General features: G+C 51.6%; 2 protein-coding genes and 1 long non-coding RNA gene across 10 annotated transcripts; 1 reads left to right on the forward strand and 2 right to left on the reverse strand.

Moving 5' to 3' along the window:
• The first annotated feature begins 19,979 nt into the window (after positions 1-19,979).
• CARMIL2 (capping protein regulator and myosin 1 linker 2) lies at positions 19,980-153,067 on the forward strand. 4 transcript variants are annotated; one of them, XM_050922322.1, is made up of 40 exons: positions 20,123-20,219; positions 27,228-27,319; positions 27,638-27,688; positions 32,021-32,080; positions 34,715-34,836; positions 39,418-39,515; positions 40,477-40,547; positions 42,949-43,022; positions 50,140-50,215; positions 51,155-51,243; positions 53,696-53,790; positions 54,897-54,983; positions 57,583-57,692; positions 58,603-58,680; positions 60,573-60,649; positions 62,635-62,739; positions 63,710-63,779; positions 64,982-65,063; positions 68,069-68,165; positions 69,367-69,424; positions 71,633-71,805; positions 77,463-77,531; positions 80,609-80,702; positions 80,794-80,889; positions 81,791-81,919; positions 87,879-87,992; positions 91,168-91,343; positions 102,845-102,932; positions 103,843-103,974; positions 105,152-105,218; positions 116,200-116,468; positions 122,952-123,055; positions 127,273-127,678; positions 129,133-129,252; positions 137,051-137,087; positions 139,825-139,896; positions 140,987-141,295; positions 143,838-143,945; positions 150,408-150,524; positions 151,147-153,067. In XM_050922322.1, the coding sequence occupies exons 1-40, from the start codon at positions 20,180-20,182 to the stop codon at positions 151,299-151,301; spliced, it is 4,467 nt and encodes a 1,488-aa protein (XP_050778279.1). In that variant the 5' UTR covers positions 20,123-20,179; the 3' UTR covers positions 151,302-153,067. The 4 variants fall into 4 exon arrangements, with proteins under 4 accessions (XP_050778281.1, XP_050778279.1, XP_050778277.1 ...); XM_050922324.1 differs by lacking the exon at positions 20,123-20,219 and adding an exon at positions 19,980-20,057 and having other exon boundaries at positions 150,408-151,231; XM_050922320.1 differs by having other exon boundaries at positions 150,408-151,231.
• On the reverse strand, positions 148,379-149,351 carry LOC127034064 (uncharacterized). The gene is made up of 2 exons (XR_007769284.1): positions 149,005-149,351; positions 148,379-148,739 (listed from the first exon to the last, which is right to left on the reverse strand). It is a non-coding gene; the product is annotated as an uncharacterized LOC127034064 (long non-coding RNA).
• A 21-nt stretch (positions 153,068-153,088) lies between the features above and the next one.
• Positions 153,089-195,323, reverse strand: ACD (ACD shelterin complex subunit and telomerase recruitment factor). Of its 5 annotated transcripts, none has more exons than XM_050922398.1 (16): positions 195,067-195,323; positions 194,680-194,754; positions 192,848-192,943; positions 189,238-189,367; positions 172,608-172,723; positions 170,456-170,546; positions 167,041-167,120; positions 164,008-164,052; positions 162,478-162,512; positions 161,054-161,214; positions 160,532-160,619; positions 159,868-159,945; positions 158,331-158,426; positions 156,404-157,275; positions 154,996-155,072; positions 153,089-154,065 (listed from the first exon to the last, which is right to left on the reverse strand). In XM_050922398.1, exons 1-16 carry the CDS (start codon positions 195,135-195,137, stop codon positions 154,005-154,007), a joined length of 2,172 nt encoding a protein of 723 aa, XP_050778355.1. In that variant the 5' UTR covers positions 195,138-195,323; the 3' UTR covers positions 153,089-154,004. The 5 variants fall into 5 exon arrangements, with proteins under 5 accessions (XP_050778355.1, XP_050778354.1, XP_050778356.1 ...); XM_050922397.1 differs by having other exon boundaries at positions 154,996-155,075; positions 195,067-195,322; XM_050922399.1 differs by lacking the exon at positions 194,680-194,754 and having other exon boundaries at positions 154,996-155,075; positions 195,067-195,321.
• Positions 195,324-252,215: the final 56,892 nt, after the last annotated feature.

The raw sequence follows: 252,215 nt of genomic DNA on the forward strand, positions 1-252,215 counted from the left end.
GCTGTAGACTTGCCTACAGCTGAAATGCCTGTCCAGTACAAAGGCTGGTCAGGAATGTGGACTTTTGCAGTCTATGACAATTATCCTATCCCCATGCTACTGGGGGAAGACTTGGCCAACCAGGTGAGGCGGGCCAAGAGAGTGGGAATGGTTACACGTAGCCAAACCAGGCAAGCTTCCAGACCCATTCCTGTTCCTGAACCGTCCACAGACGCCCCGTCTGTGTTACCAGAGACCCAGACAGAGGTAGTGGACCTGGATTCCATGCCAACCACTGAAACAGCCACAGCACCTCCAGTCCCAGGCCCGGAACTGGAACAGCAACCAGCACCAGCAAGTGCAACCCCATCTTCAAACTCAACGCCAGAGGGCGCCAGCGAGCCAGAACTGGCAGAAGCAAAAGACAGCCATACCCAAAAGGCTCAGCCAGAGCCTGAAGTAACCTCAGGTGCACCAGCGGAGAGCGGTTCACCAGCAACGGAAACAACCCCATCACCTACATCGCTTCCAGAGGGACCAAGCCCAAGTCCACAGTCTGAGGAAGAACTGGTGACCCCAGCCTCAAGGGAAAAGTTCCAGACTGAGCAGGAAGCAGATGACAGCCTTCAGAAAGCGTGGGCGGCGGCATGGAGCACCCCACCGCCTCTCAGCTCTTCTAATCGATCCCGGTTTGTTATAGACCAAGGACTTTTATACAAGGAAATTCTTTCTGGTGGACACCGGGAAGAATGGCAGCCGCAAAAACAGTTGGTGGTTCCAACTAAGTACCGGGGGAAGCTCTTAAGCTTAGCCCATGATCATCCCAGTGGCCATGCTGGGGTGAACAGAACCAAGGACCGGTTGGGGAAGTCCTTCCACTGGGAGGGGATGGGCAAGGACGTTGCCAAGTATGTCCGGTCTTGTGAGGTATGCCAAAGAGTGGGAAAGCCTCAAGACCAGGTCAAGGCCCCTCTCCAGCCACTCCCCATAATTGAGGTCCCATTTCAGCGCGTAGCTGTGGATATTCTGGGCCCTTTCCCAAAAAAGACGCCCAGAGGAAAGCAGTACGTACTGACTTTAGTGGACTTTGCTACCCGATGGCCGGAAGCAGTAGCTCTAGGCAACACCAGGGCTAACACTGTGTGCCTGGCCCTAACAGACATCTTTGCCAGGGTAGGTTGGCCCTCCGACATCCTTACAGATTCAGGGTCTAATTTCCTGGCAGGGACCATGGAAAAACTGTGGGAAACTCATGGGGTAAATCACTTGGTTGCCACCCCGTACCACCATCAAACCAATGGCCTGGTGGAAAGGTTCAATGGAACTTTGGGGGCCATGATACGAAAATTCATCAACGAATTCTCCAATAATTGGGACCTAGTGTTGCAGCAGTTGCTGTTTGCCTACAGGGCTGTACCACATCCCAGTTTAGGGTTTTCACCATTTGAACTTGTGTATGGTCACGAGGTTAAGGGGCCATTACAGTTGGTGAAGCAGCAATGGGAGGGGTTTACACCTTCTCCAGGAACTAACATTCTGGACTTTGTAAGCAACCTACAAAGCACCCTCCGACACTCTTTAGCCCTTGCTAGAGAAAATCTAAAGGATGCTCAGGAAGAGCAAAAGGCCTGGTATGACAGACATGCCAGAGAACGTTCCTTCAAGGTAGGAGACCAGGTTATGGTCTTGAAGGCGCAACAGGCCCATAAGATGGAAACATCATGGGAAGGGCCATTCACGGTCCAAGAGCGCCTGGGAGCTGTAAACTACCTCATAGCATTTCCCAATTCCTCACTAAAGCCTAAAGTGTACCATGTTAATTCTCTCAAGCCTTTCTATTCCAGAGACTTACAGGTTTGTCAGTTTACAGTCCAGGGAGATGATGCTGAGTGGCCTGACGGTGTCTACTACGACGGGAAAAAAGACGGTGGCGTGAAAAAGGTAAACCTCTCAACCACCCTGGAACGTCTGCAGCGGCAACAAATCAAGGAGCTGTGCACTAGCTTCGCCCCATTGTTCTCAGCCACCCCAGGACGGACTGAACGGGCATACCACTCCATTGATACAGGTAATGCTCACCCAATCAGAACCCCACCCTACCGAGTGTCTCCTCATGCCCAAGCTGCTATAGAACGGGAAATCCAGAACATGCTACAGATGGGTATAATCCGCTCATCTACCAGTGCATGGGCATCTCCAGTGGTTCTGGTACCCAAACCAGATGGGAAAATACGCTTTTGCGTGGACTACCATAAGCTAAATGCGGTAACTCGTCCGGACAACTATCCAATGCCACGCACCGATGAGCTATTGAAGAAGTTGGGACGTGCCCAGTTCATCTCTACAATAAACTTAACCAAGGGGTACTGGCAAGTACCGCTAGATGAACCTGCCAAGGAGAGGTCAGCATTCGTCACCCATGCGGGGGTGTATAAATTCAATGTCCTTCCTTTCGGCCTTCGAAATGCACCCGCCACCTTCCAGAGGCTGGTAGATGGTCTACTAGCTGGACTGGAAGAATTTGCAGTTGCCTACCTCAATAATGTGGCCATTTTTTCAGACTCCTGGCCCGAACACCTACTACACCTGAAAAAGGTCTTTAAGCGCATCAGGCAGGCAGGACTAACTGTTAAGGCCAAAAAGTGTCAAATAGGCCAAAACAAAGTAACTTATCTGGGGCACCAGGTGGGTCGAGGAACCATAAACCCCCTACAGGCCAAGGTGGATGCTATCCAAAAGTGGCCTGTCCCACGGTCCAAGAAGCAGGTCCAATCCTTCTTAGGCTTGGCCGGATACTACAGGCGATTTGTACCACACTACAGCCAAATCGCTGCCTCACTGACCAACCTAACCAAAAAGACCCAGCCAAATGCAGTTAAGTGGACTGATGAGTGTCAAAAGGCCTTTACCCAGCTTAAGGCAATGCTCATGTCTGACCCTGTGCTCAGGGCCCCGGACTTTGACAAGCCATTCCTAGTAACCACAAATGCATCTGAGCGTGGTATAGAAGCAGTGCTCATGCAGAAAGCAACAAATCACAACTTCCATCCTGTCGTGTTTCTCAGCAAAAAAACTGTCTAAGAGGAAAAGTCACTGGTCAGTCAGTAAAAAAAAATGCTATGCCATTGTGTACGCCCTGAAAAAGCTACGCCCATATGTTTAAAAACGGCGGTTCCAACTACAAACTGACCATGCTGCACTAAAGTGGCTTCATACTGCCAAAAAAAACAACAAAAAACTTCTTCGTTGAAGTTTAGCTCTCCAAAATTTTAATTTTAAAATTCAACACATCACAGGAGCTTGTAATAAAGTTGCTAATGCACTCTCCCGTAAAAGTTTCCCAAAATTCAGTAGTTAAAAAGTGTTCTTAAAATGTAGAAGTCTGTTAGTTATATACTTAGTGGTATATGTAAAGGTGCATGTGTTGTATTAATCTGTTTATTTTCAAGTTCTAGAAAAAAATCGCCGCCAGTGAGCTTCCCCACTGTCTGCAATTTGGGGGGCGTGTCATAAACAGATAGCTAAGGGTTAATGTCTCTTTCACCTGAAGCACCTGACCAGAGGACCAATCAGGAAACCGGATTTTTTCAACTCTGGGTGGAGGGAAGTTTGTGTCTGAGTCTTTGTTTTCTGCCTGCCTGCTTTCTCTGAGCTTTGGAGAAGTAGTTCTACTTTCTAATCTTCTGTTTCTAAGTGTAAGGACAAAGAGATCAGATAGTAAGTTATATGGTTTCTTTTCTTTGGTATTTGCATGAATATAAGTGCTGGAGTGCTTTGATTTGTATTCTTTTTAAATAAGGCTGTTTATTCAATATTCTTTTAAGCAATTGACCCTGTATTGTGTCATCTTAATACAGAGAGACCATTTGTATGTATTTTTCTTTCTTTTTATATAAAGCTTTCTTTTAAGACCTGTTGGAGTTTTTCTTTACTTCAGGGAAATTGAGTCTATACTCACCAGGGAATTGGTGGGAGGAAGAAATCGGGGAGATCTGTGTGTTGGATTTGCTAGCCTGATTTTGCATTCCCTCTGGGGGAATAGGAAAGTACTTTTTGTTTCCAGGATTGGGAACAGAGAGGGGGAGTCACTCTGTGTAGTTTCACAGAGCTTGTGTCTGTGTATCTCTCCAGGAGCACCTGGAGGGGGGAAGGGAAAAAGGATTATTTCCCTTTGTTGTGAGACTCAAGGGATTTGGGTCTTGGGGTCCCAGGGAAGGTTTTTCAGGGGGACCAAAGTGCCCCAAAACACTCTAATTTTTTGGGTGGTGGCAGCAGGTACCAGGTCCAAGCTGGTAACTAAGCTTGGAGGTTTTCATGCTAACCCCCATATTTTGGACGCTAAGGTCCAAATCTGGGACTAAGGTTATGATAACACCCGACACCACTTGTAGTCCCGGTGCCGTTTTCCTCATCGGTACTGGTCGCACTCACCGCACCGGTCGGTATCCCATTCGCCGACCTGCTATCGGCACCGTTCCGACTCCCGGCACCGCGACAGGTACCTTGACTCCTGTAGCCTCTCCCCGAGCCTCGAGATCTCGGTCGACCTCCCGGCACCATTCTGGTTGCAGGTCTGGATCTCGTTCCAGGTACCGGTACGCCTCCCGGTGCCGGTCCCCGGTGCCGAGTTGGGCAAGGTCAACCTGAGGTGGAGGAGGTCCCAGAGGTAGAGGACCCGGTATGGGGCCCTCTAAGGGGTACGACTACTCGTCTGTCCGCTCTCCTCTCTGCTCACTTGTCTTTCAGTCTGTTAAGGAGAGGTATTGGTATGGCCAGCGGGCGCCAGCCCTGAAACCGAAGGAGGCTTGGCGAATGAACCTGCTGGGCCGCCAGGTGTACCCTGCAGAGGCCCTGCAGCTCTGAGTAGCAAAGCAACAAGCCTTGCTTGGCTGCTATAATTATAGCACCTGGGTGAAGGTAGTTTAGTTTATGGAGTTTCTCCCTCAAAACTCCCGCCAAGAGTTCGCTGCCGTCTTGGAGGACGGGGGAAAAAGGTACCCAGAGCGTCCCTCCAGGCCTCGTTGGATGCAGCAGACTCAGCAGCCAGGACTCTGGCCTTTGGTGTCGCCATGAGGTGCATCTCATGGCTTCAGGTTTCAAACCTCTGGCCGGAGCTGCAGTATGCCATTCAGGGTTTACCCTTTGTTGGTAAAGGCCTCTTCGCGGCAAAGACAGCCCCAGGCTGCGAAGCCTGATGGACAATAGGGTCCTAATGCGCTCTCTCAGCATGCATATGCCAGCGACCAAATGCAGGCCTTTCTGTCCCCAGCCGCCATATTCTGTGCCTAGGCAAAGACAGGACTTTGGCAAACGGCGAGGCCAAGGTGGTCGCAGACGAACGTCAGGACCCCTAAAGAGCCAAGGTCAAGGTCCCTTGCAATTACCACTGGGACCAAAGACGAACCTTCCAAGGTGCGCCTGAGGGCGGTGTACCAGTCACAGGCCGGGATCCCAATCCCGCTTTCTGCTGGCGTGGCCCCAGTTAATTTCAGATCGCTGGGTCCTGCGCACGGTGGAGCATAGGTACCACCTCTAATTTGTTCCAGCCCTGTCCCCCTTCAGGGACCCCTCTCACAAGCAATTCCTCGTACAAGAGGTGCAGACGCCGACTGACGAAAGGGGCAAGGGGGTTTACTCCCGTTATGCCCTAGTCCCCCACTCGAACGGAGGTCTCAGACCTTCCTAGTCCTGCACGGACTCAACCAGTTTAGAATAAGGTTGAAGTTCCGCATGGTATCCCTGGGAACCATTATTCCATCCTTGCCTCCTGGGGGCTACTATGCCGCCCTCGATACGAAGGACGTGTACTTTCGCAACACCATCTTCCCTCCGCACAGGAGATACCTCCGCTTTCTAGCCAACCATCAGTACTTCTGGCTTACGGCCATAGTCGCCGCCTACCTTCGCTGATGTCGGATATGCGTTTTTCCGTATCTGGACGATTCGCTTATCCGAGGAGACTCCGAGACACAAACTACTCAGCACGTGGGCATCGTCACGGTCTTATTCACAGGTCTAGGCCTGATTACTATAGAGCAATCCACTCTGGTTCCCACGCTGAGGTTGGACTTCCTAGGGGCTATCCTGGTCTCCTACCTAGCCGGAGCCTGCTTATCACAACTGCGGTTTTAGGCGTTGGCAACAATCATCCGCGGTCTGCAGGCTTTCCCAACGACCTCGGCTCGTACTTGTCTCAGTCTCCTGGGTCCATGGCTGCCCGCAAGTTTGTAACCAAACACGCCAAGCTCCGCCTCCGTCCTCTCCAAGTCCGGCTCACCTCGGCGTACCACCCGGACAGGGAGCCAATGGTCATGGTAGTCACCGTTCCCTCAAGCACCTTAGGCTCCCTAGAGTGGTGGCTAACTCCCTTCCTGGTGTGGGCAGGGATGCGGTTCCATCCGCCCCAGCCCTCACTGCCTCTGACGACGGACGCGTCATCTCTCTGCTCGAGTGCTCATGGTCACCTCAGAGCTTAAGGCCTTTGGTCTTCTCGGGAGCTGGCATTCCACATCAATGCCCCAAAAATGAGAGTAGTCCGCCTGGCGTGCCAGGGATTCCAGTGGCAGCTGCGAGGCAGTGGTATCTCGGTGTTTACAGCCAACACAACGGCCATGTGCTTCATAAATAACCAGGGAGGGACATGGTCCTCCCCTCCCCTTTTTTGTTAGGAGACCATCCATTTCCGGGACTTTTGCATGGCCCACTTGATGGAGCTGGTGACGTCCTTTCTCCCAGGCGTTCGGAACGTCTTGGCGCTTTGACTCAGCAGGTCTTTCCTGTCTTACGAGTGATCACTCTGCCCCATGTGAGGCGTTCTGCTTTCCAGAAGTGGAGATGTTTCCTCACATAAACCTGTTCGCTCACCGCGAGAGCAGAAAATGCCAGATGTTCTGCTCCTTCCAAGGTCTCTCCTCGGGATCGGTCTTGGACGCATTCCTGATGCCGTGGAAAGGCCAGCTCCTTTATGCCTTCCCACTGTTCCCACTGATTCATTAGGTCCTGCTCAAACTCCGCAGGGGCAGAGCGCGCATCATCATGATCACTCCAGAGTGGTCCAGGCAGCACTGATATACCACGTTGCTCGGCCTGTCAATAACCAACCCAATTACCCTGCCACCCCACCCAGACCTCATCACTCAGGGCAACGACAAGCTTCGTCACCCGGACCTGCAGCCTCTTCGCCTCACGGTGTGGCCGCTGTGTAACTGAGCCGGGGTGACAGGAAGCCTTCCACCTGATCAACGTACCGGGCCGAGTGGAAGTGTTTCTTCTACAGCTGCAATACGCTCGATCTTGCTCCTACTGAGGTCTCGATCCCCTCTATTTGGCCTGCCTCTGGCCTTCAGCGGCAGGACCTGGTGGTATCATCGCTGAGGGTACACTCGGCAGCTGTCTCTACCTTCCAGCCAGGCTAAGGTGGACGTTCCGTGTTCTCACACTCTATGGGTTCGAGGTCCCTCAAGGCCTTGGAGCGCTTGCACCCTCGGGTGCGCCGCCCAGCCCCAACCTGGGACCTCAACCTAGTTTTAACTAGACTTATGTCTCCCCCATTTGAGCCGTTCGCGACCGGCCCTCTGCTATACCTGTCTTGGACGACAACTTTCCTCGTAGCTGTTACATCGGCCAGTCGGGTCTCTGAGCTCAGACCTCTTATGGTGGTTCCGCCGTACACTAGGTTTCACAAAGACAAGGTGCAGTTATGACCGCACCCGGCTTTCCTCCCTAAGGTGGTTTCAGCCTTTCATGTTACCCACAGCTCAACGCAATGGGCGCAACCATTGCACTCCCTGGACATCTGTGGAGTGCTCGTATTTATATTGCGCTGACAGAACCATTTTGTAAGGTGCCCCAGCTCTGTCACGGTAGCAGACCATAGGGAGGGCTTGCTTGTTTTCCTCTCAGAGGATCTCATCTTGGGTGATGGCGTACATCCGCACTTGTTATGATTTGGCTCATATTTCCCCAAGCCACATCACTGTGCATTCTACCAGGGCTCAGGCTTTATCTGCCGCCTTGCTGGCTCGTGTTCCTACCCACGAGATCTGTCGCGCAGCTCCATTGGTCCTTGGTCCATACCTTTGCTTCGCAGTATGCCCTGGTTCAACAGTCAAGAGATGCTGTAGCCTCTGGCTCAGCAGTTTTCATTCTGCCAAATTTCACTCCGAACCCACCGCCTACGTAAGGCTTGGGATTCACCTAACTGGAATGGATATGAGCAATCACTCGAAGAAGAAAAGACGGTTACTCACCTTTGTAACTGTTGTTCTTCGAGATGTGTTGCTCATATCCATTCCACACCCGCCCTCCTTCCCCACTGTCGGAGTAGCCGGCAAGAAGGAACTGAGGAGCGGGTGGGCCGGCAGGGGTATATATCGAGCACCATGACGGCGCCACTCTAGGGGGCGACCTGCCGGCCCACTGAGTTGCTAGGGTAAAAGTTTTCCGACGAATGTGCACGCGCGGCGCACACACCTAACTGGAATGGATATGAGCAACACATCTCGAAGAACAACAGTTACAAAGGTGAGTAACCGTCTTTTCTTATTTACAATGTCACCTGAAAGTGAGAACAGGCATTGCAGGATATTAATGTGCCAGGTGTGCTAAAGATTCATATGCCCCTTCGTGCTTCGGCCACCATGTCAGAGGACATGTTTCCATGCTGATGATGCTCATTAAAAAAAAAGTTAATTCACTTGTGACTGAACTCCTTTGGGGACAATTGTATGTCTCCTATTCTGTTTTACCCACATTCTGCCACATATTTCAAGTTATTGCAGTCTCAGATGATGACCCAGCATATGTTCGTTTTAAGAACACTTTCACAGCAGATTTGACAGAATGTAAAGAAGGTACCAAGGTGAGATTTCTAAAAATAGCTACAGCAGTCAACCTAAGGTTTAAGAATCTGAAGTGCCTTTCAAAATCTGAGCAGGACGAGGTGTGGAGCATGCTTTCCAAAGTCTTGAAGAGCAATACTCCGATGTGAAACTATAGAACCCGAACCACCAAAAAAGAAAATCAACCTTCTGCTGGTGGCATCTGACTCAGATGGTGAAAATGAACATGCGTTGGACCGCACCGCTTTGGATCATTATTGAACAGAACCCATCATCAGCATGGACGCATGTCCTCTGGAATGGTGGTTGAAGCATGAAGGGACATATGAATCCTTAGCACATCTGGCACATAAATATCTTGCGATGCCGGCTACAACAGTGCCAAGCGAATACCCATTCTCACTTTCAGGTGACATTGTAAACAAGACGTGGGCAGCATTATCTCCTGCAAATTATAACCAAACTTGTTTGTCTGAGCCATTGGCTGAAGTAGGACTGAGTGGCCGGGTAGATTCTAAAGTTTTACATTGTTTTATTTTTGAATGCAGTTATTTTTTGTACATAATTCTACATTTGTAAGTTCAACTTTCATTATACAGAGATTGCACCACAGTACTTGTATGAGGTGAACTGAAAAATACTATTTCTTTGTTTTTTACAGTGCAAATATTTGTAATAAAAAATTAATATAAAGTGAGCACCGTCCACTTTGTTGTGTTGCAATTGAAATCAATCTATTTGAAAATGTAGAAGACAAAAAATATTTAAATAAACAGGGGAGGGATAGCTCTGTGGTTTGAGCATTGGCCTGCTAAACCCAGGGTTGTGAGTTCAATCCTTGCGAGGGCTATGGGGGAATCTGGGGCAAAATTAGTGCTTGGTTCTGCTAGTGAAGGCAAGGGGCTGAACTCAATGACCTTCCAGTTCTAGGAGACAGGTATAGCTCCAGGTATCTTATTATTATTGTTTAATCTCACAGTTAATCACAATTCATGTTTTTATTCACTTGACAGCCCTAATTAGTAGCTTTTTTGCATAGTCTACATCAGTTTTTCTGTCTAGTTTTCTTGCACCTGGTTATAACATTTTTTATTTAAAAACAACTTGACCTACTTTTGGTGGTTAATTCCCAAGCAGGCAAAAAGTCACAAGCCCACTTGTCACAACAGGACCTACATGGGCAAGAGCTTCTGACAGCAGAGGGCTCTTTACTTCAGCAGAACGAGGCATATCAAGATCCAATGGCTGGAAGTGGAGCTGAGCAAAATTTGGAATTTTTGTCTTGTGGGAAATTCCAATAGTTTCCAACAGTTGTTTGTCCCAAATCAGGAGGAAAAGTTGAAATATCAGGCATTCTCCCCCCCCCCCCCCACCGCAAACAAAACCCCAAAACAAATAAAAAAAACCCCAACCCAACAACAAAAACAAATGAAATAGTCTGGAAAAAATCAGTTTGGAAATGTTTAATTTTGACATTCCCAAGATCAAAATGTTTCACTTCAGCACATTGAACTACCCGCTGCTCCAGTCAGTCAGACAATAACCTGTACTTCCCTAAGGGGCACTTTGCCTTATGGGAGTTGTTGTCTGGAGAGGGAGCCAAACTACATCTCCCATGATGTGCCCACAGGTGATGCACCATTCAACTTGGTGAGAGAGCAGCCGCATTGCTTCATGGGAGATGTAGTCCTCTGGGGAGCTCAGCCCATAAGAAGACCGGGGTCCTGAACTACAACTCCTATGAGGCGGTGTGCCACAATAGGGAACTACAGTTTAACAATTGAACTGACCTGAAGTAAAATGTTCATCTTGATTTTTCCTGATGGAAAATGGAATTTTGTTGTCAAAATCTTAATTTTCTCACAGAAAAAATTGGTTTTGCAGAAACTGCATTTTCCATTGGCGAATAATTTCTGTGAAAAATCCCCAACCAGCTCTGTGCTTATGTTGGCAACTGGACAGATTCAGGCTAGAAATAAGGAGCCTGTTGGTAACAATTAAGGTAATTAACCATTGAGACAACACCCAGGGACGTGATGGATTGTCTGTTGCTTGCAGCTCTAAACCCAGGCAGGTGCCCTTGTCTAAAGGATCTGTCCTAGCTCAGCCAGAAGCAATGAGCTTGGGGCAGAAAGCCCTGGGGCAGGGTCTCTGGCCTGTGTGAGGTAGAAGCTCAGAATACTTCCATCAGGCTTTAAAAATCACTGGCTCTTGCTGAGGGTCTCATCCTGCCACTGAGCACTGGGGCCTCTGGGTGCCTTGCACCCTGTAAACAGCGGCGTAGGAAGCCCAGCTGGAGTCTCCAGCCTTGTGCCCTTTCCACAAGACGCTCTGCTTGGGCTGGCGTCTGGGGGTTTGTTTGTATTAATGCTGGGTCTGTTTGCTAAGCTTGGTTTGCTCCAGCGGTTTGTCTGGCTAGTTTCTTGGGTAGAAGTGGGATCGGTGAGGGAAACAAATTCCAGAGCCCAGGGCTCCCCACTGCAAAGACAGCGCCAGCCTGGCTGTTCCTCCGAGGACTGGCGCTGCAGGGCCCAGCTCATAGACTCATAGACTCTAGGACTAGAAGGGACCTCGAGAGGTCATCGAGTCCAGTCCCCTGCCCTCACGGCAGGACCAAATACTGTCTAGACCATCCCTGATAGACATTTATCTAACCTACTCTTAAATATCTCCAGAGATGGAGATTCCACAACTTCCCTAGGCAATCTATTCCAGTGTTTAACTACCCTGACAGTTAGGAACTTTTTCCTAATGTCCAACCTAAATCTCCCTTGCTGCAGTTTAAGCCCATTGCTTCTTGTTCTATCATTGGAGGCTAAGGTGAACAAGTTTTCTCCCTCCTCCTGATGACACCCTTTTAGATACCTGAAAACTGCTATCATGTCCCCTCTCAGTCTTCTCTTTTCCAAACTAAACAAACCCAATTCCTTCAGCCTTCCTTCATAGGTCATGTTCTCAAGACCTTTAATCATTCTTGTTGCTCTTCTCTGGACCCTCTCCAATTTCTCCACATCTTTCTTGAAATGCGGTGCCCAGAACTGGACACAATACTCCAGTTGAGGCCTAACCAGCGCAGAGTAAAGCGGAAGAATGACTTCTCGTGTCTTGTTTACAACACACCTGTTAATGCATCCCAGAATCACGTTTGCTTTTTTTGCAACAGTATCACACTGTTGACTCATATTAAGCTTGTGGTCCACTATGACCCCTAGATCTCTTTCTGCCATACTCCTTCCTAGACAGTCTCCTCCCATTCTGTATGTGTGAAACTGATTGTTCCTTCCTAAGTGGAGCACTTTGCATTTATCTTTATTGAACTTCATCCTGTTTACCTCAGACCATTTCTCCAACTTGTCCAGATCATTTTGAATTTTGACCCTGTCCTCCAAAGCAGTTGCAATCCCTCCCAGTTTGGTATCATCTGCAAACTTAATAAGCGTACTTTCTATGCCAACATCTAAATCGTTGAAGAAGATATTGAACAGAACCGGTCCCAAAACAGAACCCTGCGGAACCCCACTTGTTATACCTTTCCAGCAGGATTGGGAGCCATTAACAACTACTCTCTGAGTACGGTTATCCAGCCAGTTATGCACCCACCTTATAGTAGCCCCATCTAAATTGTACTTTCCTAGCTTATCTATAAGAATATCATGCGAGACTGTATCAAATGCCTTACTGAAGTCTAGATATATCACATCCACCGCTTCTCCCTTATCCACAAGGCTCGTTATCCTATCAAAGAATGTTATCAGATTAGTTTGACATGATTTGTTCTTTACAAATCCATGCTGGCTATTCCCTATCACCTTACCACCTTCCAAGTGTTTGCAGATGATTTCTTTGATTACCTGCTCCATTATCTTCCCTGGCACAGAAGTTAAACTAACTGGTCTGTAGTTTCCTGGGTTGTTTTTATTTCCCTTTTTATAGATGGGCACTATATTTGCCCCCTTCCAGTCTTCTGGAATCTCCCCCGTCTCCCATGATTTCCCAAAGATAATAGCTAGAGGCTCAGATACCTCTTCTATTAACTCCTTCAGTATTCTAGGATGCATTTCATCAGGCCCTGGTGACTTGCAGGCATCTAACTTTTCTAAGTGATTTTTTACTTGCTCTTTGCTTATTTTCTCTTCTAAATCTACCCTCTTCCCGTAAGCATTCACTATACTAGACATTCCTTCAGACTTCTCAGTGAAGACCGAAACAAAGAAGTCATTAAGCATCTCTGCCATTTCCAAGTCTCCCGTTACTGTTACCCCCTCCTCATTGAGCAGTGGGCCTACCCTGTCCTTAGTCTTCCTCTTGCTTCGAATGTATTGATAAAAAGTCTTCTTGTTTCCCTTTATTCCCATAGCTAGTTTGAGTTCATTTTGTGCCTTTGCTTTTCTAATCTTGCCTCTGCATTCCTGTGTTATTTGCCTATATTCATCCTTCGTGATCTGCCCTAGTTTCCATTTTTTATATGACGCCTTTTTATTTTGTAGGTCACGCAAGATCTCAAGGGTAAGCCAAGGTGGTCTTTTGCCACATTTTCTATCTTTCCTAACCATTGGAATAACTTGCTTTTGGGCCCTTAATAGCGTCCCTTTGAAAAACTGCCAACTTTCCTCAGTTGTTTTTCCCCTCAGTCTTAATTCCCATGGGACCTTGCCTATCAGCTCTCTGAGCTTACCAAAATCCGCCTTCCTGAAATCCATTGTCTCTATTCTGCTGTACTCCCTTCTACCCTTACTTAGAATTGCAAATTCTATGATTTCATGATCACTTTCACCCAAGCTTCCTTCTACTTTCAAATTCTCAACAAGTTCCTCCCTATTTGTTAAAATCAAGTCTAGAACAGCTTCCCCCTAGTAGCTTTTTCAACTTTCTGAAATAAAAAGTTGTCTGCGATGCAGTCCAGGAACTTATTGGATAGTCTGTGCCCCGCGGTGTTATTGTCCCAACATATATCTGGATAGTTGAAGTCCCCCATCACCACCAAATCTTGGGCTTTGGATGATTTTGTTAGTTGTTTGAAAAAAGCCTCATCCACCTCTTCCGCCTGATTAGGTGGCCTGTAGTAGACTCCCAGCACGACATCACCTGTGTTTTTTACCCCTTTTAGCCTAACCCAGAGACTCTCCACCCTTCCGTCTCCTATGTCCATCTCCACCTCAGTCCAAGTGTGTACATTTTTAATATATAAGGCAACACCTCCTCCCTTTTTCCCCTGTCTATCCTTCCTGAGCAAACTATACCCATCCACACCAACATTCCAGTCGTGTGTATTATCCCACCAAGTTTCAGTAATGCCAATAATGTCATAGTTGTATTTGTTTATTAGCACTTCCAGTTCTTCCTGCTTATTACCCATACTTCTTGCATTTGTATAAAGGCATCTAAGATACTGGTTTGATTTTGCCTCCCAGCTTTGCCCTGACCCTCCTTCCTCTCTGCCATTATAGCCCGTGCTCCCTCCTGCTTCCAACCCATCTCCCAGGTCTTGTTCCCCACTTTCCTGTGGGCTTTGCTCACCTGTCCCCGTCGAACCTAGTTTAAAGCCCTCCTTACCAGGTTAGCCAGTCTGTGCGCGAATAAGGCCTTTCCTCTCTTCGAAAGGTGAACGCCATCTGTTCCTAGCAGTCCTTCCTCAAGTAGCATCCCGTGGTCGAGGAAGCCAAAGCCCTCCTGGCGACACCATCTTCGCAGCCAGGCATTCACCTCCACAATGCATCTGTCTCTGCCCGGACCCCTACCTTCAACAGGAAGAATCGAAGAGAATACCACCTGCGCTCCAAACTCCTTAACCCGTACTCCCAGAGCCCTGTAGTCACTCTTGATCTGCTCAGCATCACACCTCGCAGTATCATTTGTGCCCACATGGATGAGTAGCATGGGATAGTAGTCAGAAGGCCGGATAATCCTCGACAAAGCCTCTGTAACGTCTCGGATACGGGCCCCTGGCAGGCAGCATACCTTCCAGGATGAACGGTCAGGGCGACAGATGGGTGTCTCCGTCCCCCTCAGCAGAGAGTCTCCAACCACCACTACCCTACGTTTCTTATCAGTGGTGGCAGCAGACCTCCCAGCCTTAGGGGTACGAGGCTTCACCCCCTTAACTGTTGGGGGTGATTTCTTCTCTCCTGTATCTTTTACCACAACAGGAGGGTTCGCAGCAGTGGTGGAGCACTGCCCGCTGCTAGAAGTAACCAGCTGGCTGTGTCCACCCTGAGCCTCCTCCTCCACTGGTGTGTCAGGTACACCCTGAGGCATCTCCTCTTCCACTGCAGTGTCAGTAGTCCCGTCAACTGGGACAGCACCATCAGCTGTCTCCACATGGATACTGTCCAGGAATTGCTCATGGACATAGATGTTCCTCAGCCAGGCCACCTCCTCCTGTAGCTCTCCCACCTGCTGCCTGAGAGATTCCACCAGTAGGCACCTTTCACATTGGATGCCACCCCCAGCCTGGATATCAGTAAGTGGAAATTGCAAATTACAGTCTTTGCAAGCCCACACCAGAATCTGGGTAAAAGCATCCATGCTTTGGTGCTCTGTCTGGCTACAGGCGCAGGTGGAGGTGGAGGAGACAGAAGCAGTGCTGGCACAGGTGTTACGGGTCCTCCTCACCATTTTAAGCCTCCCTCTGTCAAAGTCTCAAATTCCTGTCTACAGCTCTCTGTCCGCTCCTCTTTGCTGTGAACAGAAAGGTTTTCGATGTGGCTCAGGTCATGGGTTCAAGGGACCAATGGGTCACAGATGAGACCGACAAGGGACCCCCCCTCCCTTCCGAACTCCCTTGCAAAACTCCCTGTTAGCAGCTCCTGGTCGCTAAGCTCCCTGGTCGCTTGTGCGCAGCTTTATAAAGCCCTGGCCTGAGTGAATGCCCCGCCCACTGGTTAAGGCTCAGCCAATTACCAGAGGCTTCTAGCTGAGCGGAGCTGCCGTGGTGGCACGTGGGCAGAGGTAGCTAGGCTCCAAAACACCCAGGGCTTTGCACATTGAAGGCACCAGCATTGCCTGCAGAAGCAGCTAGGACATGTCTGCGTTTGCCCTTGTAATAACCTACCCACTGCCAGCCAGCAGGCAGGGCGGCAGGTTCGCAGCAGTGTGCCAGGGCTGGAGCCTGCTGCAGTGGCCAGTCTGGATGTCACAGAGGGCTGGTTCCCTAGGGCAGGGTCTGGTGCCAAGCATGCAGGCCCTAGTCATCTTACCCCGGAGGTGGCCCAAGGGTTGTGGGTAACCAACACGCCTCCTCCTGCTTGGTAAAGGCGGCTGGCTGAGATCAGGGTTAAGATGTGCCCACCCCTTCCTGCCATGAGGGTCAGCAGAGAGGGTTTGCCATCCCACAGGGTGTCACCTGGCCTCTGGCCCGCAGAGAGGACAGGAAAGCTGCTGCAGCCATAGGCTTGGTGCCAGCTCCAGGGGAGCCTGGGGCTCTTCAAGCAGCAAGGGACGAGGACACAGGGCAGGGGAGGGAGCTGTGGAGCTGGTGTGCGGGGCCTTCAGGGTGGGAGGAGCTGCATGCTCAGCTCCTTGGGCAGGGGCTGGTATACCCCCCCAGGGAGGGGATTAACGATGCCCCAGAGGCTGTGTGGGGAGGTGCCCAGGTGGCCTCCCCCAGGGGCTGTGCAGGGCCTTTGCAGCAGTGGGACATGGGCAGAGATGCCCTTGGGGTGGGAGCAGAGGGCTCAAGGTCTGTTCCTGGCCCATTGGGATTGGGATTGCTGGGTACTGCTGGCCGTAGGGGTTGGGTGCCAGGCTGAGCTGGCCCTCGGGGATATGGCCTGGCTCCGTTTGAGGCTTCAGTACTGTCTGTGGAATCTCAGCTTGCATTTAACAGAGCAATTCCTCTCCCTGGCGGGTGTGAACCCCCCGCTCCGCTTGGCTGAGCCTGCAGATGGGGCCCTGCGGGGGAGACTGGTCCTGAGAGCTGGAGAGCCTGGGGCTGAGTCAGTCTGGGGCTGCAGGAGCCATCTGAGAGCGGAAGGCGGCTGCAGTGCAGAGGGCGAGTCAGGCGCGTGAGGTGACAAGCCTGCCAGGGGAAGCTGGAGGAAGAGCCAGGGAGTGTGGCCGCTCGGAGCAGGGAGAGCTCCAGCCCCTGACTGCAAGACCAGAGGGGAAGTGAGAGGCTGGGTGGGCAGAGCGGAGCAGCCCTGGCTGGGTGTGGGGGAGGAGATTCCCCCATGGCCCCAAGGAAAGGGGTGCACAAGCCCCTCACAGGGGTTATAGAGCCCAGCAGGGGGGTGGCAGGCTGAGAGGGCGGGAGAATTTGGTTTGTGTGAGGGACATTTGAGGACTTTTAGTTGGGACAGTGGTGGCCCGGAAGGGGTGGACGTAAGAGGTCCATCTGGCCGAGTGGTTGCTTGTAATGGCAGGAGGCAGGGGCTGGGCAGCCCTGGGTCTTTCCCGGTTTGTCTGATGTTTCTATAGCTCATGCTGCAGGGCTCCAGCGTCGGGAAGGGGTTTTCCACCCCCCACCCTCAGTGTCTCCTCCTGAAGCAGCAGGTCTGGCCAGGGCTGGGGCTGGGCCACTGGGCAGGGGCGGCGGGGCTCTGGGGTGGCACCTGGAGCTCTCCCCCTCGGGGGTTGGCTGGCTGGTTCCTGCTCACAGGGTCAGGGCTCACTGTGGGGCCGGTGGAATTTCCCCCAGGTCAGGTTGGCAGGACGTGGGGGTTTGTCGCCTGGCTCGGCAGCGGGGTGGGGGTCACTTGACAGGATTATCGGGGTGTAGCTCTCGTGTTGTTTTCCGGGCACTGGTGAGCCTCACTCCCCATTCTCTGCCTGGCACAGGGCCGTCCTCTCCTGAGGGCTGTAACGCTTGGTCTCAGTCCGGTTGTTGGGGTTAGTGTGCGGGTGCCTGGGCCTGTGCTACACAGGCGGTCAGGCAGGATGCTCTGGCTCCCTTCTGGCCTTGAACTCCATGACCAGAGTACCAGAGTGATCGTCGGGGTGGGCACTAGAGAAGTGAGAGCCACTATGCCATCCCTGGCCACAAGGGGGCGCCTCACAGTGAATATACTCGTTTACAGGGAGAACTGCACCAGTCAGCCGGATGGGAACGTTAACTCTGAAACCTAACAATGCCCCTTTCACTGCTGATCAGGCACATAGCAATGTCCAGCTAATCTGGGATTGTGGGCACGGCTTCTGGTGGGGGTGGGGTTTGTGTGGAGCTCCTCCCCATTCTGACCCATGCTAGGTTGTTGGCATTACCCAATTTCAGAAACACATTCAAATCCCTTCTAAGAAGGTTCCAGCTCACCATCCCTGCCTTGGCCCTAGCCCCAGTTTTCACAGCAAAGCTGTTGCACTGAGATGAGTCTCAGAATGTGCCCTGGGGATGGCAAGGCTGGGGCCCAGCTGGACCCCTGCTGCAGTGGGCTCCATGCCTTGGGACCTGCTGTTGAGGAAATCCTGCTGCTGCTCCCACTTGCTATCCTGGGTGTGCAGACAGTGCAGCTGAGCCACAAGGCTCTTGGAAGGAGGGGCAGCAGACACAACCCCTGCCCATGCAAAGGGGCTGCACACCCTGCACGTTGCTGCAGCTGAGCCTCGCCCTGGAGGGGCTCATGAGACAGAGCGTGTCCTTCACTGGCCCTGGCCCAGCTGGGGAGGGTTGTGCTTGGCTGATCAGCTACCAGCTGTGGTTTGAGTCTCCGGAGGCAGCAGCCCCTGTGGGGAGATGACTTCCTGCAAAGGTGTATCTGCTGCTTTCACATGTGAAAAGGGTGAGAAAAGGCCACCTTGCCTCACAGCCTCACCAGCCCTCTGGGGAAGACCCTGACGCTGCAACCTGACACGGATGACCCTTCTCCAGCTGGTCTCGTGCTCAGAGTGCTGAGTGGCCAAAATCCTGCTTCCCTTCTCCTTTCGACATGGCTCAGAAGATTCCTGCCACTTGCTCAGGTGAGATTGTGACCCGTGGAGGGCAGTGAACAATTCCAGACCCTGTCCATCTCTTCGCCTCCCACATCTGTGTGTCCAGTGAGGCACCCATCCTTGTGTTAGTGACACGGACGTGCACCCTGAACGCCAGCACCCCCCCACTTCCCAGCTGGTTGCTGCTCCGCTGGCTCGGTACTGGCAGCCCTTCACTTGGGCTGAGGTTTGCAAAATTTGGCCAGTGACTCTGGGTGTTGCGTTCACACGCCTGATGTGGCCCGATGGTCAGCGGAGCATTAATGGCACCTGCAGCAGTTGAAATCAATAGGGGTTGTGGGAGCTCAGCATGCCTGGGGGGTGGGCCCAAAGCCTCTCCGATTGGGTGCCCCAAAACCCAAGGCCTTCTTTGAAACAGCCAGCCTTGGCTTTCTCCTAGTGCAAAGCTGAGGGGTGAGTGAGCAACTGAGCCTGCCCATGCTTCCCAGGCCTCCAGCAGGGTGGGCGAAGGCAAAATAGCCACCGTCCCCCTCTCGTTCTTGTGCTGCCCCACTCATGGACTGGCAGGAATCCACCAGTAACCAGCTGAGGGGCTGGAGAGAGAGGTGCATGGAGGAGCGGGAAGCAGATAGCAGCGTGCACCCTAGGGGAAGAGGCTTGACGCTGGGCTTGTGATGAACAGATGCTGCTCCCCGGTTTGGGAAAGACTGTCCCAGCTGCCCTGGGAGATGCAGGTGCCCTTGCAGGCTGAGCTGAGGGCAAGTCAAGGGGGAGCTGCTTTTTGTATCCTGAGGTGTGAGCAGCAAACCAGGAGTTCAGGAAATCCCCTCCCCACCCCACCCCACCCCGCTGGAGATCTCAGCCTGGGCTGTGGGGAGGGGGCTCAACAGGGGCTCAGCCTGCGCCTCACTTGATATCTGGAAAAAACTCTGCTCAAAAAGCCCCACGGGGTGGAATAGCAGGGGGCTGTGGGTGGGGCTGGAGGGTCACTGACAGAGCTGTGTGTGTGTGGGGAGCCTGGAGCGGAATAGCAGGGGGCCTGCGGAGCACGGGCAGAGCTGTGTGTGTGACGTGGAGCTCAGGGCTCAGACAGCAAGGTGAAGGGGGAAGGAGAAATAACTGTTTCTGCACTTCATTGAGCTCCTCTTCCCTGCCAAGCCAGAGCAGTTTGTGGGCTGCTGTCCCCTGGTGTTTGTCTCCTGGGCAGGGCACTGTTGTTTAGGTGAACGCCTGTCGCCATCTCTGGGCCTGCGTGGGCTGCTAGCTTGGTCGGTTTCATTTTGCTCCACTTGCTCTCTGGCTGAATCTCGGCTGAGGGGCAGGAAGAGGCAGCTTGAGGGAGGAGGGGGTGCAAAGCAGCTGCACTACCGGTTGGTAAGTAACCTCATCGCTTCCTCTGAGCAGGGCCAGTTTCGTTCTGACTGCAGGCTGGGCTGAAAGATGCTGCTCTGGTAGCCCGTGCTGCTACCTTGGCCAGTGTCCCAGGAGCCCCAGAGATGGCTTTTTCCCCGAGAGGGATCCCATGCCACCTGCAAGGTAAGCAGCATCCTTTTCAGAGCTTGCCAGAGCCACTGAGGCCATATCGAAGGTGGTGAGGCCTGGCTTGCTCCCTGCGCTCTCTCTGCATACTTTGTCACCGGGGCCAACTGCACAGGATGGGAGCTGAGCCTTTGTTTCTTCATTTCTCCAGATGTTGTAGAGGGGAGAGCAAGGGGCTGGATTCTCTCCTGGTTCTGATGCTGACGTACTGAGTGAGCTTGGGAAAGTAGCTAGGATCAAAATGTCCATTCATGTAGGGTGCCCAGCTTGGGGCATGCTCTTCAGAGGAGCTGACATGATTTACGGGTGCTCAGCCCATCTGCAAACTGGGCTCTGAGCACCGGCAGCGTCCTCGCAAGCCACCCACAAAGTGGCTGCATTGGAAAACTTGACCTTACTGGTATTTGGCTGAGAGTGTGAGGGTCTTTGTCTGTAATGCCGTAACTTTTGAACACCTCATCTGATCCAGGCCAAAGTTTCAAGGAATCGTCTCGGCACCTGTGGGCAGACCCTGACTGGTCCTCACCAATATCAGAAGAATGGAAGGGGAAAATTGGGCATCCCAGGGTGGCTGGCCCCTTTAAATGAGTGAGGTCCTGTGCCATGCAGCTGCTCCCAGTTTGGCCGGCTGAGGGAACGGGGCAGCTGTGAAGGATCAGGGAAGATTGCAGAGAGAGGTGGTCCCTGGCGGAAGCTGTAGGAGGTTCGGTGGGAAGGGAGGAAAATCAGCAAGAGGAGTTTGCCAGCTGACCGTCCCAAGCTGGAAAGCCAGGGCTGAAGGCCAAGGAGCAGCAAAGGGAGCTGCCTGGGAGGGCTGGAGAGGGCAGAGAGCCAGAGGAACAGTGTCAGAGATGAGGCTTATGGACTGGGGGGTGAGGAGTGCCCCCCCAGTGGGAACAGGGAACTGTTCACAAGGGGGCACATGGAGCCCCTGGCATCTGCGTAGCAAACCCCACTGCTGCTGCCTCCGGGATAATTGGGTGCAGATCAAAGAGCTAGTTGATGGCAGCCATTAGCACCTTCCTGGTAAGTTACAGATTCCCAGATCCTGGTCACCTTAAGAAGACTGACACCCTAATCTCCCTGGCAGACAGAAAAGAATTAGGAACGGTGAGGAGGATGGGGAAGGGTGACAGAACCCTGAGCTGTGGGGGAGGGGGATTGGGGAGATGTGCAGAGCCCTTTGTATGCAGGGGGGACAATGAGAGACAGGCCCTGGGGGACACAGCCCCTGGCATGGGGGAAAGGTGGAATGGGGACACACCCAGCCCCTGGCAGGAGGGCTCTGTGCAGTGTGCTCGGATAACAGAAGCTACAAAGCAGCCCCCTCCCCCATCCCCCTGGGGTTTTGGAGTTGCACAGACAAAGGCCGCCGTCGCAGACATTCATGCCACTGTGATAGCCAGAAGAGCCATAGCTTAGTCCAGCAGAGACATGTTCTCCCCCAGAAGCAAGGAGCCTGAACTCCACATCCCCCACAGCCACCAAGCCACGTCCCTAAAACGGGCAAGCCAGCCAGACCAGAACAAAACACTTTGTGAACAGAGCCAGGTCTGATGTCTGCTCCTGCCACTGGAGGAGCTGGCTGGGTAACCCACAAGGCAGGGGTGCAATGGGTCCCCCTCTGGGCCGGATCCATGGAGGATGTGTCTGGCCAGCCCCCAGGTGGGGAGCCTGGCTCTGTATCTCAGCCCGTGGATGCTGGTGGAGGCTCCTGGTTCAATCTCTGGTGTTGGCCAAGATGGCGGCTGTCACAGCTGCAGCCCTTCCAAGGTTTTCTGGCGAAGAGAAATCACCCAGGATGAAATCCCTCTCCACTGTCCCATGTGACAGGCCTTGATGAGCTACATTGCCTTCTGGTGGGAGCAGGAGAAGAAGACTGCACACTGTTAGGCCGAACCCTTCCCAGGTGTCGGGAATACTGTCATCCATGTGAGAAGAGCCCAACATCTTTCCTGTGGTGGGAAGAACATCTCAATGGCCCAACACTGTGGCATTTAACTTCAGAAAGGGGGACGATGCAAAAATGAAGGGGTTAGTTAAACAGAAATTACAAGGTACAGTGACTAGAGTGAAATTCCTGCAAGCTGCCTGGACACTTTTCAAAAACACCGTAATAGAGGCCCAACTTAAATATATACCCCCAATTAAATAAAAAAAAACACAGTAGAAGAACTAAAAAAGAGCCACCGTGGCTTAACAACCATGTAAAAGAAGCAGTAGGAGATAAAAAGGCATCTTTTAAAAAGTGGAAGTCAGATCCTAGTGAGATAAATAGAAAGGAACATAAACACTGCCAAATTAAGTGTAAAAATGTAATAAGAAAAGCCAAAGAGGAGTTTGAAGAACGGCTAGCCAAAAACTCCAAAGGTAATAACAAAATGTTTTTTTTAAGTACGTCAGAAGCAGGAAGCCTGCTAAACAACCAGTGGGGCCCCTGGATGATCGAGATGCAAAAGGAGCACTTAAAGATGATAAAGTCATTGCGGAGAAACTAAATGAATTCTTAGCTTCAGTCTTCACGGCTGAGGATGTTAGGGAGATTCCCAAACCTGAGCCGTCCTTTGTAATTGACAAATCTGAGGAACTGTAACAGATTGAAGTATCACTAGAGGAGGTTTTGGAATTAATTGATAAATTTAACAGTAACAAGTCACCGGGACCAGATGGCATTCACTCAAGAGTTCTGAAAGAACTCAAATGTGAAATTGCGGAACTATTAACTAGGATTTGTAACCTGTCCTTTTAAATCAGCTTCTGTACCCAATGACTGGAAGGTAGCTAATGTATGCCAATATTTAAAAAGGGCTCTAGAGGTGATCCCAGCAATTACAGACTGGTAAGTCTAACGTCAGAACCGGGAAAATTAGTTCAAATAATCATAAAGAATAAAATTGTCAGACACATAGAAAAACATAAACTGTTGAGCAACAGTGAACATGGTTTCTGTAAAGGGAAATCGTGTCTTACTAATCTATTAGAGTTCTTTGAAGGGGTCAACAAACATGTGGACAAGGGGGATCCAGTGGATATAGTATACTTAGATTTCCAGAAAGCCTTTGACAAGGTCCCTCACCAAAGGCTCTTACGTAAATTAAGCTGTCATGGGATAAAAGGGAAGGTCCTTTCATGGATTGAGAACTGGTTAAAAGACAGGGAACAAAGGGTAGGAATTAATGGTAAATTCTCAGACTGGAAAGGAGTAACTGTCACAGAGTCCCCAGGCAACGCTCTGGAACTGCTTCCAACAAAGCCAGACAGGACTTTGGGGAGCCTCCTCTCCCTTGGAGCGGACTGTCTTCAGGGCAAGAAGCTCACACGTCTTCACCTCCTGGGTCTCTCCTTGGAACATTCAGCATCCTCTGCCCCTCCGTGCGCTTCCTACAGTGAGTCCACCCAGGCAGGGTCCTGGGGAAGCCAGAAGGTCCTGCATGCACCCCCACTTCGCAGTCAGACATGATTCTCAGCCAGCCAGAAAAACAGAGATTTATTAGGTGACAGGAACACGGTCTAAAACAGAGCTTGTAGATACAGAGAATGGGACCTCTCAGCCGGGACCATTCTGGGGCCCAGAAAGGCAGACAACCCCATCTGCCCTCGCTTCCCATCCCCAGCCAGCTCCCAACTGAAACCCCCTCCAGCCCCTCCTTTCTGGCCTTTGTCTCTTCCCAGGGCCAGGAGGTCACCTGACCTCTTTGTTCTCCATCACCTTTAGCATCCCCTTGCAGTGGGGAAGGGTCTGGGCCCTGAATTGCCACAGAGACAGAGTGTTGGCCAGAAACTGAGGCCCCTACACAGTATTCAGAGGAAACATTAAGAACAGTCCCACTTCGTCACAGTAACTAGTAGTGTTCCCCAAGGGTCAGCCCTAGGGCCAGTCCTATTCAATTTATTCATAAATGATCTGGAGAAAGGGGTAAACAGTGAGGTGGCAAAGTTTACAGATGGTACTAAACTGCTCAAGATAGTTAGACAGCACTTTAAAAAGATCTCACAAAACTAAGTGATTAGGCAACCAAATGGCAAATGAAATTTAATGTGGATAAATGTAAAGTAATGCACACTGGAAAAAATAATCCCAACTCTACATACAATATGAGGAGGGCTTATTTAGCTACAACTAATCAGGAAAGAGATCTTGGAGTCATCGTGGATAGTTCTCTGAAGATGTCCACGCAGTGTGCAGAGGCGGTCAAAAAAGCAAACAGGATGTTAGGAATCATTAAAAAGGGGATAGAGAATAAGACAGAGAATATCTTATTGCCCTGATATAAATCCATGGTATGCCCACATCTCGAATACTGTGTACAGATGTGGTCTCCTCATCTCAAAAAAGATATACTGGCACTAGAAAAGGTTCAGAGAAGGGCAACTAAAATGATTAGGGGGTTGGAGAGGGTCCCATGTGAGGAAAGATTAAAGAGGCTAGGACTCTTCAGCTTGGAAAAGAGGAGACTAAGGAGGGATATGACAGAGGTATATAAAATCATGAGTGATGTGGAGAAAGTGGATAAGGAAAAGTGATTTACTTATTCCCATAATACAAGAACTAGGGGTCACCAAATGAAATTAATGGGCAGCAGGTTTAAAACAAATACAAGGAAGTTCTTCTTCACACAGCGCACAGTCAACCTGTGGAACTCCTTGCCTGAGGAGGTGGTGAAGGCTGGACTATAACAGTGTTTAAAAGAAAACTGGATAAATTCATGGAGGTTAAGTCCATAAATGGCTATTAGCCAGGATGGGTAAGGAATGGTGTCCCTAGCCTGTGTTTGTCAGCGGATGGAGATGGATGGCAGGAGAGAGATCACTTGATCATTGCCTGTTAGGTTCACTCCCTCTGGGGCACCTGGCATTGGCCACTGTTGGAGAACAGGATACTGGGCTGGATGGAGCTTTGGTCTGGCCCAGTATGGCTGTTCTTATGTTCTTAACTGTCAGGTTTGACTGTTGACAGTTAAATTACAGACCTATAAACCAGCTACATAGTGTAACTCTGGCCTTTCAACCAGTTGTCTTATTTGTGGTGTGTGACAGTGTGAGTAGCTTCAGGCTGAGTCACCAGTCTGTGCATAGAATATCAGGGTTGGAAGAGACCTCAGGAGGTATCTAGTCCAACCCCCTGCTCAAAGCAGGACCAATCCCCAGACAGATTTTTACCCCTGTTCCCAAAACGACCCCCTCAAGGATTGAATTTACAACCCCGGGTTTTGTAGGACCATGCTCAAACCACTGAGCTATCCCTCTCACTTTGCAAGCATCCCTCTATGGACCAGTCCAGGACTGGATGATCAAACAGTTAGCAAGATGATTCAGCTCCTCAGCTGAGGACAGGCAAGAGAGAGCAGGGAAGGCCGGAAGGAGGGTCCAGAGAAGCCCAGGGTCTCAGAGAGGTGAGATCTCTTCTCCCTGGACCCCCATGTGTTTGGGGAGAAGCTAATTCAGACACTGGTAATAGCAGGGTCACGGTGATCAATCGAGCTTCATGTGAGTGCAGCTAATTGGTTCAGGAAGATGTGTCTATGCAAAAACATTTTCTGTTTCTGATGTAAGCCGAGGTCTGACCAGACAGACAGCTCAAAACTCTGCACCTCCAACCTCTCTTCGGGTAGATGTAGTGACCTCCCTTTGGGATTGTCTCAGCACCCGAATTTGCCAAAGCATCTTGTCCGCGATCTTTGTGTATCTGGATAGAATGGACGTAATTGTTGAGGATTTGGCAATTTGGGGCAAAAATGGTCAGGCAACACAATGAGAGACTGTGTAGTGATCTGCAGTGACAAAGAAAAGGACTTTACACTGGACGGGAGCAAACTCCAGGTTGGTCTGAGCAAGATACCTTACAAAGGACATATAGGGGTGAAGGAGTTCGACTGGACACAAGCAAGGTGGAGGCAATTTCACAAATAGCCCCCAGACAAGGAGGCCTTAACGACCCCAGGAGAGTCTGGGGTCCTCAGGCAACATAGCTAAGCAAATTCATCCCTGCAGTGTTATAGTGACACTATGCTTGAGCACTAGCCAAAATGGCACTAGGGTGATCAGCAAGGGAAAAGCTTTTGGGAGTGAAAGAAAAATCCTCACAGAGGCACATTTGTGGCAACAGTCTGAGTTTAGGAGTAAGCTTGAGGGGCTATCTACCCAGGGCATTAGCTCCTGGCAATCAGGGAGTGACTACAGTGCACCAGCTTGCTGGGCAGTAACAGCCTGTGTGGACACTGTTACAATGCACTAACCGTTCTGTAGTGCATGTGGACAAACAGCAATGTCCATGTAGGATGTTACTTGATGACAAGCTATTGCTCTGTAGATCTTCACCAGGGCTTGCCATACGCTAATGTCCTGTGTAGACAAGTCCTGAGATCTCCACGTTTGACAATAAGAAGTGGGCGTGTGATCAGAAATCCTTGAGGGTCAGTGCTGGAAGGCTATTAATAGATGTCCAGGAAGAGGCAGAATGATCCTCTCGTGGGTCAGACCATCTCCCCAGACTCTATCCTGGACATCTCCACTGGTGTGTCATTAGCAGGCTGCACACATTTGTGGTGGTTATTTTTGGCTTTGGAGGGTAAGATGTAACCATAATCACACTGCTATCAATGGATACCAGCCGCTGCCATGTGACAAGTGGATTAATGTATTTCCAAGCCATGTGACTGGCAACAGAACATGAAGAAAGGGTTGAGATTGATACAGTGGTTTAGGGGATTGAGATCCATTAAAATCAGCATGTCTAAATCCCCTAGACTGCTTTGAAAATCCCATCCCAGTCTCTCTTACCAGCACCCCCAGGTGTTATCCTCCTGTAGTGGGGCATGGGGAATTCAGCTACTAGCAAGACTTTGCTGAGAATGAAAAGCAGGGGTTAGCTAGTGCTGGCTGCAATGTGGATGGCATCTCACAGGGTGCTTTGGGGAGACCCCAATTTCTTTCACATGGGCTACTGACAGGGTGATCAGCCTCCCCATCTCTGCCAGCTTGTTTGATTGGGTGTTGTCTTTTCAGACAGCATCACCGCCTTGCTGGGGTCAAAGGAAATCATCCTGGTGAAGCCTATCCAGCTGCAGGTCAAATCCAAGTATGAAGATGACATCTTGGTATGTTCTGGTAACTCAGGAATTTCATCCCATTGTTCTGAGTCTAAGCCTAGAATTCCCAGGCTTGGGTCACTGAAATGTGCTGGACCTGCAGATGGGTGGCAGCTCTGCAGGTTAATTACATGCCCACAGATTTGTTCTGATGTCATGAACCACTCGTAAATTTTACCCTCTAAGGTAAAAATGTCCAAGCAGGGAGTTAGAATGGAAACACTTATGCGCCCTGAACTCCTGCTCCAGTGTTAGTACGGTCTATAAATGCACAGCACTTACCCTCTCGTTAATCACAGCAGTGACTCTGATTTCCCTCCTGTGCAGGTTTTAACCCCCTGGAGGGCATATGTGCTGCAGGTGATGCTCCCGGTCAGGGTAAGTGCTTTCTCCGTGCGGGACTCTTTGGGGGCTGACGTGAGCTGCACTTTTCCCAGGGGCATTAAGCTTTTCATGTGCCTGGCATATGACCTTTAAAAGCAAAATAGATGGAAGGAGATCTCTAGTGTGGGGGAGGATGGGGCCATGGGGGAGGGGGGAAGACAGGTAACCTCTTCCAAAGCTGACCAGGTACTGATTTTCCAAGCTACAGCCCAGCCAGCATTCAACCCCACAGGCAGAGTGTGGTGAGAAGGCACCTGGAACATGCAGTCAGTGCCTAGTCCAAACTCCCTCCCCCCGGGCGTAGCTTTGTAAGGACTAACACGACATGAGCCTTGATCTAAGCTGAGCTGTTCCTAGCATTTCCCTGCAGAACCCTTTCTGCCTCTGCCTCAGGGCCCTCTGCTGCGTCACTCACCCCTCCCAGTGCCCGTCTGACTGTAACGGACAGGCTGGCCACCTGGAGCCCGAAGTGCCCACTCTGGTGCGTTAGCAGGGCTCTTGCCACTGGTGCTGGGGGTGGGTGGCAGGGTCAGAAGCACAGGAGATATATTAAGCAAACTTGCTGTAGCTTAACTTGCTGTTTCCTGTCCCCACCCACTCCCCTTTCTGTGTTGTCCACTTGCCCTCTGGGCCTTCGGCACGATGCCGGCTTTCGTTGCCCTTTGGACTCTCCTCTTCGCTCCTTTCCCCTCTGGCGTTTTCTCTCCTCCATCGCAGGCTCTTCCCTGGCCCTTGTTGCCCTCTGCTCAGTGTGGTGCACATCCCTTCTCTGGGCTGAGCAGAGTCCAAGGCCAGAAGGGACCACTGTGATCACCTGCTCTGACCTGCTGCCCACAATAATCCCCAGAGCAGAGCTTTCAGAGAAACATCCCATCTTGGCCCACCATGGCCCTTAAAGAGTTGTTGCCATGGTTAATTACCCTTCTCGTTATGAATTTACACCTTCCTTCCAGTCTGAATTTGTCTGGCTCCCATCCAGTGGCTCCTATTAGACCTGTCTCTGCTAGACTGAAAAGCCTCTTATCAAATATTTGTTCCCCATGTAGATACTGTGATCGAGTCATCCCTGAACCTTCTCCTGGGTGAGCTAAACAGGGTTATGTCGCCTGTGATGGCAGGGCGCTGGACGCCGTAGCCCAGGAGGCCTTTACCATCCTGTGGATGTATGATCCCTAGGGGGTAGTTCCTGGTTCCTATCCCAGCTAGTGAGTGCTCTTATTTAGCTCCTGTCCATGCTGTCAGCCTTGGGTTCCAATCCTGGGATGCTCCGCCTCGGCCTCGTTCCTCATTGCTCTGTCTCCTTGTGGCTAGAGTGCCAGGGCCTCTCACCCTCTAGCCGTGGATGAGAGCGAACGGGTCCCAATGTGAATGTGCACTAGCAGCCCCTTTGCAGAGTCTCAGCAATGTGGGGCTGGAAGCAACCTCGAGAGGTCACCTGTGCTGAGCCAGGGCCAAGCAAACCTATACAGCCCTGACAGGGGTTTGTCCAGCCTGTTCTTAACCCATCTAGTGACGGAGATTCCACAACCTTCCTTGGAAGCCTGTTCCCCAGCTAAACTACCCTTAGACGGGCACAGTTTTTCCTAATATCTGAGCTGCATCTCCCTGGCTGCAGATTAAGCCCATTACTGCATCTTGTCCTGCTGTCAGTGGCCACAGAGAACAGTTGATCACCAGGCTCTTTATAACACCCCTGAACATATCTGAAGACTGTTCTCAGGTCCAGGACCGACGCTAGGGGTTTTAGCGCCCTAGGCGCATGGCAATTTCACCGCCCCGCGCCCTGGTCCCGCAGCTCCAGTGGAGCTGCCACAGTGGTGCCTGTGGGAGGTCCACTGGAGCCGTGGGAGCAGCCGAGCATCTGCAGGCACCACTGCGGCAGCTCCACCGGAGCCGCCTGCCGCCCCCTCTGGCAAAATGCCGCCCACCAATAATCCTGGCGCCCTAGGCGATTGCCTAGGCACCTAAATGGAAGCGCCGGCCCTGCTCAGGTCCCCGGGCCTCAGCTGTCTCTTCCCCAAACTAAACATGCCCTGTTTTTTAACTTTTCCTCACAGGTCAGGTTTTCTATTTTTTTTTTTTTTTGTCTTTTTTGTTGCTCTCTTCTGGACTCTCCAATTTGTCCACATGGTTGCTAAGGTGCGGTGCCCAGATCTGGACATAGGACTTCAGCTGGGCCTTACCAGCACTGAGTAGAGCAGGACAGTTGCCGCCCCTGTCTCATACAACACTGTTGTGAATACACCCCAGAATGGTATCTGCCTCTTTCGCAGCTGCATCGCACTGCTGGCTCATATTCCATTTGTGAGCCACTACAACCCCCAGACCCTTCCGCAGTCCGGCCACCCAGCCAGTTCTCCCCAGTTTGTAGCTGTGCGTTTGATTTGCCCTTGTCTGTCTTGCATTTCATCTTATTGATTTCAGACCAATTCTCCAACTTGTGAAGGTCATTCTGAATTCGAATCCTGTCCTCCAGAGTGCGAGTGACCCCTCTCAGCCTGGTGTCATCTGCCCATGTTCAAAGCTTATTCTCCACTCTGCTAGCCAAGTCAGTGATGAAAATACTGACTAGTCCAGACCCCAGCCCAGCCCCATGAGACCCCACTAGAGACGTGATGAGTGGTCATGGCAAGCTGGTAGCAAGAGTTCTTGTGTCAAAGGGCTTTGGCCTAGGCCTGTTGAAGTCACTGGGAGCTTCGCACAAGCCCGTTGCCTGTGTAGCCAGGCAGGCTTCTCATAAAGGCCCCCAAGGGCTGAGCCTTGCCCAGGAGGACAGGTGACATCGCTGGTCTTGCAATGCATTGTGGGCTGGAAAAATGTCACCCTCATTGCTCAGCTGGGCCAACCCCCCCTCAGGCCTGCTCCTGGCCCCCTTGGGAACACCCTTCATCCCTTGCCCCTTCCCAGAACCAGCATCCCCATGCCAGCTTCCCCCTTGTCCCTCCCATAAACTACAGTCCCTTGCCAACCCCAGTGTTTTGAGCAGAGCTGACGGCTCCAGGACTTGCATGGCATTCCTGATCTCTTCTGCATCAGCAGGAAGAGCAGGAGTCCTGAGGGCAAGTTCCCAGTAGGAAAGTTCAAGGATTTAGACCCCGGCTCGCCCGTTCAGCCGCACTAGCCCAGTGAAAGCCCCATTGCGCCCCCAGCATCCTTCCAGCAGGGGAAGCTGCTCTAGGCCTCGCATGGAGATGGGAGCTCCGGGAGACGGTCACTCTCCTTGCCAGCCTGAAAAATGCTAACAGTCGGGCAGGGAGCACCTCTGCAAAGTTAGCTGTCTGTCAAGCGAAACAGACAAAGGAGGAAGTGCCTGTGGAGCTGCAGCTGGGTATAAACAAGGGGGCCCTGGCCAGGTGCTGCATTTGTGAGCACTCAGGGTAAACTCATATATGCAAACACAACCCCCATGTCCACATGGATGGGAGCTGGGCCAGGTGCCTGGAGCACAAAGCACACAGAGAGGCCTGGGGAGTGTTGTGTGTGGGGAGGGGCTGAAGAAGGGTTTGTCTCGAGTTCCTTTTTAAAACTTTCCAATTTCCCACACTCCCACTGAAATCTCCATCGCCTTCCCCCGTGGAGGAAGCGTAGCAGGGAGCACAATGGAAAGCGAATCGCCGCAGACTGTGTGATAGCTCTGAGCAGTGTGAACTACCCAGGTCTGCTCATTGGCCAGTGAAGGGCAACGCCAGTCACGCCAATGCTGTTCGCTATGTCTCCGCTATCAAAGTGTGTGTGAGGGGGGAGAGCTGCTCCTGGCTGGTGTGTGTTCTGGGGGCTCCTTGACATCATCTCTGGCCCTCTCGCTGTGATGGGGCACAAAGGCCGGGGGGGAGGGGGTGGGGAGTGCTGGTTGGCTGGCTGGGGGAGCAGAAGGGGCTCAGCATTGTTGGGGTGTCCCAGAGGAAGGTGGGGCATGGAAACTAACACTCAGGGATGTGGTGCACCCACCATGCCCTTCAGCTGCAGCTGGATTGGTGGGTGGCTGTGCATGAGAGACAGGCTCCGTGCTGTCTGGAGGAGGGGAGCTCAGGCTGGGAATTAGACGTTCAGTTTGAGGTGACTGGGAGGCTTGGGCTGGGAGGGGGGTCAGGCTGGGGTTGGAGGTCGGGAGGGGGGTCCAATCGGGGAAGCGGGCTGGTGCTGGGATGGATTTGGGAGAGGGGGAGTCAGCTCAGCCTGGTATCTCATGTCCTGCTGCTGGCTGGGGCAGGCCTGGGCTGGGCTCCGGCGGGTCGGGCAGCAGGGGTGTGTGCCACACTTGGCCCCCGGTGTCCCGTGTGGGTCACAGCCCATGTGCTGGCCATGGTCTGACCCTTTTTTCCCCAGGTGTGGAGCAGCTTCAGCTTCCTGGAGGTGAAAGAAATCACGATCCAGGAGCCCAGCCTGGTGAGTGCAGCCAGGGGGCCACCCTCAGGACCCACAGTGACAGCCCATCCACACCCCTGTCAAGACAGCCCTCCCGCATCCACCCTATTGGGACACCCACCCCCATCAGGACAGCTGCAGGATACTCGCCAGCACCCAATCCTGTTGGAACACTCCCCCATCCATTCTTATGAGGACATCCCCAGAGATCCTGGCCTGGCAGGGACCTCCTGGGGAAGCCCCAAGCCCAGGCAGGTGGGAGGCGCTGCTGCAGAGGGGAACTCTGGAGCTGGCCAGGTGCCCTCCCCACGGGAGGGGGCTGAATCTGCACAGGCCAGCCCCTCCCCTGCAGTCCCAGAGCGCTGTGAGTTGGGTAGTGTCCTGGAACCAGGGCTGGGAAGGTGCAAACATCCATCCCGATAGCGCGTTCTTCCCACGGCTGCAGAAGGAGCCAGTCACTGCCCACAAGCAGCCCTTGGAAGCCTAGTTGCCCTTCAGTGCTGGGGCGGCAGGACCCCCTGGTGCCAGGTGCTGGACAAATGCAGAACACAGAGACAGCAGTGCTGGGTGGGCTTGGGGTCTCTTGCCAACTGTGACGCCGTGGGTAGTCTCCTGCGTCTCTGTGACTCTGCTGTGGTGACATTTACTGAGCTCTAAGATCTAGGCTGAATGTTCATTCCTATTTATTGGCTGGCGAACAAAGGCCCTTACTGAAATGGTGTCCTTAGGAGCCGGGCTAGAGCCCCCGTAAATCTAGAATCTCTCCGAGCAGACCCGTGAGTTGTGAGGTCTGAGTGGCAAAGGGAGGGCAGGGCTGGCTTTGTCTGCCTCGAGTGATGCTACTTTCCAGTGGGACTGGAAAAGCTGCAGCTCCATTTTTACCTCTAACTTCAGTAGAACAAAAGGGGCTCGTGCATCTTGCAGGTCGTGGCGCTGGCAGTGTAAAATGTTTGGCAGGAAAATAAGAGCATTCACAATGTCATTATCTTTTCTCGTGTCCACAGCCTCTTCTGTGTTTCAGGGCCTTGGTGTGTATCAAGTGTGTCTAGATTACCCAGGCCAATCCAAATTTAGCTGGAGAGCGTGTTAAAACCTGGTAAAGCCTCTCACAGCGGAGATTATGTATCTGGCAAACCTGAACGTTGCCTGACCTGTACAACAGGCAACATAAGAAAACACCATTCTGAATACTTTGAATGAGTCCTTTTCAGACTGTAGCTGCTGTTAGCCAGCACAGTTTGTATTTGTGTAAATGAGGTAGATGTTGCTGTGGCTAGGGCCATCCTTAGTCATATGCAGCACACGCAGCTGCACAGGGGACCGTGAAATTTGGGGCACCAAATTGCCCCAAATTTCATGGTGTCCTAGGCAGCTGCGTGCTGCATACGTGGCAGCACCAGCCCATGACCAGCCCTATCCCTCGGCCAGCCCCCCCAGGGGGGTGTGGGGCCCCGGACTATCCCTCTGCCCCACTCTTACCCTCCCCCCTTGCTCCGTGCCCAGCCCGCCTCCATTCCACTTCTTCCCCCAGCAAGCCCGTACTCACTGGCAGTGGCGGGAAGTGGAGCAACCCGGCTTCAGCTACTCTACTCCACCAGCTCCCAGCCGTGGCACTCCACTTCCCGCCGCCGGTGAGTGCATGTAAAGGACTGTCTCCTGCACTCACTGGCGGCAGGACGCAGAGTGACGCGCCCCAGCCCGCTCCGCTTCCCTTGCCCCAGCCCCGGCCGTGTGGCTCGGATTGGGGAAAGGACGCCCCTGGCTCTCACCGGCGGCAGGAAGCAGAGTGCCGTGGCTGGGAACTGGTGGAGTAGAGTGGGCTGGGGCTGGGCTGCTCCATTTCTGCCACTGCCAGTGAGTGGCGGATCCCTTCCCCCAAGTCTCCTCCCACAAGCGACATGGCTGGGGCTGGGGCGAGGGAAGTGGAGTGGGCTGCTCCTGGCCTCCCGCTAATCTCCTGGGCCACTTTGGGCCTGTGGGGCCCCCAAAAGTGGCCCCCCACAGCTCCTGCCTCCTGCACTGGTTCATTGAGAATGGAATTAATTTTCTCAGAATTTAGTGAATCCATTAATTAGGTCAGGAGTTAGAATGTAATCTAAAAATGGATCCTTTCATAAATGTGGCCCCCTGTACCTGACCTTTTCATTTAACCCTAATGCTCTTGGTAACAGCGTAACACTGACTGCATGTAGTGATGCCAAGAAAGGGGAAATCAAATCAGATGTGTCTTAAAATCAATTTTATCTGGAACCACAAACCAATAGTTATTGTAAGGTGTCACAGCAGGGCAGAGTTAAGGTTGTTTGGGTGCCACAAATGCACATTTCCATTCCTTAACTAGTTTGCATTTCTTTTAAGTTTAGCCTTAACTTAGGATTTCCTGGGTTTATAATACTTTGGTTTTGGCGCACATGTAGCACCTGTAACATATTCTACACCAAATTGCTGATATGTTTTCTCAAGCTTAGCTCCATTGAAACTTAGTCTTTGTCTGAGAATTATAAGCAATAACGTTAAGGATATTTAGCGCGGCGAGAGCTCGCCATCTTAGCACACGACTTCGCTCGTTTGCTCCTGCTGCAGTAGCATCTGAGGGGTTTTCTGAAATGTATTCTCTGCTTGCTGCCTCAAATGTCATTCGTCTCCTCTCCTCAGGTTGTCATAGATACAGATACAGCCTCTTACGCCTTCCAGTTCGTGTCACTATACGACTTGGAGCAGGTGGTCAGCCATATCACCATGTCGCTTAAGAAGGTCTTTCCAGACTCTTCCCCCGGGTAAGGCTGTTCCTGAAATGTTTGCTTAGTGATCATAATGGGCCAGACTGAGAGCTCTGTCGAGACGTCCTAGAGCTCCTCGACCTTATATCTTTGTCATTTTGCATGTACAGCAACTCCTCGCTTAACGTTGTAGTACTGTTCCTGAAAAATGCGACTTCAAGCGAAACGATGTTAAGAGAATCCAATTTCCCCATAAGAATTAATGTAAATAGGGAGGGTTAGGTTTCAGGGACATTTTTTTCACTAGACAAAAGACTACACACACACACACACACACACACACACACACTGTAAGTTTTAAACAAACAATTTAATACTGTACACAGCAGTGATGATTGTGAAGCTTGGTTGAGGTGGTGGAGTCAGAGTGTGGGAGAGGGAGGGATATTTCCCAGGGAATGCCTTGCTGCTAAATGATGAGCTAGCACTCGGCTGAGCCCTCAAGGGTTAACACATTGTTGTGCATGTAGCCTCACACTCTACAAGGAAGCACAAATGGAGGGAGGGGAGACAGCATGGCAGAGAAAGACAGAGACATACACCATGTGTGTGTGTGTGAGAGAGAGAGAGGTGCATTGCCCCTTTAAGTACGCTGACCCCACTGTAAGTACACTGCTCTTTTAAGTAGATCAGGAAGTTGAGACAGCAGCTGCTGCCAGCAAGCTCCCTCGGTCCTGAGCCCTGTCCTGTTCCACCCCACTCTGTGGAGATGAGGTACAGGATCAGGGGGCAGGAGTGGGGGGACGGGGACACCCTGACATTAGCACCCCTCTTCCCTCCCCCCACGACCCGCACAGCAAGCAGGAGGTTTCTGGCAGCAGCATGTGGCAGCAGGGGAGGGACAGCTGAACTGCTGGTAACTGCTAGCCTGCTGGGCAGCTGCAGCACAGGGAACTTAGGGGAGCAGGGAGCTGATGGGGGGCTGCCGGTCCACCCTGGTTCCAAGCCCCCACCAGCTAGCTGCAACGGGCTGCTCTTCCTGCAAGCAGTGGACAAAGCAGGCTGACGTTAGAAGGGAGCATTGCACAACTTTAAACGAGCATGTTCCCTAACTGCTCAGCAACGTAACAACGTTAACCAGGATGATTTTAAGTGAGGAGTTACTGTACAGAATTTAAATTTGGGGCCAAATGTATGTATAAGCAGCAAAGAATCCTGTGGCACCTTATAGACTAACAGACGTTTTGGAGCATGAGCTTTCGTAGGTGAATACCCACTTCCTCAGATGCATGTAGTGGAAATTTCCAGGGGCAAGTATATATATGCTAGCAAGCAAGCTAGAGATAACGAGGTCAGTTCAATCAGGGAGGATGAGGCCCTGTTCTAGCAGTTGAGGTGTGAAAACCAAGAGAGGAGAAACTGGTTCTGTAGTTGGCAAGCCATTCACAGTCTTTGTTCAATCCTGAGCTGATGGTGTCAAATTTGCAGATGAACTGAAGCTCAGCAGTTTCTCTTTGAAGTCTGGTCCTGAAGTTTTTTTGCTACAGGATGGCCACCTTAAGGTCTGCTATAGTGTGGCCAGAGAGGTTGAAGTGCTCTCCTACAGGTTTTTGTATATTGCCATTCCTAATGTCTGATTTTGTGTCCATTTATCCTTTTCCGTAGAGACTGTCCAGTTTGGCCGATGTACACAGCAGAGGGGCATTGCTGGCATATGATGGCGTATATTACATTGGTGGATGTGCAGGTGAATGAACCGGTGATGGTGTGGCTGATCTGGTTAGGTCCTGTGATGGTGTCGCTGGTGTGGATATGTGGGCAGAGTTGGCATCGAGGTTTGTTGCATGGATTGGTTCCTGAGCTAGAGTTATTATGGTGCGGTGTGCAGTTACTGGTGAGAATATGTTTCAGGTTGGCAGGTTGTCTGTGGGCAAGGACTGGCCTGCCACCCAAGGCCTGTGAAAGTGTGGGATCATTGTCCAGGGTGGGTTGTAGATCCTTGATGATGCGTTGGAGGGGTTTTAGCTGGGGGCTGTATGTGATGGCCAGTGGAGTCCTGTTGGTTTCTTTCTTGGGTTTGTCTTGCAGTAGGAGGCTTCTGGGTACACGTCTGGCTCTGTTGATCTGTTTCCTTATTTCCTCGTGCGGGTATTGTAGTTTTGAGAATGCTTGGTGGAGATTTTGTAGGTGTTGGTCTCTGTCTGAGGGGTTAGAGCAGATGCGGTTGTACCTCAGTGCTTGGCTGTAGACAATGGATCGTGTGATGTGTCCGGGATGGAAGCTGGAGGCATGGAGGTAGGCATAGCGGTCGGTAGGTTTTCGATATAGGATGGTGGTAATGTGACCATCACTTATTTGCACCGTGGTGTCAAGAAAGTGGACCTCCCGTGTAGATTGGTCCAGGCTGAGGTTGATGGTGGGGTGGAAGCTGTTGAAATCGTGGTGGAATTTTTCCAGAGTCTCCTTCCCATGGGTCCAGATGATGAAGATGTCATCAATGTAGCGTAGGCAGAGAAGGGGCGTGAGTGGACGAGAGCTGAGGAAGCGTTGTTCCAGGTCGGCCATAAAGATATTGGCATATTGTGGGGCCATGCGGGTCCCCATAGCAGTGCCACTGATCTGGAGATATATATTGTCATCAAATTTGAAATAGTTGTCTGTAAGTATAAAGGCACAGAGCTCAGCAGCCAGTTGTGCTGTGGCATCATCAGGGATAGTGTTCCTGACAGCTTGTATTCCATCTGTGTGTGGGATGTTTGTGTAGAGAGTCTCTACATCCATGGTGGCTAGGATGGTGTTTTCTGGGAGGTGACCAATGCATTGTAGTTTCCTCAGGAAATCAGTGGTGTCACGGAGATAGCTGGGAGTGCTGGTGGCATAGGGTCTGAGTAGAGAGTCCATATATCCAGACGGTCCTTCAATGAGAGTGCCAATGCCCGAGATGATGGGGCGTCCAGGATTTCCGGGTTTGTGGATCTTGGGTAGTAGATAGAATAACCCCGGTCGGGGCTCTAAGGGTATGTTGACACCACGGTGCAAATAAGTGATGGTCACATTACCACCACCCTATATCGAAAACCTACCGACCGCTATGCCTACCTCCATGCCTCCAGCTTCCATCCCGGACACATCACACGATCCATTGTCTACAGCCAAGCACTGAGGTACAACCGCATCTGCTCTAACCCCTCAGACAGAGACCAACACTTACAAAATCTCCACCAAGCATTCTCAAAACTACAATACCCGCACGAGGAAATAAGGAAACAGATCAACAGAGCCAGACGTGTACCCAGAAGCCTCCTACTGCAAGACAAACCCAAGAAAGAAACCAACAGGACTCCACTGGCCATCACATACAGCCCCCAGCTAAAACCCCTCCAACGCATCATCAAGGATCTACAACCCACCCTGGACAATGATCCCACACTTTCACAGGCCTTGGGTGGCAGGCCAGTCCTTGCCCACAGACAACCTGCCAACCTGAAACATATTCTCACCAGTAACTGCACACCGCACCATAATAACTCTAGCTCAGGAACCAATCCATGCAACAAACCTCGATGCCAACTCTGCCCACATATCCACACCAGCGACACCATCACAGGACCTAACCAGATCAGCAACACCATCACTGGTTCATTCATCTGCACATCCACCAATGTAATATACGCTGTCATATGCCAGCAATGCCCCTCTGCTATGTACATCGGCCAAACTGGACAGTCTCTACGGAAAAGGATAAATGGACACAAATCAGACATTAGGAATGGCAATATACAAAAACCTGTAGGAGAGCACTTCAACCTCCCTGGCCACACTATAGCAGACCTTAAGGTGGCCATCCTGCAGCAAAAAAACTTCAGGACCAGACTTCAAAGAGAAACTGCTGAGCTTCAGTTCATCTGCAAATTTGACACCATCAGCTCAGGATTGAACAAAGACTGTGAATGGCTTGCCAACTACAGAACCAGTTTCTCCTCTCTTGGTTTTCACACCTCAACTGCTAGAACAGGGCCTCATCCTCCCTGATTGAACTGACCTCGTTATCTCTAGCTTGCTTGCTAGCATATATATACTTGCCCCTGGAAATTTCCACTACATGCATCTGAGGAAGTGGGTATTCACCCACGAAAGCTCATGCTCCAAAACGTCTGTTAGTCTATAAGGTGCCACAGGATTCTTTGCTGCTTTTACAGATCCAGACTAACACGGCTACCCCTCTGATAAATGTATGTATGTTACAATGTCCCTTTAATACAAAGGCAGTTGGGCTAGTGGATAGAGCTCTGGACTGGGTTCTATTCCTGGCTCCACCACTGGCCTGTTGGCTGACCTTGGGCAACTCACCTCACCTCTCTGTGCCTCAGTTTCCCCAACTGTAAAATAAGGATAATGATACGGCTCTCCCTTGTCAAATGCTTTGAGATCTGCTAATGGAAAAGTGCTAGATAAGAGCTAGGGATTATAAGAAAGAATACATAAAGGGTATGGATGGTTACAAAGTAAATTCATATGAAGAGTTCCTAATAGAGCGAGCTCGCCTGTTTCCAATCAATATAAGCCAATATGTAGTGTTGAGGATGTTTTCTTCCTACCACCCCATTTCTTTACTTAACCATGGGTTATTTTTCATAGAAAACTGCTCAAAAACTATCCCTCCAGTTTGTTCGAGAGAATTCAAAGAATAACAGACTCCCTGAAGGAAATGCTGCAGAATAACCAAGGACCGTGTGGTAATCAGACTTTGCTTTGTGAACATACATCACAGAAAAGTGAAAATACTGCAAAGAGCCCTCACACACCAAGTGGTGGGAGACTTAGCAGCTTGGGGTGGAGTTTTCAAGAGCTCTGGTTACTTCAATGGAAGCAGAGCTAGGACAATGTGAATTGCTTTCTGAAAAAACCCACCTTTGCTGTTCAGCAATTAACTTTCATCAGGAAGAAAATAAGTGGCAGCTAACACTGGTGCCCACAGCTGTTTGCACGTTAGGCATGGTGCATACCGCTGGCAGGAATCTGACCACTTGGAGTCGCTCTGGCCATTGTCATAAGCTGGGAAAAATATTTACATGACATTGGCACCAGTCCTGCAAACATTTCCATATGTATTGTATTCCCCTGAGTAGTCCTACTAAAGTCAGTTGCATGTCTGAGGCAGGGTTCCTGTGGAAAAAATAGTGTGTGACCGTGTAATTAAAGGTTATACCATGATTACACACAAGGGGGCATCATTAAGGTTGCCCATGCATTTCCTAACTCTTCCGGGCTTAGCTTTGCAATCTTTTTTATATATATTGCAATCTTTTTTCTATAATTTCAATAAGAAAAAGTTTTACGTGGAATTCTGTGATCAAAACATTCTGATTTAAATAAAAGCTCTTTTAGCCTGAGAAGTTTGTGTGTTACAAATAATGTCTTGGTCCAGTAAAAGAGGTTAGATAACTCAGTGAAAGAAGGAATCAAGATAAGTAATGAATGAGTCAGACAGTACCAAACAGAGGGGCACCCAATCCATGATTCAGCATTGCGCTGGGAGAAACAAGGGTTTAACTGGACTTTTCATTCTAGCCCTCTCTTTTCTGGATCCCAAACTGTATTCGTGTCTATCCTTCCCCAAATGTCCCTTTCTCTTTTTCTACATTTCCTCTATGAGCTGCTGCTAACGTTTCTGTCAATATCATCTTCCATTTGTAGGTGGGTTTTCGGAGACATATGCTGCTTTATGTGACTACAACGGCTTCACCTTCAGAGAGGAGATCCAGTGGGTAAGCTTGTATGGAAGCAATTTCAACAGGTCATTTTAAGCTCATAACATTAGGGGAGTTATCAGATGGATTTTGTACCTATCTGAAACAGTACCTGCTGTCTCTCCAGTTGGTTATAAGCCATCCTTTGGTGGGGTAGGGTTGAGGTGTGTGTGTTCCGTTTTTGGTTAATCTGGGCAAATTTTGCCCCCTTTGCTTGTAGTGGAGTGTGCTTGCATGGGGTTGTCAAGGAAATCTCAGCAGCAATACCAGTCACTAATAATCAGCATTGGAAATGACGTCTCACTGTTTGCACTGGAGATACACAGCTGGACAAAGGGAGCCAAGCAGAGGAAAATGCTGTATAACAGCACTTGAGAGGATCTCATGAAACCTCCTGAAAATAACTTCATATTAGGTGTGATGTGAGCTCTGTCCAGGGGATTGGGAACTGGCTGAAGAGCAGTAAATTCAGTGTAAGAAGCTGGGAGGAGGTGCCTAATGACATGGTGCTGAGATCCATGGGAGGCCATCTTTTTAGCATCTTCATTAACTGGCTGGACGCATGGTACCTTCACACCACTCGAGATGTTGCAAACAGCAGTGTGGAAAGAGTAATAATACAAAGGGCTCCAAAATCCAGGAAGGAAATAGGCAATTGAGATTGAAACCAAGAGAGATTTTTAACCGTTGAACAAACTATCCAGGGATATGGTGAACTCTCCATGTCTTGATGTCTTCAGTTCCAGGCTGGAAGAGATGCTTTAGTCCAACAGCAGGACTCAATACTGGGGTAGCTGGGTGTTACACAGGGGGTCCAAGTAGATGATCTAATGGTCCCTCCTGGCTGTATGCATCATAATAGTTCTGGGGGAGTATTACATGGGACAGATCCTCGTGGGCAGGGCAGTCCGTGGAAAGAGAGCTAGGCGTGATCAGGAAGAATCAGGTTAGACCCAGCTTTGTAAGGCAACATGTTGGGTTTAAAAGAACTGTGGCATAGCATTCAGGGCTGCGTGCTCTCCATCTGGGAGGGAGATGTCAGCCCTGCTCCGGACAGTCCTGGAAAGGCGGCCCATGCTTGCTGTGTCCATTTTCAGGCTCCTTTGGGCCATCCAGCTAGCGGCAAGCTGATGCTCAAGGAAATGAGAACAGATGAAAGGGTTGATCTGATGAGTGATTAAATGAACTCCGCCACAGGCGTGTATTTCATGACATGCTGACTAAAGGGGGAGAGGTTGCCAGCTGCAAGACTTTGGGGTGAAATTGAACAAAGGGAAACTGAGGCTGACTATGAGGGGAAAATGTCCCAGTGCTGTGAGATCAGTTGAAGTGTGGAGGAGCCGTCTCAGGCAGCAGTTAGCAGTGATGAGTCCTCAGGCTTGTGCTTCAGCCTCTCTTTTTTAGGAACTTCTTCAGAGACATCGCCTCCTCCTCCTTCCAGCCAGTCCAGGCAGCTTTCAGAGCAGCGATGCCCTGCGTGTCATGGGGACACGGCTGGGCCCAGTCCTTGGCAAGGCCATGTCCCTAAAATGAATCCCCCAGTCTCTGGGCATACTCCTGCCGTTCCCCTGCCCCAGCCCAGGAGGCTTATGGCACAGGCTAAGCCTCAGGCGGGCCTTGACGAGTTTTATGATGGTCAGTGTCTGAGGCCTTCCCTCTTTGTGGCCAAGGCCACACAGCTTCACACTCTGACATCAGGGCCTGTCCTGGGTCTCCCTCAGCTGCCAGATCTTCTCCCAGAGATCTCAGGCGCCCACAAAGAGAGGGGCCCAGCCTCGCAGAGGTCAGATGCCCTCCCGTTGGCCAGTTTGACACAGTTGGTCTGTGGCAGGTGCATCCTTCAGGCTGCAAGTGGCTGATCTGTGACTGTTTTATGTTGGAGGCGGGTGGGCGGGAACAGTGGGTGTATCAGCGGTGGGTTTCCCTTCCTTTGCTGTAACTTCTCACTGCTGGCTGCTTCCCCCCTCAGGAGGGTCAGTGGATGGTCTTGTCCCCTGCAGAGAGCTCTCTCTTCTCCCTGCTAATTCCTCTTCTCCTAGGAAGCTGAGCCAGTGAGTCAGCTGTACTGCGGGACCTCGGCTCGCTTGCTCTTAAATAGTCCCAGTTCGGTTCTCTCTCCCATGTTCCCATGAGTGTTCATTTCAGCTCTGGATGATGTGACTGTGGAGAGCTTGTGCAGCCCGGTTGATAGCTCTGCTGCTGCCCCTGAGCCTCCTCGGGTGAGGACTCCCCTCTCGGGAGGGGGGCTGGGCCAGCTTTCCAGGAGAAGGTCAGGAATGACCCGTGGTGTGATGTGTCTGGCAAACGCAGACCATTCAAAGCTGATGCTCAGCATGTGTCCTGATCAGCATGGTGCTGCGCTGTAATCCAGCCTTGCAGCACTTCTCTGGGCTAACACGCTGACTTGTCTATCTGTTAGGATGTGGACAATATCTACCACAGCCAAGACTGCCGAGAGTTCAACCTGTTGGACTTCGCTCACCTAGAGAGCAGGTGAATCGCTGCTGAAATCTGTGATCAAGATCATGCAAGATACAGATGAGTAGCAAAATATGCTGTACCTGTAGCTACCCTGAGAATACCATTGTACACAGTGGCCAGCGACCCTTTTAGCTAAATGGGCTGCAGAGCAGCATTTCCAATTGGATTTGAACAGTACTCTGAAAAGTGACTCTCTATAAAAATGGTCTTTTCTTACTCCCGGACCTGCTCCTCATGTATATTGGAGTCCGATCTGCTGGCGTTAGCGGCTGAGGGCTGGTCTACATGCAGACTGGCCTGGAAATAATGAAACGGGGTGTAATTCACCCCTTTGTATATTCGTGTGATTCTGTCGGTGCGCACTCAGATCAATCTGAATGTCTCTTACCTGGATTTAGTTTTGTCAGGGGGGCAAATAAGATTTAAAATTTGTTTTTTTTCCATTGACAAACTAAATCAAAGTAAGACCCTCTTCAGCTGAACTGAGAACATCCACGTGCATAATTGCTCCAAAAGAACAAAAGCTGTGAGTTACTCTGAGTTATTCTGGTGCCGGTTTGTTTGTAAACAAGCCCTAAGATAAGTGTTTATTGTTCTTTTTACTCTGGTTATCCCTACAGGGCCAGTCCAGCTATGAGAGAGTAGAAGTGTGAATGGGCATCAATTAATTTGCCAAGGTGCCTGTTAGATTTTCAAGCTGCAATTTAAGAAACTCTGTTTACTAATTTGATAAATGCTGTGGCTGATACGGGGATGGGACTGAATGAGGACAACTACTTTTCATAGTAATAAGAACTACTAGAGTAGCTCGTTCATTGGCAGGTCTCAAAGCGCTTTACAAAGAACTCAGGATCCTCATACTTCTTTTATCGATGGAGGAGTCACAGTCTCACAAGGTCACCCAGCAAGCCAATGGCCCAGCCAGGAATAAAACCCAGGTCTCCCAAGTCACAGTCCATTGCTCTACCCACTAGGAAACATTGCTTAGCATTGTACTTAGCTGAGTTCAGGGAGCACTCATTTGCTGATTTCATGTTAGGTTCCTTTCTGTGCTATTTTTGACAGTACTTTTCAAATCAGGACACTTGGTTGCTCTTAGCCCAATCAACAGGGTTTTTAATTCACCAAGAATCATGTGGGTCTGTAATCAGTAGGTTTATAGATCAAGTTGATGTACATCAAATATTTGAAGCCTGTACCATGTGCAAACTATACACGCACTCTAGTAAGTGATTAACACAGACCAGGGTCAGGGTCAGGTTCAGGGCCCAGCAGCGCATACAGGAACAATACAAATCACTAGTCTCTCCGTTTTTCTGCTACTTCTGTTGATATCCAGTAGATGGGGCAGCTATATAGCAGACTCCTTTGATCCTTTTGTTATCGGAGGCTTTTTATGTTTCATTCATCAAGGGTTGTATTACATAAGCAGGGGATGGTCCTGCTGTTGTGGGGAACTTTCCTGGCTTACACACTATCCTGGTGAAATGGGCTGGTGAAAGGATCCAAGTCCTCGCTCCCACTCCCTTTACCCAGAGGCTGCCTGACCTCAAGGGCTCCTCTTCCACTCTCTTGTGTGGCAGAGTCCTCATAACCCCAACACAGCTGGGCCCAGGGTTCCTGGGGGGCTCGAACCCCAACCTTGTTGTGGTCACTTAGGGCAGGGGCTTGGGTGACCCCACTCCAGCGGGCTCTCTCTGCACTGGACACTTCCCTGACCCACTGACCATGCCGTACAGTTCAAAGCAAATACAATTTATTAAACAACAATCAATTAAAAAAAATAAGGAAAAACTGGGAAAGGTTAAAGGAAAGCCCGGCACCCCGCTCTATGGCATGGGGGCGTCACAATCAGCCTCTCTGGAATGTAAGGGAAGTTCAGTCTGTTCCTCACACATCCCAGGCCCCTGCCCAGGCCCTGGCTGTGCTGCAGGGATGCTGGGGGTCGGACACTTGCTCTGGCGGTGGCCACACGCCCTCAGGCTCTAGGTGGCAGGACCCTTCCCCAGCGGTGAAAGTAAGCCGGTAAGGTCCGGTATCGTGTACTGGCAAGAGCCAGTGTGCCGTGCCGGACTGCACCGGCTTCCACGGCAGTGATTTAAAAGGCCCAGTGCTCCAGCCACTGCGGGGAGCCCCAGGCCCTTTAAATCCCTGCTGGAGCTTTGGCAGCTGGGCTCGGGCAGGGATTTAAAGAGTCCGATGCTCTGGCCGCTGCGGGGAGGCCTGGGCCCTTTAAATCCCCACCGGAGCTCTGGTAGCTGGGCTCCCGCGGTGATTTAAAAGGCCCGGAGCTCTGCGGCGGCTGGAGCCCCAGGCCCTTTAATTCGCCCCTGAGCCCTGGGGCTCCCAGCCACCTCCGCAGCTGGTAGCCCCGGGGTGATTTAAATCTTGAAAGGCCCTGCCTTTTCCGGTTGAGGCCACGCCTCTTCTAGTTGAGGCCAGGCCCCCGCTCAGGACTCCGGCGTACCCGTAAGTCCTTTAAGTTACTTTCACCCCTGCCTTCCCCCCAGCGTCAGCCCCCGCCCTGTCGCGGTTACAATCCCCCCAAAGTCTGCAAGGCCTCTTGGCTGGGGCGTCTCCCTGCGGTTGGCCTGCTGTCCCCCTCGTTTTCCCCAGCTGCTCACTGCACCTGGCTCTGGACTGCCCCAGCTCCAGCTCCATCCTGTCTCAGCACTGCTGCTGCTCTGCCTCCAGCTCCCTGGGCTGCTTCTCTGGCCCCCCGGCTCTGGTTGCTGCAGCTCTGCTCCCAGCACAGGTCTGCTCTATGGGCTGCTTCTGTGACTCTGCTCCCAGCACTGACCTGCTCCCTGGGTTGCTTTTCTGGTTCTCTCTGGCCGTTGCAGCTCTGCTCCCCAGCTCAGCCCGAGCTCCTGCTCTCTCCTTAGCTTGGCCCCACTCTGTCTGGGAGGAGAGGACCCCCACCCCCAGCCTCCCTCATTAGCCTGCCTGCCCTGTTAGTCAGGCTGACCTCTCCCCATTGTTCCTGGGGACTGCAAGTCTCAGGGTGCCGATTTCCCATTGACCCTTCCCCTTCCTTTTGGTACTGGGAGCTAGCAACCAAAACACCCCTGTCAAGGCTGATTCCCCACTCTGGCACTTCGAGTGCAGAAGGTGGGCGGGGGGGGGGGGGGGGGGCACAGGGATTCTAAAAATTAATACTGGCCACTTCAGGCTGGTATTAAACTCCCAAGGATACAGCTTCTTTCTGACCTTGGACGGGTAGTTGCTGCCACCACCCAAATGCAAAAAACCCCCTTTCACCCAGGAAGGAGCACTTGGGAATTCCTGCCTGTGGGGTACCCTGAAGCCCTTTCACCCCCCTCTGGGGAAGAGCTGAGAAAGAAAACAAAGGAAATCAGCTGTTGCCACCAGCTAATTAAACAATATGTGCACAAACCTCTTAGGACACAAAAATCCAACCCTGTTCTTAAAAAAAGGTAAATTTTATTAAAAACAAAAAGAAAGGAAATACATCTGGAACTTAGGCTTTTGCTAGATTTAAAAACCCACTTACAAAAATAAAACATCAAGAATAACCCTCTTGAGGCAGCTTAAAGGTTACAAGCAAAACAAAAGCATTTGGGGTTAGCATAGAGGAGTCCACAAGCCAATAAGAAATAAACAGAGATAAACCTACTCATGTCTTTCTAGACATTTTCTGATCTACTTACATATCGGGGATTTCAAATGAGGAGTTTTAGGTATAACCTGACGATTTCCATGGCTGATAAAAAGCTTTTTACAACATAGTCTCAGCCCTGTCTCTGCTCTGTCCTCTCTCGCCAGAGAACAACAACAGACAGACAAAAGGGGCATCTTGTTTCAATTTAAAAAATTCTAGCCCCCCCCATTGGCTCTTTTGGTCAGGCGCCCACTCCCTTCCTTTTACCTGGGAACTTGTTAAGCCTTTACAGGTAAAGCAAGCAGAGAACAGCCCCCAGAGGGATTCCACAGCTAACTGGCTGGCTGGGGGTCCACAAAAGGGAGCTCCCCCCCATTTATCACACCCCACTGAGTTTCAGGGCCACTCAGAGGATTCAGAGGGTCTGGGGCAGGGCTGGGTCTTTAGTAATTCAGCGGTGGGTCCCTCTCGGAGGGAAGGACCCACAGCCGAATTGCTGCCGCAGAATGAAGTGGCAGCGGTAGAGCAGCCTAAGTGCCGCTGATCGCGGCTCCCCTCCCCACCCCCCCGCCGCTTGCGCTGTTTGCACTCACCGGGCAGAGCTCCAAGGCTTTGGCAGCACTTCGGCGGTGGGTCCTTCACTTGCTCCGAGTCTTCCGCTGCCCTGAAGGACCCGCCGCCGAAGACCCGGAGCGGCTCGTGGGGACCCTGCAGGGCCCGAGGACTGGGGCAAATTGCCCCCCGCCCCCCGCCAGCCCTGCTAAGTTTTAGTAAGGGGACAACAGTCTGTTTACAATGAGTGTCTTGCCCAGAAAATTAATTGGAATGTCTCCCTTCCCTGCCCTGTTTTTTAGCAATTTCTTCCCACTGGTTAGCTGTATATACTTGCCTGTGTTCCTTTTCCTTTTCCTTCTTGTGCCATACAGTTCATGTCATCCGCAGAGTGCACCAGTCACTTTAGAAAGCAAAGCAATTCCTTCACAGTTCTTCTGGATTGAGTAGGTATGAGCTGTACCTTCTTTGCCTGTATCAGATACTTTTAATTTCCCATCCTTTAGGGCTGACAGCAGAAAGAGACATTATAGTAAAGGAACTGGACAGATTGTTTACCCAGAGAGCCATAGATCTGATTCATAAGGCGGACAAATACACACTTTTTAATCTTTCACATTTGTCTTTTTTGGCTGTCACTCCTAAAGGATGTGAAATTAAAGGTGTCTGATATATGCACCAATAGTATAGTTCTCTTATCCATGTATGAATGACTTCTTTGCGGGATCGAGAAGTTTTGACCTTGGAGCCTACAGCTCTCTGGGTCACACAGTGAGTTATTTCTGACTTTCACTCCTCTCCAAAACGTGATGAACTCCTGGAACACAACGAGCCATGAACTCCTAGAACACAATGAGTCAAACAAGGCACAGCCGCCTTTGTCATCCTCTGGCTGGTTCTTTGGCGTTAGAGGGAAAGAGAAGGTCTCTAGCCTGATGTAATTGAGAGACTCTTCCCTAGTCACAGACAGTCTGATGATTTCATTTAAACATCGCATTTCCTGCCCCTGGGGGAAGAGAGGTTCTGTAGACACTGTGGCTTTAAAATGTGGATTGTTGGTCTGTTCTGAGCCAATAGAGATGCGGGGAATAGAGTGAGAGCTTTCCTGCTTAGAGGGCCAGATGGAACTATTATTATTAATAGTATCTAGTAGGGCTGTCAAGCGATTAAAAAATTAATTGTGATTAATCGCATGATTAAAAAAATTAATGGTGATTAAACAATAATAGAATACCATTTATTTAAATATTTTGAATATTTTCTACATTTTCAAATATATTGATTTCAATTACAACACAGAATACAAAGTGTACAGTGCTCACTTTATATTTATATATGATTACAAATATTTTCACTGTAAATATCAAAAGAAATAGTATTTTTAATTCACCTCATACAAGTACTGTAGTGCAATCTCTTTATCTATATCTTGTGACACTGGCTATAACAGTGCCATGTGAACGCCTGTTCGCACTTTCAGGTGACATTGTAAATAAGACGTGGGCAGTGTTATCTCCTGCAAATGTAAACAAACTTGTTTGTCTTAGCGATTGGCTGAACAAGAAGTAGGACTGAGTGGACTTATAGGCTTTAAAGTTTTACATTGTTTTGTTTTTGAGTGCAATTATGTAACAAAAAAAATCTACATTTGTAAGTTCAACTTTCATGATAAAGAGAAAATTGAAAAATACTATTTTATCATTTTTACAGTGCAAATATTTGTAATAAAAATAATATAAAGTGAGCACTGTACACTTTGTATTCTGTGTTGTAATTGAAATAAATATATTAAAAAATGTAGAAAAACATCCAGAAGTATTTAATAAATGTCCATTGGTATTCTATTGTTTAACAGTGTGATTAATCACAATTAATTTTTGTAATCACGATTACTTTTATTTAGTTAATTGCATGAGTGAACTGTGATGAATTGACAGCCTTAGTATCTAGTCAAGGCATGGTTAAGATCTCTACCTCTCAGAAGGGGGAACTGGAGTTTGTTTCTGTGGGCCCTGCAGGGCCAGCCCTGCCTCGGGGCAGGTGCTGAAGTCTGTTCTGGCCAGCGCATCATCAACAGAGCTGCTTACTTTGCAAACCCACTGAAGAGAATGTGGCCACATGGGGTATGGCTACACTGCAATAAAAGACTGGCTGGCCCCGGTCAGCTGACGTGTTGTGCGGGTAGGGTGACCAGATGTCCCGATTTTATAGGGACAATCCCAATTTTTGGGTCTTTTTCTTCTATAGACTCCTATTACCCCCCACCCCCTGTCCCGATTTTTCACAGTTGCTGTCTGGTCATCCTGTGTGCGGGGCTAGAAAATTGCAGTGTAGATGTTTGGGCTCCAGCTGGAGCCTGGGCTCTGGGACCTACCCCCTTCGCAGGGTCTGAGAGCCTGGATCCCAAATGTTTACACTGCTATTTTTACCCCTGCGGCCTGAGCCCTGTGAGTCAATTGGCTGCCCAGTAAATCCTCAACCACCTGGCACAGCAGAGCTTTCTCCCTTTGCCATCCTGGACTGGCACTTTGAGTGCACGCACTCTGGGGGAGCACAGGCATCGCTGGATGTCCTGGTCATTGTGGGGCATGCAGCTCCTCTGGGCCTAGCAAGGCAGGGGACATGTACCACGGTGGATGGCTGGCTGGTTCATGAGAGCCAGGCCTGAGCTCAGCAAACAAACACAGATGCCCTGATGAACTAGAGAAGCACCTAGAGCAGTTGTGACCAGTGGCAGGATTTCACTTGCCTCTCAGCTGGCGTAGCCAGGGATGTTGCAGGTCTACTCCAGCCTTAAGGCTGTGGTCAGAGTGCAGAATACTGCAGCGTCTATGGGTAAATTGTGGCTTTACAATACCATGTGGAGCCTGACTCAATGGTTATTCACCACATCTCCAATCACAGTCCGTCTGGGCCGTAACTTGCTAATTGTTTCATTGCTGTGTCCCGCTGCAGAGACGTAGCCCTTAGCATCACGGCGCTGTCGTTTAACCTGTGGTTCACCAAGCTGTACTGTAAGGACTTCAGGCTGGTGAGTACGAGGAGCCGTGACCAGGATGCTGATGAACCGCTGTCCCGTAAGTGACAAGCCATGTTCAAAAAGGATGAATTCAAACTGGAACAGGTTCAGAGACGGGCTACAAGGATGATCCGAGGAATGGAAAAACTGCCTTATGAAAGGAGACTCAAAGAGCTTGGCTTGTTTAGCCTGGCCAAAAGAAGGCTGAGGGGGGACATGCTCGCTCTATATAAATATATCAAGGGGGTTAACGTTAGGGAGGGAGAGGAATTATTTAAGTTTAGTACTAATGTAGACACAAGGACGAATGGGTATAAACTGGATATTAGGAAGTTTAGACTTGAAATTAGATGAAGGTTTCTGACCATTAGGGGAGTGAAGTTCTGGAATAGCCTTCCAAGGGAAGTAGTAGGGGCAAAAGACTTTCCTGGCTTTAAGACAAAGCTTGATAAGTATATGGAGAGGATGTTATGATAGGATCGTTAATTTGGGCAATTGATCTTGAATTACCACCAGACAGGTCTGCTCAATGGTCTGCGGGGAGATGTTGGATGCGATGGGTACTGAGTTGCTGCGGAGAATTCCTTCTTGGGTGCTAGCTGGTGACTCTTGCCCACATGCTCAGGGTTTAGCTGATCGTCATATTTGGGGTCGGGAAGGAATTTTCCTCCAGGGCGGATTGGCAGGTGCCCTGGAGGTTTTTCGCCTTCCCTTACAGCATGAGGCACGGGTCACTTGCTGGTGGTTTCTCTGCAGCTTGAGGTCTTCAAACCATTTTTGAGGATTTCAATAACTCGGTCCTGGGATAGGGGTTGTTATAAAATTGGATGGGTGGAGTTCTGTGGCCTGCCTTGTGCAGGAGGTCAGACTAGATGATCAGATTGGTCCCTTCTGACCTATGAGACTATGAGTCTATGACACAGCTTTCAAAGAGACTTTCCTCTCTCCTAGAATCTGGAGATTTCTGAACAGCTTCTGTACATGCTCAGCAAATCGGTGAAACTGGAGGAGCTGGTGCTGGAAAACACCGGGTTAAAATTGTAAGGAAAGGGAACGTGTACATGTGCTGTCTCTTTTAAAGGATTCTGGGTAGCTTTATAAAAGCCTGCACAGGTGGTAGCTTGCTGCATGTTTTCACCAGCTGGTCTCTGCCTCATCCATCGTCGGCTGGTAGAATAGCAGAAATGCAGGGCTGATGCTGAATTATTGTCTGCATATTAAATTATCAGCTGATGCTAAATCAGCTGCCCTTGGCTTCTGGTCGCCTTTTAAGGCAGAGGAGGGCAAACTACAGCCCGCAGGCTGGATCCGGCCCATCAGGGCTTTCAATCCGGCCTGCAGGATTGCCAGCCCCGAGTGCAGCGGGGCTAAGACAGGCTCTCTGCCTGCCCTGGCCCCGCATCACTCCCTGAAGCGGGCGGCACCACGTCCCTGCAGTCCCTGGGGGGCGGGGGGAGCAGATGGCTCCGGGTGCTGCCCTTGCCAGCAGGCACCACCCCCCGCAGTTCCCATTGGCCGGGAATGGGGAACTACGGCCAGTGGGACTGGGAGCTTCAGTGGTGGTACCTGCAGGCGAGGGCAGCATGCAGCAGAGCCGCCTGCCACACCCCACTCCCAGGAGCCACTTCTAGACATGCTGGCCACTTATGGGAGCAACATGGAGCCAGGGCAGGCAGGGAGCCTGCCGTAGCCCTGCTGCTTGCCACTGCCATCCTGGAGCCACTTGAGGTAAGTGGTGCCAGACTGGAGCCCGCACCCCAAACCCCTCCGGAACCCTGCACACCAACCCCCTGCCCTGAGCCCCCTCCCGCACTCTGCACCCTTCCTGCACCCCAACCCCCTGCCCTCAGCACCCTGCCATACCCCTCCTGCACCCCAATCCCCTGCCCTCAGCACCCTGCCACACCCTCCTGCACCCCACCTCCCTGCCCTGAGCCCCCTCCTGCACCCCACCCCCTTCCTGCACCCCAACCCCCTGCCCTGAGCCCCCTCCTGCACTCTGCACCCTTCCTGCACCCCAATCCCCTGCCCTCAGCACCCTGCCACACCCCTCCTGCACCCCACCTCCCTGCCCTGAGCCCCCTCCTGCACCCCACACCCTTACTGCACTCCAAACCCCCTGTCCTGAGCCCCATCCCACACTCTGCACTCTTCCTGCACCCCAGACCTCTGCCCTGAGCCCCCTCCTGCACCCCACACCCTTCCTGCACCCCAACCCCCTGCCCTCAGCACCCTGCCACACCCCTCCTGCACCCCACCTCCCTGCTCTGAGCCCCCTTCTGCACCCCACCTACTTGCTCTGAGCCCCCTCCTGCACCCCAACCCCTTGCCCTGAGCACCCTGCCACACCCCTCCTGCACCCCACCTCTCTGCTCTGAGCCCCCTCCTGCACCCCACACCCCTCCTGCACCCCAACCCCTTGCCCTGAGCCCCTTCCTGCACACTGCACCCCCTCCCACACACCCCACTCCCTCCCTCCTGCACCCCAACCCTCTGCCCCAGCCCTACACTCATGGCCATGTATGCAATTTCCCCACCCAAATGTGGCCCTCGGGCCAAAAAGTTTGCCCACCCCTGTTTTAAAGGGATGAATTTAAATATCCAAAAACTGGGAAAGGGAAGAAAAAGTTCTCGTAATCGAGTAACAGTAACTTGCACTGTAGGCATGGATGATGGCTGGATTATTATTACAGCTGGGAATTCCAGAGTACCCAGAGCCAAACAAAACTCCACGGGATCAGTGATTTAGGAGCGTACATCCCATTTTGAAAAGCTATGTGTGTGCTTTAGGTAATGTTAGCTCAGCGGTGTGTTTGGATTCATCCAGAGGGCCACCTCACATTGGAAAGAGCTCATGGATGTGCCAGGGTATGGCCCATGAACGCAGATGTCTTTGTTGGGTTCCTGCTGCTGAGCGTTTAAATTTGCAGCCCTGGTTTTGCAGTAATGTATTTGTTTAACTATAATTTTGAGATAAGAGAGGAAACTGCCCGTTCCTTGCAGGATTCCCCTTTGCATGACGCAGCCAGGCTCTGAAGTTCACCCCAGCAGGGAATGACCGGGCAGGGGAATTTCACATCTCTGCAACTCTTTGGCTGGAGACAACTTTCTGCTGTTTTACAGGAGAACTGCAGCCAGCGTGGCAGAGAAGTGCCCCCTCTGGCAGTGCATAGCTGGGCCTGATTGTGACCAGAGCCGTGGTTGGGATGGTGGCATTGCTGAGAGAGCTGGCCACCACCTTTGCTGCAGGTGTAGCACGAGCGATCGCTTAGCACCCTAGGGACCGATAGGTGTAATGCATCCGGCCCCCACCGCTTAGTGCCTCTCCTCCCCTACCCTAGCCTGGCACTGCCCCAGAGGCACAAAGTGACCCCAGCGCTATTTCCCTGTGACTGGTTGTGAGATGGTTGGTGCCTGGCACCTGGGTGCCTGGCCATGTTGGGAATACACCAACGCTGGATGTGTTGTAAAGTGAGATCTGTTCCCTTGCAGTGAATTTGCCCAGAGGATGGCCCAGGCGTTAAGAGGAAACCCGGACTCGGCTCTAAGCGCCATCAGCCTGGCTGGCAACCAGCTGGAGGACAAAGGTACCTCACGCTCCTGTCCCAACAGATACGGCCCCTTCAGAGTGTCCCGGCAGCTTCAGACAGTCCTGATTTTCTTCTTCTTGTGACTGTGGACTCCTTTCAAAACGGCCTTTTTAGCCTTCAGAGCCTTGGATTTTGCCTCTGTCTTAGTGGGGACAGCCTCCTTCTTCACCTTCTGGTAGTGACGTGAGTGGCGCTTTGGGCTAGCCACCCGAGTCCAAGCCCACCTGACCCTCCCGGGTCTGAGCTTGGGGGCTGGCTAGCCTGAGCCGCCACCTGCCACAGCACCTGCTCCACTGTTTGTAGCACACTAGCTCAGGCGAAGCCAGCCCAGGTCTGCCTCGCCAGGCTGGAGGCTCACTTCCAGCTGCAGTGTAGCATACCCTGAGCGGCCAGGCCGGCATAGGCTCTGCAGTGGAGACATGAAGTGCCTGGGACTCGCACGACACCCAGGCCAAGGTGTTTGCAGGATCAATCCTTCTCTCACAGGCAGAGGCAATGCTTGGGGGGCCACGCGGGGTCACATGCCTCCCCGATTTCTGCCAGGGTTTGCGTGCCTGCCCCCCCCCCCCCGTGCGTCAGGTCCTGGGGCGGGTGAGCTGCAAGCTGCAGCTGCAGGGAGAGGCGGCAGCAAACAGCTGGGAGCTGCAGGGAGGGGCTGCTGAGGATAAGGGTGGAGTGTGACTCACACTTTAAATTGTGCCCCCGCCATCAGCAGGTGCCAGTTGTCTCAGCTTACAGGCCCCTTGGGATGGGGACTTGTGGCATCGGGTTCGTTTGACAGAGGCGGAAGCACGCAGCCAATGGCAGACAAGCAATGATGCTCCATGGCCGTGGGTGCAATGTCTGATAACAGACATGCTCAATTCATGGCAAAGGCACAGAGATGCAATCACAAGAGGATGGAAAAGAACACCCATTAAATAAATGGAGTAGCTCACACTTTTCAGAGCTGTTTCAGGCTCTATTCACTCCACTGAGGTGTTCCAGTTCAGATGAGAACATCCCATTAAGCCTCCTATTCACCATACCCACATGCAGAGCCATGTTCCTCTATACTATATATATCCATCAGGCCCTCTGTCGCCTGTCTGCTCTCTCCTTAGGGATAACTGCATTCAGCCAGCACATCGAGAAATGCACCAAGGGCCTGCGCAGCCTGAACTTCTCTAGGACCTCGCTGACCTCCAAAGGTATATGTAGATATAGATCTATAGAACCATAGACCTGGAAGGGACCTCGAGAGGTCATCTAGTCCAGTCCCCTGCACTCATGGCAGGACTAATTATCTAGACCATCCCTGACCGCTGTTTGTCCAACCTGCTCTTAAAAATCCCCAGTGCTGGAGATTCCACCACCTTCCTAGGCAATTTATTCCAGTGCTTAACTACCCTGACAGCTGGGAAGTTTTTCCTAATGTCCAACCTAAACTGCCCTTGCTGCAATTTAAGCCCATTGCTTCTTGTCCTATCTTCAGAGGTTAAGAACAATTTTTCTCCCTTCTCCTTGTAACAACCTTTATGTACCTAAAAACTATCATGTCCCCTCTCAGTCTTCTTTTCTCCACAGTAAACAAACTCAATTTTTTGCAATCTTCCCTCATAAGTCATGTTTTCTAGACCTTTAATCATTTTTGTTGTTCTTCTCTGGACTTTCTTCAGTTTGTCCACATCTTTCCAGACATGTGGCCCCCAGAACTGGACACAATACTTCAGCTGAGACCTAATCAGCGTGAAGCAGAGTGGAAGAATTACTTCTCATGTCTTGCTTACAACACTCCTGCTAATACATCCCAGAATAATGTTTGCTCTTTTTGCAACAGTGTTACACTGTTGACTCATATTTAGCTTGTGATCCACTATGATCCCCAGATCCCTTTCCGCAGTTCTCCTTCCTAGGCAGTCATTTCCCATTTTGTGTGTGTGCAACTGATTGTTCCTTCCTAAGTGAAGTACTTTGCACTTATTCTTATTGAATTTCATCCTATTTACTTGAGACCATTTCTCCAGTTTGTCCAGATCATTTTGAATTTTAATCCTATCCTGCAAAGCACCTGCAACCCGTCCCAGCTTAGTATCGTTCGCAAACTTTATACGTGTACTCTCTATGCCATTATCTAAATCATTGATGAAGATATTGAAGAGAACTGGACCCAGAACCAATCCCTGTGGGACCCCACTCGTTATGCCCTTCTGGCATGACTGTGAACCACTGACAACTACTCTCTGGGAACGATTTTCCAACCAGTTTTGCACCCACATTATAGTAGCTCCATCTAGGTTGTATTTCTCTAGTTTATTTATGAGAAAGTCATGAGAGACAATATCAAAAGCCTTACTAAAGTCAAGATATACCACATTGCCTGCTTCACCCCTATCCACAAGGCTTATTACCCTGTCAAAGGAAGCTATCAGATTGGTTTGACATGATTTGTTCTTGGCAAATCCATGCTGACTGTTACTTATCACCTCATTATCCTCTAGGTGTTTGCAAATTGATTTCTTAATTATTTGCTCCATTATCTTGCCGGGTACAAAAGTTAAGCTGCCTGGTCTGTATCCCCGGGTTGTCCTTATTTCCCTTTTTTATAGATGGGCATTAGATTTGCCCTTTTCCAGTCTTCTGAAATGTGTCCCGTCTTCCAGGACTTTTCAAAGGTAATCATTAATGGCTCAGATATCTCCTCAGTCAGCTCCTTGAGTATCCTAGGATGAATTCCATCAGGCCATGGTGATTTGAAGACATCTAACTTGTCTACGTAATTTTTGACTTTTCCTCCCCTATTTTAGACTCTGATCCTATCACATTTTCACTGGTATTTGCTGTGTTAGACATCCCATCACCTCCAACCTTCTTGGTGAAAACCAGAACAAAGATGTCATTAAGCACCTCATCCTCTGTTATTTTCCCCCCCTACCCCATCATGGAGTAACGGGCCTGCTCTGTCCTTGGTCTTCCTCTTGCTTCTAATGTATTTGTAGAATGTTTTCTTGTTACCTTTTATGTCTCTAGCTAGTCTGATCTCGTTTTGTGCCTCGGCCTTTCTAATTTTGTCCCAACATACTTGTGTTATTTGTTTATATTCATCCTTTCTAATTTGACTGAGTTTCCACTTTTTGTAGGACTCTTTTTTGAGTTTTAGATCACTGAAGATCTCCTGAGTAAGCCAGGGTTTTCTCTTGTCACACTTCCTATCTTTCCCATGCAGTGGAATAGTTTGCTCTTGTGCCCTTAATAATGTTTCTTTGAAAAACTCCTCACTGCCTTTGGGACTCTTTACAGGAGCCAGAGGGCTCCAGGCTAGCACAGGCAACCTTTCCACAAGAGTGTAAAAGAGGGTGGCGGGGCTGCTCTGGCCTGCATGTCCTCTGGAGCCCCCATGCTGGGCCTCAGGCCTCTTTGAGCAATGTCCCCTCAACAGCCCAGTCTAGCCCTGACTGTGGAATGACTGCTTTCGGTCCTGAGATGGCTCTGCTCCCTCTTGGCTTGGGCGCTGTCCATGGGCGTGTGCAGGGGGCCCCTTTTCAAAGTCAGGTGGCCAAAGGGCTCTGCTGGGTGCTCTGGGCATGATGTGGGAGGGCTGGTTCTCGGAGTCCCGGGGGCTCCCAGAGGAGTTTTAGGAGAGAATTCCAGTGTGGGATGGTCCCTCTTCACCCGCCATCTCTGGGTGGTCTGAACCAAGCAGGGCTCTGGGATTGCAGGGTTTCTAATATGACAATGTCCTTCTCTGCTCTGCGTCCGCTCTTGGGTCCCCAACATGCTCACCGGCTTCTCCTCCCTTCCCTCGGGCAGGAGCAAGCACTTTATGCCAGTCCCTTGCATCTAATGGAATCTTCAGCACCTCACTTCAGCACCTGGATCTCTCGGGGAATCCTGGCGTCCTTGCCACGGACGATGCCAGCGTATGTATAAATAGCTCCCAGCAGGTGGCAAGGGCCAAGCCAGAGAAACGCAACTAAAACCTGATCTGCATGTAGAGTGAGCTGAGATGTGTCTCTTCTCTCTCACCCTTGCTCTGGTAATGGGAGGCTGCCGCTCAGGCATACCTGCTAGGGTGGGGCTGAAAGTAGCAGAGACCACATGGCAGCACAGGTCAGGGTGGGCTTGCTGCATGTGGATGTGAACTCAGATTGCTAGCCTGCCCCGGGTCCATGCTGCTCTTGATCCCTAAGCTAGCTAGATGTGCCTGCCCGAGCTGCAGTCACACCTCTGATTGGAGCGGAGACTCTCTCTCTAGCGAGTGTTGCATTTTCTGGAGGTTTAATGGTTTAGGTCAGAAGAATCTGGCCATCAGCTGGGTCTGTTGTTGGGGATTGGTCAGATTTTTGGGCTGCCCCCTTTGTCATTTGGTGCCAAAATGTTCAGAGGGGATTATTGCTTTTTGGGTGCCCAGTTGAGACCCTGTGGACCCTGTGCCCAGCCCCCACAGCTCCTGTGGACTCCTGTGGGAAGTCAGTGTTTTCAAAAGCCCCCAAATCAGAGACCATTCTTGGCAAATCTATTGCAGGTCACTTTGGCCAAGCAGCCAGCTCCATTTCAGCTTCCCGTGGCCTGGTGGTGCTGCCCAGGGGAAGGAGCCAATTGGGGAGGAGGGGGTACCTGTGGGAAGGAGGGTCTGGGCTCAGCCCCAGGCTGGTTTGTTTCCTTCTCCACTTTCTTGAGCTGAACGTTAACCCTGCTAAAGCCCAGGAGAAAGGCTTGCTCCTGATCCCAGGAAGGAATGTCCTGCATTCGGCCTCCAGTGCGAGGAGACACTACCTCCAGAAAAACCCTTCCAGCGGACCCTTAAATCCACATCTTCTCTCCCCACAGAGCTTGCACAGCTTCCTCAGCCACGCAAACTCGGTGTCTCACCTTAACCTGGCTGGCACAGACTGTGCTTTGGATGCAGTAAGTAGCAAGGGGCTGTTCTCCACTCATCTGTGCCGAAGTGGCCAGCTCCTGAGACCTTCCTTCTTGCCATCTGCGTCACTCCAGCCCTTGCCGTGTGCCTGGCCCTGCAGACTGGAGTCACTTTGCAGTTGTGCAGCCCAAGAGGCAGACGAGTATATTTCTGCCTCCCAGGGCTCCTGTTCCCGGGTCTCTGTTCTCTTTAGGCAGAGGCAACTGAGCTGCTGGTGCCTGCAGAACTCCCAGGCCTGGCTTAGCCCCAGCTGAGGCAGAAATGTACTGCAAGTCTCATGCATTATTGATCAGGAGTGAATGAATGCAGCAGGTGCTGCAGCTTCGGGTGTAAATCTTGGCTCTGGCATCCAGGTTTGGAACAGCTTCGGCACTGTAATTTATGGCCGGACCTTAAATTACATCAGATGTTGGTGCTTTGGGATCGCTCACTCCACCGAAGTTATGCTTCCAGATAAGTCTTCCAGCTCCTTGCGTTTCCCTCGCTGTCATTGCTGCACGCAGATCTGGTTATTTACCTTGGAAATGGGGGAGCATCGTAAAATGCTGTTTTGCTCTGGAAAGTGGGTCTCTGTGATCAGCCGGTGTGCTTATTTGAACAGCCAGACTCCTTTGGGGACTCAGTCAGCTGGTCCCATGTGCCTGCCTTCTGCAGGCCAAAACACACCTTGTGGGACCCCTGCCACCCCACTGCCTACAGCTGCCGTGCACATTGCAGCTGCTAGGTGTGTGCGGTCTGATTTTCAGTGGGACTTCAGTGAGGGGCTGACATCTCGGAAAATCAAACCGTTAATCACCCATTCTGTGGCTGGCTAAGAGGGACTCGGACTCCGGCTCCTCTCCCTGGGCTGGGCCGGCCCTGCATGGTCCATGGGAGTCGCTAGTTCTGCCTCAAGACGCACAGGGAGCCGTTTTGGACACTCAGTCACCTTCTATAGCAGAGCCGCATGTCCTAGCACAGCTGTGTCAGACAATGTGACCAGTAGATTGCAGAGGGTTAGTGACAAGAGGAAGGCTGACCCAGTGGTGAGAGTGCTAGTCTGGGACTTGGACAACCTGTCTCAATTCCCTCCCCTGCCCCAGCCTTCACCTCGGCTCTGTGCCTCTATTTCCCCCTGTATGCAGTGGGGGTAGTAGTCCTGCCCTACCTCACAGGGGGTGCTCTGATACTGTGGTGATGGGGGGCAGTATATGCTTGGCTGGATGCATAGAAACCGCACACGGCCAGGCCTAGTGGTCAGGCTCCTTATCGCCCATCTGCGGTGTGTGCTGGGGGCTGTCCAGTGCCCAGAGGCAGCCTCGGCCCCCATGCCATGACAGCAAGGCTTGTGCCCAGTAAGCAGCGGATGGCTCTCCGAGTCGGGTGAGGGGGGAGCTCAGTTCTGCCAGGGCTGCTGCAGCATTTCCACCTTTGGAGAGTTAGCCCTCCTGGCCTTTGTGGGAGGAGTGGTCTGGGTGGAGAGGGAGGGAGACGTGCTTTGCGTGGTAGAAATGACTGAGGAGGGAGAGGGATGGCCAGGGGGGAGACTGAAAAGGGTTGGGGGAAGCTAGGTGGCCTTTCCTGGCGTCCCCACTGAAGGGGAAGTAGAGGAGTAGCTGGGGAAAGGAAGCCCTGTAAACGGTAGTGTGGTCAGGGTGGGGAGGGCAGCTCCCAGCTGTGCATGGTGCTTGCTAATAGGAGACGTGGTCCCAGAAGCATGAGGGCGAGGGGAAGCTCAGGCCGTCCTGGGAGGGGGCAGGTCCCCCCAGACCTGCTTTTCCTGAAGCGGGAGAGGGGTTGTGTCTAGTGTGGGGAGGAGCACTCGTGGCCCGTGGAGCTATGCTGGCCCTGGCCCTGGCCCGGCCTCTTGGTCTCACACACTTCTCATTTCCATTGCAAGCTGTTCGGAGCATTGGCCATCGGCTGCTGTGCCAATCTCGCCCACCTGGATGTCTCCAAGAACGTGTACTCGCACAGGTAAGGCTCAGATTCACTCCCTTTGTCGTCCGTGTCTAGCGAAGTCTGGCCTGGGGATTCCCTGTGTGTCTGTCTGCTGGAAGCCGTCGCGTCTCTGGCTGGGTGCAGTTCTCAGTAGCTGCCCGGTGCAGTGACCACGACCTCTTGGAGCAGTTAACACCCCATGGGTGAACTGCCCTTCCAGGCCGCTGTGGCCCTGCTTAGTGACACGTTTGAAAATACCAGAGGTACATAAATCCCATCCTCCCTCTGTGTGTGCAGGGTAGCATGCGACCCTGGGAGCAGAAATAACGGGCTAATGGGGGCAGCAACATGGCTGATTTCAATTTAGCTTGAACCTCTTCCTGAGCAATTTAAGCCAAACCAAAATCAGCCTGGCTTAAACTGAAGTAAAAGTGTCCACACAGCCTTTTTGCATCGGCGTAACTAAATAGGTTTCCATTCACCCCTTAAATTAATCTGGTGATGTTTCCTCCTGAAGAGCAGCCCGTAGGTTGCAAGTCCTTTGGGGGCCAGACCCCTAGGAACGCGCTGTGGGAAGAGCAACATGTGGGATGGAAATGCAAAGGAGCGTTGTTCACGTTATTTTTGATGACTGTCAAGGGGAATTTCAAAAAGAATTTACTGTTGCATTTTTTCATATTCCGGTTTGACTTTTATTCCCCCCGGCCCCGCTGCCGCTGGCACCTGTTCACATTAGAGGGCAGCTTCTCTTGTAGTATTGACCTCATTTGTGCCTCAGGCGCTGGAGGCTTTCATGCCAGGCTCAGTGTTGCAGCAGGTGTGGTTTTGGGCTGGCCGGTGGGAGACGTAGGTTCATTTTTTACCTGGGCTTCCCACCCCCTGTGTACGCTGCCCTTTGTAGACAGGAAAATTTCCCTCCCGCTAAAGGTTTGTGCCCTTTTCAGCTTCCTCACAATAGCTCCATTTTCCCATGGGTTTTTTAATCTTAGAACTATCCTGAATATCAAATCTTGTTTGTCTTTGCTAGAGGGCTGACCGGAGAATTGGGATGGGATCTCCCTCAGCCCAAAAATGAAGTGACTGGTTTGTTTGAACCTTTCACTAAGAGATTTTTCCTCCCACCTGTTCCATGGGCTTTTTAGTTCAATAGATATTAGCAAAAGTGAGCAGAAAACAAAATGCTCTACTGGTCTGACTCAATTTCCCTGCCTTGCTCAATTGCTCTGCCTTTACTTAGAATCATAGAATATCAGGGTTGGAAGAGGCCTCAGGAGGTGATCTAGTCCAACCCCCTGCTCAAAGCAGGACTAATCCCCAACTAAATCATCCCAGCCAGGGCTTTGTCAAGCCGGGCCTTAAAAACCTCTAAGGATGGAGCTTTTACCACCTCCCTAGGGAACCCATTCCAGTGCTTCACCACTCTCCGAGTGAAAAAGTTTTTCCTAATATCCAACCTAAACCTCCCTCACTGCAACTTGAGACCATTGCTCCTTGTTCTGTCATCTGCCACCTCTGAGAATAGTCTCGATCCATCCTCGTTGGAACCCCTCTTCAGGTAGTTGAAGGCTGCTATCAAATCCCCCCTCACTCTTCTCTTCTGTAGACTAAATAACCCCAGTTCCCTCAGCCTCTCCTCGTAAACCATGTGCTCCAGCCCCCTAATCATTTTCATTCCCCTCCGTTGGACTCTTTCCAATTTGTCCACATCCCTTCTGTAATGAGGGGCCCAAAACTGGACACAGTACTCCAGGTGTGGCCTCACCAGTGCCGAATAGAGGGAAATAATCACTTGCCTAGCTCTGCGGGCAGCAGTGCTGACCAGAGCCGCCAGGGTCCCTTTTCGACTGGGTGTTCTGGTCCAAAATTGGACACCTGGCAACCCTACCTCCAAACTGATGGACTCCATGCTTTGGGGTTGGTGCGCAGGCTGTGTTACTGTCGACAGAGGACACAGCTGAGTTGGGGTTAATTGAAATGGTAGAAAGGGGGGCTGAGATGATATGCTCTTCTGCTCATTTTAGAAAGCCGAGAGATGTCCCTCCGGCCATCAAACTGTTCTTCAGCAAAGCGGCTGCCCTCCGATACGTCAGCCTGGCGTGTATCAAGCTACCGCCAGAGGCTGTAAGGTAAGGGGCCTGTTTCCCAATGTGCTTAGGGACAGAACTGCAAGGGCTCAGACCCCACAACTGGGGACAGATTTACAGCGGTGACCAGCCTCCACCATCTCAGCCCTGGTGATGCTCGGCCTGTACCGTGCAAACAAACAGAGGTGCGAATAGCAAGGTCCTGTAGAGGGCGGCTCCTGGTTGCTGGAGCTGCACGCATGTATGTGCACAGTGGGTGGGAAAACGAGAGCTGAGGGTGTCCTGAGGAGTCTTAGAGGATTAAACTGCTGTGGTTTGCAGTCGGGGGGTGCATAGGATCTGAGTAACTTGGGCTGGGGATAGCCTGCCTGAAACCACAGACAGAGGGGCTTAGCTCACAACAGGCTATTGATTTAGTAAATCCCTATGTATTAAGCCCAGCTAATACACCTAGCAGCCTCCTCTGGACATCCAAGTGCATGCTCCCCCTGGTCTCAGCCTGATTCACTAATCCCTGCCATTCAGCACTGCCGGCCCTTTCCCCAGCTCCTTCAGTCCCGCTGGGAACCAGGGCGAGTGAGTGTGTGCGAGACAAAGGAACAGAACTGTACTGGTGTCAAGAGGCAGCATGACCCCCAGACGGGAGCAGTGCCAGAGACTCCCTGGAGTCCAGCAGGGCCTTGCAGGTGCTGTGGATTTGCCTCAGAAGGCACTCAGGCATCATGCTTGTGGATGGCAAGGTAGCTAGGGCGGCTGGTGGGACGCACCTTTGGCTCTCCTAGCACCCTGCAGTGTTCCAGAGGGGCTGCAGGACCAGGGAGCAAGAGCCAGGGCTGCTTCTACCCCCAGCTGCGCTGAGGGCAGGTTGAGTGAGAGGGGAGTCACTGACTGTTCCCGATGGTATTCCCGGGGGGAGGCTGGCAGCATATCTAGCTCCCTCTGCCTGCTGATGAGCGGAGAGCGCTGGGTTCACAACCACTCTAAACGCCGGTTACTTTCTGGTTCATTGCAGGGCCTTGCTGCAGGGGTTAGCATATAACTCTCAGATCAGTGACCTGCACCTGGACCTCAGTAGCTGCGAGGTGAGGACGTGGCACGTGACCCAGTAAAACAGAGCGACAGCTGATTTCCAGCTAAACCTCGACACTGCATTTGAGCCCAGTAGCCCCGGGTGAAGAACTCCCGGGGCTGGGCAGTAAGTGCAGCTCACTCACCAGAGCACAGAGGCTGGGCAGAGCAGTAGGACTTCATGGAGTTGCACAGCCTTCCACGAGGTGGAATTTTTGGCCCATTATCGAGTAGTTTAATTGCTACGTGGATGTTATGATCTAGGCATTTACAAGGAGTGCCTGGGCAGAAGCCAAGCCAGGGGAGAGAGCATCATCCTGTGTAAGCCCTCCGACACGGACAGAGTTAGCTCTCTGAAAGGAGCCCACTGGCAGTCCTGCGGTGCCCGTGAGATAGCCAGGGCTGAGCCAACTTTCTGCTGCTTTTGAGCACTGCCCAGCACTGGTACCAGGCTGGGGAGCGCTGCAGCTACGTACCCCCATGGCAGGTCCTGCGATGCCAAGCCTGACTCACCTTCCATCCCGTCTGTGGGTCTCTCCCTGAGGGTTTCCTAGCACTTCCACAGTGTTAACGATTTCCCCCCCAGCGCCCTCTGAGGCTGATGGGAATGAGGATCCTGGCTGTACTAACAGGAAAGGGAGACAGTTCAGGGTTAATGTCTCAGCTGCAGCCACCTTGGGCCCGTCATGGAGGGTAAAAGCTTGAAAAGCACCTAGGTGGTTTAGGCCCCCTAATTCCCATTGAAAGTCACTGGAATTTAGGCTCCTCAGTCGCTCCTAAACTGCTTTTTGGAAAAGTTTCCCTGAATCTTTCTGGCCCAGCTCCTCAAAGGTAGTTAGGCTCCTCTGGATTTCCTGGGCCTCTAGGCCTCGGTTTCCTCGTCTATAATAATACCCACCCACCTTTGGGGACAGCTTTGTGCCCCATGGCTGAAAAGCGCGAAGGGTTTTATTTCTTCCTTTCTCCACATCCCGTATCTCTGCCCTGCCCCTGCAGCGGTGGCTTTGGTTCTAACCTGAGCCTGGGCCAAGCTGGCACAATCGGCAGGCAGCTCACGGTGAAGTTCCAGGTTAGACTGTTTGATCTAACGCCCCTTAGTGCAGGGTGATCCCAGGGGCACTGAGCGCTGATTCGACTTTCCCAACTGTCATGTTCTTGCTTGTGAAAATCCGAATGTTCCCTTTTACTCTTGTTCTGCTTTGTGTTTCATTTACAGTTGCGATCGGCAGGTGCCCAGGTGATCCAAGATCTGATTTTTGATGCCAATGCAATTAGCAATTTGGATTTATCAGACAATGGTAGGTACATAGCTTCTTTGACTTACAGTGAGTTTTGTCACCGTGGCTGGAAGTGTTTCCTCTGAACCTTGGCACAAGGCTGTGTGCTGCCAGCTACAGAAGCCAAGATAACCCCCCTGCCAGAACAATGATTGAGGTTGAGGTCCCCTCAACTGCTGTAGAAATAACCATTTAAAAAACGAGACTTGTTTTGATGAGGGGTGACTAACTGTGGCTCTCTGAGCTGCCATATGTGGTTATATACTGGGGGTGGGGGCCACATCTGGGTATGCAAATTGTATGGCTGGCCCTGAATGCTCACGGAATTGGGGTTGGGTTGCAGGAATGGGTGCGGGCTCTGGGATAGGGCCAGAAATGAGGAGTTCTGGGAGTAGGAGAGGGTTGTGCGCTGGGGCAGGGGGTTGGGGTGGGGGCTGAGGGCTCTGTCTGGAGGTGCGGGCTCTGAGGTGGGGCTGGGGATGAGGGATTTGGGGTGCAGGAGGGTGCTCCAGGCTGGGACTGAGGGGTTCGGAGGGCAGGAGTGGGATCAGGGTTGGAGCAGGGTATTGGGGCATGGGAGGGTTTGGCTGCAGTCTATGGGTGGCACTTACCTCAAGCAGCTCCCAGAAGTAGCGCATGTCCCCCCTTCGGTTCCTGTGCGGAGGCGCGGCCAGATGGCTCTGCTGTGCACTGCCCTTCACCCCTGCAGCTTCCTTAGCCAGACACCATTCCCAGCCAATGGGAGGTGCGGGGTCGGCGTTTGGGGTGAGGGCAGTGCACAGAGCCCCCTGGCTGCCCCTAAATGTAGAAGCCAGCGGGGAGACATACCGCTGCTTCTGGGAGCTGTGCAGAACTGCATCACGTGTTCACAGAGCGGCCGCGGACCCCGCTCCCCGGCTGGAGTGTGGCAAGCCGCAAACCCCGCTCCCCAGTGGGAGCTCAAGGGCCAGATTAAATTGGCTGGCAGGCCGGGTGTGGCCCGTGGACCGTAGTTTGCCATCCCCGTTATATGCAGTATTCCTCCATTCCTGCCCTTGCTTCTTTGTATAGCTGTTCCTAGCCATGCTTCCGCATTTCCATGGCCTACTTCTTCCAGTACTCCAAGACTCCACTGCTTCAGTTCGGTGCCTGTCTTCTGCCCCTGTTAGCACAGGGCAGTAACAAACACGAGGAGCAGCAAGTGGCTGGCATGCTGGAGCTGTGGTTCAGTTAGGCCTGGTACATTTCGTTCTGGTGGAGCGTTTTTCTATCAGAAATTGCCATTTGGCTGAAATAGAAACTTTCTGCGGGAGCATGTTAATGTCGATGGAATTTTTGACATTATCCAAATGCTTTGGGTTTTTTTTACTGAAATCAAGAGCAAACGTTTCCATTGACCCCAAGTTTGTGTTTTTTTTTAAAATTGCATTTCTTGGCAGATTTCTGAATTCTTTGGTTTTGTTCCAATTAGGAACAAAAATCATTTTTGACATGGCAGAATTTCTTGTGGTTCCTGCACTGCTCTGGTAGTTTGCATGTGCCCGTTTCCTTCTGAGCTGGGCTGCACCGGGAGGGACAGGAGCAGCTTAGAGAAGAGCAATTCTGTGCTAATGGGGCTGTTGTGTGGAGTAATTTTCCACCTGTGTCTGGTCAGTGGTGAGCAAACTGAAAGCTGTGTGAAAACGACCAACTTGGTTACCAGGCCCATTGGCTGCCTGCTGGCCAGACACCAGACGCCTCAACAAGTGTTGTGGCGATCTCACAGGGCATTGCTCCAGAATTGCAGCTTGGTTTCCATTGTGCCAGCACCATTCTGCTTTGGGATGGGTTTCCAGTTCTTTCCTCTCCTGGCCTCGTTTGGTTTTGTGTGAGTTTTGGTCTGGTAGGACTTCACTGGAAATTAGCAACGACAAGTCGTCAAGGGCTTGTGAAGGAGGGAACTCCTTTCTTGAAACTCCCCGTTGCACTTCCCTATTTATCGGTTCTGATGGAAGATTTCCAAAGTCTCTGCATCCCTTGTCCTACCAATGGGACGTGGCCGAGTAGCGAGGTGACTGGAGCTGGCTGGCTTTACCACTTGCCATGCCTATGGAGCCCTGCTTGGCTAGTCACAAGGCAGTCGCTTTGGCTGTATTTTCTATATTTGAATTCTGGCTGGCTGCCATTTGTTGGCGTTCAAGGGGTTCTGTTCTGGGCGGGGAGGCAGCCAGCTTTCCCCGTGGGCAAGCCCCGCTTCTTGGTTCTGGGAGGGCTCCTGTGCCACCCTGCCATGCTTCTTGTTGAGCAGACAGCCTTCTCTAAGCTCACTGACAGTGTGTGTCCGTGGCTGCCAAGGCGAGGGGCTGATCTCCTGGGTTGTGGACACCTTCCCTGCCGTCAGAAGCATCGTCTCATTTCACTTCAAGACGGGAGGGAAAACACTGGGAGAGAACTGGCTGAACTGGGCTCCGTCAGCAGGCAGGAATGCTCACAGCTGCTGAACAGCCCCCCCGGCAAGGGCCCTATGCATGATCATGCCCATCCCCCTCCCCCAGGCTCTATTCCGTCTGCTCAGCCAGGGGCCCTGGGAGGACAGAGGCAGGAGTGGCGCTCTCCGCTCCGCACAGGAGCTTAACAACCAGCCCTGGAGAAACACGGGCGTCTGAAAGCAGAGCCTGGGATTGGTAAAGCTTCCCGGGGAATAGCCCACTGAGATCCCCCACATACCCATCCACTCTGCAAGGGCACTAGCCTCCTTGTGCCAGCGAGTCACCATCTGCCAAGGCTGCAGTGCCCTGGAGGTGGCCAAGGGACAAACTGAGCAGTTTGTCGATCTCCGTGGGTCTGTTGAGGTGGGGATGCACCCTCAGCGTAAGGTTTAGCAGCATCTGGTGCTACAATAGCAAAATCTGGGTTTTTCTCACAACCCTCCCGCTGCAGGCGTGGCTGCCGGTTGCCACATCTAACTCTGCTCCTCTCTGTTCATGCCATGTGTCCTTGGGGCGTTGGCAGTCACAAAGTGCCGGACACTGGTCACGGATCATCATTGCTGCTTTTGTGTGTTGTAGGCTTTGATGCTGACATGGTCACGTTGGTGCTGGCGATAGGCCGAAGCAAATCCATTAGGCATGTCTCCTTAGGAAAGAATTTTAACATCAAATCCAAGTAAGTGTCACGTGACTCATGCATGTAATGAAGTAAACTTTCACAGGCCTGACCCCTGATTTGTATACACACTGGGTGTGTTGCAGGTAGTCAAATTACATGTATTTACTGCAATTGCTGCACAGACTGTAGCTTTGCGTTGTTAATCACCATTTGCCTTTGTGTGTACTGGGCCTTTAAATGATGATGCTCTGATAAATCAGAGGTATCAAAGTCACAGAATCATCTCATAGAAATGTGGGGCTGGAACAGAGCTGGACGTCAGCTAGGGCAGCCCCCTGTGCCAAGGCAGGGCCAAGGAAACCTAGACCAGCCCTGATGGTTTTGGCGAACCTGTTCTTAAACCTCCAGTGACGGGGATTGCACAGCCTCTAGTCCAGTCCCAGTGGTGCTGAATTTCCACGGACTATCATGAGCCCCAAAGGCCTGCGGTGTTTGCCTCAGTGTTCAGCCTGGTGCAGGCTTGGGGATGAGCTCTTGCTGCCTCAATTCAGATTGGAACAGGTGCAGAGAGAGGCTGTTGGGTGATCAGGGGACTGGAGAGAGGCTGTCCTATGAGAGGAGACTCAAAGAGCTTGAGAGACGGGCTGATTGCGCTCTGTAAATATTTTGGCGGGCGGGGGAGAGCTGTTTAAGTTAAGGACAATGTTGGAACCAGGATAAACTGCCAGGCGTACATTTAGGCTGGAAATTAGAAGGTTTCTCACCATCAGAGAGGAGGCTGTTCCAGCACCTCACCCAACAGGAGTAGTGGGGCAAAGGACCCAACTAGTTTGAAGATGGGACCTTCATACATTTATGAAGGGGATGATCTGACAGGGTTGCCTGTGATTAGCAGGGGCCTGGACTCGATGGCCATCCCTGCCAGTCCTATGTTCTTGGGTTACTGTCCAGCAGACATAATGCAGAGGCCTGGGGTCTCAGGGGCAGGGACACAGCAGTGTGCTCACCCCCTCTTAGGCTAGCCAACAGGGAGGTGTAATTGAGTACCTCTTAGGCAGGTGCTCAATGCCCCAGGCTGGCTGCAGCTAGGCCAAGGCTGGTGGCTTGCGGGAGAGAGGGAGGTGCATAGATGAGCCATGCAGTCAGTGTAACGTCCAGTCGCAATGGACACTTCCCAGCTCGGTGCTGACTTGAGCCTGCATCAGGCTCTGCTGTGCGATGGGGAAAGGCAAATGACCCCTCTGCATCTCCTCCGCAGGGACAATCTGGCTGACGTTCTCCACCGGATTGTTCAGCTCACGCAGGAAGATGACTGCGTAAGTGCTTGCTGTGGTGCCAGCCCGGAGCCCCATAACTGAACCGTTCGCGCTGTTTCCTCTGAATTATTCCCATTCATTCCAGAACCCCCAGGCCAGCTGTGAGACAACTGGCCATTTTGTGTTTCAGTTCAGGTGCAGAATGTGGGAGAGTCTCTGTCTCTCTCTTCCATAGAGTCGCTCCCTCTGTGGTTGGTGTTAATCTGAAAGGAATGGTCAGACTGAGAAATAAGTGCTTTTCGGGCTGCGTTTGGGAGAGTATAGGAAAGGAATCAACAGCTGGTAGAGTCTAAAGTACAGCTGAGGGAGCAGGAGAGATGTGTGTTGTACATGGGGGGGATGGATAACAGCCCAGAACAAAGGTGATGGGCTTCTGAAATGTCACCGGTTTGGAAGGGTCTAATATGCTAGGGCCTCTTCTCAGGGCATTGAAAAGGCAATGAAGATTCGTCTAGGCCAGGCAGAGGCCAAACCCTTATGTCAGCGTTACTGACGCTGCATCGACCTAACTGCAGCAGCCTTGACTCTGCCGCTCGTGGCCCTGGAGTTATTAATTCCACATAGCAGAGCAGTTACGCCTGCAGGAGCGAAGTTTAAATGTAAACTGGGGTTGCCACCTTTCTAATGGCCGGTAACTGGACCCCCAAGGCTCTGCCCTGTGCTCCGCCTCTTCCCCCAAGGCCCCACCCCATCACTCGCTCCTCTCCCTGACTCCTCTCCCCCCCGTCGCTCGCTGGATTCTCTCAAGGAGCCTTCCTGCGGGTAGGAGGCAGCGCCAGCTGAGCAGAGGCTGATGTGGGTTAATGACCTGGCGCCAGTAACTGGACTTCTGGTTTGCGTGCCATTTAGCGTCGAAAACTGGGCACCTGGCAACCCTAAATGGCGCCCGGATGCAGGAGCCCAAACCCGGACTGTCTGGGTAACACCCGGAGGGGTGGCAGTGCTAGTGTAGACACTTCACAGCGAGGCCGACATAACTGCCCTGTGACACCCTCGCTCTGTAGTGTAGCCCGGGTCTCAGCTGCTTCGATTTCACCTTTGTTCCTCCTCCTTGTCAGCCTGCTAGTCCTCCAGGCACCTACAGACTCTTCCAGGGAATACAGGCTAGACCAGACCTGAATTTCTAATGTGAAGAAACCCCTTTCAGGCCTACCCCCATCAAAGAGACACAAAAGGGGCAAGGGCACTGATGTTATTTAATCTTTGCAGGTCTCCTTTGAAGGAGAAAACCCACTGGTGCATTACAGAGTTGCTGCCACAGGCAGAAAAGGTCTGTGCAGCCCAAATCCCATTAAACAGGCCTTTCCTATTCATGTGATTGTCAGGCTATTAGTGGGTGAATGGCAGCTTTCTCCTCTAGGATTTCCCCCTCCTCCTGCCGAGGTTCAGCAGGATTGAGAGGCCAGGGGTGGCTCAGACTGCCCCACGTTGTTGTCTGTGCTTTCCTCCCCCTGGCTCTTGCTGCTTTTCTGCCTATGGTAGGGGCCAAATGATGTCTGTCTGTCTAGATACTTGTCTGGCCCCCATCACAGGAGTATCTGAGCGCCTCCCAGTCACCCTCACTGTACTCTGGGGAAGCAGGACATGGCTAGTGCCCCACAATAGAGATGGAAACCTGAGGCACAGAGAGGCTAAGTGACTCACCCAGGTCACACAGAGTCAGTGGCAGAACCGGGATCACGTCACCATCCTTCCCCTGGCACAGGGAAGAGGGTTCACAAATTCCTCTGTCTCTGCCCCCGCCCCCCAGGTGCTCTTGTCCGAGGACAGCTCTGCTTTGGCTTTGGCCATTCCCCACGCATAAGGAATGCTGGGGCTGCTGAGCAGAGGCCTCTTGGGCAGGGTGGAGTTACCTGCAGGCCTTCCGCCCTCTCCTGGCCTCATGCAAACAGCTTCCAGGTGCTTCCCTCTGCGTCTTTGGTCTGGCCCTAGCTTTGGGTTCATTAGCTTGTCCCCTGCACTTACTGGCTGCCAAGGCCTTTAGGCAACAGAGCTAGAGCACAGCCCATGGGCCCGTCCCAGAGATGGTAAAGAGCTCGTGAGCTGCACAGGGCACTCTGGGGGGGCAGGGATTCCCTGGCTGGTCCCATCACGCAGGTGGCCCAGTCTGTGTAGTTAGATAGGGGGGCGACCTGGTCCCTGGTAAAGCCCAAGGGACTCTGCAGCACCAGCACCTGATCTTTTCTCCCTCCGGTGTTTGTCTTCCAGCCTCTTCAATCCCTGTCCGTGGCCGAATCGCGACTGAAATTGGGAACCAATGTCCTCCTGAATGCACTGGGAAGTAACACCAGCCTCAGCACGCTGGACATCAGTGGGAACGCCATTGGCGACACTGGAGCCAAGATGCTGGCCAAAGCCTTGCAGATCAACACAAAACTCAGGTAGTGAGTATGTGTGTGTGTAAGGGAAAGGCAGGCGGGCGGATGCTGGTAAGTGCTGAATCTCAGCACAGCATGCCGGCTCTTGCAGGGCGCTGCTGGGCCGTGTTCCCAGAGAGGAGAGGAGTGTGCTTCCTCGGGGGGTTTGCTAAGCTGTGTAATAGCCCTAGGAATCACGGGGTTTCCATTTAATAGGGCAAGTGGCTGGTGAAATTTCTACCACTTGTTTAATGAAAACATACTGAGACTGATCCTATAATGGCAGATCCTGTCTCCCCCACAGATCCTCATTCCTCCATCCTGCCTCGTACCCACCCTCTCCTCCCAGCAGTCTGGTTGAGAGCAAGCTCTCCTAGTTCTCATATGCTCCTTGGCTTTGTTCTTGCCTCTCCGCGCTGCTCACCTGCCCACGCAGGCTGCTTGGCCTCTCTGTCGCCCGCATGGCTGTTCTGTGTGCTTGGCGCTCCCTGGCTCTGAACCATTGGCACCTCAGCTGCACTGGGACATCTGCCACCAGCAGTGCCTCAAGGTAAGTACAGTGAGCTGTGATGTATGATTGACACGGTGTCCCCCCACCCATCTCTTCTTCACCCCCTTCAATTCCTCCCCAGCTCCAGTGTACTCTCCCCTCCCCCTTCCCCCACTGCCACAGCCCCGCTCCCCTGAGGATCCCTATTGCCCCTTTCTGGTCTCTGCATCTGTCTCATCTCTATCTATGGTGCTTATCCGGTGCCCTTCATTGTAGTATCTGCACCTCATAGCCTGTAACAGATTTATCCCCAGGAGATAATGGAGAACCGAGGCCTAGAGAAGCTAAGTGACATGCCCAGGGTCACTCGGGATGTTTGGGGTGGACCAGGAATTGAACTTGGATAGCTTACAGCTGCTTTGCCCCCTTGGCTGTCCTCTCCCTCTCAGCCATTCAATGTCTCTTGGTCTCAGCCCTGCAGAGTTCTCTCTCTCCTATTGCGAGCAGCTGCTTCTGCGGCTGTGCGACGTCTGCTGTATGCACATAAATCCTGGGGGGAGTGGGTCTGATCCAACTGCGCAGGGAGCACCTGTGAATGATGCCCTGGGGCAGGCTTACATGTGTGTAATCATCACCTGGTGTTAAGAGGGAGCGCTGAGCCCCCTAGTCTGTGCCCGTTTAGATGGACCGTTTGTACATACTCATTCAATACCAGCTGATTATTGGCGACGTGCTCCATAGGAATGAAGGATCGAGGAAAGGGAATGCCTGGATTATATAATGGCTAAGCCTCCATGGCAGCTGTATGGCAGATCAGCCGTCTGTTACTCTGCAATTCAGTGTCAAGGCAAGTGCCTGTCAGGGCTGATTACCCCATTACCTGGCAGTGCTCTGCACCCTCAGCGTCATGGGGTGGATGAGGCTCTTCGCTGCAAGCTGCAGCAACATCTCCAAGAAGGGAAAACCAGGGCTGGGTATCCCGGGCTTGCAGCTGCAGGAAGGAAGCCGGGGCATTGCTGGGGCATGCTCTGCCTCCCCGTCAGGCACTGGGGGTCATGTGGCTGGACTCCTGATGTAAGTCAAAGATCTATGGAAATGGCATTGCAGAGCCCACGGGCTCCCCATCAGCCAGGTGCTGTCCTTGTCCCTCCCTAGCACTGGCAGTGCAGTGATCTACCGTGGGTAGCCCCAAGCCTCCTCTGCAGTGAGGGAAGCCCCGAGTGGGTGTTAAGTGATCCTACCGTGGAGAATGAGTGCCCTTTTCCCCTCCCAGCCCAGCTGGCCATGCCCGCCCAGGTGCAATGTCACTGTAGTGAAGCAAGACTCACTGGCGTGGCGCCTCCTGCTGGTTGTCCTGGGAACTAGCTCGATTCCAGCCAGGAGCACCCTCCGCAGGCCGATGTCTCACTTGCCGCTGGCCCCCATGGCCCTCCCGGACCCTGGTGCCCCTTACCCTGGGTTCTGCCCTCTGCAGTACCCCCGCTCTGGGTGTCTCCTCCCAAGGGGAACCACCAACCCTCTCATCCACCTTGCCTCAGTGGCTACTGTCCTCATCTATCCCCCGCTCCCTGGAGCAGACTGCAGTCTGAAAAGGCCACTCATCATCAGCAAGGGGGGGACCTGCTGCCTTTGCCTATCCCTGGGCTGCCCCTCTGCAACCCCAGTACATTTGTAGGCCTTCAACGAGGCCTGCAGCCTGGGGTTTTACCGGGCTGGAGCTCCCCAGCTCCCCTTGCCCTTCCCCAGCCCTGCTCCAGTTCAGGTACCTTCCTCTCAGGCAGCCAGGCCCTTCTCCCTCTGGGACGGGAGAGAGACTCCCCAGCTCCTGGCCCCCAGCCCTCTCATCAGGGCCAGCTGGGCCCTAACTGGGCTGGCCACAGCTGTGGCTGCTTCCCCAATCAGCCCAGCTTGGCTGCTTTGAACTTTTTTCCAGCCAGTGAAAGTGATTGTAGTGGGGCAGCTGCCCCTGTTCTCCGTGAGTGGGGCAGGTTTCCCACTACAATCACTCTCACTGGAGGATGGTTACCAGCTTCAGCTCCCCACTCTGCTGCATGACAGAGGGGAGCGGGCTGGCCAGGCGCCGACCTCCAGCTTTGCTGCCTTCTCCCCGCTGCTTTTGTGCCTATGGGTCACTGGCTCTCACTGCAGGGCCCCAGGGCTCCAAATCTCCTGTCCAGTGGCGCTGGGAGGTGGAGGAATTGCCTTCACCCAGCAGTGGGGCAGAGATGGGGAGCCTCCTCAATCCAGAGCAGGACTCGTTAGGGATCTCAGTCCATTCATTCCTGCATTTCTTCTCTGAGGAGAGAGAATTGCAAACCTCTCTGGCTGGTCACGTTCCCCAGGCCAAGCAGAGCAACGGGGGATATCACAGTAGAACAAGGCAGCTTAATAACTGGTTTTGCTAGCCACGGCGCGAGGCTGGGACTGCTGATCCCTATCTAGCCGCGGCCGCCAGTAGTTCTGGGTGCCCATTTCTGGCTCTCCAGTTCTCCAGCATGCAGCTCACTAGCTGCACCTCCCAGGCCCCTGCCCCTGCCCCTGCCCCTGTCCCTTCAGCGTTTGATCCTCGCCCAGCACCAGTTGACAGACGTCCTTTGCCGAAGCAACAGCAAGGATGTCCTGAGCCTGTATATCTGAGCCTCAGAGGGGTGGATCTGGGAGACCACAGGCCCTGCAGGCAGGTGGTGGGAGGGGCTAGGTGGCCTGTGGAGAGCCATTTCCCCTCCAGAGGATTCTGGGATTAACCACCTGGCATTGGGCAGCGGGGTCATCTCTCACTGCTGTTGCAAGGTGAAGTTTGCACATCAAAACAAGGCAAACATGGGCCTGGCGGGTCTCTCTGAGCTCATGTGCAGCATTCTACTTCACTTTGGCAGGACCTGTCTCATGGCCGGCGTGGCCATGTCTGCCGGCCTCGGGTTAGCCCGACCCCAGGAACGGCTGACAAAACCTCTCCTGGCTGAATCTGCATCCTTGGCGAGGGAAGGAAAAGTCACAGCTCCCTCTGTTCAGAGCCTTCCTGAGCAGGAAATTCCTCTGGGTTGCCTGGGGGTTACAGGGAAAAGATCCCTCTTCACCCCGTGATGTTCGCCCCCGCGCTCTGAAATCTGCATTGGGAGTCTGTAGCCACCTCATAGCTAGGCTCATCCATTCGCAAAGTGGCAGCAAGAGAACTCCGTGGGGTTTAATTCACACCTGTCATTTCAGGCTCTGTGTGGGTGCGCTCTGATTGCAGTTTTTCTGTTTCCATTTTGCTCAAGGCAGTGAAAAATCCCAGTCTCTCAGCTCTGTTCTTTAACCCTCTGGGGCCTGGAGTTTACCCACTGCAGTATTGCCAAAGACCTGCCAAAATCAGGGGTCAGGTCCCTGGAATCACGAGATTGGCTTTAAAATCATGAGATTTTGAACTCATGGGTTTGATTTCTTTGGCGCCTGGAGTCCGGGCTTGTAGGTGGCATGCAGGCCACATTTTCATGCTTTTCTGCACAACCACCAATGCTGGAGACTTTTAAAAAAATGTATTTTTAATGCAAGGTGAGGTTCTTGATATAATCCCATGACTCCAGGAGCTGGAGGCTTTAAGAAAGAAACCAATGCTCACAAGACTCATGATGCACCCCAAGAATTGGTGACGCTGCTCTTGTGCGATTTGGGCTCTCTTCTCTGCAGTGGGAGATTGGTGAAGCTAATGACCCCAGGCCAGGGACACCTGCTTAGCCCATTGCTCCTGGGGCATATGCCAGCTGAAGAGTCAGAGCTTTCAAATGCCACGACCTGAGTTTGGCTTCAGCCCTTGTGCAGTGCGGCTCATCTGGCCTATGATACAGTCCCCTGCCTACTGCTTGTGCTGAGCAGCAGGAATCGCCGCAGAGTCTGCCGCAGGGCAGGCCCCTCCAGTGTGGTGAGTGATCACACCAGAGCTCAATGGGGTTGCCTCTTGGGGATGTGCTATACAGTCAGGTGCAGCAGCTGCCTGGCTCTCTAAGCCCTTGGTGAGTTCACGCTGTGCTGCTGGCACGACAGAGAAGATGCATGTTGTCCTCCCCAATTCACACTCTCCTGCCTGGCAGGGCAGCGGTGGTGGCTTTGCTGCAGCATCTCTTGCTCCCTGTGTGCGGGCGCCCGGTAGTGGTTCTCGCTGGAAACGGACACAGCAGCCATGCACTGTCGAGCAAAGAGACCTCACTGAGACCCCGTTCAGTGCCCAGCAGCCTGCCCGGATGTTAGCTCACCGGAAAGTCCCCAAATGTGTTGGGCTGCTCCAGTTCCCAGAACCACTCCGCTTTTCATTTTGGAGGCATTGGGATACTGCAGGGAGGGGCCAGATAAGTCCCTAGAGAGATTTATCAAAGAGATGGGCTGGATGGTTCAGCCAGCCCAACAACACCATTCTAAACCCCAGCCAAAACCCTGCTCCCAGCCCCCCCAAACTTGGGGGCAGTTCAGATCTTTAGTGTCCCTCGTGCTGGAGAAGAGACAGGCCTGTGCTCTGTATAAGGAGAATTCCTCATTGACTCTGCCAGCCCTGGAGTTTTCTAGCTCCCAGACTAACACAGCCTACGGGCCATACAGGATATTCTTAAACCCTGGCCTGGATTTAGCAGTGGTTCTCCTACCCCTGGGGTTATGCAAAGGTCATCCAGAGGGTGCAGCAACTCATCTAGATATTTGCCTAGTTTGACAACTGGCTATGTAAAAAGCACTAGTGGAGTCAGTACAAACTAAAATTTCATACAATGGCTTGTTTATACTGCTCTATGTACTATACACTGAACTGCAAGTACTATATTTGTATTCCAGTCAATTTATCATTATATGGTAACAATGAGAAAGTCAGCAATTTTTCAGTAACAGTGGGCCGTGACCCTTTTGTATTTGTGTCTGATTGTGTAAGCAAGGAGTTTTTAAGTGAGGTGAAACTTGCGGGTACACAAGACAAATCAGCCTCCTGAAAGGGGATATATGGTCTTGAAAGGTTGAGAGACACTGGGCTAGAGGATCTGACCTAATCTGTGCAGTGAGCCTCTCTCTCTGGAGTGGGCTGAGCCAATCCCCTGCTGAATGTTGGAGAACTTTGTATCTGGAGCGCAACCTCCGGCTCGGACAAATCTGGGCTTCTAATATGCTGAAAGCATGTGCCTTGTGAGAGGGAATTGTTCATTGGGGTTCACCCTCTTTCGTCTCTTCCCAGGACAGTAATTTGGGACAGAAACAACACCACGGCCCATGGATTCCTTGATGTTGCCCGTGCTTTGGAAAGGTAGGGGCAGTGTAAAGCACGTGCTTTAACTCCTCAGTGACATGCAGGTTTCATTGCCTAGTAGGGAGTTCTGCGTTGGGACCGGGGTCGTTCTCAGACGGGATCCCCACTAGCCCCTAACCTTGTGAAACTAGACAGGTGATATTGACAGAGCACAGCAGGGTCCAAGTCAGATGCCAGGAGACGAGAGCGCCGGTGGGTTTGCCCTCGGATGAGGGTCTGCCTGTGGGCTGTTCTGCCATCCAGGCAGTGGGGACAGGCTGTGTCGAGTGTGTCACTTCTGGCGAGCGAGGTGCTGGCTGTGGTGAAGTGAAGCCTCGTTAATTGCATGTGGGGAGAAGGTGGGCAGGCAGCTGGCTGGATGCAGTGGGAAATGGAGATGCGCAAGGTGCTGTAGCTAGAAGGCAGGCCTGGGAAGGGCCTGTGTAACCGTGTGCTGTGCCCACCCTTCTCCACCACCTTGCAGCCACAGATCTCAGAGAGCTGCTTGACCATTAATGAGCTAAGCCTCAGCTCCCCCCCGGCCCTTGTGGCAGACAGGATGATCTGCTGAGAGCCCGAGCTCCAGCCCCAGCTGGAATGGCTCCATGGCTATTTTTAGCGCCAGAATGCAAGCCTGAATCTGTACTCTGAGACTGGCAGCCGGGGGTTTGGGCAGTGTAGACGTACCCTATGTATCCTTATGCACCCGCTGCTGCACACTAGATGCTCCGCAGTGCACTTTGATCTGCCTCGCCTTGAAACGGGCGTAGATTAAAGCGCACTCGGACACTGTTCATGCAAAGCAGCATGGTCCGCACTGACAGCTAGTGTGCATCAGGTTAGCACGTGGCGGATTTACCTGCCGGCTTGCCGTGAACTAAGTTTTCGTGCGGACAAACCCCGAGGTGCTAGTGACGGTGGGGTGCCTCTATCTTTAGATTCCCCAAGAGGAGAAGGGTCTAATTCGCAGCCCTAAAAAGTGGGGCCCTTCAGTGTCACAACTGGGCCCCCAGAATCACGTGTCACTTGTGAGAATGTGGGCTGTACGGCATGAAGTGTGCAGTCTTGTGCTCCATGGCTTACAGCGTCAATAACGCCTGGCTCTGACACAGCTCTCCCAGAGCCTTGTGGGCAGGGCACTATTATCCCCATTCACAGATGGGGAACTGCGGGCTCAGTGACTTTCCAGGGTCACCCCAGCAGTCTGTGGTGAGCAGGGACCACCCATCTCCCAGGGCCTCGGCTAGTGCTCTACACACTGGACCAGCCTTCCTGCAAACAATACAGCTGCCTGCATACAACAAGACAGTGAGGCACCACCAGCTTTACAGAAGAAATGCCCCGCTTAGACCTTGAAAGGGTTTCTTCTCCCACCGAGCACTTTGGTTGTGGTGCAGTGCAGGGAAGTGATAATGCATTGGAGAGCAGGGAGGAGGCAAGATCCCACAGGTGCTGGGAATCTGAAGTTACCTACCCTTTCTCCTTTGGATTTCTCTGCCTGTTACACTGGGTTTCAACCTTATTCATTTACTTTCCCCTAAAAAATGTGGACTGGAGGTGCAGACCCCTCTGGCAATGATAGACGTAGTCTGTGGACCCCTAGGGTCCCATGGACCCCCCAGCTGAAAACCACTGCTCTAGTACAGTGAATAGCACACACTGGAGATGCGGCAGAAGGTGGTTGAGAACTTTGGATCCAGGCTTGGATCAGAATTCTCTGACCCTAAACCACCTATAATCCAAATGCCACATATACCGTCTCACGACTTCACCGCATAACGTAGCTGGTGCAGCCAGTCATAGTCTCTCTTTTACGTGGGGGAAAGTCGGATGTAGCCTGGGTTTGCTTCACTTTCCATTTCTGAGCACTGTGTCTGTGCATCAGAAAGCTGGCAGCATCCAGGGGCGGCTCCAGGCCCCAGCACGCCAAGCGCATGCTTGGGGCGGCATGCTGCGGGGGGCGCTCTGCCAGTTGCCAGGAGGGCGGCAGGCAGGGTGCCTTCGGCGGCATGTCTGCGGAGGGTCCGCTGGTCCCGCGGTTTCGGTGGACCTCCTGCAGTTGTGCCTGTGGAGGGTCCGCTGGTCCCGCGGCTTCGGTGGACCTCCTGCAGTTGTGCCTGCGGAGGGTCCACTGGTCCCGCGGCTCCACCGAAGCCTCTCTGCAGGCATGCCTGCGGGAGGTCCACCAGAGCCGCGGTACTGGTGAGCGGCAGAGCGCCCCCCCGCGGTGTGCCGCCATGCTTGGGGCAGCGAAATGTCTAGAGCCGCCCCTGGCAGCATCATGGGGATTTAGGAGAGAGTGGGTCTCGCAGCTGGAGGAGACTTGGGGGTTGTGCCTGGCTCTGCTGCTGTGTGGACTCTGGTGTGGTGCTGCCCCTCAGAACTCATCCTGTGAGGTGGGGATAAGAATTGCGCTCTGGGGTGAAGATGCTATTCCTGGACTCAGGAGAGTCGGGTTCAGTTTCTGGCTCTCCCACATGCTTTCTGTGAGACATTTGGCAAATCATTGATCTGTCCCCCTCCCAGTCCAGTCTGCCAATACCTTCCTCCCTGCAGAGATGACTGGAAGCTAAACTCCTTGCTGGGAGGCGCTCGGACCCCCTGGGGATGATGGCCATGTGGGTGCTGAGGCCGATAAATAGGGCAAACCCCTCGGGAGGGAGAAGGGCTCTGAACTCCTCAGCAGCCAGGTGCTATAGGAGTGCAGCATGTCATTGTTATTTACCCAGGCAATTCTGCAAGACGTTTGAACCAAGTCGGTTTGTTTTCCAGGGGCAAAGTTCACCCTGCGTGGGGCTACAGCTGAAAGGGGCACATGCAGAGCCATTTTGGGTTGGCAGGGAAACTTCTCTGTCCCTAGTATTGGCCCTTCAGGCTGAAGGCTGTCAAGTGACGTGTAGGTGCTGAGGGCTCTCTGCCCGCTGGTGGATGAATGCAGCAATGACCCCGTCCCCTGCGGGTGGGAGGGTAGTGCAAGGTGGGGGTGGGATGCCGGATGGACCCACCCCAGCTCTGTTCTCATTTTGGCGCTGGGGGAAGCCCGACTGAATACAGGTTGTTCCAGTGACACTAACTCCAGCCGTTTCACTCCCCAGGAATTACACCCTGCGCTCCATGCCTTTGCCAATGAGCGACGTGACTCAGGCTTATCGGAGCAATCCGGAGAAGACGGAGGAGGCTGTCCACAAGGTAGATCTCTGGGGCTGGCGGGGGGTGGGGACGGGTCCTTCCAGCCCAGTCTCCAACTCTGCCCGCTAACTGGGCCTCTTGCCTGCTGCAGATGCAGTCTTTCCTGGCGAGGAATCAGATGCGGCGGACCCTGCCTAAGCAAACCTTCCGGCTGCAGCAGGGAATCATCACCAGCTCCTCAGAACAGGTCAGAAGGATTCCGGGCCAGTCACACCTGCCTGCTTCGCCGTAAGGGGCTGGCCAGAGGGTGTGTGCATTGCCAGCCAAGGCAATGAGCCATCCAGTCCAGTACCTGTCTGTGCACTGGGCATCTATCCCACATGCAGGCCCGCTGGAAGCCCATGGCTGTGATGGGAAGGTTCCCCATGGGCTCCAGCGGGCTTTAGACGCTCTGTGCACATATTCTCGCAGTCCCTTCCCCTGCTCGTCGGGGATTCCTCCTGCACGGCAGGGCTGAGTGCTGTCCTTGCATGCCAGCCACCCTAGCGGCAGTACTGAGCAACTCCCCGCTGTGCGCTCACCTGGCCAGGCGAGAGGCAGGGACTGGGGTGGGAGGAGGAGGAGGATCGCTGCAGAGTAGTGTGGGGAAAGCAAGCCTGGGAGGTGACACTAAGGAGGGGTGGGGGAAGAAGGCAGACAGGCTCTGAGGAAGATCGGCGAAGGAGAAGAGCAGCCTGTTGGGAAGGATGGAGGGAAGAGAGCGAGGCTGAGGCGGGGTGAGGCAGGAAGCAGGGGAGAGCCTGGAGAAGCCAGGCCAGAGGAGGGACAGCATGGAGGACGGAAGGGTCCCACCGCTGATTTTGAGCTCGCTTTGTGCCCATATGCTGGGGTCCTGGCTTGTCTGATCCCGGTTGGAGGGTCCGTAGGCTGTTCCGCTCACTCCCAGCTCCGGGGTGAGTGCCATGAGCCCCGTTTTCCCAATGGAGAAACTGAGGCACGGAGGGGTTAACTGACCTTGTCAATGTCACAGAGCTGGGGACAATCTGGGTCTGCTCCCACCCAGCTCTGTGCCCTGCCACCAAGGCCGGCTTTCCTCGGGGCCTGCGGGTGGGCCTGAGCCGCACACTGACATGGGTGCTGTGCTCTAGATGGTGAATGAGATGTGCACCAGCCTACAGAAGCATGTCGATGCCCTGAGTGCCCGTCTGGGCCGAGAGGTGGAAGCCAGTGTCCTCTGTGCAGAAGAAGCCATTCGGGAAGCAAACCTGTCCATCAGCGTGAGTCTCCAGGCCGTGCCTGCTGCTCTGTGTGTGCTGTCCTCCTGATTCCCAGGCCCGGCCCGGCTGCCCCTTTGCCGCGTGCTGCAGCCAGGCCCAGCCGCGCTATTCTCAGGGTTTGACTGAGCTTGCAGTACAAACCCCAAACTGGCTCCTTGGTCCCAGTGCCCCAGACAAAGGGAAGTTAGCTCTGGGGTGGAGGTTGAGTCATTCTTCCAGCTATGCCGTGACTTGGATGATAGCCACCCGCAAAACAGAATTTCTCAAGTCTTTGGCCCCAGCCCAGAACCAGCGAGTGACTCCCCTAGCCGCATTCTCACCTGGGGCCAAGAGATTAACTCGGATTTTAAAGCCATTAAGGTTGTGACCAGTAACATGAGTCTGGCTTACAGCAGGTTAAAATAGGATGGCTGCTGGAGAGCAAAACTTTCCTTTGCTTTTAAAGGGAAGGGTTAGGGTTAAAGGTGAAGGGTTAGGGTTAAAGGGTAGGGTTAGGGTTGGGTTAAGGTTAAAGGGTTGGGTTAGGGTTAAAGGTGAAGGGTTAGGGTAGGGTTAGGGTTAAACGTGAAAGGTTAGGGTTGGGTTAGGGTTAAAGGTGAAGGGTTAGGATTGGGTTGAGGTTAAAGGGAAGGGTTAGGGTTGGGTTAGGGTTAAAGGTGAAGGGTTAGGGTTAAAGTTGAAGGGTTAGGGTAGGGTTAGGGTTGAAGGGTTGGGTTAGGGTTAAAGGTGAAGGGTTAGGGTTAAAGGTGAAGGGTTAGGGTTGGGTTGAGGTTAAAGGGAAGGGTTAGGGTTGGGTTAGGGTTAAATGTGAAGGGTTAGTGTTAAAGTTGAAGGGTTAGGGTAGGGTTAGGGTTAAAGGTGAAGGGTTAGGGTTAGGTTGAGGTTAAAGGGAAGGGTTAGGGTTGGGTTAGGGTTAAAGGTGAAGGGTTAGGGTTAAAGTTGAAGGGTTAGGGTAGGGTTAGGGTTAAAGGGAAGGGTTAAGGTTAAAGGTGAAGGGTTAGAGTAAGGTTAGGGTTAAAAGTGAAGGGTTAGGGTTGGGTTAGGGTTAAAGGGAAAGGTTAGGGTTAAAGGTGAAAGGTTAAAGGGAAAGGTTAGGGTTAAAGGTGAAAGGTTAAAGGGAAGGGTTAGAGTTAAAGGTGAAGGGTTAAAGGGAAGGATTAGGGTTAAAGGTGAAGGGTTAGGGTTGGGTTAGGGTTAAAGGGAAAGGTTAGGGTTAAAGGTGAAAGGTTAAAGGGAAGGGTTAGAGTTAAAGGTGAAGGGTTAAAGGGAAGGATTAGGGTTAAAGGTGAAGGGTTAGGGTTGGCTTAGGGTTAAAGGTGAAGGGTTAGGGTTAAAGGTGAAGGATTAGGGTAGGGTTAGGGTTGAAGGGTTGGGTTAAGGTTAAAGATGAAGGGTTAGGGTTGGGTTAGGGTTAAAGGGAAGGGTTTATTGGGCTTTTCCCGAGGGTGCAGGGCTGGAAATGTGAATGGATCGGGGAGGGGGGCAGAGCAAAGAGAGCATGAATGACGATTGGGGGCAATCAGGCAGGCTGCTGGTAAATGAGCCGATGGAGATGAACGTGCTCACTACCCGTAACCAGGATGAGGAGAATTTTCTTTGCCAGATCTTGGCCTGGGGATTGAGAGTGGGGAGCAAATCAATTAATTGGATTCATGTATTAATGGGCGGGAGGAGCCTCATGGCTCTTGAGCCCCTGAAGGCCCCTGCCAATCTCAGCACCCCCTCTTCTGGGTCTGGTAAGAGGCCTCTTTGTGTGGGCCGGGGTGGGGGAGAGTTTGGGGACGGGGGGAGGACAGCTGGAGGGGCAGCAGAATCCTGGCATTGTGCCCCTCCTGCCATCCATGTGCTGCTCATGAGGGGCTCTCTGTGACGTGGGCGGGGACAAGCCTCCATAGCTCTTTGGCGCAGCCCCACGCTTACGGGGAGGGACAGATCCTGAGGAGCCTATAGGGGGTTGTTTGGAGGCCGGCGTTCTTCCCAGGCTCACTGGGTGCCTGGTGGCCCAGGGGGAGGGGCTGCCCCAGAGAGGTTTGTGGGAGCTTCTGGGGTGCACTGGCTTCCTGACTCTCATGAGGGGCCCCACCAGCCTCCCTTCATTGGCAAGGACAGACTGGAGGCCCCAGCAAGCTTCTGATGGCTTATCAGGAGCCTGGTGCCCTATGCAGGGGCTGCCCGAGGGGCCTGCAGGAACGGGGCTCCCTTCGCACGCAGGGACTGCCTGCTTCTGGGCGTCCCTAGGGTATGCAGGGACGGGGCTCCCCTCGCACGCAGGGGCTGCCTGCTTCTCGGCACCCCCAGGAACTGCAGGGACAGGGCTCCCCTTATCTGCACCTCAGGAGAGCCACAGAAGGGGCCGGGGGATGCCCGGTATGTGCTGCTCCCCATGGTCACTGTCCGTCTGCCTGCCTCCCTTCCTGCAGACCTTGTCACGTCCCTAGGGAGGGATCACCTCTCCTGGGCTGCGCCTAAGGACAGTGACAGGCAGCTGTGCCCCCTGCCCCAGTTGAAACTACTGAAAAAACGAAGGAAATTCTCAGACAAACTTTGAAGGGTGATCTCAGCAACAGGGAGGCGAAAATCCTTGTATGGATCTTGCCACTAGTAAAACAAACCTCCCTCCCTGGCCAGGAAACCATCAGCGTAACTGAAACACCAACTGGGAACCTCCCATGGCCGGTGCCTTGCCTCTGCTCCGTGAGAGGAGTTTGTCAGGATGGCGGCTCTGGGCCCCCGGCTCCGCAGCAGGGAGCTACTCACGCTGGTTTCCTGGCCTGAAGCAGTGTCAGCGCTCTCCTTCAGCTGCTCGCTTTAATGCAGGAGAGAGTGATCCTAGCTGACATGCTGGCATGTGTAAACTTTGCCGAGATGGCCCTGTCTGCAGTTTTCCACCTCGGGGGACTGACGGGGATTATTCCTAAGAGAGAAACCCTCCACTCCCGCTCGGAGTGAGCACAGGGGTCTGCGCAGCTCCTGTGAAGAGCCCCAGAGGTGTCATTGGGACCTTATTCCTTGGAGCCGGTCTCACTCCTGGATGGGCCCATGCAGGAGCATCTCTGACTGCTTCACAGTCAGCCCCTTGTACCGCCTGAGGAACAAACCCTGGGGAGCTGCAGAAGAAACTCTCAGGCGCAGTCCCCCAACGCGTCAGACCATCCATTGCTGACAGCAGACACCGGAAGGGGGCCAGGCAGGGAAAGGTCCCTGTGTTGGTTCCCACCTGTTTCAGTGGCGGTGATTGTTTTCTCTCTGCCTCTCCTGGCACTAGGTCCCCTCTGCTGGGGGCTGGTACTGCCCAGGCAGGTTCTCAAACCCCAAGGGATTAATGGCTGTGCTCAGTGCCTAGACGTCCCTGCAGTGGGATAAACACAAGAGGATTCTTGTTGACTTCCGGGGGCAGGCGGCGATGAAGGGCTCCAGTGAGACTTAATCCAAGATGATGCTGTCAACACAGTGAAGATGCCAGAAGGGATAAGGAGGGGATCAGCATCCAGGAGCAATGTGGCCTGCCCTCATGCTATCCATTAGGGGAAGAGCAAAAGGCAGCAGCCAGGAAATAAAGAGCAGTCAGCAAAGAGCTGAGAGAGAGAGTCGGGGATTAAAGAGAGAGCTCAAGACACAAGAGAGGTGGGAACGTCTGGAGCGGCAGGTTCAGCTCCCAGTACGGGGTGACAAGTGGAGATTGCAGGGCGTGCCGTGAAGCCTCCCCACCCTTTGACCTTGGGGAGCGCTCCGTGCTCCAGGGAGCAACACAACCTGCAGGGGGCATAAGGCTGCAGACGAGCAGAGCAGGGCTGGCGCAGCAGGAGGCTGGGGGTCAGAAGCGACGGGTGTTGGCAGAGCCGTGGGAAGCCCAGGGCTGGCGCAGCAGGAGGCTGGGGGTCAGGAGCGACGGGTGTTGGCAGAGCCGTGGGAAGCCCAGGGCTGGCGCAGCAGGAGGCTGGGGGTCAGGAGCGACGGGTGTTGGCAGAGCCGTGGGAAGCCCAGGGCTGGCGCAGCAGGAGGCTGGGGGTCAGGAGCGACGGGTGTTGGCAGAGCCGTGGAAAGCCCAGGGCTGGCGCAGCAGGAGGCTGGGGGTCAGGAGTGACGGGTGTTGGCAGAGCCGTGGGAAGCCCAGGGCTGGCGCAGCAGGAGGCTGGGGGTCAGGAGCGACGGGTGTTGGCAGAGCCGTGGGAAGCCCAGGGCTGGCGCAGCAGGAGGCTGGGGGTCAGGAGCGACGGGTGTTGGCAGAGCCGTGGGAAGCCCAGGGCTGGCGCAGCAGGAGGCTGGGGGTCAGGAGCGACGGGTGTTGGCAGAGCCGTGGGAAGCCCAGGGCTGGCGCAGCAGGAGGCTGGGAGTCAGGAGCGACGGGTGTTGGCAGAGCCGTGGGAAGCCCAGGGCTGGCGCAGCAGGAGGCTGGGGGTCAGGAGCGATGGGTGTTGGCAGAGCCGTGGGAAGCCCAGGGCTGGCGCAGCAGGAGGCTGGGGGTCAGGAGCGACGGGTGTTGGCAGAGCCGTGGGAAGCCCAAGGCTGGCGCAGCAGGAGGCTGGGGGTCAGGAGCGACTGACGTTGGCAGAGCCGTGGGAAGCCCAGGGCTGGCGCAGCAGGAGGCTGGGGATCAGGATCGACTGGTGTTGGCAGAGCCGTGGGAAGCCCAGGGCTGGCGCAGCAGGAGGCTGGGGATCAGGATCGACTGGTGTTGGCAGAGCCGTGGGAAGCCCAGGGCTGGCGCAGCAGGAGGCTGGGGGTCAGGAGCGACGGGTGTTGGCAGAGCCGTGGGAAGCGCAGGGCTGGTGCAGCAGGAGGCTGGGGGTCAGGAGCGACGGGTGTTGGCAGAGCCGTGGGAAGCGCAGGGCTGGTGCAGCAGGAGGCTGGGGGTCAGGAGCAACGGGTGTTGGCAGAGCCGTGGGAAGCCCAAGGCTGGCGCAGCAGGAGGCTGGGGGTCAGGAGCGACTGACGTTGGCAGAGCCGTGGGAAGCGCAGGGCTGGTGCAGCAGGAGGCTGGGGGTCAGGAGCGACGGGTGTTGGCAGAGCTGTGGGAAGCCCAAGGCTGGCGCAGCAGGAGGCTGGGGGTCAGGAGCAATGGGTGTTGGCAGAGCTGTGGGAAGCCCAGGGCTGGCGCAGCAGGAGGCTGGGGGTCAGGAGCGACGGGTGTTGGCACAGCCGTGGGAAGCCCAGGGCTGGCGCAGCAGGAGGCTGGGGGTCAGGAGCGACGGGTGTTGGCACAGCCGTGGGAAGCCCAGGGCTGGCGCAGCAGGAGGCTGAGGGTCAGGAGCGACGGGTGTTGGCAGAGCCGTGGGAAGCCCAGGGCTGGCGCAGCAGGAGGCTGAGGGTCAGGAGCGACGGGTGTTGGCAGAGCCGTGGGAAGCCCAGGGCTGGCGCAGCAGGAGGCTGGGGGTCAGGAGCGACGGGTGTTGGCAGAGCTGTGGGAAGCCCAGGGCTGGCGCAGCAGGAGGCTGGTGGTCAGGAGCGACGGGTGTTGGCAGAGCCGTGGGAAGCCCAGGGCTGGCGCAGCAGGAGGCTGGGGGTCAGGAGCGACGGGTGTTGGCAGAGCTGTGGGAAGCCCAAGGCTGGCGCAGCAGGAGGCTGGTGGTCAGGAGCGACGGGTGTTGGCAGAGCTGTGGGAAGCCCAGGGCTGGTGCAGCAGGAGGCTGGGGGTCAGGAGTGACGGGTGTTGGCAGAGCCGTGGGAAGCCCAGGGCTGGTGCAGCAGGAGGCTGGGGGTCAGGAGCGACGGGTGTTGGCAGAGCCGTGGGAAGCCCAGGGCTGGTGCAGCAGGGCAGGATTGTAGTCATCCTCAGAGCAGTGGGGGAGGGGGAGACCCTGGCTAAGGCTTGCTTACGTGAAGTGGCAAATACCACTTCAGTGAAGGGCTAAAGGTTCAGAGGGACCTCTGCATAATCCCTGCTGGGGAAAGCTTTCCAGGGACAGCAGGGGCTGTCTATATCCGTTCACCTCTGGGATTTCTCTCTCTCCCACCGCAGCTTTTGCCACTCCTATACGAGACCGGGAACGCCCCGTACCAGAACTGCCAGCTGCAGCACAAGCTGGAATGCCTCACTGAAGCAGCCTCACAGGCCTGCAGCCGGGAGATCCAGGTAGGCAGCTGGACTGCAGGGGGTGCTGTGGTTCTTGCCGATCAGTGACAAGATGGCGCATTGGGTGACGCCACCTGCCTTGGTGTGATCAGATTCAACAGGCTGAGTAATGCTTGCAAAGCAGGATGGCGGGATCGGGGCTGGTTCCTGGTGTCTCTGTCAGGAGGAGCAATCTCCCTTACTTCACCCCCTTCTCGCACCTTTTGGCCACGCAGAGTGGTGCTGAGCACCCGTCGTTCACCTCCACCTCAGTGGGACCAGGCCCTAGCACCGCTTGCTTCCCTTCTCCGGGGTGCCCTGAATTAGCTGTGCAGTCAGGGAGTGAGGACAGATGTGCATGGCACTGCCCGGCTGGCAGGCAGCAGAGTCCATTGGTCTGCCCCCGACTGGGTGCTCAGAGCTGCATGGACGGGAGCGAGGCTGGGAGCCCAATACAGGAGCACTTGATGGTGCTGGTGGCAATGATGCATTTACTTGGTGCCATCGCCCACATCCCCTCGGGATGAAGGCTTTTAGCACCAGGCTTTTCCTTTACTTTTCTAGTTACCCCAGTCTTTCTGCTGCATCATTCTTCCTGTGCCTCCACCTGCTGTGCGATCGATTCCATTTTGCCAGCTCTCTGGGTCTAGTGCTGGGAACTACTGGGGGTGAATCTGAAATAATCCCGCCACCCTCCGCAGAGGCTTGCGGATTTACCTGGGCTTTTCACTGGTCTAACAGAGAGAAGGGCAATTCTGGAGCTAGCCTGAAGAGGGCAGGCTCTCTGCCAGCGCTCCCTTCTGCAAGCCTCTCCTGCTTTAGAGCAGGGGTAGGCAGCTATGGCATGGGTGCCGAAGGCTTTTCAGTGGCACTCACACTGCCTGGGTCCTGGCCACCGGTCCGGGGGACTCTGCATTTTAATTTAATTTTAAATGAAACTTCTTAAAAAGTTAAAAAAACCTTATTTACTTTACATATAACAATAGTTTAGTTACATATTATAGACTTATACAAAGAGACGGTTCTAAAAACTGGCACGGGAATCCTTAAATCAGAGTGACTAAATGAAGACTCAGCACCCCACTTGTCATGGTATAAATCCCCACTTTGAACCTTAGCGTCCAAAAGATGGGGTACCAGCATGAATTCCTCTAAGCTTAATTACCAGCTTAGAACCTGTAGCGCTGCCACCAACCAGGAATTCCAGTGCCTGGTACACTCTGGTCCCCCCAAAACCTTGCCCGGGGACCCCCAAGACCCAGACCCTCTGGATCTTAACACAAGGAAAGTAAACCCTTTCCCTCACCGTTGCCTCTCCCAGGCTTCCCCTCCCTGGGTTACCCTGGAAGATCACTGTGATTCAAACTGCTTGAATCTTAAAACAGAGAGGAAAATTCACCTTCCCCCTTCCTTCTCTTTCCCCCTCCCAGACTCTCCCTGAGAGAGAAAGTAATCCTAACACAGAGAGAAATTAACCTTTCTCTCCCCCTTCCCTCCTTTCTCTCCACCAATTCCCTGGTGAATCCAGACCCCGTCCCCTGGGATCTCACACCAGAATAAAAAAACAATCAGGTTCTTAAACAAGAAAAACTTTTAATTAAAGAAAGAACAAAGGTAAAAATTATCTTTGTAAATTTAAGATGGAATATGTACAGGGCCTTTCAGCTATAGACACTGGGAATACCCTCCCAGCCTAAGTATACAAGTACAAATTAAAATCCTTTCAGCAAAATACAAATTTGAACTCCTTCCAGCCAAATACACATTTGCAAATAAAGAAAACAAACATAAGCCTAACTCGCCTTATCACTTAGTACTTACTATTTTGAATCTATAAGAACCTGTATCAGGGAGATTGGAGAGAAACCTGGTTGCACGTCTGGTCACTCTCAGAACCCAGAGAGAACAACAACCAAACACTAACAGCACACACACAAACTTCCCTCCCTCGAGATTTGAAAGTATCCTGCCCCCTGATTGGTCCTCTGGTCAGGTGACAGCCAGGCTCACTGTTCTTGTTAACCCTTTACAGGCAAAAGAGACATGAAGTACTTCTGTTCTATTAACTCTTAACTATCCGTTTATGACACCACTTCTGAAAGGTTGCCAACCCCTGCCCCCTCCTGCCCTAGGGCTCAGCTCTGGCTAAAAGCACTGAGAGGCGCCATGTAGCAGGGGCTTATCCAGCTGGGGATCAGTCTTGTCTGCTGCCTCCATTTCTCCTGCTTGAGATCCCCAAGAACCTTACCTAGGCTCATGTGTCCAATAACATCCCCCTGGGGGCTGGTGTATCAACACAGTTCAAAATGAAACACACAGACTCACCCCAGCTGGCTCCAGCTCTGCGCAGGCCCTCAGCCAGGGAGCCAGGAGAGAATCTCTGAGCAAACTCCAGCTGCCTGTGTGTTCCCCAGCGGGCATGACCCCTGGACTTGCACCCTGCACATGGGTGGTGGGCTGCAGCTGGCACGGGGCAGGCTGAGCTCCAGCCCGCGCTGTGACACTCTATGCATTTGACACAGCCTGTGGCATTGAGGGAAATGTTCGTTTTGGCCCAAATGGAACTGCCGCCGTGCAATCAAATCCGCAATTTTTTTTTAACAAGAGATTTTCCAACAAACCCCAAAGGGTTTGAAACAGAGGGAACAGACATTAGTTCCCTTCCCAGACAATCAGGTTTCATTTTCTTGGGAGCTATGATGTCATAAACCTCCTAGTTCTCCAGACCTCCAGAGAATCCTCCAGCATAAACAGGGGGACAAGACCCGAATTTCAAACAAACAAAAAACCCTTCCATGCTGTCCTCATCCATCAGAAAGAAGGGCACGAGCTCTGTTGGTTTCCTTTGCAGGTCACCTGTAATACAGAAGTCTGGAGGGTAGAGGGTACACGTCCAGCATGCATTGTTCTGTCTTGCACTTGCTGGGAGACCATTCAAATCAAGATGGCGCATTGCATGATGGGACATGTGGTCTCCATATTAAAAATCAGGGCAGCCCACAATCCAGAACTCAGCGGCCCATGTGGCCCCTCTGGCTGCTCTTAACATGTTTGCTTTAAAGGACTATTTCTTCCTGGAGGAATGTTTGTGTGCACTGGATTAAGCACATAGCAGGTGCATAGGTCATTGAACAAGCTGTGTCCTATAGAGTGATCCTCCTTCAGTGCTGCTCCTCTGCTTTGATTTATGGCTCAGGCTATTATGCAGGCCGTGCTGGATACCACCCAGAATCTGTGTCCAACAGTTCTGCAGAAGAGTGGCGTTCGGGACCGGCTGGTCCACACGATCTCTGAGCGAATCATCCTTCAGGACCATCTCCACCTGAGCACCGTCCTGGACCAGCTGGTCACCGATGTGTTCAGCAAGCTGACGTGAGTGAGAAAGTCTCTAGTTTTCGTCACACATTTGAAGTATAACCCACAAAACCAGCCAGGTCAGCCAGGGGCAGCAGCTGCTCCGCTCTTGCTAGGGAGCAGCTACGGCATGTAGCCGAGATAAATTACTTCAGCTGGCACCAGGCCTTTGCTTCACTTCTCTCCTGGACAGCAGCACCAGAGGAACAAGCTGATATGAAGCATTTCTGTCGTGCTGTGAATTTACATAGCGCTTTACAAACGTAGATCCAGCATGGTCCTTGCACCGAGGAGCTTGCAGCGTAGGGGCGGGTCTACTCTTACAACGCTGCAGCAGCATGGCTCTGTGCCGACTGGCTCAAGGGTGCAGATTTCTCACAGCCCTGAGGGACGTAGTTATGCCAGAGTAATTCTGTAGTGTGGACTTGCCCTAAATAAGGCAAGCCAAGGCCTGGGGCAGCAAGGGTGTGGGGCCTGCTGAAGAGGCACAGGGAGAGGGTGGGGAGGAGCAGCTGGGGGGTGGGAGCAGGGCGGATGTTGGTGCATGCCCTGAAGAGGGGAAAGGAGGCAGAAGCCCAATCTATGCTCACGTGCATATGTAAATCCGGAGTAGCTCCCTTGTCCTAACTGGGAGCAGGATCTGCCCCCAAAGGGATCTTTAAGTGAGAAGACTGGAATGTGAGATGTGGGGCCAGGGGACCAGAGCGTAGCGGTAGAGCAGGGGAGGTGACGGGGTGAGGACAAGGAGATTGGTGTGAAAGACGTGGATTTTAATATCGATTCCCTGGATGTGCTGCCACCTCCGCTCTTCTCCGGCTGCCTGCAGCCGCCTAAATCACTGGCTGAGCCTGACACAGGGAGCGTCGTCAGCCAGAATAACGGGGGTGTGGGAGGCAGCTCCTGCTGCTGAGTTGTAACTAGCCGGGGCTATTCCCTGTGCCCAGCCTGGCAGGCTGGGCAGCACAGAGTGAGGGGCAGCCAGCCGAGCTGCGACTCTAGGACCTTCCAGCCTGTCATTGTCCGTGGGATTCCTGTCAGGCAGCTGAGCCTTCCGGCCCTGCGCTTCCCAGAGCCCTGTCCGCTCTGACTCGGCCGTGTGACACGTGTCTTGCAGCGCTGTCCTGTCTCGCCACCCAGGGAATCCCCAGGGCAAACCAGAGACACCGAGAACAGTGACGCGGCTGGCGAGGCGAGTCGGCACTCGTGCGGGTGATGTTTCATCACAGTTTTATGTCAGCCTGGCCAACCAGTAATAGCCCAGGCCTCAGAGCTGCTTGCCCGCCTTCCCCCAGGAGGAGAGGGGAGCTGGGGTTCTGTTCGTCTGTCAGAAGAGCAAGGTCACCCCGCGGTGTAGTGAGCAAGTCCAGCGTAGCGGCTCCCTGCCTGGGCCAGCGTTCGTTGGCCTCCACTGGGATTTGTAGCTGAAGTGACAGATGGCTGCTGTGTTGTATTGGGCAGGCTGCTCCCTGGCACCAGTCTCTCCCCTCTCTGCATGTCAGGGTGTGGGCCTCAACCAGAGGCTCTGCACCATGCGTGTGGGGCAGTCTGAGAAGCGAGACTGTTCCTTTCTTCGCATACGCCCCAGCCTCCTTGCCCTGGGACTAGCCCAGTCAGCGCCCTGCTGGGAAGCGCCATGTGAAAGGAGGATAGAGCAGAGCAGAGTTCTCACTCAGGCCAGGGCTACTGCTTCACGGATGAAACTGGGTGCGTGAATTCTGCCGGGGAGTCAGACTCCATCAGGCCCTGTGTGGCTGATAACTCACTCCCGCGTAACCTTGGGGGCAGGGGAGAGGGACGTCCGTTTGCAGGTCTAAATCGCTGGACAGCAGTTCTCAGCTGCAGTGATTGGCTCCACAGCACCTACAAGCAGGCCTGGCTGCCCTCTGCAGTTGCTCAGTCTAAGCAAATGTGTTTCATGTCCCCGTGCAAACAAAATGCAGCCCCATTCCCCTCTAGCAGGTGTTCCCGGGTGTCCCCCTTACAGGATAGCTGGGCCAGCCCCAGGCCTGGGCTTAGCGCTCATGCCAGCCTGTGATCTTCCTTTAAGGAACTAGGGGCTTGCTCCTGAGAGGAGCAAAGCATCTACCCCTCAGGGTCGCATCTCAGATCCAAACAGAGAATAACAGCATCCCTCATGGGGTGGATGTAGCCTCCCAATTCAAGGGGTGCATTAGACCACATCTAGCCCTGCTTCCCCCATTCCCCGCAGTGTCTGCGGGGGGCAATTGCCATTGCAGCCCAGAGCGGGCAAAGCCAGTGGACTGGGCATCCCTGCCCAGTGGTGGTGGCACAGGCTCCCTGTGCCTCCCCTTGCCCCACAGCTCCCTGCTGGCTGGACCAGAACAGCCTGGCTTGCACTTCTCTGTGCTGCCGAAATCCTTACCCTCCATGCTGGCTCAAGGCTTCCCACCAGGGCCCCGGTGCAGATTCTGGATCCGGGTGCCCAGCCATGTGCGATGCATGCGTGGGAGTTACCAGGTGAGTGCTAACCAATCGAGCGCGCTCACAATCCTCTCTCCTTGGCAGTCCACACTTGTGTTCCAATAACTGCTGGAGCGGAGCCCCTGACAAAGGAGTGCAGCATCATTGTCCCCATTTTACAGATGGGGAAACTGAGGCAGGGAGTTGCAGTCACATGGTTGTTGGACCTAGAACCCGGGACTCATAGGTCCCAGTCTCCTGCTCAATGCCCTAGACCAGGCCCAGGTTAAGGCTTCAAGGATGTGTAGGTTGAAACAGCTTTTCTTAAATAAACAGGAAGTTGGTACCTTGGCACTCCCCCTGTCCCTGTGCCCATTAGCTGCCGTAACACAACCGGCAACACTTGTACTGTGAGATACACGATATTCCTCCCTAGCGGGAATGACCTCGGACTGATGCGATGGAATCTCCAATAGCTTCTTGGCCTCATGGTGTCAGATTGAGACAGGATTGGTGCTGGGCCCGCAGTTCACGTTCTCTCCTTGGTTTAATTGCATTGAGGGTCTTGTGGGAGCTGCTTCCTGGGAACCTGTCCCTTCACTTTCCTGCCGTGCAGAAGGCTGAGCTGTTCCTCTGCCACAGGGCCTAGGCTGTGGGGGGTGACTCTGATTCCCCCCTTTCTGCCTGTGCCCCATTTCCTAGAAACCAAGTGCAGGCGATGTGAGGGCGGCAGCTTTGGCATGCGCAGTGTGTGTTGAGGCAGCCTCTGCGTGGGTCTGCCCACTCCCTGCTGCTTGGCGGAGCGGTGCCTGGTGCTGCTTCCCCTTTGGCGGGGCAGAGAGCCCAGCTGGGGTCGGTGCTTGGGCCGTACCCTGGTCTTGTGGGTGCTTGTTGTACGGACCACACGCCCTTGGGCTGCCTGGCGAATCCGCAAGCTGCTGGAATGGTCTGTGTTGGTTTCTGGCTCACTGTCAAATGTACTGGGATCTGGAGAGCAGCTGTTGCCCCCCATAGCCCAGCCTGAGCTTGTAGAGCCGGGCACAGCCCTGGCGTATAGGGCAGAACAAGGTCTAGTGCCCTCAGCCCCCTGGCCACCCGAGCAAGGGCAGGATGAGGCGGGGCTCTGGCCTTGTCCTTCCCCCTCAGATTAGTCCACAGTGCAGGGCTTCCCTTTGGATGGGGTCGAAGATCTTCCTCCTCTAGCGCCCCAGAGGCTCCCTCGGGGTGGTGCAGTGCCCCCAGCATGGCTGGGGAGCTCTGACCCCTCCTGTGGGGCTGCCCAGGCAAGGGGCTTGGAGCCCCTGGGAGTAATTAGCGCATGCAGAGGCCAGTCTCGCTATCCTCACGAGTGGGAGGCCGAGAGGTGCTGGGAGTCTGTGGCAGGGCTGGGGACGGACCCCAGGGGCTACGTTCAGCCTGTCAGGGCGTTTCCTCCCTGCTCTCCTGGCTTCCTGTCCCGTGACCTCGTTCCAGTACCAGCCTTGCCCTCCGCACTGCCTGGCAGGCTCTCTCCCAGTGCCGGCTGCAGTGGCTAGAGGCTAGCTTGGCTTGTACTTGGAGGTGAGCTCTGTGGGGCAGGAGCTACGTGTGCAGCGCCTGGTGCCACGGGACCCGGCCCATGGTGCGAGCTCCTGAACTGTAGTGCGGTGCAGAGACAGTGTGAGAGCATGTGGGGGCCTGTGTCATAAACAGATAGCTAAGGGTTAATGTCTCTTTCACCTGAAGCACCTGACCAGAGGACCAATCAGGAAACCGGATTTTTTCAACTTTGGGTGGAGGGAATTGAGTGTCTAAGTCTTTGTCTGTCTGCCTGCTTTCTCTGAGCTTTGGAGAAGTACTTTCTACTTTCTAGTCTTCTGTTTCTAAGTGTAAGGACAAAGAGATCAGATAGTAAGTTATATGGTTTCTTTTCTTTGGTATTTGCATGAATATAAGTGCTGGAGTGCTTTGATTTGTATTCTTTTTGAATAAGGCTGTTTATTCAATATTCTTTTAAGCAATTGACCCTGTGTTGTATCATCTAAATACAGAGAGAACATTTGTATGTATTTTTCTTTCTTTTTATATAAAGCTTTCTTTTAAGACCTGTTGAAGTTTTTCTTTACTTCAGGGAAATTGAGTCTGTACTCACCAGGGAATTGGTGGGAGGAAGGAATCGGGGAGATCTGTGTGTTGGATTGCTAGCCTGATTTTGCATTCCCTCTGGGGGAATAGGAAAGTACTTTTTGTTTCCAGGATTGGGAACAGAGAGGGAGATTCACTCTGTTTGGATTCACAGAGCTTGTGTCTGTGTATCTCTCCAGGAGTACCTGGAGGGGGGAAGGGAAAAAGGATTATTTCCCTTTGTTGTGAGACTCAAGGGATTTGGGTCTTGGGGTCCCCAGGGAAGGTTTTTCAGGGGGACCAGAGTGCCCCAAAACACTCTAATTTTTTGGGTGGTGGCAGCAGGTACCAGGTCCAAGCAGGTAACTAAGCTTGGAGGTTTTCATGCTAACCCCCATATTTTGGACGCTAAGGTCCAAATCTGGGACTAAGATTATGACATGGTGTAGCTGTGGTGGGATATAGACAGAATCCAGAAGCCAGTAGAAATATTATATTTTTCTTTTCTCTGCTAAGGGCTTTTTAGCAGAGAGAAACGGTTTTAAAAGGGAACCAGAGAGAATTTTTTTTTCTGCTCTCTCTGGCAGTTTGTGGCTTGCATGTTAAGCGAGAAGCCATTAAGAGACTGTTGAGGGTCTTTTGTCATGCAATAGCCCTCCCATTAGGAGGCAAGTACCAGCACTTATATGCATGCAAATAAAGTGGTTTTTCTGGTTTCCCTTCATTGAACATTAGCTAGAGAGAGAAAGGGAAAAAAGGCACTGTTGCCAGGCAGACTCCAGGAGGCAACAGAGAACCTGCAGTTCAGAAAATAAACACCGGAGGGCACCCCAACACAAGAAAACAGGAACCATGACTTCTAAGGCAAAAATTGAGGCTGAAGAACAAATCAAAGAAGCTGAACACAGGCGAGAGATGGAAAAACACAAACAGGAACTGGAAATAAAACAAAAAGAGATGGAGATGAAAGAAAAGGAAGAAAGCATCAAACTGGCAGCCTTCCAAAGAGAACTGGCAGCCCAAGAGGCAGCACACAAAAGAAAACTAGAAGAAGAAGAGGTGGCCTACCGAAGGAAACAAGCAGAAGAAGAGTTGGCCCACCGCCGAGAAATGGAAAAACAACAAAAAGAGAATGAAGAGAAGGAAAAACAGAGAAAACATGAACTGGAGTTGGCAAAAGCTGGGCTGCATGTGCCAGCCAACCCTAACAACCCGGCGCCAATTATTGCTCCACAGCACAGGAAATTTCCCACCTACAAGGCAGGTGATGACACCGAGGCCTTCTTGGAAAATTTTGAAAGAGCCTGTCTTGGGTACAACATCCCCGAAGACCAGTACATGGTGGAATTGAGGTCACAGCTCAGTGGACCTTTAGCAGAGGTGGCAGCTGAAATGCCTAAGCTGCAAATGAATGACTATAAACTTTTTCAAACCAAGGCCAGATACAGAATGGGGATAACCCCAGATCATGCCCGTCGGCGCTTCAGAACCCAAAAGTGGAAACCCGAGGTGTCATTTCCCAAACACGCCTACTACATTGCAAAAAACTATGAGGCCTGGATAACAGGAAACAACATTCAAACCTTGGAAGAACTGAACCTCCTCATACAAATGGAGCAGTTCTTGGATGGTGTTCCTGAAGACATCACACGGTACATACAAGATGGAAATCCCAAAGATATCGCTGAGGCGGGGGAGATTGGAGCCAAATGGATGGAACTGGCAGAAAGCAAGAAAGCTACTGTCAAGGGGAACGATTACCCCAGGGGGCACACAGACCATAAACCCTACAACCGAGGACAGCCAAAGACCCCACATACCACCCAAGTAAAGCCACAGATACCCTACCCTTCAACCTCACCAGTCTCCAGTAACTCACCTCGGCCCAGTGACCCATCAGATGGAAGATGCTTTAAGTGTAATGAACTGGGACATATCAAGGCCAAGTGTCCCAAGAACACCATGCGAGTGCAATTCATTACACCACCATCACACCAAAGATCCCCAGGCCCGGATGCCTCTCAAATACCCTTGGAGCGAAGGGAAAATTTGAGAGTGGGCGGAAAGAAGGTTACTGCGTGGAGAGACACGGGGGCACAAGTGTCAGCTATCCACCAATCCTTCGTTGACCCCAAATTCATCAACCCAAAGGCCAAAGTTACAATTTACCCCTTCATGTCACAAGCTGTAGACTTGCCTACAGCTCAACTGCCTGTCCAGTACAAAGGCTGGTCAGGAATGTGGACTTTTGCAGTCTATGACAATTATCCTATCCCCATGCTACTGGGGGAAGACTTGGCCAACCAGGTGAGGCGGGCCAAGAGAGTGGGAATGGTTACACGTAGCCAAACCAGGCAAGCTTCCAGACCCATTCCTGTTCCTGAACCGTCCACAGAGGCCCCGTCTGTGTTACCAGAGACCCAGACAGAGGTAGTGGACCCGGATTCCATGCCTACCACTGAAACAGCCACAGCATCTCCAGTCCCAGGCCCGGAACTGGAACAGCAACCAGCACCAGCAAGTGCAACCACATCTTCAACCTCAACGCCCGAGGGCGCCAGCGAGCCAGAACTGGCAGAAGCAAAAGACAGCCATACCCAAAAGGCTCAGCCAGAGCCTGAAATACCCTCAGGTGCACCAGCGGAGAGCGGTTCACCAGCAACGGAAACAACCCCATCACCTACATCGCTTCCAGAGGGACCAAGCCCAAGTCCACAGTCTGAGGAAGAACTGGTGACCCCAGCCTCAAGGGAACAGTTCCAGACTGAGCAGGAAGCAGATGACAGCCTTCAGAAAGCTTGGGCGGCGGCACGGAGCACCCCACCGCCTCTCAGCTCTTCTAATCGATCCCGGTTTGTTATAGACCAAGGACTTTTATACAAGGAAATTCTTTCTGGTGGACACCGGGAAGAATGGCAGCCGCAAAAACAGTTGGTGGTTCCAACTAAGTACCGGGAGAAGCTCTTAAGCTTAGCCCATGATCATCCCAGTGGCCATGCTGGGGTGAACAGAACCAAGGACCGGTTGTGGAAGTCCTTCCACTGGGAGGGGATGGGCAAGGACGTTGCCAAGTATGTCCGGTCTTGTGAGGTATGCCAAAGAGTGGGAAAGCCTCAAGACCAGGTCAAGGCCCCTCTCCAGCCACTCCCCATAATTGAGGTCCCATTTCAGCGAGTAGCTGTGGATATTCTGGGCCCTTTCCCAAAAAAGACGCCCAGAGGAAAGCAGTACGTACTGACTTTAGTGGACTTTGCTACCCGATGGCCAGAAGCAGTAGCTCTAGGCAACACCAGGGCTAACACTGTGTGCCTGGCCCTAACAGACATCTTTGCCAGGGTAGGTTGGCCCTCTGACATCCTTACAGATTCAGGGTCTAATTTCCTGGCAGGGACCATGGAAAAACTGTGGGAAACTCATGGGGTGAATCACTTGGTTGCCACCCCGTACCACCATCAAACCAATGGCCTGGTTGAAAGGTTCAATGGAACTTTGGGGGCCATGATACGAAAATTCATCAACGAATTCTCCAATAATTGGGACCTAGTGTTGCAGCAGTTGCTGTTTGCCTACAGGGCTGTACCACATCCCAGTTTAGGGTTTTCACCATTTGAACTTGTGTATGGTCACGAGGTTAAGGGGCCATTACAGTTGGTGAAGCAGCAATGGGAGGGGTTTACGCCTTCTCCAGGAACTAACATTCTGGACTTTGTAAGCAACCTACAAAGCACCCTCCGACACTCTTTAGCCCTTGCTAGAGAGAACCTAAAGGATGCTCAAGAAGAGCAAAAGGCCTGGTATGACAGACATGCCAGAGAACGTTCCTTCAAAGTAGGAGACCAGGTTATGGTCTTGAAGGCGCAACAGGCCCATAAGATGGAAGCATCATGGGAAGGGCCATTCACGGTCCAAGAGCGCCTGGGAGCTGTAAACTACCTCATAGCATTTCCCAATTCCTCACTAAAGCCTAAAGTGTACCATGTTAATTCTCTCAAGCCTTTCTATTCCAGAGACTTACAGGTTTGTCAGTTTACAGTCCAGGGAGATGATGCTGAGTGGCCTGACGGTGTCTACTACGACGGGAAAAAAGATGGTGGCGTGGAAGAGGTCAACCTCTCAACCACCCTGGAACGTCTGCAGCGGCAACAAATCAAGGAGCTGTGCACTAGCTTCGCCCCATTGTTCTCAGCCACCCCAGGACGGACTGAACGGGCATACCACTCCATTGATACAGGTAATGCTCACCCAATCAGAACCCCACCCTACCGAGTGTCTCCTCATGCCCAAGCTGCTATAGAACGGGAGATCCAGAACATGCTACAAATGGGTATAATCCGCCCATCTACCAGTGCATGGGCATCTCCAGTGGTTCTGGTACCCAAACCAGATGGGGAAATACGCTTTTGCGTGGACTACCGTAAGCTAAATGCTGTAACTCGTCCGGACAACTATCCAATGCCACGTACCGATGAGCTATTGGAAAAGTTGGGACGTGCCCAGTTCATCTCTACAATAGACTTAACCAAGGGGTACTGGCAAGTACCGCTTGATGAACCTGCCAAGGAGAGGTCAGCATTCGTCACCCATGCGGGGGTGTATGAATTCAATGTCCTTCCTTTCGGCCTTCGAAATGCACCCGCCACCTTCCAGAGGCTGGTAGATGGTCTACTAGCTGGACTGGGAGAATTTGCAGTTGCCTACCTCGATGATGTGGCCATTTTTTCAGACTCCTGGCCCGAACACCTACTACACCTGGAAAAGGTCTTTGAGCGCATCAGGCAGGCAGGACTAACTGTTAAGGCAAAAAAGTGTCAAATAGGCCAAAACAGAGTGACTTACCTGGGTCACCAGGTGGGTCGAGGAACCATAAACCCCCTACAGGCCAAGGTGGATGCTATCCAAAAGTGGCCTGTCCCACGGTCCAAGAAGCAGGTCTAATCCTTCTTAGGCTTGGCCGGATACTACAGGCGATTTGTACCACACTACAGCCAAATCGCTGCCCCACTGACCGACCTGACCAAAAAGACCCAGCCAAATGCAGTTAAGTGGACTGATGAGTGTCAAAAGGCCTTTACCCAGCTTAAGGCGATGCTCATGTCTGACCCTGTGCTCAGGGCCCCGGATTTTGACAAGCCATTCCTAGTAACCACCGATGCATCTGAGCGTGGTATAGGAGCAGTGCTCATGCAGGAAGCAACAGATCACAACTTCCATCCTGTCGTGTTTCTCAGCAAGAAACTGTCTGAGAGGGAAAGTCACTGGTCAGTCAGTGAAAAGGAATGCTATGCCATTGTGTACGCCCTGGAAAAGCTACGCCCATATGTTTGGGGACGGCGGTTCCAGCTACAAACTGACCATGCTGCACTAAAGTGGCTTCATACTGCCAAGGGGAACAACAAGAAACTTCTTCGTTGGAGTTTAGCTCTCCAAGATTTTGATTTTGAAATTCAACACATCACAGGAGCTTCTAACAAAGTAGCTGATGCACCCTCCCGTGAGAGTTTCCCAGAATTCAGTAGTTAAAAAGTGTTCTTAAAATGTAGAAGTCTGTTAGCCCTCGTCCAGACTAACCCGCGGCATCGGCGGGTTAAAATCGATTGCTCGGGGATCGATATATCGCGTCTAGTCTGGACGCGGTGTATCGATCCCCGAGCGCGCTTACATCGATTCCGGAACTCCATCAATCCGAACGGAGTTCCGGAATCGACACGGAGAGCCGCGGACATCGATGCAGCGCCGTCCAGACTGGTGAGTACCTCGATTTTAGAAATTCGACTTCAGCTACGTTATTCACGTAGCTGAAGTTGCGTATCTAAAATCGATTTTAATTTCTAGTCTGGACGTGGCCTTAGTTATATACTTAGGAGTATATGTAAAGGTGTATGTGTTGTATTAATCTGTTTATTTTCAAGTTCTAGAAGGAAATCGCCGCCAGTGAGCTTCCCCACTGTCTGCAATTTGGGGGGCGTGTCATAAACAGATAGCTAAGGGTTAATGTCTCTTTCACCTGAAGCACCTGACCAGAGGACCAATCAGGAAACCGGATTTTTTCAACTTTGGGTGGAGGGAATTGAGTGTCTAAGTCTTTGTCTGTCTGCCTGCTTTCTCTGAGCTTTGGAGAAGTACTTTCTACTTTCTAGTCTTCTGTTTCTAAGTGTAAGGACAAAGAGATCAGATAGTAAGTTATATGGTTTCTTTTCTTTGGTATTTGCATGAATATAAGTGCTGGAGTGCTTTGATTTGTATTCTTTTTGAATAAGGCTGTTTATTCAATATTCTTTTAAGCAATTGACCCTGTGTTGTATCATCTAAATACAGAGAGAACATTTGTATGTATTTTTCTTTCTTTTTATATAAAGCTTTCTTTTAAGACCTGTTGAAGTTTTTCTTTACTTCAGGGAAATTGAGTCTGTACTCACCAGGGAATTGGTGGGAGGAAGGAATCGGGGAGATCTGTGTGTTGGATTGCTAGCCTGATTTTGCATTCCCTCTGGGGGAATAGGAAAGTACTTTTTGTTTCCAGGATTGGGAACAGAGAGGGAGATTCACTCTGTTTGGATTCACAGAGCTTGTGTCTGTGTATCTCTCCAGGAGTACCTGGAGGGGGGAAGGGAAAAAGGATTATTTCCCTTTGTTGTGAGACTCAAGGGATTTGGGTCTTGGGGTCCCCAGGGAAGGTTTTTCAGGGGGACCAGAGTGCCCCAAAACACTCTAATTTTTTGGGTGGTGGCAGCAGGTACCAGGTCCAAGCAGGTAACTAAGCTTGGAGGTTTTCATGCTAACCCCCATATTTTGGACGCTAAGGTCCAAATCTGGGACTAAGGTTATGACAGCCTGGTTAGCCCTGCTTCCCGACCTGTTCTCTTGCATCTCCCCTGGCTGCAGTGCTGGCTTGCTGGGACAGGAACTGGCTGCTGTGGCCTTCCCGCTCCCCTCCACTGCTCCCAGGGCTGGGGGGCTCCCGCCCGCCGCACTCACCACCTTGTCTCCTCTCGCAGCGAAATCAGGCTGTCTGTCATTGCGGCCGTGGCCGACGGGCTGATCGACGAGGTGCTGGAGGACCTGACAAGTGCTCGGTGCCGGCTGGTGAGTGGCCTTGTTCGCTCTCTCCTTCCTCCAGGGCCCTGCCTGGCAGAGAGGTGCCAGCATGAGCGCACAGCCTCTCCCTTCTGCTCCTAGTGCTGGAAGCCAGACGGAGGGCCCAGTTCCTGGCACAGCCCCAGGGCTCTCAGGGGGCCCACTGTGCTGGTGGCCCTAGACTGGGCTTTGCCCAGCACAGGGCAGCTGAGTGCAAAGACTCCGCTGTTGTGGTCCCAGGCAGCTGCCAGGCCTAGTGCCCACAGCTGTGCCAGTCTTCAAAGGGGTCAAGGCTGGAGCTCTGACTCTTGCCTCCTCTCCGTGGTTTGCACAGGGTGAGGCAGCTGTGCCCTTCCTAGGCCTGCCTCCGACCTGAGTCACCACTCCACCACGCGCTTGACCAAGGGCTCTGACTTAAAGCCACAGTTAACCCCTGGTGTGCCAAGGCCATGGCCTCGGGCATTGCCCAGTCTAGTAACAGGAGAGCAGCTGTTCTGAAAAGGGGCTGCACAGTTTCCACTTGCTGCTTTTCTCCTGGGCCGGCTTCTCCCCCAGGCATCCCCCTCCCCAGCAGAGCAGCTGGCCTTCTTGCCCTCTCCTTGCTATGGCACCATCCCAGGATTAACACTTTGGTGCTATTTGTCTCCTGCCCCTTTCGGTGCGAGGGCCAGGAGCCGCCCTGTGGCTGAGAGTGGTAAGGAATCGCTGGGGAAAGCTGACACCAGCTGGATTTGTGCCCGGTCTCCTTGTGGGCTCTGTTGGCACCACAGCTGGGCTGCGAGAAGAAAGCTTTGGCAGACCAGAACCCTTGAAACATGGAGGGCACATCCTGGAGCTCACAAGGAGCAGGGCATTATTATACATGAATGTGCCCTGCCATGCTTCATCAGGGGAATAATTTAAGTGCTAATGGTTTTAGGCAGAAAATCTCCCCAAGCAAACTCCGGATCTTCATATGCTACCGACAGACAATACTGAGGAGGAGGATTTTCTGCTAAAGAAGAGCAGGAATCTGCTGGATGTTGCTGAGCAAAGCTTTGCAGCTGAGGAGGTATGGCTTGGTTTCCTTCTCTCCCCTTCATGCTGATGTCCAGGCTGACAGAGTTGGTTAAAGGTATTAAATCAGGATCCAGTAGAAGGAGATGTTGTGATGCAGTAGGGACTGTCTGTGTGGGGAGTGGGAGAGCAGGGGAGGACTTTAGGGGATGGACGATGCCAGGGCCTGTAACCTGAGCTAGGTAAGGGAGGGGAAAGGTCAACACCTTTGCCCGGGAAGCGGACAAAGGAAGGGAGTGGCAGGAGGGAAGCAGTTTGAGTTCGGGCTTGGGGCTGGATGGGCGGAATTCAGGGTATCCTAGCTAGGATCCAAGCACCCTGAAAGCCCAGAAGGACTCGGTGGAGGGGTCCTGACTGTGCCTGCAAGCCCTGCTGTAACCTGTGTTCCTGTTGTCCAATAAACCTTCTGTTTTACTGGCTGGCTAAGAGTCACTGTGGGTCCCAGGAAGAGGGGTGCAGGACTGGACTCCCCACACTCTGTGACAGATGTTAAACCTTTCCCTGAGCTCTGAGCAATATTTATTGTGCTCAAGGGCTGCTGATCTGTCCAGATGAAGACAATTAAAATAACTGCTGGTATAATTGTTCATAGATTTGGGTGGTTCTCTGGGAGCGATTGGGTTTTTATTGCCTTCCTGGGCCAGGATCAAACTCCATTGGCTTTGAGAAGTTAGGCACAAAATGACCTCTGTTTGCTGCAGGTGGCTTTTGACAGGTTCTAGCATCAGAAATGGCCCTGAGAAATTGCCATGTAGTCCTCAGATGCAGCAGCCAAGCAGGGAGAAATGTTTTCAGCCACAGGGACCTGCAGCAGCTCTGGGGGGGTCTGTGTAGATACGGTGTGATGACAAGATCCAAGAGCTGTAGGTTTCAGGTGTGACCAGTCCTCATCCCATCTGGGTGTGGAGTAAGCCCTGGTCCATTCGGATGCTGTGCAAGTGCAGCTAACTGTGCATTCGGAGCCCATTTTAAAATGCAAATGTATCAGGACCGAAGCCTGTAACGCAGCCGCCAGAATTGGTTTGTAATCGTGGCTTTTGCCATCTCAGCCCCCTCCAAGGCCTGGTTATTGGAGGATGGTGAATGGACTCGCTTTCCACTTGCAGTTAGTCCCGTGTACGTTTTGCAGAGCACTGCACACTGAAAAGCAACATCTCCCCCTCTCTCTGCAGTATAAGACGGCTCTGAGAAGGAAAAACAAGCACTTCAGGAGCATCCGGCCCACGCCCACCATGAGAAGTAAGGCCGATACAGAGATGTTCTCTGCTTACAACTGTGTCTTGCTGTGAGTCAGTGGCTACTCTGACATCTGCAGGGTTGGTCATATGTAGGAGTCCATTGTGGCATCACAGATAATATCCAGGTGTCTGTCATCAATCCCTGGCAGTGCAGGTGTCCAACAAGGGAGGGCGAGTGGAGGGAGCAGCCACAGAACCTAATTGAGGACAGGAGACAGACTCTGGCCAAAGAGGGATGGGGGTGCAGGTCAGATAGTCAGAATACAGGGACACTGAGCAGAGAGGCCCGGAGAACGCCTGCTGCCCTAAAGAGGAGTCCCGGGGGCCGTGAATGTTGCCCAGCGGATCTCTGCCAGGGTATGCACATGGGAGTGAGACAAAGTCCCAGCCCCTGGCCAGCCGTGGAGCAGTCCTAGGATGGTGGTGCCAGTGACAGTGTCCTGCCACCCAGCGCGGCTGGTGTTCAGCTCTCGGTCTCCTCGGTGGGGTTCGTCGTGGTGCCTTTCAGCTATGGACTTTAGAGACTGCCCTAAGACTGCAGGTTTGTTTCCTGCGGGCAGCCAACTAGATATGGGGTGGGCCTGACTTTTGATGCCTAGTGTAGTCTGGTTGGCGCAGACATTGCCCAGCCCCTGAACCAGACACAGGCTGCTTCTCCATTGAAGAGCTTTTTGGTGACTTGCCGCATCTGGGTCTAATCCTGCTCCAATAGAAGTTAATTGTAAAACTCCCATTGACTCATTAGGAGCAGCACTAAGCCCTCTGCCCTGGCCATCTTGGGCTTTGGCATCACCGGTTTCACTGACAGCCTCACACCAGGTGTTGCTTTTGAGTCACATTGTGACAAGACACCCGAGCCATGTCAGAATTACCCACAGGCCTGTTGGCACCATGTGGATGCAGATCTGGGAAGGGATCTCACTTGAAATTTGCCTTTCCACCAGCTCGCTCGGTTCTCCTGGTTCTGCAGAGCCAAACTCCATATTATCTGTGGGACAGAATGAACCTGGTATCTCTCTTTTGTGTGAACAAACCCAGCACATCAAAGCTGTGCTTCTGTGACTGACAGACAAACGTCTTGTTGCCTGTATATATTGGTCTGCATTGTCCCCAAAGTCTCCCTCAACACCTTGTGGTCACAGCCCCATATTTTAGCATGGTTTAGTCTCCAGGCCTCCGGATCAGCAGTGGGCTTGGTGCCAGTCAGCCTGGGACAGTGCTGGCATCACCGCCCATGTGGGGTCCTGCTGGCCCAGTTGGTCCACCTGCCCCATGCTGCGAGGAATGGTTTTAAGTTCCCCTTGAGTTCATGGGGAGGAGTAGTAGGAAATGCCGGCTCCTTGTTTAGCATAAAGTGCCTGGGCCAGTGACTGGAGCTACTGTAAGGAATTGTGAAATGAGATGAAACACCTCCTTTCCCAAGATGCACTGGGGCAGCCCCATGAATATCTGTTCTGAAAGGTGCACATGTGGTTTTTAGCCCTCTCTGAGTAATAACCCCGTGTGAGGCCTTTGTGACTCATGGCTCTGCTCTGGGGCAAGGAGAGAGACTTCCCGAGCCATGCAGCCCTACCGCTGAGCCCCGTTGCTGCCTGCTGGAGCCCCAAGTTCATTTAGGGCTTGGGAGAATCTGAAAATCACTGCTAATGCTTTGTCCCACGGGGGGAGCATTTCACATTGACTGGGACTGTAGAAATAAGCTTTTTCTGATTTAGTCCACGGGCAGTTGCAGGGAGATGTTACTACTTCCCTGCTCCGAGGGGAAGGGCTGTCCAGTGCACCGTGTCGATCAAGCGGATGAGTCTCAAACGATGGTAGAACACATGCCAAGAAGCTGGGTGCTCGGGAGAGATGGGCGTGGCTGACATCTCTCCATGGCGACTCTAGCAGAGAAGCTTTTGTCAGCTCCAGGTTGTGCTGCTCAGAGATGTCTGGCTGGGCCTCACCTCAGAGGAGACCTGGGCAGAGGTGGCTAGAGTGTGACCTTGAGCTACCTGCCCCCTTGTTCACCTTCCATACGGAGGGGAAACCCATGGAGACTGCGCTTCCCGAATTCATTGCTCCATTTTGAGCTGAGGGGGTGGCTAGGGGTGGACAAACTCACCTGATTCTTTCCCCTTCCCAGGCACAAAACTGGGCCTAAACCTTCCATCAGCTGGTAGGTAGAGTCCCAAACCAGAAAGCCATGCGAGCAGCCCCCCGATACCCTGGCATTGGGCATCCTGCCCTGGGAGCAGGGGTCTGTGAGAACGGAGCCAGCCTGGTGGCTTTGTTGAGACCATTTCTCTCCGTAGCTGTATGTGTCCTGTCTCCAGACGGGGACTGGGTGGCCTGTTTCCAGGCTGTGTGCTAACAATCCACTCCATCCCTTAAGTCTGGCTACGCAGCAATCACAGGTGTGTTTGCAGCATGTGTAGCAGACCCGAGCTAGCTCTGACCGAGCCAGCTTGCTAAAAATAGCAGCGTAGCTGTGCCGGCCCAGCTTGGCTGCCTGCGTACCAATCTGGGACCCTGGGCACGTACTCGGATGGCTAGCTCATGCCATCACCATGCCACTGTGGCTATGCTGCTGTTTTCAGTGAGCTGGTTTGACCAAAGCCCATGCCTGCCTGGGCTGCAGTCGCCCTCCGATTGCAGCGCAGAGAGAGCACAGGGAGGTTTGTAGCAGGTGAGCCCCAGGCGTTATTGCCACAGAACCTGGCCAGCTGGAAAAATGGATTTCCTTAAAGGGAGGCTTTCAACAGACAAAACATCCTGTATGAATATCCTCACCCGACAGCTTTGTGTGCCGGCCAGAGTCACCGTCTGCTGCAATGTAACCGGAGCAGAACCTCCCCCAAGGGCTCTCAGAGCTAGAGGGAGGAAGGACTGGGCTGGGCTCCCCTGTGAAGCTCTGACCCGTTGCTTTGCAGTGAAAGGAGAAGGTTTGGCTGTGCCAGGATTGCAAACGTCTTGGGCTCGAGCTGCATGCGTCCCGCTCCAAGGAGTGGAATCCCCTGTGTGTGAAGGGTTTTCTGCAGCCGCTGCTCCTTCAGGCTCCTGCTGCCCCCAGCTCCCCAGCTCCCCGATCTGGGCCTGATGGGGGGAGGGTTAGCCCTGAACCCCAGTTATTGGTGTCCTGCCCACAGAACAGTGTCCATCATTTATTCTGCCCATGTGATGGAATAAATGAGCCAACAGGGAGGTTGGGTGCATGTGAATCTCTCAGACTCACACACCTTAGTGAACTCAAGGGGTTTCACTGCAAATCCAGCAGCTGGGAATAGGGGTGTGGGACCATTCCTGGGGATATCCGCTGAGCGCATGGCACTTTGTCTTTTGGGGCAACTGTCAAACAGTTGTGGCTCCTTGTTTCATGGTGATGCAAGGATAAATCCAGGAATTGCTTGTAGAAGGTTCCACGTTCTGCCTTCGCTCCAGCAGTTTTCCAAGCTCGTGAGCGAGCAAACCCAGTGGAGATGGTTCCCAAAAATGTCAGTGAAAGAGGCAGCATCTGATGGCATTTGGCCTGCCCTCCCCTTCCCTGCATGCTGCTCCCTGCTATGGGGTGCTGCAGCCCTGGCAGTCTGTGCTGGGAAGCCAGCCTCCTGGTGACAGGATCGCTTGACGAGCTCACTGGAGCAATGAGGAGGAGGATGTTGGCTATGACCCTTCCTGCGACTCTGTCACATTATCTGTCAGGACCCGGGTGTTTGGCAGAAGCGGAGTCTGATCCTGGCGTGATTCTGAGTCTGGCTCCGGAGGGATTCGCTGGCCGTGTATCGCCCAGCCCAGTGACAGCATCATGGGCCCCACTGTGGGAGAGAGTGTTGACCATCGGGGCCCTGAATAGGCCCCAGCACACAGTGAGGAAATCCAGAGCTAGCAGCAGCCTCTGTAATGCAAAGAAAAGCAGCCAGAATGCTGCCTAGCCCGTGCTGCTCTAACAACAGGCACCGACTCTGCCACCTGCCCTCAGCTGCGCAGCATCCGCTGTGTCCAGATTTACCTTCCCTGGATTTCCACTCAGCTTTCTGCCTGGGTCTCCCTGGCAATGCGCTTATGCTGCAGGGTGTTTATTCCCACGGCGGCTCGGGGGCGTTTTCTTGTCAGATTTCCAAGGTTTCTGCTCTCGTTTTTTCCCAAAAACCTTTTGTTACTTGAGTTTGGGCTGTGAGAGGAAAACTCTGCAAAGGACCAGATCGGGCCATATCTGTTAGCATTGTTCCTGCAGGGTGCAGGCAATATCCAGGATGAGCCAGTTGGCTAACAAGCTTCCTACACATGGGTCTAGCCTCTTCTGCTCCAGAGTGGGGGACTGTGCTTGGGGAGTGGGGTTGGCTGGCCCGGCAGCTTGTAGACTCCTGGATATGTACTGCAATGGGGCAGCATAGCTAGGCCGTGTACCATTTCTAGCACATGGGGTCTTGGTGTTACCGCAACCAGCTAGAAGACAGCAGTCAGGAGGAGCACCTGTGGCTCCTCTTACTGCCCACCTACCCAGGAGACCAGGCTCTGGTGTTCAAACATTCACAGCTACAAGTACTGGGTATAATCCTGCCTCTAAAAACAAGGAGCTGACGAAGCTCTCGGCACCTTCCGTTCTCTCCCAAAGGGCAGAGAGTCTCTTTCGCTGGTGAGTTGGACACAACGGGGCGCAGGGGTTAAACTCATTCCAGTGGAGCTGCTGGGTGGGGGTGCTGGTCCCTGCTCTGTGGGGAACGGGCTTCTCTTTGCATCTCCCTGCATGGGCTGGCAAAGGTCGTGGAGGCAGTGTGCCCAGCTTGTAGGAGAGGGAGTGAATGGAGGCCCTTGCCCTCTGGGAAGAAGCAACCTGCCAACTGGAAGTAGGGTGACCAGATAGCAAGTGTGAAAAATTGGGACAGAGGGTGGGGGGTAATAGGCACCTATATAAGAAAAAGCCCCAAATATCGGGACTGTCTCTATAAAATCGGGACATCTGGTCACCCTAACTAGAAGGTGGAGCCTGGGATGTTAAAGGAGGAAATAGAGGTCACTTGGGCCTGTGAGCTCCATTAGCCCCTTAAACTTGCACCTGCCAGTTATAAGGAACATCAGAACAGCTGTACTGGGTCAGACCAATGGTCCGTCTAGCCCAGTGTCCTGTCTTCTGATGCCAGGTGCTTCAGGGGGCATGAACAGAACAGGGAATCATCGAGTGATCCATCCCCTGTTGTCCGCTCCCAGCTTCTGGCAGTCACAGGCTAGGGACGCGCAGAGCATTGGGTTACATCCCTGACCATCTTGGCTAATTCTTTTTAGAACCCAGTTATACTTTTGGCCTTTACAACATCCCCAGGCAACAAGTTCCACAGACTGACTGTGCTGTTTGCGAAGAACTTCCTTTTGTTTGATTTATATCTGCTGGCTGTTCATTTCAGTGGGTGGCCCCTGGGTTCTTGTGTTGTGTGAAGGGGTAAATAGCACTTCTTGATCCACTTTTTCTACACCAGTCGCAATTTTATAGACCTCTCTCATCCCCCCCTTAGTTGTCTCCTTTCCAAGATGAACATTCCCAGTCTTATTAATCTCTCCTCATATGGAAGCTGTTCTGTACCCTGAATCATTTTTGTTGCCCTTCTCTGTATCTTTTCCAATTCTAATATAGCTTTTTTGAGATGGGGTGACCAGAACTGTGCGCAGTATCAAGATGTGGGCGTACCATGGATTTATAGAGAGGCAATATGATATTTTTTGTCTTCTTGTCTATCCCTTTATTAATGGTTTCTAACATTCTGTTCACTTTTTTGACTGCCACTGCACACTGAGTGGATGTTTTCAGAGAACTATCCACAATGACTCCAACATCTCTTTCTTGAGTGGTAACAGCTAATTCAGACCCCATTTTATATGTATAGTTGGGATTATGTTTTCCAGTGTGCATTACTTTGCATTTATCAACATTGAATTTCATCTGCCATTTTGTCGCCCAGTCACCCAGTTTGTGAGATCCCTTTGTAGCTCTTCGCAATCTGCTTTGGACTTAACTATCTTGAGTAGTTTTGTATCATCTGCAAATGTTGTCACTCTCTGTTTACCCCTTTTTCAGATCATTTATGAATATGTTTAATAGGACTGGGCCCAGTACAGACCCTGAGGGACACACCACTATTTACCTCTCTCCATTCTGAGAACTGACCATTTTTCCTACCCTTTGTTTCCCATCTTTTAACCAGTTACTGATCCATGCGAGGACCTGCCCTCTTATCCCAGTCTAGTGCCAGAATCCATCACTCCATGTTCCTAGCCCTGATAGGCTCTTTGTACATAATGCACCATGTGGGACTGCAGGTGCAGGCAGGGCGAGACGGCTGTCAGGGCATTGAAGTTTCTTTCTACATGGAGCATTCTCAGTGTAGCATCAGCCACTCAGCTGCAAACCATTCCTGCCAAGACTGGGCCCCTGAATGGGCTGCCCTAAGGCATCAGGCCAGTCTGTGGTGCCTGCTGGAGCCCTCACATGCGGCACTGGAGTGCCTGGATTAGAAGATGTGCCCCCTATCCAGGGGGCTTGCAGTGCTAGCTCTCTGCACTGGCATGGCAGCTCAGTCAGGCATGGCCCCTCTCTCCCTCCTCATGAGAGCTGCTGGCTCATTTGGGAATGGTTCTGGTGGCCCCAGCAGCGGGAACCCCAGCTCCTGCTCCCCTCCTGGAACCGGTCTCTCTCTCCATCCCCACCAGCTGGCTACAGGTAAGGAAGGGACTGACTTAAGAAAGCAAACGCCATTGAACCCAGCAAGGAAATGCCCTGCCTGCTAGTGGCCCCCCCTTCTGGCTGCCCTAGGCCCCTGATCTCCCGCTTAGCGCTGCATTAGTGCAGAGCTGATCACGCACAGCCACACGTCGGTGTTTAACTGCATGTTTAACTCCGGTATGAAACTGCAGAAAAAACAGAGAGTGTCTGGATTAAGTTTAGAAGTGTGAGCAACAAGGAGATGTTGTGGTGGGAGTCTGCTATAGACCACCAGACCAGGGGGATGAGGTGGATGAGGCTTTCTTCTGGCAACTAGCGGAAGTTACTAGATCGCAGGCCCTGGTTCTCATGGGAGTCTTCAATCATCCTGATATCTGCTGGGAGAGCAATACCGCAGTGCACAGACAATCCAGGAAGTTTTTGGAAAGTGTAGGGGACAATTTCCTGGTGCAAGTGCTGGAGGAACTAACTAGGGACAGAGCAATTCTTGACCTGCTGCTCACAAAAAGGGAAGAATCACTAGGGGAAGCAAAAGTGGACAGGAACCTGGGAGGCAGTGACCATGAGATTGTCGAGTTCAGGATCCTGATACAAGGAAGAAAGGAGAGCAGCAGAATACGGACCCTGGACTTCAGAAAAGCAGACTTTGACTCCCTCAGGGAGCTGATGGGCAGGATCCCCTGGGCGAATAATGTGAGGGGGAAAGGAGTCCAGGAAAGCTGGCTGTATTTTAAAGAATCCTTATTGAGGTTGCAGGAACAAACCATCCCGATGTGTAGGAAGAATAGTAAATATGGCAGGAGACCAGCTTGGCTTAACAGTGAAATCCTTGCTGATCTTAAACACAGAAAAGCAGCTTACAAGAAGTGGAAGATTGGACAAATGACCAGGGAGGAGTATAAAAATATTGCTCAGGCATGCAGGAGTGAAATCAGGAAGGCCAAATCACACTTGGAGTTGCAGCTAGCAAGAGATGTTAAGAGTAACAAGAAGGGTTTCTACAGGTATGGTAGCAACAAGAAGAAGGTCAAGGAAAGTGTGGGCCCCTTACTGAATGAGGGAGGCAACCTAGTGACAGAGGATGTGGAAAAAGCTAATGTTACTCAATGCTGTTTTTTGTCTCTGTCTTCACAAGCAAGGTCAGCTCCCAGACTGCTGCACTGGGCAGCACAGCATGGGGAGGGGGTGACCAGCCCTCTGTGGAGAAAGAAGGAGTTCAAGATTCTTTAGAAAAGCTGGACGAGCACAAGTCCATGGGGCTGGATGCGCTGCATCCATGGGTGCTAAAGGAATTGGAGAATGTGATTGCAGAGCCATTGGCCATTATCTTTGAAAACTCATGGTGAACGGGAGAGGTCCTGGATGACTGGAAAAAGGCTAATGTAGTGCCCATCTTTAAAAAAGGGAAGAAGGAGGATCCGGGGAACTACAGGCCAGTCAGCCTCACCTCAGTCCCTGGAAAAATCAGGGAGCAGGTCCTCAAGGAATCAATTCTGAAGCACTTAGAGGAGAGGAAAGTGATCAGGAACAGTCAGCATGGATTTACCAAGGGCAAGTCATGCCTGACTAACCTAATTGCCTTCTATGAGGAGATAACTGGGTCTGTGGATGAGGGGAAAGCAGTGGATGTTTATTCCTTGACTTTAGCAAAGCTTTTGATACGGTCTCCCACAGTATTCTTGCCAGCAATTAAAGAAGTATGGGCTGGATGAATGGACTATAAGGTGGATAGAAAGCTGGCTAGATGGTCGGTCTCAACGGGTAGTGATCAACGGCTCCATGTCTAGTTGGCAGCCGGTTTCAAGCGGAGTGCCCCAAGGGTCGGTCCTGGGGCCAGTTTTGTTCAATATCTTCATTAATGATCTGGAGGATGGCGTGGACTGCACTCTCAGCAAGTTTGCAGATGACACCAAACTGGGAGGAGTGGTAGATATCCTGGAGGGTAAGGATAGGATAAAGAGGGGCCTAGACAAATTAGAGTATTGGGCCATAAGAAATCTGATCAGATTTAACAATGACAAGTGCAGAGTCCTGCACTTAGGAGGGAAGAATCCCATTCACTGTTACGGACTAGGGACCAAATGGCTAGGCAGCAGTTCTGCAGAAAAGGACCTAGGGGGTTACAGTGGACGAGAAGCTGGATATGAGTCAACAGTGTGCCCTTGTTGCCAGGAAGGCTAACAGCATTTTGGGCTGTATAAGTAGGGGCACTGCCAGCAGATCAAGGGATGTGATCATTCCCCCTCTATTCGGCATTGGTGAGGCCTCATCTGGAGTATTGTGTCCAGTTTTGGGCCCCACATTACAAGAAGGATGTGGAAAAATTGGAAAGAGTCCAGCGGAGGGCAACAAAAATGATTAGGGGTCTTGAGCACATGACTTATGAGGAGATGCTGAGGGAACTGGGATTGTTTAGTCTGCAGAAGAGAAGACTGAGGGGGGATTTGATAGCTGCTTTCAACTACCTGAAAGCGGGTTCCAAAGAGGATGGATCTAGACTGTTCTCAGTGGTGGCAGATGACAGAACAAGGAGTAATGGTCTCAAGTTGCAGTGGGGGAGGTTTAGATTGGATATTAGGAAAAACTTTTTCACTAGGAGGGTGGTGAAGCACTGGAATGGGTTACCTAGGGAGGTGGTGGAATCTCTTTCCTTAGAGGTTTTTAAGGTCAGGCTCGACAAAGCCCTGGCTGGGATGATTTAGTTGGGGACTGGTCCTGCTTTGAGCAGGGGGTTGGACTAGATACCTCCTGAGGTCCCTTCCAACCCTGAAATTCTATGATTCTATATAGCAAGGAGGGCCGTGCAGGATCATCTGAGCAATGTGGACTCTCTGGAGCACGTGTGGGCAGGTCAGTAGAAATACTAGCCGTGTTGCAGCTGCTTTCCCGAGGTCTGTCTGTCCGTCTGCATGCAATGGGGGTGGATAATGCGCAGCACTCCAGGTTGGCTGCCTGTTGCCTCTCACAGGAGAATCACTCACCCGGATACCTTGCTTATGCTGCTGAGCAGATACAGGCCCTGATCCTGCAGTTGGAGCCACGCAGTGGGCCCCAGCACTGCATGGGGTTTGATCAGAGTCACTGGTCTCTGTGTGGGCATAGGGTTCGCCCTTGTGGCTCTGATGGCAGACGTGTGGGCTGGTTCCGGAGCAGCTGTTTTTGAGTGGTGTTGATCCAACCCGGGCCACAGCCGGCTGCAAAAGTGGTGGGAACCTCTTCACGGCCAGTGGGCATATAGGCTCCAGAGAGAGGGTGCTGGCCCAGGCCGCCAAAGGGCACTGCTGACCTGACCTGCCCTCCTCCATACAGGTTCTTTGGCAGGAGCATAACATTGTGTCTCCCCAACAGAACCCCTGGGGGTGGGAGGCTGGGGCATCCCCTCCAGCCCTTCCAGAGGTGAATCCCCCTGAAGCACAGGCAGGTGAGCGGGGACAGGGAAGTGGGACTTGGTCAATCTGCCCCACCAATTGCAGCTCCCCCCAGGGGTACTCTGCTGGGATGTGATTAATCTCTATTGGTGTGCACGCTGTTTCAGGGTAATGTGGTATCACAGGTAAAACTCTTGTTAATTATTTTATTATTAGTTGTGTTTACCAGAGTGCCTGGGATCCCTAGCCAGGACCCCACTGTGTCAGGCGCTGTACAGCCACAGAACAAGGAAACCTTATGTCTAACACACTAGCCTATTAGACCAAGCTTATTGGAACTGAAAGCATTACACGTGTTATCGGTCCATGACCTGCCTGCATTTTGTGTTTAAAATTCACTGAGAGAAGCAAATGCTGCCTAGCTAAACTGGGCTCTGTTTGAATCGAGTCTTGCTAGTTTTGTCCACTTAAAAGTTAAAAGGAGAGCAGCGATTTCTCCCCTGGCAGCTCTTCAGCTGCCCGTGCCCAGAGTGGGAGTGAGCCCTGACCGGTGCCCTACTGACACGCACAAAAGTCTGCCCGGATGCTTTCAGCCCTGTGAGCATGAGCTCCCGCCGATCCCCGGGGAAGTTCTGTGCATGGAAGACCTGACAGGATCAGGCCTAGAACTAACAGCAAGTCAGTTCCAAGAGGATGATGCACAAGGTACTCCCACTGTCCGTGGCATTTTTGCAAACTATGTGGCAAGGTTTATTTTTTCCCTGTGGTGTCAGGATCACTGAGCATGCTAGCCGTGATCTGCAAGACTCTCTCTGAGCTGCTTGTGTAATAATCTCCCCGTGGCAGGAAACCCTGCGCAGGGACAGCGTTCCGCCTGTGTCAGATTTTCAAAGGTTTTCCCCACCTTCTTCCCCCTCCAGGTCCGTCGGAGCTCGATCTTCAGGCAGAGGCAGAAGATAACGAGATTGGAGCTCACCAGGCTCTGCTGTCAGTCAGCTGTGCCTCTCTGAAGTCACGCCCTGCCTCCACAAAGGATGCTGAGCCTGGAAGCAGTTTGCTTCCTTTCCCAGAGCCTGCACCCACACAATCCCTTATGGACCTGCCAACTGAGGGAGAGAAACTGGAGCATTACACCCGAGCTAGGCCCCGGCCCAACCGCAGGAACAGGCAGCCTCCAAGCAAGCCACATGTAAGCCCGCTTTTCATTTTTCAATCAGGCAGGGCTTAATTACGTTGGGGGGAAATCTCTTTAATCAGCATTTATTCCAGCCCTGAAAGATGAAGCAATACCGAGGAGCAGCTGCTTTATTATGCAGTCCTCAGCTGGGCTGCGGCTGCTGCTGGTTTTGGTTTTCCCCTTGGAGAGGAGGTTATGTGGGTGAGGGTATGTGGTGTGTTTATATTGCCGGTAGATTGCTAAAATCTGTCCTGAGATGCTGCAGCAATGTTGTAGTTGTGACACAAGCAGAGAAGCTGCAGTTTGCATGCAAAGGCTTTGCCCATTTGCAGTGTCGCTTTCTGTCTGAGTATATTGATTTGAAACCTTTTTGGCCGGCTTGGAAGTCTCTGGTGGGATGTATTTACCACCTACCGGAGCCTTCAGCAAAACTGGGCAATTTGCTTTAACTCTTAGATGCTTGTTTGCCCCAAGAATACACTGGCCTGATGAGAAGGCCCTTAGCCTTTTGAACAGATTTGGAATTAACCGTGTCTTTTCCACAGCATAAAAGCTCCCTGACTGGTATACGGCTCTCTGATACTTCTGACTCATTTGATTAGTTTCAAAAGTGGCAGGATCTGCCCGCTTGCCATCAGTCAGTTCACTTATAACTCAGCCTTAGGCCTCAGGGGGGAGGCAGAATGACTTTGGGGGGCTGTGGAGTTAGAGCGAGAGATCACCGTTCCTGGGGGAGGTGGGGAGTCATTTAGGCCAGACTCGCCTGTCTCACGGCGGGATGGTTTTAAAAAGCCGAGGAGCCTTATCAGGCTGTTTCTGTTAATTGATCGTTGGCTGGCTTCATTTTCACAGCAGGGCATTCTGTCTCCATGAGAATGAAGCCAGGGTTTGCCCTGCACACCCGGAGTCTGGTGCTCCCCGGCCCCTCCCGGGAGCAAGCATCAGCTCTCGGTGCAGGCAGGCTGCAGCTCCCCTACGCTGGTGTGGCAGGGCTCCGTGGGCTTTGTTCTGAGTGAGGGTAATAGGGGTGGTGCCCCCCAGGTTCCCAGTGGTAGAAGTCTGGCCTGCTTCAGGGTTCACATCCGAGGAGGTGCGGCCCACCCTCAGCACCCCGCTCCACACCAACGCACTGGTGCCACCTCCCTGGCATGTAGGGGTCACAGAGGCTCCCTTTGGGCAGCCTACCCTCTGCCAGGGAGAATTCCACCCCGGGACCTGCATGGCATCAAACCTGGCACCTGCACTCCGAGCTCTGCGGAGCTGCCACCTGGCGTGGGCATTCGGCGAGCGCCTGGCTGAGGGCCAGCACCGTGCACTGAGAATCACAGTGAGCTGGCCTCTCATAGGCACGCTTTAAGCAAATCCTGTGGGCCAAAGGGGATGGATGGGATTCTACCAGAGGGCTCAGCAGGCTGCCGCTACTTTTACGTCTCTCCAGTGTCTGGGTTAGCGGCTGTTCTGGCAGACAGGGTACCCCTCTGACCTCACTTCTCGCCTTCCCTCTCTTCCACTGGGGCCCAGCAGACACAGCCCGAGGGAGGTAACTCTGGCATCAAGCAGGGGCTGCGTGTTTACACACAGTGCAGGGCGGTGGTCAGCCAGGCGTCTGAGGTCCAACACCGTGAACTAAAAGGGAGAATTGCTTTGATTGGAGAGAAACAGTTCCTGCTCCTTATTGAGCCTGAGATGATAGAAGTCTTAGTGGCCTCTTCCCAGAGACACAATTCCTCGTATCTGTGAGAGCCGGGTAAGCTCCAGCCTCCAAAGAGGAAAGGCTCTTTGGGGTCTCTTCTTTCTCCCTGCACCACCGAGACCCAGGAACCTCCCCTGGAGCGTCCCCCCGAGATTTCACTGGGCTCAGACCTGGCATGTGCACAGCATTGCTGCTGCGGTGCTGGCATCCGGGACCTGCAGTAAGGGAGCTGCTGCCTGTACTGGGGCTCAACCCTTAGGGGGCTGGGGCTTGCCAGTCCTGATTACAGAGTGCGGGACCCCTGGGGTGGCTCAGGTAATTCTCTAGAAAGGGCAGCAGGGGGCTGCACAACGGGCGATGCTCCAGAAATTGATCAAGTCTGCAGTGTGCGGGGAAGATCTGAGACCAGGGGAGTTGCCCTAAGCAGGGAGGCCTGGGAGAGATCCTGCCCCAGGGGAGAGCCTGCAGAGGCCCCAGCCAGGAAGGCCTGGGAGGAGAAAGAGAAAGCTTGGGTTGGGTGGCCTTAGGACTAGACTTGGTTTGGGGAGTGGAGGGTTTTGATGGTTTATTTTATATTAATAAGCTCAGGCCCCAAGAAGGGGTATTTTTGCCCTAGAAAAAACCTGGAGGGAAGTTTTATTTGAAAAGTCCAAGAGGGGAAATGGAGGCCGACTGCCTCTAGGATGACCCCAGACCACGGGGGTGCATGGGAGGCTGCCGGCTTGGTTCCACTGTCTCACTAACTAGCAAGCTGTACTAGTGGTACACTCAGGCCCTAGGCCTGCACGGCTGCGGAGAGTATGATGGGGATCATCTTGACATATCTCCTCCACACGAGAGAGGAGGAGGTCCCTCCCATGCTGCCCAGTCTAATAGCGAGTTGCTCCTACAGACAAGGACAGGCCCAAGGGACCGGCATGGCACTGCCTTTGGACTGCAGGGTTTTCTAGTCCGATCCAGGCAGGAGAGAGTCCGTACGGGTTAGAATATTGCCTGAGCATTTGGCTGGGGCCGTATCTGCTGGATGTGATGTACAAGTGGATGCTTGACGCTGGCACCGCTCTCCAGAGGCATAAATAATGGTGGAATGAAAAGCTGGTATGGATTGAAATGCCAGCAAAGAAGAAATAGCCTCATGCTTGTCAATTGCAAGCCATCGACCCTGTGCAGCTCCCGGGACCGGCCTGGGTCGGACTCCTGATGAGAATACCTAGCGCTGCTGGATCTTGTTTCTGTCTGTCCCCTGGAGACGGTGGGCCAAGGTCTGCCCTTGGAGCTGTAGGCATCCTTCTAACGGAGTCACTGCAGCTTGTCCCAGGGTGCCAGGGACTTGACCTAACTTTGGGGCAAACACTGTTTGTCCTTTCCCAAGCTGCCCACCCTTGCCTTGGCTCCGGGACGAAGCGCTTCAGCGTCTGCCCCTGAAAACGGGGCTCGTGGTACTAGTGCTTTGGCCATTGCCTTGGTTGGACAGCGCTGTTGTTGCACTATGTTGGCATTCAGTGAGTGTGCAAAATGAGTGTGAGGTGTGCTGGCCCAGCAGGAGGGGGTTGCACGGGGGATTAAGATCACATAGCTTTCGTGCTCTACTTTATGTTACACCCCACTGGTTGGCTGGCTGGCTGGCTAGTGCCCCTTCCACCTAGGCAACAAGTAGTGTTACACACCTGCTGGCTGGGTGACTGTGTGTGCAAATTGGGGCACTGGGGCCTCACTGCTGGCACGCAGTTACCCGACCAGCTCTGTTACCCGACCAGCTTGGCCTCCCCTTGCCTTTTTAGTTCCTTGCAAAGCTCCTGTCCGCTCCCTGTCTCTGGAGGCAGGTTCTGGCTGGGGTCTGCATCCCTCAATAACAGAGCATCACTTGCTCGTTGATATCTCCTACAGGAAACGTTCCACTCGCTAATCTCTGCTCCACCACCCGGGGAGCTCTGAGCTCACCTCCCTCACTTTGGGAGGCAGTTACCTGGCTGGTTTCCAGCCCTGCCCTCCCAGCTGGAGCCGTGGCCTTGGTGCTCAAACTGCTAAGCCATAGAGACCTTCTGCAGGAGCAGAGCCCGTGTTCAGTGGGGGAATCAGAGGGGTCTGTCACAGGGCGGGACTCATGGGCGCGGCGCCTCCTGCTGGTCGTCCAGGGAATTAGCATTTCCAGCCTCCGGAGCGCCCTCTGCAGGCTGGTGTCCCGTTTGCCACTGGGCCCGAGTTCCTCCTGGACCCTGGTGCCCCTTTCAGGCTGGGGTGCTGCCCCCTGGCAGTACCCCCACAGATCTGGGTCTGCTTTTCCTAAGTACAGGGTCCGTATTTTGCTACTTTCCTTTCTTCCTTTTGTGAGGATCCTGAACTCAACCATCTCATGGTCACTGCTGCCTAGGTTGCCACCCACTTCTACTTCTACCAATTCTTCCCTGTTTGTGAGCAGCAGGTCAAGAGGAGCATGCTCCCTAGTTGGTTCCTCCAGCGTTTGTACCAGAAAGTTGTCCCCAACACTCTCCAAAAACTTCCTGGATTGTCTGTGCATTGCTGTATTGCTCTCCCAGCAAATGTCAGGGTGATTGAAGTCCCCCATTAGAACCAGGGCCTGTGATCTGGAAACTTCAGTGAGTTGTCTGAAGAAAGCCTCGTCTACCTCATCCTCCTGGTCTGCTGGTCTATAGCACACGCCCACCACGACATCACCCTTGTTGCTCTTGCCTCTAAACTTAACCCAAAGACTCAAGTTTTTCCGCTGTTTCAAACTGGAGCTCTGAGCAACCATATTGCTCTTTTACATACAATGCAGCTCCTCCACCCTTCCTCCTGTACCTGTCCTTCCTGAACAGTTTATACCATCCATGACAGCGCTCCAGTCATGTGAGTTACCCCACCAAGTCTCTGTTATTCCAGTCACATCATAGTTCCTTGACTGTGCCAGGACCTCCAGTTCTCATTGCTTGTTTCCCAGGCTTCTTGCATTCGTGTACATGCACCTAAGATAACTAGCCAAGACCCACAGCACCCAGACCCATAGCTCGTGGAATAGTCTCCTAAGGGAAATGATGAAATTCCTTCCCCCAACCCTGGCTGCATAGGACGTTTCGGGGCAAAACACTGGCAAATGATCTGAGGAGAGCAATCCAGAACCAGGGCAAGTACTCAGAGTGAGGGATGGATTTGCTGACCAGAAATTGGAGACAATAAGGCCTACGAATGATCTGACTCCTCACAGCTCTGATGTCACCCAGTTTTGGCCTAGAACTTTTGCCCTATTCACAATCAGTATTTGGTGGGGTGTTTTCGTAGGGTTAAAACCTGGGCCCTCTTCCTGGAGCTTTCCCATTAAGTCGAAAGTGAAATGAAACACGTGCGGTCTCTTGCTGTCCAGGGGAAAGCATTTAAACATGGGGCTAGGCAGCTCCTGAGTCTGGCACTTGGGACATGGGCCCCAAGGACGTTGCTGGGAACAGCAAGGCTGGGCTGCTCTTGGCCATCTCCCTGGAACTAGGTGCAATCTCTTTAATTAGTAATGTCACCATGCATGAGCTAATGGGCAGCCAAGTTCTAAAAGCACCACATGGGCAATTTTCAGGCCTAGTGCCGAGCAGCTGGCAATGCTGCAGAATAATGGCAGGGGAAGCTTAGACACAACACAGGCTTTGGCTTCAAGCATAAGCTCTTGGAAAGGTGCAGAAGAAAACACACTGATGCAAAGTACACCAGGGCAGCTAGACATCACCCCAGCCCGGCCAGGCTGTTTCTTGGAGCTGGGTGTATGTCTCTGAGCCTGCAGGTAGGGTTGTTTGAGAACAGCTGGGAGGTGCTCCAAGGCTGTGGAGGGTTTGAAGTGACTGTCAGGCCCGCAGCTTTGCGCTCTGTAACAGGGGAGAAACCATTTAGATGCTGGAAGCAGCACTTGGCTTGTGGTCTTATTCTGGAGTGGGTTTTTTTATGTCCCTTCTGATGCATGGCCATGTGGCACCAAAGGGAGGCCCTGTGAGCTAGTGCAGTGGCTCTCGACCTTTCCAGACCACTGTACTCCTTTGTCTTGATTTGTCTTGTGTACCCCAAGTTTTACCTCACTTAAAAACTACATGATTCCAAAATCAGACATAAAAATACAGAAGTGTCACAGCTCAGTGGTACTGACAAATCGCTGACTTTCTCATTGTTACCATGTCATTCAAAAATAAATCCATTGGACTATAACTATTGTACTTACATGCCAGTGGATAGTCTATAGAGCAGTATAAACAAGCCATTGTCTGTATGACATTTTAGTTTGTACTGACTTCACTAGTGCTTTTTATATCACCTGTTGACAAACCAGGCAAATCTCTAGATGAGCTGATGTACCCCGTGGAAGAGCTCTGCTACCCCAGGAGTACACACAGCCCTGGCTGAGAACCAGTGTGCTAGTGGATAGAGCACTGTCCTGGGATTCAGGAGGCCAAGGTTATATTCCCAGCTCTGCCACTGGCCTGCTAAGAGACCTGGGGTCAGTCCCTGGGCCTCAGTTTTCCCCTCTGTGAAACAGGGATAATGTCCTCCTTTGTAAAGAGCTTTGAGCTCTGTTGATGACGAGGGCTAGGTCAGAGCTAGGTGGTGTTGCTGTTACTTCTGTTTTATTGTTATTCAACAGCAAATGTATACACAGGTGTATGTGCGTGTGCAATTAAAAAGCAGCTGCATCAGTAGGAACATCTGGGAGTGATTTGTCACGTTCTCCTGGGATCGTGCCCCCTGAATTCAGCTTCCCCCAACTGTCACCTCCTTTCTTCTCTGCTACTGCAGCACTGCACTCTTCTGACTGTGGCACTTGCTCGTAGGTCCAGCCTGCCCCGTCGGAGAATGACGAGGACAGAAGCATTACTTGCGTGGACGAAGGGCTAGAGGAGTTCTTTACCAAGAAGCTGATCCAAGAGGAACTGCCGTAAGTAAACGAGGTGCATTCAGTACTGTCGCTACTACTGTGCCGCTTCCTGCTGTGCTGTGCCGTGCCCACTCTAGGCCTCCGCAGGCCTCGCTGTCTGTGTACAGGCAGTGATACTCACGTACCAACCCACGAGTCCTCAGAGCCTCCAGTTCCTGATCCACTGACCACACACAGAATTACCTGCTGTTCCCACAGGGATGGGACGCCACAGCTCACGAATTACACCTTCTCACACAGCTCTGCTAAACATAAGGTGGCCACTTGCATGTTCCCAGAACACTGGAGAATTGGGGTCATGCCGGAGGGGATGAAGCGGCGTGCTCTTATAAAGGGCATCTTCTGTCTGCTACCAGACAAAGCCACATCTGGTTTGTCCCAGTACCAGATGGGGGACAAACCACCCCAACAGAGGACTGTCCAGGCCAAAACTGGACGAGGGACCTCCTTAGCTAAACACACAGCGCTTTGATCTAGTTATAGTGAAAACAAGAATCAGTTTGTTTTCAAAGAGATTCAAGTGAGTGTGAATAAGAATATTGGAAACGGTTACAAATAAAATCAATAACACACTTTCTAGAGACCAAACTTAGCTCACAAGTTCTCCTCCTGTCTAAAGAAGCTTGTCTCACCCAAAGATTTCTCCAGTGTTTTCAACCATGCCTGGCTGGGATCCCTTTTCATGAAGCAAACTCCCTGCCCATTCACTTCCTCGGTGAAGGATTCCAGGGTGTCCCCTTTCCCCCCCCCCCAAAATAGACCAAAAGAATCCTTTGATATTTACATCAAGACAGGGTTCCTCTCCCCCATTCTGCCCCATGTCTATCTCTTCCTGCTACTTTCCTTATAAAGTCCCCGCTGCTCTTCATTACCTTAGAATGCCAGTGGATGCTCCGTGTGAACCAGACAATGCTCAGTTTAGATGTAAACAGACAGATGGACAAACAGCTCTCGTCTTTTCACCTTTGCCGGTGACCAGTCCCTAGATGCAGGCTGTAAGAATGTAATTGTCAGTGTATATACACAACTCCTAACACGACAGCTGTACGTGCGTTTCACAACAGTACTGATGACCAGTGTGACACTGGCTTTCAGAGCCCTCACGTGGAGTTCTCTGAGCTAGAATGTGCATACCAAGCCCAGGGGATTCCTGTAACCCTTAGGTCATGTGCCAGTTAGCATCAGGAGGTGCCTGGATTACACGCGAGTGATGCATAAACTGAGGAATCATCCTCAGTCATTTCTTGGGGTAAAATTACTTTGCTTCGTTTGAATTCAGGTCACTACTAATTAATAGTCATTAATGCTTTTAAACACCGTTCCTCTAGGACTCTGAGTGCCTTGTGAACATATTAGCAAAGTCTTACAACACAACACCTGTGTCAGGTACAGGATGTTATAGGGATCATTTCACCCACTGCAGAAATGCACTCATGTCTTGGGTGCGACACAGCAACTGTTTAACGGCACACAGCAATGGTACACAGCAGTTTTGGTCAGGGACTGAATAAGAATCTGGTTCAGATCTTTAGCTGGTCTGATTTCAGTGGTGCTCTGCCATCTGATGCTAGCTGAGGACCTGGCCCACCAAGTCCAGCTGAATGTGCAAGGAGCATTTAGGATGTCAGAATGCAATTCACTGAATTGGAATGAGCCCAGGACACTGGGGTTTGCACCATTAGACTGAACAATGAGTGCAGTCAGCGTCTCCCTTCGGGGTCCCAGCCAGAGGGTGGCCTTTGAGAAGTGAGACGAGGTCAGCTGATTCACCAGGCTTGGCGCTGGGGTTGGAACTAGCTCTTCCAAGCCCAGGGCCCATTGGGAGAAAATCAGTGTACAAGGGCAGCGTGAGCTAATGTGGTCAGTCGGGACCTGGAAGCCCAAAACGTCTGGGTTGTCCTCCCAGACGCGCTGTGTGTCCTCAGGTAGCTCACTCCCAGCATCTGTTCCACCTCCACAGGCTCTGGGAGGGTTCACTCACGGGGGCTGGGAAGGCAGAAGCACTGTGCTAGGGGCAGACCTTAGAGTCCAGCAGCATGGCCTGTGCAGGGCTTAGCTCAGGTGTGTCTGCAAACAAAACTCTGCCCTTCCCCGTCCTTCCTCCCTCCCCACACAGGAGGAGTCAGAATTGAGCCAGATTTTCTCTCCTTTCCTCTCCTTTCTTGTCCTTCTCCGGTGTCTTTTTTCCTCATTGGCCCTTGCTCTGTCACCCCTCCCACAAGCAGCCTGCTGCTGAGCAGGACTCGCTTCCCTGCAGTTGTGTTGATTTGTATTTCCCTGCAGCTTGTCACTTGGGCTTTCCATCCAGCTAGTGGTAGTGCTCCCTGTTGATGAAACTAGTGTTGAGATCTGCCCCCCCCCCCGCCCCTGTCTCTTTGTAAAACTCTACTTGTGCATCCTGCTTGCACTCTTGCCGTACCGGGAGCTGGAGTGCTCCCTGACTGAGGCATCCCCTGAACGTGGCAGAAGCCTGGCTCTGAAATGCACGACCCATTCGTAGTAAGAACGAGAGCCAAGCACAGCTACACGCAGCCTGGCTGCCCAGGGGCTTTCCCAATAGCAGTAGTTAGGTTTTCATACATAGCCAGCTCTTGTCCTGGCTCATTGACGTTGTCCCCATCCTGGGGGAAGAGAGCACCTGTCCACCAGGAGCTCAGTGTTACTGGGTGGAACCTGCCCTGCAGGGAAGAGGGAATTTTAAAAGGCCGGGGCTGTACCTAGCAGACTGTGCTGAGGAAGCAGAGGAGGATGTTTTCGGAGATACGGGCACTCGTCACAAACAGTGGCACTGAAAGTGGCAGTGCCTGGAGGGAAGCTGGCGGTGTTCTTACAGAACCAGCTGTCGGTCCTTGCACCTGAGGGTATGTAAAGACGTGGGAGAGCCAGCTTTCCAGTCCTGTGTCTGCTACTAGCTGAAGTAAAGCTGGCATGGTGCGACCACCCCAGGCTACCTTCATGTGCTGCCTAGACACACTCTTCTTTACTGATGGCCTCCAGGGGGCATGGCCATCTCTACACTATTGGACCATGTCAGCCATGGAGGAAAATTGCCATCATGTCTGCCCAAGTGGGAGGCCTTGGGAAGTCACCTCCATGTTCCCGGCCAGGAGAGGAGGATACCGCTGAACGTGCATCCCAGGGCAGGTTGAGACAGGATGCTGGGGCTGGCACTGGTGCAGCCTGGATCTCCACCCAGGGCTGCTACAGCCAGTTATGGCTCCTGGTTCTCCACTTCCCTCTCCCACAGCCTTGACTGAAAGCTGTCCCTGTAACCTGGCAGCACCTGTGACGTAGGTGAGCCGCTGCATTGTGCAGGAGGCCGGGAGAGGGAATGGTGGTGTCAGGATTGCTAATCCCTGCCTCAAGTCTGGCCTGGGAAGGAGCAGCCAGGGTGGTTCTGGGACTAGCCACGCCTCCCAAAGCTTCCTGACCTACTGTGTATGAAACATCTTCATTTACCTCAATTACTAAATTGCTTGGGCAGAAATCCTGGCTGATTAGTGTGGGACTGTGGAGTGGTGGGGCCCTGGGGAGCAGCTGAGTGCCAGGGGGCAATCCGGCCCGTCCTTGTGGAGGGCCAGCTGCTCGGTATGGGGTGGGGCAGCCGTTAGCACAGGAGCTGAGCGCAGTATTGTCTTCGTGCTGGAGAACGCTAACAGCACAGGCATCCAGGGTCAGGGGCCCTGACCTGGCTAGCTACAGTCCAGAGTGAGAGGTGGCTGCACCTCTGCGGCCGAAGCTCCCGGATGGGGAGACGGTGAAATGTGCAGCCAAGTGTGTCTGCAATGAATCTCCCAGGTGGGGATCCTGCCGTGCCAACCCCCATCTCCCAGCTCCTTCCCAGAGGCTCCCATCCTGCTGCCTGCTGGGCACCCTACAAGGGCTAGGACTGGGGCTAGGCTGCGCTCCACCATGCCTCCCCCCACTGATTTTTCTAATCCCAGTAGTCAGGGGGAAGTTCAAAGATAAGGAAACAGTGAAGAGGCCACCGAGCCAACTGCCTTTCCAAGAGGGTGGTGAGTCCCCTGTGCCGTGGAGACGTTCTTCTCCTGCCTCTTCCCTGTGGGCTGGCTCCCCAGGCTGCAGGTGGGCAGCAGAGAAGTGCCTGGCGCAGTTCTTGGCATTGGGGGCACAGTGGTTCTGGTACCTCCTCTCAGTTCATGTTTCCGATCAGCACCTGTGCTAACTCTTTTCCTGGCTTCCTCTTCTTGCTCCAGCCCAGCCCCCCGGGGGATCTCTTCTGGCTCAACCCCACTCACGCCGTCTGGCACCCGGACTTTCAAAAAGAAAATAGGAAACTTCTTTGCGTTCAAGAAGCCGAAGTCCAGCCGGGGCTGGAAGTGCGAGAAGGAGCCGGAGGGCAGCCCCTCGGCAGCTAAGGGCAGGAAGTCCACGCGCGGTGACATTTCTAAGCCTCCCAGTAAGGCAGAGGAGCCTGGGAAGGCACTGAGCAAATCCGAAGAGGGTGGGCTTGCCGTGGAGCCCAGGGCCAATGCAGAGCCCAGCCAGACCCCCGATGCTGCCCACAGGCTCAGGCCCAAGTACGCCCGAGAGGGCAAGTCGCAGTCACTCATACTCCTGTCTGGCGAGGACGAAGAGGCCTTAGGAGTGAAACATGAAAAGGTAACGGCCCTCTTTCCCCACTGCCCAGTCCTAGCCCCCTCCTAGCCCCGGGAGCCTGTGCTCCTGGTACTTGCCCCAGTTCAGGGGTATCCTGAGTGTAGGGGCCCGGTTCATCCCTGGAGTCGCACAGGGGAACTTGGCCCTCGGCTGCAGCAGGTGCTGTGCTACAGTAACAGTGCAGTGGAGAGCGGGAGTCCGGAGGCTTGTACCCACCGGCAGAAAGGAGACTCGCCTGGGCTGCAGCGAATATAAAGGGAGGCCGGTTCTCTAGCTCTCAGACTGACTGGCCCCCCAGCCTGCGTGGCCTGGTGTCTCCAACCAGGGGCACTCTAAGAGGGGTCCATGGGACGACTCCCATTGACCCCAGGCTAGTTTGGATCAGGCCCCAAGTCCTGACCTGACCCAGCCAGTCCTGGCTGGTGTCTGCACTGCAGATGGACTCAGGCGTAGACGTGGGGCTGACTCCCTGCTCCATTCCTGGGGAAGTGGCAGGGGACTTTGGGGGCACAGATGGCCCCCACCAATCCAGCACCGTGGGGTCTGTTGCTGTTGGGCTCCTCTCTGCTCCTGCCCATGTCCCTGGTTGTTCCTGCCTGGGGGGTGATTGGGGGAATTTGAGGCCCGCCCCAGCGACAGAGGATCAGAAAGGCCTGGGACTAGCTGCTGTGATACAGCTGGGTGGGGGAACCGATCTTAGGCAAAGGCGCCAGTGGGAGCGCCAAGGGTAGGGTGACCAGATGGCCTGGTTTTATAGGGACAGTCTCGATGTCTGGGGCTTTATCATATAGGCACCAGTTACCCCCACCCCGTCCTGATTTGTCACACTTGCGGTCTGGTCACCCTGTCCGAGGGGGGCTGTAGCACAGCAGTGATGTACAAACACCGTGTCCCGGGCCAGAATCACCTGATGCCGTCAGTTACTGCAGTCTCTGGGCAAACCTGTCCTCAGCCTGGGCAACGTGAGGGGAGGACTGGATCTTGCTTCGCCCCCTGGGGTACGTTCCCCTCCTGTTGACCCTTGTACCCAGGTGGAAGGGGCTGAGAGTCATAAAGGGGCCTGGTTCTGGCTGGGGGAGGATCCCTGGGGCAGGGCTTGCAGAAGGCTGCAGTGGGAGTTAGGGGACAAGGCACAAGGCCATGAAGTGGTCGGGGGCAGGCATGGCATATCGGGCAGAGCTGCAGCATGCAGCACCATGGGGAACCCCGGCAGTGCTGCCACTCGCAGGACAGTCTGCCAAGGTACCATTGCCTAGCCAGGCCCCCCACGGCTCTACAGTTCTGCAGGGGGGCGGAAAGCAGCCCAGACCTGGGAGGGTTCAAAGGCGGCTGAAAGCCACGGTGCCACCCCAGGCAGCCCAGCCTCTGGCTGCCCAGCACAATGGGGGTGGGGGGCCCTGGTGATGGTAATGCAGCCACCTGAGCATGCCCCTGGGTTTGTCCTGTTTGCCCTTCAGAGGCGGCACCTTGAGAAGAGCGATGGGGAGATCCCCAGCTCCTTTGAGCAGCGCGTCCATGTTATGCTGCACCGGATCGGGGTCACCAAAGTCCTGTCCTCCGAGGGGAAGAAGAAGCAGGTGAGAGGAGAGAGACACACATGCCCTCCCCCGCCCTTGGTCCTGCCCCACTGAGTGTTCCTCGCCTGCAGGTGAAGAGTCGGCACTGCATGGAATATCCAGCAGAAAGGTGCTGGCCAGAACCCAGCCCCCACCAGCCTTATTGCTGACCCCTCCATGTACATGAGGGGAATGGGCACCCGATAAGCAAATAGCACCAGCACGCCGAACTCTTCACATCCCACTGTTAGAATTAAACTACGGCAGACTGGCCAAGTGCTCCGAGTCCTGCAATAGCTGGCATGTGTGTGAGTACACTGCCACCTTTTACTGGATGCAATCAGAACTGCTGTGTGACATAGGCCCTCCACTGCCAACAGCTAGTGGTGATTCTCCGTTAGCTGAGATGGCCGGCAAGCAGGAAAGGTGAGTTCTGTGCCCTCTGTCACTGTGACATGGTCACATGCAGTGTAGGGGTAGCTGTTTGCTACAGTGTACTCTCTTCTCAGTGCACAGGCATAACCCGCCTGTTCACCATTCATGAAAACAAAAGTGTGGGGAGACTGAGGAAGGATGTGCCAGCAGTGTGACAGCTGCTCCAGCTGGCAAAATAATCTAGTGACCCTTTCTGGTCTGAGACCCTTCTGAGATGAGCCCTTTAAATGAGCAGTAAATCTCCCAGAGCGTGGTGTGTTCCTGGCAGGCATGAACTCTCTGCTTCAGATAGTGGGTTATTTGACAGAGCATTCGCTCCATGGCAAACCTGTGGCATGTTAGCGGATGGGGACGTTGCTACAGCAGAACTGTCTGTAGGACTGATACAGCGACAGCTTTTGGGACCTCATCTAATGCAGAGAGTGGGCCTGGGTAAAGCGTTTGCCGTGGAACGAATAATCCCGATGGCTGGTTGTGAGGCTTTGGGGGTTCACCCAGCCCAGTGAGGGGCTGTGTCCCCACCTGCCCTGGGTAGCTGCGCTGTGAAGCTTTGGCTCAGAGCCCCACCACCGGCAGCATGCTCACAGCACAATGGTGTCCCCTTGGCTTCCACCAGCCTGGGTGCTCTTTGCAGGGTGGCCTCAACAGCCCCTCCGGTTTCAAGTGCCCCCCAAACTGACTCCCCTACAGTGGCCCGTCACTCTGACTGGACACTGTCACGGACTCACAGGACTTGTGCTCTCTCCTGGCTCCGTACAGTCCTTGGGAGGAACACCCTTCACTGCAACAGCTCTTCTCGGGGGTCCACTCTCTATCGGGGGTTAAGCCATAGCCCCTCTGCCTCCTGGAACCGCACCTCTCTGAGCCTTCAGCAGCCTGTCTCTCGCTCTGGACCCCCGGGGCCTCCACACCCATCTCTAGACTGAAGTGACTCTCAGCCAGCGTAAAACAGGAGGGTTTATTGAGCATCTGAACCCAGCACAGGAAACTCTCTGGGCCTTCAGGCCTGGCCTCCCCTCAGCACAGCACATCTAGGTCTCTCCAGCCTCCAGGGGGGCTCTGACTGCTCTCTGCTCCCAGCCCAGAACCCACTCCTCCCAGCTGGGCATCTGATACCTGATATCACCATCCCCCAAGTCCAGCCTCTGTCCTTTGTCTTCTGTCCCAGGTAAACAGGCCGCCTGGGTCTCCTCTCCTCTCAGCCTCTTACCTCTCCTCTCATCTGCCCTTTGTTTTCCCTCTGGCTGGAACCGGCTAGTCAGCTCACCGGGGTCCTCTCTCCGCAGCCCATTGTCCTCCCACTGGCCAGAACCAGCTGTGACTCCCGAGTGGGGCCTCCCAGTCACCAGGTCACAAGTTGCTGGGGTATCCATTTTCCAGGCCGTTCGCTGGCCCTCAGTAACAACCACGGCCCTCTCCCACCACCTCGTTAAACCAGTAACACCCAGAGACACAGAGTCCCACGCCCTCTGCATGCAAACCACTGAAAACAAGAAGAAAACTCCTTGCTTCGTCACACACTTACAGAGCTAATCCCAAGCTCGCTGCCTCCAAAGAGCCAGTGCACACACCAGCTTGGTAGCTCAGCTGGAGTTACGTGCGCAGCCTGGAGATGGCAGGTAATCTAACAAATACGTGTGTTAACAGAGACTGTAGAGCGAAGTGATTTCTGGCTATGAAAGGGTTACAAACAAAACAGAACGACGCACTCTCTAGGGTCTACAACTGAATTCAGTAAGATGTAGCTTTGCCTAACACTGTTTCTTCCTTACCTCAAGTTGTCAGCATTCTCCAGTGTGACAGGCTTTTCCAGCCAGGACCCAGCCCTCACAGACCCCAAGTACTGGTTTCTTTGTTCCCTCAGGAGATGAATGACTTGAATGTCCCTTTGCCCCTGCTCCTATTACCCCATTGTCTCTGTTTCAAGAGCCAGGACTCCAGCCCCTGTCGTGATCATTAAGCAGTCATCTGCCCCACTTGCTCGCTTTGCTTACCTTCTATGTGAATGTACCTTTCATTGTTCTCTGTGATCAAGCTGGCCAGACAAGTAAATCCCCCTTCCTTTTGTCTAGGTAGGCAACCTATGGCACGTGTGCCGAAGGCAGCACACAAGCTGCTTTACAGTAGCACTCTCACTGCCCGGGTCCTGGCCACCGGTCCAGGGGGGGGCTCTTCATTTTAATTTAATTTTAAATGAAGCTTCTTACACATTTTAAAAACCTTATTTACTTCACATACAACAATAGTTTAGTTATGTATTATAGACTTATAGAAAGAGACCTTCTAAAAACGTTAACATGTATTACTGGCACGCAAAACCCTAAATGAAGACTCGGCACAGCACTGCTGAAAGGTTGCCGACCCCTGGTCTAGGGTGAGCTGGGCTTTCTGAACACATTCCCAGCCTGCATCTCTAGCTCTTTGTATGCAGCCTGTCCGTATATTGCGCAGTGATTATCAGGACCAGCATGTCACCAGTCTGTGAATGAGACTTTACAGGACACCTTTTAGGTACGGTGGATGACGACAATGAGTGGGTCAGGCCTGATGTGTCATGCCCTTTGCCACGTGGCACTGAGGGGCCTGGGGGTCACGCCTGTGTTTAACATACATGGCTAGCGGCTCCAGGAGAGTGAGGTGATATGTGGCTTGAAGCAGGGCTTGTTAGAGGAGAATTCCTATGTGCTCTTCATTTAGAGAATCAAGGGGCAGTTTGAGAATCTGCTAGGACTCCAGAATCTTGCTTTGTTGTAATGCAGCTGCCCTGATTTTCAGCAATATCCTCTCATTTTGCAAGCACAAATAATTGTGTTTCCCAGCTGCTAATGGCAGGCGGCCAGGTGGATAGCTGAGTGCTGCCTTTTACGCGTGTGGTTTGTTATGGCCATGGCTTACCTAGGGAGGTAGTGGAATCTCCTTCCTTAGAGGTTTTTAAGGCCCAGCTTGACAAAGCCCTGGCTGGGATGATTTAGTTGGGAATTGGACCTACTTTGAGCAGGGGGTTGGACTAGATGACCTCCTGAGGTCCCTTCCAACCCTGATATTCTATGATTCGATGACTCTGTGATCTGTGGGCACAAATTAAGAGGCTGTGTCGCAACTTTGCCCTGTGAAAATCTGCAGCCATGTGTCGATATTGACAAGGAGGGTGTCAGCCTACAGGCTTGCCTTGAAAGGCCGCAGGGGCCAAGAGCAAAAGGTGAATGGAAGCCTTCTGTGGGCGGGGGCGGGGGGGAAGGGGGCATGGCCTTGGAAAGGAAATATCCTCTGAGGAGAGCAGAAGAGGCAGAGGAGCTATGGGGACTCAGCATTGCGTTGGCTCAGATGCACAGAATGCTTAATGCATTTTCCCCCACCTCGTCCATGAATATTTCAAACTCTGCTGGAAAAGGCAGGGGATTGTGGGAACAGCTCTCCCTTCCTCCCTCTGGAATTGAGAGAAGCCCTTCATTAAGCATTTGCATTGCTGCTCTTCATTACCACCAAGTACGTACATGTTGGACAGCCCTGTAGGGGGTGGAGTGGGGCTGCTCGCTGCAGAGTCATGGGGGTGTAATGCACAAAATTACAGCTGTGTTCTTTGATGTGAGCTCTTTGGGCAGAGAGGGTGTCTCCCTGCGTGCTTGTGCAGCATCCAGCGTGGTGATCCCAGTGGGGACCCACGGGTGCTGCCCCAATATACATGTTAAATGGCAGATCAGCAGCATGACCTGACACTGCCCACAAGCAGCAAGAATTAGTGCATCTTGTGCAGGTTCAGTGAGGCAGATTGACATCAGACCGGCTCTCTGCACTGGCTTCCCACAGGAAAACGAATCAGATTTGAGGTTTCAGTCCTTATCTTCGAGTGGTCCATGCCCAGGATATCAGCTAACATTGTGGGATGAAGATGTCACGGGCAACAGCCCTGCTCCTCAGCCACAGTGGAACTTTCTGCCACAAGGGTGAAGCTTGTCTGTGTGGGAGGCAGAACTTTCTTGGGCCTGGTCCTGGAACTCCCCCAGGAGCTAAGGGTCATCACAAACCTTCCCACCTTCTGCTCCAGTGCCAGCCATGTTTCTTAACCTTGCCTTCGCCAACATAAACACAGAGCAACATATAGCATCAAAATAGCCCTACTGAAACAAGGCCCTCCATGGTGCACCGGCCCCAGGCAGAGGCTGGGTGAACGAACATGGGACCGCTCATAGTCATGTTGCTCGATGCGCTGCTGGAAGGTGCTCAGGTACCCCTGTATAGAATGGTGAAGGCTGTTCGGCATCTAACGCTTAGGAAACATGTTTGATCGGCCTAGGACCAGCAAATAGAAGTGACTGGTCAGATCTCGGTCCTGGAGCCCATCTAGACCTGTCTGCTGTGGTGTCACGTCTGTGTCTAACCCCTGTATGTGCCCAGGATTTTCCTGAGAGTCCTTAGAGCAACAGCCAGTCGTCCTGCTAGCTAACTGCCTCCAATGGCTGGCCTCTTTAATATGGCAGCACAGCCATGGTCATGCTGAGATCATGCATGAATGCCCCTGGTGCCATGCTGACTACCTCGATCACATGCAGGTTCAGCCCTCAGCACGTTGGCAGCATAGCCTGCGGCTGGGGAGAGGCTGGGCAACCCTGATGATCTGCTGCAGAGCTGGAGGGGCAGAGAGCAGCAGGGGCTACTCTTCCCTCCTTTGCTGTGTGCCCAGGGGGAGGCAGGCCCTGACATTGGTTGCTTGACCGTTCCCTAAGGCTGATCTTTCTGGATGCCTGATTCCCATAAGCATGTCAGCAGGAAGCAGGTGCTTCGGTGGAAATCAGCTGCCTTTCTGTAAGAGTTACCTGTACTTCCCCGAGAGCTACCCCTGCATTTTCACTAGGGAATTCCCTCTTCGGGAGCACTGGTATTGCCCTTGGGTCTGAAGGCCTCATTATATAGCATGGGCTGCCACAGGGCCAATGCCCATATAGTGGATGGTCCCACGAGAACACAGCCTAGCAGACAGAGCTGGGAAAGGCTAGTCCATGCCAGCAGCCAGCACAGAATTGGTCCCTGTGCTCCATTCTCCTGGGCTTTGCGGTGCCCAGTTCTAGATGACTCAAGCAATAGAATTTCCACCTCTCTTCATAGGAGACCATTTCACTGTTTGTTTTTCCTTCGCTCCATCTCATGCCCTCAGTCTCTGCAGTGCCCCCTCGGGCAGCCCACGAACTCCTCTGCTGTCATGGGGCCTGAGTCAGAGCTGGCGGAAGTTGGTGGCAAGAATCCCGTTGAGATGAGTGGGTTCCTGGTGTAGAAATGCCTCTTGTGGGCCGTTCTCATGCCCTCCCACTCACAGCTGTGGTCAGTGACTTTACAGTGATGGTTGATCCTTCACCTTGCCTCCCTCCTCACTCCCCTTTCCTGGCTGCGTTGCTCTTTGGGATTGCCTGGTGGTGCGACTGAGGCCAGTATTCTCAGAGCAGCCTCATCGGTGTCCCGTGCTGACAGACTGTCACCTCCCTGCTCCCAGGCGGCCATGCCCCTGCCCTGGGTTTGATATTACCCTGAGCACATTGCAAACCTGTCTCTGCCCACAGTCACTGCTGGGTTTCATGGGCTGCAGCTGCTGCCCCGCTCTGTGCATCAGCCTGTCCCCCCACCCACTGGTCCAGACTGGCCTCTATTTCCTACTTGTGTTTCTAACCCCTCTAAATCCCTCCACACTATTTCGGCCCTATCCCCAGGTAGTATTGGCCACAGGTGTCATTGATGGTCGCACTTCCCCCGTCTCCGTGCTTTGCGCCGAGCACCATCCTCCTCTGATTCCCAGTCTGTGGGTCCGGGCTCTTCTCCATGCCTCTGTGAGGTCACTTTCTAGTAAGCACTCACCAGGTGATGCAGCAAACTCCGCCGCACTCCTTTCAATCACTGATGGTGCCATCGCGGGTGCTCAGCACCTCTCGCGAGCCGGCCCTCTGATGGGTGCTCAGGGCATTTTGCCCTGTAACAAATGCATGTTCCCCGAAGCCCCCTTGCTGTGAGAGCTGCCCAGGCAGCCTGCTCCCATCAGTTGCTTTATTTCATTTACAGATGCCAGCCTCTAGGACAGGGAGCTGCTGTTCCAGCCAGTGGCCTCTCTCATGGCTCACACATTCGTGCGCTGGCCCCAGGACATAACCCACCCTGCCAGCTCTGAGCCAGGAGGTCTGTACCTCCTGTCCCCCAGGCAGCGCTGAGACCAGTGCTGCTCACCCAGCAGCCCTTGGAAGCGCGTGTGAGGTCTTTGCCCTGGTCCCTCACTGGAAGAGGCTAGTAGTTATGTTTTCCAAGCCTGCTGTGTATTCAGGGGGAGCCGCTGACCCGTCCATGCTGCAGGGGGGCAGAGCTTGGGTGTGGTCTGGGCCCATGGAGGCAGCATCATCTCTAGGCTCTCCCAGAGGCCTCCTTAGAGTTGCTGTAATTCCAGAGTTTACACAGTGGGCGTCTACCTGATTTGTCTCTCTCCTAGTGGCCCTCGAGCTCCAGTCCATAGAAGCCAGTGCTGAGAGGAAGTTAAGGAATCCCATTGCCCTTTGCACCAGGGCGAGGGCCCCTGGCAGTGGGGGTTGCTTGAAGGTCAGAATTCCCTCCCACCCCCTGCTACTGAAACAGCCTGGCCTTCCATTTGGTCTGGATCCCAAGCCTCTGTCCCAGGAGAACCAGGTTTCCCGAGGGTCCGGACACTAGATACACAGGTATTCAAGGAGAGCAGAGTCTGTCATCAGCCTTAATCAATGGCAAGTTCTCGCCATGTGACCAGTGCCCAGAACTCTGCTGGAGAGCGGGTGAGCTCTCCCGGCGCTGCCAGCCAGGCCTGCTGCCGTCAGTGGGTGTGGCCATGTTCCTGACTTCCTGGAGAGGAAGCTTTTCACAGAGCCTGGTCCTTCCCAGCAGGTAATCCTGGGAAGCCTGCTGGGCAAGCATGAGACAGCCAATGGCCACAACAGTAGCTAGCCCTGCAGCAGGGCTCCTTGGAAAGTCGTCTCCTCCTGTGTGCTCGGCCGCTGGGCCAGATGCTTACGCCCAGGCTGAGTGGAGTTAGGGAAGGCTGTGGCTGGGTGGAGGGTTTGGCTTTTTCCGTCCCAACATTTCAGGTGAAGAGCATGGAAATGAGCTGCTGGGGAAAGTTTCGCAGGCTCAGGCAGGATGGTTTCCTAGGGCGGGTTTGCTGATGCTTTGGCCAGTTGAGCTGGAAATGTCCCAGCCGGTGTTGTGTCCAGGAAGTCTCTGCTACAGCCATGGGAGATTTCCTGCCCGTTCAGCCTCAGCTGTCCCTTTCTGTGGTTCTCCCTGTATTTCAGCACCAGCAGTCCCAGGCGCCCTAGCGTGGGAGGGCGTTTTAGCAGGAGGTTCTGCCCGTGATGGGGTTTTCTTTCTGTTTGTTTTGCAGAGTAAAGAAGGAGAGATCAAAAAAGCTGGTTCAGATGGTAAGTGACATCGGCTGCATCCTATCTCTTGCCAGTCTTTACTGGGGCAGCTGGGTCTCAGACCAAGGCTGTAGGAGCCCAGAGCAGGTGCCAGGGCCCAGACAGTCTCTGGCAGGGCTTGGTGCAGATTGATGCTAGGCATGCCGCAAAAGCCACCTATTGAAAACATGTGCAAGCAGCATTTCCCTCGCTGGGCATTGCAAGCCCTTTTCCCTGCGAGGCCGTGGCCAGTTGAATAGCCTAGGGCCAACCCCATCATTCATTCCTGAACGTCCCACTGACCTGGTCTGCAGTGGGATTTTGTCCCTAAAGTTGCCCTCCCTTGCTCCAGTCACTGCTACGCTGGAGGGGGCAGCGGTGGCAGGAGCAGTGGGATGCTAGGATAGGCTATGGCACCCAGTGGGCACTGGTGTGGTAGCCCTCCTCTAAGACAACATGGTGCTTCAAACAGCAGTGGCTGCCCTGGGGAGCTGCACAGCGGAGCAGCAGAGAAGACATGGGAGAGATCCCTTCTGTAAGTGCTGCTCCAGAAGCAGGCTAGGTCCATAAGTGATTCCTCTATCAATCCTCTGGGGTCTAGCTCCGGAGGCAATTCCTGTAGAGGTCTAGGCTCACTCTCACTACCATCAGCCTCACTGTAGTCTGTCTGCATAGTGCTGGGCAGATCCGCTCTCCAGCTGGAGACAGGCAGGAATTCCCCCTTCTCTGCAATAGGCCGACGGCTGTCTGGGAGGGCGGGTTTTCATGTCCTGACATCTCCAGTACTGGCCAGAGCCAGCATGGCAGACTCTGGGCCCAGGCAACACGAATTTGGGTTCAAAACTTATTTTTTTTTTTGATGATTCCAAATGCTTTTGTGTTGGTCAAAAAGGCATTTTCCACCTCGACCCAGTTAGCTGGAAAAGTGACCAGCTCTCTGGCAAATTGTGTCCTGGGGCCCAAACAGCCAGAAAGGGCAAGATCCTGCAGGGCTGCTGCCTGCTAAGGGCCAGAGCTTGCTTCCCTAAAGCCAGGGGAAGAAATCCTCTTGACTTGCCCAGCAACAGGAGCGGGCCCCGAGCAGTCACTTCACCCCCCCGAGCCTCAGTTCCCCAACTTCAAACTGGAGCTAATGACACTGAGCTCTTGTGTAAACACGCTTGGACACCAAATACTGAAAAGTGCCAGAGCCGAGCCATGCCGGCCGTGTCTGTAACTTTGTGCCCTGCCAGGGTAAGCCCAACGTGCCAGTCCCGATGGCATTCCCAGGGGAAGACGCACACACCTGCTAGCTCAACATTCCCAAACTGAGCAGCTGGGAACTCCCCTGGTGCAGGAGGAGGCAAGAGCGCAGATAAGAATATGCAGGCGAATTTAAAAAGTAGCACATCTGCCAGAGGTGGGAGGGGTCTTACACTGCACTCCAGCCGTGCCAGCCGGGCGGGGGGAAATCCCTGGCTCTGCACCAAGGCCTGACATCATCAGTCTGAATGCCTGCTAGGAGAGCGAGCAGCCAGGTTTGACCATGTTCTCACATGGGGCTAGCTCACGCGCTCTCGCTGCACCGGTCGAATGGCCCGTGTGGACAGCCCCCTGGCTCTTGCTAAGAAGTAGGGCAAGGTTGGAAGGGAGAGGTTTGCAGTCCATGGAGGGTTTAAGGTGCAGTTCTGCTTTCGGAGGTGCCTGTGTTTGAAAACCCCCAAAGCGCTTCCTTACAGCCCCGATCTGCTCCCCCAGGTCCCAGGCCCAGCTGCTGTGTCTAAGGCAGTGACTCGCAAACGTTTGTACTGGTGACCCCTTTCACACAGCAAGCCTCTGAGTTTGACCCCGCCCCTTATAAATTAAAAACACTTTTTATATATTTAACATCATTATAAATGCTGGCGGCAAAGTGGGGTTTGGGGTGGAGGTTGACAGCTTGCGACCCCCCCCCCCCATGTAATAACCTCATGACCCCCTGAGGGGTCCCAACCTCCAGTCTGAGAGCCCCTGTTCTAATGTCTTGTTTACAAGGGCTGTTAGTGAGCAGCACGGCAGGGCCGCTGGATGCAATTTCCTTTCATGGAGCAAGAACAGAATAGTTTGCTAGCCTGGGGGGTGTGTGGGCAGGAGTGGGCCCAGGCTGTGCCCCTTCTCTTTGCAAAGCCACTGACGACTGGCGGGGGGTGGGGATGAGTGTATGTGTGGATGTGGAGAGGTGGTGGGTGCTGCAGGCTCTTTAGTACTAGGACCAATGTGTGAGAGGCAAGAGCCTGGCTTGGCTCACATCTAGGGTTGCCAACTCGGACTGAAGCTATTCTGGGAGATTTTTTTTTCCCATCATGTCATTTTCTTAAAATATCCTATTCAAATCGCCCAGCTTGCTTTCAGTAGTCACCGGGAGCTCGATGCCGATTCCGGGACACCCAGGGCCAAACCTGGAGGGTTGGCAACCCTACTCCCATACCAGGGGAGCCTGCAAGGACACTCACGTCCTATGGATAAACAGAGCCAGCTGGCTGTGGGGCCCTGGTGGCCATTAAGCACAAAGCCCATTTCTAGAGGCCCTGTCAGAGCAGGACAGGCAGTTGCTTTCAGCCCAGTGGCTTCACTGATCCTTCCTTGGGCTCAACCCCACAAGCGTGGGTGTGGGGTATCACTGGGGGGGGGGTGCAGCTTACCTTGGGCTCAACCCCACAAGTGTGGGTGTGGGGTGTCACTGGGGCAGGGGGTGCAGCTTTCAGTGCTGCTCCCTGAATGCAGATGTTTGTGTTTCCAGGAGACATCATGGACAGCGCAGCCGGCTCCCCTCCCCTTGTCTTGAAATCTCGCACACACTCTGTGTCCACAGGTAGGTCTCACCTCACGGGCACCTGCCGGAGCTGGGTGGGGGTGGCCGTGGGCACAGGCACGGGCTGTGTGGGTTGAGCAGGGGCAGCACGCTCAGTGCCAGCCATCCCACTGGGAGCACCAGATGGGGGTAGGGGGAAGCCTGCTCTGCTAGGTGCAGACAGGTGACACTGTGCCCCGCTCTGCCAAGACAGGCTGGAAGCCCACGCATGCTCCTGTCACGCACAGCTACCTGGGACTGTACCCCCAGCTCCCACATGCTGGGGGATGAAAAGCTAAAGCCATCCTTTGGAAAATAGGGTCCCCTCATTGCTCCTCCCTAGCCATGCCCTGTGGGGCTGGGTGTGGGCTGCAGCCCAGCCACATTTGTTGGGGACACTCGGCTGATTGCCCCCTAGGCCAGAGCCCTTAGCTGTGGCCGGGGCTTGGTGTCTGCCCCGTGGGGATACCTTCTCTGCCTCCGTGTCCCCCTGCCAGACCAACTTGGCTGTATTGATGGTGCATGAAACCCAGGAAGACCATTTCACCCGGTACTAGCACTAGAGGCCACAATATTGAAGTCTCCCCTCCCAGTAAAGAGGAGTTAAAGACCAGGGCCTGTGAGGCGCCAGCGCAGGTGGGCGGGGGGGGGGGGGGCGGGTGTGGGCAGGAGTGGGCCCAGGCTGTGCCCCTTCTCTTGGCAAGCGCAGCCTGTGTGTGGAGTGTGTGCTGCCATCCCGCTGGGCAGAGCAGGGGCTATTCCAGCAGGGCAGGGTAATGACTTTCAATGGTGACTGGGTACTGGAAAGGGAGCTGTGCTTTCCAATGGCTCCAGGCAGCTGGGTCTCCCTCCAGCCCTGCCCACGCTGGTTCGTAGAGGCTGGCTGGAGCTGGCACGCCCCCAGGCCCCTCCCAGCGGAGTGTGTTCCTCCCGCCGGGTCGCGAGGGGCAGTGCTTCGGCGATGTGAGGCTGGTATTACTGGGACAAGAGCCTGTACTACAGCCAGGCTGGAACTGGGCCAGGGCATGAACAGCAGAGCCTGCCTTCCTCTACTGCCCCACTGAGCCAGGAGTGGGGCCAACTTATGTTTCTCCCTTGCTTTCCCCTTCAGACCCGTCCGCGCGAAGCGGCCCTGCCGATGCAGTGGGCCAAGCTGCGGCCGAGCCCAGCGACGTGCGGCTCTCCTGGAAGGCCCTGGGGAAGCAGCTGAATGCCGAGCTCAAGGGCAAGTGTTCTGAACTCCATTCTTCCCCCAGGCGCTCCTTTGTCGTTCAAGAGCAGAGCAGCTCCACAGAGCAGCAGGTCCGAGAGAGCTGGAGCAGCAGCTTGCCCAGGCCTGGGAGGAGCACGCCTACCCCTGTGCCAAGGAGAATTAGCAACGCAGGCGCTAGCAGGGACAGCATAGATGCAATCGCTGCAGGTACGGGGCGTAGGGCTGGGGAAGCAGAGGCGTCTTGGGGGTGGATCAGTGAAGAATGTAATTCTGCATTCATTGAGGGCCCGAGTCAGGAAGTTCAGGGGGTAGGAATTGGCTGGGGTGCCAGAGCAGGTAGCGCCGTCCTGGGATTTTCCTGGGGCCTGCCTGTGCTGCAGGTCAGGCCTGCCCTAAAGCAGAGCCTGAGGCAGTGTGGGACCGAGCAAGCCCTGGGACAGCTGTGGGGGTGAATTAAAAAGTACATGGTTCTAGTGTCTGAGTTCTAGCTCTTGGGGTTCTAGATCCTGGCCGCAGTACCGAGCGGAGGGCTCCCCAGTGGTGCCCTGCTGCAGGCCCGGCTCAGGATAGCTCCACTCCCGCTCGCTTGGTAAACACAACCCGAGATGTCGGCACACGGACACCCGGCTGTGTCCAGTAGCTGGCGGGGAGGGGCTGACACAGGGCTAGGATGTGTAGTGTGGCTGACTGGTGTGAGGGAGGCACAGGGTGGCTGACAGAGGGGTGGAGCATGTCTGCACCAGCAGAGGGGAAGCCCACGCCCAAAGGTGCATGAGTGCTGGGTGCGGTTGGGGAGGAGGGAGGTGCCTGTGCTGGGAGTTCCTGGCTCAGGCCGGCATTCCAGCTGGTCCCTGGCTGACTTGCGACTGGGCCCCACAGTGGGTCCACGGCCCGTCCTGCTCTGCTTCCAGCAGGCAGGTAACAATCCCAGTTCTCGTTCCAGCTGGGCAGGCAAATGACTTTCCAGCAATAACGTAAATTCTTCCTGCGGCGTGTCCGTGGGAGTTGCACCACCACCAAATTGGATCCAGATTCTTCCTGGTCATGGTTCTCTTCTCCCATCGACCTGCCAAGAGGCAGGATGGCCTGTGGACTTGAGTACTCCTCTTTCCCTGCACCCCCGGCCCCTGGGCTGTGTCTGGGTCTCTCACTTGCTCCAGCCCCGTAACTAAAAGGGGACAAGGTTGGGCCCTGCTCCTGCCCCTAACTCCCCCACCTGCCATTCTAACAGTGCCACGCAGTGCCTACAGGCTGCTTATTCCCCTGCCCTGGCTGTGCTCTGGGGCTTGTAGTGCAGAGACAGCTACGGCCCTGGAGAGCTGCCACCTCGAGCAATGGTAGTGAGGTTGACAGAAGCAGTTGCCCAGGAACCCTGCTGTCTCTCTCCTAGGAGCAGGGCAGCAGAGCTGTGTCGCTCACACATGCAGATTGTTCTCACCCCTGAGCCAGGTAGCTCTCGTGACCTACATTTTAAGCGCAGACCAGACGCTGAAGTGTGCTACTCTGGCCTCCCGAGCCAGAAACACTTAACCAGGCAGTGCAGCTTGCCTCAGCGGCGGCATAGAAACACGGGAGTTCAGGGCTGCTCTGGGCTGCTGGGTTTGGTGTGGCATCGGGTGCTCAGTTAATAAGGAGCATGATGGGTTGGGTGACTGCTGGCCCATCAGCCGCAGCCTGGGAGCAGAGAGTCCCGTTCCCTCTCATTGTCCCCTAGAGATACCCGGGCCGGCAGTGTCTGCAAAGGGCTAACAGATTGGCCGCTGGCAAACAATTCTGGAGCTGCACAAGTCCCGGTAGACTCTAGCTCCCTCTGCTGGGGCTGGGTGGGCCCTGCAGGGACCACAGACGTAAAAAGCAGCAACCCCTTCTTGTAGGCCCTGTCCACACACAGTGCTGGCACTGACTGCAGTAACCGTGGATACAGGGCAGGCCCGTGTGGCCACTTCTACTCCTGTTAAGTGAAGTTAGGTAAATTAACCTGAAACCTGATTTACCAGAACATAAGAACGGCCGTACTGGGTCAGACCAAAGGTCCATCCAGCCCAGTATTCTGTCTGCCGACAGTGGCCAATGCCAGGTGGGAGTGAACCTAACAGGCAGCGATCAAGTGATCTCTCTCCTGCCATCCATCTCCACCCTCTGACAAACAGAAGCTAGGGACACCATTCTTTACCCATCCTGGCTAATAGCCGTTAACCGACTTAACCCCCATGAATTTATCCAGTTCTCTTTTAAACGCTGTTATAGTCCAGCCTTCACAACCTCCTCAGGCAAGGAGTTCCACAAGTTGACTGGGAGCTGCGTGAAGAACTTCCTTTTATTTGTTTTAAACCTGCTGTCACGTGTTGCCAGCAGGGGCTGTCCAAAACCGTTCGCAGTGGGTGCATGGGGACTGGCTGGTGGCAGGGTGGCTCGGGGCCGTGTCCTGCCTCTTTCTCCCTTTGAGTCAGTCCCAGAAAGGCCTCAGCAGCAGCCCTGCCAGCTGGATTCAGTTCTGCTTTGCACATATTGGAGTGTGTGGGTTCCCTAGTTGCTTCCACCCATGCGCAGGGGCAGCTTGTTTACGCAGCTGGAGCGGGCTCAGGGGGGGGTCACGGTTTGTGGCACAGCAAAAGGAAAGCCAGGCTGCCATGTTAGTGTGACCCAGGTGGTGAATCCCCCGGAGGGTGGACTGGAAGCAGCGGAGTGACGGAGCAGGCTCCACTAGAGGTAGCTGTTTCTCTGTGATGGTTTCTCCTCTTCTTTTCAGACAATTGTGTGAAACCCAAGCCTCGTCTGAAAAACGTGGCCACCAGGCGTGCCATTTCCGTTCACGAAGAACAGCTCAGGGAGCAGGGCTGCACGGCCGCTCTGGAGAGTAAGTGTGGGGAGCGCCTGGGGCCTGAGCTCTTCCTGGCGCAGGTCTGTCCAGGGTGTGCGAGCACCACGGGGGAGCGGCTGCTCGGTTGGCTCCCTACATGAGGACAAGACAAGAAGCAATTGGCTTAAATTGCAGCAAGGGTGGTTTAGGTTGGATATTCTGTCAGGGTGGTTAAGCACTGGAATAAATTGCCTGGAGAGGTTGTGGAATCTCCATGATTGGAGATTTTTAAGAGCAGGTTGGACAAACACTTGTCAGGGATGGTCTAGATAACATTCAGTCCTGCCAGGAGTGCAGGGGACTGGACCAGATGACCCTTCGATGTCCCTTCCAGTCCTATGAGTCTATGGTTCTGACCTGGTATAATTCGTATGCCCCTAAATGAAACGCCCCTGAACTGGCAAAGGCATGCTGGGCCTGAAACAGAAGGGGCTGATTTTCCCACAGGGTAGCAAGTGCACATGGGTACCTAGCTGTGTGAATGCAAACTGGAGGAGCTGTGTGCCCCACGGCCCAATGGAGCATGCACTTCCCCTCTGCCCCCAGGCAGAGTGAGTCATTATGGCAGCAGAGCTGCTATCCAAGTGTGTGTGCCTGTGTGCCCCGAGCCAGTATCCCCCCGGAGCAAACAGCTCTGAAATCTGTGCATTTAAAAAAAGCAAGTCACTCAGCTGCCCTAAGAAACGTGCCAGACCAGGTCTCCAGCCTAAGGGACATTTTGCTTGCGCCCAGCGCAGGGGTTGGGATGCTGTGGACTGTGGCACAGCAGCAACACTCACTTGGTTTGTAAGTGCGCTCTGAAACCTTGTGCGTGTAACCCATGTGCCTAATAGGGAGATATCTCTTTAAGAGACCCCCTGGGGGAGGCAGGAGTGAGCTGTGTCTGTGTCATTATTATTTTTTTCCCCAGTCAGGAGCATTTTCTTTATTTACATATAGAAAACATTTCCCCCAAGCATAGAATCATAGAATATCAGGGTTGGAAGGTACCTCAGGAGGTATCTAGTCCAACCACCTGCTCAAAGCAGGACCAATCCCCATTTAAATCATCCCAGCCAGGGCTTTGTCAAGCCTGACCTTAAAAACCTCTAAGGAAGGAGATTCCACCACCTCCCTAGGTAACCCATTCCAGTGCTTCACCACCCTCCTAGTGATATAGTGTTTCCTAATATCCAACCTAAACCTCCCCCACTGCAACTTGAGACCATTACGCCTTGTTCTGTCATCTGCCACCACTGAGAACAGTCTAGAGCCATCCTCTTTGGAACCCTCTTTTAGGTGGTTGAAAGGAGCTATCAAATGCCTCTTCATTCTTCTCTTCTGCAGACTAAATAATCCCAGTTCCTTCAGCCTCTCCTCATAAGACATGTGCTCCAGCCCCCTAAACATTTTTGTTGCCCTCCGCTAGACTCTTTCCAATTTTTCCACATCCTTCTTGTAGTGTGGGGCCCAAAACTGGACACAGTACTCCAGATGAGGCCTCACCAATGTCAAACAGAGGGGAATGATGACGTCCCTCGATCTGCTGGCAATGCCCCTACTTATACAGCCCAAAATGCCGTTAGCCTTCTTAGCAACAAGGGCACACTGTCGACTCATATCCAGCTTCTCGTCCACTGTAACCCCTAGGTCCTTTTCTGCAGAACTGCTGCCTAGCCATTTGGTCCCTAGTCTGTAACAGTGCATGGGATTCTTCCCTCCTAAGTGCAGGACTCTGCACTTGTCCTTGTTGAACCTCATCAGGTTTCTTTTGGCCCAATCCTCTAATTTGTCTAGGTCCCTCTGTATCCTATCCCTACCCTCCAGCGTATCTACCACTCCTCCCAGTTTAGTGTCATCTGCAAACTTGCTGAGGGTGCAGTCCATACCATCCTCCAGATCATTAATGAAGATATTGAAGAAAATTGGCCCCAGGACCAACCCTTGGGGCACTCCGCTTGAAACCGGCTGCCAACTAGACATGGAGCCGTTGATCACTACCCGTTGAGACCGACGATGTAGCCAGCTTTCTATCCACCTTATAGTCCATTCATCCAGCCCATACTTCTTTAACTTGCCAGCAAGAATACTGTGGGAGACCGTATCAAAAGCTTTGCTAAAGTCAAGGAATAAACATCCACTGCTTTCCCCTCATCCACAGACCCAGTTATCTCCTCATAGAAGGCAATTAGGTTAGTCAGGCATGACTTGCCCTTGGTGAATCCATGCTGACTGTTCCTGATCACTTTCCTCTCCTCTAAGTGCTTCAGAATTGACTCCTTGAGGACCTGCTCCATGATTTTTCCAGGGACTGAGGTGAGGCTGACTGACCTGTAGTTCCCGGATCCTCCTCCTTCCCTTTTTAAAAGGCTAATGTAGTGCCCATCTTTCTCCAATCATCTGGGACCTTGCCCGATCACCATGAGTTTTCAAAGATAATGGCCGATGGCTCTGCAATCACATTCTCCAATTCCTTTAGCACCCTCGGGTGCAGTGCATCCAGCCCCATGGACTTGTGCTCATTCAGTTTTTCTAAATAGTCCTGAACCACTTCTTTCTCCACAGAGGGCTGGTCACCTTCTCCCCATACTGTGCTGCTCAGTGCAGCAGTCTGGGAGCTGACCTTGTTTGTGAGGACAGAGGCACAAAAATCATTGAGTACATTAGCTTTTTCCACATCCTCTGTCACTAGGTTGCCTCCCTCATTCAGTAAGGGGCCCACACTTTCCTTGACTTTCTTCTTGTTGCTAACATACCTGAAGAAACCCTTCTTGTTCCTCTTAACATCTCTTGCTAGCTGCAACTCCAAGTGGGATTTGGCCTTCCTGATGTCACTCCTGCATGCCTGAGCAATATTTTTATACTCCTCCCTGGTCATTTATACACAGTCTTCCACTTCTTGTAAGCTTCTTTTCTGCGTTTAAGATCAGCAAGGATTTCACTGTTAAGCCAAGCTGGTCTCCTGCCATATTTACTATTCTTTCTACACATCGGGATGGTTTGTTCCTGCAGCCTCAATAAGGATTCTTTAAAATACAGCCAGCTCTCCTGGACTCCTTTCCCTCTCATGTTATTCTCCCAGGGGATCCTGCCCATCAGCTCCCTGAGGGAGTCAAAGTCTGCTTTTCTGAAGTCCAGGGTCTGTATTCTGCTGCTCTCCTTTCTTCCTTATGTCAGGATCCTGAACTCGACCATCTCATGGTCACTGCCTCCCAGGTTCCCATCCACTTTTGCTTCCCCTAGTGATTCTTCCCTTTTTGTGAGCAGCAGGTCAAGAAGAGCTCTGCCCCTAGTTGGTTCCTCCAGCACTTGCACCAGGAAATTGTCCCCTACACTTTCCAAAAACTTCCTGGATTGTCTGTGCACCGCTGTATTGCTCTCCCAGCAGATATCAGGATGATTAAAGTCTCCCATGAGAACCAGGGCCTGCGATCTAGTAACTTCTGCTAGTTGCTGGAAGAAAGTCTCATCCACCTCATCCCCCTGGTCTGGTGGTCTATAGCAGACTCCCATCATGACATCAGCCTTGTTGCTCACACTTCTAAACTTAATCCAGAGACTCTCAGGTTTTTTCTGCAGTTTCATACCGGAGCTCTGAGCAATCATACTGCTCTCTTACATACAATGCAACTCTCCCACCTTTTCTGCCCTGCCTGTCCTTCCTGAACAGTTTATATCCATCTATGACAGTACACCAGTCATGTGAGTTATCCCACCAAGTCTCTGTTATTCCAATCACATCATAATTCCTTGACTGTGCCAGGACATCCAGTTCTCCCTGCTTGTTTCCCAGGCTTCTTGCATTTGTGTATAGGCACTTAAGATAACTCATCGATTCTCCCGCTTTCTCGGTCTGAGACAGGAGTCATCCCCTCTTGCACTCTCCTGCTCGTGTTTCCTCCTGGTGTCCCATTTCCCCACTTACCTCAGGGCTTAGGTCTCCTTCCCCCAGTGAACATCATTGTTGCTAGGCAGATTAAGCACTCCACATCCTGGAATTGAGAGTGTGGTTTTGGGTCTGCTCCCATAGGTTCCCTGTTGATGGGGTCACACTCCCTGAGGGTGAGGAGTTGTAACCTTTGGGTGGGCTAGAGTTCACATCACTACCCTTCTCCAGTGCCTACAAAAAACCCAGCTCCCACAGAAAGTAGCTGGAGACCCAGAGTTCAGTCTCTAATAGGGTGACCAGATGTGAGGGAGAAAATATCGGGACACATGGGGGGTCCGCCAGCGGAGGGGGGAAAAAAAAGCAGCTGAGTGCTGCCAGCGGAACGAAATATCGGGACAAATTGCGTCCTGACCAAAGATCGGTCAGGACGTTGGACAAAGATATAAATATCGGGATGGTCCCGATTTTATTGGGACGTCTGGTCACCCTAGTCGCTAAGGATTTTCAGCAAGGATCACACGGGCAACCTCCCCTCGTTCAAATCCAAAGGAAACTAAAGAAATGAATTTAATTAAATAACTTTATAAAATCTTATGATAAAGAAAAATAATAATCTAATTTTTACAACATGACATGGCTATGTTATAATCTCAGCTGTTACCTTCACAGTTATACATAAGCATAAAGAAAACAAATGAAAATCTGAACAGTTCGGTCCCCACAGAAAGACAGTGAGAAGAAACTGAAAGTTCCCTTAAGTCTCAGAGTCTTTGATCACCAAATCGAGACAGTCTGCTGAGTCTAAAACAACATCTTCCCTCCACTTGCCTGTAGGGATCTTCAGTTGGAATCCAGGCGGACTCTTCCTCTGCTGAAATCCCTGTTAGCCACTCAGCTGACTGATTAACCAACCACTCAGTGACCTGTATAGAGTTAAAGAAAACCCTGTTACAAGAAAATACAGAACTCAGACTAGCAAATAGAAATGACTCTTTCTCCGTTATCGCATTTAAAGAACAGTTGGTGACTCAGACTAGGTGAGATAATGTAACTAGAACAGTTTGGCTAAAATCAAAACAATATTCAAAGCGTACAAATTAAAACAGAAGTGATTTTCCCTTCCAGTTTCCCTGGGCTATATTAGCATTGCCCAGGCTTCCCGGTTAGAGGGTTCACGATATCACTAACCTGCTGCAAAATGCTTCAGAGCAGCGGTTCTAACGTTCATACTGGTGACCCCTTCACACAGCAGCCTCTGGGTGCGACCCCCTCATCCCCCATACATTAAAAACACTTTTGATATATTTAACACCATTATAAATGCTGGACACAAAGCGGGTTTGGGATGGAGGCTGACGGCTCGCAACCCCTCCCCCCGCCATGTAATAACTTCACGACCCCGAGGGGTCCCGACCCCCAGTGTGAGAACCCCTGCTTCAGAGTTCGGGACAGCAGCCTGCTTCCTGCCCCTGGGCGCAGCTTCTCCCAACTCCCCCAGGGCACGTGGCCTTCTGCAAAGCACCTGCCCTGACTGCTCGCCCCAGCAACAGGGAACAGGCCCAAATCTACTACACCCAATTCCAGAAGCTTCTGGATCTGGAGTGCTTAATCTGCCTAGCAACAATGACCCAGACTCAGCTCACTCCTACCCCCCCACCTTAAAGAGATATCTCCCTATTAGGCAAATGGGTTACACGTGCACACTCACCCCGCTGGGGATATCAGTTGGCAGCTCCTTCATGGGGCCGTGAGCATGGACATGTACTTGGTCCTGGACACCTGCCCCTTTTGCGGCATGGGGGAAACCCTGGTGCGCATTTACTTGGAGTGCGCCAGGCTGCAGCCCCTATTCCGGCTCCTCACAAATATTTTGTTAAGATTTTGGTTGCACTTTTCCCCTCACCTTTTTATTGATGCACTCCCCATCCATGGCCCCACCAAATCACGGGATCTCCTGGTCAACCTCCTCCTGGGCCTGGCTAAAACGGCCATCTACACAACAAGGGAGAGGGGGTTGGCTGACAGGGTCTCCTGCAACTGTGGGGCCTATTTCCGATTCTCCGTCCGTTCACATATCCAGGCAGAGTTCCTCTGGGCGGTGTCCACTGGCTCCCTTGACGCCTTCGAGGAGCAGTGGGCGCTGTCGGGGTTCTCTGCTCGGTGCCCCCATCAGGCTCCCTTCTTATGACCCTTTGACCTCACTCCCATCCCTGTTATCTCATTACTTGTCCCCTGGAATTATTTGGTTTCCAGGCCCTGTGGATCCTCCCCTTAGGCTGGGGGGAGGGTCTTTTAGCAGTGGGTGGGCTCTGCCCACTTCCTAATTCCCCAAAGGAACAATGACCCAGACACATCTTGCTCCTACCCCCCCACCTTAAAGAGATATCTCCCTATTAGGCACATGGGTTACATGCACACACTCACCCCGCACACCCCTTCAAGCCTGCCAGACTCTGCCTGTGAGCTCCAAGAAGGGGTTGGAGCCAACTTCCAATAGAGGTGGTCCGGGCTCTTGCACAGGATCTGTTCCCCACCAGTGCCACCTCCACCCCTGCAAGCTGGTAACCTTACACTGCTTGCGTTTCCCCCAGGTGTAAAAATCCCCCTTCGCCTGCAGCGCTCGCCAGTCCTGAAACGGAAGCCGAAGCCCAACTCCGTGGTGGACGTGGCAGGGAGCAGCACGCCCAGCGCCCCAGCAGCACTGCAGGGTAAGAATGGGCTAACCTACAGCCTGGACACGGGGCATGGCACCTGCACCAACTCAGAGCCCTTTCCCCTTCGGCACTGCCCCGGCACCTCCTGCTGGTGCAAAAAAGGGGCTGCGTTTGCCTGGCCTCCCCCCAGGCCCAGTCCACTCTTCCCTACCCCTGCGTGCTGCCCTGGGCCTGATCCTGCTCTCACCCCATCTCATGTAAGGTGGGCGTGGCCACCCTGAGGCCAGTGCAGTTACACTGGTGTAAAAAGGGAGAATCTGGCCCTACGGGGACAGGTGCACAGAGGCTAATGCAGCCAGTCAGGCCCCTCCCCTCTGACTGAGCTGTGGCTCCCTTTGTCGCCCTACGGAGGCACCTTTAGTCAGGGGTGGCTCTAGACATTTCACCGCCCCAAGCAGGTGGTGGACCACCAGAGCCGCAGGACCAGCAGACCCTTCGCAGGCACGCCTGCGGGAGGTCCACCGGAGCTGCCTGCCAACCTCCCGGTGACCGGCAGAGCGCTCCCCGCGGCATGCCGCCCCAATTATGCGCTTGGCGTGCTGGGGCCTGGAGTCACCCGCCTTTAGTAATGCTGTTGTGACCCTCGCTAATGCCGTGTTTGTGGCCCCTTCCCCAGACACACTGCCACAGGACGAGCACGGGGCCACAGCCGAACTGCAGGGGGAGCAGCCGCAAGCCATGGAACCACGAGTTGAAAATGCACCGAACAGCCATACACCAAAGAGCAGCGGCTCCAGGCCTGCCAGCAGCCCCCCAGGGACAATGAGTTAGTGGGGGCTGCGGCCCGCTGTCCTTTCCAATAAAACACTGCGACCGAGGGGAAGCTGAAGGGTTATGATTTGCAACAGCAGCTCAAGCACCCGTGCAGTGTAGGGCACCATGGTACAAGCCACGGGCAGATGGAGGAGGCGGCCCCCAGCCTGTTCCCACTCCCTTCGCTGCTCCCAGGTGTAGAACATTAGGGCTTCCTCTGGAAACGGGGACAGAGCAGGGCCTGCTAACACTTCCTGAACCATCTACGAGAGGACCCCCTTTCCAGCTCCCACTACCCTCCGGTGGTCTCATACTGCGCCCAGCTGGCTTTACACAAGCTCCAGCTGGCTAAAACCGAGCTGCCAAAAGCCAGTAGCTGAGTTTGCCACCAGCCTAAGCTTTTCCTGGAGCACGTGGCTCTTCGGATGCATGCACAGCTATTAAGTATGCAGCAATAGCAGGTGTGGGCCAGTGGTTCGGGCCAATGGCTTGGGTGTTTGCCATACATGGGGACTTGCCTTGCGTTGTACAGCCCCGGAGCAACAGGGCTGCACAATGCTGAATTAGGTGATTTGCAGGGAGGGTGTGGCACTCGCATCCAAACCTACTCAGTACAGAACAATCTGCCTCTTCTGGGGGCCAGAAGGGTTGTTCCCCTCCAACCATTAGTCTGGGTGCAGGCCCTCGGCTTGGTTCAACCTGTCTGCACGATCCTGTCGTTCTTACTCAAGCAGATCCTCCGGTGCCAGCAACAGGAGTTTGGGCTGAAGGCACAGGCCTCGTGCTCTGTGCACGCTGGCCCTGCGTTCTGCGCTGCTCCACCGTGGCAGACTGGAAAGTCTGTGGCACCACTCAGTTGAAAAAACAAATCTGGAGGGTTTGATTAAAATGGGAACATGACTAATCGAAGCAGTGTAGCTCCCTGTGGTGTTGCTCCTGCTGGTGCATTTATTTCAGGCTGCCCCATCATTTCAGTGTGCTGCAGAACTGGGTACTGAAACTGAGCAACTGCTGGGAAGCCAGCAGCAGGTTTAAGGCAGCTGGACAAGGCGTGGGGGTGGGGGTTGATATGCACAGGAACTCTGTGTTTGCTAAGGTGAGCTGCTGGGAGGCTTTGATGTCATCAAGCTGCTGTGAAGAATGGAGCTGTTCAGACCTGTCGTGCTCCTGGTTCAGGCTGGCTGCAGCCTTTATGGGTCAGTCACATTTGGGTCTTGGGTGAGGTTTTTGTCACTAAATAGTTTCTAGCCCTTGTGCTAATGTAATTGAAAGAAAGTCTGGAGCAAAATTCTGCAGTAAAAATACAAGTGATTCCGTCCCCAGGCTCACAGCTGAAGGCAGTGGTCCCCAAACTTTTTACATCACTCCCCTGCTCCCCATCCATGTGGTCCCCCAAGCCATGGTCCGAGCTGGGGGTGGCAATCAGGGCTGCTGCCAGGTCCAGCGGTGCAGCCGGGCTGGGAGCCAGGGGCTGAGACCAGAGCTACAGCTAGGGGTGGGGGTGGGGCATTCCCTCTCTGCTTCCCCCCCACCCCACAAGCGTTCCTCCACACCTCCCCCTCCCCTAGTTTGGGAACCACTATCCTAAGGCAACAAAACTTCCCTTAGCCCTGCTATTTACCATCCACAACTGTCCCTACTCCTCTGACAGACAATACCTGACCGTAGCTCAACTAGGCCCACATAAAGAAGAGTGAAGGGCATCATCTCTGTATTCTTTGGTTCTCCTTCCAGATCGGCAGCATGCCCCCTGCCGCACCTGACGTTTGCGAGGGGGGATGAGGATATTCTAGCAGAGCCGTGTATTTAAAAATAGACATGTTTTATTTTTCATTTCCAAAGCATAAACCATATGAAATATTTTGTAACAAACGGAGCAGGAATCTAACCAAACTAAGCATTAAAAGACCAAACTACTGCATTGACTCCAGAGTTGCAATTGGTAGAGGGGTGCGCTGCTGCGGATACGGAACGCTACCACAGCGCCTTCCTCACCTCTGCTATAATACGGAACTCCTCTGGCTGGAACCTAGGGCTGGGGGAGGTCTGGGGCATTAGCCCAGTTAAGGGCTGCTGCAGGTTGTAAGGAGCTGTAGCAAGCCCCTTACTCACAGGTGCTCTGCGTGTGCTGTGGTAGATGCCTGCTCCTATCCCAGCTCATTGCATTCCTTGACAAATAACAGACGGGGCTGGTGTGTGCGACAGGCAGAGCGCTGAAGGGCATTGCTTTCCAGCTGGGGTTTAATGTGCTGAAGAGGTGAGTATAGGGAGGAGGGAGAGCAGAATATCCCACAGCAAGGTATCCAGCTGCCAGGATGACTTGTGTCTACTCAACGTTCCCTACACCAGCCCTTCTCCATGGAGCACAGGGAAAAACCCAGTTGCCCCTCACAGCCAAGCAGGAGATTCAGTCTCTGTGTCACACCATACCAGTGAAAGCTCCTGCATGCCGCTTCCATGCAGCAGCCACAGCCCTTCGGCTGCCCCCACCGTGACAGGGGACTCCCAGCATATGCCACTGTAGCTATTCCAAGAAGCTGGACAGGACTGGGAGTGCCTTTTGGGTAACTTGAGTGCCAACGGACCTTCCTTTTGGCCCCCGAGGGCCTACTCTGTATGGATATCGAGTCATGCCGTTCCATGCTCGTCCCTTCGGGTAAGCCGTGAACAAGAAGAGGAGAACCTATGTACAGCACATTGGAACTCCACCAGGGCCTTCGCTCAAGGCTGCTCAGCTTTGGTGATCACCCAGCAGGCCCATCGCAGCATCGCCTTCGAGATCCTGTGAACCAAAACATGAGCGCGAGTGAGAATGGGACGGTCGCTCTGCAACTGCGGGGCCTAGCTGCTGCAGGGCTCAGCTGCCATCCAGAACGATGATGTATTCTGCTGAGTGAGACCCCCAGAGCAGCTGTGCTCCACACAGCAGTGACTGGTGGTCCCGAAAGTGGCTGGGCATGTGCTGCTGCTTCTCTGTAGCTGCTTTGACAAGGGTCCAAGCGCTCATTGCCAAGGGCTGTAAGAGCAGCTCAAGCCAGGAGTCAGCCTGGCTGTCTTTACTAGAGCTGGCCAGGAGCTGGGACGCCAGCCGGCAGGGAGGGGAGAAGGGAACAAGGGACTGAGTACGTCCAGAGTGGAAGGGAAGCGGTGGGCAGGGGAACACTGCAGGTGGGAGGAATTAAGCTGCGTACTGAAGAGCCCAATCCAGGGTGATTAGCTTTCTCAGTGAGGCAACATGGGGTAGAGCTCCGGCTCTACACCCTGCAGGCGAGCACAGCCGTACTTGCCACCAAGAGGGGAGAGGGCCAGGAGTCGATCTCTGGATTACAAGGTGAGCCACACTGGCTTGGTTTGAGAGCCTAGCGAAGCAGTGGGGACGCAGCGTCAGTCACTGCATGACCAGAGACCCACAGGTTGTTTGTAGGGGCGACGCAAATGCCACTCCCTGACAGCAGCACGGCACTGCGGCCCAAGCTGTTATCAGAGGGAGCTGGCGGATGAGAGTGAAATCTAACGGGGACCGGCGCAGCTCTCTCCTCCAGCTGTACCGGCAGTAGGGTCTCTGGAGCGGTGCCGATGCTTTGGACAGGATGCAGAGCAGCTTATGGGGGGAGTTCATTTTTACTCTCATTTTAAATAAGGTGCAAAGGGAATTTGAGAAGCCACTTAGCTGGGGTGTGCCCAGTCTGGGAGACCCACGCACCACACTGACCTGGTGGAGTTCACTCGGGCACAGAGATCCGGCGTTGGGGCCTTGTAAGTGTATTGAAGTAGGGTTGTTTTCACATACTTCTGGAGGGAAGGAAGACAATTCAGCTCAATCTGTATTAAACATTACAGCTGAAAAACATCCCCAGCCCCTGCAGGGCTCTGGACGTAGCTCTTCTGGCTCAGAGAAGCTGGTTTCATGCACGTTTACCCTGTGGAACCACAGCACTAGATGTCCCCAGGGGAAGGACAAGAGCTCTGGGCAAGCCAGCAGCGGGGGATTCTCTTGGAAATCTGAGTTACCCTGAGTGCTTGGCGTAGCCCTGGAGTGGAAGCCTCTTGAAATAGAAACCAACCTTAAGGAGAGGTACCCTGAAACAATGAACGATCCCTTCCGAGGGGCCCTTGTGCTGTAAGATTGAGCCTAATTCAGCAAGTGCAGCATGGCAGGGCCTCTCTCACATGTTACTGGGTTAATTACTTAGAGAGCTGGAGGATTTCATAGAATTTCAGGGTTGGAAGGGACCTCAGGAGGTCATCTAGTCCAACCTCCCAGCTCAAAGCAGGACCAATCCCCAGACAGATTTTTACACCAGTCCCCTAAATGGCCCCCTCAAGGATTGAACTCACAATCCTGGGTTTAGCAGGCCAATGCTCTAACCACTGCGCTATCCCTTCCACCGGTTGTTTAGGACCCAGTGCCCATCTGGGAACCCAGGAGATGGCTTGTAGCAAGTGCTGGAGTGTGTTCTCTGTACTCTCCCCCCTGTGCTCTGACTGGCTCCTCCAACTCCTGCTGCATGTGGCTTCAGCCTCCCCTTTCCCCAGCCCCATGGTCACAACAGGCTCTTCTCACCATGGACATGGCTGTCTACTGTTTGGCACAGGAGTAATGGCTGGTATTGAGAAGTGCCTGGCAGAGGGCAGTCCCCTGGCAGACATGGGCTGCTATGCAGACCCCTCGCTCCTGGAGCAGGACTGCTGCAGCGGCAGAAAGCTCAGGTTCACCCTTTCCTTTTCTTAGCTGGAAGGCAGGGCCTTGGGGCCCAGAGATGGGAGTTAAATAAGAACATAAGAATGGCCGTACTGGGTCAGACCAAAGGTCCATCCAGCCCAGTATCTGTCTACCGACAGTGGCCAATGCCAGGTTCACTCCCTCTGGGGCACCTAACAGGCAATGATCAAGTGATCTCTCTCCTGCCATTCATCTCCATCCTCTGACAAACAGAGACTAGGGACACCATTCCTTACGACTCCTGGCTAATAGCCATTGATGGACTTCACCACCATGAATTTATCCAGATCTCTTTATAGTCCAGCCTTCACCACCTCCTCAGAGCCTTCACCATCTCCTCAGATTGTGGGACACAAGGACAAAACTAAGAAATGACAATGAGCCTGTGAGTCTTTACCTGTTCCTGGGCTCTGTGCTGGCCTGATCCAGACGCAGCCATACTCCCAACTGCTGCTCTCTCATTCCCCCTTCCTAGTAGCTCCTCCGGGTCCCTGGGCAGTGCAGGCTCCTGAGCTGGCCTGGCCTGCTCCAGCCTGCTCTTCTTGGCTTTCTGAGCACTCACCAACTCCACACGTGGGTTCTGGCCCACTACATTGGTGTCCATGCAGCGCTCGTCCCCCATGGGCACATCTGCATGGGGAGCTTTCCTCTGGGCTCTCTGATGGGTTTTGCGTGGGTTGGGCAAAACCTCGCCGTGGGCCTTACTGTCATCCACCAGCAGCTTTCTCTTCATCACCCTGTGCTGCCTGCTCCTGGACAGATCTTTTCCCCCAGCTCCGCCCCCCAGCTCAGTGTCCCATTCAGAGCTTGCCAGACCGCTGTTCTCCACGTCTGGGAGGGAAGCTGCGCCACCGAGATCAGCCTGCCCTCCATTTGCAGGGGGTGCTGCTCTGCTGTTGATGCTGCCCCAAATGGGAAGAGCAGCAGAGAAAGGGCACAGATTGGCTTGGAAAGCTCCAGATGGCTGGCCGCACAAGAGGTCATGGCTGGCATCAGGGTGTTTATCCACATCAGGTGCCCTCTGGAACGTGGCAGCAGCTGTTCCTCGACTGGCAGCCTCTGGGGGACATGTACTGCTGAAGGACAGCAGTGATGGGGATACAGTCTCCACTGGCTCATCCTGGGCTAAGCTACAAGGGGACTGCTGGCAAGAAGGCTCCAAGAAATCTGGAGTGTTGCTGTCAGGCTGCGTGAGGGCCGCCTCCTCTGTGGAGTTGGGCAGCTGGGCCTCCTCTGTGCTTGGCAGGCTGGGCTGGATAATGGACTTCTCTGACAAAAGAGAACAAAACACAACTTTCCCCGTGGAAGAGGGCAGGAGACAACAGCACAGGCAGAGCCTGTCCCACCTGCCTGGGGCTGGGAAGGCAGCTGGGGAAGTACAATTCCAAAGGGGAACTATCCAGAGGGGCCAAAGATAGCAAAGCTGGCAGGAGAAGGTTCTGCCACAGCAACCCTTGGCTATCGGAGGTGTCCTCCAAGTGTCTTATCTGGGTTCTACTGGGCATTCTCTCCTCTGCGCTGACTGGCTGTTTGCGTCAGAGTATCTGCCTGCCGTACAGGCTGCCCCGCCCGTCCGACCCCCTCTATGTCCCCTCTCCCTTCTGGTGTTTTTCCATTTAGCTGATCCCGTCCGAAACCAACCCCTCCCAGAACAATGAAACCAAACCCAAGCGGTGGCACTACTACAGCTTCTGTCACTGATCTCATTATTACACGCTGTTATCCTCTGTCCCCCAACCCGTTACTGTGTCTATACAGCACCTAGCACAATGCATCCAATGAAGTGGGTATTCACTCATGAAAGCTCATGCTCCAAAACTTCTGTTAGTCTATAAGGTGCCACAGGACTCTTTGCTGCTAGCACAATGAGGTGGTCTCCGGTGCTCCCTAGGCACGACCATGATACAGGCACCACCAATACTGTGCAAGGGCAAATCAGCCATTTATGGGGGAGATAAGGTCTATCACCCTTGGTGCATGCAGAAGGATGGACTGGCAAATGCAATCACACACACAAACACACACCTGAATGTATCAAAAGAGATCCAGGCTGCACCTTCCTGAAAACCATCCCCATCCCCCGCATGTACACACAGCATGGGCCTCGTTTTAAGAGCTGTGTATGCAAAAGTGAGTGTGCAATTTCAAGTGTGATGGTGGTAACAAGGCTTACAAGTTGTGTGCGTGTGCAGGTGAGCACATAATTCTTCCTGTCTTACCCTGTATCTCCAGGTGTAAGATGTAGGGTGTGCAGACACAGAGAGAGAAGGAAAGACGCTCTCCACTTGCAACAGGAGATGCTGTAAGGAAGCGAGTACACTCACCTTCCAAGGAGGAGGACAGAGTCACGGACACTGACTGAAGCTTGTCCCAGGGATTATCCAGGGATCCATCCAAACTCTGGGACATTGCGCCAGGGTCTGCCAAAAGTGAGAATGAAATTAGACTGCAGCCCTACAGATTGGAGCACTGTAGGCCAGGCTAAAGGCCCCAGCAAGGAACAGTTACACACCCACACATGCTACAAATCCCTTTGGTCTCCTCGTGTGCCCATAGCCACAATCCCTGCCATGAGCGGGACAGCAGTTCTCTGCACTCCCATCACCACTATTTATGTTGTAGCAGCACCCAACGGCCCCAGTCACCGACCAGGGCCTGGCGTGCTAGATGCGTACACGCTGTACCAGACCTAGCCAACTGGGCCGGCCCCATCAGCAGGGTAGGAGACGACTCCTGCCCACGAAGTGCAACATCCCACCCCTTTCTGTCGTCTTTGGCTCTAAGAGAAAAGAGGATGGACTAGCTGTAAACAGACAAAGGGACAGCAGATGAGACACCGCTATGGGGTGCAAAGCATGGATGACCCCATAAGAGGCTGCTCCAAGCACACAGGCCCCACAAGGGGGATGCACAGAGACAACACCTGTCAACTGGAGTGGCTGATTAGCACCGATCTTCCTGCCCTGGCAGGTTTAAGCTTATTTCCTGCCACTTGGGAGCAAGAATTCCATGTGTGTGTGTGTGTTTTTACAAAGAAAGCAAAGAACTCGCCTGGACAAAATGACAGATCCCCCTGGCAACGGCTGGTGCAGAATCGCTGTCCTTAGGCCAGAGACGTTTAACATCTGACAAAGTCCCTGGCCATTAACAGAACTTTACGCTGCATCACACGGAAAACTAGGCTCAAAATGCCACGAGGCGGGGACCCTCAGGTCAGAGGCCTCCTCCAAGAACCAAGAGCGAGCGCCTCCCAGCTGATGAGAGGGAGGGCTGGTCCCTTAGGGGATGGAGGGCCAGGCCAGGCCATGCTAATTGCCAGCACCCTGAAGGGCGCTCAGAGAATGAGACCTCGCACACAGACATTCGCCTGCTGCACACTTCGGCGTGCCGTGAGCTGGCCCCTGCAGAGCTAGCAGCAGCAGTCTAGCCAAGCGGTGGCAGAAGCACGGGTGATGACTGTGTGGGAGAGGAAGCCAGAGCTCCGTGGCCGGCTGGGGGTGGCAAGAGGCATCGCTGCCACTTATTTTAAATCTACACGCAGCTTAAACAATTGTTTTTCAAGCTAGAGGTAACCATCAGTGCACCAGCTAACAGGGACAATCTGTGAACTGGGGGCAAATAGCCCCACTTTGTTAGCTGCCAAGCAGCAGACCAAAACTCCCCACCATGCTCCATTGCAGAGTTTATGTTCCAGAGAGGGACAAGGGCCTGGGAGACTAGTGGGATATTGCAATAGCTCCTCCATGGACCCCATGTGCCAGTGGAGAGAAAGCTGCGATGGGCAAACCCCAAAGGAAAATCCAGAACAGAGCAGCCAGCTGCTGCAGGATCCAGGCCACCGGCTCAGGCTCTACTACTCACCACTGGGACACGACACTACACTGCAGTCAGCCAGGTCCCTGTCAAGGTGGCTTCTCCCAGGAACAGTGTGAGGAGCTCCTGCAGGAAAAGGGGGTTGTCATCACCCTCTGGATGCCTCTCGCTGACTCAGCTCCTTCCCTGAGAGAACCCTAAAGCCCCGCCTCAGAACCACAGGTACTCATCAGGGTAGAGCTCCACTGCAGCCCCCTCAGTCTCCACTGGGAAAGATCACAGGGTTCGCAAATCCCCTGGCTAGAGGCAGCATCTCATTCTAGCTGCATCTGTGAAGGGCCAGGCCGGGGACTAGAACGCTAGTCACAGTCCTGCACCACGTGGATCAACATCCCCGGAGAGCACAGCCCCGCAGGCAGGGACTGACTAAACCATGTGGCTCAGGAGCCCTTCTCCCTTTCCAGAGCCACCTCTGAGAGGCAGAGCCAGTTGGTGCAGGAAGCTTGTGAGAGATGGGGGCGAGAGCACGTCAGGCAGAGGGTGCCTCACTGAGACCTGGGCATGCTCCTGGAGAGCCACAGCCAGCGGGGAGCCTGCAGCTCTCAAGATCAGGTCTGCAAGGCGCTGGGGTAGAGCGCCAGCCCAGACAGGGCCAGGCTTTGCAGCTTGTTGTGCATAGTCTGTGTCCTATAGGTACGGTTGTGGCATTGACCTGCCAGGCAGGCATCACGAATCGCCGCCTTCTCCTCCGGGCCGATCACCAGGAAGTTGACTGGCACTGTAAAGACGTCTTCACTCAGCTGAAATGAGAATGGTTAGCCAGCTTCTACATCAGACAAACGCCAGGGAGTCCAGGCAGCCCGGCACACTGACCCATCCCTGGGGCTCCCAGCATCGCTGCGAAGACCCGCAGCTCTTCCCCAGACCAGGAGAGAGAGAACCCAGAAGAGCTCATTTTAGCTCTTAGGTCTGAGCATCCAGCAAGAGCTCTGGGAGTCCAACCCAGTGCAGCACTCTCCCAAGAAATGCCAAAAGCCAGTATGCCACAGCAAAGCCACCCTCGCTCCCTCCAACTCGAAACCCCTCCCACACTGGGTCCTTCCCTCCCAAGATCGAAGAATTTACCTCCTTCCTCTGTGAGAAGGGCCCCACCATCACCCCTCAGCCCCACCTGGCCCCGTACCCGATCATTGGACACAGGCACAGCCAGGACAGGCTGGCAGCCAGCACTGACCTCTCTCTTGCGCTCCACCTCCCAGCTGGTGACAGGGAGCCTCTCCCCTATGGCTGGCACCTCACTTGGGTCCAGTAAATCCAAGCAATCCTCAACAGTCTGCTTCAAAACCTTGAGTCGTCTCTGCCCTATGTCGATCATTAACTGAGACACCGACATCCCTAGAGGGGGACAGACGCGCCCACGTCAACAGGCCACGGAGACCCCCTTGAGGCCACAAGCCAGAGCCTATCTGTGACACACCCACAGTGCCTGGAGAAGCTATTCTGTACCACCAGCTCTCAAAACTCCCTTTCTGCTCATAGCAACAACCATGCCTTACATTCCCACAGCACCTTCCATCACACAGGCTCGCCAAAGCACTCTGCAAAGGATATTCTGCTGGAGAATTACTTAGCACGAAATGCCGCCTGAAGGGGGCAATCCAAAGGTGCTGGGGAAGGCAAGAGGAGTTTGAATGCGGTCTGCTCTGAGCCCTCAGTTGTGTGTCAGTTTTGGTTCCAGGAAGACCCAGCCTGGAACAGCAGGGGTTGCTAGGAGCCAGGATGGGGGTGTCTCAGTGCAGCTCCTGCCGGACAAGTGGCCACAGCCTCCTGCCGGCCCCCTTGCAGCCTGCTGCAGAGAGGCAAGGGGCTGATTCAGTAGAATGCAGACAAGTCAGAGGCTGCCCAATGGGAGCACAGTTGTACCCAGTGCAGTGACACGGCACTGCTGTGTAGGAACGAGGCAGAAGGGGGCTCTGCCCATGCTCTGTGAAGGCACACAGGGTGCCCAGTGCCAGGGCTGTCCATCAGGCCCCTTTCACCAGCATGGACGTCACTTCTGGGAGGGGGGGAGAGGAGGGAGGGAGTTAATATGAATCTGGACTCTTTATTAACCAAGTGCTTAAGGCCATTTTGAGCTGCTGGGAGTTCCACAGGGAGCTGCCACCCAGGGCCAGAGCAGGCTGACCTCAGGGAAAACACATCTCCACTGCATACCAGTGTAGTGTGGCCAAATCCTCAGGCCAAACTCCCTGTGCTTAGTGAAGACTAAGGGCCTCCCGCTGGCCTGGCTGGGTTTACAGCCCTTTGCTCCAGAGTGGTTCTCTGACTGCAGCACAGATCAGGGCAAGGATCCCAGGCTCTGTATTTTCAGTGGGTTTAGTAGCTGCAGTGGCAGCCCCAAAGCTCTCAGTCAGGATGCACTGCTCCTGCTGTTCCGCCAGTGCACCTCAGCCCCGCCCAGAGCAGACAGCTCCAGAGCGCAGGTCAGTCTTCAAACCACATCCAACGCCTCGCCGGGACGGCGACAAAGCGGGCATTAGTGCCATCATGGCTGAGATCTGTGTACGGTGGACTGAGAACTGAGATCCACCCACTCATTTCACACAGGTCAGCAACACCGACCACCCCCACTCTCCCCCGTCACTGTTCCCACTGTACCTGAGGAGGAGACAGTCTTCAGGGTGAGGCCTCTCCTGCAACAGTCAAACACAGATCCCAGGGTCAGGCTCCAGACAGCTTCCCTTCCCAGAACCCGACAGAAAACCTTACAAAGGCCATGCAGTGCCCCCCGGCCCAGCAGGGAAACCAGAGCTGGGGGAGTGCCCCAGGACTGAGCCCCTCTGGGAATCCGAGCCATCCCTTGGCCTCTCTCTCTGATAGCTGAGCAATTTCACTCCAGCAGCTCACTATACAGACGCTCCCTGATTTATGCAAAGCGTTCTGTTCTGGAACACCTTGTGTAAGTCGGGAACATATACCCGACAATTACACAAAAAACCCAAAAACCCACAAACCTTTTTCCGTAAGTGCAGATTTGCGTAAATTGACCTTGCGTAACCCAGGGACCGTCTCTACCAATTTGCTGCAGGCAAAGCCCTGTACTTCTCTGAGACAGGCCTTTCTAGGAACAAGCTAGCCTGGCACGTTGTTTTAAACTGTATTCTTTTTGGATAAGGCTGTTTATTCATTTTTTTCTTTTAAGCAATTGACCCTGTATATTGTCACCTTGATACAGAGACCATTTTTATGTCTTTTTCTTTCTTTTTATATAAAGCTTTCTTTTTAAGACCTGTTTGAGTTTTTTCATTGGTTAAGGCTAAGGAACGAAGGGAGGGGGAAAATCTCTGTGTGTTAGATTTACTAAGCCTGACTTTGCATACTCTCTGGGTGAGGGGAGAGAGAGATTTGATCTCTCGGTACTTGTATTTCAAGGACTTGAAGCAGGGAATATCCTAGAGTACCCAGGGTGGGGAAATCTGGGAGGAGGTAAAGAGGGGGAAGGGAAGTGGGCTATTTCTCTTTATGGTGAGAGACAGGGCATCTGAGTCTTGGGGTCCCCCAGGGAAGGTTGGGGAGTCCAGAGTGAGCCAGACACTGGAATTTTCTGGCTGGTGGCAGCGATATCAGATCCAAGCTGGTAATTAAGTTTGGAGGTTTCATGCTAGCTTCTCATGTTCTGAACTCTAAGCTTCAGAGATGAGTAGGAAAGTTATGACACACGTCCACGTGCAACGCTTGCACTGAGACATGGGGGAGCTAACCCATTGCCTCAACCCTGCAGAGGGAGTTGGGCTATGAAGGGAAGCGCGCTGCTCTGCAGCAGCAAACCCCAAACAGGAGGTGAGCAGTGGAAGTTGTAAGGCAGAGTCTCAGCCTTCCTGCACACAAAGGGAGCCATTCACAAGCAAGGCAATGGCCCGTCTGCCCCTCCGCGCCATTGCTCGCTTGGGAGGAATACGTGGCCAGCAGGTTAAGTTTCCTCATGCCCTGACGCACAAGGGCCAACACCGTCACATTTCATCCCAACCATGAACACACACAGCCATGAAAACCAGCTTGTTTTCACGACTCCTGCTAAACTCAATCACAGCCGCATTTCCTCTCACTAGTCAGCACTACCCATGCCCTGACCTAGCACAGCTCTAGGCAAGTCAGGAAAATGGTGCCATAACTGGGTCATGTACTCACTGCCACAGTTCCTTTATCTTCTGGAGGATTGAGGGCTCCTGATTACTGGAACAACAAAGAGTCTTGGTTACTGGTGCAGCAGCTACCCCCCATGCCCACACAAGGCGCTGCCCTCGCTGTAGTATGGAGCACTATTTCCTTGAAGCCTTCATCTCCCCCGTCCCTCATCACCTCCCCGAAAGAGCAGATGAGCTAGAACACGTGGGAGGGTCGGTCAAAAAGACAGCCTCCAAGGGTGATGTGATTAAAGCCAGGTGGAGAACGGCAGTTTAGAGTGACAGAGAGCCTCCATGGAACAACAGGGACCCGGGGCATATAAGGGGTTTAGAGAACCATCACACAGGGATCCAGTGACAGCCTCAATGACTGACAACATGCCTTCAACCCGTGCAGTGCCCAAGCAGCTGGGCCAGAGAAGTACTAAGGGGTTCTGCAGAGAGTGCAGAATGGCCAGCCCCATGGGTTCAAAAACCTGAGTCAGACTCCCCAAAAAGGGTTAGAACATCTGGGCCTAGTTAGCCTAGAGAAAAGACTGAGTGGGGCCCTCATTACAGTCTTCACGATGTTAAGGAGTGTTATAAAGAGCATGATGATCAATTTCTCTCCATGCCCACTGAAGTGATGGGCTTAATTTGCAGCCAGGGAGATGTAGGTTAGATACTAGAAAAACTTTCCAACTCTCAGGGGAGTTCAGGGGGGAATAGCTCAGTGGTTTGAGCATTGGCCTGCTAAACCCAGGGTTGTGAGCTCAATCCTTGAGGGGGCTACTTAAGGATCTGGGGCAAAATCAGTACTTGGCCCTGCTAGTGAAGGCAGGGGACTGGACTCTCAACCTTTCAGGGTCCCTTCCAGTTCTACAAGATAGGTAAGTTCTGCAATATGCCCAAGGGAGGCTGTGCAATCCCCATCACTGGAGGTTTAAGAACAGGTTGGACCAACCCGTCAGGGCTGCTCTAGGTTTCCTTGGCCCTGCCTCAGCACAGGGGGATGGCTTAGGTGACCCCCTTGAAGTCCCTTCCAGCCCATTTCTATAATTTTATAAAATTGCCCCAAAAATCATGAGTTTTAAGATTCAATTGTGATTTTGGGTCAGTCTTCTGAATTCTGCCCTCCTCACGTACCCCACTGTGTTGGAGCACACCACCGTACTCCCAACTCGCCCAAATAGTGAACGAGGTGATTTTAGCCTCTTGGGCAGGAGCTCGCAATAAGAGACCCCAGCTGAGATCAGAGCCCTGTTGGGCTACACACTGTACAGCCACAGAGTAAGAGACTGTCCCTGCCCTGAAGAGCTGACAAACTCTGGACTGACCCATCACATATTGCTAGCGGGGTACACAAATTGGAGTATTCTGGAGTTCAAAGCCAGAGGGGACCATCTTCTAGTCCCATCTTCTCTCTATCATAGGCTATCAACACACCCAGCCACTGCCTAGTAAATCCAACAACCATAATTACACCAAAGTATTACAGTCCTCAGGAGACTGAACTACTGGGGGCCACAAGCGGAGAACAGGAGGGACCCAGGTGCATCAATATGAGGCCCCAGCAATGGCAGGGGATTGATTAAGTGAGATATGACCAGATGATCCCCACTGCTCACGCTGCAGAGGAAGTTAAAAGAAACCCCAACCCAACTCTGACTCCAAGTATTTGAGGGACTTCAAGGGGACACTGGGCATTAAGGCTGAGATCCCCAAAAGGTATTTAGGTGCCTAACTCCCATTGAAATAAATGGATGTTTGAGGACCTGGCCTCAGGATTCTAAGTTTCTGTTCCCAGCCTCAGAGCAGATTGTGGTGAGAGCCCAGCCCAGTGCCACTGCGAGGACGAGACCTGGAACCACTGGGTGTAAAAATAAGAGGCTCACCCACTTGAGCTGAAGGACCAGATCTCTTAGCATGGAAGTAGTAGCAGACTCAAACCTCTGTACATGGTCTAGTTGCTAAAGGGTGACCCAGCGCTGTACTGTGCTAGCATGGGTCACAGAGGCACCTCACTGGAGAAGTTCCTATGGAAGGTTGTGTGGCAAAGTGGCTTAGCTCTGCTCTGTTAGAGACCTGGGTTCTACGCCTCACTCTGCCTAGGGATCTTGTGCAAACATGTACTGATCTATGAAAATGGTGAATGATGGTTACTCCTTCCAAGACCATAGCAAAGGCACAAAAATATCATCCCCTGGAAGAGCTAGGAGTCTGGGTTTGCAGTTTAGCAAACCTTCTATCCAGCCAGAGGGCCCTGTCTAGGATGAGTCTCTCGTGTATATATATATATTTTGCTTTCCAAAAAGCATCTGATAGGTGGAGATTTTCACAGCATCTGCAGCCAGGGCCTCAATTCCATGACCCGCCATAAATTTGCAAGAAATGTCTGTGCCATGAGCTGCATGCAGACTAAGTGAGGGACCCTGCCACAGGCCCTCAGAGGGGTAAAGAGGCAGATGAGATCCCAGACCGCCAACTCTATGCAGTTCCCACACAGAGGGTGGTTTTCTGCCCCTGTGACAGGCCTGCAGGGAAAAACCTTGCTCTCCACGGAAATCCCCAGCTATTGGCCTTCTCCATTCCCTGTCTGCAGGCAGGGGGGAAGAAGAGAGTCAATCAGAGCTGCTGGACGTGCTGCGAAGAACCTGATCCCTCAGCACAAGCAAGAGGCATAGCCCCTTCCCCTGTAAGCAGACGGCTGGTACGCCCCATGGCTCTCACCCCAGTGCAGAGAGAGCTGCACAACCCCTCTGGCTTCCTTCTCTCAGGCGGAGGGAAGAGAATCTGGCTGCTGCTAACCCCACAAGCTCCTAGACGTGAGGGGTTGGGGGTGATAAAATTAAAAGTTGGAGGGTGTGATTCTGGGGTCTTTCTGGCATCATCCCCGTGCACAGTCGTACAACACATGGGCCAGTCGATGCACCGTTTGCAATCTCTTGGCCTTGCCTTGGGGGTGCAGGACCCCCATGGGGCCCCCATCCCCAGCTGCGAACTCAGCGAGGGGGGAAGCGTGTTTGCGCCAGCAGCCGCCACACCAGCAGGGCCTTACCAGTTCTGCGCCTCCATCCTCTGCCTCTGCAAGGGCAACACGATGAACTGGTGGACGGACAGGTAGAACTCGCACTCCTCCTGGAAGGGACACACAGGGTCAGGGTCAGGCACGGGGCGCACACCAAAGCCACCTGCTCCCCACAAGGGGGCATCAGCCCCCCCAGGGCACTGCAGGGTGAGGGCCCAGTCTCCACCAAGCCCCTCAGCAAACGAGGGGTGCGAGGTGCAGGGGCCGGGGCAGTTGGAGGGAGCAGGAGCGCGGAACGGGGCCCTCTGGGGCTCCCCGGCTCTGGGGGATAACAGCCCGCCCCCTGCTGCAGGTGGGGGGGCGTCCCACCGCCGAGGCCCAGCCACCGGCCTGGCCGCCACGGCGCTCAGCCTGGCTGGGGCGCCTGATAGCAGAGACCTCTAGTGGCTGATTAACGTACTGCAAGCTCTCTCACACCCCCCAGGTGTCTGAAAAGCGTACCAAAGACATGCCCCAGTGCCTGAATCTCTCTCTGTCTCACACACACACGTCTAAACAACATATGCACACGCACACATCTAGTGTCTGAATACATGTACCACAACCAAACACGCACACCCGACACTAGTGGCTGAATAATAAACTGCAAGCAACCACATCCATGGACCCCCTCCCTCCCCTCGGCTCTAGCTGGGGCATCCGCAAACAGTCCTGCTATTTTTTTGGCATGTGAAAGGATTGGGCTGCTCAGGCTCAAGTCACAAACCTCTGAGCACTGCCTGTCCTCGTCTGCCCCCTCCAGGCACAGCCTAGCCCTCTGCAGACTGTCTCCCTCTCCAGGGCAGGGTCTGTGTCTGGCTCCAGCCTCAGGCCGATTTGGCAAGCCAGGCTGGAGCAAGGCGATGCACCCCCCAGCTAGCCCCTCGCCGAGGGACAGACCCCACAGGGGAGACAGGCCAAGGAGTGCCTAGAAAGCTTTTGAGCAACTGTTGCAAAGGATTCTGGGAAAGCCATTGGGCTGCAAGCGGATGAGCAGGGCACGAGCAGTCACCTCATCAGGAATGAGAACAGCCCCATGGGACGGGTGGTGTAACACATGCACCAAGGAACTGAGGGTGTAATGGGATTGGGAGTGCCTGCTTTCTCCAGCCACCACAGCCTCCCTCCCTTTTTCTGAGGGGCAGTTCTCCAGAGCCTGGCACTGCCCCTACCCTGGTTCACTGGACCCACACAAGGCCTGGGTGTGAATGGGTAGCTTGGAGTCAGGCTACTGCAACACTGGGGCGCAGACCCCTTCAGAGATCTCACCCCTCCCAGGTACCCCATCCCTCAGGTCTGGAGTGCACAAAAAATTCCTGTAAAACAGATGGAGAGCCCCCCTCAATCTCCCAGGTGCCACCTCCTGCCTATGATGTGCCCCATCTCACCCTCATCCCCCACATTCCATGCCCCACCCCCCATCTCCCATGTACCACCCCATCCCACATGTTCCATGCCTCATCCCACCGCATCCATAACTATCTATGCTGTCTCCTCATTCCAAATGTTCTGATACTCACAGGCTCTTTCCCACATCCATCCATAATGTAACATGCTGACGGGCCACAACTGTCTCTCCACACCCCATCAAGGCCCATTCCATATCAGACATGCTGCGTTGCCATGCCCTCCACCCCCCTCACCCTTTCCAGGACTTTCTGTGCCCAGGTGGCACCCCAAAACATTCTATCATACACCCTACTCCCATCCAGAACAGTTAGCAACTGGGGGCTGCACTCCCATCTCCATCCCATGCCCTCCAGAATATTCCATACCTAGGTGGTGCATCCAAAACACACTGTCCCCATGCCCGCTCCTGGGGCACGAGAGGGCCTAATTTGCATCTTGGAATGTCAGCAGAGGCTGTTTTGCATAAGAGATGTTGAATGGACCAATGAGGGACTTATTCATCAGGCCCGAGGGACCCATGGCAGGCGTGGCCCACTGTTCTGCAAACAAGACCTCGGGGCAGCAAAGACCCAGAACAGGAGCAGGCATGGGCCTGAAGACCTAGAGGCAGCCTGGGGAGAGGCCACACACGCCTGCAGTGCCCAGGTGCTGACCACACATAAGGTAGAGGGGTGGGATTTAGGACTGGAGGCACCATGTGAGGTGAGCCACAGCTGAAAGGCAGAGCCAGAGTGACAACAGCGTGCTGCCGAGCCAGGCCCAAGGAAGGGCCTGCGGCTGAAAGACAGGGAGCTAAGGAGGGTTGTTTCACTTGGGAAGGTGGGGGACCCTTCAGGAAGAAGGTATGGGGGAAGAGGGAGCGGGGGAGGGAAGAGGTGTACTGCAGAGAGCTCCTCTCCACCACATCACCCATCAGTCCAGTGAGCCTCACAAGGCTGGCTGCCCAGAGCAAGCCGGAAGAGGAGACCCAACAGGCCATGAAATATGCCTGCCTGCGTGCCCAGAGAGCGGAGGCTGTTGTTGACCACACAGCTAGGAGCTGGTTTCCTAGCGACGGAGCACCAGCCCTTCAGGGCAAGTCATACTGGGAAGGTCCACACCATTTGCCTGCCCGCGCAGGGGCTGCATGGGAGGTGCTAGTTCTGGAGCTCCAGCTAGTGCTCCTAGGCAAAAATAGTCACGGCTTAAAGCACCAGTTCCACTCTCTAGCCCAAAGCAAGGGTTAAGCCTGGCAAACACAGCTGGAAGCCCTGGCAGGCAGCAGCTACTGGGGTCACTCAACGTGTTGCTAGAGCAGAATGAGTTTACATGTGCACCATCCATCTCTGTTGTGAACATGGGGTGAACCAGAGGCTACGGAACTAGACTTGGATGTGTGGAGAGGCTCATGTTCCTTCCCTTGAGGATCCAGAGTCTATTCCTTTCCCAGATAGCTCAATTCCCCTCCTCAAAATCCCCTCCTTCCCCCAATCATTCTCCTCCTCGGTATTTTGCCATCAGGTCTGTGACACCCTGGCAGCCCAGGGCATTCCTCAGGAATGGGGAGGTGCCTTAGCTTTGCCTTCCCATGCAGGGGGTGGTTAAAGACCTGTGTGTGTTGTGCTGCAGTTGGGTGTATCCCTACCTGCATGCATGCTGGAGGGGGCTTGAGTTTGTCACAGCAGTACAGTAAAGGGAGCCCAGGCTGGTGGGTCAGGAGAGCTCAGGTGGCATCCCGGAGGCAACTGTCACAATGTTGTAACATTTGCTGAACACCTCAGCCACACAACAAAGTGAGCCAAAGGGTTTCCAGCTGCACAAGGGGAGCTACGTGCAGCTTACGTTTCATTCTGGGCCCTTGGTGAGGGCAGCTGCCTGTCCAACACAAGGCATCTCAGCGGGATCCAAGTGCATTAGAATATCCAGAGAGCAGGGCACAGGGTCACCCTAGAGTATGACCCCCATCACTTTGCTCAGCTGGTGGATCCCATGGCCGCTGAGACAGACAGAGCCTTACCGCTTTGGTCTCCTCCTGGAAGCACACCATGTACTTCTGCAAGATGATAATCCTGCCAATGATGTTGGAGAACCCAGACTGCAGCTGAACACTAGGAAACAGAGAGCAGCAAAACAAGTTTGTGAGCGACAAACGGTCTCAAACATGCACGAGCAATTGAGTGATGCCCTGTGAGAGGACTCTAGAACTGCTGCTCCAACTCAGCAGTGTTGTTAGAAACTGGCCTGTTGGGCAATTGTCAAACAAAGCGATCCCAAGTGCAGCATGGTGCTTAGAGCTGCGCGGCCTGCATGCTATTCATGACTCCACTACTGACAACAGGCACGGCACTTCTCCCATCTGTAAAATGGGGAATTATAATATGTACCAGCCTTTGATGGGGAAGCTGAGGCAGACAGGTTAAGTAACTTGGCTCAAGGCCACGGCATGACTCAGTGGTGGAGCCAGGATTAAAATTTTCATGTTCGGAACATGAGGCTTTGCTCCCAAGAGTTTTCCAACAGTCATTGCTGCAGAGCTCAGCCTGGCGCGCGCCAGGAGACAGCGAGACTGAGCCATGATTCATCCACTGCAAACACTGCAGCGGCAGCAGAGTCTGGACACAGAACTGGTAGGCACTGGCTGATCAGGCGAGAGGCAGAATCCTGCAGTAGGATGAGCTGCTTTATATCGGCAAGGGATGAATTGCTGCCTGCATGACTGAAGAGTTCAGGCTAAGCCACAGGGCAGTCTCTAGTCTGACCCTAGCACAAACCTGTGGTTTGCCCCAGTGCTGTTAGCTAATGTCCAGCACACAGCTGCACTTACATAGCCAGGCAACACCCAATGTCACAAGAGCAAACATCCTGCGCGCTTACATAAAGCTTTTCCTGCCTTGCTCTCAAACCCCTTGACCAAGGCTGGTGAGTATTATCCCCATTTCACAGATGAGGAGATGAAGGCTCAGAGGGGAAGTGACCTGCCCCAGGATACTGCGACAGAATTGGACCCAGAACTCAAATCTTGTGACTCTGATGCCTAGTGACTGGATGCTGCTGCCTCCCCGAGAGGTGACTGCAGGGAAGGCGGGATTGGGAGACAGAGATGTCAGTGGGAGACTCCCTCAACTGTGAGAATGGGAACTACAGGTGAAACCCTGTTAAGAGACAGCAAGGGACACTCCAGTGGAGCCTCAGAAGCACCACTCGCTCTCAAGAGTGTATATCGGACTAAGGCTGCTAACAGGAGGCTCATAAATGTTCACTTAATTCCACATATGCTCACAGAGTTCCTCTGCCGGCTGGGGATCTGAGTGTTTCTGGCACGAACACCCAGTTCTCTAAGCTGGGAGGAACCCCCCGGGTTGGGAAAGGATCATGAGAGGCAACGACTGTCTCTGGAAGTGGGACACTGAGAACATCAGCAGGACGTTTGCTGCCCATGTCTTCTCTTCCACTGACAGACAGACAGACATTTAGCTTAGAGCTAGTGGATAAGAAGAAAGCCAACACTGCAGAAATGGCAGAAGTGTTTTCCTTCCATTGTTTTTCCTAAAGGGCCAATTCACAAATTTTCCACATACAATTGTAATTCTGCCTTTGAAAATGAAATTGGAAAATGGGGCAACTTTCAAACCTTGTGCTGAGCAAAATGAACACAGCTCCTTACACCTCATACCAGCCTATAGCCAGGGGAGTCCCAAGGAGGGTTATAGACCAATATAATCCCTTTACCCACATTGGGAGTGGCACATATAGCAGCCCTACATACTGTTTAGGACAGGAAGTTAAGGACACTAAATCCATCAGAAACTGCAGAGGAAAGTTAGAGAGGCAGAATGGAACCACCTGAAGTTACCAGTAGCCCTGATGTCCTGGCTAAACTCTGTGACTCCTGTGTAAAGTGCCACTGGACCTTTAACAATCCCAAACAAACAGGACCTCAGCTGAAATCTCCACTCAAAGGCAGCACAGTTTGCAGCATGGTACCTCCAAGTGTCATGCTGGGATAGTAGATAAGTTACTTCCAGCAGCACCTGGGCTTTCCACATAGGCCTCCCACCCAGCTACTGATTTAGCCCAACCCAACTTTCAATGAGATCTGCCGAGAACCCAGCCACCAGCAGCAGTGCACAGTTACCCCAGCAAGGGTCGACAGACAAGGTGAAACCCACCATTCTGCCATCTGCACAGCTTCTGGGGAGACGACCACTCGGATGTAGTAGGATCCATCTGAGATGTGCAGGACGGCGGCACTGCCTTGGTCTGCAGCCTTCAAGTCATTCACAACCTATTGAGAGATTGGGGAGAAAACAAACGTGGGCTTGACTCTTCCATCATCCCCGAGGAGCAGAGCTGGCATTCAACACCCCTCCCAGCAAGTCAGCCAGGGCAGGGATGCTGCAGACACTCAGGCCCCCTTTATGACCACTCACCAGGAAGTCAGTGAATTAAATTCACCTCTGAAGTCACAGGAGCAATGCATCTGCCCATGCCTGCCTGTTGGGGAATCACACTTAGGAGGAGCAGCAGATGGAAACAGTGGGGGTCATGAGAGTGCCATTCCTCAGGCTGGGTACCAGCAGGAGCTATCCATGGGGAGGATAGCTATCCAAGGGGAATCTGGCTTAGACAACGCCACTGCTCTGAGCCTGCGACCAGAAAGGCAGCCGAAAGCAATGCCCTAAACAGCCCAACATCAGTATGAGTTTTCCAGATGTCAGCGCGACTGATGAGACCATGTGCTGGGCCCGTGTTTCTCCAGCAAAGAGGTTGCAAGTGAAAGTCAGCCCCAAAGACAGAGCTGCATCTTCTATCGTTGCTGTTCTTTTCACCCTCTTTTGTCTTGTTTTAGCCTAAGGAAGCAAGACTGGACTTCCACCAGAACAACTGCAGCTCCTTTCAACTCATCTTTTTAATTTTTCCCAAAAAGGACATTTATCATCATCTTCAACACGATTTAACAACTGTCAGGTGCTCTTCCCTATAGGCAGCTTTCTGCAGCTAAAGGGAAAGCCAATAAGAGAGACTGCTAAAATCAAAGCCTTACTTCATCCTCTCCTTTCTAAATGCTCTTGCTGTTTTTCCTTCTTTTTTTGTATCTTTAAGAAAAGGTTTAAAACAATTTATTGGTGGTTGTTGTCCTGGGACTACACAGGTCTCTGTGCTCAAAACCCCAAGCCACGCTTAATGTTTAGTGTCGGACAGTGACAGAGTCATGCTAATGCCTTTGACTCACTGGGCTCATTTATTCCATCGGAATTAACACAGCAGAAGGAAGACTGGTCGTAGAGGAAAAGGGGGAGTGCAGAAGAGAGCAGGGGATGGGGGTCCCATTCGGGAGAAGAAAGGGGACTAGTTCAGGACAGATGGCAAGAGGGAGCAGATGATTGGCAGGAGTTGTTTGGGATTTCTAAGGCAGGTGGCAAACTCCCCTGCGATCAGTTTGCGTGAGAGCAGCTCAGGGGTGTACATAGGCAAGGGAACGGGGTTCACTAGAGCTTTTCCATCCCACGAACAATGTTGAGATTATCACTACTGAGTAATAACGGCCACAGCGGAATTAAATTTAAAGAAAATACCAAAGAAATCCATCACAGTAGCGTTTAACTTCAACAAGGGAACTACACACAAATGAGGAAGCTAGTTAAATCAAAATTAAAAGATACAGTCACAGGAGTTAAAAGCCTGCAAGCTGCATGGAGACAGCATAATAGAGGTTCAAACTAAATGAGTATCACAAATAAAGAAAACAAAAACCAAAAACAGCAAGACCATCAAAAGAAATGCCACCATGGCTAAACAATAGAATAAAACAGGCAGTTAGACACAAAAAGACATTGCTTAAAAATTGGAAGTTAAATCCTACCAAGGAAAATAGAAAGGAGCATAAAATCTGGCAAATCAAGTTTAAAAGTATAACTAGGTAGGCCAAAAAAAGAATTTGAAGAGCAACTAGCACAAGAGACACACACAGACACACACACACTCTTAAGTACATCAGAAGCAGGAAACCTGCCAAACAATCACTGGGGCCACTGGACAATCGAGATGCTAAAGGAGCACTCAGGGAAAACAAGGACATCGTGGAGAAATTAAATGAATTTTTTTCCTCTGAAGAGGATGTGAGAGAGATTCCCACACCTGAGCCATTCTCAGCCGGAAACGTTTACCTACCAAGCCACGCTGGCTCTGTGTCTCCTGCGTGTGGAGAACTGGCTACCTCATGGGATGGTGAGGCCAGATCCTAGGAAGTGTGGAATGTCTGTAGTGCCTGGTAAGCTCGGGCCCTGAATGGGGAGCAGGATAAATGGTCTTGTGTGTGCAGGACAAATACTGGGCTGACGTGAGCTCCTCCCTCACCTGTTACGCAGGTGAATGCTGAGGCGACACTGGCTTTTGGTCTCTTTCCGTCCCTCCTCGTGTGCCAGGCTCCAAACCCAGCTTATCTAAGAGCCCAGGGAGCATAGGGCTGAAAATCCTGCATTTCTGCCCTCATGGAGGAGCTGACGGGCTTTGAATAGCACCCTGGGCAGCCCTGTAGGGACTCATGGGAGTCTCAGACTAGTGCTACCCTGCACAGAAGGGACCGGCTGGGCAGGAAATTCTGTCAAAGGGGCAGTACTGAGGAATAGCTCAGTGGTTTAAGGATTGGCCTGCTAAACCCAGGGTTGTGAGTTCAATCCTTAAGGAGGTCATTTAGGGATCTGGGTTTAAAAATCTGTCTGGGGATTGGTCCTGCTTTGAGCAGGTGGTTGGACTAGATGACCTCCTGAGGTCCCTTCCAACCCTGAGATTCAATGAAATTGCAAAACTTCTAACTGTGGTATGTAATCTGTTGCTTAAATAAGCCTCTGTACCTGATGACTGGAAGGTAGCTAATATAGTGCTGATTTTTTAAGAAGTCTTCAGACGCAAACCTGGCAGTTACAAGTCGCTTAGCATAACTTCAGTACCAGGCAAATTGGTTACAGTAAAGAACAGAACGATCAGACACAGATGAACAGCATATACTGGGAAACAGTCAACATGACTTTTGTGAAGGGAAATCATCTCTCGCAAATCTGTTAGAATTCTTTGAGGTATCAACACGCAGGTGGACAAGGGTGATCTAGTGGATATAGCGTACTTGGACTTTCAGAAAGCCTTTGACAAGGTCCCTCTCCAAAGGCTCGTAAGCAAACTATGCTGTCATGGGATAAGAGGAAAGGGTCTCTCATGGATCAGTAATAGATTGAAAGATAGGAAACAAAAGGTAGGAATAAATGGTCAGCGGAGAGAAGTAAATAGCTGGGTCTCTGTTCAACATAGAATCATAGAAGATTAGGATCGGAAGAGACCTCAGGAGATCATCTAGTCCAAACCCTTGCTGAAAGCAGGACCAACCCCAGCTAAACCATCCCAGCCAGGGCTTTGTCAAGCTGTCACAACCCAATGGCCCCCTCCCCTTAAGGAGTCCCCTGGGAAGGAAGATCAGCGCTGTATATTGCTAATGCTGTTGCAAGCATTGCAAAGCATTTTGGGGAGGGTCAAAGGTGTGTGAATGGAGAGTGGAAGGTTTCTTTGTAGGTCACAAGAGGCCAAAAGGGGGGAGAAGAGCAGAGAACAGGTTAACTCAACACTGCAATGAACAAGCTCAGTCCAGAGATAAGATGCTGGCCTCTGCCCAAGGATACTGCTCACAGCCGACACTTGGCTGAAAGACAGGGGCCTGAAAGTTGCCCAAGCGGCCTCAGAAACCAACTACACAGACCTGCACCTGCAGGACAGAGAAACCAGCAGAGAGTAAAACAAAGCCAGGACTGCAGAGGCTGAAAACACAGACGAGACAACAAGAGTGGGAGCCAGCCAGGCGTCCCTGAAGCTGGAATGTTTTGGAAAAGGAAGAGACTATAGAAAGCCTGTTTGGACTAGTACAAAGAGCACCAGGAACAGAGGGCCCTGAACAAAACCACCCCCAAAAAAGCCCAGGACTTAAAACCCTCCGGACAGCTGGCAACTGTAATAACCTAGTCCCAGATTTGGACCTTAGCGTCCAAAATATGGGGGTTAGCATGAAAACCTCCAAGCTTAGTTACCTGCTTGGACCTGGTACCTGCTGCCACCACCCAAAAAATTAGAGTGTTTTGGGGCACTCTGGTTCCTCTGAAAAACCTTCCCTGGGGACCCCAAGACCCAAATCCCTTGAGTCTCACAACAAAGGGAAATAATCCTTTTTCCCTTCCCCCCTCCAGGTGCTCCTGGAGAGATACACAGACACAAGCTCTGTGAAACTACACAGAGAGACTCCCCCTCTCTGTTCCCAATCCTGAAAACAAAAAGTACTTTCCTATTCCCCCAGAGGGAATGCAAAATCAGGCTAGCAATCCAACACACAGATTTCCCCTTGATTTCTTCCTCCCACCAATTCCCTGGTGAGTACAGACTCAATTTCCCTGAAGTAAAGAAAAACTCCAACAGGTTTTAAAAGAAAGCTTTATATAAAAAGAAAGAAAAATACAAATGGGCTCTCTGTATTAAGATGATACAACACAGGGTAAATTGCTTAAAAGAATATTGAATAAACAGCCTTATTCAAAAAGAATACAAATCAAAGCACTCCAGCACTTATATTCATGCAAATACCAAAGAAAAGAAACCATATAACTTACTATCTGATCTCTTTGTCCTTACACTTAGAAACAGAAGATTAGAAAGTAGAACTACTTCTCCAAAGCTCAGAGAAAGCAGGCAGCCAGACAAAAGACCTCAGACACACTCAATTCCCTCCACCCAAAGTTGAAAAAATCCGGTTTCCTGATTGGTCCTCTGGTCAGGTGCTTCAGGTGAAAGAGACATTAACCCTTAGCTATCTGTTTATGACACGCCCCCCAAATTGCAGACAGTGGGGAAGCTCACTGGCGGCGATTTCCTTCTAGAACTTGAAAATAAACAGATTAATACAACACATACACCTTTACATATACTCCTAAGTATAAAACTAACAGACTTCTACATTTTAAGAACACTTTTTAACTACTGAATTCTGGGAAACTCTCACGGGAGAGTGCATCAGCAACTTTATTAGAAGCTCCTGTGATGTGTTGAATTTCAAAATCAAAATCTTGGAGAGCTAAACTCCAACGAAGAAGTTTCTTGTTGTTCCCCTTGGCAGTATGAAGCCACTTTAGTGCAGCATGGTCAGTTTGTAGTTGGAACCGCCGTCCCCAAACATATGGGTGTAGCTTTTCCAGGGCGTACACAATGGCATAGCATTCCTTTTCACTGACTGACCAGTGACTTTCCCTCTCAGACAGTTTCTTGCTGAGAAACACGACAGGATGGAAGTTGTGATCTGTTGCTTCCTGCATGAGCACTGCTCCTATACCACGCTCAGATGCATCTGTGGTTACTAGGAATGGCTTGTCAAAGTCCGGGGCCCTGAGCACAGGGTCAGACATGAGCGTTGCCTTAAGTTGGGTAAAGGCCTTTTGACACTCATCAGTCCACTTAACTGCATTTGGCTGGGTCTTTTTGGTCAGGTCGGTCAGTGGGGCAGCGATTTGGCTGTAGTGTGGTACAAATCGCCTGTAGTATCCGGCCAAGCCTAAGAAGGATTGGACCTGCTTCTTGGACCGTGGGACAGGCCACTTTTGGATAGCATCCACCTTGGCCTGTAGGGGGTTTATGGTTCCTCGACCCACCTGGTGCCCCAGGTAAGTCACTCTGTTTTGGCCTATTTGACACTTTTTGGCCTTAACAGTTAGTCCTGCCTGCCTGATGCGCTCAAAGACCTTTTCCAGGTGTAGTAGGTGGTCGGGCCAGGAGTCTGAAAAAATGGCCACATCATCGAGGTAGGCAACTGCAAATTCTCCCAGTCCAGCTAGTAGACCATCTACCAGCCTCTGGAAGGTGGCGGGTGCATTTCGAAGGCCGAAAGGAAGGACATTGAATTCATACACCCCCGCATGGGTGACGAATGCTGACCTCTCCTTGGCAGGTTCATCTAGCGGTACTTGCCAGTACCCCTTGGTTAAGTCTATTGTAGAGATGAACTGGGCACGTCCCAACTTTTCCAATAGCTCATCAGTGCGTGGCATTGGATAGTTGTCCGGACGAGTTACAGCATTTAGCTTACGGCAGTCCACGCAAAAGCGTATTTCCCCATCTGGTTTGGGTACCAGAACCACTGGAGATGCCCATGCACTGGTAGATGAGCGGATTATACCCATCTGTAGCATGTTCTGGATCTCCCGTTCTATAGCAGCTTGGGCATGAGGAGACACCCGGTAGGGTGGGGTTCTGATTGGGTGAGCATTACCTGTATCAATGGAGTGGTATGCCCGTTCAGTCCGTCCTGGGGTGGCTGAGAACAATGGGGCGAAGCTAGTGCACAGCTCCTTGATTTGTTGCCGCTGCAGACGTTCCAGGGTGGTTGAGAGGTTCACCTCTTCCATGCCACCGTCTTTTTTTCCGTCGTAGTAGACACCGTCAGGCCATTCAGCATCATCTCCCTGGACTGTAAACTGACAAACCTGTAAGTCTCTGGAATAGAAAGGCTTGAGAGAATTAACATGGTACACTTTAGGCTTTAGTGAGGAATTGGGAAATGCTATGAGGTAGTTTACAGCTCCCAGGCGCTCTTGGACCGTGAATGGCCCTTCCCATGATGCTTCCATCTTATGGGCCTGTTGCACCTTCAAGACCATAACCTGGTCTCCTACCTTGAAGGACCGATCTCTGGCATGTCTGTCATACCAGGCCTTTTGCTCTTCTTGAGCATCCTTTAGGTTCTGTCTAGCAAGGGCTAAAGAGTGTCGGAGGGTGCTTTGTAGGTTGCTTACAAAGTCCAGAATGTTAGTTCCTGGAGAAGGCGTAAACCCCTCCCATTGCTGCTTCACCAACTGTAATGGCCCCTTAACCTCGTGACCATACACAAGTTCAAACGGTGAAAACCCTAAACTGGGATGTGGTACAGCCCTGTAGGCAAACAGCAACTGCTGCAACACTAGGTCCCAATTATTGGAGAATTCGTTGATGAATTTTCGTATCATGGCCCCCAAAGTTCCATTGAACCTTTCCACCAGGCCATTGGTTTGATGGTGGTATGGGGTGGCAACCAAGTGATTCACCCCATGAGTTTCCCACAGTTTTTCCATGGTCCCTGCCAGGAAATTAGACCCTGAATCTGTAAGGATGTCAGAGGGCCAACCTACCCTGGCAAAGATGTCTGTTAGGGCCAGGCACACAGTGTTAGCCCTGGTGTTGCCTAGAGCTACTGCTTCTGGCCATCGGGTAGCAAAGTCCACTAAAGTCAGTACGTACTGCTTTCCTCTGGGCGTCTTTTTTGGGAAAGGGCCCAGAATATCCACAGCTACTCGCTGAAATGGGACCTCAATTATGGGGAGTGGCTGGAGAGGGGCCTTGACCTGGTCTTGAGGCTTTCCCACTCTTTGGCATACCTCACAAGACCGGACATACTTGGCAACGTCCTTGCCCATCCCCTCCCAGTGGAAGGACTTCCCCAACCGGTCCTTGGTTCTGTTCACCCCAGCATGGCCACTGGGATGATCATGGGCTAAGCTTAAGAGCTTCCCCCGGTACTTAGTTGGAACCACCAACTGTTTTTGCGGCTGCCATTCTTCCCGGTGTCCACCAGAAAGAATTTCCTTGTATAAAAGTCCTTGGTCTATAACAAACCGGGATCGATTAGAAGAGCTGAGAGGCGGTGGGGTGCTCCGTGCCGCCGCCCAAGCTTTCTGAAGGCTGTCATCCGCTTCCTGCTCAGCCTGGAACTGTTCCCTTGAGGCTGGGGTCACCAGTTCTTCCTCAGACTGTGGACTTGGGCTTGGTCCCTCTGGAAGCGATGTAGGTGATGGGGTTGTTTCCGTTGCTGGTGAACCGCTCTCCGCTGGTGCACCTGAGGGTATTTTAGGCTCTGGCTGAGCCTTTTGGGTATGGCTGTCTGTTGCTTCTGCCAGTTTTGGCTCGCTGGCGCCCTCTGGCGTTGAGGTTGAAGATGTGGTTGCACTTGCTGGTGCTGGTTGCTGTTCCAGTTCCGGGCCTGGGACTGGAGATGCTGTGGCTGTTTCAGTGGTAGGCATGGAATCCGGGTCCACTACCTCTGTCTGGGTCTCTGGTAACACAGACGGGGCCTCTGTGGACGGTTCAGGAACAGGAATGGGTCTGGAAGCTTGCCTGGTTTGGCTACGTGTAACCATTCCCACTCTCTTGGCCCGCCTCACCTGGTTGGCCAAGTCTTCCCCCAGTAGCATGGGGATAGGATAATTGTCATAGACTGCAAAAGTCCACATTCCTGACCAGCCTTTGTACTGGACAGGCAGTTGAGCTGTAGGCAAGTCTACAGCTTGTGACATGAAGGGGTAAATTGTAACTTTGGCCTTTGGGTTGATGAATTTGGGGTCAACGAAGGATTGGTGGATAGCTGACACTTGTGCCCCCGTGTCTCTCCACGCAGTAACCTTCTTTCCGCCCACTCTCAAATTTTCCCTTCGCTCCAAAGGTATTTGAGAGGCATCCGGGCCTGGGGATCTTTGGTGTGATGGTGGTGTAATGAATTGCACTCGCATGGTGTTCTTGGGACAGTTGGCCTTGATATGTCCCAGTTCATTACACTTAAAGCATCTTCCATCTGATGGGTCACTGGGCCGAAGTGAGTTACTGGAGACTGGTGAGGTGGAAGGGTAGGGTGTCTGTGGCTTTACTTGGGTGGTATGTGGGGTCTTTGGCTGTCCTCGGTTGTAGGGTTTATGGTCTGTGTGCCCCCTGGGGTAATCGTTCCCCTTGACAGTAGCTTTCTTGCTTTCTGCCAGTTCCATCCATTTGGCTCCAATTTCCCCCGCCTCAGCGATATCTTTGGGATTTCCATCTTGTATGTACCGTGTGATGTCTTCAGGAACACCATCCAAGAACTGCTCCATTTGTATGAGGAGGTTCAGTTCTTCCAAGGTTTGAATGTTGTTTCCTGTTATCCAGGCCTCATAGTTTTTTGCAATGTAGTAGGCGTGTTTGGGAAATGACACCTCGGGTTTCCACTTTTGGGTTCTGAAGCGCCGACGGGCATGATCTGGGGTTATCCCCATTCGGTATCTGGCCTTGGTTTGAAAAAGTTTATAGTCATTCATTTGCAGCTTAGGCATTTCAGCTGCCACCTCTGCTAAAGGTCCACTGAGCTGTGACCTCAATTCTACCATGTACTGGTCTTCGGGGATGTTGTACCCAAGACAGGCTCTTTCAAAATTTTCCAAGAAGGCCTCGGTGTCATCACCTGCCTTGTAGGTGGGAAATTTCCTGTGCTGTGGAGCAATAATGGGCGCCGGGTTGTTAGGGTTGGCTGGCACAGGGAGCCCAGCTTTTGCCAACTCCAGTTCATGTTTTCTCTGTTTTTCCTTCTCTTCATTCTCTTTTTGTTGTTTTTTCCATTTCTTTTTGGTGCTTTTCCATTTCTCGGCGGTGGGCCAACTCTTCTTCTGCTTGTTTCCTTCGGTAGACCACCTCTTCTTCTTCTAGTTTTCTTTTGTGTGCTGCCTCCTTGGCTGCCTCTTTGGCTGCCTGTTCTCTTTGGTAGGCTGCCTGTTCTCTTTGGTAGGCTGCCTCTTTGATCTGTTCTTCTCTTTCTTTCATCTCCATCTCTTTTTGTTTTATTTCCAGTTGTCGCCTGTGTTCAGCTTCTTTGATTTGTTCTTCGGCGTCAATTTTTGCCTTAGAAGTCATGGTTCCTGTTTTCTTGTGTTGGGGTGCCCTCCGGTGTTTATCTTCTGAACTGCAGGTTCTGTTGCCTCCTGGAGTCTGCCTAGCAACAGTGCTTTTTTCCTTTTCTCTCTCTAGCTAATGTTCAATGAAGGGAAACCAGAAAAACCACTTTATTTGCATGCATATAAGTGCTGGTACTTGCCTCCTAATGGGAGGGCTATTGCATGACAAAAGACCCTCAACAGTCTCTTAATGGCTTCTCGCTTAACATGCAAGCCACAAACTGCCAGAGAGAGCAGAAAAAAAAAATTCTCTCTGGTTCCCTTTTAAAACCAACTGTTTCTCTCTGCTAAAAAGCCCTTAGCAGAGAAAAGAAAAATATAATATTCCTACTGGCTTCTGGATTCTGTCTATCTCCCACCCACTGCCACCATGTAATAACCTAGTCCCAGATTTGGACCTTAGCGTCCAAAATATGGGGGTTAGCATGAAAACCTCCAAGCTTAGTTACCTGCTTGGACCTGGTACCTGCTGCCACCACCCAAAAAATTAGAGTGTTTTGGGGCACTCTGGTTCCTCTGAAAAACCTTCCCTGGGGACCCCAAGACCCAAATCCCTTGAGTCTCACAACAAAGGGAAATAATCCTTTTTCCCTTCCCCCCTCCAGGTGCTCCTGGAGAGATACACAGACACAAGCTCTGTGAAACTACACAGAGAGACTCCCCCTCTCTGTTCCCAATCCTGAAAACAAAAAGTACTTTCCTATTCCCCCAGAGGGAATGCAAAATCAGGCTAGCAATCCAACACACAGATTTCCCCTTGATTTCTTCCTCCCACCAATTCCCTGGTGAGTACAGACTCAATTTCCCTGAAGTAAAGAAAAACTCCAACAGGTTTTAAAAGAAAGCTTTATATAAAAAGAAAGAAAAATACAAATGGGCTCTCTGTATTAAGATGATACAACACAGGGTAAATTGCTTAAAAGAATATTGAATAAACAGCCTTATTCAAAAAGAATACAAATCAAAGCACTCCAGCACTTATATTCATGCAAATACCAAAGAAAAGAAACCATATAACTTACTATCTGATCTCTTTGTCCTTACACTTAGAAACAGAAGATTAGAAAGTAGAACTACTTCTCCAAAGCTCAGAGAAAGCAGGCAGCCAGACAAAAGACCTCAGACACACTCAATTCCCTCCACCCAAAGTTGAAAAAATCCGGTTTCCTGATTGGTCCTCTGGTCAGGTGCTTCAGGTGAAAGAGACATTAACCCTTAGCTATCTGTTTATGACAGCAACTCAGAGAGCACAGCAGATTCTCAGATGCCCTGGGCCCAGGACAGCACTCTCGTCCATCCTTCCGCCCCGCCGCCTTCTTATGTTACACCCAAGCCTGGCCAGCTTTGGTTAGTGCGTGTGAGAGTATGAAAGTGGGTTAGGGCTTGGGCGTCTAATGCTTTCTCCTTGAGTGGCATGGGAGTGTTCCCAGCACTCTCTGCTGTTATTTTATTATTTTATCAATAAAGCTTTAAAATCTAGACACTTCATGCGTTTTGTCATCTCCTCCTCAAATGATCCTGTGGCATCAGCCTGATCAACTGATGCTCCAGGCAGACTGGTAACGAAAATCTGTCATAAAGCCAGGCCTTAAAAACCTCTTAGGATGGAGATTCCACCACCTCGCTAGGTAACCCATTCCAGTGATTCACCACCCTCCTAGCGAAATAGTGTTTCCTAATATCCAACCTAAACCTCCCCAACTGCAACTTGAGACCATTGCTCCTTGTTCTGTCATCTGTCACCACTGAGAACAGCTGAGTTCCACCCTCTTTGGAACCCCCTTCAGGTAGTTGAAGGCTGCTATCAAACCCCCCTCACTCTTCTCTTCTGTAGACTAAATAAGCCCAGTTCTCTCAGTCTCTTCTCATAAGCCATGTGCCCCAGCCCCCTAATCATTTTCGTTACCCTCTGCTGGACTCTCTCCAATTTGTCTACATCCTTTCTGAGGTGGGGGGCCCAAAAATGGGCACAATACTCCAGATGTGGCTGTACCAGTGCCAAATGGAGGGGAATAATCACTTCCCTCTATCTGCTGGCAATGCTCCTACTAATGCAACCCAATATGCTGTTAGCCTTCTTGGCAATAAGGGCACACTGTTGACTCATATCCAGCTTCTCATCCACTGTAATCTCCAGCTCCTTTTCTGCATAACTGCTGTCTAGTCATTCGGTCTCCAGTTTGTAACAGTGAATGGGATTCATCCACCCTAAGTGCAGGACTCTGCACTTGTCGAATCTCATCAGATTTCTTTTGGCCCAATCCTTCAATTTGTCTAGGTAACTCAGGACCCAATCCCTACCCTCCAGCATATCAACCTCTCCCCCCAGCTTAGTGTCATCTGCTAACTTGCTGAGAGTATAATCCATCCCACCGTTCAGATCATTAATAAAGATGCTGAACAAAACTGGCCCCAGGACTGACCCTTGTGTCACTCCGCTTGATACCTGCTGCCAACTAGACATCGAGCCATTGATCACTACATCGACCCCAGCTTCCTATCCACCTTACAGTTCATTCATCCAATCCATACTTTAACTTGCTGGCAAGAATATTGTGGGAGTATATATAGTCATAACATAGTCACAAATGATCTGGAAAAAGGGGTAAACAGTGAGGTGGCAAAATTTGCAGATGATACAAAACTACTCAAAATAGTTAAGTCCAAAGCAGACAGTGAAAAGTTACAAAGGGATCTCACAAAACTGGGTGACTGGGCAACACAATGGCAGATGAAATTCAGTGTTGATAAATACATGATCCTAACAATACATACAGAACGATGGAGTCTAAATTAGCTGTTAGCACTGCAGAAAGATCTTGGAGTCATTGTGGATAGCTCTCTGAAAACATCTACTCAATGTGTAGCAGCAGTCAAAAAAAACTAACAATATTAGGAACCATTGGAAAGACAGAGATAAGAAGACTGTAAATATCATAATGCCACTATTCAAGTCCATGGTATACCCACACTTTTACTGTGTGCATTTCTGGTCACCTCATCTCAAAAAAGATATTAGAACTAGGGCTGTCAATTAATTGCAGTTAACTCACATGATTAACTCAAAAAAATTAATTGCAATTAAAAAATAAATTGTGATTAATCGCACTGTTAAACAGAATACCAATTGAAACTTATTATATATTTTTGGATTTTTTCTATATTTTCATATATATTGATTTCTATTACAACACAGAATACAAAGTGTACAGTGCTCACTTTATATTTATTTATGATTACAAATATTTGCACTGTAAAAATGACAAAATAAATAGTATTTTTCAGTTAACCTCATACAAGTTCAGTAGTGCAATCTCTTTATCCTGAAAGTGTAACTTACAAATGCAGGGGTTTTTTTGGTTACATAACTGCACTCAAAAACAAAACAATGTAAAACTTTGGAGCCTACAAGTCCACTCAGTCCTACTTCTTGTTCAGCCAATCTCAATAAGACAAATTTGTTTACATTTACAGGAGATGCTGCTGCTTGCTTTTTATTTACAATGACAGGTTTCAGAGTAGCAGCCGTGTTAGCCTGTATCCGCAAAAAGAACAGAAGTATTTGTGGCACCTTAGAGACTGAAATAAATGTGTTAGTTTCTAAGGTACCACAAGTATTCCTGTTCTTATTTACGTCACCTGAAAGCAAGAACAGGAGTTCACATGGCACTTTTGTAGCCGGCATTGCAAGGTATTTATGTGCCAGATATACTAAACATTTGTATGCCCCTGCATGCTTCAGCCACCATTCCAGAGGACATGCTTCCATGCTGATGATGCTCCTTAAAAAATAATGTGTTAATGAAATTTGTGACTGAATTCTTGGGGGAGAACTGTATGTCTTCAGCTCTGTCTTACCCACATTCTGCCATATATTTCAAGTTATAGTAGTCTTGGATGATGACCCAGCACATATTTGTTTTAAGAACACTTTCACTGCAGATTTGACAGAACGCAAAGAAGGTGCCAATGTGAGATTTCTAAAAATAGCTACAGCAGTTGACCCAAGGTTTAAGAATCTGAAGTGCCTTCCGAATTTTGAGTGGGACAAGGTGTGGAGCATCCTTTTAGAAGTCTTAAAAGAGCAACATTCAGATGCGAAAACTATAGAACCCAAACCACCAAAAAAGAAAATCAACCTTCCGCTGGCGGAATTTGACTCAGAAGATGAAAATGAACATGCATCAGTCTGCACCGCTTTGGTCATTATCAAGCGGAACCTATTATCAGCGTGGATGCATGTAATCTGAAATGGTACTTGAAGATGAAGGGACATATGAATCTTTAGCACATCTAGCACGTAAATATCTTTCTTCACCGGCTACAAAAGGGCCATGCGAATGCCTGTTCTCACTTTCAGGTGACAATTTAAACAAGAAGCAGGCAAATTATCTCCAGTAAATTGTAACCAAATTTGGTTGTCTGAGCGATTGGCTGAAGTAGGACTGAGTGGACTGCTAGGTTTTACATTGTTTTATATTTCAGTGCAGTTTTTTTTGTACATAATTCTACATTTGTAAGTTCAACTTTCATGATAACCAGACTGTACTACAGTGCTTTGTATGAGGTGAACTGAAAAATACTATTTCTTTTGGTTTTTTACAGTGCAAATATTTGTAACAAAAAATATTAAAGTGAGCACTGTACACTCTGTATTGTGTTGTAACTGAAATAAATATATCTGAAAATGTAGAAAACATCCAAAAATATGTAAATAAATGGTATTCCATGGTTGTTTAATCACACGATCAATCGCCTGACAGCCCTAATTAGAACTGGATAAAGTACAGAGAAGGGCAACAAAAATTACTGGAGAGATTAAAAAGCGAGGACTGTTCCGTTTGGAAAAGAGATGACTAAGGGAAGATATGATAGAGGCCTATAAAATCATGACTGGTGTGGAGAAAACAAATAGGGAAAACAACACTTCCTTTTCACATAACACAAGAACCAGCAGGCACCATATGAAATTAATACGCAAACTAACAAAATTCTTATTCACATGATGCACAGCCAACCATGATGCACAGCCAAAGGATCATGTGAAGGCCAAAAGTTTCAAAAAAGAATGAAGTAAGTTCATGGGGGATAAGTCCATCAATGGCTATTAGCAAGATGGTCAGGGATGCAACCCCATGCTCTGGGTGTCCCTAAGCCTCTGAATGGCAGAACCTGAGAATGGGCGACAAGGAATGGATCATTTGAAAATTGCTCTGTTCTGTTCATTCCCTCTGAAGCACCTGGCATCGGCCACCATCAGAAGACGGGATATTAGGCTAGAAGGATATTGGTCTGACCCAATACAGCCTTCGTATGTTGATTTAAAAAAAACATTCCCATCCCAAATTGGGAGGAAAAGTCAAAATCTCAAAAATATTTGCAAACTGAGCATCCAATAATAATAATAATAATAAATCAATGTGGGTCAATTCATAGAATGTTAGAATATCAGGGTTGGAAGGGACCTCAGGAGGTCATCTAGTCCAACCCCCTGCTCAAAGCAGGACCAACACCAACTAACTCATCCGGGCCAGGGCTTTGTCAAGTCAGGCCTTAAAAAGCCTTTAAAGGATGGAGATTCCACCACCTCCCTAGGTACCATCACCACCCAGTTTCAATTTTGACCCTTTTCATATTTTTACCATAAATTAACTTCACTTTTGAAATGAAAAGTGGCTTCTAACTGAAAAACTGAACTTTTTGTTTAGAAAATGTCAAAATGAAACATGAGAGACAAGGTGGGTGAAGTTTTATTGGCCCAATGGCTGTTGGAGAGAAACAAGCTTTTGAGCTTCCACAGAGCCTATCTTCAGGTCTGTGGGGCTCAAAAGCTTGTCTCTCTTTTATTGGACCAACTTCCATTGGTGAGATATTCCCTCGCCCACCTTGTCCCTGATACCGTGGGACCAACACGGCTACAACAATCCCACATAAAACAAAACATGGACAAATCAAACTTTTTTCTGAAACGAGAACTTTGTCAAAACTGATCCTTTCCTGCGACAAGTTTTGATTTAGATGAACTGACATTTTCCGAAGAAAAAAAGTTTTATCGAAAAATTTCCAACCAGCCTCAGGCATCACAGTCTCCAATTTTTCTTATCACATTAATGACACAAACTACGCTCATTCCCCCCCCACACACACACACACTCTGGTCTTAGTGAGGCCAAGGCACTGCCTTCCTGCCCCATTCTCCACCAGCTACGCCTTCGTAGGTCGTGGGTAAGTCTACACTGGGACTGCAGCATGCATAGACATACCCAAGCTAAGCTAGCTCAAGCAACAATAGCAGTGAAGCCACGGCAGCATGGGAGGCAGCCGCTCAGGGTCCCACCATGACATCACTGCTATTCGTGCTAGAGCTAGCTTTGATCTAGTTGGATCAAATATACCCTGCAAACCCCTTCAGGCAGGGACCTGTCTCTATCCAGTGTTCAAATAACAAGAGTGGGACGAGAAGTGGGAAGGGGCAACACCCCAGAGGCCACCCCATTGCAGCAGGTGCGGGAGTGCTGTGGGAAAGGGCCGCCTTGCCCAGCTGTCTAGCGACCACCTCAGGCTGATGGAAAGAGCGCTTCAGGGCTCAGACGTGGGAGGTGTCATGTGGTATGTTGGCCACGAGGGGCAAAGAGAGAGATCTCAGCCCACTCCCACCCCCACCCCAAAAAGCCGAGAGACAAATGCCACAGGGGCAAGGGGAGAACCAGCCAAAGAACTGGCAGGCATGTGGGTTCTCGGGAGAGAAAACTGTACAACATTCAAGGGGAAGAGAGAACCAGAGCCCCACGAGGTGAGTTCAATTTTAGAGCAAGGTGGTATGTGGGGAGCTGGAAAGATCAGCCCTCTAATGTGTCTCAGCTCCCTTCCCTTTCCTCAGGAGGGGCAATGAAGCTGCACCATGCCCTCCTGGTTAGCCCTCGGGGAGCCCAGTGAGTGGAGCCCTGCAGAAACGCTCAAGCCATGGTGACATCCCGCAGCAGAGGGTTTCCCCCGTCCAGCAGGGTGTTGGGAAGAGGCAAGTGATGCACAGCAAGTCCCACTCACTTACTTTCAGGATATGCCCAGGCACCTGAGTATTTCTGGAGTCCAACTGTTCGTATTTCATCAAGAGGTTCAAAATCCAAGGCTGGAGGACGTAGACTTTAGGGACAGACAGCCACCTCCTCTCGTCCTCTAACCTGAGAGAGAAGAGGCAGGGGTCAGGTCTGAAGACAGGGAAGTGTGCAGTCTGCAGCTTCAGCCCAGAGTTCAGAGACACGTATCAAGCAGCAGAAAGGCCAGCAGTTGCCTCCCGCTCTCACTGGCAACAGCTCAGTGACCATTAGAAAGATGGATCAGGTCCCTTCCCTGGGCAGGACCCTCCACATAGATCTCATCAGCATTCCTTCTCTGGCTGCCCAGGCAAGCCATTTTCCCATTGCACCTTTAATACATATAGCTATTTGGGGTCCCTCCACGGCTGCTATTTAAACCCCGCCGCAAAGGGCTGGTGACCCCTCGCAATACAGTTGAGCAGAAACAGCTACCCGTGCTTACCCCAAAGCGTCCATCCTTCTAGTAGGGAAGGCCACAGATCTCGCCCAGCTGAAGAAAACGTCTGATCTCTGGACTGTATCTCAAGAGCTGTGTTTTTTGACTGAGGAGAATAGGTTCCCTGCAGTAATTGACTGTAATGGGAGGGTATTAATTCCTCATTGTTCATGACGAATTAATTTATTATTGGTATTGGCAGACCATTTGGGAGCCACAGGCATGGCCCCAGAGCCTGCTCTGACAGGCACATAACAAAATGAACTTACAGTTTCAACATTAAAAATAAAGTAAGTCTTCTAGAGCTGTTGTGGCAATTCTCTCATTTGGGGACTGATCTACAATTCCCACGCCTTGCCCAACAGGCCTGATTCTGGGCTCCAGGCAGGCTGGAGACCCACTGGAGAGGATCTGCAGAGCTTCCTGCTAGAAGAAAGGGGATTTGCAGGTAAACATGGATGATTTCCCTGTGTCTAAGCCACTTTTTATTCCACTGTAAGTATTTCTGTTGCCACTATTCTACGGTATTTGAGCACTTCCCAGGCTTTGATGTATTTCTCCTCACAATACCCCTGTGAGTCACGGCGCAGCTACTATCCACAATGGACAGAAACTGGAGCACCCAGAGGCTGGCCCATAGAAGTCTGTGCAGGAGAAGAGAACTAAAGCCTACTAGGCTATCCTTCCCATCAGATTTTATGGCAGTCCCTGTGTGCCGCTCCGTGACCAGCTGCATCACTCAGCGACCCGACTGCATCATTCAGCGACGAGCAGTCCTTGAACAGCAGGCCTGTGCGTCTTTCATTGTGCAGCTTCAAGGGACGGTACCACACTGAGCTCCCTCCCCTCCTTCTCTCAGACACCCCTTCCCAGGACGCGTCGGCCACAACCGAGGATATCACAGCCTGGCTGTTCCACAGCACAGCTGGAGGGGAGAGGTGGCTAGAAGCTGCAGTGGGGGCTTGTGACCCCTCTCCCATTCCCCACCTCCAGTCTCTGCTAAAGTGCCACACTCAAACGTGCCTACCCCCAGGGTTCCTCGCTCAGGGAGAAGTGCCGTGCTTCCATTTCATAGACTATCAGGGTTGGAAGGGACCTCAGGAGGTCATCTAGTCCAACCCCCTGCTCAAAGCAGGACCAATCCCCAGACAGATTTTTACCTCAGATCTCTAAATGGTCCCCTCAAGGACTGAACTCACAACCCTGGGTTTAGCAGGCCACTGCTCAAACCACTGAGCTATCCTTCAGGACTGCCCCTTTGACAGGAATTCCTGCCCAGCTGGTCCCCTCTGTGCAGGGCAGCACTAGTCTGAGACTTCCACGAGTCCCTACAGGGCTGCCCAGGGTGCTATTCAAAGCCCCTCAGCCCCTCCCTGAAGGCAGAAATGCTCTCTGGGCTCTTAGATGAGCTGGGATTGGAGCCTGGCGCACAAGGAGGGACGGGAAGAGACCAAATCTCAACTTCACCTTGGCATTTGCCTGCCTAACAGGTGAGGGAGTAGCTCAGATCCATAGGCAGGTGCTATATTCCCATGTGGTGCCTGGGCACCAGCAATATTCAGAGCCCAGGGGCCCAGCTCCACCAATATTTGGAGCCGAGTGTCTCCCCCCACACCTTCCCTGAGCGTCATCCAGCCCCGACTTGCTGCCTCCAGGCACCACCCCAGGCGCAGAGTATCCTCTACTCTTTCATGCAGCTCCATGCTGCCTCCCTGCAGCAACTCCTGCTGCAGGGTTCTAATGCCCCCCATTTCGACTGCCAGGGCAGACTGACTCTGAGCCTGACCTTCCCCCTCAGACCCTTTCATTTTCCAATGGGACACTCCATCAGCACAGCCCCCCACCCCTCCCCGCCCGCAGTCAGCGCTCCTGTCCCATGCTGGGCAAGGAGGCAGCACCATCCCTCACCTCCAGTGAGGCAACAGTCAGGGGCAACAGCAGGGGAGGAGGCGCATGCAGCACCCCCAGCACCCACCACGGGGGAGGTGAGGGAGATTCCCGGACCTGGAGAGGCCCTAGGGAGCAAATGCGGTGACAGTGGTGGGGGTGAGTGTGCTGCTGGGGTGGGGGCGGGGCAGGAAAGGGGGGCTCTTCCCCCAGGGAAAGGGCTGGGAGAGTCCTCCTCTCTGGCCCCTGTCCCAGAGCAGCCTGCCTGCATCCCAAACTCACCCCCAGCCCTGCCCCACCTCAGACCCCCAGCCAGAGCTTTCACCCCCCACCGCACCCGTAACCCTCTACCCTAGCCCTGAGCTCATCAAACACCACAAACCCCTCATCTCCAGGCCCAGCCAGAGCCCTCATCCCCCTGCACCCTAACCCTCTGCCCAATCCCTGAGCCCCTCCAGCACCCCAAACACCTTACTCCCAGTCCCAGTCAGAGCCCTCATCCCCCTGCACTCCAACCCTTTGCCCCAGACCTGAGCCTCTCTAACACCCCAAACCCCCCAGCCCCAGATAGAGCCCGCACCACCCATACTCCTACTCTCGCCCTGAGCCCTTTCCAAACTGCTCATCTGCAGCCACACCCCACAGCCCTCACCTCTGCACCGCTTCTCATCCCCAAACTCCCTCCCAGAACCTGCACTCCAATCCCCTGCCCTAGCCCAGGGCCTGCACCCCAGACATCCTCCCCCACCCAAACTCCCTCCCAGGGCCTTGGGAAGGTGGGGGTGGAGTTTAGGGGGCAGAGTTTGGGCAGGGGCGGGTTCTGGGCACCACCCAAAATTTCTACAAACCTGCCACCCCTGCTCAGGTCGGCCCAGTATTTGTCCTGCACACAAAAGACCATTTACCCTGCTCCCCATTCAGGGCCCGAGCCTACCAGGCACTACAGACATTCCACACTTCCTAGGATCTGGCCTTGCAATCCCATGGGGTAGCCAGTTCTCCACACGCAGGAGACACAGAGCCAGCGTGGCTTGGTAGGTAAACGTTGCCGGCCAAGATCGTGACGGGAGAGCTGCTATGTGAAGGAAAGCCAGCATGGCGATATAGCAGCACGCTCAGTAGCAGAGACATGGGCATACAGCACACACGTTCTGCATGCAAAGATGGAAAGTGGGAGGCTGGCCTTCTACAATCGCATGGGTGAAGTAGCTGGGTGCCTGGAGTGGGACGCACAATCTTACCGCTGCATTCTTTCTGACTCTGGAATTCGGTCGAGGTTCTTTGCTTGGAAGATCGTAGACCTCGGAAGGTAACACACACTCAAACCGCTGACGTGCCTGCAACCACGAGAGAGACAAAGCAGGTAAAGCAAGGTCTGTTATGAATCAACTTGCGTTGGAGGAAAGGACAGTTTTTGAGATTCAGGTAGCTCTCCTTCAAGTCTGGGGAAAGTAGCCAGAGTGTCCAAGCTAAATACATGGTGGGATAGCGGTCTCCTATAGCATGTCTGAACCACTTATGCTTAACAATCTGTCCCACCATGTATTTAACTTGGACACTCTGATCACCTTCCCCGGACGTGAAGAAGGCTCTGGAGCTCAAAAGATTGTCCCTTCCACCAACAGAAGTTGTCCCAAGAAGAAGTATCACCTCCCCCACCTTGTCTCTTTAATATCCTGGGACCAACATGGCTACAACAACCCTGCAATTAACCCTTAGCTGTCTGGGAATTTCCCCACCCGCTGTTGGAGAACAGCCTATTCCTGTAACCCACCCTAGGAGGCCCACAAGAGGGAAGGCCTGCTCTAGTACACCATAGGGAGCATGAGCGGGGGAGAAATGAGATGATTAATGCAAAGATACCAAGCTGTTGTGATAACATGAAACACTGGGAACCATTTTATACATTCCCACAAACTTGGTCACCTGCAGGCTGGCATTTGGGGGATAGAAAAGGAAAAGACAGAGATATTCCAGCCACAGATGAAGATTTCTTCAAATGCCTTGAGAAGGAAAGTGTACTCTAAAGCTGCTAGCTGGTTCATCTAATTGCAGCACACAGCAATTAGGTAGACTATTTTACAGCAGTCTGTGAGCCTTCCAGTGGTGCTCACTGGGTTCTTTGCTTTAGATTTGAGTTTAGCACTAAGTGTTAAGCCTCAAACATTAAGCCAGAGCAATAGGCTAGGTCTTGGATGTTTGTCTGTAGGTAATTAACATGGTTATTTGGGAGCCTGCTGTGTCCAATTTCTTCATTTTTGTTGCATTCAGAAAAAAAGACTAATCATAACAAGTATCCAAGGGGTAGCCCTGTTAGTCTGGATCTGTAAGAGCAGCGAAGAGTCTTGTGGCACCTTATAGACTAACAGACATATTGGAGCATGAGCTTTTGTGGGTGAATACCCACTTGGTTGGATACATGCATCCGACGAAGTGGGTATTCACCCATGGAAGCTCATGCTCCAATATGTCTGTTAGTCTATAAGGTGCCACAGGACTCTTTGCTGCTTAATCATAACAAATATTTTTATATCTGTGACACTTAAACATATTTCGATACATTTAGCCATTTTTCCTGTTCTTAATCAGTCTAAGAACAAGCCTGGCTTGCTATAGAGAGGCTTGGCAGAGACTGACTTTTTTCCCCCCACCTATAATTTCAACAGATAATATCAATGTTGATTTTTAACCTTTATTTTAGCTTTTTATCTATTTAAATTCTCCCGGTTGTGGGAAATTACTGGGGTGGGGGAGGTCAGACACTTATTTAATGACATCAGATGTTCAGATTCAGAAAGTTAAAGCTATATAAACCAATCTCACCTGTGAAAATACACAAAGTAAATATCCTTAAATCAACAAACCCTACCCGTTTTTACAATTCATTCGCTACTCCATTTGTGACACGCCTAAATCACTGGATTTGGTCTTTAAGTTCTCAAAAAGCGTTTTTCTCAACTTGCCTATCTGTACATTTAATTGGTTATTGATGGAAATATTTTTTCACAGTTTTGGGTGGGGGGGTGCGTATGGTGAAATCGACATTTACTGGTAAAATCGAATCGTTCCAAACCTGGCTATAGAGGGTCCGTCATTTCGGTGTAACACTGGGTTTGCCACCAACTGGCTGGCTGCTGGTTTCGGTTGACTGTCGGGTCACCAACAAAGAAAACGAAAGAGAAGGTGGGGACAATACACCAGATCCAACAAAAGAATCCAGCGGAGAGAAGCGGGGCAGCGAGCGCCTGGACTAGGAGCCCGGACTCCTGGGTTCCGACTGGGCCCTGGGAGCGCAGGCAGAGTGCTGTCAAGACACCTGTAAAATGGGGGTGACACTTTCACCCGTACCCCGGCAGGCTTAACTCGCCTCCTGACTGCAAAGACCCCCAGCAAAAGGCACGTCCCCAGGCTGGGTACAGGAGGGATCCCCGGCACAGCCCGCTCCAGTCACTCGATTTACCGTTCGGTCAGTCCGGGGGGCGGCAGATCGCGCGGAGTCTGCGGCTTTTCCTGGCCCCCCGCCTCTCGCATCCTGGCGGCCGCGGACCGGGGCGCTCACTGGGGCTTCGTGGCCGCGCTGGCGGGGCGCGGGGTCCGGGAGGCTGGTTCCCCCCCTCCGCCGGGAGCAGCAGGCAGGGGGTGCGCGGCGCTGCGCATGGCCAGGGGTAGCGGGGGGTCTGCGCAGCCCGCGCCGGGCAGCTGGGGAGGGGGAAAGAGCCTCTGGTGAGCCTGGAAGGAGACGGCCGCGGCGCCAGCCCAAGGGGAAGATGTCGGAGCGGGCGGAGCCGTAGCAGTGGGGGTGGAGCCGGGTTGCGTTTACACGGCGGGATTCCCAGCGTCCTCAGCGGGGCTGTGTCGCGCTAGTGGCGGGGGTGGGGAGAGCTTTGCTCGGCCACACTCTGGGGCTGGGACCCTGGGCCGGGAGTTTCTTGCTGTTCCCTGCGCTCGCCGGGCCCGGGGTCAGCCGCAGGCCGGTCCGCTCTGCGACCCGGTGCCCGAGTCAGAGCGGGCATTGCAGAGCCGCGTGCAGACCCGTCCCCCAGCTCAGCGGGTGGGTGCGGGGCTGCTTAGCGCTCCCCGGGGTGTGTGTGCACCGCACGGCGCTGTACAAAGTCCCCCGCCCCGGCCGCGCTGCCACGTTCCAGTGCTGAAAGTGGAGGAAGCGCCACTGAAGAGCCTGGCTTAGGCAGACGTGATTTTGATAAACCATTTCTTCTGTGCACCAGGACTTGTGATATTAAAGTGAAAACTGTAATAACACAGGACCAAGAATGGAAAATTCCGGTGATGCGTTTAGCAGTGTCTAGGGACACCCTTTTCTGCGTCAAGTTTGCATGCGGGGTGAGACGCTGTATGGAATCTGAGGGACACTTTGGGGTATCATGAATATCAATAGTGTAAAAGTGCAATGAGTTGTGCCAGTTATGCTATGTAAGGGATCTGCAAACCTTGCAATTTCCCAAGTATGATAATCTTGTTTATATGTCTGTATCATCTGTGTATTATGAGTTATAGCTATGTAGGGTATATCTGTATTTCCGAGCTCGGGCTGTGTTTCTGTGTGGCACCCCCAGACAGATTGGCATCAGTACTAGGCCTGCTTGATGGGACATCAAGCAGACAATGAACCCAGTGAAAGGAACATGGACTACACCTGATGACTCAGCAAGCCATGTCGGGGCTGCCTATGGACAGAACTCTAAAACAGTAGTTCTTAAACTTTTGCACTGGTGACCCCTTTCATATAACAAACCTCTGAGTACAACCCCCCCCCCTTATAAATTAAAAACACTTTGTATATATTTAACACCATTATAAGTGCTGGATGTAAAGCGGGGTTTGGGGTGGAGGCTGACAGCTCATGACCCCATGAGGGGTCCTGACCCCCAGTTTGAGAACCCCTGCCCTATGGGCTAGTCTACACTGGCAGTGTTAAAGTGGCAGCACTTTAATGTGGCGGTGTAGTTGTGCAGCAAAGCGCTGGGAGACAGCTCTCCCAGACTCTAAAAAACCTCACCTCTACGAAGGGCGCAACTCCCAGCACTGGTGCACTGTCTACACTGGCACTTTACAGCACTGAAACTTGCTGCACTCGGGGGTGTTTTTTCAAACCCCTGAGAGAGAAAGTTGCAGCGCTGTAAAGTGCCGGCATAGACAAGCCCTAAGGTTCTTCCATGCCATGTGCTGGACAGCTTGTGTTTGGGGGACAGGAAGTACAAACCACATGGCAAAAGGAATATAAAGGCAGCTGCATCATCTCCATTTTGTCTTCAGTCCTACTGCTTACCTTTGGAGCAACCTCTCTGCACACGCGCTCTGAACAAAGGACTGAATGACCCATCCAAGCTGGGGATGTGTTCCAGAGGGACTTTCAAGCCAGCAAACTCACCAATACTGCTAAGAACCCAATACATGGACTTTGAATTCTTTGTGTGTATGTGACTGCTTTGCCATTTAACATCTCTCTTCTTGTTCTTTCTTTTTTCTTTATAATAATCCTTTAGTTTTAGATGCTAAAGGATTGGCTGGCAGTATGGGATTTTGGGTAAGATCCAAACTATACTGACCTGGTAACGTGGCTGACCCGTTGGGATCAGAAGAACATTTGGTATATGTGAGCAGAGTTTTTTAAATAACTTGTCACTGTACTGGGCCCAGGTGCTGATTGGGAGCCAGAGAACTGGAATGCAATAAAGGGGACTGTGTATTTCCTTTTTCTTTTTTTTTTCCTTGATAAACTCTACAACAGTCACACTGGTTAACTTCGGTGTTACCTAGCACTCTAAGGGAGAACCTGCTTTTCCTTTCGTAGCCTGCCCTGACCGTGACATTTTCAGTGAGGGCTACGGCAGGCACCATGGGTCACAACTCCCGCAGGGATTTCTGCTATGAATGCTGTGTTCCTGAGGGAAGGATTCTGTGGAAAACAGGCCTTCCCGTTGCTGTTCTGATGCTGCAGAGCTGATACAGAAAGCCTAAGGGTTCCTGGACAACATGCAGCAAAGCCAGCATTCTGTGCTGCCGAAGCCCGGGGGACACGTCTTTCTCTCACGGCACCTTCCAATGGAAGGAAGAACATGACACGAGTTGGAGTCTCTCCTTGGCTTACAGATAACCCATCTGGCAGTCACGCAAGTGTGAACTCAGGGGAATGCAGCGCTGCCATTTATATGCCCTGCAAGATACTCACTTGTGAGAGGAAGCAACACTGCGCTTGTCACCGGAGTCTGGGCAATAAGGAAGGGAGTTGGAAATTCTCCTTGAGGAGGGGAACCAGGGAAACCTGGTGGGACGATGTGTGTGACTGGAATGTCCATGTCGCTGGTTACAACTCGTATAGGAAGGGAAGAGAGGATGAAAATGGTCGGCTCAGTGGCACTGGACATTAGACACCTGATCAAGCTGGTAACTAACGCAGCCCAGCAGGGGAAGCAGTGGGGGGCTGGTACAGTTCACTGAATCCAAACCAGAGAGCAGGGGCTGTTTCTCCTTTAGCACTTATCTGTGACTTGTAGGAAGACAATTGGGTTCGGGGCGGCGAGTTATATGGGCCCGTGGTGCCCGGGCTCCAGCAAATGGAGGACCCAGCTCCACCAATGTTCAGGGCTGGGTCTCTCCGCCAGCCCTGCCTGCCGCATGCCTCCCCCAGAGTGTCCCCCAGCCCCTCCTGCTGCACCTGCACACCTCCCACAGAGCATCCCCCTGGCCCCGCCAGCCACCTCTCTCCCCCGGAGCGTCCCCCAATCCTGCCAGTTGCCCCTCTACCCCGGAGTGTCCCCCGGCCCAGCCTGCCGCACCCACACGTCTCCCACGGAGTGTCCCCTGGTCCTGCCAGTTGCCCCTCTCCCTCAGAGCATCCCCTGGCCCAGTCTGCCGCACCCACACACCTCCCCCGGAGTGTCCCCTGGCCCAGTCTGCCACACTCACACGCCTCCCCCGGAGTATCCCCTAGCCCCGCCAGTCGCCCCTCTCCCCTAGAGCGTCTCCTGGCCCAGCCTGCTGCCCCCCTCCCCCAGAGTGTCCCCTGGCCCAGGCTGCTGCACCCACACGCCTCCCCTGGAGTGTCCCCTGGTCCCGCCAGTTGCCCCTCTCCCCCAGAGCATCCCCTGGCCCAGTCTGCCGCACCCACACACCTCCCCCAGAGTGTCCCCTGGCCCAGTCTGCTGCACCCACACGCCTCCCCCGGAGTGTCCCCTAGCCCCACCAGTCGCCCCTCTCCCCCAGAGCGTCCCCCGGCCCAGCCTGCTGCCCCCCTCCCCCAGAACGTCCCCTGGCCCAGCCTGCCACATCCACACGCCTCCCCCAGAGCGTCCCCTGGCCCAGCCTGCGGCCCCCCTACCCCAGAATGTCGCCTGGCCCAGCCTGCTGCACCCACACACCTCCCCCGGAGTGTCCCCTGGCCCCGCCAGTCGCCCCTCTTCCCCAGAGCGTCCCCCAGCCCAGTCCACTTACTCAGATGCATGGAGACAAAAGTTTATGCTCAAATAAATCTGTTAGTTTTTAAGGTGCCACCAGATTCCTTGTTGTTTTTATTGAATAATTAAATGTTAATAAAGCCATATGCAAACCTATACATCTGGGAAGAAAGGGGTCAGGCCGCACCTACAGAATGGGGGAGTCTCCCCTGAAAAGCAGTGACTTTCAAAAGGCTTTAGGGGCCATAGTGGACAAGCCACACAATAGGAGCTGTCAGTGTGAAGATGGGATAAAAAGTTAAAGCCAACATTGGATGGATAGAGTAGTGAGACTGGAAAGGCAGGTGACCCAGAATTGGTGAGATTGATACTGAAATATTGAATCCAGTTCTTGAGTTCACATTTTGAAAATTATTTTAAAAAAATGGAGAAGATACAGAAAAGATTCATCTTTGAGTGATGGAGATTGAAGAACATAAATCCACACCGTGTGGAGGTCAAGCATAGGAGTTTATTACACGCAGTGCTGGCGGAATGTCACCTTGCTTATTAGGCTCAGAGACACTGCCAATCAATTGATTACAATAGAATATATAGATTTTCCATGGGCTGGGGAAAGTGACGGGGTAGACAGTTGCACACCCAGGGATAGGTTTTGCAGCAAGACAAGATAGCACATTAGCCAATGGTTAACAGGTTACATAATGTCTCTGCCCATGGTCTCAAGTTAGCAAGTTAACATTTAATTAATACTTCGATAAAATGTTACTAGTATAAATATATATATATGTTGAATTCTGATTTGGGATCCATAGGAATGGAGCAACTCCTTTGATTTTCCAACAGGTACATTCCTAGGGGTTAAAGCAAAGAAACAGTGAGAGTGTATGACAATACAGATTGTCTCCTTTATGTCTTAAGGCAGGCATTGGTTCCTGGGAAGGGAAGTGGAAGGATGCCATATCTTTTACTGACATGTGCCAACTTTTCATAAACTCAAGGTTGGATCTGTGGGAAGAATGTTTCCCTACAGGAGAAACACAATAGGAACAGGGATCCTTTGTTCAATCTGAAACATGATTATTCAGTTATTGCTTCAACATCTGGCATTTCTACCGACCAAGCATATCTTTAGCAAAGGCAATGTTATCTTGTTTATCCCAGCTTTTTCTTAGCTGATCACTATTTGCTAGGCCTCTAGTCTCTTGACCAGACTCTGGACTTTGGGTCTGGAAAAGAGCTGGCACAATCCAGATACCAGGTTGTTATATAAAATGCACATGGATTTTAACCCTTCAGAGATGCTGCCTTTCAATTAACATTGAAAAAGCTCAGTCTGGTTAGTTTATACAAAAGAAGATTGAGAGGCGATTTGCTTGACTTCATGGAGAGAAAATGCTGAGCAGGAAAGGGCTCTTTTATCTGGCAGAGAAAGGCATAACAAGACCCCATGGCTGGAAGCAGAAATCAGAAAAATTCTCATTAGAATAAGATCCAGATTTGTAAATGGATGACATCACAAAGGCCTTTTGCAGGACCTCAGGCTACTGGGCAAGGATGGTGGGGGGTGATGACCTCACATGCGATCCTGACATTAGCCAGGCAGGACAAGGGTGCAAGATGGAGGCAAACTCGGAGACCCCTGTGGCTTTGCTGCAGCAAGTCTCCTTCTCGAGGTCTCTCCTTGAGGCCTGAGAGAGAATTCACTTTCACATACATGAGCACGAGGAGGCCCCTCTTTGCTGTTTTCTCCTTTCCTTTTACTGATTATACTAGAAAACAAACATCCCTCTTTAGAAGGTAAGAGCCTCCGAAAGGTTTGGAACCTGTTCAGTGTGAGCTGTCTGGTGCCAGCTGAATTCTAGGCATGGAAAACACTAGACTGAGGAGGCAGAATTTTATTCCCCACCTAGGACTTTGTCCCTTAGACTCACTGGGGCATGGGGTTTCTCCTTTTAGTTTTCCCTTTTTCTCTGTCCCTCCCTCCTTTCTCTTCTTTTTTCCTTCTTTTGTTCTTTTCCCCTGCTCCCTACCCATCGCTAGGAGCTATGTATGTGGGTGGGGGGTGGGGGGTGCTCTCCAACTCTCATTGTGGGAGGCTCTCACAAAGAGGTGGGGCTGGAATAGTGCTCTGAGAGTGATCCCCTCACATAATCTGGGACATTCTTTGAGCTATTTGATAAGAACCTTCAGCTTCCCAACCCTTAAAGTCTCAATCCTGATTGGCTGAGCAAGGGGCTATTGACAGGGAGGAGACAGGTCCTTTTTCTCTTTTTAGACCAAGCAAATAAGTGATAACCAATGACGTTTGGCTAATTTCATTCTTCTCTCCATTCTTTGTCTCTGAGCAGTTCATGATTCTCTCTACCATTCCAGTTCTTCTAAAATACTTGCTGAATAATTACTATGAACTGTTGTTGGTCTAGAGCTCATTCTTCTCATCATCCAATGTATGAAATTCAAGATGTGATGGTTAGTTTGAAAGTCAGGACTCCTGGGTCCTATTCCCAAGTCTGCCACTGACTGACTGTATGACCTAGGACAAGTCAATTCTCCTTACTCAGCCTTGGTTTCTCTCTCTCCTCCCTACTTCACAGTGGGAGGAGGATGGGAATTCATTGGAGAGTGCAGAATATGAGATGTCCTATAATAGCTGAAAGAGTCTGTTCTATTTGTATTTTATTAAAATTGTTAAGCGTAGCAGCTACTTAGCTCAGACAAGCATCGCATCTAATTTTCTAGATCACAGTGTCTCCACTTTGGCTGCGATGAGACAATTTAACACACTGTGACAAACAGGAGTGTAGTGAGGTGATGTGGTCCCCCGCCGCCCCGAAGAGCGACAAGCCGTTCCCGACACCAGAGTGGGTGGAGCCAGCAAGTCCTGTGTCTGTCCCCCGGAGGTCAAGACGCAGGACAGGAAGTCTAAAAGCCTGACCCCAGAGCTCACTCGAGAGGCAGCTGTCGGAGAGGCCAGATGCCTCCAGCCTAACTCCCGCTTGGGAGACCCTGGTGACCTACGGTGGACCTGAGGACTGACCTGACCTGCCAGTGCCAACCAGAGCTAGGAGGAGCTGCCCAGCCTGCCCCTCACCAGTTACCCAGAGGTCCTCATGGTGCTTGACTCCCAGAGGCCACCCTCCGGATCCAGGTACCTCCAGTGGGGGAGTTCGGAAGCAGCCTGGGGGGCAGCCGCCCCCAGTCTGGCTGCAGCACTGTCAGAGCCGATGTCAGTGTGTTGTGGCCAGGATCCTCACTAATGCAGCAGCAGGTCTTCAGCCGCTGCTAGGGCCCCGGGTTGGGATGCAGTGGAGTGGGAGGGCCTGCGTCCCCCCTGCCACCCGATTTGTGGTGTCAGTCTCCCCCTCTCCGAGGCCCCTCTAAGCCAAGAGCCTGGGCTTATTGTTTACCTGCCTTTGCTCAGCCCCTGCCTGTGGGCCTGAGCCACTGACTCTCTGCTGCCCTGTCCTGATCCCTTGGCCCACGCTGCTTCCCACTGTCCCCATTGGCCTGGAGTGGCGAACCGTGGCCAGTGGGAGCCATGATTGGCCGAACCTGCAGACAAGTGGCAGGTAAACAAACTGGGCTGGGCTTACTGTGGTGGGCCACGTGCCAAAGGTTGCCGATCCCTGGTATAAACTGTTGCTCAGCTCCTGTCTGAGGACCTGAGCCCTTGACTCACTACTGCCTGCCACCCACGGGCCAGGCGAGAATAACTGACCGTGTTTGTCTCTACTGCTGTGGTGGTGAGAGACCCCCGTGCCCCTCAACAACTGGAAGGAAGTAGTGAGCCAGTGTGGTCCTCTGCCGCCCCGGAGAGGGATGAGCCCTGGCCAAACCCCTCGATAAGGAGATGCTTTTGTTTTTCAACAAAACAGTTTTGCAAAGAATTTTCATCCAACTTGTTATGATTTCAAGAAACAAACCGGTTTACTCTCTATTGGATTTTCTAACAGAAAATGGTTTCTATGATCACTTCCCCTCCATGTGGATTCCTGGGCTCTCTCTCTGCCTCGGGGGGTTTGTTGCCTGTTAGTTAGAACGGGAATTGGGACTGGTGGCTTCTCTTTCTGGCTCTGCCACTGCCTTGTGTGTGGGACCTTGGGTAGGTCACCTCCCTTCTCTGTACCTCAGGATCCCATCTGTTCAGTAGGAACAGGGACAATTCTCTAACTCTGGACAGTGGTGGGCCTGGGTGAGATATGGGGTGTTAAAGCCCTCTGGGAAGGAGAAAGGTGTATTTCAAGGTGTTGAGGGCCAAGGAATTCTAAACTTTGCTAAAATGTCTAGTTGGCGGAAACAAGAAATGGCTGGGGCCAAGTTTTAACCAATCATAGATTATTAGGGTTGGAAGGGACCTCAGGAGATCATCTAGCTCAACCTCCTTGCTCAAAGGAGGACCAATCCCCAACTAAATCCCCAAAGAGCCCCCTGAAGGATTGAACTCACAACCCTGGGTTTAGCAGGCCGATGCTTAAACCACTGAGCTATCCCTCCCATCCAGGGATGTGAGTCTCACTGAGTCATGGAGAGGGGGAGCAATTTGCCCAAAATCCCACAGGTCAGTAGGAAAACCAGCAATGGAACCCAGGAGTCTTGCAATGCCCTGGTCCAATCACTACAGCAGAACACCCTCCCTCTCAAAGGAATGAGGGCCAGACATAGGGTGACCAGGTGTCCCGATTTTATAGGGCAATCCTGATATTTGGGGCTTTTTCTTATATAGGATCCTATTACCCCACCCCATCCCTGTCCCGATTTTTCACACTTGCTGTCTGGTCACCCTAACCGGATGTAAGGGCCTGGTTGAAAATGCCAGCTGTGGGAGGCAGTGTGCAGCAGTGGTTAGTGAAGGGTCCTGGAAATTAGACCTGCTGGGTCCCTTCCCTGGCTCTGACATGTGGAATGACCCTGAGCCAGTAGCTTCCCCTCCCCAGGTCTGTTTCCCATCGGTAGGGTTGGGGTCCCAGTCCCTGCAGCCCAAGGGGTTGTGAGGCTTCATGCAGGTGTGTAAAGTGCTGGGATGTCAGGAGCTGGGAGATGCTGTTACCCCCGCACTAGAGCAGGGTTCTGGCCCTCTGCTGCTGGCTGAGTTTCTCCGTCCCTTGGCAATAAGACAGACGCTTGTTTTCACAGCCAGTCGATCGCCCTGTGTCATCACCCTGCCTGCTGGCTGGGCAGGGTAACTCCTCAGGTCACCCCCCTCTCAAGCCTGCCTTGGGCTTGGGGAGTGAGGAAGAGGGTGAGGGGCAGCTGGTGACATCACTCCATCGCCTAGAGGAAGCGAGGGGCATTAGAGTTCCTCGTGGCTATCCCATCTGTGAGGGGAGAGGCAGAAAAACGGGAGAGAATCTCTCCCAAAAGAGATTTCATTTGCAAACAACCCCCAGGAACCCCTTGCTCTCCGACCAGGCAGGGGCTTTTCCAGAGCCATCTCCAGTGTGTTTGGCAAGGTCCCAGAAATGGAGCTCCCAGCCCTTCCCTTGTGGGAGACTGTTCCCCAGGCTGAGAGTCTCTGAGCTGGGCCAGACCCTGTGAGCTGCTGAGCATGGAAATCAATGGGAAACGAGGGGGCCCTGGGCTTCATATGCCTAGGGAGTGGGACTTTGTGACTTTGATGAGAGGAATAGTTTCCCAGGAGAAGTCTGGACTCCTGGGGTCTGTTCCTTCTCTCGCCTGGGCGGGAGTGTGGCCTGGGATGGCAGGAGGGAGCTGCTTGTCCAAAGTGACTGATGGTCTTTGGGACTGACCCCACTTCTCTAAAAGGAGGAGACTCCCCGGGTACTGCAGCCCCAGGGATGACAAGGGAGAATGTTGGGAGCAGATCATGCAATGAACTCCTGCCAGTGTGTGTAGCTTGCACTCCCTGCACCCCTGTGGGGGGAGGAGGAGCTGCTCTGGCTGGGGCAGGGATGGGAAGGGACCGAAAAGGCTGGCTAGTGAGAGGCTGCCTTGACCCCAGACTCACGCCTGCTCCCAGCTCAGTTCCAGGATGGCCAGGCTCCTGAGGATGTTCAGGAAGAAGGCTCTGCAGGTGGCCCCAGAGCCTGAGGGAAGCAGCCGCCATCTTCCCCAGGAGCAGAGCAGCTCCTCCGTTCCTGCTGATGGGGAAGTAGCTCCAGGCCGGGCCAGGAGGTGGAAGTGCCCAGCCTTCTGGAGGAGAAAACCAGCTCCCTGTGCAGGCGCCTAGGTGGGAGAGGCACTGGCCAGGCCCAAATGGAGCTGCCCCAGGATGCGGCTGGGCAGGCGGGACCCAGCCCAGGAGGGGACCTGGGCAGCGTGGCTCTGGGGCTTCTTGTGTGGGAAGCAGCGGCCCCAGGAGCCTAGCCCTGATTCCCAGCAGGAGGCTTCGCCCTGCCTGGGCACTGAGGACCTTCCAGCCTCCTGAGGGCAGGAGGTGGAGGATCCCTGTCCCAGCACCAGCAGCTCGGCCTGCTCCCCATGGGACAGCAGTAGCTCCTGGGACTCTGGCAGCAGGGAGGCCGATGGGCACCACTGCTTTGTTCCAGGTGAGGGGCCAGGCGAGGCTCAGGGAGGGGTGAGGAGGGAGCTGTGAACACCCTGGGCACAGGCGCTCTACTAGGGCAATGGGGGGCAGGTCCCCAGCCCAGGGGTCTGGCCTGAGCCACGCAAACCCCACTGACACCAGCAGCAGTCACACAGCTGCCCTGGCAGCAAGGGGAGCTGGAGGCAGTGGGAGCTGCTGCCACTTTGGGCACTGATGCTCTAGGCACCTCCCAGGATGTCCTGGACAGTGGGGGCAGGGGATCTCTGCTAGGGGCTCCTGGAGCTGTTGGGGGCTGAAGGCATCCCTAAGAGGCAGGGAATGTGGGGCCCAATCTGCCCTGGGTCCCTGAGAGGGGAAGGTGGGTGTCGGAGAAAAACTCAGTTCTCGCTTTTAGTTTGGGTGCAGCAAAATCAAATACTTTATTATTTCTCAAGCAATTGTAATTGAGGGAGGGAGTGCCCTAGGACACAGGGTTGCCCCAGTCCCAGACAGGTCTCTCAACAGGTAAACAATTACAGCAAGCATTTATACCTTTGTTACAGACAATAGCAAGCAATGTTACAGACAATGATGAGCAACAGCTGTATTTTGTTTATGCATAGGCCATCCTACTATCTTATTTTTCTCAGCTTTTGGGCGCCAGTCTCCGTATTTGATTATTAGTGCAAGGTCGTGATACCTTCTCACACAGTTCTTTTCTGCTTGCCTCACACAATCCTTGCTTCTACAAGTCTCATGTCATTAGGGTTACAGCTGGCCTAACTCTTGTTAACAAACTGACACGCATTAAGATCCCCTACAAATCTTTGTCAATTCTTTCCCTTCTTCCACACTCCCCCCTTTTGTACTTCTAGTACAACAGATATTCTCAAATCTCTATTTGCATTAAGCCATGGATTTCTGATTCTACATCAGATGTTTCAACCTTAGGGGTTTTCATTGGATGAAATGACAATACATGATTAGCATGGACATGAAAGGTATTACTATTATTACATCTTTTACAACAACAATAACATAATCCTAAACTAACTAACAGCAATGCAAGCAATAATATACTCAGAGCAAGCATATGATGAGGTTGTTGTACAATTCTGGTTACAAAGCATAATACATCATACTTAGTACACAAAGTAGATACTCTATAAACTGTATGAAAGGCATTCTTTTCAGCCTGATATATATTCTGAAGTATGTGAATTTGTCCTTGTAATTCAGAGATTCTTTGAACCTCTGGTAACAATGAAAGCAAATTTTGAAATCGATCAGGCATTACTTTAATCCAATTAAATGATACCTGAAACCTAACAGCTACTTGCAACATTCCGTCTGCAGGCCAATAAATTATATGATTGCCTGCAGCAGTGGTAAGATTAATGTGTATATCTTGCAATGTGGTGGCTTTGACATACATACAGCTATCATTAGCTTGAAAAAGTGGGTGTCCTGTCAGGGTAGTTCCTTGTCCTCCACCCTCCCAGCAAACGCTATCATAAACAGTGACAACTTCCTCTGGCTTCAGTTTCCGTACACACTGAAGCTGTGGTGGTTCTAATGGCCAAAATGTCCATTGATTCGCTAATCCCATCCAAATATCAGTTGTAATCCCAGGAGCACTAACTAGAAATCGATTAGGCAAATCAGGTGGTCTAACTTCCCAGATATCTCGATGAATCACCCAATCCCATAAGCATCCTCCCCATGGACCTGGTAGGATTTGGTATGTGGGAGCCCACACTCCCTTAACCGGTCCATATGCTTGGAAGGAGCACTGTGAATGTCCACACTTCCACCCAAAAAGTCTCCAAGTATGTCTCCATGGCCACAGATCAGATGGTACTCCTGATGTGTCTGTAAGGGCAGTGGGCCAGGCCTGGTGCTCAAAATCACTCCGAATGGCCATCAGCTGGTCATTCAGGAAACCCTGAATTTCTGAACATGCTAGATCCCACTGCAATGCCTTCCCAGCCTCAGTGATATTCAATACCATCTCTTTCAGTAACTTCTGGGTCATAGAACTAAGGGCGGAAATGACATGTAACTCACCCACTCCAGCCTGAACTTGGGTTAGCTGAGCTCCAGAAATAAGGCCGGTAGCCTTCTGTAGTTGACCCAATTGCTCATCATATTCTTGGTTCTTAAAAATATTCCAAACTGCTGCTGCATGTTGGCCCCATCCCATAAGGATCCAGTAAGGTCCCTTTTTTTCCTAGAGGAAATAACCCAGGCCCTCTGTTGTGCTAATCTAATGGCAGCCCCTTGTGAACAATTTGGATATGTAGAGGTGATCTGGAAATTAGATAAGGGCAATGTAAACTTAACAGTCTCTAATGTAGTATTGATTACAGTTCATCAATATTCCGCTACATCTCTCTTTGGTGTAGGGTTATACCACATCTGTTGGTTGTATACCTTTATATATTTCCGGGAAGCATTAATGTTAATAGCATAAGAGGGTGTGTATTGCAGTAAGGTACAGGTTACATTATCAATCACTGGAATGGTTTCAATACAGGTAAAATTTCTAGTGGCAGAACAAACTCTTTGGGTATTCGTTTGATCATTCACTAATTGGGTGACCAAATAACAATAAGGGCCTCTTTCAGGTAGCATAGTACAAATTCCAGGAATAGCCATCATATCTACTTCACTATGGAGCCCATCTATTCCAATTATAAATTTTTGGGGTTCATTTGCAGTAATATTGTGGATCTTTATTTCGACTGATCTATTTGTTTTCCACTCAATTATTCGCTCATATGAATTCCTTTGAACCTTAAAAAATAATCTTTCTGAGCAATATTCTAATAGGTCACTAAGATGGGAAGGCCTCGGCCAATAAATTTCATTAGAATATACAATTTTGTTTGTATCTGGATAAATTACAGAAGTGATGGCAAGGGTTGAGGGGCTAGTGGGGGTAACAATTGTGGTAGCAAGGTGCTTTCGGTATTCATCATCTGAAAACCAATTAGGGAGGGCAGTGCATCCTCGAGGTACTTGTCCATAAGCACAAAGCCCTTCCCCTGGAAGAAATCCAAACCACCATTCAATCCCACAGTCCCAAGCACGATCCCCACAGTTTCCTCCTTGCCAATTAACGATGCTTCGTTTCTTCCACCAGGGCCAGTTCTTAATGTCTCTTGTAGTCAGGAATCCCTGGACTTTGGAGGTTTCTGCAGAACGAATGTTTCTTTTTTTCTTTTCTCAGGATAATTGTGGTTTAGCATGATACAGGGGAGAGGTTACTAGCACTTCACCCTGTAATGTTGGAATTCCTTTAGAAAAATCCAAAGGCACAGTAGGTCTTGTCAGTGGACAAGAGAGAAGTTACTAGCACTTCACCTTGTCCTCTTTCCTCGCTGTCCAGTAGGTACAGTAGGGCTGGAAGAAGAAGTATGCTGATCATCAGTAGGAGTGTCCTCCCGAGGTGGAGGGTCTTTTTGCAGTGAAACGCATGGGTCCAGGCAGGTAGTCCTTGACACTTCACAGCAGTGTTGGTGGTTAACAGGACTTGGAAAGGGCCTTTCCAGCATGGAGCCTGAGCAGTCTTTCGTTGATGGACCTTTATGTAGACCCCGTCTCCTGATTCCAACGAGTGGCATGGTTGTACAGGATCCTTGGGTAGCACTTCTTTCACCTGTGTATAAAAAGACTTAACACATTTCATTAGTGCCTGACAATACTTAAGCATTATGTCATCCATCAAATGAATGTCCATCTGAGCTAGGGTCAGTGGGGGTGCAGCTGGTAATCGCATCGGACGCCCTGTTAAAATCTCATGAGGGCTGAGTCCAGTCTTTCGATTGGGAATGGCTCTCATACTCATCAGTGCCAGAGGAAGGGCATCTGGCCATTTTAAATTTGCCTCAGCACAAATCTTGGCCAGTTTATTTTTTAAATCCCATTCTGGCGTTCCACTGTCCCAGCAGACTGTGGGTGGTGAGGGCAGTGAAGCTCGTGCTGGATCTGCAAAGCTGCACATAACTCCTTTACAATTTGTCCAGTAAAATAAGTTCCATGATCACTGTTGATACTCACAGGGATGCCAAACCGTGGTACAAAATCTTTAAGCAAACGTTTCACAACAGTCCTGGCATTTGCTTTCCTGCAGGGAAAAGCTTCAACCCAATTGGTAAATACATCAACTAAAACTAACACATATTCATAACCACAACATTTAGACATTTGAATAAAATCAATCTGAATATTTACAAAAGGTCCCCAAGGAGGAGGGTGAGCTGCCCACGTAGCTTTAACAGCTTTACCAATATTGTGTTGTTGACAAATCACACAGTGTTGACAGTAGGAATGTGCTACAGATGGGAAACTGGGTGCACACCAATCTCGGTTAATTGCAGCAATCATCCCCCCTTTGCTCACGTGTGCCATTCCATGGTATATGCGAGCAAGATAGGGCATTAACATCTTCGGTGCTACCAGGCGACCATCTGGGCACGCCAAAGATGATCAGTATGTAGAGTGCATCCAGCAGCACTCCAAGAGCGTTTCTCAGTTCCTGATACTGCCTCCTGGATCTTAGCCAGATCCTCAAGGGAGGCTAGTGGAGGCTGCTCAATTAAGACACAAGTATGTTCAGCCTGAGGTGCAGAAAGGGCCGCTGCTTTGGCTGTAGAATCTGCCAAAGCATTTCCATGGTAACTTCATCATGAGGGGTCTTGTGAGCGGCACATTTAACAACAGCAATAGCTTTAGGCAATAAAAGAGCATCCAAAAGAGCAGATACATAAGAACTATTCTTAATAGGAGAACCAGTGGATGTAAGGAAACCTCTATATTTCCAGAACAAACCATAATCATGTACCACTCCAAAAGCATAACGAGAATCTGTAGAGATAGTAACTGTTTGATCCTGAGCTAAAGTACAAGCTCAAGTTAAAGCCACAAGTTCAGCCACTTGAGAGGAAAACACTGAAGGAAGAAAAGCACTTTCAACAACAGCATAGGCAGTACATACAGCATAACTAGCAACCAATTTACCCTTAGAATCCCGCAAACACGAGCCATCCACAAAATAAAGGAGATTAGGATTTTGCAAAGGCACATCTAGCAAATCATCTCTAGGACGGGTGAGGACAGATGTTACAGACACACAGTCATGTGGTTCTCCATCTTCTGGCCCTGGCAATAAAGATGCCAGATTAAGAACAGGGCAGCGAGCCAAAGTAATATGAGATGAAGACAGTAAAATAAGCTCATATTTTGTAAGACGAGAAGTGGATAAATGCTGTGTCCTAGATTGTAACAGAAGTGCAGCCACAGCATGAGGAACAGCAACAATCAAAGCGGATCCTAAAACAATAGATTCAGATACCTGAACAGCAAGGGCTGCTGCAGCCACAGCCCGAAGGCAAGGGGGAAATCCAGTTGCCACAGCTTCTAGGGCAGTACTGTAATAAACAATGGCACAGTGTTTATCTCCGTGCTTTTGCGTTAGTACAGCCAAAGCAAACCCATTACGCTCATGACAGAAAAGAGTAAATGGTTTAGCATAGTCAGGACGTCCCAGGGCCGGTGCACTGGACAGTCTCTGTTTGATAGTAATAAAAGCTCTCTCAGCTTCTGGGGGCCAAGGAAGTGGCTCAGGGGTACCTGACTTAGTCAGACCTTGTAAAGGTTTAATCACTGTTGCAGAACCCAAAATCCACTGTCTGCAGTATCCAGTCATACCAAGAAAAGTGCGCATTTGAGAAACAGTACCAGGCCTAGGCATATTTAGAATAGCTGAAATACGAGAATCCGATAAATGACGTGTGCCATGGGAAATATCATGACCAAGATAATGAACTTTAGGTTGACATAGTTGGAGTTTTTCCTGGGATGCTATCATAACCTTAGTCCCAGATTTGGACCTTAGCGTCCAAAATATGGGGGTTAGCATGAAAACCTCCAAGCTTAGTTACCAGCTTGGACCTGGTACCTGCTGCCACCACCCAAAAAATTAGAGTGTTTTGGGGCACTCTGGTCCCCCTGAAAAACCTTCCCTGGGGACCCCAAGACCCAAATCCCTTGAGTCTCACAACAAAGGGAAATAATCCTTTTTCCCTTCCCCCCTCTCTGTTCCCAGTCCTGGAAACAAAAGTACTTTCCTATTCCCCCAGAGGGAATGCAAAATCAGGCTAGCAATCCAACACACAGATCTCCCCTTGATTTCTTCCTCCCACCAATTCCCTGGTGAGTACAGACTCAATTTCCCTGAAGTAAAGAAAAACTCCAACAGGTCTTAAAAGAAAGCTTTATATAAAAAGAAAGAAAAATACATACAAATGGTCTCTCTGTATTAAAATGATACAATACAGGGTCAATTGCTTAAAAGAATATTGAATAAACAGCCTTATTCAAAAAGAATACAAATCAAAGCACTCCAGCACTTATATTTATGCAAATACCAAAGAAAAGAAACCATATAACTTACTATCTGATCTCTTTGTCCTTACACTTAGAAACAGAAGATTAGAAAGTAGAAACTACTTCTCCAAAGCTCAGAGAAAGCAGGCAGGCAGACAAAAGACTCAGACACAAAACTCCCTCCACCCAGAGTTGAAAAAATCCGGTTTTCTGATTGGTCCTCTGGTCAGGTGCTTCAGGTGAAAGAGACATTAACCCTTAGCTATCTGTTTATGACACGCCCCCCAAATTGCAGACAGTGGGGAAGCTCACTGGTGGCGATTTCCTTCTAGAACTTGAAAATAAACAGATTAATACAACACATACACCTTTACATATACTCCTAAGTATATAACTAACAGACTTCTACATTTTAAGAACACTTTTTAACTACTGAATTCTGGGAAACTCTCACGGGAGAGTGCATCAGCTACTTTGTTAGAAGCTCCTGTGATGTGTTGAATTTCAAAATCAAAATCTTGGAGAGCTAAACTTCAACGAAGAAGTTTCTTGTTGTTCCCCTTGGCAGTATGAAGCCACTTTAGTGCAGCATGGTCAGTTTGTAGTTGGAACCGCCGTCCCCAAACATATGGGCGTAGCTTTTCCAGGGCGTACACAATGGCATAGCATTCCTTTTCACTGACTGACCAGTGACTTTCCCTCTCAGACAGTTTCTTGCTGAGAAATACGACAGGATGGAAGTTGTGATCTGTTGCTTCCTGCATGAGCACTGCTCCTATACCACGCTCAGATGCATCTGTGGTTACCAGGAATGGTTTGTCAAAATCCGGGGCCCTGAGCACAGGGTCAGACATGAGCGTTGCCTTAAGTTGGGTAAAGGCCTTTTGACACTCATTAGTCCACTTAACTGCATTTGGCTGGGTCTTTTTGGTCAGGTCGGTCAGTGGGGCAGCGATTTGGCTGTAGTGGGGTACAAATCGCCTGTAGTATCCGGCCAAGCCTAGGAAGGATTGGACCTGCTTCTTTGACTTTGGGACAGGCCACTTTTGGATAGCATCCACCTTGGCCTGTAGGGGGTTTATGGTTCCTCGACCCACCTGGTGCCCCAGGTAAGTCACTTTGTTTTGGCCTATTTGACACTTTTTGGCCTTAACAGTTAGTCCTGCCTGCCTGATGCGCTTAAAGACCTTTTCCAGGTGTAGTAGGTGTTCGGGCCAGGAGTCTGAAAAAATGGCCACATCATCGAGGTAGGCAACTGCAAATTCTCCCAGTCCAGCTAGTAGACCATCTACCAGCCTCTGGAAGGTGGCGGGTGCATTTCGAAGGCCGAAAGGAAGGACATTGAATTCATACACCCCCGCATGGGTGACGAATGCTGACCTGTCCTTGGCAGGTTCATCTAGCGGTACTTGCCAGTACCCCTTGGTTAAGTCTATTGTAGAGATGAACTGGGCACGTTCCAACTTTTCCAATAGCTTATTGGTGCGTGGCATTGGATAGTTGTCCGGACGAGTTACCGCATTTAGCTTACGGTAGTCCACGCAAAAGCGTATTTCCCCATCTGGTTTGGGTACCAGAACCACTGGAGATGCCCATGCACTGGTAGATGGGCGGATTATACCCATCTGTAGCATGTTCTGGATCTCCCGTTCTATAGCAGCTTGGGCATGAGGAGACACCCGGTAGGGTGGGGTTCTGATTGGGTGAGCATTACCTGTATCAAAGGAGTGGTATGCCCGTTCAGTCCGTCCTGGGGTGGCTGAGAACAATGGGGCGAAGCTAGTGCACAGCTCCTTGATTTGTTGCCGCTGCAGACGTTCCAGGGTGGTTGAGAGGTTCACCTCTTCCACGCCACCGTCTTTTTTCCCGTCGTAGTAGACACCGTCAGGCCACTCAGCATCATCTCCCTGGACTGTAAACTGACAAACCTGTAAGTCTCTGGAATAGAAAGGCTTGAGAGAATTAACATGGTACACTTTAGGCTTTAGTGAGGAATTGGGAAATGCTATGAGGTAGTTTACAGCTCCCAGGCGCTCTTGGACCGTGAAGGGCCCTTCCCATGATGCTTCCATTTTATGGGCCTGTTGCGCCTTTAAGACCATAACCTGGTCTCCTACCTTGAAGGAACGTTCTCTGGCATGTCTGTCATACCAGGCCTTTTGCTCTTCTTGAGCATCCTTTAGGTTCTCTCTAGCAAGGGCTAAAGAGTGTCGGAGGGTGCTTTGTAGGTTGCTTACAAAGTCCAGAATGTTAGTTCCTGGAGAAGGCGTAAACCCCTCCCATTGCTGCTTCACCAACTGTAATGGCCCCTTAACCTCGTGACCATACACAAGTTCAAATGGTGAAAACCCTAAACTGGGATGTGGTACAGCCCTGTAGGCAAACAGCAACTGCTGCAACACTAGGTCCCAATTATTGGAGAATTCGTTGATGAATTTTCGTATCATGGCCCCCAAAGTTCCATTGAACCTTTCCACCAGGCCATTGGTTTGATGGTGGTACGGGGTGGCAACCAAGTGATTCACCCCATGAGTTTCCCACAGTTTTTCCATGGTCCCTGCCAGGAAATTAGACCCTGAATTTGTAAGGATGTCGGAGGGCCAACCTACCCTGGCAAAGATGTCTGTTAAGGCCAGGCACACAGTGTTAGCCCGGGTGTTGCCTAGAGCTACTGCTTCCGGCCATCGGGTAGCAAAGTCCACTAAAGTCAGTACGTACTGCTTTCCTCTGGGCGTCTTTTTTGGGAAAGGGCCCAGAATATCCACAGCTACTTGCTGAAATGGGACCTCAATTATGGGGAGTGGCTGGAGAGGGGCCTTGACCTGGTCTTGAGGCTTTCCCACTCTTTGGCATACCTCACAAGACCGGACATACTTGGCAACGTCCTTGCCCATCCCCTCCCAGTGGAAGGACTTCCCCAACCGGTCCTTGGTTCTGTTCACCCCAGCATGGCCACTGGGATGATCATGGGCTAAGCTTAAGAGCTTCCTCTGGTACTTAGCTGGAACCACCAACTGTTTTTGCGGCTGCCATTCTTCCCGGTGTCCACCAGAAAGAATTTCCTTGTATAAAAGTCCTTGGTCTATAACAAACCGGGATCGATTAGAAGAGCTGAGAGGCGGTGGGGTGCTCCGTGCCGCCGCCCAAGCTTTCTGAAGGCTGTCATCCGCTTCCTGCTCAGTCTGGAACTGTTCCCTTGAGGCTGGGGTCACCAGTTCTTCCTCAGACTGTGGACTTGGGCTTGGTCCCTCTGGAAGCGATGTAGGTGATGGGGTTGTTTCCGTTGCTGGTGAACCGCTCTCCGCTGGTGCACCTGAGGGTATTTCAGGCTCTGGCTGAGCCTTTTGGGTATGGCTGTCTTTTGCTTCTGCCAGTTCTGGCTCGCTGGCGCCCTCTGGCGTTGAGTTTGAAGATGTGGTTGCACTTGCTGGTGCTGGTTGCTGTTCCAGTTCCGGGCCTGGGACTGGAGATGCTGTGGCTGTTTCAGTGGTAGGCATGGAATCCGGGTCCACTACCTCTGTCTGGGTCTCTGGTAACACAGACGGGGCCTCTGTGGATGGCTCAGGAACAGGAATGGGTCTGGAAGCTTGCCTGGTTTGGCTACGTGTAACCATTCCCACTCTCTTGGCCCGCCTCACCTGGTTGGCCAAGTCTTTCCCCAGTAGCATGGGGATAGGATAATTGTCATAGACTGCAAAAGTCCACATTCCTGACCAGCCTTTGTACTGGACAGGCAGTTGAGCTGTAGGCAAGTCTACAGCTTGTGACATGAAGGGGTAAATTGTAACTTTGGCCTTTGGGTTGATGAATTTGGTGTCAACGAAGGATTGGTGGATAGCTGACACTTGTGCCCCCGTGTCTCTCCACGCAGTAACCTTCTTTCCGCCCACTCTCAAATTTTCCCTTCGCTCCAAGGGTATTTGAGAGGCATCTGGGCCTGGGGATCTTTGGGGTGATGGTGGTGTAATGAATTGCACTCGCATGGTGTTCTTGGGACAGTTGGCCTTGATATGTCCCAGTTCATTACACTTAAAGCATCTTTCATCTGATGGGTCACTGGGCCGAGGTGAGTTACTGGAGACTGGTGAGGTTGAAGGGTAGGGTATCTGTGGCTTTACTTGGGTGGTATGTGGGGTCTTTGGCTGTCCTCCGTTGTAGGGTTTATGGTCTGTGTGCCCCCTGGGGTAATCGTTCCCCTTGACAGTAGCTTTCTTGCTTTCTGCCAGTTCCATCCATTTGGCTCCAATCTCCCCCGCCTCAGCGATATCTTTGGGATTTCCATTTTGTATGTACCGTGTGATGTCTTCAGGAACACCATCCAAGAACTGCTCCATTTGTATGAGGAGGTGCAGTTCTTCCAAGGTTTGAATGTTGTTTCCTGTTATCCAGGCCTCATAGTTTTTTGCAATGTAGTAGGCGTGTTTGGGAAATGACACCTCTGGTTTCCACTTTTGGGTTCTGAAACGCCGACGGGCATGATCTGGGGTTATTCCCATTCTGTATCTGGCCTTGGTTTGAAAAAGTTTATAGTCATTCATTTGCTGCTTAGGCATTTCAGCTGCCACCTCTGCTAAAGGTCCACTGAGCTGTGACCTCAATTCTACCATGTACTGGTCTTCGGGGATGTTGTACCCAAGACAGGCTCTTTCAAAATTTTCCAAGAAGGCCTCGGTGTCATCCCCTGCCTTGTAGGTGGGAAATTTTCTGTGCTGTGGAGCAATAATTGGCGCCAGGTTGTTAGGGTTGGCTGGAGTCTGTTGCTTAGCCTTTTCTAATTCCATGGCCTGTTGGTGGGCTTCCCTGTGGAGTTCTATCTGTCTTCTGTGGGCTGCCTCTTCTTCTTCTTGCTTCCTTCTGTGGGCCAACTCTTCTTCTGCTTGCTTCCTTCGGTGGGCCACCTCTTCTTCTTCTATTTTTCTTTTGTGTGCTGCCTCTTTGATTTGTTCTTCTCTTTCTTTCATCTCCATTTGTCGCCTGTGTTCAGCTTCTTTGAATTGCTCTTCGGCCTTAATTTTTGCCTTAGAAGTTATGATTCCTGTTTTCTTGTGTTGGGGTGCCCTCCGGTGTTTATCTTTTGAACTGCAGGTTCTCTGTTGCCTCCTGAAGTCTGCCTAGCAACAGTGCCTTTAGCTAATTTTCAATGTTAAGTAAACCTGAAAAACCACTTTATTTGCATGCATATAGTGCTGGAACTTGCCTCCTAATGGGAGGGCTATTGCATGACAAAAGACCCTTAACAGTCTGGTAATGGCTTCTTGCTTAACATGCAAGCCACAAACTGCCAGAGAGAGCAGAAAAAAAAAATTCTCTCTGGTTCCCTTTTAAAACCAACTGTTTCTCTCTGCTAAAAAGCCCTTAGCAGAGAAGAGAAAAATATAATATTCCTACTGGCTTCTGGATTCTGTCTATATCCCACCGCTGCCACCATATCATAACCTTAGTCCCAGATTTGGACCTTAGCGTCCAAAATATGGGGGTTAGCATGAAAACCTCCAAGCTTAGTTACCAGCTTGGACCTGGTACCTGCTGCCACCACCCAAAAAATTAGAGTGTTTTGGGGCACTCTGGTCCCCCTGAAAAACCTTCCCTGGGGACCCCAAGACCCAAATCCCTTGAGTCTCACAACAAAGGGAAATAATCCTTTTTCCCTTCCCCCCTCTCTGTTCCCAGTCCTGGAAACAAAAGTACTTTCCTATTCCCCCAGAGGGAATGCAAAATCAGGCTAGCAATCCAACACACAGATCTCCCCTTGATTTCTTCCTCCCACCAATTCCCTGGTGAGTACAGACTCAATTTCCCTGAAGTAAAGAAGAACTCCAACAGGTCTTAAAAGAAAGCTTTATATAAAAAGAAAGAAAAATACATACAAATGGTCTCTCTGTATTAAAATGATACAATACAGGGTCAATTGCTTAAAAGAATATTGAATAAACAGCCTTATTCAAAAAGAATACAAATCAAAGCACTCCAGCACTTATATTTATGCAAATACCAAAGAAAAGAAACCATATAACTTACTATCTGATCTCTTTGTCCTTACACTTAGAAACAGAAGATTAGAAAGTAGAAACTACTTCTCCAAAGCTCAGAGAAAGCAGGCAGACAGACAAAAGACTCAGACACAAAACTCCCTCCACCCAGAGTTGAAAAAATCCGGTTTTCTGATTGGTCCTCTGGTCAGGTGCTTCAGGTGAAAGAGACATTAACCCTTAGCTATCTGTTTATGACAGATGCCTTGTGACCTTTGGCAGCTAAAGCAATTAAAAGTATTAAAGTATCAGCTTTACAAGATTCAAAAGAGTATGATGCCAGCAAAAGGTCGTCCACATACTGTACAAGTACTGATTTACCAGGGAAGACCACTCATCCAGATCCTTCTTCAGGATTTGGGAAAACAGGGATGGAGACTCAGTATATCCTTGGGGTAACCTGGTCCAGGTATACTGACACCCTTTGTAAGTGAAGGCAAACAAATACTGACTGTCTGGGTGAATGGGAATAGAAAAGAAAGCTGAACACAAATCCACAACAGTAAAATAAGTGGCTGATGGGGGAATACAAGAAAGAATTGTAGCTGGATTTGGAACCACAGGGAAAGAAGGCAAAACAACAGCATTAATCGCGCGAAGGTCTTGGACAAAACGATACGTGTTCTTTCCTGGCTTCTTTACAGGAAAGATAGGAGTATTACAAGAACTAACTGTGGGAATAATAATACCCTGTTGTAACAGAGACTCTATGACTGGAGCTATTCTTTCCTCCGCTTCAGGACGGAGTGGGAATTGTGGAACCTTTGGTAAAGCTTTAGCAAGGTCAACAAAAATTTTAACAGGCTCGGCTGTCTGAATCTGTCCCACTTCGTTTGCATGTCAAGACCAGAGATGGGAGGGTACTTGCCATAGCAAATGCACAAGATCGGGGCTGAACGCTAGCTTTGATTTAGCTGGCTCTGCTATATGGAGCGTGGCCAACACCAGATTAGTATTCTCATCAGGAACTTGTAAGAATAGGCCATCTGGTGTACAATAAATGGTACAACCTAATTTACACAACAAATCTCTTCCCGCAAATTCTTGGGAGAGGAGGGGCTGAGCAAAAACGCGTGCTCATCGGCGAGGGGCCCTAGCGAAACAGCAAGGGGTTTGTGACAGGATGTGAAACAGGACAGTTTGAAATACCTACAGCATTAACAGACAAAGTTGACAAAGGAACAGAGGGAAACTCTGAGGATCTTAAAGCAGATCTACTAGCTCCGGTATCCACAAGACAAGTGACAGATTGTCCTGCAATTTTACAGTCAACATATGGGCCTTGCTGATTAATAGGAATTAAAGGATTCATGATGCAGTTACGTTCCCTCAGGCTGTCCTAGTAAATGGTATTCTGTGGTGAAAAAGCAGGCGCTTCAGGATTTGGGAACGGAGGGTTTTGAGACAATCGGTTTGGATGCTTATTTTTTCAGTGTCCCTCCTGACCACAAAAGTGGCATGCAGTGTTCCCTGTCGGGGCAGGATACTGGGTAGGATATAAGGGACCCTTCCCTCTACCTCGCCCGCGACCTAGTCCTCGTCCTCCCCCACGGCCCCTGTTTTGATAAGTCTGCAATTGCAAAGCCATGAGTTTTGTTTCAGTATTTTCTTTCTTCTGCTCTATGCAAGCTGTACAATGATTGGCAACTGTCACCAATTCAGAAAGGGGTTTCGTTTGCCAGCCAATACAAATAGTTCTTAACTGTAGCTGAACTTTTGGTAAGAGTCCCTGAACAAAAGCAGCTCCTACCGCTTCTCTGGCATTTTCAGCTGGCTGAGCAATTCCCGAATGCTGTTCAAAGACCTTAGTCAGTCTATCTAGATAATCAACAGGGGACTCTCCTTTGTTCTGTTTGCAGTTAATAATTTTTGTCCAATCTGTTTTCTTAGGACAAACCTCCGTAACAGAGGTTAAAAGACGGTTTCTAGCCTCTTTCAACTCATGCTCAATTCCAGGGTTGGCATCAGGCCAAGCAGCCTGTCTGCTAAGCCGTTGATGAACTTCAGCTGGCAGAACGGCCCTCAAGAGTTGATTAATATCTGCCCAAGATGGATTATAGCACTGAATTACTGTTTGAAGCTCTTCTCTAAACTTTTCCGGCTCCTCTCTAATCTTAGGAAATTCCTTTACCAAGTTTCTAAGATCTCCAAGGGGCATGCACCGTAACTAACCCCCCATCTCCAGGCAAGTTTTTCAAAGGAGCCTGGAGTGACTGTGCCCTGCTTCTAAGAAAGTAGTGGGCATTTTCATCAGAAGGATCATGGTGGGGCGGGCTAGTGGGAGGATCAGAATCACTCACGGGTGGAGAAGAAAGTCCTTCCGTAGGAGAGGAAAGAATTTGTGTAGCCGATGTCTGCAGCTGGGAAACTACCGGGGCAGGGGGATGTGACGGCTGTGGCCGTAGAATGCTGTTGAAAAAATCTACTATGTCTTCAGCAGTCTCCTCCTCACTATCAGCTTTAATTAATTGGGGATAAAGAGGAGCAGAGGGATTTTCTCGAGCAGGAAAACTTTCAGACGTCTTACATTTATATATCAAACCCTGTACTTGAGTTTTTAATTTTTCTTGGGAGTCCTTTAGTCTCCGCACTCGAGACTCATGGAGTCTCTTTGTTGCTTCCTCCCACCAATACATAAACTGCTCCCACTGTGTATGAGAGGCTTTTGATGAAGTAAGGGTTCCTCTGAGGTATGTAAGTTTATCTAAATCGAAGGTACCTTCTAATGGGCATTGTTTAGATGAATTTTCACGCATGTATAGATTCCAATTGTCTAAATATCTGCAGGTTTCAGGACCATAATGTATGTACATGTAAAATGCTGGGGTACCCTTAGGGGGTGAGGTGGAATATTTAGACTGTCCCCCACCCATTTTCCACTTACACACACAGGGAGGGTGCCCTGTCCGCACTAGCGGCACATAAACTAAGGATCTCTCCCTACAGGGTACTCACACAGGAGAGGCTAACGAGGATGGCCACGACCCTCCTACACCTCCCTTCAGCAAAGAGCGTCAGCTAGTCTCTGGGAGACAGCGCCGCTTACTCTAATTACATCCAGTGAGATGATCATACTGTCAGTAGCCCACACAGAAAAGGAAAGGGGAAGGGAAGATGGGTTCACACACTCCTAGACCCAGGTAGCTTCCTCACCGGACGATGCCAGGCCGAGTCAGCCCACCATGGGTCGGATCTCCTAAAGATCCACTAGTTACTGGGCTTGCGTTAGAATAGTCCTGGTCACGAGCTTTCGCTTCACAGGGTACTCTGGGCGTCTTCCGGTAACAGTCATTCACACTGGTTTACACACACACACACCAAGGCCTTTATTTCCAATTACCACAATGCATCTGTACCTTATGTCCGGACCCAATACTATGAGGCGGTATGACAACCCCTCTTGAAGCGGAAAAAGCCCCTCAGCACCGGTGCATATCTAATACATTTCACTATGCATTGCCTAATGCATTACCTTATGCATTACCTTGTTGGCCAACCCAGCCGTTTTTCAGTACTGCTATAAGCTAATCTTATTGGGGCCTTTCCCCAATACCATTCTGCATCTGATCTTGCTGCACAGTCAATAAGTTCAGATGGCATGAGCCCAACGGAGACAGACGTCCCCACAGACAGTCCTCCTCTGACACCCCAATAGAGATTTCAAAAGGTCTCTTACCTCTATTGTGGCGCCATGGGGTTCGAAGGGGAACGATCCATAGCAGCTGCCTGTGGGTCCGTGGGCTTTGCCATCCCGGACGAGCCCCCAAATTGTAGGAGAAAAACTCAGTTCTCGCTTTTAGTTTGGGTGCAGCAAAATCAAATACTTTATTATTTCTCAAGCAATTATAATTGAGGGAGGGAGTGCCCTAGGACACAGGGTCGCCCCAGTCCCAGGCAGGGCTCTCAACAGGTAAACAATTGCAGCAAGCATTTATACCTTTGTTACAGACAATAGCAAGCAATGTTACAGACAATGATGAGCAACAGCTGCATTTTGTTTATGCATAGGCCATCCTGCTATCTTATTTTTCTCAGCTTTTGGGCACCAGTCTCCGTATTTGATTATTAGTACAAGGTCGTGATAACTTCTCACACAGTTCTTTTCTGCTTGCCTCACACAATCCTTGCTTCTACAAGTCTCATGTCATTAGGGTTACAGCTGGCCTAACTCTTGTTAACAAACTGACATGCATTAAGATCCCCTACAAATCCTTGTCAATTCTTTCCCTTCTTCCACAGGGGACATTAACCCTGCTGTCCCCACCACACCTCTGTTCTTCCTCTGAGTGGCAGCAGGGGTCACTCTGTTCCCTTCTCTCCCTGGTGCAGAGACCCCTAGGGACTCAGAGGATGAGGAGGAGGAGAAATGGGTGGACATGGCCACAGAGGAGGCTGCTCTCAAGGTCATCCGAGAGCAGCTCCAGGGCAGAGAAAAGGTACAAATGTTCCCAACTGGGCTGAAACTGAGATTGTCCTGCCCCTTCCCAGCATGTCATCCTCCTGCAGAGGGTCTTGTCCCTGATGATCCACCACCCTAATGGTGACCTTTCTCCTCCATGATCTGGGACCCGCAAGATGGGGTGTTTGTCACACACCAGCTGGGGTGTCTTCCCCTCACAGGCACTGTCTCAGTTCCTGACCCTGCTTGTGTAGAAGTTGTGGGTAATTTGGACAAGAGGCGGATCCCCAGTATGCATCATTAGGGCCTGAGCCCTGCTGCTGGTGTGGGTGGGGCAGGGAGGTCCCTGGCTAACAGGGTCTCTCTCCCCTAACCCCACTCCTGGTATGTGCAGAATGAGGCCCAGCAGCTCGTCTTCCTGCACGCCATCCACCCCGTGTGTCTCGCTGCACAGCCGAGAGGGCAGGACACGCTGGAGCCGCACTGCTGCAAGGCGGATGTGGTGGAGAGAATTGTGGTGTGAGACACAGTGCCTGGCAGCTGGAGGGAAGAGAGAGACATGGGGCAGGCAGGGGTCTCCCGAGGCCAATGGGTGGGGGCTGAGTAGTGCTGGAAGGGACAGCAGAGGACAGGCATTGCTGGGTTGAGGACTGGGGAGAAGAGAAGGGAGACATTCTGAGATTGGTCACTAGTGGGCAGTGAGGGAATCGTGGGGCTGGAGGGCAGCTGAGGCTGGGGGACAAGGTATCGCATGGTTCCAGCTCGCTTGTTGGGATGGTGTTGGATGAGGGCAGTTCTGACAGGGAAGAGGGAAGAAGGGGAATGGGACCAAGCTGGGCAGGGATCCTGGGAGGGGGCCAAGTTTGATGGGCAGGAAGGAATTGAAGGAGTGGGAAGCAGTGGGGGATCCTGCTGGCGGTGTGGGGCACTGGCTGTGTAATCTCCTCACTGGGAAGTGTCAGTGGGGCCCAAATCTCACATGCTCCTTTGTGTCCTTCGGGTCTCACAGGAGCTCATCGAGGAGCTGCCTGACGGCTCTCCACCCAGCGCTGTCCTCGCCAACTCCCTGATCGCTGTGGGCAACCTCAGGTACCGAGATCCTCCCGCCTGGCTCCCCTAACCCCAGTGCTGCTCAGCTCCAGGGCTGGGAGTCACTGCCCCTCCCACTCCCGGGTCACCCCTCAAGGGGGCTCCTCTGGTAGAGGTGGGGGGAAGGTTCACTATCTCCTGGCTGGGCTGTTCTTTTCACTCCAGTAACATTACGGGGGCCCCGGGGAGAGGCTCACTCCTGGGGTCCAATACAGGAAAGGCAGCAGGGTCCAGGGAACAGGCATTATTCCTGCCCTGCCATTGTCTGTTTGGGAGGCCTTGGCCTTGTCATTCCCTGGCTCGGTGCCTCAATTTCCATTCTCGCCAGCCTGTGCCTATTTTCTGCAGTTTCATGGCCATGTTGGTGCCAGTCCCACCCCCGCACTGCACAGACTAAACCTGGCTCCTCTCTCTTGCCAGTACAATGACACCTGCCCTGGAGCCAGAGCTGGAGACCCACCTCCTCAGAGCTGCCCTGAATGCTGTCTTCACCCTGGGCACGGAGAAGGACACCACCCAAGTCCAGGTAAATCATCCTCCTGCTCCTCCTTGCAAGGAGCAGGAGTCACCTCTGGTCTCTGCATCCTTGGTTTGCTGGAGCTCCAGGGACAGGGGTGGGGTGATCAGAGCTGGAACAAGCTTCAGGGGTGGATCCTTCCTTTGGGGGATGATGTTACCCTCCATGGAGGATTCCTTCCTTCCATCCTTCCTTCCTTCCACATGCCGAGTTTGCTCAGCAGCCCAGCTTCCAGCCATAGCAGCTTGGCTATTCCATACTCTGCTGCCTCCTAGGCCTTCCACAGAGACTTGCTAAGGTCATGGATTGAAGAGCCAGCTGTCATCCCACCATGAATCCTTGCTAATTGCCTGCATTGGGATGTGAATGAGAGAGGCCAGGATACAGTGAGGACTCTGCCCACCGTGCAGCCACCAATGGGATTGGAAGGATACAGACACTGCAGCCAGAATGACAAATGTGTGTGTGTCTCTCTCTCCCAGGGCTGACCATCGAAGATCTGTGGTGCTGGGACTGTCACCAGGACAGCAGGCTCTGAGCTATAGGAACACAGCCTGGGTGAGGGAGGAAAGGACACTCTGCCAGGGCATGACATAGCTCAGGGAGTGGGGCTGGCTGGGTTCCCTGAAGTGGCTGCCTCCTGGAGACAGGACAAGAGCCCACTCCTTATTTCCAGCTCAGAGTTCCCTATCCAGCCCTCACTGGGGGAGGATGGTACTAAAGGTCCCACGCTGGAACCTTGCTAGTTTCTATAATTTGTGTGTTTGACATGGCTCCATTGCTACATGGCATAAGGAGAATCCCCAGGTGGGTGGGTTAATGTAGGATTATGGCTCTGGGTGTACCGCCACTCCTTGTCCCCCTGGCTGATACTCAAGGGTCTGAGAGGAGAGCACTGGGTCAGTGAGTCACTATTCCCTTGCTAGATTCTCTGCTCTCTGGAGAAGCAGAGAAAGGAGGTGGGGTTTGGCCAATGCCAGCACCAGTCAGAAACCAGAACACTCCAACCTGGGAACTGGGTTGGGGAAACAGTGAGCTCCAAAACCACTATGGACCCCATGCACCACCTCACGTCTCCAAACCTTGCCAGGGAATGGGAGAATGTTGGGACCTCAGCCACTGTTCCAAAGAAGCCTGTTATCGCTGATCCATGTTGCAGCTACTTGATGCACAAGTAGAAAATCAAAGACTCCCCTTTGCACGACTGCAGTGAGAATGTCCAAACCCTCAAACACCCATAACACAGTGCCCCAGAACTGGAGTCCAAAGTGGAATGGGGGATCTCCACAACCCTCACAGAGGAGACCTTGGAATGGTTCCTGGACCTACAAGTGCATCTACAGACTTGCTCTGCAGACTCCACATGAGAGAGAGACTGTGAGCTTTTCTCCCGCCTCACCAGCTGAATTGCTTCCCCAGAACAAAAGGTTCACAGATGTGTCTGTGAGCTGGGGACTGGGATCTGAGTCTCCTTGTCTGTGTCATGTTGCAGTATGGATTCTCATTGGAAGAAGTCCAGGAGTTGCAGACACCAGACACCAGACCCAGCTACTAGAGAAATCACTAAGTTGGGGGAATAGATCTTTGGTCTGTCAGCTCCAACTCCCCGCAACTCCCCCATGCCTCTAGCCACTGAGGTGCAGGAGATTCCTCTGCTGGAGCAGTGCAGGGTGCCCTGTCATTGCTGTGAGCTGCACAGCAGAGTGTCCCTGCTCCACACACCGAGAGCCATTTCCAGTCCAGCCCAGCCCAGCCCATGCGATAAATTGCCCTCCAGAAAGAGCCACCACAGGCTTTGGATCCCTAAGTGCTGCCACCTTTTACTAAAGGGGCTTCCTTGAGCCAGCAGCCCCTGAAAGCCTCCAGGGGAATGAGCTGCAGCAACTCTGCCCCTGGGCCATCAGAGGGTGATGCCATTCTAGCCCCAGGACATGGAGCCTGGCTCTGGGCAATCTGCTGAAGCCTTGCGACCTGGTGGCTTTAGGTCTTTGGAGGGGCAGAGAAGATTCTTCCTCCGGACGCAGTGCTGGCCATCCACGACCCCCTGCTGTGTGTCAGCCAGGCTGGGCTGCTCCTCACCTGCTCCCTCCTGGGGGAAGCCCAGCAGCTGATGGGGGACACGGTGAGCAGCTGCATTAGACTCCAGAGATTGGGGGAGGGCCCAGGCCTCATTCCCATCCTATGGCCATTTGCTGGCCTGGGAGCAAGGAGCTTAGTGGGGAGTGAGAGTCAGAGGAGGTGCTGTGAGTCTCCTGGAAAGGGAGATGAATTCATCTCCATGAGCAGGAGGGAGCTAGCTTGTCCCCTAAGCAGCTGCAGCCCAGCTCTTTAGCCAGGCTAATTAATGAAAAGTGTTACCTCATCATGGACTTTCAGGACACGGTGCTATCACTCCTGGAAAGGGAAGGAGAATTCCCTAAGTGCCCTCTGTGAGCCTTTCCTGCCCCACAGGGCCTCACCCAGTTCCCAGTGGCCTTGTGTCCGTGTCACCCAAGCCACCATCCTGCACTGCTCCCATCAGCTCCCCTTCCAAGGACTGACTGATGATGGCAACTGACCAGGCAGGGCTGAGACACATGGGCAGGGGAAGCTTGTCCTGCTGCTGGTAGGGCTGGGCCTGCTCTAGAGAGAGCGGGAGGATCCAATCAGCAGGGGCTGCCAACCTGCCCCATTCACCAGGGCTGCTATCCTGCAGCTTCAACTTTAATCACTGGGGTGATTTGGGGCAAGGTCTCAACCTCCCACCCTCCCACTTCACTGCTACCAGAATCCCTCCTGCCCCCTGCTAGAGCCCCCCCCGCCCTACCTGAGTGGGGGTGGGGGTGGAAGAGAGAGTTCTGAGAATTTGAGCTGTGTCCCCAGGTGGGATGAAGGTGGAACAGCTGCCAGGGGCACTGAGGGGGAAGTGGCGGTGGCAGGAGCTCACCCGACAAGGCGGGGCGCTGGCACTGGAGGTTACTAGACAGGACAACAAGACTCCATCCTAGGGGTCAGGAGAGTGAATCCAGCCAGCCACTTGCACCAGGTGTATGGGGATCAATATGAAAATTGAAAGGTGGATAAGGAACTGGTTAAAGGGGAGACTACAACGGGTCGTACTGAAGGGTGAACTGTCAGGCTGGAAGGAGGTTACTAGTGGAGTTCCTCAGGGTTAAGTTTTGGGACGAATCCTATTTAATTTTTTTATTACCGACCTTGGCACAAAAAGTGGGAATGTGCTAATAAAGTTTGCGGATAACACAAAGCTGGGAGGTATTGCTATTGCTAACACAGAGAAGGATCGGGATATCCTACAGGAAGATCTGGATGACCTTGTAAACTGGAGTAATAGTAATAGGATGAAATTTAATAGTGAAAAGTGCAAGGTCATGAATTTAGGGATTAATAACAAGAATTTTAGTTATAAATTGGGGACGCATCAGTTGGAAGTAACAGAGGAGGAGAAGGACCTCGGAGTATTGGTTGATCACAGGATGACTATGAGCTGCCAATGTGATATGGCTGTTAAAAAAGCGAATGCGGTTTTAGGATGCAACAGGCGAGGTATTTCTAACAAAGATAAGGAGGTGTTAGTACCGTTATACAAGGCACTGCTGAGACCTCATCTGGAATACTGTGTGCAGCTCTGGTCTCCCATGTTTAAGAAGGATGGATTCAAACTGGAACAGGTACAGAGAAGGGCTACTAGGATGATCTGAGGAATGGAAAACCTGTCTTATGAAAGGAGACTCAAAGAGCTTGGCTTGTTTAGCCTAACCAAAAGAAGGCTGAGGGGGGATATGATTGCTCCTTATAAATATATCAAAGGGATAAATATCAGGGAGGGAGAGGAATTATTTAAGCTTAGTACTGTCAAAGTTAGAATCAAGACTCACAATTTGTCAGACCACTCTGTTTATTAGCGCAGCGCTTCGCCAATAACATTCAGAATATGTGAGTGGCCATGCAAGGCCCAAACAGTCTTATTTATACAGATAAAAGAGCGGGAATTAGACAAAGGAACAAAGAAAGCAAAACAGGAAAATTCACCTGGGGCACAGCATGCATATCCTATTTCCTTACTAACTGTTATCGATCTAAGGCTAATGCTTCACCAATTGCCCTTAAACGGTGCAATTGTTCTATGTTAATGTCTGTATTCCTGACACCTGGTTGCAACATTTCAACATTTTTGCTTAAAGATACAGACAACATTTCTTTAATTCTTTCTATTCTTAATATATAATTTATTTTACTTTCACAGTACCAATGTGGACACAGGAACAAATGGGTATAAACTGGCCAACAGGAAGTTTAGACTTGAATTAGATGAAGGTTACTAACCATCAGAGGAGTGAAGTTCTGGAACAGCCTTCCAAGGGGAGTAGTGGAGGCAAAAGACATAGCTGGCTTCAAGACTCAGGGCTTGTCTACATCACAAAGTTGCAGCGCTGGTGAGGGGGTTACAGCGCTGCAACTTAGGAGGTGTACTCATCTGCAGGGCATCACCAGCGCTGCAACTCCCTGTTTGCAGCGCTGGCCGTACTCCCGTTTTGTCTCGGGTGTAGAGGATCCAGCGCTGGTGATCCAGCACTGGTAATCAAGTGTAGACACTTACCAGCGCTTTTCTTGACCTCCGTGGAATAAGCAGGTATCCCAGCATACCTGAGGAAGCCTCTGGTAATCAAGCTGGTCTCCTTCCCCAGTTTGCTCTCGCGTTCCCCGAACCCCGAGCAAGCAGGTCTCCTTCCCTGCGGTTTGCAGGGTGGTTCGGGGAACGCGAGAGCAAACCGCGGCGAAGCTGGTCTCCTTCCCCGGTTTGCTCTCGCGTTCCCCGAACCCCGAGCAAGCAGGTCTCCTTCCCTGTGGTTTGCAGGGTGGTTCGGGGAACACGAGAGCAAACCGCGGCGAAGCTGGTCTCCTTCCCAGGTTTGCTCTCGCGTTCCCCGAACCCCCCTTGAAGCCGCCCAACAGCGCTGCAGTGTGGCCACATCTAACACCACTTGCAGCGCTGGTTGCTGTAAGTGTGGCCACTCTGCAGCGCTGGCCCTATACAGCTGTACTAATACAGCTGTAACAACCAGCGCTTCAAAATTGTAGATGTAGACATACCCTCAGCTTGATAAGTTTATGGAGGGGATGGTATGATGGGATAGCCTAATTTTGGCAATTAATTGATCTTTGATTATTAGCAGATAGATATGCCCAGTGGTCTGTGATGGGATGTTAGATGGGTTGGGATTTGAGTTACTACAGAGAATTCTTTCCTGGGTGCTGGCTGGTGAGTCTTGCCCACATGCTCAGGGTTTAACTGATCGCCATATTTGGGGTCGGGAAGGATTTTCCTCCAGGGCAAATTGGCAGAGGCCCTGGAAGTTTTTTGTCTTCCTCTGCAGCATGGGGCACAGGTCACTTGCTGGAGGATTCTCTGCAGCTTGAGGTCTTTAAACCATGATTTGAGGACTTCAGTAACTCAGACATAGGTTAGGGGTTTGTTACAGGAGTGGGTGGGTGAGATTCTGTGGCCTGCATTGTGCAGGAGGTCAGACTAGATGATCCTAATGGTCCCTTCTGACCTTAAAGTCTATGAGTTTATGAGTTTGGGTGCGGGAGGGAGGGGTGCGGGCTCTGGGATGGAGTTTGGGTGCAGGCTCTGGGCTGGGGAAGGGGGATGGGGTGCAGAAGGGGGTGCAGGCTCTGGGAGGGAGTTTGGGTGCTGGGTGTGGGCTTTGGGCTGGGACGGGACTGGGGGTGTGGAAGGGGTTTTGGAGTGTGGGCTCTTCTGCTAGCAAGGGTAGTGACTCTGGGAAATGTGCAGGTCATGGTGGATGGCTTTGCTGCAATGGGATTCTCTAACTGTGGTGGGGTGATAAACGGAACCCATATCCCTATCTTGGCACCAGAGCACCAAGCCAGCGAGTACATAAATGCAAGGAGTACTTCTCAATAGTGCTGCAAACACTGGTGGATCACAAGGGACTTTTCACTGAGATCAATGTGGGATGGTCGGGAAAGGTGCATGATGCTCACATCTTTAGGCTGTTCGAGCAGCTGCAAGAAGGGACTTACTTCCCAGACCAGAAAATTACTGTTGGGGATGTTGAAATGCCAATAGTTCTCCTTGGGGACCCAGCCTACTCCTTGCTCCCATGGCTCATGAAGCCATACACAAGCAGCCTGGACAGTAGCAAGGAGCAGTTCAACTATAGGTTGAGCAAGTGCAGAATGGTGGTAGAATGTGCCTTTGGACATTTAAAAGCGCGCTGGCGCTGTTTGCTGACATAGGTTAGATCTCAGTGCAACCAGTAGTCCCACTGTTATTGCTGCTTGCTGTGTGCTCAATATCTGTGAGAGTAAGGGGGAGACATTTATGGCAGGGTGGGAGATTGAAGCAAATCACCTGGTGGCCGATTTTGAGCAGCCAGACACCAGGGCGATTAGAAAAGCACAGCTAGGGGCGCTGCGCTTCAGAGAGGCTTTGAAAACCAGTTTCATGACTGGCCAGGCTACAGTGTGATAGTCATGTGTGTTTCTCCTTGATGCAAACAAGCCCACTTTGTTGATTTTAATTCCCTGTAAGCCAACCAGCCACTCCCCTTTGATCACAGCTGGCAAAGGAAATAAAGTCACTATTGTTCTGAGACCATGCATTCTTTCTTTATTAATTAAAAGAAAAGCAAGATAACTGACAAGGTAGCCTGAATAGGGTGTGGGAGCAGGGAAGGACAAGGCCATATTGCTTTTCTAGCCAGACTACAAATCAGAACTGTTTGAGTGACAGCTGCCTGTTGCTTGGGCCATCCTCTGGAGTGGAGTGGCTGGGTGCCCAGAGCCTCCTCACCCCACGTTCTTGGCTATGGAACATGGGGAGGAGGGCAGGCGGTTATACAGTGGATGCAGCTGGGGTCTGTGCTTTTGTTACCTTTTCTGCTGCTCCACCAGATGCCTGATCATGTCCGTTTGCTCCCACATTAGCCTTAGCATCGCTTCCTGCCTTTTCTCATCGTGCTCACTTAATGCTTTCCCGGCCTCTGTCACTGAATGCCTCCATGCATTCAGCTGTGCCCTATCAGTGTGAGAGGACTGCATGAGCTGGGAAAACATGTCATTGTGAATGCAGGTTTTTTGCCTTCTAATCTGCAATAACCTCTGGGACGGGGGTGATGGGGGAGTGTAGAAACATTTGCACCTGATAAAAAGGGAGAGTAGAATTTAAGAAGATACATTTCTGAGAACAAAAGGGAGACTCTTTCACAGTGAATCAAGCAATTCACAGCAGACAGCACATGTGCTTCAGGTACAAGATCACATTTTGCCTTTTATATTGAGCGCCTGCCAGTATGGTCACACATCACACACGGCTGGGCAACAGAATTCAGTTTCCAGGCAGCCATGGTAAGCCAAAGGGTATGTGGAGTTGGCTTCTAAAGCCTTCATAACATGTGGGAATGGTTTCAAACTGCAGCACCCTCCTTTCCCATAGCAAGCAATGCTGGTTGGGTTTGCTATTTAAAAGAAGGGGCTGCGGTTTTCGGGTAGATGTGCAGCACGCCCCTCTCCCCATCCCACTGTGTGGCTATTCTCAGGGCTGATCCCTTCACACTCTCTCACTCTCTCTCTCTCACACACACACACACACCCTATTCTCAGGGATGATCCCTTTTAGCCAAGGTCAAACAGCTCAGCATGAACGGGGTCCTTTTACTGTTCTCTTAAAAAAATTCCCCTATTTCAGCCAGGTGACCATGAATGATATCATTCTCCTGAGGCTAACACAGAAAGATATAGCCCAAATGTTGCTTGAATGTGACGAAAACTCAGGACCATTCACTGCCATGCTTTGGACTGCAATATTTCCAGACTACTTGCTACTGGCTTGGCATGGTAAAGTGTCCTACCGTAGAGGATGAAATAAGGCAGCCCTCCCCAGAAACCTTCTGCAAAGGCTTTTAGAGTATGTGCAGGAGAGCTTCATGGAGATGTCCCTGGAGGATTCCCACTCCATCCCCAGCTACATTAACAGACTTTTCCAGTAGCTGTACTGGGCGTGAATGCATCCCGATTCTTCAGGGCAAATCAAACATTAAACACAATTGCTTTTAACCCCTATAGTGTAGTTACAAATGTGCACTCACCAGAGGTGCCTTCTCCGGCTTCAGGGTCCAGGAACCCGCTTTGGGAAGGTATTGGTTCCTGGGTGATGAAAAGGTCCTGGCTGCAGGGGAGAATGGATTCTCTGCTTGCCTGCTGCGCATTCTCCTCCTCCTCTTCCTCATCCACAAAATCCTCTGTTGCGTGAGACTTCCCTCTTGCAGGTGTCCATGGACAGTGGTGGGGTAGTGGTAGGATCCCCCCCAGAATGCCATGCAGCCGATCATAGAAGCGACATGTATGGGGCTCTGACCCGCAGCGACCGTTTACCCCCTTTGTCTTTTGGTAGGCTTGCCTGAGCTCCTTAACTTTCATGCGGCACTGCTGTGTGTCCCTCTGTAGCTTCTCTCCACCATGCCCTGTGCGATTTTGGCATATATTTTAGCAGGGCCAGTGCAACCATTTAGGCGACCTAGGTGGTTCCCTAGGGCGCTGGGATTTGAGGGGCGCCATTTTCTTCAGCAGCGACCGTACAGCTGGATCTTCGGCCATCCCAGTTGCCACCAGCATTTAGGCAGAGTGAGTGGGACAGGGGAGTGCGAGGAGGGCCACCTGCAGCATGTAAGGGTGGAGGGCGGCATGCAGGGGAACTCCCTGCCCCAGCTCACCCCTGTCCTGCCTCCTCCCTGAGCACTCAGTCACTGCTTCATTTCTCCCACTTCCCAGGCTTGCGGTGCCAATCAGCTTAGTTACTGCAATCCTGAGAGGCAGGAGAAGTGAAGCAATGACGGCGTGCTCGGGTGCTCGTGCGCGGAGCAGGGGTGAGTTGGAGTGGGGGAGTGCCACAAGGGGAGTGCCTCAGGTCGGGGATGCCCGGGGAGAGGGTGCAAGGTGGAAGTTTCACCTAGGGCACAAAACATCCTTGCACCGGCCCTGTATATTAGTATTTCTTCTTTTTGATCAGAGATTGGCCTGCACTGATTCTTCTCGCCATACAGCAATTAGATCCAGTGTCTCCCATTTGGTCCATGCTGGAGCTCGTTTGCAATTCTGGGACTGCATGATCACCTGTGCTGCTGAGCTCACCATGCTGATCAAACAGGAAATGAAATTTAAAATTTCCCGGGGCTTTTCCTGTGTACCTGGCTAGGGCATTGGAGTTGAAAGTGCTGTTCAGAGTGGTCACATTGGAGCACTCTGGGATAGCTCCCGGAGGCCAATACCATAAAATTGCATCTGCACCACCCCAAATTCAACCCAGGTCAATTTTAGTGCTACTCCCCTCACCAGGGAGAAGCACAGAGGTCGATTTTAAGAACCCTTTAGGTTGACGGAATGGGGTTCATTGTGTAGGTGCATTGCTTATTAAATCAACCTAACGTGGCTAAATTCGACCTAACCTTGTATTATAGTCCAGGGCATAGAGTAAGAGAGGTTCTATATTGGTTACCGATGAACCAAAAAATATACATGATTATAGAAAAGAATATGCCACATGTCAAAAATATAGAAATGCTCAGACATTTATTCAAGAAAGCATAAGACTTTGGTCTAAAATAGGTTTAGATCTACTTGAATATGAAGGGCATGCACATATTATGGTTCTAGATTAATTTTTGTATTTTCCTGAAATATCTATGCTAGAAAACACATGTGCCAAAGAAGTCGTTAATAAAATTAAATCAATTTTTGCAAGGCATGGCATTCTCAAAAGGGTAATGACTGATTTTAGATCTCAATTTCATAGCCAAGTATTTAAAAGTTTTGCTATAGCCTATGATTTTAAACATATTACATCAAGTCCTGGGGGTAATCTGTTTAAAACAGGATTAACATCGTACATAGATTGCTAACAAAAGCTAAAGAAACAAATACAGATTGAGGGGAGGGATAGCTCAGTGGTTTGTGCATTGGCCTGTTAAACCCTGGGTTATGAGTTCAACCCTTGAGGGGGCCCATTTAGGGCTCTGGGGCAAAATCAATACTTGGCCCTGCTAGTGGGGACAGGACTTAATGACCTTTCAAGGTCCCTTCCAGTTCTAGGAGATTGATATAGCTCCATTAAATTTTATTTGGCATTATTAAATTATAGAACATCAGCATTACAACATTTATTACCTGCACATATATCATACTGAATACTTAGAAAGAGGTGTGAAAGTAGAATGAATGATATAGTAAGAATAGAAAGGATTAAAGAAATGTTGTCTGTACCTTTAAGCAAAGTTGTTGGAATGTTGCAACCAGGTGTCAGGAATACAGACATTAACATAGAACAATTGCACCGTTTAAGGGCAATTGGTGAAGCATTAGCCTTAGATAGATAAAAGTTAGTAAGGAAATAGAATATGCATACTGTGCCCCAGGTGAATTTTACTGTTTTGATTTCTTTGTCCCTTTGTCTAATTCTCGCTCTTTTATCTGTATAAATAAGACTGTTTGGGCCTTGCATGGCCACTCACATATTCTGAATGTTATTGGCGGAGCGCTGCGCTAATAAACAGAGTGGTCTGACAAATTGTGAGTCCTGATTCTAACTTTGACAATTTGGAGGTCCCACCGAGATGGCAACCGTCTTCACTAGGGCTGTGTGATTCCTGACTGTTTTTGTAGGATGACCATGGCAGCCGGCACCTGGGCATTTGGCCCAAGCGTTCCTCCACTAGAGCAGAAAGGTGCACAGCCACAGTAAGGTCTACGCCATCGAACCTGTTGGTTCCCACTCTGTTCTGGTAGGGATCCCGGGATCTGACATCAGGAATCTGGTCAGGTAATTATTTCTGTATTTTGTCCGGACTGAGGACTGTCCTGTCTCTGTGTCTATCCGTCCTCCCTGTAGAGTGTTTGAGTCTGAGTGCCGTCTCTGTCTGGGGATCGGCCGACCAAGGGGTTCCTGTCCCCGCGGTCTGAGTGAGTGAAATCTGCACAATCGCAGCTGCACCACACCTTGGGTAAAACCCTTAGTGTGAAAGCAAGGGTGATTGAGGCAGTAGCCTGTGAGCTTCTTTTGTGTGTTGCGCTGGGCATCGCTCTGACGAACCCGAATTTCCTTCTTGCATGATGGGTGTGTGAAGTCCTCCTGTATGGGTAACCAGACGTCTAAGTCGGGACAGTTCCCTAAATGAACGCCGGCTCATTTTATGTATTTAGGATGGGTCCAGACTCCTGTAAAAAGGGTCCAAACTCCCATAAATTTCTGGAAAAATGGTCTAGGCTAACTCAAGGGGATCCCAAAACTCAGTGGCCACTGTTAAAATCTTGGAACAAAGACTGAGTGGACGTCTTAAAGGACAAACTCAGCCAACCTAAAACTAAATTGGTTAAAGGAGAGGTTAATTGTTTCATGCAGTGGTGGCAAGAGGCAAATCATAGGTGGACAAAATCAAAACTCGCCTCTCAATTATTCAAATAATAAGTTAAAAGCTTTATTAAAAGCCTCCTCTTCCATCACCAGACTGAGCGCTCCCCTTTACCCTGTTCTCCAAACCCCGGATCGATCCAACCCTCTTCATACTCCCATCTCATTGTAAAAAGGACAAAAAGCCCCTTGTTCTGTTCCCCTTTGTTGTCTGCCTCAGAAACTGATTCTTTAGTGTCCCACTACCAAATCAGCAAGGCTGGGGGTGGGGGGAGCTCCTCAACTAGCCCCCACCCTTCCTGGTGCCTTTCTTTGAACATTTCTTTCAAAATTGTGAAATGACCACAATATCACTCACAAACGGTTCATTGGAAAAAGCAGGATCGGGCCCAGGCAAGCAACAGATAAAAAAACAGGTTGAAAGCCCTAAGGGAATAGTGTCAGGAGTAAGAAAAGTAGTAAGTGCAGGCATGAACCCCTGGAACAATACTTAAAATGGTGAAATCTGAGGTGATAAAGGTGTCATTTTGGGACATAAACAAGTGATTTAAGGGAAGAGAGTGAAAAGTTAACTCTACAGAGGCTGAAGAGAATTAAGCAGTTAAACTTTGTGGAAAATGTTAAAAAGGACCATGTTAAAGAGAGAGAATTCTTGGTTTCTTTGCAGCCATTCTGAAGGGAAAATGGGCCCTTTTCCAGAAGAGTGCCTGTAAATAATCCATATATATACAGCTATGCAAAAACAAAGCAGTGTAAAGGAATGTTAAGGAAAAGAAAATGTGTATGTATCTATTTGTCTGTGAAAATATGTAAAGTTCTAAGAATCTAAACCAACACATCTGGTTTGTAAAACTCCTGTTTTGTAGGTGTAAGAAATTGATTTTGTTTTTGTTTTTAATGCCACTAAAAATTCATTTGACTCTTTAATTCAAAGTTGCAAAACTGACAGACCTTTTTGCAAGACACAGGTAATTAGTGTTGTTTGGCTTTGGGGTTTAGCATTTAACCCTTAAGGGGTAACTTGATTCTTTACAAAAATTAAAATGTTTTTAAATAAAGACCAAGTCATGGCTGCAATAGGGCAGTCAGAATCAGGAGAATAGGGAGAGATTCTGGAGTCTGTTTGTTTGTTTGGTTTGTTTTTTTTTTGTAACAATAGCAGATAAGAGCTGTAATGACAGAATAAGAAATTAACAGTGACCCTCTGAAGCAACAGCAGAGGTGAGGTGCACAAAACAAAAAGAAGCAATGTTAAAACCACTGAGCCTTAAGACGGCTCTGTATAATCAGACTGTCACTTTGATAAGGGTACATGAAAACTCTGTAAGAACAAAACAGTTACACCTTATGTAAAAATTAATATGGCTAATGTTTTTGAAAATTATAGTATAGAAAGAATGTGCATTTTCCCTAGGACATGTGCGGTGTATATTGTAGAAAGGGATGTAAAAAAAAAATGCAAATGAAACGTGCTGCTGAATTAAAATCCAGATGATTGGTAACTGTTTGCCATTCAATGCCAAGACGGATAGAGAACTCAGCTAAATCAGTGCTTACAGTAAGCTGAGACTCTTTTAGTGTTGTTGTTGTTGTTGTGGCAAATAGTAAATGTGATTATTGGTAAACACAGTAAACACTTTTCCCCAAGAATTAACACATACACATTGCCCATTATATGGTACTTTGGGTTATCTGAAAGACAAAAATAACATTTTTCTATCCCTTTTGGGGTGGCATTGATTATTACTTAAAGATTCCTTTCTTTTACAAATACCCGTGCTGATTGCAGGCAAAACAGAAGAATTACCCCCATATTTTCTTGTGTTTTTTTTTTCTATAGGCAGCCCAGGTTTTAATGGGTTCTACTTTTTAAGGGTTATGCGGAAATTATTCCACTGTTTAGTTATTGAATTCATGAGGTGGTGTACCTCAAGTTTTTCCTCATATATAGCAGACCAAGTTTGTAATGTTTTTCCTGCTGTGTTAAACTTTAAGTTTATTCACAGGCAATAACTGAGAAGCATCATTACCATATTACTTTAAAGGATTTTTCCAAAAATCATGCACACTACAAGTTGTTACAGGGGTACTTACTAACATTAAAGTTATTTTAATGTTTAATATTAACAGTAACATTAGCATCAAATCTATTAAAGGTATCTTGTTATACCATGCCTTTTATGTAGGCAGTTTGTTTGCAGCTTCTTTTGTGCTGGCAGTTCTCACCTTTCTTTATCAGTTAGGTAATTTGCATCAACACAGGCTTGGCTTTTGGATTCAAAGCCATCAGCAGAGCTCAGATACGTACTGTAATATTTAGTTTCAAAGAAGGTAGTTTATGCAATTCTCTATCACAATAATTTTGATACATACTCGACTGATATTAATACTTATTCTTTTCCTTATATCCTTCTTGAAAAAACCTCTTTCTTGAAAAAACCTTGGTAACCTCTTTACAAATTTTCTGTTAAGTTACATCTGTGCAGGTGATAAACCTGGCTGTGATGGCAATGTTCTGTAATTTAATAATGCTAAATAGGGGGTTAGGATTTCGGCTGGGGATGAGGGCTCTGAGGTGGGGCCAGGGATGAAGGGTTTGGGGTGCAGGAGGGCACTCCGGGCTAGGCAGTGGGACCAAGGGGTTCCGAATGTGAGAGGGGGCTGGGTCAGGGGGTTGGGGTGTGGGAAGGGGTGAGGGATCCTCCTGGGAGTGCAGGCTCTGGGGTGGGGCCCGGGATGAGGGGTTTGGGGTGCAGGAGGTGGTTCCAGGCTGGGCCGAGTGGTTTGGAAAAAGGGTAGTCTCAGGGCTGGGACAGGGGGCAGGGCGTGTGGGTATGGGAAGGGTTTGTGTGCTCCAGAAAGGAGTTTGGGTGTGGGAGGGGGCTCAGGGCTGGGGCAGAGGGTTGCGGTGTGGGTGGGGTTTTGGATGCAAGCTCCAGACAGTGCTCACCTCAGGAGGCTATCGGAAGTGGCCAGCATGTCTCTCCAGGTCCTAGGCAGAGGAGCAGCCATGGGGCTTTGCACTCTGTCCCCATACACAGGTGGCCCCTGCAGCTCTTATTGGCGGCGTTCCCAGCCAATGGGCGCTGTGGAGCTGGTGCTCAGGGTGGTGTCTGCTAGCGGGGGCAGCTTGCAGAGTTCTCCTGGCCACATCTCTGCCTTGGAGCTGGAAGGACTCGCCGGCCACTTCCAAGGAGCCAGGCACAGACCCTGCCTGCCCTGCTGGCACTGTGGCCAACCAGACTTTTAGCAGCAACCCAGGTGTTCTGGTCAAAAACCAGACAGCGGGCAACTCTAATGTATGGCACCAGAGCTGAGAGAGGGCTGGGGCAGCAGGAGAAAAGGGGGAGAGAGAGCCAGGGAAGTGGTACCACTGAGTCCTAGGCACAGAGTTGTTGCTGCTGGGTGAAGACAGCAACAAGAAATGGAGGGCGGGTCCCCTGTCTGAGGGGGGAGAAGGTAAGTGAAGTCCGCAGCTGTGCAACCAGGGAGTTGCTACATTTCTGTGTGCACTAAAGGCTGATGGTTCAACCTGAAATTCTCTCTCTTTCTCCTTCTCTCTCTCCCTCTCACACAGACACGTACACACACACACACAAACAGCATAGGGGGGAGTTAAAGTCAAAAACAGGCAAAAAATGATTGGATTTCCTTACATTAAAATCTTCTGACTTTGGGAGTCTGACTCATGATTTTTAATCTCTTGAGGTAAGCGATCCGGGGAAGGTCTTGTGACAAAACATACCCCTGTATTCACACCGTACACATCATGGTAATAACCTCTGTACAAAAGGATGCTTTATAAGGTATCATTAGAAAACGCTTACTTTGCTGGTCGGTATTGTCCTGGTAAAATTTGTGTGGCAACATTGTATGTGAAGGTGCAAGAGTCCCCTGTATGAACTTATTAATACATGTTCCAAATCCAAACCCCACCGCCCCTCCCACACAGAAGTTGGCAAACAGCTCTTGCATGCATTACTGCTTTAATTCACTTGAAATATACTTGTTTTACTGGTTTATCTAATTCAGTGTGTTTAAATTGGTGTGTTTGGATAACTATTTAAGGTAATAAAACAGCATATTATTCCCTTAAAGAAATACTAGACAAGATATCTGCAGTGTCCAGGAGAGGGCTGGGCAGTATAGCACATACATTTCTGGGGGAAGATCTGTGTTGTACCAATTATATTAGACCAGTAAAAACCAGCAGGATCTTATTAAAGGGGACAAGGCAAAGATGCCACATTTATTATGATAACAATTTATGACTAATAACTAATATCTTAATTCTTATACACACACATTATACCTATTACCTATACACACACACACACACATTCACATTATACCTAATACCTAAACACACACATACACACATACATCCACATTCATCAGGTGTTCTGCAGCTGCTGCATAGTTACCAGTCCTGAAGACAGCTTAAGTTCATGGCTTGATTTTGCAGCTTGGGTTCGTAGCTTGTGGCAGCTAACTGGCCAGGAAAGCTGGGCACAAGGCTGAGCTGGATCTCTGTTGGGCAGGCACCGATGTTCTTCCATGTTGGCAGCAGCATGTTACCCAAAGTCTCTCATCTCATCCTTCTTTTTTATAGGCTTTTAGTTTGGATTCAAAGTCTATAGGTCTTGCTGTGTCACGCTGCCTCTGGGTTTAGATTGATCACCCATCAATTGCAGGCGTGACTTTCAGCCTTGGACCTGGCTTTCATCTTCCTTCTGTTGTTCTGTTGTCCTTTTCTTTTTAGGGTGGATGCTTCTTACTTTGTTTAGGGCTGTTGTCTAGGTCTTCAGCCGTTGGCATTTGAACTTTATCTCATCAGGACAGGCTGGGGCTGGAGGTTGATTCCATCATTCATACATACCTCATTCGCACATCTAAACTAAACTAATAAGATTACAGCAGGGTTTGCAAAAATGAAGGTTGGAGGAAGCTTTTACAAAATGGAGTGAGTGTTTTAAAATGGGGTTTGAATTACAATATGGAACAGAAGTTACAGTGTAGGCAAGTGTAGTGAATGGTGAACAGAAGTTACATTAATAAAGTGAACAATTAAAAACAATTTCATTTATCAGTTCTACATTGTCCCTCTTTTGACCCTTCAATCCAGGGGCATTGAATGGGTCACACTTTATGTAATTGTTTTAAGGCAGAACCAACATAACAGTTAGGATTACTAATAGGACAATAAGGGGATGAAAAATTATATTTAGAACTGCTGACCAGGTGGGCTGCTTCTACAACACTTTGCCCCTTGAGTTATGACCATTAACAGTAGTTGTTGACATTGTAGGGCAAGGTGATCTGTTGCAAACAAACCAAATAATTATAACTAGGTGAATATAACTAAACACCAGATATAACCTACACATAAATGAAAACAATAAAACCATTACAATCATTGGGTACATTGACAAATAAAATGAGGACCAAGTTTGATGCAGCAATAGCCATCAAATAATAAAAGTTACTGAAGTTAGGACCTTTTTAAGCACACACAGCAAATAAGGTTTTGTAGGAGGACCACAGTTGTCATGCAAGGTTAAGCGGATTTGGACTTAAACTAACATTTTGTTGCTAAAATGTTGCAGAATCCCCTATTTTTAACAGTTGTTTTCAAGAGGTTTTTGGGGACCTGAAAGATGGGGCCTTACAATTATGGGCCAAGGTTTTACAAGTTATGAGGGCCCAAGAACTACCCTTTAGGGCTTGGGGGAGTAGAACCAGAGTGCATAGAGGAAAGTGTGAAATTAACAATACAAGCAAATGTAACTAACAATACAAATGTATCAATAACAAACATTAACAACAAAATGACTATTAGAGAACCTAACAAAAAATAAACCTGATGCACTGGGGACCAAAGTTTTTTGGACACAAGTAGTGATTGCTAAGTTGGATGAACTTGGGGGAAGTAGAGAGAGGAAAAAACATTAGTCCTGTTTAGGGTAGTATTTCTTTTTTTTTTTTTTTCTGGACCCTATGCTAGCACAGGACACCACTAGAGACAGACACAGAACATGCAACACAGAACACTGAACACAGACTTTGTCCCGACACTATAACCATGGTATTTTATAACTCTTCAGCTGGTACCAGCTCTCCTGATGTTCTGGTTCAGAGCCTGAAAAATAGAAGCTTAGAAACAAATGAGCACAGTGCTCCCACATGGCAGACCCTGCTCAGTCTTTGCCACAGTGTGTTTGGTACTTGGGGCTGCACAAATGCTAATTAAGTAGTTCATTTCTTTGAGTTTAAATTTTTTTATTTTAAAATCCCCAGCCACTTTGCCATGGCCTGGAGGTTTGAGGCAGAAGCAGGCACTGTTGTTACTGTTGCAATGGCATTTTGGCCCTGGGAGGAGGAATCTACCCAAATATCCCCCTTCCCACTCTCCAGAGGGGTCCCAAAAGTCTGCCCCTTCTGGGGTCTCAAATGTTCCTATTTTTTTTCTTTTTTCTTTTAGTTGGAATAGTTTCTCTTTTAGAGATATTTTTTTTCTTTTTACAGGCTGTTAGGTGGAGGTAGCTGTCATTACAAGCCTCCCACAGCAGCCAGATCCCTGCAGCATCTCTTTTTGTTGCATTTGGGGGTTTACATATGAGGATATATTGGGCCAACCTATCCTCTAGATCTGAAATGGTGCAGATATCTGCAAGGGCTTGTTCAGTCCAAGGACTGTGCCCATATCTTTGAAGGATTTGTTGAAAAGGCATTATCTCTTTTATAAAAGATGAGGTGGAAGCTACTTTTGACTTCATTTCTTCCTCTAGGACTGTTTTCCCTTGCCTTTTCTTAAACATTTTCAGCAAGCAGCACTGTCTGGTCCCTGAGACCCTCTTGTTGCCCCTGATTTGACTTTTTTTTCTTTCTTTCTGCTACCTTTTCGGAGGCCAGCAGGTTTTGTTAACAAAATATGTTTTCTGCTACCTACATGGAGGCCAGCAGGTTTTGTTAACAAAATATATATATATATATATATATATATATATATATATATATATATATATATATGGAAAATATATATATTTTTTCTACTCCCTCTTCGGAGGCCAGCAGGTTTTGTTAACAATTTTATGTTTTCTGATACCTACGCGGAGGCTTGCAGGTTTTGGTTAACCAAGAATAGAACCGTGCTCTGTAGAGCTGGTTGTGTGCACACAGATTGGTTTACAATAAGTGAGGCAAAAATACCAATAATCCGCCTTTCGCTATTCTCCACCAAAATGTTATACAAATTATATTAGACCAGTAAAAACCAGCAGGATCTTATTAAAGGGGACAAGACAAAGATGCCACATTTATTATGATAACAATTTATGACTAATAACTAATATCTTAATTCTTATACACACACATTATACCTATTACCTATACACACACACATTCACATTATACCTAATACCTATACACACACACATACATCCACATTCACCAGGTGTTCTGCAGCTGCTGCATAGTTACCAGTCCTGAAGATAGCTTAAGTTCATGGCTTGATTTTGCAGCTTGGGTTCGTAGCTTGTGGCAGCTAACTGGCCAGGAAAGCTGGGCACAAGGCTGAGCTGGATCTCTGTTGGGCAGGCACCGATGTTCTTCCATGTTGGCAGCAGCATGTTACCCAAAGTCTCTCATCTCACCCTTCTTTTTTATAGGCTTTTAGTTTGGATTCAAAGTCTATAGGTCTTGCTGTGTCACGCTGCCTCTGGGTTTAGATTGATCACCCATCAATTGCAGGCGTGACTTTCAGCCTTGGACCTGGCTTTGATCGTCCTTTTGTTGTTCTGTTGTCCTTTTCTTTTTAGGGTGGATGCTTCTTACTTTGTTTAGGGCTGTTGTCTAGGTCTTCAGCCGTTGGCATTTGAACTTTATCTCATCAGGACAGGCTGGGGCTGGAGGTTGATTCCATCATCCATACATACCTCATTCACACATCTAAACTAAATTAATAAGATTACAGCAGGGTTTGCAAAAAAATGAAGGTTGGAGGAAGCTTTTACAAAATGGAGTGAGTGTTTTAAAATGGGGTTTGAATTACAATATGGAACAGAAGTTACAGTGTAGGCAAGTGTAGTGAATGGTGAACAGAAGTTACATTAATAAAGTGAACAATTAAAAACAATTTCATTTATCAGTTCTACATCTGGGCCTGGGGATATGAAGGGGTCACCCTGCTGTATAACCCAGGCTGGTGAGAGCCAGAGTGTAGCAGGTATGTGCAGTTACACACAGACCCTCAGGATGTGGCTTGCATCTTCGAAGGCTGTTTGTGAGCAGCCCCGGTGGGAGCTACCACAGCAGGGCATTGTGAGGCACCCAAGGTTGCAGGACAGGGGTGGCAAGCCCCACACTGGTCTGGATTGTGTCCCAGTATGTCGCAGGTCTATACTGCAATCATGTATAAGTTAGAAAGATGCAGCCTGAACCCCTTGGTAACTATGTGTGGGGTTAGCCCTGCAAATACAGTGCACACAGTCACAACTTCACAGTTGTCCTGCTTCAGCTACTAGATGAAAGTTGCCGTGAGTGTACCTACAAAACCGAAGGCTGGTCATCAGTGTCTGAGATCCTCTCCTGCTCAGGCAGCTGCTCACTGCAGTTACATCAGCTCCTTGCTCAGATTCCTCCAGGACGCAGTTTGTTCTGTCTCACCTCATCCCATTCTCACCTGTGCTCCCTCTGGGTTCTGGAAGGTCCCAAAGACCCACTTGAGTGGATTTAGTTTTCCCACAAACTGCTTGACAAGACCCAGGCCGATTCCCCGATTGGCCCCAGTCACCACAATGCTGTGGACATTAAAACCAGCCATGGTCCCTCACCTGCCTGTGCCCCAGCTGGCAGGGCCTGTGCTCAGTGAGAGCTGGGCTAGCTGCACACACAAACGCACACACATACACACCCCGACAACTGAGGATACCTAAGGGGAGCTCCAGGGAAAGAACTCTCTGCTGCCAGGTAGCGATGAGACAGGAGGAGATAGAAGGAGCCAGACCTTATTTGTATACTTGTTACCCCTCATCTCAGGGAGAACAGTCTGTTTGCTTTGGATACTAGTCAGCGAAGTTCTGAGTGCAGAGCTGGCGAAATGTTGTTCTCTACATTGTGTATGAGAAAGGGCCGCACAACTGTACCCAACATGCCATGAATGAAGAGCAGCCCCGTCTAGAACCTCAGTCTGACACAGCCGGGCAGTGGAACCAGAAACAAAGCACTAGGCAAAGGGTGACACAGGACGTCAGGAGTAAATATCAGGGGATAAGGATCCCAGTATCCTAATGCTCTTTAATCTTTACAGGGCTAAGTGACTTCCAGTAAGGAGTTGGATCGAGTATTTCAGAGGCAGTGGCAAGGTGCCCTGGTCCAGACCCGCTACAGTTATAATGGATCTGAGACTGTGGCAAGGGACAATGCAGAGGCAGTGCTAAGGAATCCAAGGCATCTCTCCCCAGAGGGGTTGCAGACAGACCTACCTGAATGCACTGCACTCCCGGACTTGGCTATTTCATTACCTACAAAAAAACTGTGAGTAGTGTGTACGGGAGGGGAAAACGAAAGGACTGACCAAGGTATCGAGGAGTGGGTGTCTTAGTATTGGCATGAACGTATGATGGATTTATTGTTCCTTTCCCCTTAACACAGTTTTCCTTGTTTTAGATACTGATCTGGTGTTTGCACATGGGGAATTTTTGTCTGTTCAGGGCACTGTTATGGTAACAGAGCCTACAAATGTACCCGAATTGTAAAATCAACTGGGAGAAGTGGGTGAAGGTTCATAGAATCATAGAATATCAGGGTTGGAAGGGACCTCAGGAGGTCATCTAGTCCAACCCCCTGCTCAAAACAGGACCAATCCCCAACTAAATCATCCCAGCCAGGGCTTTGTCAAGCCTGTCCTTAAAAACCTCTAAGGATGGAGATTCCACCTCCTCGCTAGGGAACCCATTCCAGTGCTTCACCACCCTCCTAGTGAAAAAATGTTTCCTGATATCCAACCTAGACCTCCCCCACTGCAATTTGAGACCGTTACTCCTTGTTCATGCAGTGACACGAGCTGTCATATCAAACAGTATATGAAAAGATGTGAGAAGGGAACAAAACAGAGTCTACACATACCACAGCTCTTCAGTGGTAGGATTATGACTGGTAAACAAGAGAAGCAGAAGACGGGACATCAAGGAACCAAACTTGATGTCTTGGAAGTTAGGCCTAATTGGTGGACAAAATAATGGGAGGCTGGATTATTCCATCCATCACCTGCCTGGGGCCATGAAAAAGAGACTTTGGGGGAGAACAGAAAAAAAACATTTACCGTCACCATGGTTGCGGGGCAGGACCCTTGCCATGACACCAGACCTTGTGGGAGGACACCAGACCATTGTCATATATTCAGTGACGACCTCAACCTGACACTTGAAGTATTTGTGATGTTTGGTGTAAGTGACCATTTGTCACTAGCCATTTGTTGGGTGGCGAGATAGACTGGGGAGTCTAAGGGGGCTGTCTGTGACTCCTTGGTAAGACTCCATGGTGATCCAGAAGTTCCCATTTGGTACCTGCTTGGTGAAATCTAACTGTAGAGCATCTCACCAGATCGGGGACTCTGCCCTGTGTCTGACAACCTGCCCTGAGATAGGAATGCCGGCGTGAGCCGCTCCAGACAGTGTGACAGGCACAAATCGCGTGCTGTGGGGAGAAGTGAGGGCAGCTTGCCACTGAAACTGCAGAGGGTAGGAACAGAGCAGAGTGAGCTCCAGTGAGGACCCTTTCCCCTCCGTGGCCTGTGGACAGGGAGCCTGCAGGGGTAGATGGTCCCTTGCCTAGGCCCCTGGGGCAGGGGGAAAGGCCATGAGTGAGATGCTGAACTTGTGTCAAGCAGTTTCCTTGGGAAGGGAAGGGAAGGGAGTTGGGCAGCTGGAGAGTATTCTTCAGTGTGGGGCCTGGTTCCTTCGCCTGCCAGCGCGTGGAGCCATGTTCCTCCTCTGAGCTCCCAGCCCCGGCACAAAGACCTCACGGCAGCCAGCACTGGCCGTTCTGCTCCATGGACCCAAATGTGGGGATTGGTCCTGCTTTAAGCAGGGGGTTGCACTAGATGACCTCCTGGGGGTGATTCTATGATTCTATGTTACACATGCCCCAAGTGTGCGTGTGTGGGGGGGCATGAATGAGTCTCCTTTCACCCCCTTCCAGCCCAGGACGGCTAGACCAGCTGCCATTCGGGGTACACAAACCCTGTCTGCTACAGTGGCTCTAACAGACTGTAGTGGGGTGGTCACCCCGCTACTGGCCAGGGGGGTTAAAAACAGCCCTGGAGAGGGCTGGGGCGGGTACCAGTAAACCTGGGCTGACTGGGGAAGCACCCGTAACTGGGCCAGGCCCCAATCAGGCTGCAGCCGGCCCTGTAAAGGGGCTGCTAGGCTGGAGCTTGGCAGTCTCTCTCTAGCTGTGGAGAGGGATGGGCCTGGCTGCTGGGAGCTGAGCCGTGCTGGGTGCCTAGAGTGGAGCAGGGCTGGGGAAAGGCCAGAGGAGCTGGGGAGCTCTGGCCTGGAAAACCCCAGGCTGCAGGCCTTGTTAAAGGCCAAGAAGGTACTGGGGTTGCAGAGGGCCAGCCCAAGGATAGGCAGAGGCAGCAGGTTCAAACCCCCCCTTGCCGATGATGATGGGTGGCAGTTACACTGCAGTCCGCCCCAGCGAGCAGGGGCTAGATGGTGACTGGCAGTCACCAAAGACTGAGGTGAGGTGGGGATAGCGGGTTGGGGGTTCCCTGAGGAGGGGAGACCCAGTGAGTCTGCGGGGTACTGCAGGGGGCAGAACCTTGAGAGATGAGGCACAGGCCTGCAGAGGGTGCTCTGGAGGCTGGCACGCTAATTCCCTGAATGACTAGCAGGAGGCGCCGCCAGGTGAGTCGTCGCCTCGCTACACAGACCCTTCCGGCTTCCTTTCTTCCCCTGCCTCTCGCCCAAGGAACCGAGGGTGAGCTCCCAAGGGGCTGGGAGCAGAGAGTCAGAGAGGGTCCCGAGAGCTGCCTCTGCAGCTGAGACAGGTTCTCGGCTCACCCTGGCCATCCCCAGGCCCAGTCGGCCGCCACTGCTGGGGAAGGTCAGGGAAGCGGTCACAGCCGTTGCTCACTGCAGCCCAGCACACGCTGCACTAAATTCACAGTTAGCTCATGCTGTGAGTTACAGCTAAGGTGGGTGAGCTGTCCCGGGAAGGGACATGGCTGCGGAGGAGGGTCTAGAGAGGCCATGTGGCCTCAGACAGACTAACAAGCACTAAGTGCATTTGGCTAAGGAGATAACCCTGCCCCTGAGAACCCCCTTCTCTCTACCCGTGCTTGTCATCTTGAGGGACCATTTGTCAGAGGAAGGATACAGTGGAGACCCCTCACCATCTTTTCTCTAGGGAAATGGACCTTACTGTGGGAGCTGGACTCTTGGTTCAGACCCCACCAGGACAGCGCTCTGGGTCCCTTTCTTGAGTGTTTGCAGTCTGTGATGTTCTGAACCTCATGGGAACACACTACACCCTTATGAAATGATTGTGTGGCATCCCATGCAAAGTTTGTCATGTCAGGTGTCTTTGGAAGGCTCATGATGCACTGAGCATTGTTGTTATAGTGATGTTATAGTAATTGTTGTTACAGTAATGCTATAGGTGGTAATTTCATGTCTATAGTTTTGAAACTGAAAATATGTCCTCATGGCTGAAAACAGGCCCAGGCAAAACTCTCCAAGAGCAGAGGGGCAGTTCGCACCTCCTCAGGCCATGCATGGGACAAACCCAGCCCAGCCTCACAGGAATAAAGGACACTGGCCTAGGCAGCAACAAAGAATCTGTTGGACTCTCGAGTGAGTCACTCTGCTTCTCTTGGTCAATTTGGGACTACGATGAGCTAATGCTCACTTGACCCTGAAGGGGGAGGGCAAAGCCAAGAGGGAAGAAAGACCATGATAAAATGGAGAGATGTTTGCCATGCTCTTCCTCTCTCTTCCACGTCCCTCTACAGACATCTAAATTTGTAAGGGCACTGAAAGTGTTAAGATCAGAGTAGAATGTGTTTTGCTTTTATTTCATTTGACCAAATCTGACTTGTTGTGCTTTGACTTATAATTACTTAAAATCTATCTTTATACAAATAAATTTGTTTGTTTGTTCTGCCTGAAGCAGTGTGTTTGGTTTGAAGTATGTCAGAAACTCCCCTTGGGATAACAAGCCTGGTACATATTAATTTCTTTGTTAAATTGATGAACACATCTGAGCTTTCCTGGGAATGTTCAAACTAATAAGTAAACAGTGGCATCGGCCTGCAAAAAGCTGAATCAATCATAGAGATGTGACTTGCCCAGGTGACCAGAGACCCCATCTTGTGGCTGTGATGTACCACAAGTGAGAGGAGATAAAAGGCCATGAAAGCCCCTCCATTTTGTCTTCAGCTGACTCAGAAGATAGCCTCTCCACCCCAAAGAGATGCCTGAAAGAAACTGGAACAAAGGCCACTAACTGTGGGGGGTGAGTGATTGCTGGACCCAGACTAGGAAGGAGTCTAGTCTGTAAAAGAAGCTTATTGGAACATCTCTGAGGGGGAGATTTACCTGCATCTAGTTTCCTACTGTATTAGGCTTAGACTTGTGTGTTTTATTTTATTTTTCTTGGTAACTTAGTTCGTTCTGTCTGTTATTACTTGGAACCACTTAAATCCTACTTTTTATGTTTAATAAAATCACTTTTTACTTATTAATTAGCCCAGAGTAATTAATTAAATCCTGGGGGAGCAAACAGCTGTGCATATCTCTCCATCAGTGTTATAGAGCGTGAACAATTTCTGAGTTTACCATATATAAGCTTTATACAGAGTAAAATGAATTTATTTAAGGTTTATTTGGGAACTGAGTATCTGGGTGCTAGAGACAGGAGCACTTCTTAAGCTGTTTTCAGTTAAGCCTGAAACTTTTGGGGGACATGGTTCAGACCTGGGTCTGTGTTTGTAGCAGGCCAGTGTGTCTGGCACAACAAGGCAGGGTACTGAAGGCCCAACCTGACAGGGAAAATGGGCTCAGAGGTAGTCCCAGCGCATCAGGTTACAGTCCCAAGGGGGTTTCTGTGACCCAACACGTCAACCTGTGACTAAGGGTGAAGAGCTATAAAAGGGGTTGTAAAGTTTTTAACAAGTGTGGGGTTGTGTCTGGGAAGCAGGCTCAGTGTTTGAGTATAGAACAAGGGTAGGTAGCTTCTGGTTATTGGTGAGTTGTGCTGAACAAGTTCTACCTTCGCAACAAGCCGGCATTCGATTCTTTGCTCCACTTGTCCTGTGCCCTGTTCCCTAAGGGACATGCACTTTCTGCAAAGGTGGCTGTCGAGTGTGTGCACTCTGGGCCTACCAGCTCATCACTCAAAGAGGGCAGAGTTAAGGTTATGTGGCTCTTCAACCTTCATTTTGCAGAAGTTTCAGTTTTTCTGAACTAGATGTTCTGGAAGGATAAGTGATACTTCTGGGCAAATTTAACACTGCATTAATGACAATTTTTGTCAGCAAATGTCTTAGTTTTGTTTTTTCACTGAAAGAAATGTTTTGTTGTGTGAGTTAGTGATCAGCTACACAGGTGTAGGTCCCATGTGGGGTTACAGTTGATACTCTACTGTGGCTAGGCTATTACAAAAGACCTAGCTTTTACACCGCACTTTCTGTTGGTCAAGCTCAACAAACTCAATATCATTCTCCCTGTTTTACAGATGGGGAAGCTGAGGCACGGAGGGGCGAAGTGACCTGCCCAAGATCACCCAGCAGGTCAGTGGGAGAGAGAGCCAGGAATAGCCCCAGTTGAGTGGTTTCTCCCCTAGGCCATATGTTTGCTCTGCGATTCCTCAGTACTCCTCCCCCCTCTAAGTATTATTACAGTGGAATGAGGCCAATGGTTGTGCTTTGAAACGTCTGACTCCTGTCACCAGAGCGCTGCTGACATTGCCCTGCATGAAGCAGGAGCTGAGCAGATCCTGCCTGCAGGCGTTGGAGGTGCTCGCTGGTTACGTTCTCAGGAGCAGAGCGAGCAGAAGGGATGGGGCTTTGAAGTACAGAAAGAAGGTGAACTGGGGACATGAGGAGTTGGCCAGAAAGCCATGGGAGTTGGCTGTGTTCATGCAGTTTCACGGGGCGACCTACAGCCTGGGCAGGGTTTTCAGGCACCTGTTAATCTGTCAGAATGTGGGCAGGCTGATGCTCAGAGTGGCTGATCTCACTCTCCTGTCTCCCAGGGGCACCTTGGCACTGGAGTCATTCCAGGCAGGGATCTGCAGCACTGACAGCACCTCCGGATTGCACATTTAGAAACCACACAGGGTGAGGAGACGCACAGCTGTGGGTCCTACCTGTCATGGACGCGCCATCCAGTGGACCACCCTGGTCCACATGGTTGTTGCTTGTTGATCCCCTCAAAAAATTCTAAAAAATTGGTGAGGCATGATTTCCTTTTACTAAAGCCACGTTGACTATTCCCCAGCAAACCATGTTCATCTCTGTGTCTGATCATTCTGTTCTTTAATATAGTTGCAACCGATAAGACCAGATGTGGGAATCTCCCTCACATCCTCTGCAGTGACAACCGATGCAAAAAATTCATTTAGCTTCTCTGCAATGGCCTTATCTTCTCTGAGCGCTCCTTTAGCATCTTCATCTTCCAGGGGTCCACTGATGTTTGGCAGGCTTCCTGCTTTTGATGTACTTTTTTAAAAAATTGCTGTTAGTTTCTGAGTCTTTTGCTAGTTGCACTTCAAAGTCGTTCTGGCCTGCTATGTCTACTATTACACTTTGCTTGCCAGAGCTTATGCTTCTTTCTATTTGCCTCGGTAGGATTTCTCCTTAAATTTTGAACAGATGCCTTTCACCTCTAACCACTTCTTCTACTTTGCTATGAACCACGGTGGCACATATTTGGTCCTCTTACTGTTTTTTAATCTGACCCTTTATTATGGTGTTTTTAAAAAGTTTCCATGCAGCTTGCAGGCTTTTCCCTTTCGTGCCTGTGCCTTTTCATTTCTGTTTAACAAGCTTCCTCATTTTGGGTAGCTCCCCTTTCTGAACCGAAATGCTACTGTGTGGGGCTTCTTTGGTATTTCTGCCCCCCCTGCCCTGAAGGATGTTAAATTTAATTATATTATGGTTGCTCTTACTGAGCAGTCCAGCTCTATGCACCTCTTGGACCAGATCCTGTGCTCCACATAGGACTAAAGCAGGAATTGCCTCTCCCCTCCTGCCACTGCTTTGGCTCTTTCCCACCGAGTGCAGAGCAGGGTCCCCTCGTCTTCCCCCATTTGGCTTGTGGGGGAGCCCCTCTCTTTTGTGTTGGGTGCCTCTCCCGGGGAGATGGATTCTTCCTAAAAGTGGGGGTCACAGGCCCTGCCCTCCTCACGGCCCCACCCCTACTCCTCCTCTTTCTCCCAAGGCCCCGTCCCCAACCAAGCTGGAGCCACGCCGAGGAGATCAGGTCCTTCCACCTGCCTGGGGTGGGGATGCTCAGGGCATTTGATGGGTCCACGACTCCTCTCAGATGCCTGCGTCACTCTTACCTGGACCCAGCTCCGGTTCCAGCCTGGCATGGGGGTGGGGGCCCAAGGGCGAAGAGCCGCAACTGGACCTGATAAGAGCTGCCTGAGAAGCTGTGGGTAGCCATGGACCTTCTACCCCAGGCAGTAGGAGGGTCTGCAGCTCCCCACAGCTGTTTGGGCTCCAGCTTCTGGCCTGGCCAGGGGTCAGGGCCTCGGTGGGAAGAAGAGGGACAGAGGGCAGGGCCCACAGCAAAAAGTGGACTTCCAAAAATGGGAGGGCGATGGTACGTTGGCCCCCCCTTGTTCC

This window comes from Gopherus flavomarginatus, chromosome 14, assembly GCF_025201925.1.
Source record: "Gopherus flavomarginatus isolate rGopFla2 chromosome 14, rGopFla2.mat.asm, whole genome shotgun sequence".
Classification (NCBI taxonomy): domain Eukaryota; kingdom Metazoa; phylum Chordata; order Testudines; family Testudinidae; genus Gopherus; species Gopherus flavomarginatus.

What these genes read in the sequence shown, in the direction of transcription:
- CARMIL2 (XM_050922320.1), top strand. Translation starts at nt 20,180, where the DNA reads ATGGCTTTTTCCCCGAGAGGGATCCCATGCCACCTGCAAG. An exon ending in AGCCTCCAAGCAAGCCACAT is followed by an intron (nt 116,469 to 122,951) that starts GTAAGCCCGCTT and finishes ACTTGCTCGTAG; the next exon opens with GTCCAGCCTGCCCCGTCGGA. An exon ending in CACACACTCTGTGTCCACAG is followed by an intron (nt 139,897 to 140,986) that starts GTAGGTCTCACC and finishes TTTCCCCTTCAG; the next exon opens with ACCCGTCCGCGCGAAGCGGC.
- ACD (XM_050922397.1), bottom strand. Translation starts at nt 195,137, where the DNA reads ATGCGAGAGGCGGGGGGCCAGGAAAAGCCGCAGACTCCGCGCGATCTG. An exon ending in GACGGACCCTCTATAGCCAG is followed by an intron (nt 192,944 to 194,679) that starts GTTTGGAACGAT and finishes TCGTGGTTGCAG; the next exon opens with GCACGTCAGCGGTTTGAGTG. An exon ending in AAGATAAAGGAACTGTGGCA is followed by an intron (nt 162,513 to 164,007) that starts GTGAGTACATGA and finishes TGACTGTTGCAG; the next exon opens with GAGAGGCCTCACCCTGAAGA.